The 223,852-nt window shown below is 41.9% G+C and overlaps 3 protein-coding genes and 1 long non-coding RNA gene across 9 annotated transcripts; 1 reads left to right on the forward strand and 3 right to left on the reverse strand.

Annotated features, from left to right (window-relative positions):
* Positions 1 to 3,116: 3,116 nt before the first annotated feature.
* On the reverse strand, positions 3,117 to 9,901 carry LOC116486830. The gene is made up of 3 exons (XR_004253002.1): positions 9,462 to 9,901; positions 8,698 to 8,753; positions 3,117 to 4,061 (listed from the first exon to the last, which is right to left on the reverse strand). It is a non-coding gene; the product is annotated as an uncharacterized LOC116486830 (long non-coding RNA).
* A 17,424-nt stretch (positions 9,902 to 27,325) lies between these two features.
* GREB1L (GREB1 like retinoic acid receptor coactivator) lies at positions 27,326 to 151,852 on the forward strand. 3 transcript variants are annotated; one of them, XM_032183462.1, is made up of 33 exons: positions 27,326 to 27,410; positions 79,494 to 79,597; positions 93,826 to 93,997; positions 94,206 to 94,403; positions 102,691 to 102,867; positions 105,536 to 105,712; positions 111,468 to 111,602; positions 113,349 to 113,486; positions 113,831 to 113,950; positions 115,670 to 115,807; positions 117,623 to 117,808; positions 121,330 to 121,656; positions 122,469 to 122,597; positions 124,117 to 124,251; positions 126,822 to 127,019; positions 128,865 to 129,045; positions 130,608 to 130,800; positions 132,268 to 132,401; positions 133,856 to 134,195; positions 136,860 to 136,975; positions 137,339 to 137,583; positions 138,283 to 138,845; positions 139,371 to 139,473; positions 143,192 to 143,347; positions 143,537 to 143,676; positions 145,362 to 145,523; positions 145,840 to 146,047; positions 146,719 to 146,884; positions 147,900 to 148,127; positions 149,434 to 149,575; positions 150,010 to 150,210; positions 151,111 to 151,249; positions 151,645 to 151,852. In XM_032183462.1, the coding sequence occupies exons 3-33, from the start codon at positions 93,829 to 93,831 to the stop codon at positions 151,806 to 151,808; spliced, it is 5,808 nt and encodes a 1,935-aa protein (XP_032039353.1). In that variant the 5' UTR covers positions 27,326 to 27,410; positions 79,494 to 79,597; positions 93,826 to 93,828; the 3' UTR covers positions 151,809 to 151,852. The 3 variants fall into 3 exon arrangements, with proteins under 3 accessions (XP_032039353.1, XP_032039354.1, XP_032039356.1); XM_032183463.1 differs by having other exon boundaries at positions 145,843 to 146,047; XM_032183465.1 differs by having other exon boundaries at positions 93,826 to 93,985.
* A 2,829-nt stretch (positions 151,853 to 154,681) lies between these two features.
* ESCO1 (establishment of sister chromatid cohesion N-acetyltransferase 1) lies at positions 154,682 to 187,838 on the reverse strand. 3 transcript variants are annotated; one of them, XM_032183466.1, is made up of 12 exons: positions 187,777 to 187,838; positions 184,987 to 185,090; positions 184,584 to 184,782; positions 182,637 to 184,008; positions 181,849 to 181,960; positions 180,735 to 180,798; positions 178,382 to 178,496; positions 169,053 to 169,184; positions 161,703 to 161,792; positions 158,755 to 158,898; positions 158,167 to 158,354; positions 154,682 to 155,545 (listed from the first exon to the last, which is right to left on the reverse strand). In XM_032183466.1, exons 3-12 carry the CDS (start codon positions 184,778 to 184,780, stop codon positions 155,398 to 155,400), a joined length of 2,562 nt encoding a protein of 853 aa, XP_032039357.1. In that variant the 5' UTR covers positions 184,781 to 184,782; positions 184,987 to 185,090; positions 187,777 to 187,838; the 3' UTR covers positions 154,682 to 155,397. The 3 variants fall into 3 exon arrangements, with proteins under 3 accessions (XP_032039357.1, XP_032039358.1, XP_032039359.1); XM_032183467.1 differs by lacking the exon at positions 187,777 to 187,838 and adding an exon at positions 186,066 to 186,164; XM_032183468.1 differs by lacking the exons at positions 154,682 to 155,545; positions 158,167 to 158,354; positions 158,755 to 158,898 and adding an exon at positions 162,383 to 162,505 and having other exon boundaries at positions 161,767 to 161,792.
* Positions 187,839 to 192,538: 4,700 nt separating this feature from the next.
* On the reverse strand, positions 192,539 to 214,277 carry ABHD3 (abhydrolase domain containing 3, phospholipase). Of its 2 annotated transcripts, XM_032180732.1 has the most exons (9): positions 214,071 to 214,277; positions 212,839 to 213,002; positions 210,140 to 210,322; positions 208,737 to 208,782; positions 205,818 to 205,930; positions 201,726 to 201,899; positions 201,031 to 201,079; positions 200,782 to 200,947; positions 192,539 to 194,558 (listed from the first exon to the last, which is right to left on the reverse strand). In XM_032180732.1, the coding sequence occupies exons 1-9, from the start codon at positions 214,215 to 214,217 to the stop codon at positions 194,380 to 194,382; spliced, it is 1,221 nt and encodes a 406-aa protein (XP_032036623.1). In that variant the 5' UTR covers positions 214,218 to 214,277; the 3' UTR covers positions 192,539 to 194,379. The 2 variants fall into 2 exon arrangements, with proteins under 2 accessions (XP_032036623.1, XP_032036624.1); XM_032180733.1 differs by lacking the exon at positions 201,726 to 201,899.
* Positions 214,278 to 223,852: the final 9,575 nt, after the last annotated feature.

Consider the following 223,852-nt stretch of genomic DNA (forward strand, 5'->3'; position numbering starts at 1 on the left):
AGCGGCAGCTACGCGCTGCCTTATCGCCAGCTGAGCACGAATTCCTGCCTTATCACCTGCTAAGCTGAAGGATCAGTGCGTGCTGAAGTGGAGGAGCTGTGTGGGATCTCATGGTTGGTGTCTGCCGGTAAACTAACCGCAGCCAGTTCCAATAACCTGGCTTTTCTTAAGATTTTGTTTTGGTTTATTTTACTTACCATTATTTAAACAAACAAACAACAAAAACAACAACAAAATGATTGGTATGACTAAATCAAAGCCTTCAAAAGCCCTGCAGACTAATACAGTAACCTTTGCTGTTACTGTCACTAAGGGATATGAAAACCTTAGGCAACCCAGCCCATTTGGAGCCCTACAATTTACACTCTAGCACCAAAACTATGAACAGAAATTGTTGCCTCCTGCTTTGTGTGCTTCCTCACTCTGCTTCCTAGCACCTCTTTCCAAGCCTGTATTGAACGATCGCTTTACTTACAGAAGATAACATCTATAAGACTCGTCTGGATTTTTTTTAATGTTTGTTCTCCTGTCGTTGCATCAAAAGAAAATAAAAAAATAATTACAAAGCAGCTGCTGACAAACTGATATTGAAAAATAATAGATAAATTTAAACATCTTTCACACTCAGTAGCTGCTTCTAGCACTCTGCCTTTATCCTCAGGCTTTAATTAAATCTCTCCCAGAAAACAGAATCTGCTGGTACTTGACCTTTGTTTTCAGCAGGCGCAGCACAAAAGGCATATAGAATCAATGACAATGCACAAAACGCAACACACTCCAGCTGTCACTCAGTGCAGCACAATGCTCAGCCTTCATGTGGAGAGACCCCGGCTTAGGAAAGGATTCAAATAAAGCCACGACTCTCTTCTCTAGGTCAGCTCCTGAAGAATCACGACGGCTACTTCAAGCTGACTACACACGGTGCAGTCCACCAGCACGCAACACAAAATGCTGCTGCAAAGGCAATCTCTTTTTCTCACTGCAAAAACTTCATCTCCCTGCACTCTTTATTTGCTTCCTTCCTGCCCCTTACCCCACCCCTGCGAGCTCTCCATCCTCTGCCTGAAGACCGTACCTAATCTCCCTGCTCCCATTTCTGCTCCCATTTCCCCTTCCTCCTAGCAGGGCAGCCCCCAGCCAGCTTCTCTCCTCCTCTTTTGTTTCCCAGCTGCTCTCCCTGCATCTTTTTAGCTTCTCTTTGCAGCCACAGGGCTCTTCACAGAGGTACTTCACACTTTTTCTTTCTTTTTTCTCACCGACTCCTTGCCATATTTTTTTTCTTCACTTTTGCATTAATGCTTAGGGACATGGAAGTTAGGGGCAAACAGAATGGTATTAGTGATGAATAGCCACAAAAAAAGCGAGTAAAATTTTAATTCTTGCAAAACTCACTGGAACTGGTCTGAAAATTAATACTTTCAGCTAAAATGCAAACTGATATGAAGATCATTAATGGAAAGGATGGTGCCAAATGGCCTGGAACTGAACAGAAAAAGGTTGTTGAATGAGAAGATGCAGAGAACAATATTGCTCTCGCTCATTTACCCCTCTGCGAGCCCCAGAGCAGCACGGGCATAGCTTCTGTGGGAAACTCCTCTGCTTCCCTGAGAAAAAGAAAAGTCTCTTTCTCGTGCCTTCTAGGGCAGGGTCTCCGGGCACAGCCCACAGCCCTAGTGTTCACAGTTTGGCTTCTAGCTTAAGAGTAACCTGGGCATTATTTCATTTCAATTTTTAATTCGCTGCAGGTGTGGAAGAAGCAACAAATGCACGCTAATGTATTTGAGGGAAATAACCAAAATGATATTGCAACTGATGTCTTGCCACCAGCAGCCTGCAGAAGGAGCATCACCAGGTTGGCTTTGGCATTTTCAGAGCCTCCATCATACTGCTCATGGTTTACGCAGCCAAGGGACCTCCATATTTAAGCTGCACCCCACAGCCCGGGTGGGACTGGCCCCACTTCCATGCTGTTGTTAACCACGGGCAGGTTACCCAGGGGGCATGTACACCAATTCCCATGATCTCTGCACTATGCCTGAGGACCCACCTGGTGCGATCAGGGGGGGAATCATCTCCTGCCTCTGCTCCGCAGCCACTGGGGAGCTGCCCCTGCATCAAGAATCACAGAATCATCTAGGTTGGAAGAGACCTCAAGATCATTGAGTCCAACCTCTGACCTAACACTAAGAACTCCTCCACTAAACCGTATCGCTAAGTTCAACATCTAAACGTCTTTTAAAGACCTCCAGGGATGGTGACTCCACCACTTCCCTGGGCAGCCCATTCCAATGCCTCACAACCCTTCCAGTAAAGAAGCTCTTCCTAATATCCAACCTAATGCTGCCTGCGGCCCCTCCTCAGCTTCTGCACAAGCAGGGGCCTGATCCCACAGACAGATGAACAGGGAAAAGGCAGATGTTCTCCCGAAGGGAAAAGAAAAGAGTACAAACTCAAGACACATGCTGTGCCACGACTGTACACGTCTACAGAACATGCTCCATGCTGCTCTGCTGCAGAAGCTGCCTCTCCAGGGCTTCCTTTCCTTTTGATTTCCCCTTTAACAGAATAGAGAATAGCACATCGGGAATCAAAACCTATGCCCTCCCCTGAAGCCCTCTGCATCTGACAGAACCCAGAAAAAGGCTGTTTTTCTCCAGCATTTTTACAGTAATCTATTAAGCTATTTCCAGACCACTCAAACCAAGAATAGCCAGAGAATGTCAAGTCCTTCGAGTGCACGGCTGTACCCTTCGGTTCTCTGCGAGACCTATTTCCCAACGAGCATTCGAGCCCTGACAACCACATCAGATGTCATCATCAATGTTGGATCAAGAAATGTAGCGTCCAAGACGCCGACAATTTCCCCCCTCATCTGGAAGGAGGTGATGTGCTACGCCGAGACCCTCAGCTCCTTCACATCGCATGTGCTCACCACTGTTGTTTTTGTTAGTCTGTCTTCGTCCAGAGCTTTGACCTCTGATTGACTTTGAAGTTTACATACGAGGAAAAACAGTCGGGCAGCTGCTAAAACAAGCGAGGAGAGATCAAACGGTTCCGAAAGAATTAAAAACAAACAGCTTTTATCTGTTTCTTTTGTGTTTACCAATACATGAAGAGATACAGATAGATGGAGCGATACACCAACACGTATACATATATTTAAATGATAACATACAAAAATTACATTGAAGAATATTGTTTAGATTAGCACAGCTGAGCATTGAAGGATAAGGAAATTAGGAAAATTAGGAAATACCAGATTAAGATTGCTATGCTAATTTATTTCTGCCACTGGGTGTGATTATCCTGTGTTGTACAGCATGAGGCATGCATCCTGTGGGAAAGTCTGCAGTACGACTGTGTCATGGAGGAGTTTGTAAGAAAACATACGCACGTGGGGAGGGACAAAAAAGATTACACCAAGAATCCCAAATTTGCTCTTTTCCAGTGTGTCAGGGTCTGGCTCTGCAGCTTAAATGGCAGTGCTTTAATGACTGGGGCACAAGGAACTGGACGTCCTAGACTGTTTATTAAAGAGAAAAAAGTGAGGTGTGAGGGGAGGCAGGACCCTACAACACAGAAAAAGAAATGCAGATTCTTGCCACTTACTCAGTAACATAAACTGTGTTTGCAGGCATTTATTCCTTCAGCTTTGGGGTGGAGATATGATGTCAGACATGAGTAGGAGTCATTTAGTCCAGATTCTGGAGCTGGGAGAGTGGTTAGGAGAAATCAGGTTTTGCTCCCTCTGCCTTACTAAACCTTCCTAACCCTCTTCCCAATTAAATATGCTTTGGAAATTTCGCCCTGCTTTTGCAGCGTGGTTTCTCCTAATGCTCCATCGCCCATTACTGCTTCAGTGTCAGTGAGATCCCACAGGTCTTTAAAGCAGTGATGTTGTCCAGTCATCCTACTGGCAGTCTGCCTTGACCTTTCCTGGAGAAACCAGCAAGAGAAAATGGTTTCCGACAGTGAATGTTTCAGGGAGTCTCACGCAGAAACTCCTAGAACACAGGAAGAAGAATCGTCACTGAGATGAATGACTTTGACTTCCAAAGGCCCTATTAAAAAAAAAAAAAAAAAAAAAAAGTAAAAATGTTAAACTTCCCCAAAGTTGCTAAAGTATCAAATAAAATAATTCTGCAGATATCATACAAGTTAGAATCACAATCTAAAACAATGTTTTTGTTGCAGGTACAGCTCTAATGCCTCCTTTTGATAAGATCACCCCGGCCTGCACAATTCTGAAGTGCTCTGTGACTTGGGACAGAGGCAAACCCATCGGTGGGCTATCCTGCCACTCAACACTGCACATACAGTTCAGGTAATTTCCACAGCCAGATAATTCAAATCTGCTGTTTGACAAGCTTCAGTAGTGCTAACTTAATCTTGAAAGGAAAACTCATATTTTTTTCTATTGTAGAAGGATGCAGATCCTACTGAATGACAACTGTCTGCCTGTCATTCTGCCCCTCCGTCATAGATAATCCACAGTCCCTCATATAAACCAAAGAGATGGGCTTAATAAATTTCAAAAAGAGCCCTTTTGGGTAAATGGAAATATATTTTCCTATATTTTTTTTTAATGTTAAATTTCACAGATTGTTACAATGGTCTTTGTAGAGCAGAGCATCAGTAGAATCATCTTTTAAGTATTAGCCTCCCAGCTGAAGCATTCTGTATACAGCTATCGTCTCTATCTATCCCTTGGGCATAAAGGCAGGGGAAGAATTCCTAAAGAAGGAAAGGAAATTGCATTGGTCAAGATCAAATCGCAAGTATGCATAATTCAATGGACTAATGACTGGCCAACAGATATCACGCTAGGAGGCTTGCCAACACGTTAATTGTCCAAAGGACTGGAATTTGATATTTAACAAACATCTCCTCAGTTTGGTTGTGGAATGAAAGTCATGACAGTTGCAAAGATTGCGTGTCTTAGTTGAATGTGTAATGGTGAGTAGCACTGAGAGAAATCCTGGTTTCAGATGAAAATCCCCTCTGCTTGCTATTATTGGTAAGGTTGCTGCACGGATAGGAAGTTCAGCTTCATAGCATCAGTATGTGGAACCAGTACAAGGCTCCACGGTTATCTTTGGGGCTTGAAATTAACTCGGTCTCTAGAGAAACATGTAATCTTGTATAACTCTTTCCACTTTTGAAAATGTCAGGTTGCATTATGGAGACAGCCCTACACAGCACAATGAAGCTGATCTTGTGTAGAACAACACATCTGGACGCAGAGCTGTATTTCCCCATCACTGCACATAAACTGCCAGTTTTGCAAGATGCCATCCATGGCCATTAATCTCAAGACATAAGAACCAACTTCTTTTACTGTTTTCCGAAGCAAAGACACCCATTGACAGTTCACTCAGTGTACTTCTGGTGAGTAAGATATTCCTAAATACAGAAGACTCTTCTAATCTGATGCTTGCTAGGCAGCTTGCTGTTCATCACCCCAGCACTGGGCAGAGTACATACATAACACGAAAAAAATATCCCTCCATATAGGACAGAAAAAAAAAAAAATCTCACTTTGATAACTAGGATTTTATCCCAGATATTAAGAAAACTTTGATTAGAGTAATTGCTATCTGCACCTGTCTGCTCTTTGAGGGGAGCAAGCACCTCACAGCAGCCAAATAATAGTTTTCTAGGGGGTGAATGATACGGCCTTCCTTTCTCACTGGTATTTCTCCTTTCCAATGGACTGAGAAAAATCCTTCCAAGCATATGCTGAAACATCTGCTTTGTTGTAATTGTTAGTGTGGGAATGATATGAATGAATTTAGCTTCTGCTGTTGGGTGAAGAAGGTTAGAGTGCAAAGGGAATACTTGGAGTTGTCCAACAAATATCACACATTCGCCAGATTACTGAAGCGTGTAGGTGATCAGCATTTCCCATAGGCATCTAAAAAAAGTGATGTCCTTTTCCTGTGACCATCTTCATTTCCTATCAATATTTTTCTGAAATAAAATTTGGTAGCTCGGTGTTCACCCACAGCCTGTGATTGTTTCAGTTTCCACTCTGTATAAAACTACACAGAAAAGAAAAAAAAAAAAAAGTAATCCAGGCTGAGATATGTGGATTTATTTCTTTCCTGAAGATCTTGTTATCTTTTTAATGATATTCCATGCCAGTGTTCTTGGAAATGAGTGTAAGATCAAATAATAATAATAAGCAACAGGAGCTCAGCCTGGAGACCGTAACACCTCCATGGACACCGGGGAACATCTTGTTTCTAACAGGCAGGGAGAAAGATGGTGCTGGTGCCAAGATTCATTTTGGCTCACTTGTGCTGAAGAACTTGGAGAGGGAGTAAAAAAGAAAAATACAAAACAGTAACAAAAACCAGGTAGGCCACAAGGCTGCTTACTGCCCTTTATTTCGCCCGCTGCTGCCTTTCTCAGCACTTAGAAGTGATGGATGTGGAGGGGGAAGGGAACAACCACAGCAGCAGAGCCCAGCAACACGCAGCCGAAACTGGAAACAGCGCCCTGCACACTGGGGCACGGCGACCAGCGGCCGCACCCGGGGCTGGGGATGACAGCCAGGGCATCGCAACCCCAATGGCAGCTGGAGAAGCTGCTCGGGTGCTTCCACGGCAGGGCTCCTCTGAGCTCCGAGTCACTGAGGCACTGAACTTATTTCCCTTTCTTTACAGGGCAGAAACATCAAGAGGAGGTGTCCTAAAGGCCTGGCACAGACAAAGGAGGGAAATTTGGGTTTGTGAACATATTTCGAATGGGTGGTGATCTTCTAGCCTTAAAAGAGATGAATTTGTCCGCTCTCCTGTTGGCTTTCCCTTACAGATGCTGGCTTGGGTCAGTCTCTGTGCGGACCTTGGCCACTAGCTTGAACTTGCCTTTTTTCAGGTGCCTGGCCCCCTCCTGCCTGCCCACACAGGACTCTTTCAGGGGAGGCCGGGAGGAGTGGGCCTGCTCCTCCTTATGCTGGGTGAGATGCTCAGGCTCTGTTTCATCAGGACTGGTTCCTGCCTAACTGCAAGCTTTCGTACTCACCGCAGGCACCACCACCCATGGTAAAACCCCAGATCCTCACAGTGGCCTGTGAGGGAAATTACAGCTTGCCACTGGCCAGGCCAGATTCCTCAGTGAGACATTTTAGACCAGGAGAGCTCAGAAAGGGAAGCCCAGCTACGCAGGGCCCATGCAGGTCTGAGCTGCCAGGCACAACGGATCCCAACTCCCCTCGCTTGTGTTTGTGAGGCCTCCCAGTTTTAATATCTGACAGACACGATTCTCTGCAGCCATCCATAGCAGCTTCGTGGTGCGAGCACCATGGACCCAACCCACATAGCCTCAGACCTTTTTGCACACTGGCACCTGCTTGCTTTTCAAATTGGGAACCAGATGCTTTTATCCATGGACTTGTGCCTCAACGTGGCATTGCAGCCAATGTGCTTCTACTGAAAGTGGATCCACTTCTTCCCTGAGTTAGTTACTCTTTGAAGGCAGAAGAAATCCATCAGCAGGAGGTGATTCCTCTCCCTGTGCCCACCAGCTCCCGTCACCCCCAAATCAGCAGAAGAGGCTCCTTGTTTCAGTTTTCCTCTGAAATTTTTTCCCAGATCCCAGGATCAAATATTCCCTTGCTGATTTGTCTCTCAGATTCTACCATCTCTTCTGCTTTCTTCCATGTTTTTCCAACATTTACTGGACATTGGCCATAGTAGCTTCTTCTCTCAGGTCTGTTTTTTTTATGGGTATCGATTTGCTCTTGTGTTTGGAACGGAGGTTGCTGCTGTTTGTATGGTCAAGTTGCACAGATATCCCTTTCCATGGAACTGTCTCAAATGAGGGACAGCAATTAGCCAAATACATAGCTATTTAATATATAAAACACCCAAGTTTTTTGGAACAGTCTGCTCCTAACTGTCCTAGGCTGCTCATTTAAAGTTGGGAGAAACTTCGTAACTTTTATCCCCGTGGTTTATTTCACAATAGGGATGACAATCCTTCACCTCACTAATTTATTACGCAGAGAAATACACATGGATGGGAATCTCTCAGGTACTGTAGCAGTGAGAAGCATGGAAAACCTGAGGGAGAAGCGAATATGGAGCCTAGGTCAGGGGAAGACCCGATGCTGAAAACCTCGGTTCTACCACAACCTTTTCTTTCATTTCCAGAAAAAAAAAAATTCAGCCCACCTCCCCATGCTGTGGGAGACGAGGGGATGACCAGAATAGGAGTGCTCACCACCTCCACCGATAGCAGAGATCCCCTGCTGTGGGAATCTCCAGTCTGCTGGAGTTCTGCACGCAGAAGCAGAGCAGACTTGGCAGACGGAAGAGTCTGTCCCTTAGGAATATCGACAGATGAATGTAAACTCAATTACCGGCCTTTTTCATTCCAGTCCAGTTACTTGCGCTGTATACTAAGTGCATCAGCATCTGGAGTCACTTTGAACAACAGGAGAAAGCATTTTCCGGTGCCAGAAGTAGAATTTTGTACAGTATTTATAACTTGTGAAATGTCAGGGGCTTGGCTACGCTTTGTTTCCCACCACCCTGAATAATAATAATAATAAAACACAATAAAGCAAAACCTATGCAAAAAGAACCATAATTTTTTTTCTCTCTCTCTCTTTTTTTATTTTGTAGCTAAATGGCTGGGAGCCATAGCCTGTAAAGCTCGAAGGTGTACAACCAGCTCCTGAACTTTCCTTACCGTTCTCCCTACCACCGCCATCTTCGCTATCCATTAACCCGACTCATTACTGAAAGCTGAAAACACAAAAGAAGTAAACATCAGTTAACGAGGTTTGCACCTGGGGGTGGTAAACAAAACTGCTCTGCTCTTGAAGGGAAACTGGCTGCTGGGTGAGAGCAAATCTCAGCCCAGAGAGGACAGGTCTGCCCGGGGTAGGGAGTGCGAGCAGGGAATAGGAGGAATATTTCAGCTTCAGGATTTGAGGCTTAGCTAGGGAATGCTGAGGGGAAACATCTTTTCCTAAATTTGTCCTTCCAATTAGAAATTGCACGTTTGTCTACTCCTTGTTTTCATCATAGCTGGAAGTAGAATTTGATACTAATCTGCTTCCTTACTCCTGCAGTTTGGGGCGTTTCAGATCCAAGCTTTTGTCAAACGTTCATCCCGGGTTTTTGCCTCAAGCCGAAAGAATCGAGACTTTGTCTTCAACTGAGTGAATCGAGACTTTGTCTGAAGTGCAGCAACATGGCGCACGCTAAACAAAACAAGCCTTTGTGTACCATTGTTATCAAAACATTATAACACCAGGAAAGAGCTACACATGGACTTTCCTTTGCTACTTAACTGCTCCTATAGATCTGCTGAGGCTCAACTCATTTTACTTTTCAAGCCTCCCGCAGTAGCCAAATGCTTTGGAAAGGAAAGAAACCGCCCATAAAACCTTTTTTTTTTCTCTTTACAAACTAGCAGTGCACGTATTAAAGGAGCGTGTTTCGCCTTACCGTTTCCTTCAGTTTCATCCACGGGGCCGTGGATTTGCCTCGCCCTGGGGAGCATCGTGGGCAGGAGCCCCCTGGTGAAGCGGCCCCTCTGCAGTGCCAGCCTGAGGAGCTGCTGGGTGGAAGAAGCGTGCTGCAAGGTTTGGTTTCTGCCGTGGAGCCTGCTCTCCCTCTCGGTGCTTTCCCCGGCGGTCTGAAAGAAAAGCGAGCTCTCTAGGAGCAGACCTCCCCGGGCACGCACCGAGCGCTGGGTTTCCTTCTTCTGCTCTTCTGGCTCTCGGATGGTGTGAGGATGGGTGCCACTGAAGCCAGTGGAGCTAAACCAACCCCACTCAAAGGAGAATCAGCCCGTAGGTCTACAAAACATCTATCCCCATGACTTCACAGGCTTTTTATTGCTGCAAATACATAAATCTTTGTATCAACCGACTTCAAAGATCATAAAGCCCTAATTGTGTGTGCAGCCTACCAGGAATGGAGTGCTCTGCTGATGCATAAAACACGCATAGATAGTACACAAATACACGCAGCCCGGGCTTAAATTTAGCCTCAACCACACAAAAGATATCTTTATAACTAAGAATGATGGGAAGAAAGATCCCATTCCAGAACAGACGAACAACTCATTTTTTCACTGATCCTGGATTTGGCTGACCTGACTTAAATGTGACCTAAGACATTTCTTAGTGCTTTGGAAATTGCATCAACATGCTTGGGCTGGAGACGCCACAGTCAGGGGAAAAAAAAAATGGTGATGCTATTTTTAAAATTCTGCTGTTCCTTTTTAAAATAGCACACTGAAATGTAAGTTTTCCTATAGCTGTAATTTTTCAGGCTAAGCAAACTCCAGTAATTTCAAAAGCAGTGGGAACAAGGGGTCACTTGGGGCCAACCAGTACAAAATTAACTCTTTGTTCTTCCCCAGGAAAACATTTCTTCGTGTTATTATGGTTGAAAAGAGACTGCTTATAAATTAAAACTCAAAATACAAATGTGAAATAAAATGTAAATATAAAATAAATATAAAAATATTAATCAAAGCAAGTCTTTTCTTGAAATACAGAGGAAAATGAAATAAAATATAGCAGTAGTGGTCTCAGTGGCATGTAAGAAACACCGTGAGGCGTTCAGCTGTGTATTTGCACAGTACCTATCGTTAGCGCAGGACCAGATTTTGCCAGCTGACAGATGTCACTGGGTAGCTGGTGTCAACGGGAGGCTGATAGGAGCCACGCATGCCTTTCAGCAGCAGGAGGCTGCGAGCCACACCGTGTGCAAGCTTGTTCTGACATTCCCTTCAGTGCTGAGGACTTTGAAGCCTTCCTGTAGAAACGTAAAGATGAAACTCCTCAGTTTTAAAGGGAAAAAAGTCACCTTTCAGCAGCATGACACCCTCAAATGTCTTGCTCGAACAGAATGGATCCTTGTTTCATGCTTGTTTTGTGTTAGACAGCTAACAGATGTTTTATGAGCTAGCGTGTTAGGTGATTTTACCTCATATGCTTTATGCCCATACTTCAAGTAGCCCAAAAACATCAAAACAAAACAAAACAAAACAAAACAAAAAAAAAAAGAAATAAGTAGGCAGGACAGCCTTGCCATTGGGATGTGTTCAGCTGAAGGATGGACTCCCGGCCAGAGGTCTCACCTCTGGGCATTGCTCATCCCACAGATAAAGTATCTCAGAGTACAACTCTGCTCTCACTTGACGTGTCAGCTGCAGCTCAGGTTTGCTGATTTCAGTAGGGACTCAGCTCCCATTTATCCAAAAGTCATTGGCCACCCCCCTGACAAGTTAGATTGTATTAGATATCAGAAGGAAATTCTTTGCTCGGGGGGCGGTGAGGTGCTGGCACAGGCTGCCCAGAGAAGCTGTGGATGCCCCATCCCTGGAGGTGTTCAAGGCCAGGCTGAATGGGGCTTTGGGCAACCTGGTCTGGTGGGAGGTGTCCCTGCCCATGGCAGGGGGCTGGAACTGGGTGATCTCTGAGGTCCCTTCCAACCCAAACCATTCTGTGATTCTATGAAGTCATAGGGCAGATTAATTCTTTCAAAACTTTTCAAGCATGGGAATAGCACAGAAAAACAAACAAACCCCAAGTGGCTTCCAAGTTGGTGAAGTAATGATAGCTTGGAGCTGGCAGAGCCTGGCCTCTGCAGCCTGAGAACCATGCTGGGAAGCCGGGACCGACTCTTGGGCTTTGAAAACACCAGCCATCTTCTGTTTGTTTGTATCTACATGTACGCTGAGATAAACAGCTCTCAGCAGAAGAAAATGCACTTCGTTTGAGCATTTCAGCCAAAGGACAGCAATTACAACAACGAGGCACTCCTTCCCCTACCTTCAAAGTATCTGTTAGTATCAACAGCTGACCTGAGACCAAGGCCTGAGGTGTAAATGTCTTCCAGATGGGCCAACTTGGCATAGCAGAGATCTGCTATTTGGGTGACGTGTTATGAAATGCTGCAGATATTCTATAGCTAGACCATTTTTGTCTCATTGATTATGGAATAGAAATTACTTGGATATACTGCAGTGATGGTGGAAAGGCTTTCTTGAGGAATGAGCTTCTTTGTGGTGTAGTATCAGCGTGAGTTCAGTGGATAGACCAGGCACAAGGAACCTCCAGTTTCAGGCCATCCAAAGAGTCCAGCAGTGCTTTATGAAAGTTTTCCAGTTCCTTAGTGGTCAGCAAATGTGTTGCCTTACTAAATCATATAAATCTTTAATGGTATTTCAGTATACACAGCCATGAGCATGCATTGTTTCTAGGGAAAACACAAGTGTAAAGAATGAAGAAAATTAATAAAAAAAAATATTGTTTTATACCTTGTGGTATAAATTTAATCCTTGTGGAAGCATCATGAGTACAGTGAATGCGCCATAGCTACAGCTTATGGTAGATCTTCACATTAATGCAGACAAAACCAAAGGAAGCTGCGTCCATTGCTCCTGAGCTTTTCATGAGTTGATCGTGCAGAACCCTGTGAGCAAAAAATCTGTTCTTTGGCTTTAGAAACAGTGTCTGCAGTTTATAAACTGTTCTAAAGAACACTTTTTCAAGGCTAAGTCAAACATAATTTTATTACACGGTAGAATAATGCTAAAGAAAATTTTTAGAAAAGAACAGCGTGTTTGATTTATGCAGTGCCTTTTGATTTATGTGCTCATGTGTTTTGAACCTCGCAAGGGTCCAAAGTGCATAGAGAGCATTTTTTCACCTTCACATCTCAGCACAGATTACTCAGTTTACAGCAGTGAGAGTCAGTGTAGTCCATGAGATGCAGAGAATTAAGAGTCAAGACAGTTAACAGCATTTAATGCTGCTTTTATGTCCTTGGCAGAGCTGCAGCCAGCAATTCCACTGGTTTTAATTCAGTTTTTATGCCAGTGATACTTGACCCCTTTTATAACGTACTTTAAAATCTGTGGTTGAAATGTGCAACATAAAGGTTAATTGTTCATTTTGTATCTGTTGATGATAAATCTCTCCCGCTAAAGGGAAACAAAACTAATGTCTTCATCCTTGTTTCTTCTTTTAACTTTTTAAGTATTTCTAAATTTTCATCACGGAATTTTAGGTCTAGAAAAAACAGCTTAAATATTATTCCATAATTACGTTTGTGAATGACCCTAACTGGTGCAATGAATTAGCTCAATAAAACTGTTTGTCACATTCCAGCTCTGTTCATAGATCCTACGTTAAACACTTTTCCTAAAATCTGATCACCTCAGGCCACGGCTATTTTGAATGGTGTAATCTGAATGGCGCCACACCACCACTCAGTTGAGAAATATGCAAAGAAAAAAAATGAAGATATTTTAAGTAGCTGCAGTCTGGGGACACAGGACATTTGGCTTTAAGACTTGTAATATCAGATCAGAAGTCTGCAGTCCCATACTGTAAAACGCTTTGGTAAAAACTCGGGATTTTAGCTGAAATATGTTTGAAATGATGCTAACTTTGTACAGGTGCTTTGGGGCTTGTTCTGATACTGTTGCTGCTTGACTATTGTTGGATCTCCCCAAGAAGCATTCACGGTTCTTCTATCAGACACTTCCCAACTTCACGTTTCCATCTCTAGGTCACTGTCCCTGGTATCCTTTGGTGGGAGATTCAAGCCAGAGCCTCTTCCATCTGTGTGCTGCAGCCCTTCCTTGCTGCCCCTCTTGCTTCACCTCAGGTGTCTCACCGTGCAGCTTTGCTTTCAGCCTCCTTGCTGCATCAGCTGTGCTCCATCCTCGCTCCTTCACGAGGAGGCTGGCTAGATCCAGAGACGGTGTATCAGCAATTTGAGGGCAGAGTGTCCGGGACTTGCCTTTGAGCCCAAAACGATGTCTTCTCAGAAGCAAAAAGGGGAATTCAAGGGCAGTGACTGGACTGGCACAGGAGATGCGGCCACAGGGAGCAAGGGTAGGCAGGCAGCACCTTTTCTGCCCTCCTTCGAGACGAAAATAAATAATAATTAATCTTCAGAGCCAAGTAAGGAAGCCTGTCTGAGGGCTCATTTCTGCTTACATTTCTCTGTTTGTTTGTTTGTTTTACTTTCCGTGGGGCATGCTGGTGCTGCGGGCAGGTCGCCAGCTCCTGCGAGCTCCGCCAAGCAGCAGCAGCCTGGCGCTGGCAGGCAGGCAGCGTCCTGCTCCCAGCCGTACAGCAGTGCCCCAGGACAGGGCTGCACGACTCAGAGGCGGTGCCAGGGGCCTCGGCCGAGCACGGAGGGAGCCCGGGAGCCGGCACCGAGCCCCGGCCGGGTCCCCCCGCTCCCCACGGGCCTCCCTCGGCCCTCAGGGCCCGCAGCCGCGGGGCCGGGAGCGGGGAGCGGCGGGCGCGCACCGCTGGGCGGCACTGCCGACACGCTGGGCATGGCGGGCCGGGCCCTGCAGGGCTGAGAGGGAAAGGAGAAAGCGTTTTAGGCAGAAAGTTCTTTAAAGGTTGATTTTACAGAAGCACAGAATCATCTAGGTTGGAAGAGACCTCAAGATCACCGAGTCCACCCTCTGACCTAACGCTAGCAGTCCCCACTAAACCATTTCCCTAAGCTCTACGTCTAAACGTCTTTTAAAGACTTCCAGGGATGGTGACTCCACCACTTCCCTGGGCAGCCTGTTCCAGTGCCTCACAACCCTTTCAGTAAAGTTCTTCCTAACATCTAACCTAAAACTCCCCTGGCTCAACTTAAGCCCATTCCCCCTCGTCTTGTCACCAGGCACGTGGGAGAACAGGCCAACCCCCACCTCGCTACAGCCTCCCTTGAGGTACCTAAAAAGAGCGATAAGGTCGCCCCTGAGCCTCCTCTTCTCCAGGCTGAACAAGCCCAGCTCCCTCAGCCGCTCCTCGTAGGACTTGTTCTCCAGGCCCCTCACCAGCTTCGTCGCCCTTCTCTGCACCCGCTCAAGCACCTCGATGTCCTTCTTGTAGCGAGGGGCCCAAAACTGAACACAGTACTCGAGGTGCAGCCTCACCAGAGCCGAGTACAGGGGGACGATCACCTCCCTAGTCCTGCTGGCCACACTGCTTCTTATGCAAGCCAGGATGCTGTTGGCCTTCTGCTTACATCACAGAAAACTTCAAACTTAGTTGTAAGAAAGCCCATACATGGCAAAATGTGGCTGATACCACCTATTTAAGAGCATTTTAATACATCTCCAACACTAAGGATGTATTGGTCAAATATCAAACTCTCCTTAGAGAGTAAACAAAAGGTTCTATGGAAATGAGAAGATTGCATACAATGTATAGAAGAAGGGTTGGCTGGATGGCAGCAACTAGAAAGTTTTAGACCCACAGAAATCGCTGAAGGAAGCGCAAGGGCACTGCAGAGATGAAGAACAGCAGAAGTACAGGTAACAGCAGTTTAAGTGGAATGCAGTTCTAAAATTACTGGAACAGAAGTGACTTTAATACTGTATTAGTTCCTTTATAGAAACAGTAGAAACACCAACAGTGATGCAGATATGTGAGAAGCTTCAATCTGCAAACACAACTTCAAGGAGAAGCAAACACATTTCAAGGAGATTGTTCTGATCTCACTTTTGATTCAAGGTTGCGTGGGATTTTTTGCATCTGTAACCATGGCATAAACCTTAAGATGGACAAAGGCTGGCAATGGACTTATTTTACGAATTTCAGTAAGTATCTCTGTGCTGCATTTGAGGAAAAAAGCAAGAGGCATCACCCCTGCTGATGAAAGAGTAAGTGCCTCAATAGGCTCTAAACAACAGCTGCTACTATCAGGCATCCTAAAATTGGAAAATGTATACCATTAGCATCCCCAAAGTTTCAAAGAGCTGACAGAAGATCACTTTGAGTCACTAAAACTCACTTTTAGAAGAACTGGAAGTCCAGGGGATCTCCAGGGGCTGAGAAAAAAGGTTATGGTGGAATAATGTTTTAAAAGGTTTACAGAAGAAACCAGGCTATGTTTCAGGCTATGCATTTCCATCAGGCTTGTTATTATTCTGGGTATTGGCCCAACAGATGTCCATAACCTGACAAAAATGCTGGCCAAAGTGTCTGTGCTAATAAATACCAAAATAAAAGGAAGTAAAAGCCAACTCACATGGATTTACAGAAAGTAGATTTTGCTGAGATAACCTGGTATCTCTTGGAGAAGAGTAAACTTAATTCATAAAGACAGTTTTGTTCATATAATAAACAAGTATAAAGCACAAGGCTTTCATTTTGCACAACTCTTGATCAATAAACTCTAGCAGATTAACATACTGGATGGTTCAGAAACTGGTTAACCCACTGTTTAGTCTGAACGCTAAACAAGGAACCATTGTTCAGAGGGGTGTTAACGAGGGGAGCTCCACAGGACTTGTTTCTTGGCCATCATCCATTTTGATCAGTGATAGCAGAGAAAACATGAAATTATAATATTGCCACAGACACAAAGACCAGAGGAACTAAAATGAAAATAGGTCACTTACGTAATCAGATGGTAAACTGAAAGCAAGCATGGAAGGTAATACTTTATTACAGGTAAACATCAAGCTCTAAATCTAGGAATAGCGAATGAAGGCCACAGGAGTAAGATGGGAAACTGGACTTTGAAGCCCAGGCTCTGAAAAGGACTCAGAAAAGAGGGGCACAAGAGCTGAGCAGAAACTCCCGCTGCAAAGCAGACATAAAAAGGGTAATGAAATCTTCAGATGCACAGTTGGGCTAAAGCATTTACAGTCGTTCAGGATTTGGTACTGCTCTTGCTGTTATGCTGAAATACTGGGCCTAGTTCTCCTGGGTTTAGGTCAGGGATGATACAGGAGCAGAGGGAAAGGGTGGTTTCTTCTTGCTGTCTGAAACCCAGAGCACACGAGATGGAGCTCCTGATGCCCCAGGGATTTCACTTATGGGCAAGAAAGCAGCGTAAAATAGGGACCAGCATGATAAAATTTTTGAGAACAGAGGTGTTTTTTTTTTTTATTTATCTGAAAGAGGTAAGTATTTCTGAGAATTATCAAGGATTACTTTCCTGGAACTATTCAATGAACCTGAATTTTTCTCATAGCTGGAAGCAAGTACATTTGAGGTCAAGGTTTGCACGTCTTTCCCCTGGGATGGAAACCATGCCCCTAGCACAGTTATCCTGAACAGGTAAAACTTTAAACGTTTCTGAGGTCCAGGATAAATGTCAGATGATTTATTTTACTGGACTTCTGAAAGTACCAGAGTAAAAGACTGTGGAGTTTCCCCCATCCAGGAGAGAGAAGTTATTCCTTCCCTCTGGCACTTCTTGGAAAGGAGGTGCAGACAGAAAGGGGTGAGAGTGGAACCGAGTTGTGCAACCAGCTCTGGGTGCTGGTTATATTACCTTCCATCCATTCACAGCTCTTGCCCAGTTTGCTACAGGGCCTCAGTACAAGCACCTTGGAAACAAAATCTGGCAAGAATAAGAAGTCGTTCTTTTTCTAAGGGTTTCTTCAACCTCAAGCACCTCTCCCTCCATCCTCGCGTTTAGCTGCTGGACTGCTTTCCCACCGAGCAGCTAGTGCCAATGCTTGTGTGCGTCTGTGCATGTGTGTTTATGTGTACGCAAGCCATCCACATCGTCACACCTCACCGCCATATGATTATCTTATTTATTTTTTTTACATGTTAGCTACAGCAGCAGAGACAAAATTATTGGGAAGCTGAAAGCACATAGAAATGTCCCAACCTCTTTCCTGAGCTGCTATGCGGTTGCTTCCTGATGGTAGAAAAAAGGGATCTCTGGAGAGCACCCGCTCCAGCCCCATCTCAGCCTGGTGCCAAGCTGTCCCCGTGCCCAAGGATGGAGATCCCTCGGTCCCTCTGGGCAGCCAGTGCTTGCAGATCTTTCTTCCCTGGCATCCTGCTGGAACTCCCCGTCTTATTCCCCGACAGGCGAGTGTCAACTGGTGCTCACAGTAGAAGGAAGCACTCTTGACCGTGATGTGATGAAGGACAAGCCCTGTGCAGAGAGGTGGCATTTATTCTTGTGCACGCTCTTGGTCTGACTGGTTGCTCAGCAGCTCTGCTCCAGCGAAACCAGATAAGGTGTAAGTGGAAACACCGTTCCTCCCGTCAGCCAGCAGGGAGAAGACCAGGTAGTTGACCAAGGTGTTTGATGAAGCCAGACCAGGCTCTCTTTCCACCAGTAATGATCACTGTGTTTGCCCTTCTCCATTTCACGTCCATCTACACATGGCAAAACTGATTTTAGGAATTTCTGGTCCCCTCCCTAGTAGCATCTCTTGAAGGATTTTGTAAGCTGCTTAGGGTTATCTGCTTTCAACTCTCACCGTCAACGGGATTTCCTTCCTGAAACCTTCCACTCACATAAGATGTGATATTCCCCTCATCCTCAACTTTATTTGGAAATTAATACCTCTGAGTCTTGTGCTTTTCCAGTTTCCTTTTGGATAACATGCAAGTTCCTGGTTCTGATGATGACAGCAGATGTAGAGAGGACCCAAGCAGCAGGACTATGGCTGTCTGGCAACACTGCAAGTTTCCACGTTAGCTGGCGTTACCAACTGCAGAGCACCATCGGCACTTCAGGAAAAGCATTACTGCTTTTTTGAGGTTCCTACCAAGCCAGACAGCAGTATGCCTGATTTTTATTTTGGGGTGCCAAAACCCAAGAGGACTCTTCTGATGTTCAAGACAAAATGTTAAATAAAACTGAATTTTCTTAGAAGAAAAAATGGAAAAATCCTTCTTAAAGGGCTAAGGAAAAAAAAATAAAACAGCAAAGGAGGGAGGATATACATACAAGTGGGATTACTGGTCTGAAAACAGCGCTGCTCTGGAAGCAGAAGTTTTGTTTATATGGTCTAATATTTTATTTCCAGCTCATAGATTGCTAAGCATTATGACACTAAGAGACTTATGACAGTATGAGACAGTTATGACAGTAAGAGACTTAGCTGGCTTTTCGTTACTTCAGATGAACAAAAGCTCTTGTAAACAAAGTAGAAAACCCAGAGGGATTCATTTTGCATAGCCTGGACCTACCCTTTCTCTGGAGCTGCTGGGACACGGATTGCCTTAAACACACAAACACACACAAAAAAATAAATGAATAGAGATTAACTGACAACATAATTCTTAATTAATTAGAGCTTTATGTTAAAAGTAATCCACAGCATTAATGATTCCAGTTTTTGTAGCCATAAGGATTTTCGTAAATAAGAAGTGACCTGAAACCTCACGTTGCAGTCATGAGGATCCCACACTGCCAGAGCTGGCGGTGAGGGTTACTTTGAGAGTTATTTGCTGGCTGTTGGAGGTTCCCAGGCAGAGCCCTCCCTGCTGACAAACCTGAGGCTGAATCCCATCTCTGACTGCTTGCAAAATGCACCTGGGGACCCTCCTCTGATTCTGTTTCGCTGATGCCAACAGGAGACTCAAGGGAATGTCAAAGCTGTAGAGCAGCTTGCTCACGACCATAACCCACTGCACATTTGGTAGCACTTTGTAATATAAATATAAACATAAACATAAACATAAACATAAACAGTGAAAGATGGCAAATGACACTAATCTTTACAAACCAGCCAACGTGCCCAATCCCCAAATAAATGTAACTCAGTATTAAAAGCAAAAGTTTTACCATGCATTGAAAAAAATTAATCTCCCAGGAAAATGACATGCAAAGAGGAATATTCAGAAGACTAAAGTATTAATATTGTACTAAGTATTAAGTGCTGTATAATTAATACCTTGTAACTCACATACAAATTTACTCCTGCAGGGAGCTTTGTGGGCACGTGGATGCTGCAGAATTAACTTTGTACTTTTTTTTTTCTTTGAGAAGTGAGAGCCGGCTGGAAGAGGAGCAGCTAAAATCCTGTGAGCCTGCACAGCTGCAGAGTGCAGGTTAAGACAGCTCAAGGCGAGGACCCTGGGAGCTCCCCACGAGAGGTGTGGCAGCTCTTAGACATGTTTCTGGAGCTTCTGGGGGAAACTGGCTGTGGAAGAGCCAGCTGGCACGTCTCACCCCGCAGCACACACCTACCTGGCTTTCAGTACTTGGAGAGAACCCAGCCAAGACACGTCTGTGTTCACGCACGTGTAAACCCTTCTGGGGAAGTCGGGGAATTTATAAATATGAGAGTAGGTTGCTCAGGAAGCTCAGAGATTTGCCTCCGCAAGGTGAAGAGAGAGAGCTGCTGCTGACAGCACCTCAGCCTGTGAGGACACAGTGAATGCTGCACCAACTTCACTTAGCAGCTCGGCGTTTCATTCGGATGAAGTCTGGTCTACCGTGATGTGTGTAGACCTGGTAGGAAAACCAGGAGGGGAGTGACTGTTAGTTCTGGCAGCTACACAGGGAATTTACCATAAGCTGCTTTAAGCAGGAATTTTGTCTGGGTAAAGGCAGTAGTGACAAAACCAAGCACACTGAGGGCTCGTGCTGTCTTACCCAACTCACTTTAAAAATATTTCCCATTTCTAAAACTCCAGAAAGCTCAAACACATCTGTGACCTTCTGGCAACAAAGCAAAAGAGTAACAAACCGAGAGGAAGGTTCAATACCCTAGACAGATAAACCCCCGCAGACTGTATGCAGCGAAAAAAAATGTAAAGCAATTTTTAAAATTCTAAAAATGCCTTGCATTACAAACATGACACTAATGACAGGAAATCTGTAATTGTGGGATTTCTGTTTCTTACCCATAAGTGCCCAATTTCCATGTCTTCATGTTCGCTGCCATTCTACAGCTAGGTGCAGAATAAATATCAAAATATCACAACAAACATTAGCCAGCACTGATATGTTTACTTCGATGGGATTCACCACGCTTACTGATAACAACTGCAGGAAGCATTGCAAATTAAAGAAATAAATAAATTACCATTGAACTTCACTCATCAAATCATGCCAGTGCTATGAAAGCAAAAGAAGAGAAAACAAAAGAAGCCTTTGGGAGGTTTGAATTTAATTGCTGATATGAAAGTGCCACTTGTCCTTTTTCCCATCTACGATTAACAAGCCAGGGGACAGATCTCTGTAGAAAGCCCGAGTGCTTCTTTTGTGCAAGTCAAACAGGGAACAACAGGGGGAACTGTTTTATATCCCGGTAGTAAGCGAGGGGTGGCAGTACAAGGAGAGGGACCTTATCGGTGTGCAGTCTCACCTAGGTTTCTAAGCTCCTTCACAGTCGATGAGGGGAGATTCAGGGGAGAGAGGTTGCCTTCTGAAGCTGTTTGGTTTAGAATAGGGTGAAGCCAGCACTGACCAGATGTTTTCACCATCTGTAAATAAAGATAGGTAAGAGCTTAACTTTTAGATGGCTTAAGTTAGGCAGGACTACCTCCTCTGTAAGTAAGCCCTATTTAAAAGGATTATTTCACTCTAGACTGTAAAATTATTGACTAAATTATGTGTTTGGCAATGGAGAAGTAATTTAGGAGTACTGGATCTAAGCCGTGTCTTAGAAAACAACCAGGAGCTGATGAATGAGCCAGAGCACAGCTGAATGTTTTATTGCACAGTCAGTTGCAGGCATGCTTCTCCATTTTATGGAGGTTGGTTTTCATTCAGTTTTGCATTTTGAAAATATTTAAACAGAAGGCAGCGTTCCATTTGTATGACACGTGGAAATCCTTTACGTTTAGTCGAAGTACACAAATCCAACTACAAGCAGAAAACTCTTCCTGAATCATTTAAAGCAAGCAGTTAACATGCTTTTCATTTTCCTTTTCAAAAACAACGATGTATCAATAACGCTTTGTTGTGTAGTAAAAATTAGAACTTATCTTCCCATTGACAGAGGTCAAAACGGACTGTGCTAATTCTAGGGAGTACGTAAAACAGGCTCAATCATAAAAAAAACAAATTCACACTGTATGACACCTTTCAGTCAGCTACATTCTAGAATAATGCACAGCTTAGTTACTAAAGAGGATTCCACTGAAAGATTAGTGGATTTTGAAAATGGTTTTAAAATAAAAAATTATACAAGAAAAAAAACAACTCTGAAAAGGCTCAGCTAAGATGAATCTCAGCTAAGATAAATTCTACCTTACCTAGTTCTCCTTAATACAGAACTTAATTTTTCACAGTAGCTCTGAAAGTTTTAGAAAGGGGTAGTACTTTTGAACAGCCTTGCCTGATACAAAATTAAATATGACAAATTACATAGAGAATTATAAAGAGAAGATTTCTTACAGACTCTCTTGTGCAGATGCCAGAAGTTTCTCCTGTTCAAAGCAGAGCTTCGGTGCCTTTTGCCTCTTACTGGCACCGTCTGCTGTTCAGGGCATGCTTCTTAGCAAAGGAAATGGCATCCCACTGGGTCTTGCATGTTAGATGGGGTATGGTTGTCAGCCTGTAAACAAGAGCTGTCACTGCAATACCAAGTATTTTGTAGAAAGTTTCAAATACCAAGTATTTTCTAAAGTTTTATAGAAAGTATTTTATAGAAAGTTTATAGAAAGCTAAACCACCAGGAAAGCCCCATCCCTGGAGGTGTTCAAGGCCAGGTTGGATGGGGCTTTGGGCAACTTGAGCATTAGGAGACCTGAATTCTGCTCCTAGCTCTGCCCTCAGAGTGTTTGCATTAAAAACATTCAGTTTTACATACTCCAGCTCTCCATCTCCATCCCTGCTTCTGTTTCATCCTGTACATCTGTTTTTTCCATTTGGAATAAATGCTCTCTAGGGAATAGCCCACAAATATTTGGGTAGTGCTCATTTCATCGATGCCTCGACTTTAAAGAGACCCTTTACAGCATTACAACTAGGGAAAGAATAATTCACGGCAATAATAAAAGGAGAAAGGTATAACAAATCATAAAAGACCATTGTGATTCATGCAGAAAGTTACTCACAAGGCTCATATCAGAATTACCCATCAGGGTGGTGGGATTTGCTTTAGCCCCAACAAAGGAAGACAAAGCTAAGTTTGCTCTTAGCAACTGCAAGAGAGGGTTGCTGCAATTCAGACACTTTGTTCAGGTAGAATTTAATGACAACAGTTTGGTAGGTTGGATCAAATAAAACCTTCTTAAAATTGTTTCAAGGAAAAAAATTACTGCTTCTAGCATGTATAAAATCGATACTTTGTGAATAACAAGAAATTAAAGCAGAGGGTTCCCTTTCATTCCTATTTGTATTTTTTTTATTACCTGAAACCTAAATTTTGAGGTTGGATATATCGAGTTATCAGTGACTACTTTTATGTAACAGGCAAGACAAATATAAATACAAGCTCTGGTCCAGAATGATCTAAGATCACCTTTGCTATTAAAAAAAAAAAAAAAAGTTGAAATTATTGAGAAGTTTGCACTCATGGCTAGGAAAGGGGTAACTGGCAGTTCCTACTAGCTACAGTATTTAGCATGCTGTACCCAAAGGGATCTTGTTCCTTTTGCTCTTTAAATTGGAAATTGTGGAGAAAGTGAAGAGCTACATAAAGGCAGGGGACAATGAGACCCATTGTGAGGGCTTGAGACTGAAGGATACCTATCAACCTCTGTGGTTCAACCGGGGGCTTGTCAATTCTTGCACAAACCATAATGCCACATTAACTTTCCAGGCAGTCCTTTATAACAGGAGATACGACAGCTGATGGTGCCTTGCCCGGTGGCTATGAGCACGGCTAAAACCCAACACGTGAACGACAACGCTGCCTAGCCAGGGATCAGAAAATGGTGCTGCTAAACCAGGTGCCTTTCTGATGCTGCCTCTTTACCTCGGTGTTAACTGACACGGCTTCCCAAAGCGAGCCCCTAATCGCCGCGTGAGTGCATGTCTGCTGTCAATAATTCCTGATGACTGACTCCAGTTTCTCGCTGCCCGAAGTCGCACTTTCTTCTTCCCTCAAACGTTCTTTTGTTCTCGTGGCCTGTGTGCTGCCCAAACTGTGTGGTCTCCCCTTTCTTTCACTCTGCAGCTGCTTTGGCGTTCTGTGTCTTCTGTTTCAGTTACACCAGCGGCTCCGCACGTTTGTGCCGTGAGTATCGTGGCTTCAAACCCTGAAAGACTTTTATGTCCCAAAATGTTCTTGTTACAGATTTTATCCTGCCATCTGATGTGCAATATGGCACGCAGACGGCACAGATGAAGCCACCCTACGAGCTGTAAATGTTGATAGTCAAAATAGAAAGTTAGAAGGAAACATATAATAACTGTTTCCTCCTTTCAAAACAAAACAAAAAAAAAAAAAAAGGGCAAAACAAAAATAAGTCCAAATAAGAAAAGAGTTATTGCATTAAAACTATCAGAACAATTCTCACACCTTCCCTAAGTAAAATGAAACTCAAAGGTCAGGGAAAATCTAGCCTGCAATAACTGGGATTGATTTAGTCATAACTAAGCCATCCAGGTTAGAATGATCAGATCCTATAACAGGTATTTTACAGGCACCTTGCTATGCTTTCGAATCTCTCATGTACTTCCTAAAGCAATAATAATGTCACTGTCTAAATCTGCTCAGGGATACATGGCAATATTATCTCACAGGGCTGACACTGATATTGCTTAATTCCTGTATATTTTGCACTGTATCAACAGAGTAGTCCACATATACAAGTGGACATATTAGAACAGCAGCCTAAACTCTTTTACAGCTATCAGCTTCCAAGTTTCCTGAAAATTAAGTGTACTGCTTAGAACAGGCAAAGTGGCAAAGGTTTAGGACTTGCCCACAGACCTTGATCTGACTTGGCAGACTCTTTTCAGCTCCACTTTGCCTAATTTTTACCTACTGTTGAGGGTCATATTATTAGCAAATTGTAAATACATAGACACCAAATAGGCTAATGGAGGTGCATCTTTGGAAAACCCACAGCTGAAGCCCAGCTCTAAGCAGTTCAAGTATGTGAATAGTCCCATCCAAACCAACTGATTTGTAGTTTTCATGTGACTTGCCATAGTTCCCCTAAGAATCAAAGTAGCCAACAAGCTTTATTTAGCAGGTACCTTGCTTTTGAGAACAGCTGTGGCATGACAGTATGTGTAAGAGGGTTGTAGGGTTTATGGCAGTAGCCAAAGAAGTTGGTAGGAAAAAAGCACGCAACCAGAAATATCTACTCACATAGAGGCATACAAGACAGCATTGTAGATATTTTCTGTATATGTTACATGTAAAGATTCTTCCCTGTCAAGTTTGCTATGAAAACTGCATAATAATATGCCCCAACCTTTGGTCTCTACCTTACCTACACAGATACACGCATGCGTTATTACAATCCTAATTGATTCCCATTGATGAAATGCATTGCAAATTAGCAAGGCATAAAGAAAAAGAACCAATAAAGAAAACCTATCAGAAAGAGTTGGATTGATTAAGAAAAGGGCTAATTTTGTTGAATATTTGAAACCATCTACATTAGCTATTAGACAGACCCTTGTTCCCTGTTGCTGGATGAAGCAGAACTGCAGTGCCACACCAGCTCTGTGCTATCTCTATTTTCTCCAAGAAGAACAGTTTTTTCTCTATCACTTTTTGATGAAAAGTCTCATTATTTGTGGTAATGAGAACACGCGCAAGGATGCTGGAACTCAGTCTTTTTACCAGTAAATACAAAAGAAAAGGATGCGAGAAAAGTACTGAACATCTTCTGCCTCTCAACATCACACAGCAGCAGGTTCCTGTCAAAGAAAAATGATACTACCACTTCTTTTTGTCACTTTTTTTTTTTTTTTTCTTAGCTGTTGAGACAGAAAGGTAGGATACTACATGAGATAAGCCTGTAATACCTATGGTCCTGAGAGAAGAAAAAGGCTCAGGGATACACCCTCTGAAAAGGGAAAAAGGAAAAAGAGGAGATGGTTCATATGGTAACTTAATCAAAGGTACAGGGAAGAAAAGGCAAAATCATTTTTCTGCAGTTCAATGGATATTTACCCGTAAAATGCCCTGCTGCAATTCTAGCCTCCTTCCCACGCTCCTGCTAAATCTGACCTTCATCTTCATGCACGCTGAAGATCCAAAGCCACTTTTCTGCACACAGCCTCTGGCTCCACTTAGAGCTTGAAATGTTCCAGAACCTTCTTTATCCATCCCCTCCAACGCATTCAGACTCCCTCATCTGTCTGCCGTGCCGTGCCTTGAACCCGTTCAATTTAACCTCCAACACAAATATGCTCACAGTGTCCTTCTCTATTCCATCTCCGGCACCCTCCCAGCTCACTAAGCCCTTCCAGCTTCTTCTTTACCACGCTTGTGCTAGCTCAATGCCTACCTAATCCCAAAACAAGACACGAGGTGGCCCCTTTGATGACAAATTGTGCCCACAGCCCTGGCTGGCCACTGCCACCTCTCCTGGGGGAACTTACGTGTCCTGCTGGTGCCACCTTCTGCCCTCCCCAGCCACTGAGCCACCTTTGCTGTCTGAGCACCCCACATGCTGTGACACCCCAGTGAGGTCTGTTTTCCCTTCAGGACAGTCCATACCTTCTTTCTGGCTCAGTGCCTCATGCCCTCACACACAAATGGATCAGTTTGGGCAAGTTTTAACCTTCTTAAGTTTCTGCCCTCAGTTCCTGCCCTCTCTCCCGCACACAGCCATCTGGCTGGAAAAGTCTCACTATGTCCCAGCCCAGAATCACGACATTATAAAATATCCTCTCCTGGAAGGGACCCACAAGGATCACTGAGTCCAGCTCCTGGCTCCACACAGGACCAGCCAAAAATCAAACCCTGGATGTCTGAGAGCGTTGTCTGAGTGCTTCTTGAACTCCATAAGGTTCGGTGCTGTGACCACTGTCCTGGGGAGCCTGTCGCAGTGCCCGAGCACCCTCTGGGTGCAGACCCTTTCCCTAACCCCCAGCCTGACCCTCCCCTGTCCCAGCTCCATGCCGTTCCCTCGGGTTCTGTCGCTGTCCCCAGAGAGCAGAGCTCAGCGCCTGCCCCTCCGCTCCCCTCGTGAGGGAGCTGCAGGCCGCCATGAGGCCTCCCCTCAGCCTGCTCTGCTCGGGGCTGAGCACACCGAGGCACCTCAGCTGCCCCTCACGACCCTTCCCAAAGCCGCCCCATCCCTACACAGCCCACCTGCAGCGTTACGAGCCTTCCCCGCTCCCTCCCCTTGCCCCATTCCCTTTGCCCCCGGGCTCCCTCCCAGACCGGGCGCCACTCAGCCCCCTCCATCACCCCGCGCCCTCCTCGGGGCTCCCCACTCTTCATCCCCCTTCGACCACCGCACCCTGGGGAACCTCCCGTGTCCCCCCCCATCATCCTCGCCGCCCCCCGACCCCTCTCCTCCCCGCTGTCAGGGCAGGAGGGGCGGCACCTGCGGGTCCGCCCCATTCTCCTCCCCTCTCTCCCCTCCCCTCCTCCCGGCGGAGAGGCAGAGGGAGACCGAGACCCGCGGGGAGACGGCGGCAGCGGGGCTGCCGGGCGGCAGGAGGGGAGGGGTTTTAATTAAAAAAAAAAAAAAAAAAAAAAAAAGAAGGAATAAATAAATAATAAAAATAAAAAAGTGAGGGAAGGGTGGAAGGAAGGTGCTTCAACTTCTGCTCTCCCTGCCCGGCAAGGTAAGGCGGGGGGCTCGGGGAGGGGGCACAAAGGCAGCGGGGCTCGCTGCCGCCCACCCGGCGCCCGGTGTCACCCGCGGGCTGCCCTCCCCCGGGTGGGCTCCGGCCCTTTGTTGCCGTCGTTTTAGGGCTGGGGGGCGGCTGACCCCGCACGGATGGGGCGAGGTGGGGCTGGGAGGAGCCGGGGCTGGGTGTTAGGGGGTGTGAAACCTGCCCCCCCATCCCCGGGGCTTCGTGCGGGGGGTGCAGGTGGCTCCGCCGGGGAGCCCGCCCGCCCCGCGCTGCCGTGAGGCGCCGCCGCCGGCAGGGGGCTCGGCTGCCTCGCCTCAGGCTGCGCGGGGCTTTGGGGGGGGTTGTGGGGGTGCCGGCTGGTTTTGGGGAGCAGAGGGTAAGGACACGGCCGGCTTGTCCTCCGTGAGGACAAAAAATAAAAAAAAAAAGTGAAGTCGGTGTGGGCGCCCCAAGGTGGCTGACAGATTTACGAGCCGCGCTGGCAAGCTGGGGGGCTCTGCCCCTTCCCCGCCGAGTGCTTCCTGGCTGCTTGCTGAAGTCTCCGGAAGGTGAAAACTTTCTTCAGATTGTAGGGTTTTGGTCAAAACCCCGAGGATAGGTCGCTGGTTGCTGTTTATTTAGGCCCTGAGCCTGCAAGCACTAGTCCGTATTCTGCAGTGTAAGACTTAGCAGATGTGTCACCACCCTGTGAAAAAATATTTCCCGTTCCTTTTCCTTGTCGGTATTTTTGCTGCAAATAACCTGAAGATGTGACATCTTAAACGTAATCACATTTGGCTTCGAGTTGGTGACTCTTGTGACTTACCCACTGAGTGGCACCCGATGTGACTAAAGCTGCGGTTCACATTCCTCATATGTCACAGATACCTTCCTATCAAGACTTTTTTAAAGGTTGAAAGAAAAGACTGCTGAAGAAGAAAGCACGATCTTTAATTATTTTGACTCCTTAGCAATAAAAGCAGCCTACGCTTTTGTTACAGGGATTGCAGTGGCTTAGAGCTGCGAGCGAAGCGAGGAGCTGCAGGGCTCAGTTGAGGATCGGTGTGTGACACCAGGGAGGACAGGTAGAGGCTTTCTGTGCTGGTAAACGCTGTAACGCACAGCTACGCTTGGCTTTTGTTTGCCCTGGTTGGGATATGCCCTCAAAAGAAAAACGAGGGTCTTCAGTTGATTGGCAAGCTTATTGCAAAAGCACTGGAAAGATTGAAAACAAACAAACAAACGAACCCCCTTACTTGCTGTGAAAATATCAATCCTTACCGTGAAGAACTTGCTTGTGAGTAGGACAACTGTGTTTTACGGAGCCTGATAGATGCTATTATCTTTTTAATTAGCTTTTTGCAAAGGAAAAAGGATCTGGAGAGCCTTCTCAGAGCTGCTCAGAAGTGTTTATTTGTTCCTCATCTTAACGCTTGTGGATTTCAAGCACAGGCATAATTTTCCTCATAGCCCTATTTCCCACAAAACTCCCCATAAAGTCAATGAGTAATCTTTGGTATGTGCTTACCTGTTTGAAGTATTGGGCTTCAAACCTTGAAGGCTTAATTACACATCTGTTAATACAGATAACAAATACGATGCGTGTTTTTATTTAGCATTGGTAGTGTTTGTGGAAAAAAAAAATGGCTGAGGTGTTTAACAACAAAAGTTTAGTTACGAAAACCTATTTGTACATACCAATAATTTTTGTTAGATGGGTTTGGCTGTAGATATGTAACAATCAGAAATAGCGATGATGTTTTGGGAAGGCAGGTTTTAAGCCCAAGATATGAGATTAAAGGGAATAGGCAATCTGAATTTTAGGTTCAAAAACCTCGCTTTTACTGGGTTAGTTAAAATATGTGAAGTTTCCTAAGATCTCATGAGGGTGTCACAGACAATAGAAGGGGTAATTAGAAAGTGCCAAAAGTTTGTCCAGAGCTCAAAAACTAGGTTTGGTTCAAGGTCTGCTTTAAAAGCATTGCCATCGGCATTGATATTTGATGGTTCAACGAGTCATGTCCAAAGTATTTTGTAGATACGAGGAAGAAGAAAAATTGGAGACTAATTGCAGTGGGATTTGGGGAAGGAAATTAGTTTTTAAGGGAAATCTAGAAAAAGCTATGTAGCGTGAAGCCTATCACATTATGAATGCTGGGCTGTTCGTTCAGTGGAAAGCTAGATTCAGTATAATGTCAAAAATACACGCAAGGAAATTTTATTAGTGATAGCTTAAAAGAAAGTGATTTACTGCATTTCTCTATAATTTTCTATATTTCTAGGAAAACTTAAGTGGATGTAGAACTGTAAGGATTTTACTTTGAGGGGGGTACCCTGCTGTTTCTTTCATATTAAGCATTTTAGAGTGGTTTTTAAAAGTGCCTCTACGTTTTGTGTGGTTCTGTACCATATGTTTTGTATTTAATTCTTTGAATGACCACTGAAGTGCAGCCAACTTGGGGTGAATGTGGCAACTGTTAACTAGTGCTTAGCAACAGTGCACAATAATCAAGACGGGAAGTGAAGAAGAATACCATGTCTAATTGAAACTACAGGGGGCATTTAGGTAGGTAGGATGTAATTAACAAAACCTGGAGCTTGGACATGATATTAAGGCATCACGTCTCTAATCCTGGGAAACAAAAAAAGAGTTGTGAAATCATCGGTGTATGAAACGCTTCAGATTTTTGGTTTTAGACCTCAGTGGTAATGCATCCTTGAGATGTGTGTATCTATCTTGGCCATGCTTGCAGAATCGTTTCTCACACGTAATGAAGAAGACACGTTTTCCTTTGCTTCTGAAACAGAGCTGTGAGAAGGGGGACTGTTGAGAAGACTGACAAATGAAGGGGTAATAAGCCTTGACATTCTGACAATGACGTCTTCAGACTTAGTCCCACGAGCTAGAGTTCATTAGAAATAGTAACTGATTAAGATATCTCAAATATTCAGAAATACACTACAGTGGCAATGATAAAAAAACCACTGAGTTTCTACAATTAATGTGTGGTGTTTTTTTTATGATCATGACTGACTTTTCTCAAATCCCGTTTTGTCATGACTTTCCTTAAGCTACTGCTTCTCAGGATGTTTGTTCAAAATGTTTTTGCATAATATAGTTGCAGCTTCTTTCTTTCATTTCTTCTCTTTTTTTCTTTTTTTTTTTTTTTAATCCCAAACTTGATTCTTTTGTTTCGTGCTGTATTTTACACATAGATACGTCAACGGTTTGATTTTGTGTCTTATATATCCCAAATGCATCCTGTTACCAAGACCTCTGAAAGTATCCTCATATTGTAAGGGGGGAACTGGTAAATGAATTTGCAGTTAATCATTACAGAGGCTCATTTGCAACTCTGAGCATGGTTGAACTAGCAAGTAGGTAGTAAGGATAACCCCAGAATAAGAAGTCATGCTGTGAAGGTGCTTATAATGATGAATTATCCAGTAATATGAGACTCTTAATATTTTATTAGGGTAATTAATATATTTAAAAGAAAAAAACCTGCGGAATATCTGTTTGAGCAACTTGTGGGTGACAGAGACCTGGGACGGCGCTCATTCACAGGGGTAGCAGCAAAATTTTGTGTGCTGCTGTGGTTAGCTTGGGAGTCACAAGCAGAAATACGGAGGTCATTATAGAAATTACTCTAAAACGTAATTATTTCTAATTTGGGTGACTCCTGAAGCCATGTCAGCTGGTTTCTGTTGTCTAACTCTAGTCAAATTGTGGTGTAGCTTCTGCAAAATTTCTCTTGGGATGTGAGAGGCCACGGGGACTTGTGTAAACGAGTGTTTGAATTGCAATGTCTGTCGTGTAATTCTCACTGACTTGGCTTTTGAACTTCCATGGTGCTTCAGAGGTTTAATAGACCAAAACCAAATACGTACAACATGTGAGGGTCTGACAGCAGGTGTCGATTAAATGCAAAATAACCGAAGAATTTGACAATGTTTAACTTTTTATTACTCGCTCCACTGTAATTGCAATAAAACGTCCGTAAAATGGGAAGATGGCAAGAACTGGATGTTGTGACATAAAATCACCACAACAGTAACTTGGTAGGAAGCAGCCTGAGTCAGTGTGACAAGATCTGATAGAAACCTTCAATTAATATTCCCCAGGTAGGATCTTAGGTTATTCTGAAGGAGTTTTTCCAAATTGATGGGGCTGTGAACAGCAAAACAGCGTGGGCAGACTTAAGATACTGTTACTCAAGAGATTACCAGACATCTGTCATAGCGGTGCCAGGAACAAGCCTGGAGCGACTCGTTTCATAAAACATTGTGCAAAAGCTGCTCCAGGTCTCTCTTCTATTATCACCATCATCATGTAATTAGTCTTCGGTGGCTCTTGTCAAGACTGTTGGCACGAGCTGAGCAGAGCACTCTGAGGCAAGTGAAGTTAGGAGGCAACTGTGGGCTGAAATGCACTCTCAGGTTTTTTTTGTAAATGAATGCTCATCTGTGCACCTCACCAAAAGTAGCAGGAAAGTGCAGTGCCAGCGCTCCATGGGACTGTGAGGTGTGTGTGGTCCTTTCCTCGTTGTCTTCCCAGTCCTGAGAGTAATTAGCAGCGTGCTTGGAAATTGCCTTGTGTCTGATCCTCCACGATCTTCCTAGTCAAGAGGAAGTGACTGCTTTTTAGGGACTGAAACGTGGCACAGCATCCTTGGCTCCTTAGATCGGAGCTCTCTGGAGCATCCTCCTCCATTATACCCACTCAGTCACTGGTGAAACAGGGGGACTTGGGGCAGAGTTTTATAAGCATTATTGTTGCCTCTTTGTGTTATTAATGTCTCAGGATGAAGCACAAACATGACAAAACCAGGTCTTGCTGGTCTTAGGATTGGGAGCTGCAGAGAGTGAAGTGCCCCATGCCCTGCCCAGAGCCTCGTGTCCTTCCATTATTGGCATAAAACTATTTTGCTTTTAGTTCTCTTCTTCCTGTCTCTTTGGTGATAGGCATTGGTTGTCATGCTGTCAGTTTTAACATGTTTATTATTACCATCCCCCAGTGGCTTGCCAGGGAGCTTCCCAAATTTTGTGTTCCTTTAGAGCCTTGCATGGCTTAATTCTTCCATCCTCTCACGCTCCCAGTCCACTTTGAGAATAGCTGTTTGATCAAGGAAGCTTGATTTTCTGATTTCTTTAAACCACTTACATAGAATCAAACTCGTAGCGCAATGAAGTGATCCTTTTAATCACTGGGTAACGGGTCTTGATTTTTACAGCTCTGATGCCCTTCACTGCATCAAGAAAAGGTGAGCAGCTTGCTGCCAAGGACAACTCTGATGTATGTGACATTTAGATTTTAATGTCTGGGACTAAGGCACACAGAACTACTGCTGGGGTGTGTAAAAGCAGAGTAACTTCCACGTGAGGGGTGTGCATATCCCTCATAGTCCTGATGCAGCAGTTTCAGCAAAAATTGAAGGTTAGATTTTGCCAGATTTTTTTTTTTTTTCTCCTTTGGATTAAGAGAGTCAGCTCAGTTTCCAAGCCTCTAGAGGAGGGGGAAGATGAGTTGCCTGCCAGATTGTGGATCTGGAGGGAGAGGGTGAAAAAACAATCATGACTTTAGCAGATGTGGGAAGCAAGCTATATTTCAAGGGTGTCGAGATGAAAACATGTTAGCTGTTGCAAGCCTTGGTGTTGAACTAAGGAATCTTTCCTAGCCATACAGGATTTTTTGTTTTGTACCATTAAATAAGTAATACTATTATTAATACATTTAGTAAGTGCCTGAGTTTTTTGGGTGCTGCACAGAAAATGCATGGCCAGTTGCCTCCTTCAGAAAACCTCTAAACTGTGGACTTGAGAAACAAGGGAGGACAACGTACATGTGTGTGCATGTTACAGAAAAGGACACGAATTAAAAATGTTGGGACCCGATGTCTTAAAGGGTCAGAGTATTCTTTTTCTTTGCTCAGTGATTGCTTCCTTTAAAATATTATAAATTATTATTGTTGCTTAAAATTTGTTTAACATTGTTTAAAATATTATCAAAAAATATTATAAAAAATATTGTTTGAAGTAGTGTGTTGCAGAAACTCTTAAACAAAAAGCATCACCAAAAAAAAAAAAAAAAAAAAACACTTTAATTTCGAAGAGCAGACATGACCTTGGGCTAGAAGAGCCTGGGACAGGGTGAGGGGGAAGCATTCTTCTGGCAGCTCTCAGCCCTCAATGAGCAGTGTTTGTTTGCTGACTGTCCAGCACGGTTGTTTTAGTGAGAGATGCCTTGTGCCTGATGGCTGTGCAGATGGATGGATGCTTGGTGCTCATCTGTGGCGCAGCTGGCTGGCTTTCTGTCAGCCCTGGCTTTGGGGTGATTCCAGTCGCGATGTGGGTTCGGTGGAGAAATGAGACAGTTGTGTTTGTGATAAGGGTTGAGCAGTGTAGGTTTGCAGCTCCGTTCGCTGTCACCAGTAACTCCATTTCTGATTATCTGCTAAGTTTGGATGGGTTAACTGCTGAGTTCAACTTGGGCAGAGTTCCTCCTGATCCAAAGAATGAATACACGTAACCTGTAGGTTCAGAACAAATGAAAATGAATCCAAACATTATTACTTTGATGCCTTTTAAAAGGAGAAGAAGAAGAAGGGGGAAAAAACGTTTGCTTTTAATCATAGTATTTAAGGGATACTGTCCCAGCAGTGTAATAAATGAGAATTGGATCTGGGACTTAGTCAGTAGAAGAATTTATTCTTCCAGATGTGTTTTAATTGAATTGTCCTGTGCAAAGGGGCTCAAGCTTGAATTCAGTAACATGCAGTTCAGGGGAGTATAGTTGAGGGAAAAAAAAAGAGGGGAATGCAGCAAATGCTGTGTAGTTCTGGTACTTGTGATGTCTCATGATGCCATATCTCTAAGCTTGTGTTCCCTATTCTGATTCCCTATATAAACAAGTACGGGATGGACCTCCATGTATAACCTTGACATGCGACTGGATCTTTGCTTTGTAGTCCATTAGTATTTTGTCCAAATTGCAATAACTGTGTGTTGGGAAACAGAATGAACAAATAAATAATGAAACGGGACACTTTTTTTTTTCTTGAGTTTCCGAAAAGACGGATTTTGTGCCTCTGAAATTTTATTTTTAAGACAGGGAACTTTAGTTCTTGTTTCACTGTACTCCAGCTGAGAATAACTGAGAACCTTGCGTTTTAATTTGCCAAGTTGAGAAGTCAAAAGCATCGATGCGGATCAGCCACAAACCAAAAGCAGTGTTTTGTTTTCACAGTATTTCCATCGTGGTCCTGCTTTAAGTGTGAAGTTGGGCTGGATGGCCTTCAGAGGTCCCTTCCAACCTAAATTATTCTCTTTCTTGTAATGTGGGAAAGAGCCCTAAAGCTACTCAAGAAATGGGCTAATGGCAGCATGAACTGTTTAGGTAACCTGTTGTTCTCTGGTGTGCTAGATGTGCTTTCTATATGGGATCAGAAATATGATGGGATATGAAATCAACATGTACATATCGACAGGGAGATGCTTTGAGTTGTTACTGGCAGCTGTCCACGGGTCTGGTCATTCTACTGGATGGGAACCCAAAAATGCCCTTGTGACTGAGACTTTGGTCCTATTTTAGTAGGGAGGCTGCGGGGTGTGAGCTCGAGTGCTCCATCAGAGGCTGGTTGGCCTGATGAGGCTGGAAGATTGAGCACCGAAGGGTAATAATGCTACCTGCTTTGGTGCACTGTCTAAAATCAGTCCTAGATTAATGTTCATAATCAAACGTCTTACCGCAAGGCAACTTAAAATAAGCTAGTAATATTAATTTTAAACCTTGTCAGGGCTAAAATAAAGCATGCATACGGAGGAGAGATTTGCTTATTTTATTTCAGTCAATCACTTGTGCTTACTGTTTTGGTAATTGGTGAGTTTTGGGAATTGCTGTTCTCAATTACATGCCCTTCTGCATGTTTCTGCTAACTGACTTGCATGCGTGGCCGTATGTTTTATTTTTCCAGGACATATTGATGCTTAGGTGGTGATTCAGTATGTGGGTTGTAGTTCCCTTCTAGCTGCCGTATTCTAGCTGAACACACTCCATATGCAGAGGAAAACCAGCCAAGCATGGATAGAAGGGGGTTGTGCTTTTTAGTTCCAGTTACGAAAAGAGGAGTGGAAGCTAGATGACAGTGTAGTTTTTCCTGTTCCAAATGATTATCTGAATACACTGCGGGAAGCTGAGGTTTTATTAAAAAATAACAATAATAATAAAAAAAAAAAGGTAAGGGGAAAAGAAGAACAAGAAGTTGGCAATTAGAGACTGTATGTTCTTTAAGAAACCCACTATTAGGAAGAAGTTGACTGGTAAGTTAGCAAAGGCTAGAGCAGAATTGTTACGATTCATAACCTATCCTTTGCCCCAAAGGAGAGAAAATGAACCAGGCTAATGCCAGGAAGGAGGCTGGCCTCTGGATGAGTTCATTAAAACAGCTTGGTGCTCCCTCCCCGTTCCAAAGTGCAATTCATGCTGAGAGGGACTGATAAATTTCTCATTAAAAAACACATATTGAAAATGAGGTCTGGCCTCTATGTTGTCACAGTGCCTTTCTAATCTGGAATAAATCCCACAAACTGTTTATTTCAGCCAGCATGCAGAGATAAGAGAACAGACGGGTGAATCTTCTTGTGTCCGTGCTGTCATTATGTGTGCCAGGAAAAATAGCTGCAAACTACAAATATATAAGGAAAAAATAGTTTAAGAGAACTGTCCTCTTCTGAGAGGTGTTGGCATCAGACTGGTGAGTAAACAGCTGAAGGCAGTGTAATTGTATAACCAGATGAGGGATATTTATTCAAATTGTGACTTTATTTTGAAAATGAGTCTTGCAATGATCTATCTAGTCGTTATTGGCTTCCCTATCCCTGATTTTTAGTAATTCCTTCTAACGTTCTCCAGCTAGACTTATTTTTACTTAACAGAGATTTTTTTAACTGGTGATTGCTGTTCTTTCCCATTTTATTTCTGTTCCCCTCCTCCATTGGAGAGAAGCACTCATGATTTTAATAAACAAGACTTAGTATTCAACTGATGTTTGGGTTCCACTTCTTCTCTTACTGTATTATTTCATTTAGAGAAAAGACATTTTTGTAAGTTTAGCTTAAGCTTAGCACATCTGACCAGAGCAGGTCCGAGGTAACTGAGGAATGTTCTTATGCTCTGAACATGGCCAGTTGGTATTATTTTCCATGGGGGGAAAAAAAGGGACATTTGTTTGGATCAATTACAGGTGCAAGGTTTATTTTAATACCTCAGGCTGAGTCAGAAGACCTGGAGTTCTGTACTAGCAGTCTGGGAACTAGAGGATCCCCAGAAAATCTATTAGCATTTTCTTAGAAAAAGGCACTGGCAAGCAAGCTCCTTGAACCTCACCTCAGAGAAAGATTTGAGGTAAACTTCAATCCTCTTGCATTTCAGCCAGAAAGCATACAGTGTGTCTGGGGATTCCACCTTGGCCAAGAAATATCAAATTTTCTTTGGTCTCTAAAATAAAGCCTGCTGTCGTGTTTAAGAGGGGAAGAAGCACAGTCTTTCCTTCCCCTCCTAGGTCAGGATGTCTTTCTTATTATGGCAGTGCAGTGTAAAGGACATAGAATTGTGGATATAAGAGGAAAGCTTCTAAAACTATGACAAACTTATGCAAAGCTATAATGTAAGGTTTGTTAGTATGATGGGTTGTGTAGGAGCACATAATAGGGCACAGGGCTTCTGTTGCAGTGGCGTATTTCAAAGCTTTTACAGCGATGTTCCAAAGAAACAAAACCCACAGTCCATAATTCAGTTAATATGCTGTAGACAAATTACGAACATGCATTAGGGAAAAACTGTAGGTTTTCTATGTCCAATTTAGTCAAATCCTGAACGTGTTAGAAAAATTGGTGTATCCATTTCTGAGTAGTGCTAGGATAACTATCATTATGTGTCTTATCAGAGAGAATAGCTTAGGGTAAAAAAAAAAAAAAGTGGATATCAACTACAGGGCTCTTACTAATCTGGAGAGAGGCAAGGGAAATCAGCTGTAAAAATGTTGATGTTGGCCATGAATTTAAAGAAATGACAACTTGCTTTCATTTGAATGCTCAGGGTAATCATGTGGCGTGGGCTGGGGGCTGCAGAAGAGCTGGGTTTGCTCCCAAATTCAACAGAAGGCACACAACTTCTCCGTGCCTCAGTTTCCCTATTGGTAAAAAGCGGATTGTGAAGGTTTTTAAAGCATTATATGATGGTAATGATTAGCTGTTACGATCTTACGCGGCTGAGGCTTCAGGTCTTGAATTCAAGTCTCCTGTCATGACCTTGGGCCTCTGCGCTTCATGCTTCTGTCACGACAGTTTTGGACACAGTAGACCCAATTCTGTTCCTGGCATACAAACAAATTAGGCTTTTCGTGTCCAAACCTTCTGTTTAATTTGAATTAACTTAATTAATTGAATTTAAATGTCCCCGTCTCCAGTTTCCCTGCGAGATCCGGTTGCTGCCTGTGGGGAGCCGGGACAGCCTCCGCCGAGGCTGTTTCGCAGCGAAATGGACTCTAAAGTCCAAGGACCTTCGTCTGCAGAGCAGCCCACAGCCGGGGCTGTGTTTACCCGTGGCAGTGGTGTTACCCAGCACCTCCATCGTTGTTAAATGATAATATAAAATCCAGACTGACAACGGGCTAAGCTGTGGCTGGGAGAAGCTCCTGAGCTCGCTGAAGCGAGCAGCGGTTAAGGCGTAAATGCAGCATTTGCAGGCCACATGCTGGCACAACTGCTTCCCTGCCCCCATACGGGTGCTCTTTTTTTTTTTTTTTTTTTTTTCTTTTTATTTGGCCATATGTTTTAGTAGTCTGAGTATGTGTCAGCGGTCATCCAGGTGCCACGCTTTTAAGGGATGATTGCCCAGTTTGTTGCTGAAGTGAGACTTTTTCTTCCCTGTTTAATTTTTGTGGGGGTCATAATTGTAAATTTTTTTTTTTTTTTGGTAGGTTACTCTTTGTATAGCTAAATTTAAGCACATATCTTTTGTGGCTAGCCTGCCTGTTACTAGTTTGGATGATATGGGATCAAATAAACCAGTTTGTTCTCCGGCTCCTACCCTGAATTTCGGAGCTGATGCTCCCCTCCTTGCTCAGTTCTCTCCACACCAAAATGTGCTGGGTCCCTCTCTGCTCTCTTCTCTCCTCTGGCCGAGCAGGAAGACAAACATCGATTACCCCAGTACCCCAAAATGCTGCTTCTGACCTTCGGTGGTTGATGCCTTACCAAGTTGGCACTCAGAGCATTCGGGGTATTTCGAAGCGTGCTGGCATGTATGTTGCCCTGAAGACACCACCACACATTTCTGAGGATTCAATTGTAGGGGTTTTATGGATTGAAGTAGTTATGGGGCTTTATGATCAGGGTCATACTGTTTTTTTTATAAAACAATTAACGGGATTTGTGCTCTGGCAGGGGGGATCCTCCCTCAGGTTCCTGTTGGGCCCTGGCTGAGCGTGGCATGGTGGCCGGCCTACACGGCGCCTCAGAAAGGCAGCGGCCTTCGGCCCCGTACCCCGGCCTTAAAAGAAATAAAGACACGGGCACACCACCCCGGTGGATTGAACCGAGTGTGTGTGTGTGTGTGTTGGGGAGGAGGGGAATAACACGCAGAAGAAGATTTATGCCTTCCTTTGGGCTGTTGCTTGGTAACAGAAAATGCCTCTTAAGCCTATTTTTGGAGAGGGGAGGGGTGAAACTTGATTCAGTGACCATCTGTCCCGAGCCGGTTGATTTCCTGTTGAGCTGCCCTTTGTTTCTGTCAAACAATTGATTGTTCCCCTTTGCAGATAAGGATACTGTTGGTGACATTGCCCTGCATCAGCAGGTTGGCTTGTGGCAACCACCTAACAGGCCTATTACAGGTTTTTTGAAAAACATTTAGGGCCTTTTGGGTTCCTTCTGAGTCCCCTGCCCGTGTTTTGCTGCTTTTTTATTTGTGTTATGTTGTGGGTTTTGTGTGTTTGTTTTTTTTTTTTTCATTTTGTGGAATGCCCATCGGTACAGAAAAGTATAACATACATACTTGAAACATTTTTTTCCCTCAAGAGGTATTAATAATGCCCTTTTTGTAGGGTGGAGTCATTTGAGGGGGAGGGGAAAGCAGCCGTGGTTTTGGGCACATAAGCCTTGTGGTGGTAGTGGTGGAGCAAAAATTAATTGCAGCCCCTACCAAAGAAATCCCCACTGTTTTTTTGAAAACCAATCTGAGATTTTTGGTTGCAAATGGAATATTTGCTATTGTTCTTGCTTAATTGTTAGAAAATCATTCTCTGTTTGAGTACCTCCTGATGTTTGCTTAGTTAGTAGGGCACTGGATAGATCTGGACTCTGATTAGATTATTTTGAGCTATCTGCTTTATTTATATTGCAAAAGCCTATATTTTTCTTTAGTTTTATGCATGCAGGGTGCAAGGTGCACGCACATGCAAGCATGTGCTCTGTAGCTACCATCATTGCTTAAAGCATTATTGAGAGAAGAAGCTTGTGCTTCCAGGTATCTGTTGGAGAAAAAGTAAGTGATGTGTGTCCAGGGAGACAGGTAATATCTACAAAAATAGAGCAAGCTCCCTCAGTGCAACAGGACAGGGATTGGTACTGTTACATCCTTCAGTCTGTGAAACTCTTTACTGGAATATTTCTGTGATGCTGCATTACAGGGGAGGGTGAGAAGGCAAGGGATTTAATCTTAATAGTCTTGGCATCTTACAGGTCTTCCCTTACTTGAATTTAGCCTACTTGTCACTCGGGAGATGAAGTTTGGAGGTAATATCCTAAAGTCACTTCACACAGTGAAAGGTGTTATATCTTCCTTTCTCTTCTCTTTTTCCCACATGCTCTCCAGGTTGCCTTCCACATGTAGAAGAGATGTAGGCTGAAGCTTTTCAGCGTCATCCTGGCTGTAGGTTGGATTAGGATCTTTCTGAGCCAGTGGCAAAGTGCCTGCCGAACACTGATTTAGTGAAGGTTGGGTCAGGCGTACTTGTGGTTTTCCTTTCTCTTAGTCACATGAGGTAATTAAAATCTGTGATTTAGCTTAATAAAAGGCTCATATCAAACCGTGCAAATGAGCCTGTGGTTAGATGTTTGACAGCACCGTGGCTTGTTTGGTGCTTACCTGCCCTTGCATCTTCGTTGTTGGTTGCCCAATTCCACACCTGAACCTCAGCCTTTTCCCCATTCTGCTGCTGTTTGTTTGCCATATGCTGTGATCTGGCAGAGGAACTGATCCACTTGAAAAACAACTTATTTTTCCAGGTTAATTTTTCAGCTGGATTGGCTCCTTGATCCAGTTCACTGTGGAGTGACACACCGAGCTTATTTCAGTCATTAATGCCAAATATATTGTGAGGTGGGTTTTAAATACGCAGTTTTTCTCGGGTAGAAAAATCCTACTTTTGGATTAGTTTGGAAATGTTGTTAACAGGGTGGGTGTACTGATACCACTTCTTTAAAAATGAATTGAACGTGCTGCTTTTTCCCTTGTGGTATAAAGTGATAGATAATCTTTCAGGTATTTTCACACTGCCTTGAAATTACATTGAGATCAGAAACATTCGTAGAACTGTGCAAACTAGGTTGATGTTTGGGGCCAGAGAATGTAAAGTTTGCAAGGACAAAACCCTTCTGAATTGGTTTGAGAATGGATTATTATTTTTTTCCCCCACCTGCAGAATGGAGTTTCTGTAAAGAACTTGGGAATTTTATTTCAGGCTTGAAAATCCTGTCCCAGATATTTGGAACACGGTTTTTACCTGACAGAGAGAAAGCAGTGAGTGGTTATTTTTATCAAGATTGTTTTTTTGCTGTTCCTTTCCAAGAAGTGTTGCTAAGCTGTATAGCTCAAATTGTAGGGAACTGACAAAAGATCCAGTTCTCCCAGCGTTTGGGGTGAGCAGGTAAGTCGGTGGCCTGCACAGATGACAGAGCAGTTAGGATGCTGGCCTGCACCTATCTTCATGCTTTCTTGAGTCATGTTGTACTGCACTTCTCCCATTAAAACAGATGCGATGTGTCCTTTGTTCGCAGATAAAAGCAGCTGCAGATCTGCTGTTCAGAAGGCACAGCCCCTGTGGCTTACCTTACATGCAGGAGAGCAGTAATTTGAGAAAGGGAAGTCGGTAGGAGACCGGCATCTGCATGTGTTCACCTTCTCATGTTGCTGTGCAAGGATGCAGTTACTTGTGTGTATCTTTTGCCTTCAGAACACAGTCTGAGCAAAGTTTTTTGGTGTCAGAGCATTCTGCAGCCCTTTTCTTTGCGACATGAAATAGGGATAGGGTAATGAGTGGTAGGGTCATGATCAGCTGCTCTTTCGTACTAGGAGAATTGATGTAAGCTCCTTGCGTATGTCATTGTTATACTGATTCTGCTGCAACTCAGCTGCCGTTTACAGAGCTGGTAAGGATGTTGTCCTTGATACGAGTTTGAGCAGACATCCTCTCCTGAGGAAGCAACAAAAGAAAGGCTTTTAAGAAACATTTTATTTATTTATTTATTTTTCCCCAACAAGCGGCTTTCTGCTGAAGCTTAACTTTGGAAAGAAAAACAAAACAAACCACACGTGTTCAAGGGAGATGCATGTCCACCTCCTTAAGACTGTCACAGCCCTCTTCTGCCTTACAAGCTGTTTCCCAGGTAAATGTTTGCCTTCGGAAGAGCTCCAGGCCTTGGGCATACCAGGCTGTGCTTGTCTTCGCCTTGTATTGGCTTGGCTACTGGCTGAGTTCCTCCACTTAGACCATTTCTGGCAGCATCGTTTCCTTTTAGCTCCCTGAAAGTGCCTCGCAGGAGACCAGTCCTTATGATCAGCCCCGTCCTGTGTTCTCCTGGGTCATCTCACCTGCCTCTTGGTGGATTTATGTATGCAAAACTTTCTGAAGGTTTGAAGGGACATGATAAATTAGAGGGGAACTTGGGAAGATACAGAATTTCTGGCTTATGCAAGTTTGTACCTGGTCTTAATAACATTAAAATGTTTTGCATGCTAAAAAAGGCATTTATTTAAACATCTTAGGAAGCCTTTTTTTTTTTTTTTTAATTTTCTCAGAACTTGTGGTTTCCTCTGAAGTCCTTCCTTGCTAAAATTGTCCAGGATTGTTTTTCTCCCTCTGCCTTATCGTTGTATCTGGGAAGCTGACCAGGCTTTTGGAGAGGACTTAGTTTTGATGAGCAGGCAGCTGTTTTGCTTGGCCACGTTGCTGCGTATCCCTAACCTAACCTACCGCCGACTCCTCCATCCTCTGGCGAGGAGGCCGAGCTGCCACCCTCCGGTTTTCGGCACCCACCCGTTGTGTAGGGGGAGGGAAAAGCACATGAAGCCGTGTGTGTGAAGTGGAAGGGGCGCTGAGGTGTTGGAGGGGCTGCTCTAACGTAATCCAGATGCTCGAGCTTCTTTTTCTGACCCTTTTTTTTTCCAGGAGCTTTTTTTTTTTTTCAGGTTGTTTTCCCGAGTGACCAGATAGCAGCAGAGAAGAAGGGGACGGTCTCGGAGCTAAGCCGGCTCCAGGCAGCGGTCGGAAGATCTTTGTTCTCTTCTGTCTTGACCACAAACTTCCCCGCAGACCTCGGTGGGGGCAGGGGCATGGAGCTCAGTGCTTTAGCTGGGGCTGTGCTGTTTTGTTTTGTTTTTTGTTTTTTTTTTGCTTTTCTCCTTCCGTGAGTAAAATACGGTGCTGCCGAAATGAGCAGCCCAATTCTTCTTGGTGTTTGTGTTGAATTAACACCCCCGGTAAGCTTCTAAATAAACTGGTCGTGGGGTTACCGAAATGTCCCGGGTGGGCATCCTGGCTTATTTTTCTAGCAGCGCGTTTGTTTGGAGTGAATTCTCTATCAAGAGCCAGGGAAGTGGCTCTTTGTTTTCCTCTTCTTCTTGGAATGCTGTTTATTAGTGATATCCAGAGGGGTCAGCGGCATAAATAATGTTTGTTTCAAGGCTTGTTGGGTGCAAATGGTGGGGGGTTCGCACCAAGAGAGCTGTTTTGTTTGGTGTGGCTAATCAGGAGCGAGGCTGGAATTGCTCATAGCTGTCATTCAGGTTTTGTTTCAAAGTCCAAGGGCCTACTGGGAAAAACAAAAAGCTAATGAAAGCTGACTGTATTTCAACCCAAACCCTGTGGAATCCAAAATGATGTCCTGACACTCGCTGTATTCTTATTCTCCTGCATTCCCGTGGTTACTAAGGTAACAGGTTTTTAGAGGCTTTACATCTTCATTGTCAAGTATTTGCTACACTTATTGTTGCTGTTTGCAGATTAGGGCAATTTAAACAATGCCTTTTGAAATGGGGACCCAAAAATACAAAAAAGAAATATAGTAGAAATAGATGTAATGAATCAATTACCCTCTCTCGCCGAAATTTTCAGTGCTGCTTCTCAGGGGCTGCATACGAAATGTCCCACTGGTTTAGGGCATGGATTTTAGGCAGAGAAATGCCTTTTGTGAGGCATATTCATTATGGGACTCTTTGAATACAGATGTTGAGTACCAGACAGTAACTTTCTGCCTTTTCCAAACAACAGAATTGTCTTGAGGAAACTGAAGTTCGGACTTGCATCAGGGTGTTGTTTGTCAGATCATCATGCATCTAAGACAGGTACCTGAATCTTACAGGCTGTGTTAATCCCACACCACTGTGTCTGCAAAATCATGCTTTGAAAACGAAGCATCCAGGGACAAATTGGAAAAGGCTTTTTTATTTTTAAGAAACATTTTAACTACATGCAGAGCTCTGAAGGCCATCGTGCTCTGTTGCTGCTCCTCTGTGTCCATTTAGCTCGAGCAGAAATACTCTTGTTCACGTCTTTCCTGGAAAACCGGATCGTGAAGGAGACGATCAGACTTGTAAAAGCATCTTCAAGAAAATAACTCTTTTTATTGGCTTTGTTTCTACTGGCTTCTAGAAAGTTTGTGCTTTGCTGCAACGAGCATCTTCTGTGACTGTGGTAAGACAGTCATTTAAAAAAATAAAATAAAAAAAGAATTGGTGCAGCTGTTAACTCTTGAAACTACTGAGGACTTCACATAAAGCTGGTTTATGGATTGGCTGTTAGGGGAGTCATTTTCAGCTTTGTGTCATAGTTTTCATTGCCCCAAATGAAAATTTAATGAAGTTTTAATTAAATTATTATACAATGCTCATAATACATACAAGCTTTAATGTTAAAAAGATATATGTATATTTTGCATTTACATGAGACAAACTATTTAAACTATACTATAAACACATGATCATAGCACTAAATGCTGTTTTTGTAAGAATGGAGTTTAAATATTGTTTCGTAGATGTTTTTCAGTGTGTTTTCTTTTTAACTCCCCCCCATTCCCCTTGCCTCCTAAACAGTTTTTTTTGCTGTTTAACAGCTTCTAAAGCAGCAGCGTTTGGTGGTGCCTTGCTATAGAGCTGCTCGTGGTTTATACCACTAGAAGGGTAGGGTGAGCAGGGTTTGAAGAGGCAGGGGAGAGTTGAAAACTGTTGTTAGGGCTCTCATTGATTAAAAAATATTGCTTCATATGTATTAAATCATTTACATTTCTGATCTTCTTATTGCTTGTAACTGAGTTTGAATACTTGATTTTAACTAACTGAGCTGAATGCTGCCCATTCACGTATGCAGCCTGGGCTCATCCTTAATTCTGCACTAGCTTTTCTGACTCTGCATAAAACCCTTGCTTAAATTAGGTTTCTTTAAAAGAAAGTACCATTTTAAACCATTGTTCACAAGCCAGATTCACTTTCTGAATAAGTAACCCTACCAGGTAATTTCTAGGAGTAGGCAGCACTTTGCTTGTGAGGGAAGCAGCATTTTGCATCTCTCTTTGAGGCGATTGCTCTGGCACAGCTTTATTACAGAGTTTCTGCGAGGCTGGATGTACGAAGTGTGCTTGGGACTGAGCCTGGGATGCGGTGTTTTGTAGCTTTCCGTGCTGCAGTCTCAGGCATGGCAGCTGTTTCACACTGACTGTTGTGTGCGGTACAAAGCAGGCTGAACGCAGCTGAGCTCTGGTAGATGGAGTCCTTCCTTGGCAGAAAGGAAATGTTTTTAGCTGGGAACAATCTTACCGGACAGCTGATGATGCAGGTATCGTTCTCTCTGTCCTTGAACAGGAGCCCTTATGCTCCAGAGCCTTTAACCCACGCACAGGCACTGTGGGCCAGATCCCCGTGCTGCTGAAATAAGCCACCACCATCACACATCAAGTCTGCATTTAGAGGGGTGAAGCTGAACGCAGGCTGAATCCTTCCCTGTGACGAAGGACAGGAGGTGCTTGGCAAGCATCTCTCACAGATTATTGCTTTAAAGTGTTTGTAGGGAAGCCTTTAATTTGATCAGGTCATTTCCTTAATAGTTCTCCATGTGACTCTTACTTTGCCCTGGACAAAGGTGTGATTGGACATCAAAATGTTTGCAAACTAATGAAGACAAGAGTTTTTTTTTCTCTCTCTCTCTTCTTCCTGAGGAAAAAAATTATACTGTGTTCCATAGAATTAGAATTGTTTGTTAAAATTTTAATTCATATATATGAATGTTTTAAGCTTGGTGCAGGGCTGCTTTTATTTAAATTTCCTGAAAGCTTTATAAAGAGAGGGAAGACATAAAGAAATTCTTTTTCCTTTTTTTTTATCTTGTAAAACTTCTGAGATCCCAAGATACTAGTATTCAGCGTGTGGCCATTGGAAGCATATGAAGAGAGCTTGTAAGTTCCTTAGAAAAAAAAATAAATCACCAAATTGTTAAGATTATAAGTACTGGCTTCAATGCAGAAGGGTTCATGAGAACTCGTGTGTTTTGTTTGTTTGTTTGTTGCCTCTTTGTTTTGGTTTCTGTTGTTTCGGTTTTGTTAATGGAAATTCTTACTGTTGTTTTACAAGCTTGGGATCATCGTTGAAAGTTAATGTGACAGGAGGCTGTAATACCCCCCAGCAGATTTCTTTTCCGTTCTGTAATAAGCCTTTTCCTTCCCTGCTGGAGGAGGGATGGACATTCACCCATCCCCAGCGTACAGGGGCCGGGTAGGACCTTCACATAGGAAATGGAGAGGATGTCTGGGTGCTCTGTGCACACTGTTATCCAAGCTGTAACCCTACAGCTCAATGGACTTTTGCAATTTGTGGATGGAAACCCACCTTCCTTCTTCCCTCTTCTCCCCCATCCAAAAGGCAGGAATACATCTTATACAAAAAACAAACAAAAGAATTTAAAACCTTTTTTTTTATTTATTCCATTTTAAATTATTCTAATTTTAAATGATTTTTTGTTTCTAACAGCCTTTTTGTTTTTCTTAACAGTAACTTTATACTTTAATGGAACTGCATCATCATCTCTAATGAGGCAGGGGAAATAAAGGAGAAGTGCAGAGCTGGATGCACAGAACTGTCCTAGCAGCAGAACTGCCAGGTGCTTCGTACTGCAGATGAGTGGGCACTTCAGGCACACGGGCTTAGATCAACATGTCCAGTGGAGGCAGACAGTGTTTGCTTCGCAGCTGGGAAGTACAAGTTTGCCTGACAACTTGTAATAGCTATCAAAAAAAAAAAAAAAAGAGAAATGTCTCATAGCAGAAATAAATCTCCATAATTTAATAATATACAGATAATCATTAATATCATTTAATTAATATACAGGTAGCCCATGCTTAAGCAAATAAGAGTAGGTAAACTGTAACTGCATGCAGTCCAAGCAAGGCTGACAAAATACTGCTTTAATTTTTGGGAAAAAGAAGCAAAAGAAGCAAGTTTATGAATAAAAGGCTTCTTTTAAAATTTGGAAAGAGAATCTGTGCAGTTAGCTCATACTCCTTGCTCTGTCATCCTGGATTTTTATTTTTGTACATATCTTCTCTTGCTGCGCCTCTTCTTTTGCTTGGGGGAAGGAGGAACACTTAGTCTAAGGGTTTTACTTGTTGTGCCTTATTCAGCCATGAACAGAAATTAAAGAGAGATTTTCTGAGTGGTTTTCACTGGTGTTTCAGGAAAGCATGCAACTAGGCTTGGGGGAGAAAATGTGATTGTCCAGAGCCAGAACCTGCAAGTTTGCATGGGCCTTGTTATGCAAATGTGCTTCAAACACAGTATGAGAGAACATCCTTTAATTAATGTGGAAATTACAGTGTAAGTAATTAAAACAAAACAATAAATAAATAAAACCACTTATTTAGCTTAGGATAAGTTCACAGCAAATCTAGTACACAGTTAAATGGAAGAGCTTTCCTTTATCTGGAAGTCTGCAGCCTGTGTTTAAAGCAAGCGTGACCTTGCCTTCCTAACAAATACAGCATTTCATCTCGACAAGAGGCAGGGAGAGCCAGTACGGTACAAAAGGCAAACATGATGTATGTGGTGAGCACTCTGTAATTCATTGCAGGCACCAGATAAGCCTCGGTAATATTTATTGCATTAGGGCATGATGGAGAATGAAGTATTTTGTGCTGGGAAATCCCGAGGACAGGGTTCTTTGCCTTTTCTTCATGCCGCCCTATTCTGCTCCCAAACTGCATCTCGCTTGTGTTTGAGTGATGTGCCAAGCCATTCTCTTAAGGTTCTCATTGCCTCGTTTCTTCATAATTACACAAAATAACAGGCACTTCAGCCAGTTGCCACCGGAAAAAAAGGAGGAGGAAGGGTAGTGATTCTGAAAATGGATGTTCAAAATAAAAATAACAAAGCAAAAAGCTACTCGTTGCTGTTAGAGATTTTTCTTTGCTAAGCTTCAGCTGTTGGTTTGATGCCTTATTAAAATGGTGAGTCATGTAGTGCCCACAGGTACTACAGGAGCAGATCTTAAAAGACACAATTTCCATTTCCATGTATGAAACTTGCAAAAAAATATATATCAGGATATATTGTACAGAGTCTAAAACGTGCTCACTAAAGAGCATTATCTGCTATTCTTTTCATTTTACCCATTTTTTTAGGCTTCCTACTCTTCTTATGACTTGAAGATGAAACTAAATAAGCAAACCTTAACTTTTTTCTTAATATTTTATCCCTGTAGACTAGTGTATTTACACACAGCTTTTCTTAATGGGATCCAATCAATAGCAGTATGTCTCCCTTTCAAATAAGGCGGTAGCTCTTAAAGGCTACGTGAGTAGAAACATCCTAATACTTTTACAGATGTAGAATTTCTAAAGAAATAGACTATGAAACACATGGATTATAAACTTGTATAAGCTGAAACTGAAGAAAAGCAACGAAATCCTAGAAAGTTTGAGATTTCTGATGCTTCAAAAGAACAATTCCCATGAGAAGGGGCTGTTTGCCGGAGCTGTTAGGCAGCCTAGCAATTTATTCCCATTGACAAAGATGACTAATGAAGAAGCGCAGGCATTGTAGGATCAAGCTATAAACTTCATTCCTGGTGCCCTGGCAGCTCTTCAAAATGGCTTTTGTTGCCAAACAGGAAAGCTCTTGCAACGCAAACTAGTGTCGTCTCGCAGCCCACATTGATCAAAGGTGGCAGGAAAGGTAAAAATATTCTTTGTTTTTGATGAAGTGTTTGTCCCTGATGGGAGAATGGAACATAGAAGGGATTTGAGAGCCTTTCTGAGGCTGCAAAATGTTAACAATTATATATATAAATTTTTAAGCAGACTGTGATCGCTATCAGAAACAGTGACTGAATAAGCTGGGGGGTTGTCCTCAGTAACTATGCATAAATGAGGGATTTATGATAAGCAGCCCAGACCTGTTCTTCGCTTCTCATCTGCTTCCCTTCCCATAAAGTCACCAAGAATAAAATCCCCCTCTCCATTATACTTGTCTTCACCAAACCAGTCGGCATGCGTGCACCTACTTGAGCCACTCGAATTCCTGATGTGCTTATAAAATGTACAGCAGGCAGTCACACAGCACACAGTCACACATGGGTGCCTGAAGGGGGTGTTTCTCTTGCAGCCCTGCAAGCAAAGGACTTGGATTGTGAGCGTAGTGATGCTGAAGTGGGTCAGAGAGGTGGAGTGAGCCCTCCTGGTATCCGTGGGACAACATTTCTGCGAATTGGTAGTCATTTTGTGTATTCAGACAATCCAAATTAAATGTATATGATGGTAATTAAGCTTTTTTTTTTTTTTTTTTTTTTTTTTTTCCAGATAGGGTTGTGGCTAGCAAAAAGACTGGTTGTGGCTAGCTTTGGTTTGTGAGGAGGGATCCAGTCGAAGGCAGAAGGCCAAAGGGGTTGCCTTCCATCTGTGCCGAAGATGCGAAGTCATGCTATCTAAAGGAAAAGAAAGATGACATTGCCCTTTAGCCTGGGTTTAATGTAGGTCAGTTGGGTCACCAGATGACATGACTTTAATGGCCAAACTGCTTTTAACAATTGCCTTGGGCAGTGTTTAATTTCACTGATCTTTGCCAGCCTTCAGGAGGAGGGAGAGGAGAAATCCACCTTATCTCCTGGTTTTCACACGGCGCACGCTCAGCTGCTTCTGTGATCTTTTATGCCTGGTCAGTACAGAGCAACATGTGCGTGGGTGATTATCCACGTATGAAAAGTGTCACTTACTGCCAGGCTGCTGAAAAATCATCAGGCCAGGTAGTCTATTTTAATTTTTTACATCACTTTCTAGTAACAAACTTCAAAGTCTGAGCAGACAGAGAAATATATTCAGATCATCTTTCTATTTGCTTGTAACGTTTTCTTCCTGAAAGAGGGTTAATAATCAATTACTTAATTCTTAAAGATATCCATACGAAATACATACTTAGGACTTAATCCCCTTTTCTACTGAAACTTCTCTCATGAAACTTGTTGCCTCCTGAACGTTTTTAGTAAGGGGTGAAGACGCGATATAGTTAAATACCGCGTTAGTTTGCAATAAATCTCAGGCTGGGCTCACAAAAGGGTTTGTCAGCATTCTTGGGCCGTTCGACTACCATATGCAGAATTTCTAGTCAGCTTGAGCTGACCTATGATTTATTATCACCCTTTCACATGCAATATTTTCCTCCTCATTGCGAAGCACTGTAACAATGAATCACAGACGATGGTAACAGATGAGGAAGGGTAGAGCCGAATTCCCGTTGTCCTAATTTTTGTCCTGGTGATGGTCTGGGATAGTAGTACAGGGAACATACAACATTTCCTTTCAGAAACTGCTCAGCATATATCTTGGAAAGTGCATGTGTTTCAGTTTTGTATGGATGCTCTGAGTAAGTTATTGCTGAGAAACCATGTCTTGATTTTGTAATGGGGAGCGCTCTTCACATGCTAGGTTAATGGACTGTAGTAGTGAGGGGGGGGAAAAAGACAAAGAAAAGTAAATATTAAGTTATTAGAAGAAAAAAAAACAACAAAGGAATAAAAAGAAAACATGATTCTGCCATGCACGTGCATCTTCAGCATATCTAAGTATTGAATGTCACGAGCAATTTGTCTCACTTTCCCTTTTCTCCAGTTAACAGATATTAACATAGGAAAAAAAAAACACAGAAAAAAAAGTGATGTGATCAAAAGTGTAGAACTAATGCTGTGTAAGGAGCAACTAAGTTGACTCAACTTCAGCCTGGGAGAAAGACAGCTGAGGTCCATAAAATAACGGGCAGATGGGGATACCTGTTCTCGTCTTCTGTAGATAGAGAACTAAGGAGCATCATGAAATTAGTGAGTACTGTGCTGAATGCAAACAAAAGGTGATAACTGCAAGTGTGAGGTGAGTTGTGATGCTCCTTTTCCAAGACATTGGTGTGCTGGAAGGGTAGGTGGTTTTTAAAGCAGTTGGACAAATTAATAGCTCTTGTGAAATGAGCCTTGAGCTGTGGATCAGCGGAGGTTGGGGCAGTATTTTGGATAATTACTCCTACGAGAAAGTCACGGTTTCTGTGTTCCCTGAGTATCTGCTGTTGGTCACCGTGTGAGCGAAGCAATGAGGCTTGTGGGCTGCCACGCCATGCCTGGTTTTAGGTTGTTGCGACCATCCCATCATTCTTCTTTGATTGCATGGGTCACCGAGTTGGATGAGGTGGGCTGCGGAAAGTGTTCCAGCTCCGTCCTGTGCTCGCAGTGCGTTTTCTGCAGGCAGTGAGCCAGAGGAAAGCAGAGCACAGTTTGCTTTTCTGGACCTTGTTGGTTGTGTAGGTAATAAAACTAAGTATTACAAGCAATTCCAGGAGCACCAGAACTGGTGATGCCTCGCTTCCTAAAGATTTGGATTGCTCAGCTGTGCAACCAGAACTTAAAACTTCTTCTGTATTTGGGACGTAGTTAGGGTCAGTCCTTCCAGTGGGTTCTTCTTGGACTGCCTTTCCCCAGAAGGTGGGACACTGTCAGACGCCCTGCCTAACTGGCCAGGTTTCTTCATGGATATTGAGGGACTAAATACCTTTTGTACATCTGTCTAATTTTTAAAGAATTGATTTGTGGGTTTACAAGGTTACAGAAAACTTGATTACATGAGCCACGTTTCCCTCAGCACCAGGCAAAACATGATAGTACAAGATAAATCCAACTAATTAAAAACAAATAATCCTTCCTGCCCCCAAATAGTAAAAATACGGTCCAAGAAAGGACCATGAGTATTAAAACTGGTCTTAATCTTTCTGAACCTTTCAATATGCGTGGTTGTGCACAGGAGCAGTGGGGGTATGAGTGTGACATCCCATTTTTCTTACATTATTTAGTAACTGACACAACATGCTGGGTTCTTGCTGGTTGTTAACAGCACGTGAATTATGAGGCCAAAGAGGTCTTCCTCACGACAATAGCCAATGTTTGTAAAAATGCAAAGGTCACGATCATGGCTACTTTTTTTTTTTTTTTTTTTAATGCCAGCTGGATAGTGATGACAATTACTGCACTAGGCAGATCTGAAACGGTCGGTTTATTGACTTATCTTCTGTGCTTTATGAGCAGTGATGGTTTCAGTGCAACCGTCTGTGCTGCTCCAGCTGAAGCAAATGTGGCCTGAGATGGTTTTCCTTCATATTTCAGTGAAAAACAAGAGGCTTGCTAGCTTTATTTTTCAGTCCAGTAAAACTGGACTAGCAATGCTATTTACCATGTTTAAAAGAGAAAAAAGAGAAAAGTAAATGACATGTTTGCAATGCATTCTTTCTTTTAGGATAGCTTAGTTTTACTTCTAAAGTTTTGGAGAAAAAAATAATGGTGGTTTTATAGATCCAAACCATGTGTGTGAATGTTGACAGTGTATTTTCGAAAGATTAAAAAAAAAAAAAGTTATCAAAGTTGAATGAAGACTTCTTCAGTTAAGCCTATGCCTTTCAAACAAAGCTTTTTAATGACTTCTGGCTGACAGTGCATCAATGTACGTTTTGGATTTTATTCATGAATAATTTGTTTGGAGGAAATTGTGGCTGTAAATGTGTGGCCCTGAGTGTTTCAGCTTCTTTTGACCACCCTAGCTCAAGTGTTCAAAATTGTCTGAATTTTGAATCAATTCTTAACCAATTCTTCCATGTGTACAGTCATCAGTTCTCAGGCTCCTCGACATGATATTCTCAATGCCATTACCCAGCTTTTCCTTCAGTGGCCAAATCACTTCTGTTTCTTGTTCTGGTTCCCATACTCTTTTTCCTCATCACACCAGGCTCAACTTGTTCTAGCATGCAGGTACAGCAATCTTACACTTGTGTATCACTGTGTGTACTGGACAGGGTGGGATTTTTCCAATTCTGGACCCTTCTGAGCTTTAGTCCCCCGTTACAAAGATTAAAAACGAGAAATGGAGACATGAAGCCATTGGCTTCTTGGAAGCCACAGATCTCAGGCCCTGCACTGGATGACTTATGAAGCAGTAAAATACTGGGCTAGTATTTTGAGGGAGAGAACGCAGGTCAGACATCACTAAGCTGGGTCAGAGCTGGAGTGGATACAGCACTAGGTAATGTATTTCCTCATAGCCTGAGAGGACAAGAGGCGTTAGATGACCCAGTCTTTTTATCTTGAATTTGGCTCTTGTGACTTTTTCGTAGTTGCCAAGACTAAAAGTGGAGGCCATCTTCTCGTTTCCCTGCACGCAGTAAAGCTTCAGCAGCGTAGAGCTGGTGAGTTTGTGTCTGCCGGAGTCTGTGGCCTCCTGGTCCGTGAATGGTAGATGTGATTCTGCAACAGGGTTTTATCAGTTTACAAAATCATTGATTTATTACTAAAAAGACGAACTTTGTCTCAAGAGACTGGAAACTAGGCAGCAAATGACTTTGGCAGTGAGTGGTAACAGCACACGCACGTGAGCTTTGTCATAAGCTAAAGGAGTTGTAGAGGAGATGGCCTAAGGTCAGCTGTGTATGAAATAATTGTATGTAGGCTTAAAGTTCCTGTCTGAGCCCTTCTGGGAGCTGGGAGAGTGGCGGAAAGATGAAGGCTAAAAGTCTTACAAAGGTTAAAATCGGCAGTGAAAGAAGAGTGGTTTTCAGAAACAAACGAAAGGAACCAGTGAGAACTGTTGGTTTGGACAAAAATAGATACATATAATCTGTTAAGCTTTGCAAGTAGTTTCTGTTGTACAAGAGCTTCACCAGGCTGTGGTTGCTGGTGTGAAAGGGGTGCCTGCTGAACAGCCCTCAGCCTGCTCTCTCTGCCCCCTTCTTTCAGTCATCCTACTTGGCAGTTTTTGGCATCAAGCGTACAGATGAAACAATCCTGTCCTTTGCAGAAGGGAAAACATTGTAAGAGCACTGTTCTTTTTTGCTCTTTTTTTATTAGTATTTTTTTTTTTCAACAGCCTTGCACTGTAATTACTTTGTGCTTGGCACGGGATCAATTTTATCTTGAGTTTGCATCTTAGCTGTCCCTTCAGAAGTCAGCCAAAGCTATCCGAGTTAAAAGCCAAAATTTCTAGCTAGTTCATGCTCAGAAACACGCTGGTGGTGGGCTGCTAAAATCCTGCTTCCCTCGTGACTCTGTTGCAGCCCGCAGAGGCAAGGGATTGAGCAGGACTTCTGCCTTCGCTTGTACCCCCCTGGCCCTTCCGAGCCCTTTGAAGGTCAGGCTCTGAAACTGAGGAGACTTTTAGGTGTGTGTGAGAGGGATTTCAGTGGTCGAATCCAGGCAGTGTGCAGGTAGGAGCTTCTTGAGGGGAAATTGAGGTACTCCTGGGGAGAAAAACTCTGAGGAAAGTAGAGGAGCTCAGAGCGATGGCTGTAGGCAGGGGGAGAGGGTGAAAGAGATCAGGCTGGCCGCACAAGGAGCTGAGGGTTTGGAAACCAAAGATAAGAACAAGACTTTGCCAAGGCACTTCATCCTTTATAATGCCTAAACCCAAATAGAAAGAGTTTTTTTTTTTTTTGTGTGTGTGTTAACCTGTGTTATTTCTCTGCTGTCGATAAACCTCTCAAGCCTGTAAACACCGCGGCGCTCCGTGAGCTGTAGGGATAGTGGCAGTGCTGCTCGACTTCTGCTTGTCTTCATGACAAGAAACCATCAGCCAAAATGCAGATACGGGCTCGGATATGCCAAGGAATACCCCGTGATCAGGTATGAGCCTGGTAGGGCTTGGCGTAGCACCTAGGTCGGGTCGTGGGCAGGGCTGGGAATAAGCAAGGTCAGGGAGCAAAGGAGTACAAATGCATTCATTTCAGGGGCAAGGCAGGGGTGAAGGAGCGAGGCTGTGATGTGGAACGCAAGAAGTTGCAGCCTGCCAGAGCAAACATCAAAGCCTGGAGTCGGGGGTGAGGCAGAGGCCGGGCTCGATCTGTGCAGGATGGCAGGGCAAGGAGCCCGGCTGGGAATGGGTCCTCAGGTATCAGAAGACAGGGTCGTGGATTAAGGCTAGAAACTGAGGCGTGAAACAAGGTTTTAGGAACGCTGCTCCCGGAAAAGCTACTGCCTTCTGGCTGTTTGGCTGAATGGGGGCGTTCTGCCCTTCCTGCCAGCACGGTGGGGTAAAAAAATTGAACCAAAGTTGTGTGGTAAAAAGGTTGGGCCAAAGCATTGCCTTGTAAGTGAAGTGATTCTGCGTGCATTATTGCAGATGCTTGGGTTTCTATCCTGTAGGGGAGTGTTGTACAAATGTGTTTGGACTCTGTAGTGTCACCTCTGTTTTGTCCCTGTTAGGGCAGAGATGGGAGGAAGTGAAATGTAGTGAATTAGAGTATTAAAATTATACACTTTGCTATTTTGGAAAAAAACTTTTCACTAAGGAAGAAAAAAGCATGTGAAAGCTGGCCTGAAATATCAAATAAATAAAGCTCATTAATGAGCTTTCATGTAGGTGAAACCAATTTCACTTGTGAAGGCCAGCTGTCCCCTCTGATGGATGACTGCAGTAACAAGGATTTGATCCTGGCTGCTGGTGTCTGAAAGCAACTTCATAGCTGGTGTGTGTGAAGGGCTCATCTCTGGGTGGCATAGAAGTGATACCTCTGAGGGGAAAAACGTGTATCTTGGTGTCATGTGGACAAATCATATTTTTACCAGCGCAGTCCAAGGATTGGAGTCATATTGGTGGAAGCATCTCCAGGTTAGCCTTGGGGTGAGCGCAGGACTTTGAACCTGGGTTTCCAGATGGCTGGCTCCAATGAGATGAGCCACTTGCTCTGTCTCCTGTAAGGTGGAAATTCAGAAAAAAAGAGCTGCAAGATTTGTACGCGTAAATATCAATTGTTAACTTTTGAACTGTGGCAAATTTTGTTGAAATATTTGGGCTTAATTCTTGGGGGGTGTATGGAAGATGAGGAAGTGACCTGATGTTGCTTTAGGTTGTCTTAATGCCTAACACAGCTCAGATGACTTTCACAGTGCACAGTAGACCTTTGGTCGTAGGAAATGCACAATCATTTCACTTAATTTGGTTTTCCATCCCTGAAACTTAAATTACCTGTTAACCTTGGGTGTTTGTTTTTTTTGTTTTGTGTTTTTAATTTGAGGAGACATGAGGATTTTTCTTTGCTACAACTTGTTTTCAAGACCGATGGTTTGGTATATGAGCTTTAAAATCTCGTCGGGTTTTGGGTGAAATTACCTTAAGAACAGTGTCTCTGGTATGGCAAGTGAAATCTGAGAAGCATTTCTAAGTTAAATACAGTAAAATGAATATTTGAGAAGAAAACCAGCTCTTCCTTTTTTTTTCCTGTGCCTTCACCCAACATTGCTCTTGGCACCCTAGGAGCCTATTCATATATTAAGCTTTGTTCTTCGTGCAGGACTGGTATTTAGTTATATCCTTATGTATCATGTTGGTGAGTTGTGAAGGGGCACATCAAAACTTACAAGGTTTATTTACCTTTTCTCTACCCCATGTGTCTGTCCTGCCTGTTTTTGGCGGAGAAAGCAAAAAAAAATGTAGCCTGGGGCTGGAGTGGGGAAGGGTGCTAAGGGAAAATGTAGCGCTTGACTTCATACAATTTACTTTTCATTTTAAAGCTCATATTTTTATTTGATATTTTGTATTACACAGGATTTGGATTCCCCTTTTACTTCTTTCAGTGTTACTCTAGTCCCTCGATTGTGGAAAAGTGCTGTTCATTGCAGCTGTGGGCAATGATAGCTGACTCTTTGAGCCTCCATGCACATTGCAAAATAATAAGGTTCGATTGATTGTAAAATTTACTAAAATATTCAGCATTTCCTAAGAGACCTGCCAATCCAAAATGTTGTTCAATATGAAGATGAGTAGTTGATAGGACTGCTACATGTATCCTCCTTCCCTTCCTTTCCCCCACCCCCTTCTGCTTTACCGATAACTCCGATTCTCTTGAAAAATTTCTTCCTTCCCCACCCAACAAATGCTTTATAGCTTACAAGCATAAGCCATTTCCTAACCTTATCCTCTTTCGACGGAGGTCGTAAAAATTGCTAATGCAAATGATGTTGCCTTCTGTTGTGTGATCCTAGAAGGAAGCGGATCACTGCAATTTATGGGGTACTTACCCTTTTCGGTACATGATGAATGGCTCACTTCAAATGATGTTTTCTCATTGATTTCCTACTATTTATCACCAGAAACGACAGAGCAGGAAGAAGAGCGTTTAAACGTGAAGTTGATTTTGAAGATGACATACGTTTCATGATGGTGTGAAGTCATGGCAATATAGCATTTGTTGCAGTATAGGGGCAAAATAGGTGAAGGCAGATCTTCAAATTTCTCTTCGGATTAGGTGCATCTAAACCCACTTTTTGCTGGTATCTTAGCCTATTTGCCTGCTCAACGGTAGGGAGAGTGAGGTACTTACTCTGGGTAGATGTTTTCATCACACTTTGTTCTTGAAATAAATGCATAAGATATTTATGTCAAGTTGCTCACTTCTTCTACATTGTCATGCTACTTGGGATAGCTGCATTTGATTCAAGGAAAATCTACGTGCATGTAAGCTCTTAAAGACATTTAGCAACTGACTCTGAAATAATTTTCTACGTTGCTGATTTCTTTGGCTCCGTAGTACATGATGAATTAGAAGAACCCTTCGTAACCCATTCCATTGTCTGTCAGTTTGGGTTGGGTTGACTTCGAAATGGAAACTGTTTTTTAGCTTCCGCAGTTCTCTATAAAGTCTTCTTCTCTGTTTTTCTGTGATAATTACTGGGCAAGACCACATATGAGAAAGCTAAATCAGGGGCAGATATAATCCCTGAAAATGTAGTTGATTTTAAATAAACTAGAGTAGAAAATTGAGACATTTCCTTGCAAACTAGGATAGCTTGTTTCAATTTAGAACCGTATTGCAATTTTGCTGCTTGTAAGATTAGCTTAAATTTCGTTAACATGACAGTCTTTGAACACTTCACTTACAGCTCTGCAATAAATAAAATTGTTTAATCTTCTTGAAGTGCTAGCGTCTAAACTTGTTTGCATTTAGCATTTCCACAGAATCCAGTGGTGGATAACTTGCTAGCAGAAATGAGGCTACTATGTAGACTAGAAAAAAAAAAGTGTTTCAAAATTCATTTTAATAGCTACTGTTGCAAGTTGGTTTACTTTCACATGGGCATAAACTGAATTTTGAAGAAAATGCACTAAATGAAATGGCCTGCCGAGGTGAAGTGTACCTGCTCTAGAGAACTTGCAATAATTTTATTTTAATGTTCACTATGTATCAGCGTATTTTCTTGCATTATTTACGTGCTTCTGTAGAGATGTGATGTTAGGTGTACCCAGTAAGGTGTTTTTTTTGTTTGTTTGTTTGTTTTAAGAACAAACTCACTCTACTTTGTTTGGACTTCATGTAGACAACGTGGGTGATGAATGAACTTTGCAGATTTTCAAGTCTGCTCGGCTCGTGTCATTTCTTTCTCTTTCTCTGAAAACTGTTTTGTATAAATCTGTGAGCAGTCTACCAGGCTGCATACAGGTGATTGGAAAAAATATTCTTGTTGTTCACTTCCTCTACTAAGTGTTATGGAATTGGTCTTCAAATACTTCGAGTGCAGACCCACAGCAATGTAGCATGGAGGAAAAAGAAAAAGCAGATATTATAATAGCTCTTGACTCATATTTGCTCCGAAATGGACTTGCTATGAAGAAAAAGTTTTATCTAAACTACAAAGTCCTTTTATGTAAAATCGTTGCTTTCCAGAATTAATATTACCAAGCGTGTCATGCTTAACTTCAGCGTTTTCCTGTCCAGCTGTGGTTACTCTGAAAAGAAAGGCTCTGAGATGTGTGTGAGGACACCTCGCACAAAATAATAACAGTGAAAATAGTTGCCAGCCTTGCAGATCACTGGATTATGTTTAATTCACTCACTGGGGTAAATGTTGCCCTATAAAGGGTTACATCAATTCCCACCGTGTTCAAGTGGAGATGCTGCAGTTAGTGACTAATCTACAATCTCTTTGGCCGGGGATGCTGATGGGGCGGACACTGAGTCGTGTAGGATTTTATGAAGAGTAATTGCAGCTTTACATCTGTGCAGTGCTGTGACTTCACAGATAATTGAAAACATACCTTTAAAGCTCAAAAATGCCAGCATACTTGCTAGAAGGCAAGGAACAAACCCTATATCATTACTTTATCCTTACCCATACCTGGGGTAGAAAAAGCAAAGGAAAACCAGCTTCTTCTGCTGTACTTCATCTCCACGAAAAACAACCGTAATTCATCTCAACATATCGGCTTTTATTTCTAACTTAGTGTTTGGTGCACAGGCTTGAGTGGCAGAGAACAACATGTGCTTTTTGAAGATAAGAAATGTTTTAAATGTTCATGATGAGAACAGAGCGCACTGAACAAGCTCAAATCATTCAGACACCTCTTTAAATTTCAGACGCTGAATTTAAGTGACTTGAAATTGAGCTGAAGTAACAATACAAAAATATATAGAGGTTTTTTTTTATAAATCCAGCTTCTATAATTTATATTCGTATCATACACCAAGCAGCTGCTGATGGCAAGTCTCTAAGTGACTGGCCCAAAATCTGAGCCTAATAATATTTTGGGATGAACTGTTCCCAGTCCTTGCTCTTTGAGACCAGCCGTGTCTCTGACAATGGTAGAAACATCCGTACATAGTCTCGTAGTATCTTTCACCCCTCTATTACCTACCTTACATTGCTAATATGTGAACATAAGAACTGACTCTCAGATAACAAAACCTCTGATGTAGGTTCTTGACGAATTGTGGCAATGCTACCAACTCCTTTTAAGACCTTTGCAGTAACTTTTGACAAAGATTCGTGGAACTGTAGACCTTGCTGGAAAATATCTCCCCGAATTATTAAAAATACATCCAACTAATAGCTTAGAGGCGAAATTCTTGTGGAGCTTTGGATTAGATGGTCCTTTTCCTTGTTCAAATAATGTACACTAATAATCTTAAATTATAAATTAGTAGCTTGTAGAGAACTTCCAGTAACACTTATATTTCTTCTCTGCTTGTCTTTTAGACAGTAAATGAGAAAACCCTTGTGAGGAACCATGTCCTCATTGTCAGTAATTTTACCAGGGTTTTTTATTTTTGTTGAGAGAAGAATTAAAAGGATGATTCAACGAGGCTGTGTTATCTCTAAATACCATTACAGTTCACTACCGGTCCTGGTTCAAAGTCTTTTGTTACTGTAGCCTAAAAAACATTTCTTTTTTTCATTGAAGCTGGAAGCTTGACCAGAGGTTTCTGTTGTAAATGAGAATTACTGCTTCGAGCTCCAAGAAAGATGTGTTTTGCTAGCTGTGTGCCATGGAGAAGAGCACTCATCTGCTGTTCCTTTCCAAGGTGCCAAGTTACGTGTTTTCAGAAGATGCAGCTCGATCTGCATGCAAAAAGTCAGAGGAACTGCCATAGTGTGCTTCCTCTGGCTTGTACCTCGCTTCCTAGTACAACTAAATATTGAATAAAGCTTTTACTGTATTTTTTTAATGTTTATCCTACATCTTGTGGTTTTTCTCTGTAGTTTTCTGTTACATCTGACGCAGGTTTTAGTTGTGTACTGTTTTGTAGCTCCTAGTTGTTTTTTTTTTTATTATTATCATTATTATTATTTGTGAAAGGGCAAAACTTTGGGCATATAGATGAATCGGCGAAGAAGAAAAGTGGCATGTTGTGTCATGAAGCTTCTTCATCACTGTCACCCCTCTCCAGGACAGAAATGCACGCTGCTTCCAAAAACAAACTGACAAGTATATTTGTGTTTAGCAAGGGACGTGTGACTTATTTTTGGGCACCAGAACTGTAGTCACGCACTCCATAAAATTCCCTGCTTGGATGAAGTTCAAAACAGCTTGTTTATCAGCGTAGCAAGGGAGAATTCCTTCTTACTGTGAAGGAAAAGAGTTCATGGGGTCCGGCAGATAACTGACTGGTTGAAAACCCACTCAGAGGGTCAGTATAGAGAAGGCATTGATTAAAATAGTGTTTTATATATTTTTTTTGGTACTCTAGAAGTAATGCATGTTTGAGCTGGACCTTTTCTGCTGGCATCAGCTTTCTCTGTCATGTTCTTCAGGAGACTGCAGTGCCATTGCATTGGGGGCCAGCCCCAGCTCATGGTGTAGGTAGGACTACATCTATCCCTAGCACAACCCTGAAAATTGTCATACCAAGTATCACGGCATTTGATTACGAGGCAAATGGACCTCATCTTCCCAAACAGATTCCTCATTTCTTGCAACACCTTGCATCCAGACTCTGCTAGCTGATGACTCAGTGCCCAGGAAGCACTTAGGGAAATGTTTTGCACTTGCTGTTGTGACAGCTACCACCAGCAAAAACCACCCTGAGTTCTGTGCTCCCTGAATTTCATCTGACTGAATGCGCATCTACATCCTACTTCCTAGGATCGAACAGAAAAGGCATGAGCATGTTTTTTCTTAATTATGTCTCTTCATCAGTGCACTATGAAGGTACCCACAGTTGACTTCAGAAAAAAGGTGGTCTTTGAGAGGCACCAAAAAGCTTCACATCGGGTACCCCGTCCCCTTTTCAGAATGAGCTCCTGTGGAGCTGTGTTCTGCTGGACACCTGGGTCTGCTTGAGGACAGACAGATCTGTTTTGTTTCTTGAGGGGGGCTTTTTAGCTGAACAAGGAATGGGAAAATTGAGCGCATGATCTGAGGAAAAGAAGTTTGAACGAGGTTTTGATTTCTTGGAATTTGCAGGAATTGGCCATAAGACTGGGAGGAGTGTGTTTTCCCGGGGGCTCCCCGCTCTGCCATGTGAGATGGCTGTGGAAAAATCTGGGAGATGATAAATCTGGGAGATAAGTGTCTGGGGAGCAGTACAGCTGCTGCAGGCAGAGACACCAATCAAAACTGCAAGCACGGATTTGTTTTTCTTTCTGGTTTATGGTACCTACGGGCTCTGGACTTGATATCAGGAAATTAGTCTTACGAATTTGAGGCAAATATGTAACTAATAGCTTGTAATTGTTTGAGAGCTATTTACTACCAGTCACGGTTTTGTTCCCATTCTTGTTTGTTCTTATTTCATGGCTATACCCAAGAATAAAAGTACTTTGAAATCTGCGCTGTTCTTCGGAGTTCTGCATGCTTTCAGCTTTGGTATGCTTTGACTGGAAGCGAGAAGATAATAAAACAACAATAACAAAGTTAGGGGATATTTTTTTTTTCCTTCCCAGTCTTGAATTAACGGGAGTATCAACATCTGTGACCGCTGTAGCAGTAATTCTGACAGGACCCTGACAAAGTGCTTCACCGAGCAGGAGTGAGGTGACATTGATCCTGCTTCTGCCTCTTTGGAGATTTGCCACTGGTGTAGCTGACCACACAGTTAGAGCCCACGTTTCCTCCTGTAAGTGACTCTGAACACTTGCATTCTCGTAAAATACCAGCGAAGAGACACGGAGATCTTTCTCCGGGTTGTGGCCTGCAGCCTTCTCTGCAGAAGGAACACGCGGTTTTCTTGCTCTTGCTCTGACATGAACGTTATTTACCTTACAGACTGCTCCAGCCTGGCTGGTAGCCCCTAAAATTTCATGCAGTTTATGGAAAGTATACTGAATTTACTTTTTGGACAGCTAATTTTACTGAATTGATTTTATACGTCAGAGGGAAAAACGCTAACTAGATTTCTTGGTGTAACTGAGTGAAATAAGAACGTGGGGAATTGTTCAGGGCCAGAGAGCATGCACAATTATTTTTATAGGGGGTAAGTCCTAAACTAAGCAGTCAAGGATGGAGTGGCTTAGATAAACCAAGGGGTTATTGAGCTCCTGTGTCTTGAATGAAGCTGCCTTCCTTGGCCTTTCCCAGTGAGAGACAACACAGGCTCTAGCAGGCTTTTGCTTTGGTGGTTACGTTTGTGAGGCAGAGGTCTGTACAGATTGTGGCCTGATTTATGTTTAAAATAGGACACCAAGAACTGTGTCAGACCTCCCTGGCTGGGAGCAGTTCCCAGAGTGCCATGCCCTGGTCCTCTCTGACCTGGACTCGTTTCCTCCATGGCCAGCAGTTGTCAAAGAGTTAGAGCTGTAGAAGGAATGGATAACACCGTTTTCTCCTCTGTGAGTGCAGAAAAGAATTAAATGGGCATATAAATATACCCAAGTCTTTTCCAAATCTTTTTTGGGGGAAGGCAAGGAGTATAAATGGACAGGAACTACAAGATAATCTAAATATATATCTGTATATAACACAAATATGTTCTCACATTGGGAAAAATAGTATTTTGTCTATTAAGTGCATCTTTTTGGAGAAGTATGCAGAATGTTTTTTCTTTATATAAGGATTTCTGTGGTGAATTGCACCAAAGCAGCATCCTCACAGATACATTACTAGGGTAGAGTTTGGGTTGGTCTGTTGTATGTAGTACCCTCCTTAAGAAGGCATTTTTAACTTTTTTCCCACTCAGAAACTGAAATTCCTCACGATCTTCACAAGTAAATACGTTAGAACTTGGGGGAGGTAGGGAGGAGGAGGTGCTTCAAACTGTTTTGCAAGAAATACTATTTTATTTCTATTAGTTAGGAATACTTAGCAGACACATCCACGATTAAGAGCAAAGGAAAGGAGACCTGGGTGTATGATCCTGCTCACAAAGAAGAGCGAAGATGGAAACCAACCATAATTCAGTTCAGAAAGCACAGTATGTCTAAAACTTTATCCTCTAAAACTTTTCTCCCTTCAGTGTGTAATAATGCTAACTCTGTCTTCTCTACAATTTGTCTGGATTTTAAATCAGATCAGCGTAATTAGCTAACTTTACTTATTAGCTTGAGCTGACTCTAGCTGGACAATGGTTGAATTGGTTGCCATTATATTTGTTTAACTGCTGTAAAGTAAGTTTCTAACAATGGGTTCCTACACTTAAATAGCACTGCCAAGCACTGGTGCCCTATCAATCATTCAGACCTTTCCCTCCTGCTGTCTGCTCTGATAGACAGTTCTGCTGATGGGGATGCTCTGGAAGAAGAGATCAGGAAGAAGGGATGATGGATAAAGGCCATCTCCTGTCTTGAGAGGAAATCAGAAAAATCCTTTCTTTCACTATCAACAAGCTGCTTTGTCAAGGTGTCAGAAGATTAATTATGCTCATGCAAGGAGCGAGAGCAACTTTTTCCCCTTGTTTTGGTGGCATTCTTCTGAACGGTGACAGAAAACTGCAAAGAAAGAGGCTTAAGAGATTTCAGTGCTGTAACATCACTGTCCTGTAAGCATTTGTAAGGCTCTTAGGCATACGTCCACGATGCTGTGAGGTTCTGCCAGTGACTGATTGATCAAAGTATTTGTTTCAAGTGTAGTACTGACTTGATCCCATGAAACATTAGGTGCCAGCCGCTGCTGAAGTCTGTCAGCATTGTGGGTTTTTTAGGTTTTCTGAAGATGAAGCTTTCATGGAAGAGATGTGGAAAACCTTTCCATAGCAGAACCATGAATGCAAAAGCATGCAACTGCGCATTAGTTTTTGAAGTTTCTAAATCTTCAGTGACAAGGAAAATCTCCAATAAGTGATTGTGGAGTACTTTTTTTTTTTATTATTATTATTGGAGCTGTGGACCTCTGTTTAATAATTTATTTTATCCATTGCCCTTTTGTACGTTTTAAAGAAACTAAATGTAGACTATAATAAATGAGTGATCTCACATTTTGAATAAAATGTGAATTAAATGAATAAAATGTGTTGATTTGAATTCTGAACTGAATAGGTTTCAGTTAGGAAAAAAAAAAGTTGGAAAAAAAAAAAACACTAAAATTTGAGGCTATTTTGGCTATGTTACTTCTTCAAAAAGCTCTCTAAATGTTGCACAAAGTATGTCATTGAGGGGACTCCATCGGTCTGGCACGATATGTGACTTAGTCCTGTGCTCAGATGGGGAGCATTTTTTTGATCTGTTGATTTTATTTTTTTCTTGGAAGGGTTAAGTCTTGGACAAATAAAAGGGAATTGGAGACTTAAAGAGCCACATCACTAGTTTAGTTGGGTGTCTCTGGAATAGTTTTGATGTTTGCCATGGTAGACTACGAGTATTGATGGCTGGTTTTTGGTTTGTTGTGTTTTATTGTTTTATTTTATTTATTTATTTATTATTTTTGGTGCAGCTTTCCTTCAAATTAATATCATTTTAAAATTGCTGACCTCTAGTACACTATAGTCGAAACAGTAACAAAACCAAACATTTTAAACATGGATGTGCCTGACCTTGAAATGCTGCTGATAAAAGCTAATGCTGTTAAATTGCATGCCAAATTAACCCTCATTTCCAAATGCTTTGTGTGTGCGTTTCCTGTAGGATAGGCTTTGATCCTGCAAAGTAACACTTCTTTTACAATCAGTTATTTTTTAATGAAGGAAAATCAATGAACGGGTTTCAATGCCTGATTTCAGTGGCAGCGAAATGACATTTTTTCTTTCGTGTCCCTCTGCCACGGTGCTTTGTCTACTGTATCGAATGCCTGACATGAATAATTGCCTCAGCGTGGACGTAACACTTATTTTCAGCTTGAATCTTTATTTTAACATGTTGAAACCTCATTAAGGATTACAAGGTCATGTGAGGAAGGCACAGGAAACTGGATAACGGGATGGGCAGCGAATAACTTTTTGAAGAAGCTTTTTTAAAAAAAAAGTTGTACTGAGTCTCTTATCATTAATAAAAATATGGGTTTTGTCTGACTTGAGAGAAGAACATTGCTTGCCTCACACTTTTTTTTTTTTTTTCCTTGAAACATCCAATTTCATATCATTTTTGCAGGTATCCATTGTGGAGCACAAACTGTATTGCTTTGTGTTTGTTTTTAATCCAGAAGTTACATTGCTGGAGCATCTCCCTGCACAGTCTGTGAGTTTTCATTTGCATCGTCTGAGGGGTACAGCCTTTGTGTGGGGTTTAACAGGACATAACACTGTGCCTTTCTGGCTTGGCGGGCCCGTGTGAGTAGCCTTGTAGTGTAAACCCCACTGAAACGGGGCAACAAGCACGCGCAGAGGTTGTTCACATAGCACTTCTGCTGGTTTTTATCTGCCGAAGACCTCGCGGGTTTTCATTTTGAAATGAGAGCAGGCCATCTTCTTACCCCCTGACAAATGAACTGCATCAATTCATTTGAAGGGGACGTGATCTTCCTGTGTGAACTTTGGAGGGAAGCACTCACAGGCCATAAAGTGAATCACCCGTCTCCCCGGGCTCGAGCCGAAACCTCGGCCGTCTCCCTGACATCTCCTCGAGGACGTTCAGCTGCCAGCCTGAGCTCGGCCCGATGAAGACGCTTGGTGTCCATCCCTCCCTCACAGAGAGCCTTCCTCCCCCATGTCCATGGTGGGGTGCTTTTGTTCTTTCATTTTTTTGGGGGGGGAACACAGGTTTTCTCCTTCTATCGTCGCTACTTCAAGCTCTTGTTCTCTGGCCTGGCCAAATGGAGGCTGGTGCTTGCTCTGGGTGAAAATTGTTTTCTGAGCCCGTCACTTTGATTGTGTTACCTTTCTTTTTCTTTTTCTTTTTTTTTTTTTTTTTTTTTTTTTTTTTTTTTTTTTGCATTCCTCTGTTGGCATTTTCTTGTCTTTATAGCATCGAACCTAAGCTCTTTATCTTCTCTTTCAAGGCCCTCAAATCCCTGAGGGTTTTTTTTTTTTTCTCTCCATTATCTGCCCCTTGTCTCTCCTTGTTATTGAGATGTCAGCCCTGGGACCCATTCAGCCCTCAGTGCCTAATGGGGCAGACACAGCCGACCTTGATCTAGGGCCAGGCCAGCTCTGGGCTTGGATTTTGGCATTAGCCAGCATAGTCCAGGGCCCTGTCCTCTGGGCATGGGGGGGGTTTGTGTTCCTCGTGTGCCTCCGTGTCTCATGTGGAAACTTTGGGCAAGAGCTGACCTTGAGGTCTGCGCAGCGCCTTTCCTGGCACATACACTGCAGGCTCTGAGGTAATACAAATAACGAAAAAAGTATCTCGTGTTTTACATACTTTGGCGTTGGATTCTGACCATTTTAGAGCCTCGAGGGTTGGGGAGGTGAGGAGAGTTAAGGCTCAATTTTGCCAAGGCTTTGTTTTGTATGCTTGGTGTGTGTTTTGGGAAGGCTTAGTGAAGCACCCTCCTTCCATTTTCTGAGGCGAACCGACGCTACCTCAGCGTACTAAACCTCGGTGCACGGCTCTCCCTGCGAGCCCACGTGGCTCTCAGCCCGTTTCTGAGGACCCTGATCTTTCCTTTAGGAAAATTTAGAGGCCAAGCTCTGAGCTGGTGCTGGATTGTGAGGGTTTTATGGCTGTACGAGTGGAAGAAAAGGGGAGGCCTTCCCTTCCTCTGCATAGGGAACGGGCCGACCATGGCAGCGCTGAAATGGTGGCTGGGAGAGGTGTCTGGAGGCCTCATCCCGCTCCTGCCTTCAGGACCATTGCCAGTGCTCGTGTTAAAATATGTGTTTAAAATGTTAAAATGCTAGAGGAGGAGTTAAAAGGGGTATGGTAGAGGACGAGATAAAAGGGTGGTGGGGTACAGCCTCGGGTACCGTTGTGTTATAAGCGCAGGAACCTCAGGAAAATGCTAATAGGGAGAGGAAGAGTTGAAAGCTTTTACTACTCTTCAGCAGTGGTTTTTGTTTTTGTTTTTTTTTCTTTTCTGAGAATTTAAGAGAAAATGAATTCTGCCGAAGTGACCTCTTTTTCACCTCTTCCTGGCTTTTGAAAAGCCTGTGTTCCCTGAGCCGTCCACACAAACACTTACCCAAATAATGAAAAATCCAAGTGCACATGCTCCAAGGGACAGTTAAGCATCGCTGCTATTATGTTAGAGGGCAGTAGTTCCCAAGGAAAATTGATTTTTTTTTCCATTTTAATAACTTTAAAATGCTCTCAGTCTGCAGAAGGAAAATGTATAACCCTAAATAACTAACTAGAAGCTTTTTGAAGCTAAGAACCTCAGTGCTACTCTCCTGTTGCATGTGTTTTCCCGTGACTAAGGGTTTTGTTGAAACCTAAAAAAAAAAATATTTAGAAAGGGATAAAGTATCTGATCTTGGTAAGTCCTGTGCTTTTCTGTAGAAGTACAAGGCAATTGAAGATGCTGGTTTTTCTTTTGAAAATTAGGTCTCCAGCAGACAAAATGTGAGTCTCAAAAGAGAGCGTTCTGGAAAGGAAGTGAACTTGGAAAAAATGGGCAACCGAATAGGATTTTATGTTGTTTTTTTTTTTTAACCTTCCTTTTAGCACAGAGTATTTTTGCTACACTTGCTGATCCAGTTGCTTCAGTGTCATTGTAGAACAATTTTTTTCTTCCCATAGTCACGGAGGAGTGATCTGCAACATCTTCTTGGTATTTGGCATTACATAAGGCACTTGCATCTCTGCCTTCATAATGAGAGCATTTCCATGGACTTTTCCTTAAAGTTTTGGAAAAGTGAGAACAAGTATTTCCCTGCTTTGGCAGATGAGTGGATGGCACCTTGCAATAAAATCTGTTTCGCTGACATCCCCGTCGTGTCTTTTTGTATTTGTCAGGGAGGAATCCCTGGGCACAGGCTTGTTTTCTGTGCAAACACTGGGAGAATGTGGGGACCAAAAAGGTTGAGCTGACCCTACGTGCTGGCCTGTTCCCTGCCGCTGACTGACATGTTTCAAAGGTTAAACTAACCGCGGATGAAATGTAATCAGTAGTGCACTGGATCCTTTCCAGATCACACTGGAGGGGTGCAATAACCAGCACTGTTAGCTTTGGGAGAGCCAGAGAGCCAGAGGTCATTACCTGTATGCGTCTGAGCATGAGGAACCCACTGCCTTTCCTGCTACCTCCCACGTATGTTTATTTAAATCTTATCTGGAATTGTTATCCTGCTGGCCTCTGGTTTTCCAAAAAGAAAAATGGCTGTTTGTTCCTCTTATACTGTAATTTTCATCTTTCTGTTGGTTTCTCAGGGTTTCCCAAAGATCTCAAACCCTGTCATTAGCTGAGATCTGGATTGGTACTCAGGGAAGGAGAAAAAACTGCAAGAAGGAGTTGCTGCTTTCTCAGAGGGCGGCCAAAATAGGCCAGGGTAAACCAGACAGTACTCTACAGAAAGAGCTGTGCTGCATCAGCAGAGGAAAGATGATCTTGGTAGGGTTTCCTTCTTCTTGTAGCTGGGAAAAGAGCTGGTGTGGTGGGAAACTGGTGAGGGACAGAGAGCAAACATGGGAGGACAAGGTGGAATAGGAGCAACAAAGTGAAGATAGCATCTGTGAGAACTGATGTCCTGCTTCTTTCCATCCTCAACCACGCATTTTCCCCAACTCCATCTCCCATTCGTGCAGTGCTTTCAGTCCTTCGTATTCAGATCTGTGGCAGGAGTCTGCTCTCAGCATCAGATAAAAAGGCTTTCTGGAAGGCACCAGAAGCGTGCAGCATATGGTGGGGAAGTCCTGCTTATTGTCACGGTAGGGATTTCAGGGGTGACAGGCAGGGAAGCCAGTATTTCTCTCCCTACTTAGCGTTGACACAACCTGTTCTCAGAAACTGCCTGTACAACAAAGATATAATAAGTGGGGAACAAAACGTTGTCTCGCTTTTGAATTCAGTGAAAAGGTTCCCACTCCACAGAGCATGTTGTTTTCCTTCTAGACCTGTGTGTGGGTACGGCCTTGAAAGCCAGCACATCCAGCAGCAGCGGAGCCTTTTCCTGGGAAGGACAGGGGGTACAGACGGGGATGTCTGTTTCGCAGCAAGTCAGGCTTAATAGAGCTGTAGAGAGGATTAGATTGCTAAATGCCTTTGTGTGTAGTCCTGATTGTGAAGTTATAATTAACAGCTGGGAATATGAATGCCTTTTCTTTTCCAGGCTCTCTCTCTGGGTTTCTCAGTCGATGCATTTTGCAGTGGTTTCTAAAGCAGCCCTGGCAAGAACAGAGGTCTGTACTGGTTTAAAGGAAGGTAGGCTCTGTCCTGAGGAGTTCAGTGTAAGTAGGTTATGATGTCAGAAGGAGAAAATGCTGTTATTCTCCTCATCCCACCTTTAGCAGACTCTCTCGGGATTGTAATCACAAGCAGAGAGAGCCCCTTATCAGTGTTGCCATTCGCTGCTCCCCTCCTGTACTTCAGCAGTAGAATGATTTTTTCCTTATTTCCGAGTCTTTGTGAGGTCTCCTTTCTATTTCAGCGTGTGTGAGAGAGAACAAGGAGATCCCTTCGTTTTCTTATGAAATTCTTCTTTTTGAAAACCCTCTTCTTGCCTAGACTGATTATTTTTTTTTCTCTTTCAATCCATGCCAGAGCACTGGAGATGTGGAAGAACTGATCCTTTCCCAGTCCTGTGTCTTTCATCTATACCTTTGTCTACGCCAGATTTCTTTTTAATTGTTCGAAGAGCGATTTGTTTCATTTCTCCACCAACCTTCAAGTAAAATGCTTCAATATGTATTTTCAGAAACGCACCTGGACTTCTGGCATGCCAGGCAGCGTCTGCATGAGACATAGTGTCTGTGCGGATGGTTTCTGCCGCACCAGGATAACTGTTCTCCTGTCTGGTATTTGTGGCCCACATTTTTGCTCAAGTGTGCCACTTCAGGGAGCTCTGTGGATGTCTTCGTTTGGAGGGCTTTTCAGCAAAAGCAGCATTAATGTGGAAGAGAATGTAGACCTTGACTGCAGTCTTAGAGGATGAGTCCCTCCACCTCCCAGATGTTCAGTCAGATGCCCAGAGCCATGGTCGGGCTGTCCCAGCTCAGGGGACGCTGTGAGTCAGGTGCTTGCCCCTATGTAAAAATAACTAGAATTCCTCAAAGAGATACAGACTTCGAGCATTTTTAGGGAGATCTGGCCGTCCCGTGTGGCCATGAGGAACAGCAGTTAAGCAGCAAGTCCTGACAGGGTTTCTGTTTTGCTGGATGGTCGTAGTGATGGGGGAACCCAGAGCAGCAAAACTTGAAGTAACCTTGCTTAGAAAAACCCATTGTGACTGAAATATGGCATCTGCTTGGATTAAATGTCAGAGCATTTCTTTGAATATTCTGAGCTGATCGGCTTGCCCTTTCGCTTAGAGGACTCTGCCACTTTTGTCAGATGCTTTAAAAAATCACTAATGAACTTTCGAGCATATAGAATGCTTTATTGTGTACTGGACAAGACAAAATTGTGGCAAACTTTCCAATTTTAGCCTGGCAACTTTTCTCTCTCTGTGGTCTCTCTGTTCTTACGGGCTTCTACGTCTCGATTTCGCAGTTTGGTTCTAGTGATGGGAAATATACCCAGACCTGCTTCAGAATAAAAAATCCTTTGAATGCTCAGCTTCTGATAAGGAATGTAATTTAATTCTTTTGCTCACTCTCAACACAGGAAAGAAGTGAGATACGCATGTGTGCGGCATGGAAGGAGGCTGGAGGGAGAGGGAGCCTTCTCATATAGTGACACGACAATCTTTGCAGTACGGCCCTCTTCTGCAGGAGTTTCTTTTTTTTAAATACAGATAAAATGAATGAATTTTCTGTTCATCAAGCCTAACAAACATGGTAGTCTTTTAACTGAAATCAGTGCCACAGATTTTAAAATCATTATTAGGTCTCTAAAATGCCATAAAGATTCAGAGGCAAAGAGGCTCCTTCGTCTCTTAAATGATACTGCATTGAGGAATGCTTTATTTCAGGAGCTCCTCTAAGTCTCCACACTGTCACAGCTTCATTGCTTCAGATGTCACTTCAAGTAGGAGTAGTTTTTATAACTACACAGTAAACCCAAGATGGCTTAATGGAAATGATTTCTTCATGTGTCAAAATGACCCCTTTGTTTCTCATTTTACTCTTTTGTTGCCTGCAGCTAATCTGCTTTTGGGTTATCAGATCCAAGCATCTTACAATGCTGACTCTAGCAGTGGTATTCAGCTGGAATGCTGCCTTTTGTTTACTGGTTTTACCAGGCCTCCAGTGCTTTCTTTGGTCATCTGGTGTCTCCACTAATGTGATTTGCACTCCCAGGCTCTGCAGGTAGTCATGGGCTTTTATAAGGGAATTAGACGGAGGCCTGCCACCCTGGTTGCTAATGAATCCACAGGGTATTTTTTGTTTATCTTTCGTTACGATTTTCCAGCTTTTTTTTTTTCCTTTATTTATTTGTTTCTTACTTATTTTTATTTATTTTTTTTTTTTTGGAGAACACTGTGATCTGGTTGTGTTTGTTTGTTTGTTTGTTTTTCTGGAGCTTTTCTCCCCTCTGCTCTCAGACTTCATTTTTTAATGTTGATTTACCTGGCTGTGGTGATGGTCATGTTGTAAATGAAGTACCAAGGCCTATTGATCAAAATCTTTTTTTCTTTTTTTCTTTTTTTTCTTTTTTTTTCAGGATTTACAAATAAATACAGAAAAAAATGCGCAAACACTCAAAACTTCTTGATTACAATAAATAACACATAAAAGTCGTTCCTGGTGCTGCCAAATGTCAAATGGAGAGACAAACCTCTGCCTTCCTTCAGGATTTTTTTTTTCTATTAAAACAGCAGATGTTGGCATATGTAGGGAAGTTGAAGAGTTTTACTTACTGTGCTGCAGCTGGAATTTTAAATTTTGCAAGCATTCCAGAAGCAGATGCAAGTTGAAAAACATCATCAGTGCAGTCGAGTGAAGGACATAGTCAGGTAACTATTGTATTACAGATGTTGCAGAATCAGACAGATCTCTAATTATACCAGAGATTTTTTTTTTAAACATGAAATATATATATATAAATACAGAGAATATGTGCTCCAACATCTTGTACTCGTTTTCTAAAGCAGAGGAGAGCGTCGGGCTCTGAGGAGTTAAGCTGGGGAACATGTCAGATGCTGAGAAAGATGCCATTCATTCTATATCCACAACCTCTTACTTAACTGTCCTTGCTGCTTTGAGTGGGGACTAATAGAGTGATTAGGCTTTTTTTTTTTTCAGATTAGGCCTGCCATTTTGCTGTGGCCAGTCTTCGGCTTGCACAAAAACAAGCACAATGTCAATGTTTTTCAAGCTTCCCACTAGTCTAATTAAAGACTCGACTTACAGTGGCAGGATCAGCATGTTTTTATCTCTATGTAAAAGAGTTTTCATTTTCTTCTGTTATTTTAGAATGGAAGACACTGAAATCTGTGATAAAATCAAAGCCTGAAAAGGATTTTGGAAATAAGCAGGCCCTTTTCCAGGCAAAAGTAGATAATATTGAATCTATTGTTACTTACCTCAGGAGCAAATCTATCTGTTTATCCAAGCCTGAAGAATTTAGAGTGATAAGAGTTGTCTCACTGATATGTGGCTTACTGGGTTGAGTCTAAAGAGTAGGAGAAAGCTTTAGAAAAACTAAAATACACGGGCACGTTTCGGCCCTTGCTTTGTGCTGTTGATGCTACAGAATTCAGCTGTGTTGTTGGAGGGGGGTGTACATTTTATATATGTATAAGTTTATATTTTTAACACATTCACTGAGTGTCGGAGCGTTAATTTCTGTTCAAGGAATTGCAGTCATTTTGAGCTGGCGCTTCTGCTCCAGGAAACGTGTCGAAATTCAGGTGCAGGTATTTTTAATAGCGGCCGTATAAAGCAAGAATATATCGACTGAGTTTTACTGGGCTGACAGCAGCGCTGAAGGCCCTTGTGACCCAGAAGTTTGTGACCCATGAAATCTCCATTTGCCTTCTGTTGGTAACCTATCTGGAAGTACAGGGGACTGAAAAACGCGTCCTGCGTGACCTAGCGCATCGATTATGTACGGGCGGAAAATGATCTTGAGCATATCGCTAAAAATGGGTTTGATAACACAAAATACAAGGGGTAGGGTTAAATCATATTCTTAAGCAAATGTTCTGTCAGCGCAAATTCAGGATAAATGACAGGAAGGAATCGGGCAGCGTTACTTCTAAAAATGGTAAATATTGCGAGGCTCCCGAAAACGAGTCTACAGCACACATGCACGCAGGCAGGCGGATTTTACGGCTCTGTCCAGGGCACAGAAGGAAGATAAATCATGGCCATCCCCCTCTCATTTTTGAAATGGTTCAACCCTGGGGTTTAGCTGAAGGACTTAAGGAGTTTTTGAAGTGCAAATAGACTGGTGAAGGGTAAACCTTTTCAGAGTTTCATTTAGATGGATTTTTTTTTTTTTTTTTCTATGTGGATTTCTGGCACCAGCTGAGATCTGGAAGGCCACGGGATTTTTTTGTTTTTGATCAATCAAGCAAGCAGGACTTGCCATGGGGGTGTACATTCTCTGCATACATATTGATCCTATTGTGTTTAAAAGTAGTTAATTTAATCGGGGCTTTTTGAAACCTTCCTCGGTAAGACTTGCATTAATGGAGCTGTCATTTCAAGGTCATGTTTCAGTGTCAATAACTTCATAGTAACGGCAGAAGTTACCTGTGAGAGCAATATTCAGTTATTCCACGTTAAAATAGAATTGTTTTTTACAAATGGACATTTAAAAATACTCAGTTTCAATCGAACAGTGTTGTTCCCATCAAATGAGAGAGATTTTCGGAGCAGTCTGCTGTTACTAAATACATCAACACAAACCATGGAGTTATTATTCATCGTTGTTTGGATCCATAACCTTGGCCTCATCCCTTCTGCAGGGAGTTTGACTGCAAGAACCCATTTTGCATCTTGGCTCTTCTGGCAAGATATTTGTAATGTCAGGGCTTTTATTCGGGGCTCTTTCTAGTAGTTTTGACCTTTTACCTCGCTCTTTCTCTTGTTTAAAACCAGCAGCATGCAGAAGATGGATTGCATATTAACTATAAACACATCTCCCCACTCTGATAAATATTTGGAGATACAACGTGTAAGGCTTGTCCTACGATAAGATGTGTATTCGAGTCTAGGGTATAGATTTTGTAAGGCAGACTATATTTTACTACTTGGATTCAGATACCAAAGCAGAAGGTGCCTGTAAAGCTCCCAGACTTGTTTTTCTCCCTGCTTTCTTGGCAGCTGTGGCATGCCCTGAGCCCTGCCTCTGGCCAAGGGATGCGAATCCAGAGTGATGTGGACTGACTGGGCAGGCTGGGAGGCAGTGGAGAAAAATCATTTATAAAACTCTTTTCAGTTGTGTCCCAATACTGTCATTTCCTACATTTAATTAAGTGTTTTCTCCAGCTGCACGGGGCATTATCAAACATTTCAGTGCGAGATCACTTGGTGGCTCAGAAAGGGAGAGGAACGGCGAAGGGAGAGGAACTCCATGGGGCTGGAGTTGGGATGCCTCCATGGAGGCAGCGTGGTTTCTCTTTAGGAAGGACCAAATGTGGCTGGTTGGTAGTTATTCTCCATGTATTGGACATTCAGAAAGGCACTGCGTGGCATCCTAGGGGAAAACCACCTACATTAAATGTTACGAATTTCTACCTTATTTCTGTGCCTATGGTTTGGTAGTTGGAGGCTGGCAATGCTAGGAGAGCCCAGCAGAGAGACTCCAGGTCAGGACAGGGACCTAAAACTGTAGCTCACCACAGTGATAACACAGTTTTAACAAAGGAAAGAGAGAGGTGGTTTCTGGTGTTGTTGATCCTATAAAACATACAACCTCTTCTTCTGCTAAATTAAAAGACGAACCATTACACCTTGCCTGGCATGAGCCACTTTGAGGAAGAAAGTGCTTCTGGCTTCAACTTTTTGATGTTATTTTTTTATTTTTGCAGCTGCTGAGCAGACAGAGAAGCTGAAGTCACTTATATAGGAGAAATACAGCTAAAAAAAAAAAGCATATTGTGATTTCCCCCAGACTTTACATTAAACAGAAGACGTTTGCTCAGTAGGCCCCCGATCTGGGTCCTGGTTTTACAACTCCAGCTTTTATGTCCATTAGCCTCGCGTGCTGTCAGTCTCACGTACTGTAATGATGGTTGTTTCCTGTAGCGTTTGCAAACCGATCATGAGGTGCTGTTTAAAGCTTTGCAGAGAGAGAGGGGATCTCTTCGCAGCTCACTGCAGAGAAAGGATTCGCAGCATTCGTGGCTTCCCTTCTGCTGGTATGTCGCCAGGGGATGTTAATACGAGCTTTTCTTTGTTAAGTAAGGGATTTGTAGCACAAACCACGACTGCTTCTATCCCTACAAGAAGTCCTGTTCCACCAACTGGGTGTATTTTGAAGCAGAGGGTCTTCCATCAGTCGTATCAGGCACGGAGTGTAAGTCTTAGTTTCGCAATAGACATTGTTCTGTAGGCTGGTGTGTGGGCTTTAGCTGCAAAATCTATCATTGTAATTAAAAGAAAAAATCTGAATTGCGTGTGCTCAAATGTCAAAACAGGGCAGAGCTGTTACTTGCAAATTACAGCTTTATCAAGCGGTTGTGACACTGAAATGATCTTATTCCTCTACCGCTATTTCTTCATCGTATGCACACGCTTGTACTGTGAGTATGTATTCCTTAAGAATTTAACAGAGCGACAGCTGGGCTGTAGGAAGTGTGGATTTTAAGAAAGTAATATTTGCGTTTGGGTGAAAGACTCGCGTACCACGTTGCCGAAAGTGCTGAAAAAGGAGTGCCTTCTTCCTCCGCTAAATTCGGGAGGAATTTCGAGACGGCTTTTGTGTGGAATATTCCCACCCTGTCTGCGCCTCTTAATTTGTATCACATGTAGATTTTACAAAATCCTTCCATGGGGTGCTAAGAGCCAAAAAAAAAAAAAAAAAAAGTAAGTAAAAAGGCTGTCAACAGCACTAACTACAGCTGCAACAAAACAAATACTCTTTTTGGCCTTTGATTGTGTCATATTCCTTTTCTTTGCAATTGTTTTTCTTTTCTTTTTTTTTTTTTTTTCACTTGGGAGAGGTTTATGGTGCTGTGTCCATCAGGACAGCCCTGTCTTCGGGTTGAAGTTGTATTTCTCTGCGAGTTCCTAGAGGTGATGTTATCTTTTGTTCGCTCAGCAGTATGGTCATTCCTAAGAGCATCTGTCACTTGAGGCAGTGGAAGATGGATGAGTCTCAAGTGAACTGCTGGTTGAAGCAAATGGTGAAAATAAGAAAAGCCGAGGGGGCTGGGGTTTTCCGAGGGGGCAGACAACAAGGAAGCACTGTTAGAAATCAAAAGTAAGCCAGGCAATAGTGGAAGAAAGAGACAAGATGGATCACACGCTCCCATATCCCGCGAGTCGTGGAAACCAAGGCAAGGGCTGATGTATTCCGAAGAGATCTTCTGTGTCCTGGTGAAAATGCCATCGGCTCACCTCCTGCTTGCAAATACGGGAGGACCAGAAGGATGTGATCTGAACATCAGAGGCAGAAATTGTCTTTTTTGTTACGTGGTGCTGTAAGGCCAAGAGAAATCAATACTGCCAATAACCAGGGGAAGGGCTGCCGATGCGTTGTGTTCCTTAGATAGCGAGTGGGAAGCTTTTGGTACTGAGGGGGGGCGTGACAGTGGGAAATAAAAGTCGTTCCTCTCTGTAGGTTAGATTTTGGAAAAGGGGGAAACCTAAAATACGTAGCAGTTTGTATTTCAGACAGCACTCAGCGTTTTAAAACCAGGGAAGACCCAGCACCGTATCTCCAACGCAGCTGGGCTAATCGAGTCGGAGGTTTTAATGGAAAGAAAACGATGGAAAAAAAACCAACACACCCCGAGCCCCAAGAAAACTGCCCCTAAAGTGCTAAGAGGCAAGGCCAGCCCCCCGAAACGAGCAGTGCTCTGTGTTGGCGAAAGCAGCCGGCCGCGAACAAAAGGCGCAGCCCGGTGCGTGTCAAGGTTTGGGAAAGGGTCCAGGAGGATCCGGGCTTGCAAAATTATTTTGTCACACTTATTGGCATTGGTCCATAAGGGGAAGCGCTGGCTGAAAAGGCGAAGAAATTAAGATGATTAGAAGCTTTAAAGCGTCACAAATGGTGGAGTATCTCTCTTCTCAATGGATGTAAATAATAGATGAAAGACTGAGGGTGACAACAAAGGATCAGGGCGTTTAAGAGAATGTGTGCAGCCTGAATAGAGGTCCGTGGCCTAGGGCCAAAGGTCCTAGCTTTGAGTGTAATTAGAAGAAAATACAAAAATGTCATTACTAGCAGGTGAAATGTTCAGCACGTGTCCGAAAAATAGCAATTTCAGACCCGGGAGCTGCTGGAATTGGATTACTGGCGTTCTGTGATCATTAAAGCCTTTGCAGGGCCCTACAGTTTGGCCAGGAGCCGTGCACGGTAACCTTGTTGGCCATCTGGGAGAGATTTGCTGCTGGCGTTGGGGGGGATGCGTGGTGCGGGGTAACATCGGTGGTCCCTGGGAATAGAGTTGTTTAAACGTCTGACCCCGAAACACAACGATCCTGAACAAAACCCTGCTCCTGGTAAGAGCTAAGGGTTAGAGCTGATGGCCTAAATTGGCTGATTTTTAAAAATAGGAGGAGGGGGAAGAAGCCTGAAGCTGCGTTGCTTTTGATCTTAAAACCTGACTTGTAGACCTGTATCGAAGAGACTTGCATTTGTTCTGGTTTTGACGACTGGTCCGAAGCTGTGGCACCAGCCTTAAGCCTAAAATCCCATTTGTGAGCAGTAGGGCAGCTTCCTTTAAATCTTTTGGCTAAATATTGTCTATTTCCATTAAGAAACCAAACCAGCTTGTATGCCTAAGAAAGTCTTGTCAGAGTTGAGTCAATGATAACTTAATTTAAAGCCTGTCCTGATGTTTATTACTGTCCTATGCAGCCCTCAGTGTTTTAGGAGGAACCGCTACAACCTTGTTGTCATTCTGGGTGTTTCACGTGCCTTCTCTTTTATGAACTGTAATTTCTGTTAGAAATGAAATTCCTTCATGGGATGTCAGAAAGGAGAGCAGCCAGCCAAGTCTGCCTTCGATCGATTTTGAACATCAATATCTAGTTTGGGGTAGATAACTGCTCTCCCATTCATTTTGTTTCCTTTTTAAACAAAGAGCAGAACGATTGTTTCTAAATTACCATTTATTTTTGTTGTGTCTGTTCCGCTTCGATTTCTCATGTTGATGTGGTCAGTTCCTAATATTTCATACAGCAACCAACATCAAAAATGTACAGACACCGTAATAAGCTTGTACTTTTCTTCTGCTATAACACAGGGAAGAAGCAATGCAGCTTCAAACAAGTATTCTTATAAATAAAAATATATTTTTATTGCAGTCAGCTTGCACACAGGAATTAAAATAGGAACTTCAGATAAATGCATTAGGGACCTGGATGATGTGACTGACAACTCACCCACTCCATGGCCCTCCCTTCCCCACCCTAGTTCAGTTTTTGCCCCCAGCCCAGGTGTAGATCAGCAGGTTTTCTTGGCTCGTTTTAAATTTATGTTGGAACAACTCATTCTATTTTTTTTTTCTCCCTTCTTATTTTCCAGGTGGTCAGGAGCTACAAACAGCTTCGCAGCAAGGCTTCACAACCTCTTGGCTGCATCCTTTAATCATGACTACATTTCAGATAGGCTAAAAGGAATCTGAGAAGGTACTGTACTTGCCTTTCCTGGCAGAGAATATGTGGGTGTTTGTTTATGTGCTGTGTTTAATGCTTTCAAATGCATCGACTACGTTTTAAGAATGGTGTGGCCTGTAAATAACAATTTTATTTTGCTTTAATCGTGTACAGACTTCAAGTTCTTCAAAGAAGACTGATCTGTGCTTCAATTTTTTCTTATATATCCACAGTGAGCTCAACTTTGTTATTTAATGGCAGTTCTTTTGAAGCTGCAATGAGTTTCTTCTGGTATTTTACTTAGAGGCACTGCAAATACCTAAGCTGCTCGCTAAATGTATGTGTTATGCACTTGGAGGGTGGCTGTTTGTTTGTTTGTCCTCTCAAAGGGTTGAAAACAAATGGGAAGAAGAATGCAGATCTTTGTGACGATCAGGCTAGATTTGTGCTTCCAACTGAGATTCCCACAAGCGCGTTTTCTGGCTTCTTAAAGGGGGAGGCTTGTCTCAGTCCACAATATTGGGCTTGCATACTTTCCCGTTGCATTTAAATAGCCGGTGTACCCAGAAGGCTGAAGATGCTTTATGACCTCTTGTATCCCTGGGGCAAGGGCAGCGTGGAGGCCCAGCGGAGCGAGGGGGTCATTGCCACCGCCCAGGCCCCGAGTGGCCCTCGCGGGGTCCCAAAACCTGGCTGCGGGAAGGTTTTTCCGTGGCAACATCTGGACGGTGGTAGAAGTCTGTCAGAGGAGGGGGGAAGCTCCAGCATTTTGCTTCCCCAGGTGCCAGGAGGAAGCAGCCTTCGCCCCGTTGGTGGGGGGGAGGCAGATCCTGCGGCCCTGAAGTTAGGCCTAAACAATTGCGGAGGTCAAAGGACAGCCGAGCGCGGTCAATGAGACACCCTGGGGTGTATTTTGTTACTTAGTAAAAGGAGCAGCATCCTAAAACCTTAAAGGATTCTCTTGAAAAATCTGTGTTGTGAAAAGGTTTTATGAGTCTGATGGCAAAAAGTGCTGATTTAGCTAAGGAATGCTTTCTTTTGTCTAAATGAAAGGCTAATCCTTACCAAATGTTGGCAGCTATTCTAGTGCGGTCAATGCAGGTCTGAAAGGACAGTTAGAGTAGAAGTGTACTTCGCTGTCCCAAATGTTTATCATTTTAAAGGTCCTGTAACTGAAAAGATGGCTGAACTTTCACCTTTTGATCCTAAAATTTGATCAAAAAGTAAAAAGTAAGCCCCAGCACTTAGAAATTAAAAGGGTTTGCTCCTTAGGGAGCTGCGCCAGGCGTCACCCTGTATCTCCCCAGAGATTTGCTTTAGACCATCAGGGTTCAGCCTAGTTTAAATTATAACTTTTTAATCTGATAACACGTATTAATTGGTTGAAACTATATTTTTGGCTGGTCTTGAGCAATATTTGCTGCTCGTGTTGTAATGCTCACAAAAATGTTTAGTTTTTGAGTAATTAATTCCTATAATTTGTTCAGCACTATCTTCCTTTAAAGTGACAGATTATTAACACTTAACATTTGTCCTAGAAACAGATAAGAAATCAATGTCAGAGCCAAGACCTTGTAAATAACGAGAAAGGAAATGTAATAATGGCTGTCTTCACAAGAAAGGTGGTGGGGGAAGGACGGTGCATGTGGCAGAAAAGGTTCAGTGCTTTTTGTTTTCCTTTGGAAAGGGGGGTGGCCGCAGGACACAACCCGGGGGCTCAGCCTCTTTGGCCCTACTGTCTTACACAAACAGTCATTGTCAAATTAGGAAGAAAAAGGTACGTGGGAGCCAGTGTTTTTATAGTAACAAGCGTGGTGGTTCATTGCAAACTTTAAAAAAAAAAAAAAAAAAGCGCCATAAGAAGAGTGAAGAAGAAATTGCCTAATTTTCAAAGGGGAGGAGGGGAAACAATGAGCAAAGAACTTGACAAACATTTCTTTTCTTTTCTTTTTGGAAAGAAACTTGCTTGCAAGTGATGGCTCTCCAAAGAGCTTAATTTTTAAACTCTTTTAAAGTGCTATCTACAGATGCTTAGCATTGATTTATGTCAAGGTTAAGGCACCTTTAAACAAATAAAGTTGTGAATGGATAAACCGACTAAAATACAAATCGCCTATTAAACACAGATGATATTTGTAGAGCGTTCAAGTTGCCACAAAACCGACACATGTCTTGAAATTCTCCTGATAACCCCTTCTAAACTCATCAGGAAATGATAGCATGTGTGTTTGAGGGGTACACAAGGGAGCGGACTGATAGGATAGAGATGGAAGGTCAGGCCTTAACTTTGACTTTCTAGGCTTCAGCTTAATTCTTTTGCAAGAAGGCAATAGCAGATGAAGAAAGAATTAAGGTGATTTATTTATCTATGAGACTGGGCTGGCTTTTGCCATAGGAACTCAATCAGATGGCTGTTTACAGCTTTGTCCCTGTAAATACGAATATCCTATTTTAAATTCATATCCATATGGAATTAAGGGGTATATAAAATGAGCTATGCAATTAAACCACTTGGAAAAATATGTATTTGAACTGGAATATTTAATGTTGTTTATGTTGTTTATATATTACTATTTAGTTTATTAATAGCAGATTATTTATAATAAGTATTTTAATTTTATTTATTTTGTTTGAGTAATTTAATTATGTGAAATACGTGAAATGGAATTATATGTATTATTAAGATTTTCTTCTCATCTGCTGGAGAAAATTGTTCTGGATCTACGAAATGTTTATCAGCGTTGTTTTTTTTCCCCAAGTGGATTTTAGCCCACAGTGAGGATATTGCACGTAATGTTTTTCTGTGACTGCTGCCACAGCAGAACATAAATACTAGGAGAGCTATTTTCTTCATGCTGAATGTCAGTATTCACTGGAAGTTTTCTATGAGTGCTTTCAAGAGCGCATAGAAGCAGTGAATTTTTTGTATTACTGACTCACTAAACCATAATAGCAGCTTTCGGAATCAAAATTGCCTCTGCTAGCATGTTTATGGTGCAGATAAATTAAGCCCAGTTTGTAAACATCCTTAAGACTTTTCCTTTTGGGAGAAAAACAAGTAGGGAAGCACATCCAGTGTCTCAAATAAATAATGTACTTCATTATCTTTTTTTCTTCTTCCAAGACATAAAGTCCCCATACACAACATGTCAGAGCAAGTAATGAATTGCATCTCAGAACAAATACAAGCATGAAATTTGTGAAATTTCCTTCTTCTATTAAGTGCTAACAATATGTAATTTTTGAATTTTTGCATCTTTTAGGTAAAGGCCAAGGTTTTTCTTTGTCAGATCTAAATGGCATTACGTGAATACCCAGAAATGGGTATTTTTCCCACAAATACCCATTGGGATTTCCAAGCATCTAGCTGAGAGTAGCTTGAATGGCAAAGTTTTTCTTTTTAGGTATATCCCCTAGATGTGATGTTCATGTTTTGTTCCGTTGATTGCCTGTTTGTGGAACATTTCATCGTAACGGAGAGCTTGGATGTTGCAGAAGGCCCAGCAGTGATGGGCATCTTTGATCTCAAACAGGGGCTGCCTCTGGTAATTTCAGAGATTCTTGACAGAGCTTTGTTTATTTTACAGAAGAATTTGTGGTATTCTGGGGAGGGGAGAAAGTAGTCAGCTTTGACACATGATAAACACATGTTGCAGGCAAGGAAAAGGAAGAACTCTGCAAAGTGCCCCACACTTTGAAGTTCATTTCCACAAAAATTCTGTGAGAAATTAATCGTGATTTATTTTAATTTTTTTTTTTTTCAATTGAAACTCTATGAGCAATATAAACAAGTCACAGCAGTGGCACCACAAAAAAAAAAAAAAAAAAAAGTCCATGCAATATTTAACTCAAGATTGTGGGTTTTAGCTGATTGCTGTAGTTTTGACCTATGCTTTCCTGTTTGTTTAGTGCTTTGCTTTCTGCACAGAAGTGGCCATGAAAGCAGCTTTATTTTTTGTCTCTGCAGCACTGACTAGAAGTGGCTGCAGGAGAATGCTATCAGCTATGCCTCTCCATCTGCAGACTGCATGGGAGTTTCAGAAACGGTTTGCTTGTTCCATTTTAAAATGGATTCAGAGATCAGATGAGCAGAAATATGATCGTTTTGACCTATTTGAAAACAATGTTTTTGGAAGAGTTGCACAGGAACGTGCTCCAAGTAGGCTCAACAGATATTCCGACCCAGGCTCTCTGCAAAAGAAGAGGGACTTGTTTCTGCCTTTGTTGGTTTGTTTCTTGGGACGATCACTTCCAAAGCTCACAAAAACAAGAACTCTTTTTCAGACTCACCTTGTTTTCAGTCGGGGCTTTAGGGAGGAAAAGAGTCATTTTTTGAGAGAGGTGAGAAATGAGCAACCTACCCAGCCGCCTTTTATCCCAATGCTTTAGGCAGTTTGATTTCTCAAGACGTACTTTATTGCTTCTTGATTTAATTTTATGTTTTAATCTAGAAATCTGTGTTATGGATTAATTTAATAACATTACGCGAGAGGGAGAGGAGCAAAACTTTGTGGTGCTTTTGGCAGGCATACGCATTTTGCAGATGAAGAAGTGGGAAAGGCAGCGTGTGAGGTTCTTGGCTGGCTCGCAGACATGCCCTGGCTGCAGAGCCCGTCTGTTTTTCGAGGTGGTAACCCCAGCAGGAGAGTGGCCCCGAAATGACTCCCAGGTTTGCATATTTGAGGAGTTGCCACGTGATGACTCCAGCTCTGGGGGTAAAAAAGGGTTGCTTACAGCAAAAGAAAGGACAGTTTACAAAGTTCTACTACGGAGCTTCATTTTCAGTCTTTTACAGCTGTCACAAACCAGAGCAGGCATCAGATAACATGAAGGTTGGAAAAACAAAGTACTCAGTAGATATTCCTGAAGAATTGGGTCATCTCTGTTTGGAAAGTTTAAAGAACCAATGTAATCTGTATTCCCACTATGGCTCGGAAAGAGGTTTGTAGTAGCGTCAGTTAGTACATCGTGTTGGAATTAAGAATTAGTGGAATAAGTAATAACTCTGCAAGATGCATAGTAATTATTTTCTGTTGCTTGGAAGTAAAAATTTCTCTGTCTCCCTTATTTAAAAGTTAGCACGTGAGTGAAAACCGAAAAAAAAAAAGGTGTTGGGAGAAAATGCTTTTACTGAAGCTGTAGCTGACTAGGTTGATTTTTGGTAAAGATCTTAATGCTTGTACTGTGTAATCGGATGTTGAGATACATCAGAAGGGATTATGTTTTAGCTTCTATTTTCTATATGTTTGTAGCAAATTTTTATGCTGCCTTTTTTTTCTTTTTAAAAGGGGGTTATAAAAAAGGTGGTGAGCAACTTTTGGCTCAGGCAGACAATGGCAGGACAGGCGGAATGGGTTTAAACTAAAAGAGGGGAGATTTAGGTTAGATGTTAGGAGGAAATTCTTCACAGAGGGTGGTGAGGCAGTGGCACAGGTTGCCCAGAGAAGCGGTGGATGTTTAAAACTTAGATTTTTTTGCAGCATAGGGACCTAAGGACTTAAGTAATTTACATGCATAGTTTGTTAAACCACAGTGCAAAGTCCTACTCTGTAGTCCTATTGAAAACAATAAAACAACACTAAGCATGTGAAGATGTACTTAAAAGATTGATGTCTTAGGGCAGACCATGAGAACTGGTGTGGAGAGGGTGTGCAGGGGAAAAAAAAAAAATAAGGTGATTTTTGTTAGTCCATTGGTGTTGAGTTGATCACAAACTTTACTGATAAGGCATTCAAGTGATGTTTGGGGTTGTAGGTGAAGTGCTCAGCTTCTACACACTCAGGCCACAGTAGCTAAATAGACCATCATGGCTTTAATTTTTACTAGCCTTGCAAGTTGAAATGGGTTCTCCATTTCATGTCACTATATGTCTGCCTTGAAACACCAGGTGCTTTCTCTTTCACTTTCTCAGGATAGAAGCAGCCCCTCAGCGAAAAAATAAATAAAATAATTCATGAGAGTAAACAATTTTAGAGATAGTTATCAACATTAAAATTGTTGACAGATACAGATTTGCATTTCTTTCTTAGTTGGGAAGATACAAGACTGTTCATCGAGTTTCAAAGTCACAGAAATTTTAAAAAATCCACTTTTTTTAAAAAAAAAAAGTGGTATTATTTGTGTTCCATTGAAGTAAACATACATCTACTTTAAAACCACAGCTTTAAATTACTTAACTAATTACTGACTGAGCAGCTGCATTTTACCTTACACATTAATGTAAACAGTATAAACACATCTCTGTCTTTAGTGTTTCTAATTAATTTGTTTTAATTAGAAGTCACTAAATATGTTTGTTAGCTAGCAGCTTACAGTAAGATCCGTGTATTATTGATAGAATATGTTTTGCCAGTGAATGCCTGTATATCTGTATGTATGAAAACTATACATAAAATAACAACAACCAAATTTCAATGAAAATCTTTCGGGTTTGGAAACAGGTACACATTTGGGATCAGAAAAAAAAATTCAGTTATTACATTAATTACTTAGGTACTACATTTTTTTTTATCTGCTGTGGTGTTAGCAGTGGTAGCCAAAAGGATTCAAACCTGTAACTTTCCTAATCGTGCTAAGACACTAAGTTGTTGGGAGAGTAAATCATAATCCATATCTACAGCTGCAAAATCAAAATTACTCAGCAAAAGTATGCACTGATCCTAGAGCTGAAACTAGACATCATGACTGATTTAGTTATATTGCACTGGCATTAATAACGTGGTTAATAGTCCTATTGATTTAGGGGGGGAGAGACCATAAGGGGTGAAAGCTATGTATGAGTGCACAGGCTTTAAGGAGGCAGGATGAGGTTTTCAAAAGCACTCCTTGGTGGTTTACTTGTGCTGCCTCTGCAGTCAGTGTGCGAGCATCCAAGTGTGAGCACATGCTTCTCTGAAAGTGAGGAAGTCTTTTAACATTACCGAAAATTCAAAATGAAAAGCTAGATTTTTAGGGCAATAACATTTAATATTTTTTTTTTTTTTTGAAGGCTTTCTGTTGAAAGAAAAGAGAAAATGTACTTCGTCTGCTGAAGGTAGAATTGTTCCTTTCCCTATGTGCATGGTGGAAGTAGCATAAAAGGATTTGTTCCAGCTTCCACAAACGAATTTGAAAAACCCTAGAAAACCTTCACAATAACTTCTTTGCTAATTTCATTTAAAGGACTCCAAAAAGCCTTGCAGGCAGAATGGGTAAAATCAACATAATTAACTTTTGAAAGCTGCTGTATCATGAAGGGCTTAGACCTCTTCACATAAGGTTCATGCTCTACTAGATCATCTCATTCACGGTTATGTGCTACTGAACTTTACTTTTTTACTATGGGTAACTTACATTTTATTAACTCTTCCACTCTTTTATAGCCCTTAGGGTCAAATTTGTTGCTATCTTCCTGCGCTTGTCCTGTATTGCAAAACTTTCCATGAAACACCAAAGGGATAAGACTCAAAAGAATCATTTTGAAAAACTGTAAGCACAAACTGCAGTTCATTTATGGTTTCTAATTAGTTAGTTAGGGTTTCTCATTTCTCCTTTTTCCACGGTAGGAAGGCAGAGGAGGAGTTAACTGGGGAAATGTATTTGTGAAAGCTTTTGTTAGTTTGTTTGGGTTTTGTTGAGGGAGTTGTGAACAGCTGTGGGGATGAGAGTGTGAAAGAGACAGTAAATGTCCATGGGCGCATGCAAGTGGCGACAGGACGCGCAGTGCTTATTTGTAGCCCAGCGTTTGCTTGCAGAAGACATTCTTAGCACGTGAAGCCTAGCTGTGCATTTACAGCAGCTGTCTTAAGGGGTTCCTTGATTCAGAGCAGCCTGCCAAATGGTATCAGTTGCAGTTTTGCCCCACTAATATTCCAGTCTATTCATAATACTTTGAGCATTTTATTTTTATTTTTTTGTATTCAGGTAGCTATATATTGCATTAAATGCTTCTAACATACTGTCATCTATTCACAGAGTAGCCCTCCATGATTTTTGTGTATTGTGCAGTCATTGTAGGTGAGCTCGCATACACTAAGTAGCGAGATCAAATGTTTTCTTCCATCTGTTTGTTGCATCTGTTTACTGAGGAGGTGGTATCACATGAAGCTTGGCGCATGCTTAACCCTTAAATCATCTCAGTCTTCACAAGAGGACTGTGTTCAGCATCCCCAGAGCACCGACTGGACCAATATTTCTCTTGTGGCACGTGAGTTCAGACTACCTGGGATGTGGCGTGTATTTTCTGAGTGGGAGCCATGGCCTGACGAAAAGTAAAGCCAGCACAAGCTTTGTGTTGTTCAACTCACAAAGCTTCACCAGTGGGAATCTGGCAAATGATTTTCAGCTTCATTTGGGGATAAGAAGGACTTGCTGCTGACAGTTCTACATAGCTTTATTCTGACCACTGAACTTTGAAACAGCACTTGAAAAAACTTCAGACTTGCAAAAGATTGCATCTACAGATCCTGAGAGGGTTTTATCAGAGCACGTGAAAGATGAAGGAAAACGCAGGATGTTAGGCAGTGAACATGAGTGCTGAACTCGTAACTTAACACTGCTGAGCTACGGTTTCGTAAAACTTGAGCTTAACTTTGGGAGACTTCTGTGACATAGCACCTCACAATATACTCTTAAGTTTGATTGCAGTTGTAAACTCCTCTCGAGTTTACAAGCAAACTCCTACTGCTTGGGAAATTGTACTGTTAAAAAGAACTAAGGAAACCTTCTGAGTTTCAAGTAGAAGAGATGAGGTTGAGTTTCAATTTCAATTTTTTTGCTTATTTTTCCTTTTTTTTTTATTATTTTTTTTTATTTTTTGGCCACAGTGCTACATCAGTGAATTTTTAAAAATGCAATTCAGACTTTATTTTTGCAGTATTTGAGGGTTGAAGTTGGTATCAGTATCCTGATCAGTTCAACTAACTAATACCCTGCTGAATTCAGGTGTGAATTTCACTTTTAGTATGTTTATTATTTCATGAACAGTGCCTGAAGACTAGAGGGATAGTCTGGCATTAGAAGGGATGGAGTAGTTAGGGTGTAGCATCCTCTTTTTTAGCACCACTTGTGATCTGCTTTCTGTTCTGTGTTGTGGGGTAGCCATTTATCTGCCTCTGGCCAAGGAATTGTCCAAATCCCAGGTAATCTGATGCAGCAATCCAAGTACAGATACTACAAATTAAGTAATAAGAGGAGGAACCTTGTCAGGAAAAAAAAAAATGTTCTTGGTCTTTCTTGTTCCTCACTCAGACATGGTAGTGACAGCATCAGGCTGAAAGACCAGATTTTAAGTGATAAAAGATATTTTATCATTTATCATTTATTCAAAATAAATGAAAAAATAAAAAGGAAAAGGAAACACCACTGTAAAGAGTCAGTACAAACTAATTAGTATTTTTTCCTGGAAAGCTTTGTGAATGAATTGGCTGTCAGTCACCACCTAAAACTGTAAACTCTTTTACAGTAGAGCTTGAATATCCCTAAGACAGACAAAAGCAGGGTGAGAATCTCAGGATCATGACAGGACTGTGGAGGGAGGGGGAAGGATCTTACAAAGGCTGTGGGATAAGGGGTCTGTTAATGAGAACACTTCGTCTTGCACTCTTGTATTGACCCTCCCGTAAGTCTTTCCCCACTCAGTGCTACAGTTAATGCTGGGTATATATTTCTGTCGTTGTAGCCTAATTTTAATTATCATATATGCTTGTTACTGTTGTTGGTTACTGCCATCCTTTCTGCTGTATGCATGTTCGTGATAGATCCTAATGATTCCCTAATGTAAATAAATAAATAAATAAATAAATAAATAAATGACTAAGAACATCAATAAGGACGATGCAAATAGTAGAAAATGCTAGATGTACCTGAAACAACCAGTTCCCAAACAATTTTACAGTATAAATAGATGCCTGGTCTCTCTTTGCCTAAGATGACCCTTTGAGATACAGAAGCTGTCCTGGGCCTGGCAGTGCCTTTGTCAAGGAACTTGCTTTCTTTTCCTTTGAAGAGAAACTTTTCTGTGGGGTTAGGCCAGATCAGAAGTCAGATTATGTGTTTTGGAGAATACAATTACATCATTAGGTTAAACACAAAGTAAGGACTTGATAGAGCCGACTTAATGGAGGGTGTTTGCATCAGATTCATCATTCGCTATCAGGTAATTGTGAAATTGCTTTAAGCCATAACAACAACACTCACCCCCTCCCTCATCCTCCAGTTCAGTTCCTCTCCTTTAAAGTTGCTGGGGTCATGACCCACCTGGAGGCCAAATATGTGGTATCTGGTGTACTGAATGATCTGATTATATTTTTACTAGCAAAGCCTTCAACTCAGTATGTAGATCTGCTCGGAAGAATTACTGGGTAACAGTCCACTTTCAGAAGGTAACATTTTCTTTTTTTTTTCCTTTTTTTTTTTTTTTCTTTTTTCTTTTTTTGAGGGAGGGATATGCACAGGGCCACAGTCACCTATTTTTCTAACTAGAATGAGTTTGTAGTGTTTACAGTACTCAAATGCTGCCAGTCTGACGGAGCTGTAAAGGAGCTGGGCTCTGCTTCATCTTGAACATCCAGTGTCCTGTTTCTACACAGATCTCTTGACACCCAGGTGACTGTGTAAAACCAGATTATTTGCTTGAAATGACATGAATTCCTTGTAAATTCAGTGTCTGTGGTTGAAAGAGTCATTCAGATTTCCCTGCGTATTTCACAGCACAGTTAAGCAATGCAGAGCTAAAATCCATCATTGACATTTTTTGTAACCTTCCTCCCATTTCTGTCTGGATGGAAGCACCCGGCAGTCCTAGTTTTGCTTTCTGTAAATCGTATCCATATTTGATTTCTGATTAAAGCCTGCAGCATTAATACTTCTCTGCTTGCCTTCAGGTCAGAGGAATTTCAGGACTGCCTTGTTCACGTCTCTTTGTAAGGACCCCAGTTCAGATGCTGTAAGGCAGCTCTCTAACTCCAGCAAATCTCTCTTAATCCTCCAGTTCAGTGCTGGGCCACTGCAAAGAAGGCGTGAAGTGGGCTTAGTAAACCTGCTTTGAAGAAGCACAGCAGCAGTGGGGACGCTTGGGATGTGCTGGGTAGGGACTCATGGTGGTTTAGTGTCAGGACCTCTGCAGAGAAGTTCCCGCAGAGTGATAGAGCTGGGAAGTGCAAATCATCTGAACCTAAGGAAATTCTCCTCCATCTCATGTTTTGCCTCAGATTTCGGCTTGAAATTGTTCCATTTTAATCGTGTCTTTCAGTCTCTCTGTAGTAGGTTTTAAAGACATCAATAAAAATTGCCTGACTGGAGTTGCAGGGGTGGTGGGGTAGGGGAGATGACTGAACCTTCTTCCTTTTCTGGGGAGAGAATGAGAAAGAGTAGCAGCAAATCTTAACTACACGTATATATTTTACACAACGGGACACAGGACGGTGGGTGTCGGAGTGGGCACTGGTATACTGGTGTCGACAGAAGAAAAATAGATGTATGAGATTAGGGAGGAGTTCCTTAATCATGTCCAGTTGTGTTAAATCATTAATTTTGGCCACATTTTAATGGAAGGACAACAGGTTTTCATGTTATCATTTTATGTTTTCATAACAGAAACGTTTTTTCCTCTATGTTTCCCTTCAACGCCCACCACTTTGTTTTCCCCTCAACTCTCTGCAGCACCCTCAGAGCCCCTCCACACAGACCCATTTCTAGAGCGTCTGCGGTGTGCTCGCTACTGTGCTCCCTAATTACACCAGGGTAGATTTAGGGTAGATTCAAAAGCAGAAACATGAAGGTCTTAAATCGCTGCCTGTGGCTTTTGGGCAGGCTGGATCAGGAGGCTGGCCCCGGAGAGCTGCTTTCTGTCACAGGGAGGGTCTCTTCAGCCCCTCCTCTCCCCACAGCTCCCTTGAACTCCACATGAGGCCCAGCTGTCCTAATGGCCTCGGGCGGTGTTAGGGCATCAGCCGCCCAGCTCTGTCTCTCTGGATTTGGTCTCCATGGGCCCTAGCTTCCCCTGCCACAGCTGAGAGGCTGCTGTGCTGCTGCCACTCCTCGCCGTGCCACTTGCCCTCACGGTACCTCTGCCTGCGCCCTCTTGCCCTTATGCACCCAGACAGGCCTTCCTCCCGCCCCATTTCCAAGCCGTGAAGAGACCCATTCCTAATTCTTCCTTCACTTGGCATTTCCAATGTCCTTGTACTCTTGTTTTCTTTTCTCTCGGCAAGCAAGAAATGTCCTAGCGCACTGTCTCACATCAGTCCACAACAGTCGCCCTCCACAGGCAGGCCTTTCTGTGTAGACTCCATGAAGGCAAATAAAACAGCCCTGCCTAGCCAACACCTCAGCTTTTTTGCAAACTGTATTTAATTAATACTTTCCCACCAAAATTAAAATAATTGGCATAACTATATATATCGCATAGATTATAGAAAATGCAGAGTATGAAGAGACTTCAGGTAGATGATGCTCTGACATTTTAACTGAAGACTTTTATTTTGGATGCACTCCTGAAATCCAAATTAATTTTGTGTTTGTCAGGATTTCACTGACATCTGTGGAAATATCATCACTGGCTTCAGTAAAACCAGGATTTCAGTCAGGTAGTTGTTCTCCACCTATTTGTTCAAAGACACCTGACAAGACTCGTACTGCAACCCTAATCCTGCTTCAGCATAACTTTTTTTCCTCATTTGCTTCACAGTTATGTGTTTATACACGTCCCCTGCCTTATTCAAATGTAATGAAAACTTAAAGAAAAAAAATATCTGTTTGTCTTAAATACATTACTGCTGAAATACCTGAATGCATTATATTAAGAAATTGTGTATATATTCACATTGCCTCCAGTTTGGGTGGGGAAATGCTGTTGCTCCCAGATTTGTTAGAATCAGGGCTAAGTCAGAGCTGTGGATTTTTTTTTGCCCAAAGCTGTACAAAGTCTTTGGCTGAACAGGGAACGGAGCCTCTCTCCAACCTTTGAGGTAAGCAGTTAGATAAGCTTCATGCTTAAGTATTTCAGGAGGGTACAAATAGGTAGCTCTTGAGTATTTGTCTATACCAGGAGCTCCCAAACACTGTGGTAAGCAGCTGTCATCATCGCTGCCCTTTTACAGGTGACACTGAAGACCTTGAGCAACCCAGCAATCAACCACGAACAGAATTGTAGATTTTCTAAATGCCAACTTATCTTCTTGGCCAAGGTCTCTTCCTGGTCACAGGGCTAGGTGACATCTAGTGAAGGAAAGTCCAAAGATAACATTATAAGGTTTTGTACTTTTCTATCTATTGATTTAATGGGGGAAAAGTTACCTCTGTTGAAATAAAATGATCTGAAAATGCAGTCGTGTATTGTGAATATTGGAAAATGTTAGATCATCGTTTCTTTGGAGTAAATGTCATATGGTGTAATGACCCAGCGAAGTGGAAAATTTAATGTTTCACTGAGTCTCGCAGCTCATTGTAAAACCTTCCATGGCCATCCTGTTACTAAATGTTTACATTTGAGAGTCTGTATCCTAACGCTGAAAGCACAAATATAACAGGCTGTGGGGTGTATAATGTCACCCAAGAAGTGGTGATCTAAAGGTCTGTTTGTGCTTGAGTATGTCATGAAGTTCATAAATTCATCATTGATATAAACATGAATATTAACTGTCAAAATAGATATTTTAATGATCTTTATCACTATACTAGTGTAAAGAGCAATTTAAAATAAAACCATGTCACAGCATTTGCTGAAGACCCTGAAGAGACAGAGGACTGACCTTCTATGTAATTCCAGTTAATATTAGCAAGAGAAAAAATTCAAGTTATTGGACATCTATAGAGCAGTTCTCTATAAATGATGGCATAACCATGAGTTAAATCATGTAGACGTAGGTAGACAACTAGTGATAAAGCCAAACTTGACGTTTTTAATGTTCAGTTCTGTAGTCTGCTCTGAAAATGAGCGTTAATAATAACGATTTTATCTATCCCCCATTAAATTCTACATGAGAGGGGTTCTTGAGATTGCTGAGAGGAAATACATGCAGCAGACACAAAGCAGCTGGTTGAGATGTGCTAAAAGCTGTTATTGAAATGAGAGGATGTCTCTCTGTCCACCAGATTTGGAGAGAAATGTGAACGTGTAGTACTAGTTAGAGGTGTTATTTTCACAGCATGCATTATTGCTAACTTCATGTCTCAGCTAATGCCTGTCATGATGGACATAAAAAGACCTCACTGATCATTTGTAAATGGTCTGTGTATGCACTTTCCCATGCACTTATCGACTGTTTTCTTTGCGGTTTTAGATCATGGGGAATTCATATGCGGGGCAACTAAAATCTGCCCGTTTTGAAGAAGCTCTTCATAACTCCATCGAAGCTTCTCTGAGATGTAGTAGCGTTGTCCCACGGCCGATCTTCTCACAGCTGTACTTGGATCCTGACCAGCCTCCTTTCTTGCCGGAAGGTAACCATGAAAGTATGGCACATTTCAATTGTTTTTCTGTGTGAGAAAAGGGTGGGATGTGTTTTACTAAAAACCAAAAAGCTGTGCTGCAGTTGATTGTGTAACACAAAATCTGAATTTGAGGCCTCATTGAGGAGAGAGAATGGTATACTGGTTATTTTAAAAGGAAATAGATGCACATGCTGATGGAGAATTTATTTTATATTTTATTCTTGCTCAGATGTAAAGCCAAAGGTGGAAGAGTTGGATAAAGAGTTAGTACATCGCTACTCGCAAAATGGAAACCTGGACTTTTCTGCCAACCAAACGGTTAATGAAATGGAAGATGAAGAGGAGGATGAAGACATGTCAGATTCAAGCAGTCCACCGATCCCATATTCACAAAAACCTGCCCCAGAAGGGTCTTGCACTACTGATGGTTAGTGTCCTTTCTTTTACCTGGGGGATCTTTACAACCAGTTCTTAGCATTATGTGTGGTCTCTAAACTTGGAAAGTCTTGAGCTAGGAAGTCTGGAAGCACTGTTCAGAGTCAAAGCCTTAAATCTGAGAAAACACAGAGTAAGAAGACTTTCTTCAGTACATAAAATGTAATGTATTACTTGAAAGCAGTGTCTGAAACTCACTGTGACACTTCATTAGTTTAGGAAAGCCTCTTATTTTCTTTGGTCAGCATTGGTTCACTGTCCTCAAAGAAGTTACTTGAGTCAGCATCAGCATAACTGGTTCTCAGTCTATCCCAAAATTCTTGACAGAGTGCTTATTCACTGAAGTGTCTCAGAAACATAGACAAAGCTGGATTTTCTTGCTTCCGTGGGGAGCAGGAAGAGTTTGGAGGGAGAAAATGGGGAGGAGACTTGGTGTTCCTTCTGCTACCAGGGTGATAAGAGGGATGGTAGTGGAAGCTTGTCTCTTTTCTCTTCTCCATCTGCTTACTGGCCATTGATTGCTTACCCTGAGCTGTCCTGATAATTGTTCAAGGTGATGAAAATTCCTGATGATACTGTTTTTGTTTTCTTTTAAATGTGTGAAAGGGCCACGTCATTATGAATATACCTAATGGACCAAGTAAACTTTATCTAAGTGGTTCATTTTATCCCCTAATAGTGAATTCTGAAGAAATTGTGTGTTCTGAACATTTAACTTCCTTACAGAGGATCTACTGATACTTATTCTTAAAAATATAGTCCCCCCCCCTTTCAAAACAAACAACCCTTCTCGCCAGGAACTATGGGCTTCCTTGTGTAGGAGTCATTAAAAAATTGCAGTTTGTAGAATGATTTTTTACTTTACTGTAGTGTATGGTTATATGCAGCGATATACTCGTGATTGGTAATCCTTTGACCTTTTGGGGAGTGATAGTGGGCAAATGTTGACTTTTTTTTTAATTTCATCCTTTCTGAATGTAGTTCACAGCAGCGTGTTTGCCCTCCATAGCAATGTAACAAAACAGTGTACCTTCAGTTCCCCTTAAAAGAAAGAAAAGAAAGACTGGCTGCTAGGGGAAGCTGGGGAATATTACTGGGGGAGTTTATTATTCAGCTGTGATGCTGGTGACTGCAAAAAGCAGGGTTTGCTATACTTTGGAGGCTTCTAAATTGGTTGGAGCAGAGAAGGGGAAAGTGTGAAAGAGTATATTATAAACAGTGGTATAAAACCAGGACAAGAGCTGAGATGCTGTGTAAATGGATTAAAGATTAAATACTACAGAGGTGCCTTTGCTGCCTCTGCCCAGGTTTGCTCTGCAAGGCAATCTGGCTGACATGCTGCTGGCTGTCAAGTGCCTGCTGTCAGGTGGGGCTGCATACTGCTTGTCACAAGGTTAAGCCCAGTTATGCTGCACACACACAGCACGTGTAACTATATGCTCATGTGTACACGCAATATTACGCTCTCTGGTATGTCCTGGAGAAAGATGACCTTACACGGGCAGTTCTGTGGTTTGGTTTTCATGTAGAAGTCTTAGGATCAGAGTAGGTTAGGAGAAAGTTACTTCATCTTCCAAACTTTAGGGTTGTTCTTTACTCTTTGTCAACTTTACCATTCTAACTTCACAAAATTTATCCCTCTCTAGCGTTTTCCTTGAGGAGCTGATGTAAGAGAACAGCGTTTTTGTGTCCGGAAAGGAAAATACGTCGTTAAAAAATATTGCTGATGATCTGTTAGAACAGTTCTACTCCTGTTTAAAACACCCAGGTTCCAAAACATTCGCTCTGCAAACCGTATCTCAGCAAGATATTAATCTGATAGCTCATCTTTCTTCTCATGAATATGCCCTGCCAGAGACGTAAGATACAATCGCTGCCGTTGTTTACATTCCTTATCTTAGTTATTTAATTACAAAGATAAATAACATTAGGAAAATGGTAAAGAACACTGTTAGACTAATTGAAGTCCCTGTAACTGGTGGGATGCTTTAAGCTGAGCATGCGTTTCATTGCTTATCCAAGAGCAAAATCTTGGTGCTCGAATCTGCAGTTCAGAGCTCCTCTTGCTGTAAAACCCGTCTCCCACATTTTAGCACAGAGGGAGGGGGAAATCTTTCTCCCTTTTAAGGAATTTGTGCTGTTTGCTTGTCCTGAACTTGGGATTTATGCCATAATCGTTATATTATTCTCTGTGATGACCTGCTCTCTTGCTCAGATGGCTGAGTTGTCAGTCACATGGGTGCAGAAAGCTCTCGTTGCCCTTTTTTTCATCAGTAAAAAACGAGTGTTTCACAAGTAAGTGACAGTTTGTTGGGTGTTCCTTCTGAGCTGGCCATAATATTACATCCCTTAACTTTCCTGCTAGCCCTTGGAAAGAGCAATTGCGTTTGTCATTGATCCTTACTATTAGCAATCAAAGTAAGGGCTTTGCAATCAAGAAAAATAGCATTTGGGGGGCTCACATCTTTTCAGGGCCTTTTTTTCTGCTCAGCGTGATTTTTTGTAACTAACCTTTTTCTTCCGTGAAAGTAAGGCTTCAAGAAAAATACTTTTCGTACGGGTACCACAAATATGCAACAAAATAATACAAGAAAGTGTCCTTAACCGCTTGTTTGCTGTAGCTTTACAACAGCCCGTTTCTAATTTGTGGAAGAGCATTTTTATGCAGGCTGTGGGAAGCACAATAGTAGCACCTTTCTTTTGTTCTTAAACCCTCAGTTTACCTGCTGCTTAAAGAAGGGTCGAGGTGGTTTCAGAGGCAATTAGGTAAGCAGGTACTTAACACCTGATCAGTTACTGTGAAGTTACAATAGCAAGTGACAGTGACCAGTCATTCATATGCAATTCTTGGAAGCTAATTTCTTATGCAAAATACCCCATTTATTGCAGTACAGCAAGGGGCTGGTATCCCACACTGGAACCGCTTCTTGCCATTGGTCCCTAAAGGAAAGACATATTAAAAACTTCAATTTTAAGAAGATTCCAGGACCGCTGGGTGTGAACAGTTGTGGGGATACCTTTTTATTTTCACAAAGATGCGTTAACCTAAATGAAGTAATGCCAGAGAATGCAAATGTGCTTCTCAGAAGCAAAAACTAATGACTTTGCTTTCAAAGAAATGCAGATAACGTCTGTGAAAGCCATTCATTATTCTTTTTTTCTTTTTTTTGTGACTGCTCTTGGTATTTGCAAATCTCTAATTGGAATATAAATGCCTGTTCCTTATTTAAAACAAAGCTGAAATCCTGTGGGAAGATGATATTTAAATGGCACGGCTTGGCTGTGTGCTTTTCCTTTTTATGGGTTTTATACTTTTTATATGTTGATAAACAACTTCATACAGAGAAGCTGATTTATTTCAGTGGCTCAGAGGTTTTCTCCTCTTCTTGCTCAGACGTCCATAAAAGGTCCATAAGCCGGTGGGACTCTGAAGTGCCATTCTTTTTTTCTTAAGAGTGCTATGTGTTAGGGCGGCTTGGCATGGAAATTTAGGTGCTAACTCGATCATAAATGAAAAGCTATGAAATGTAAATAGATTTTGCATTGTCGAAACCCTCAACGTGGGCAGCACAAGTTGTACTTGTACAGAGAGATCCTGGTTTCTCCTTACTAATGTGGAAGTGCTTATTTGTAGCAGATAATTATATTGCAATGCAAAATCATGCAAAACAGAGAGGGGAGAAGGTTGGGGTCTCTGTGTTGCTTGCTGGCTAGAAAAATGCAATTTTATAGCTAGAATGTAGCAGAGAAAGTGGTTAATCCCTCGTTTCGTTCCCTGCAGTCAATTACTGGCTTCCAAATAAATGTTTCTGGTGTGGAATTTTCTCATTTAGTTTAAAAAAGCAGCAGGAATTCAACCAGAAGAGTGATTTGCGGTCCCGAAAGCCAAGGGAAGGAACGGATGACTGCCTCTTGAGAGCGTCCCATCCGCATTTCTCCGAAGGAAGATTCGAGATTTTCACTGCTCAGCGGCAGATTTGCATTCTCCAAGCATCTCCTGCTCTAAGTGAGCACCTGGCCAAACTCCCCAGCCTCCCCTTGCTGGTGCTGTGGCTGCTGGTGAGCAAACAGGAGCCTGAAGGCTCCGAGGTTCTGCCTGTGCTGCCCCCTGTTGCAGCTCGTCCATCAGCAGGGCTTGTCCCTGGCAGGAGGGGAGCCGGGGGAAGTGGCTTTCTGCCACTTTTGGCAGACCCTAATATCAGCAAGGCTTGTAAAGCTCAGGAGCTGACAGCCGTGCCCCCAAACTGGTGTCCCCCAGGGCAGAGAAGTAATTACAGAGAAGTAATAATGAATTACATGCATCACAGAGGCATGTGCTGGCCAGCCAGGCTGCACATACATACCTGTGATGAAGAGAAGTCGCCAGCCAAAGGGGAGGAAGATGCAGGAGGAGATTGTGCAAGGAGAAAGAAGAGGGGCATGGAAGGGATCTGAGAGACCCTACGTTGGATGGAGTAAGAGATGACAGATACAGAGTGGATCTTAGGTATTATTTGTAGCTTGTACAGGATGCAGCGTTCCTACAGTACAGTCCTACAGAGCCTAAATGGTGAGAAATATTAATTGTGTTCACAACAAGTCTGAGGGAAGAGGCTGCTGTTGCCTGGGATATCAGACTGTGACACATAGGTTTGCTTCAGTAGGTACTGCCAGGAGGTTAGAGTAATGCTCATCGACTTGTTGAGGTGCTGTGATGTTGTGGGGTGTTTCTTAGGGTTTTCCTCATCCTTATCCACTGTGGACTTGCACAAAATGGTGATGTGCAGCAGCACAAATAATAGATGAAGTTGTTTTGCTCCTTGTCTGGATTTTGCTTTGTCCCAGGTCCTGCAGAGTGCTGGAGCATTGCTTCACCTCACTGGGACACCAAAACCTTTGAGCATCCAAAAAGGCTCCAAGTTTCGCATATGATATGGTTTGGGTTGGAAGGGACCTCAGCGATCACCCACTTCGAGCCCCCTGCCATGGGCAGGGACACCTCCCACCAGCCCAGGCTGCCCAAAGCCCCATCCAGCCTGGCCTTGAGCACCTCCAGGGATGGGGCACCCACAGCTTCTCTGGGCAGCCTGTGCCAGGGCCTCACCACCCTCTGAGTGAAGAATTTCTTCCTAATGACCAATCTAAATCTACTGGTTTTTAGTTTGACTGTTACCCCTTGCCCAATTGCTGTATGCAGCTCTCTGGATATCAGTCATGTACCCTTTTGGAAAGCAAGTCCATACTGAGATGTTAACAATGTTGATAATCAAATTCCTGCTTTCTTTGGTGTCCAGGTATTGCTAACAGTTCATTCAAAAGCCTCTTTCTTGTCAATGTTTGTGCTTCTGGGCATTTCTTGAGAATTTTTTGGGGTAGAGACAAGGCTAAAGAACAGTTGTTTAGAGAGACAGGTTTAAGTCTGTCTTGAAATCTTATCACACTTGCTGTTTCATAATCCTTATCTACAGATTTCCTGTTTGCCCACATTGTCAGCGGCGGGTAATTTTTCTATTTTAAATCTAGATACACTGCGGTATTTTTCAAGTCTGTCAGATACTCAGATTTTACTGAATGCCCAAAATACTTGAGGCCTGTTTTGAAAATGTAGGACATAATATCCAAATGACATAAACATTCGAATAAGCAGCTTAGTATTTTGAATGGAAGGGAGTTTTGCTCACATATTTATCTCAACTTTTTAAGATATAAATTCCAGTGAAAAGTCTACTTAATACCTAACTTGGCAGCCCTCCATTTGATTAGGATTGATACGTTTTTAAGGAATACACCTTAAAAAGAGTTTAACGTAATCCAATTGCATCTCATCAGGAAAGAAGTTTTGCTCTAAGTAGGCAGTTTTAATGCTTTTTCCCCTAAAACCTTGCTTCCTTCTCATTGGTAAGCAATCATTACAATTCATCGATTTGTAAACAAATAAAAACTTCGGGCCCTTCATTTTAATTCCTTGGCTGGGAGAAGGAATGTGGGAGGGCAAATCTGGGCTTGCTCTCAGCCTGAATGAGCTGCTGCTCCAGCTGAGCTAACTGAGCGGCTGAAGGGAACCTCGAGCCACCAACTGGTTCAGCCCTTCGTGGGTGTGTGGGCACAAGACCCAACACGCGTGGTGCCGTGTCCTCAGCAAGCTGCTGCTTGCCAGGAGGTTTATGAGAGCTGACTGGGTGCCTTCCACTTTGCACATCATCCTTGCCTGGTAAAGTTTGGAGATTTAAAATAAATAAATAAATAAAAATAAAAATAAACATTAGCTTTCATTGTCTTCGCTGAGGTTTTAAACCAAGTGTTTCAGCGCAGTACATGAGAGTGCAGACTCGTATTAATGCTGGCTGAGGTGCCTCTGAGTTAAGCTATGATCACGTTGTGTTTGTAGATGCTCAGTCAGTGCCTTTGGTATTTATTTACAGTTTCTGTACCAGCTGTGGGCTGCTCGAATAATATTTTAAATTAACTGCAATGAATACACATTAATAGCTTAAGTCTTAATAGATACTACAGGAATTTCAGGTTTAATTTTGATGTGTTTTTAACAACCATGTTTCAACAGGATACGTCATGGTGATACTTTATTTTGAAATATTGGTTCATGCTGGTGCATGCATGTGTTGTCTGTGTTGCGGTATTTTTGTACTTGTAGCTAATGAGAGATGGTCAGAGGATGACTGTGTGATACCTTTAGACTCTGTATTTATCCCAACGTAGTTTTTTTTCCATCAGCTACTGCTGGGAGAGGTGTGAGGCCAGGCTGTAGCACTGGTTTTGAGCTGGAGAAGTGGGAACTGGATGGGAGCACAACGTAGAGTCTGGTTCCTAATAAAACTTGGTGGTGCTTTCACTGCCTTCTGCCTAAGGGAAATCAGAAAGCCCCCTGCGATCATGTCCTTTCCAGGAGAGGAAACCAGATGACTGCTGCTTTCTCTGACACTTGTCACTTCCTAATTTGAAAGTAGATCTTGCTCAAGAAAAAGAATATGATGGAGCTGAACAAAAAACTGATGGGAGATTGTGATCCAGTGCTGAAGTTAATGAAAGGCTTTAAATGTTGTTGTTCATGTACTTAAGCAAAAAAACAAACAAACAAACAAAAAAAACTTTGGAGTTGGCTGGAGTTGGCAAAATATTGATACATGTCAGCCTCCCAAGGTCCCCAAATTACTCAGGGATTTGAAAACCCCAAAGCTATCTCATCCAGCCTTTAGAAAACCCTGCATGTGGCTGCCTGGTGGGTGGCTACCAAACTCACCATGAGTCCCGAGCTCTGGGCTGCCCAGTCCTGCTTCTTCGTGTGTCCCAACCTGCCAACTATTCGCCGCAGGACGTGGAGCAGAGGAAGCCCACTCTGCTCCTCGGTTGTGCCCACATCCCTGGTCTTACCCTGGTGTTAACCAGCAGTCCAACAACCAGCGTTGTGTTCTGATTTTCTTTGCGTATGTGTGCACAGGGAGAAAGTAACTGGAGGTTAGAAGTCTTGCTGCATGTTGGGACTTCAAGAAACTCAACTGGAGATTTATAGAAAACGTGCTGTACATCTCAAAATGCGTGTCCAGAGATGGCTGAGTGAGCTTCCGACAAAAAAGAAGCAGGAAGAAATGCTCAATGCCTTCTGGAAGACCTGTGCCTGAGCTGACAGGAGCAGTAAATAGTTGCAGAGCAGGTTGAAAAGAGCAACCTCTTATTGAAGTGGTGAATTACTTCATCTCCTGCTTAATCTAGAGACAGCTTAGAAATTATATTTGATAATATTTTTCCTTTACTGGTCGCTACCAAACTTCAGGCACCAATCTTTATCATACTTTTGTACTACTGATATTTATGTACCAGTGGCAGCCTGTTGTAAGCAACAAAACTGAAACTGCTATTTCTGAATTTAGAGTGAAAACTAAAATTCAGCAAAGAAAAAAAAAAACATTTGGATGTTTTAAGAGCTGTTTTCTGTTTTAAAATCTTGAGTTTTCCTTCTTATTCTCAGTGTTTGTGAAAAATCAACAGTTTCAGAGCCATTTGATGTCTTATCTTTAGAGACATCTCTGTTCTCTGCCTGTGTATGTTCAGGATCTCTTTAAAAAAATATATATCTTTTGTCCCTGAAACCCTAAGCTGGTGGATTTGATAAGATGCTTTCTCAGTTTTCTCAATTTCCCTTGAAAAAGGTAATTTAAAAAAATAAATAAATAAATTACTGCATCAAGCTGTAAAGCTCCATTTGCCTATGGAACTGATAAAAGAAGAAATTTAAACATCGTCTTTTGAAGATTTATCTTTTTTTTTTTGGTCTTTTCCCCCAGGTTTTTGTCAAGCAGGCAAGGATTTACGGTTAGTATCTCTGTGCATGGAGCAAATTGATATCCCAGCAGGCTTCCTGTTAGTGGGAGCCAAGTCTCCAAACCTTCCTGAGCACATTCTCGTCTGCGCTGTCGACAAGCGGTTTTTGCCAGATGATCATGGAAAAAATGCACTTTTAGGTAAGAGGTTTTCTTTCTTCGTGCCGTAATAATTCAGAGAAACTGGTCGGTTCAAAATTGACTAAAATCATTTCAGCTAATGACTTTCTATTAGAAATATGTTGAGGAGAGGCTTGTTTTTATTAAATTAAACCCACAGCTGAGCCTCCCCCTGAAAAGCCCATTTTAAAACAAGTTCCTGATTCCACAGTTAACCACAGTCAAAGCTGGGTGATTTCTGTGTGGGCTGAAGACAATTGCAGCCCTGGCATTTTAAATGTGAACTATCCGGATACTCTTTATCTCTACTGATGCTTACAACATTAAGAAGAAATATGCTCATGCAACTGTAGAAGATGAGCTATTTGCTGTGGATTAAGGGACAGATTTTGCCCTTGACTCCACCAGGAACGTTGTTTTCAACAGGAGCTCTGAGGGTAATTTGACTCTCGAATACATAGATTGTAAAAAACACCACTTATATCACAGCTGGGTATGTTTATGAGCTTTTAAAATTGTAATACACGAATGTTTCTTGATCGTTGAAGACAGGCACGTAAACACCTAGATTTCCTGCCTGGCTGACTACTGGTACACAACAGCCTAGTAAAAGTGATTTAATGTATTTTGGCTCCTATAGCCTGATTTGCATTTATGTTCTCATTTCTCTCTCTAGTCACTGTTCTGCCTAGCATATATTGAGAAAGACCTTTCAACAGAGAAGAAATCACAACGAAGTATAAATACCCTTATTTAACCACACTGCTCAAATTCTGGTGCAAACAATCAATATTTTGCGTAACTGTTGAAAATACCTCCTTTTTGTACATATGATTGTTAATGTTTTGTCTCCCTTAAGCGTATTTAATACGCTACCACGTGCTGCAAACCTTTGCATCTATGGGAGAAATCTCACTGGCATGAATTAGATGAGAGCTGTGGTGTGATGTGTCCTTGCTGGATACAGTTGGGGAAGTGGGATCGTGGAATAATCCGCTGTGTGCTGCCATCCTCATAGGAGCTGCTCCCCAGTGAGCAGGGGAAGTGTCAAGAGTTGATCAATACGAACTATCTGATGTACAGACAGCTGGTGTTCAATCTAATCAAACGTGGTTGTGCTTGTCTTTGTTGGTAAGCCCTCCACCTCGCACCCTGAGGTCTGTATTAATTTATCATCTCTGATATCATTTGATACTGAGCCTAGTGACTCACAGCTCTGCTCTGGCATCGCTGATGTTACATATTCAAGTACCTCTGTGGCTCTGTAGCTGGTACCTAAGAGCAAAGATTCAGTCTGAACTGATTCAGTCTCGGGAGAAACAGGATGAAGAAGCTTACTTCTTGGCACCCTCAGCAATGTGATGGTAAAATATGATAATAAGGCATAATTAGGCTGAAGACAATGGCCTAATTAATAATGAGTTTATGGAAAATGCATTTTGCCAGACAGGCAGACTGAAGTATTTTTCATGAAGCTAGGAATTTGGCTGACAGGTGAGTGTAGGTAGGAACCAGTGTTCTCCGATGTGCTTGGCGTTGTGGTAAATAATGATAGTAATGAGGATGAAAAATGCGTTCTGTTATAGGTCTTGAACTGATTAATAAATGGAAAAAAATCAAAAGTAAAGGATTTCTGCTAGGTACTCATCAGCCTAGCCCTATTTTAAATCATTATTGATGTTCCAGAAAGAATATAAAGTATTTTTTCCTTAAAGGTTGAAAGTAATTCAAAGATTAGTGGAGTAGCAAACAAGCTGAAAGAATGTAATTGTTCAGCATTAGATAATAGAGGAAAGTGGGTTTATTCAAACAACAAGGATTTAAGGGCAGGCCCATTTTAGAATATGCTCTGTGCTTTGTTCTAGAAGATTTCAGACTGCTGCAGTGCAACATTGCCTTTGATGTAGCTGTGAATGCCACAGGAAATCAGGGGTGCATATAGTCCTCAATCCAGACCCTGTGCCTGCAACCTCGACCCAAAATTTTGTCATCTTTTATGAAAGCATATGAGAAATATTACAGAAAAGGAGCCTTCTGCTTATTTTTTTTTTTACTCCTAAATCTGTTACTTTGATGAGAGGTTCCAAGTTTTCACGAACATTTTGAAGCACCTCTACTTTTTGCAATGAAAATCTAAGCATTTGACCTTAAATAAATGCTTTGAAGCCTTTAATATGGTGTAAAGTCCAGTTTACTTGGAGAGTGCCTTGTATGAGGAGTCTCAGAGGAAGTCACTAGCTATTAAGCTAATTTTAGCTACACCAAGTTGCAGTGGGTACTCTGGGTTAGCCCCCTATTTTAAGAGAGGGAAGCATGCAGCTTGGAGCCCATGCATTTAATGTAGAAATGTGGAATAGAAATAGGAAAGCCTATGGAAATTTCCTTGTCTGGCATCATAGCTCCTCCCGACCCCACAAGTAGCTCTCTGCTCTGGGTAGAGTGGGTCACTGGTGGTGGAATTTCAGCACAAATGGGTATGGCCTAGAAAGATGGAAGAGTTTCAGAAAAGTTAAGACTAAAATCTGCCTGCATTTGGCTGCTGCCTGAGAAGTGGTCTAAGCAGGGCACACATGGTGGCTGGCGGCCTCTAATCACCCTGAACTGGATGTGCAGGTAGGTTGAAGTGGCTTTATTCCTAGCAGCTCTCACAAAGCCGTGTAATCTGTGTGTTTCTGTTTCATTTGTCCAGGATTTTCTGGGAATTGTATAGGCTGTGGAGAAAGAGGATTTCGGTACTTCACAGAGTTTTCCAATCATATCAACCTGAAATTAACCACTCAGCCAAAGAAGCAGAAGCACTTAAAGTACTACCTAGTAAGGAGCTCCCAAGGTGTACTGTCAAAGGGACCTCTTATTTGCTGGAAAGGTAATTAAGGTGCCCGTTCACTTAGAGCTTTTTTATTATGCTGATGTGACGTTGAATGAAAAATTGAAAGTTGCTGCTGAAAATGTATGCATTAAAAGGAAGCTATAGAAGCTGAATTTGTTTTGTGATTGAAGGGAAAATTCCCACTGATTTCACTGAAGTCTGTATCGTGCCAAATGATTAAGTCTTAACAATAACCATACAATCATAAATTGTCTTCCTCCATCTCCCTGTGCTTTCACTGGGAGCCCTAAATCTATCCTTGGGCTGTGCAGCCACCTTGGTAGAAGAAATAAGATTCCTCAGTCTGCTAATTCTTTTCTCTACCTCGAGCAAGATGACTCACAGCCAGGGCTCTGGCACTGGCTTTCCATTGATACTCATCTCAGCAGGTGCAATTCTAGCCAGCTAATGCCTGAGGATAGCCAGCACAGCGTAAGATTAAGAAAGCTCAGGTCACTGATCTCAAGGAAAGAGGAGAAATCTTGCATACTCTTGCCATTTACAGTGTGTTTTACACGTGGGCTTTACCCTCTATCCGTGCAATATTGTTAATGAATCTGCTAACGAGAATGACATCTGTGACCCTGAGGCAAGGTAACCACGGGTCTGGTATTGATGGATGCACGATGTTTGAGTTAGAGCCGTACCAAGACTTGAAGAGGGAGCAGTTCACCTACTCGCTGCCTGCCAAACTGGTACACATGCAGGCTGCTTGTATCCCTCGGTAAAGGCAGAGTTTGAGCTGGTGCCTCTTGTTCCAAAGAGGATGATGTGAGGAGAGGAGAAGCTCCACAGGAGGACTGACAGACTTCTGAAGAGTCACATCCTCGTGTGAATGGCAACAGGACACCAGAGAGATGGTTATCACAAAGCTGTATGAATAATTGTAGTACTGCATCAGTTTGGGGTTCAAAGGGATCTTGCCTTCAGCTGCTTTTCTGTTCCAAGCATAATTTACTACTGCTTCAGAGTGGATGTGTTTTTCAGCTGTTTTTTCCTTTAAAACTTCAGAAATTTAATTTGATAGCCTCTTTTTGAAGTTCCAGATACTGAGAAAGGAAACCTTATTTTGTATTATTTTTCCATGAATTATGGCAGGGTTTATCCACACAACACAGTGCAGTCTGATGCGCTGTTTAGCAAATTGTTCATGGGAACATTTTGTGCTGCCTGGCAATGTTCATTTGCGAGGCTACTCGTGACAATCTTGATCTTTGCTTGGTTAGGAAGTGTAATTTGGAGTCACCCTTCGTTTTGTTTCACTGAATGTAGATTTTGTTTTGGTTGCAGGCACTAATTAAGCTGCTAGCATGTTGGCATACACAGGAGAAGAGCAGAGCTGGCTTTGGGGATGTTTTCTCTGCAACCCCTGATGTTCATGCACATGGGGTTGGTGTGTGACCTGGTAAATGGTGTTGGGGTAACACACACGAGAAACTGTTTTACACCTCCTTCTGATCACAAACGTGTGGAAGAGGTAGATGCAGGGCTAGCTTTTGATTATATGCTCATTGCAAGTGTTTCGAGAACCTACAAAAGTTTAGAAAATTGACCAATTATTGATCTCATGGGCATTGATAGGCGCTATCCCCGTATTGATTCCATCTATCCAGGAACCCTTTGCCCTTTCCTTAACATTAAAGGTCTAATTGGAAGAGAAGCGCTATTAAACACCCTCTTCTCTTCAAAACAAAACCTGATTAGATCGTGGTTTAAAAAAAAATGGAATGATATGAGATATTTAAAATTACTTTCTCCTCCCTCAACTCAGTTTTCATCCAGACAGAGGTTCCCAGGGACGGGATCTCCCTGAAGATTTTCTGGAGACACACTAAGAATCCATGTGTCAGCACAATTTCCCTTCTAAAGGGCAAGATATGATGGCTTTTGTAAAGGTTCTGCCACCGAAGTGGCTGAGTGTTTCCTGGGACATGTCCAATGCCTTCAAGCCCCTTGCAAGCTGAGAGCCGAGGGCCCTTGCCATCTTGCAGCATCTGGTCTCTATTTGCCTGGCACTCTCAGCGGCCCCCGGGGAGGTTTGCTTAATTAGAAGACAAAGTTGACTAAACTGCTTGAGCTGTATTTCTGTCGAATGCTGCCATTTGCTGCTGTTTGTTGTACGTGCTGGATGTATGCTTTTACCATTGTGTCGCCTTCCGCCCCTGTGTTGCTGAGCTTTCCGACCGGGGAAGGCAGGCCTTGTTAATCTGTACTGTAGCTGCTTCGTTTGCAGAGTGTAGAAGCAGGCAATCAGCTGCTGCTAGCCTCCCTGCTAAGCCAAATTCTGCGGTGTCACCGTCCACGACCCCAGAGGGCGGATCAGCTAATGGATACAAATCAGGGTTCACTCAGACAGGTAGGAGCTGAAGGTGCTGTAACGATAACCGTTGGGGGTGGTAAGTTACCGCAGATATTGCTGGCTGAGGGATGATGCCGTAAAGAAGTGGGTGGTTATACTTCAAGCCATGTGGGGATCACAGCTGGGAGGATACCTTCCAGAGTTGGCTTTGTGAGAGGTTTAAGACCCAGGTGAGGTGGAAGATGAGCTTAGCTCTCATCAAAACACTCAGTTAAAAAAGCATTAAATGATCTTGTGATTCATTTGTTTGATTCCTTGTTTCCTTTTACTTTATTTATTTTTTGGGGGATCTAAAAAGACTTGGATTACACATTTATAGTGGGATGTTAGTACATAGACCAGGGTATTTGCCTCAAAATGGAAGAAGATCTCCTTTTGGGCTGAGGGGGACAGCTTTTATTTATGCATTTGCTTATTTGTTTGTTTATTTCAATTGTATTTCACACGTGGGTGTGCTTAGTAAAGCGATTTCCCCCTGCACATCCAGTTGTTTTAAGTTACATGAACTAGCACGCATCTCATACGTGCTTCCTAGTTCTGAGAAGCTATTAATGACAGACTTAATCTAGGAGAAACAATAAAAATCAAACAGATGTTGGCTGACAAAAAAAGCAGCATCCTTAATTTATTTATCACAAATAGCTGAGGTGCTTTCTCTGAGCTTTTGTTCCCATTGTTTCATTGCAGCTTTACCTATGGTGGTTTATGTTTTTGTGTCTGTGCTGTTCCTTGAGAAATCGAAAATAGAAACATAAAACTTTGGTTGCTGTAACTGGTTGATAATGTGTGTACCACGGCATACGTTTCTCCCGAGGAGTATGAAATGCAGATGAAGAAAACCAGCTTGATAAAACATGCAAAATTAAAACAAATAAAAATAAATTAAAAAGTTATAAAACCGTTGCAAACAACACCTGAACGTATGCATTCTTAAATTGGCATTGCAATCGCTGAGCAGTGTGTTCAGAGGCCCTTTCCCCAGCTGGTCAGCCCTGGCTGTCAGGCTTTTGTTAAAACGCAAGGAGAGTGTCACCCACACACATCTGCATTTCACTGCATGATCCGTTGGCTTCCCGATCCCGGCATGAGACCTGCGCAGATGCATGAGAAGCTATTTATTCGAAATAACAATATTTGCACAGCTTTGTCTTCTATTGTACCTGCCGAGTTAATAGCTACACCTTTTACATGCCGCTTTCTCCTTATCACTCCTTGCAGTGCTCGGTCTGCCTGCCTCTTCTGTGTGTCACTGTTTGTGCTCTTAGGTCACAGTTGTCAAAAGCTTTTCATCTCCTCCTATGGTTATCTTCTAGTGAAGATAATGCCACATTCATACATACGAATTCCCTGTGACCAGAGGAGGGGGAGGGCACCTTTTTTTTTCTGTGGCCTGAATTCTGACGTGCATCACCCATGGTGGTGCAGCTTTTTCTCTCCTAGCTCCTCATAGGTACTCTGAGGTGAACGGTCTCTTGTTTTAAAATCAAAGTACTTACTAGTTAAGTCACTTCCCAAAATTGTTTTCATTTTTTTTTGTCACCTCACACCCACTTTTCCCTTTAACCGTTTCTGTTTTCTGCCTTTGTAAGTGAGCAGTTAAGGCTCCCCATTCTAGGACGACACCTGTAGGCAGGTAGTAACACCGAGCCCCGCACTGAGCTGCTGATTTCATGATGGAAATTGCAGCACAAGAGAATTTTGCAACATCCTGGTTAAAGCTGACAGCACAGCGTGGCCATGACACTGTAGTCAAGCGCTGCGCCCCTCTTTCAAAACGGCACGGGAAGGCACAGCTCCTTTTACAAAGAGATGTGGTTTTATTGGCAGGGCAACAGTATCAGAAATCCAGGTTTAGGTGGAAATGCGGGAGAGAGAAAACTTCAGATGTTTAAAAGCAACTAGAAACAGGGTTTTTCGATAGAAAGTTAAACAATTTTAGTAAGAGTCCTGCTGAGGTATCGGTGTGATGTTTAAACATATACCAGCCGGATCTCATTTCATAGATACAATTCTAAGAAAACATCAGAATGAGAGAGAAGGGGAGAAAAACAGTGAGACAAATAAACCTGACCCGAAGCTTCTGGATAGTTTGCTTTGAGGAAAGCTTTCTCATTACATGTTTGCTGCATCGTATTTAACGAGAGACTAGTGCTTTCCTCCAAAGCCTCAGAGCTGGTGGTCTGTGTGTTAGCCGTTCAGGATTTGTCCCGTGAACATGGACGAGGTTTTCAGCCGAGGCTTCTGTGTGTGTTCCCCATCCCATATGGCAAAGCAGATGCCCTCCCCATCCTTCACCAAATGGCGTGTCACCCGGGGGTGAATGTATTTGCCAGATCCAGTTGGTTTTCGCCTTCTGTTTTCTTTCCCTGGCTGTTTTACTTGGACATCTGTAGGTGAACTTAGCCTACGTTGCCTACTTCTTGCAGACTCCTTTCTGCACAGATGTTGGGGTAATGTTCTTCCACCTTGGTCGTAAGTTTGGGTTTGCCAGTGTATCAGCATCCCAATGCTGAATTTTTCTTTGAAGTAAATGGCAGATGTTAAATACCTTCGTGCTTAACCAGGGGTCTACATGCTGAGAGGTTCTGAATCTTTTACAATTTACATTTTTATACTGGGCAAACATTATTTTTTTTATTGCTGTTCAGTTTATCCATCCGTAATTATTATTTATTTATTTGTTAATGCCTTGGTAAAATGCTCAAAGGAGTTGCTGTTTGTTAATTCATGCAAAGAGTTTGGGCTCAGCTACCTTTCATCTCTTACCTGGGCTTATAAATGGGCATACACTTTTCCTAGCCTTACAGTAGTAGTGCTGCAAGGTGATCTTCAGAGCTTAGATATTAGATTTTTTTTTTTTTTTCTCCTGCCCTAAGTCACGCTTGTCTGAGACTGACAGAGGTTCAATAACTTGTGCTTGAAAATCTCACGTGATGGAGATTCCACAGCCTTTTAGGCAATTTATTCCACGTGCTTATTCCCTGTGCTTGCTGGGGGCAAGTCACATAAGCTCTTTGCCTCAGCTTTCTCATCTGTAACACAGGGTAACCACGTTTACTTGCCTATCCCACAGGGGTGTTTTTAGGAGCAATGAGATAACTCTTTCTACAGTTACAATATTTTTCAACTGTTCTGTGAATGCAAAATATTGTGAAAGAGATCTGTCATGGGTCTAGTGCATTACTAGATTCTTCAGAAGTGCCCAGTAAATGTTGGTTACGACTCCTACAAGATATCCTTAAATGATCTCTTAAGCGTAAAATAGTTTGATTGCTTTGTATGCAGATATGTGTAGATAAATGTGTATGCGTGTTTCTGTATATACAATACATATATACTTATGTATACAGTTTTTAATTACTGCTTAGTTGAATATATATATATATTTTTCAGATTCTTCAGTGTTCAGTCCAGCAAAATCGTCTTCTGCTATTAATTTAAGTGGAACTCAAGACCCGTCTCGGAACAAGAACATTGTGAAACCTTTGGCTTTGTCAGTACAGCTTGTAGGAAAGACATTTGCTGCAGGTAGCACTTTGCTTTCCAGGATAACTGAGAGCCGAGGGAATTGTCTGCTTAGCAGCAAAGAAATAAAGGAATCATCTTTTTGGTGGAAAGGGGAAAGGAAAGCATTCACTAGGATTCTTTAAAACCATCATATTCTACAGGTCCTCTGCACAGAAATCTTCCATGTCTATTACTATCCCCAAGCAGAGCCATACCACGGCTTTCAGATCTGACATTCTGATAAAAGTGCATGTCATATACCTCTCGCACTTCCTAAGATACCTAGGAGGGCCAAAACGCCACCTCTTGATATTCCACTAATTCTTGCCCCATTAACTGGGAGTTGTTGTTCTTTTGCAATGAATATAGTTGATTCAGATGCGTTTTGTGGAATACAGTCTTGCTTTAAGGAGGTTTAATATCTGTGCTGTTGTAATTAATCATTTCTGCGTTGTGTGGTTAATAAATGAAAAGCCTCCTCTAGGAGGAAATGCCATATGACATTGGGTAGGTTGGAAATGAGGAGACATTTCAGGCACTGGGACGGGTTGCCCAGGGAGGTGGTGGAGTCACCGTCCCTGGGGGTGTTCAAGGAAAGGTTGAACGTGGTGCCTGGGGACATGGTTTAGTGGGGACATTGGTGGTAGGGGGGTGGTTGGATCAGATGCTCTTGGAGGTCTCTTCTAACCTTAATGATTCTGTGATTCTGTATTTGCTGTTTTATACAATGTACATTGCTATATATGCATATTACTTCGTTGGACCTAATGAATGTACCTGTATCAAATAAATCATTAACGTAGTTTTGTGTAAAACAGCAGAAAATGAGGCTTTCAGGTAAATGAAACTGGTGCTTCTCCCTGCTGTATTTGAGTAGGAGAATTTATCACGCACAGAAATTACTTCCCACCATTTCAACTTCCACGTTAGAGTGTACTAAGCACAATACCATTATCTCAGGCTCTCTGCTGCAGCCAACATCAGCAGGCTGCTGCACCATCTCCTGCTGTTGCCCCTGGAAATCTTCTTGGGAGCTAACTCACAGTGGAGCTGGCAGATATGGAAAGGAGCCATAGTCCCTACTGGGATCCACATCCACTCTAGGCAGTTTATGCCATTTGTGATCCTCTGTTTTCGTAGTTTCATTTCGTGATCTGGATATAGTGGGGCCTGCCAGGGTGTCAGGCCGGCTGGGGCTGGAGGATTGTCTTAGGCAGAGGTAGCAGAATGAAGTATGGTTTGCCTCAGTAACACTCAGAGCGTGTGCACTTCACAGCAGCCTGTCCTCTTTCGCCTGCCCAGTCTCCATTTCTAAGGCTCCAGACGAGAGCCCTGGAGTGACTCAGTGTGCATGACACACGGACAACTGGGAGAAAATACAAAGGAGCACCAGAGAGGCTTAGAAATCTTTATAAAACGAATTCATGACGAGCACTTTTTAAAATTTTCAGTGTCTAAAAATGTATCGTAAGCATCCCAGTGATTTTTCTCTGTATGTATTTTTTTTTTTATTCTGTTGGATTGGGGATTTTTTCTTCATCCTATTCTCTCTGCCTTCAAACGCGGAGAACTTGTTTCAAGGTTAGGATTTTGCAGCATGTGTCCAAATTATTCTCTGCCAAGTACTCTTCATGCTTTCCCTGGAGTGGGTTTCTTTCAGTTGTGCATCTTGCCCTGTTCTTTTGTGTCTGCATGCTGCTGTATTATTTTGTTTGTTTGTTTTCAAGATTGTCTCAAGCCACACACTCTGTATTTTATTATACTCAGCTCCTCTTTCACTGCGTGCCACTGATGTTGCTAATGGAAACGCTAATGGAGGAAGAAATAATGTATTGAGTTCTGCAGTCGCTCGGCCAATGCCTCACTTGACCTCTCCTATCCCTGGCTGTGCAGCTGGAGACCAAGGTAAAGAAAACCTCTGCTCTGTGTCCCTTTTAAGCTGCACTGGCTGTTGAACCTGAAATTCGTGATCTTGTTTTTCTTCCCATCATAGCTGCTTCTGCAATTCAGTCTTTACAGATCCTTTTGGTGTCTGGCATGACTGCTAATGACAACGCTGTAGTTTTTGACACAGGTAGAAGCATTTCTCACATCGTAGTCTGCCTTCGTGTAAGGCTGGGTGTAAACCTCTGGAACTCTGTAGTGTGAAAGCAGCTCAACACCACGGCGAAACGGAAATGTGGGCTGAAGTCTGGAAGAACAGCACTTAGGATTATTTTTGCTTTTTTGCTTTTTTTTTTTTCTCACAGCATCAATGTCCAGTTCTGGACCACCAAAGAAACGTCACCGGGGATGGTCTCCTGGCTCCCCAGTCCCTCCTCCTGGCTTAGCGGTACCTGTTCCTGCAATTCGGCCCTCAACTAGAACAGGTAAAACTTGAATGATACAGATATTTGTCAAAAAAAAAAATAAAAAAAAAATTAAAAAAAACTATTCTCAGCCAGATCAGTAGCCCTGTGCTCCTTCTCTTAAGGGTTGCACAGAAAACATAACAGAGCTTGCTGAAGTAGTTAAGGGCACCGTGGAGAGTTTTTCACGTGACCCAGAAAAGCACACAATTGTTCTTGTTTCTGTAATCTCAGCTGGTACAATGGGAAGGTGAAACTCCTGGGGGAGAGAGAGAAAAAGGAGGATGAAAATTATAAGGATCTACACCTAAGTTCCCCAAAGATAGCTCAGTTCTTCTGCAATTGTGCAGGTGTGTGTATATATGAACGTATTTAATGGGTTTCCATTATCCTTCTACTTGAACATTTAAAGGATTTCCATTAGCCTTCTACTTGAATACATCATCTCTTACCTGGTGTGGCATGCTACAGAAACAGCACACTCAGTTCTGGTGTAGGAAAAATGCCTTTGTGTAATTCTGGCTTCAGAAAGGACACTGATGTTCCCTAGGTCATCTTTGCTTAGAAGGCTAAAGTTTGTGAGACCAAATAGCTCATATGTGTGGAAAAGGGATAGACACATCTAGAAGGGATGTGTGATAGCACTATGTGAAATAGGATTAAATATAAACATGTGTGAATAGTCATCAACGTGCATGTAGGTACCTCTTTATGCATAACTACTAATAAAACTGTTCCCTATTTATGGGCTTTGCAGTTGTGAGATTCAGAATAGTTGGTAAAGGGGAACGTACAATTGCTCACTGATCTCTCTACAGAATAGGAGAATAAACACCCAAGGATAAAAAAAAAAATAAAAATAAATGTTTGTCATCATGCACAATATGTTCTTAACTCTGCTTTGGAGGATTTGCGTTTGGGATGTTTTGGAACTGACTTGCAGAGATATTTATCACGGGAAGAAGGGTTACGTGGTAGTTAGTGTAGGCCTGCCTGCTTGAGCAACTCCAATCAATCACAGCTATTTCCACAGCTAAAATGTATGCATGCATACATTTATTCATGCTGCCTCTGATGTCTTCTGGAGATAGCATTGTTTGAAAAATCTGTTACAAACAACCAAACGAAGCCTGAGAAACTTCTGAAGGAGGCCTCACACCGAAACCTGATAACAGATGACACGTTTTTGCATTTTGTTTCTTTTTACTTGTGAAAGCTGCTTTTGCACTTTCATGCCTAAAGCCTTTTATTTATTTATTTATTTATTTATTTATTTATTTATTTATTTATTTATTATCCTTCCAACAACTCTCTAAGGACATCTTTGAGATTTTGGCTTGTGTTTTCTTTCCTAGCTACGCATGTTCTATTCCAGAAGTCAGAGCAGTCGCTTCCCTTTTCTTGACAGGTATTATTGAGAGGTAGCCGCTGTCTTAGAGGTGGCCTCTTGGCTTAGTACTTGGCTTTGTTTGAAGATGCATATTCAACCTTGTGTTTTCCTCCCTCGTTCCCACCAACAATACAGTGGCCAGAAACAGTTTTATTTTAGGGGTGGGTCTACAGGAGGGTATAGGCTCTTAATTTAAATTCCTTAAAACTATAGCAGGAAATGCAGAGGCCTCTTGAATTTTATTACAGTTTGTGATCTGGAGTTATTTATTTATTTTTTATTTGTTCATACGGCCAAATCACAGTATGAGCCTTTTAGTAATGGAAGCTTCTCTTTTCTTTATTTTATAGAGCCTCTTTTGTCAGTCCCAGTTCCTCAATCCATGTTAACTGGAATTTTACAGCCTCAACCCATCCTGGCAGGGGAGACTGTAATAGTTCCTGAAAACCTGCTGAATAACTCGGGAGTCAGACCAGTGATTCTGATAGGTAAGTCTGACACTGGGGAGTCAAATCCTGCATTTTGAACAAATGCATGCTCCCCTAAGAGAAAGGTTTTTGTTTTATTTTTTTTTTGGTTTCTTTTTGTTGGTTCTGACATTCGGTACAGTATGTAATCGGTTTGTCATGGATAGTTTACTTAGTTGCTCAACACTTAAAATTGGAAGTTTGGAGATTTCTGAGAGGACCTGATTTGCAAACGGGTCACGACGAGGTCAAATTGATGCAAAACCTCTGGCCAAACTGAAATTTTGTACAGATAACATTTTTGTAAAATCCAAGAATAGAAATATTTCCATGTAATGAAAATAGCTTCCCAGTGTAAACAACTTACAAAACAAGAAAATATTTCCTGTAGCATGTATTATCCAGATCTTGAAGCCCAGGGATTCTGCATGAGAACCAGAAAACTGATACATTCTGGCTAATCAGAAGTGAATCGTACTAACTTTTTGTCTTTTATAGTCCATCATTATTGTAAGTGACTGAGATAACAGATCAGGCTTTTAAAATTCTTTAGCTCTATGAAGCACATTGTTAACCCTGAGAAAGACATTGGCTTTTACTTCAAAAGTATGATTTGTGATGTGAATATCCTTTTCAAGCTGAGCAATAAGGGCATAATATATAACAAAGATGGTTTGGCCAGTACTGCCAAAATGTTGAGGAGTGATTTTTTTTTTTAACTCTTTAAATCCCTTTTCAGTCCAGCATGATACAGCCGCTTGTATAAAGTAGCTTTAGTGTTAAGAGAAAACGCCTGTCAGTACAGTCCATGGAATAATTCATCATTCATGAAGACACAGAGAAGTTCTCAGAGTCCTCACTTACAGAGATAATCCTAATACAAGCAATTTCAAAAGAACTAAGAGGGCCATCTACGCTAGTGAAACCCTCGAGGCTAGGGTTACACTTCGTTTGGTTTGTTTGGCTTTGTCTTTTTTTTTTCTGGAAGCGTATTCTGAAGTTCTAGCATGGTGCTTTAATGTTTTCAGAGAGACGCTTCGTTATTAAAGATGAGGGTGTCTGCAGTTATCAGCTTAAGTGCAAATTGAATGCAGCCCTTAGGCTCTTGGAGAGTTGCCAATGAAGTCCTCAGCTAGGCTAAATGTTAGTGTCCCTGAGAAGCAGTGTCCTATTAATAGTACAGAACCAGATGTACCCAAATGGATGGGTTTGGCAAAATCTGCGTGGAATTTTTTTTTTTTAAAAGGAAAACATTCTCAAGGAAAAGAAGAGTTAGCCTGTTTTCATACGCTTTGCCTTACAGAACAGCATGCTTAGTTGTTGATGTTTATTTAGCCTGTGTATGAAAACAGAACATAAACATGGAAAAAAATGCAATTAATCACGGCGATACTGAGGTAGCTGAATCAATTCTAATGTTACTGATGCTGTTTTCATAATGTTAAGATCAATGTTCTTTTCCTTCCATTGATTTTTGGGTTTTGTACACTCTATTATGGAGAATATGTATCTAAAGGTCAGGTTAAGGCCCAAACAGGTATTATTCTCATCTGTATTTGGATAAAAATAATTATTATCCCGATGGTATGCAGTTATCCATAGCTTTTGCACATCTTTGTGATCACTTGTTTTTAAAAAAACAGCAAAGGAGCAGTGGCCTATTTCACTTCCTTTATATGAAATTATAATGTCAGGAGTGGCCAGTGATGCAGGATGTTTTTCAAGGTAACATTTAGGAGAAGTTTGGAAACGTTTATGTTGTGCAAGACTTCATGTAATGGATTATCTTGTCAATTTCTGTGTTTTTCACTTGTTTGTTTGTTTTGTTTATGAAAGGTTATGGCACTTTACCTTATTTCTATGGAAATGTCGGTGATATTGTTGTGAGTCCCTTACTGGTGAATTGCTACAAGATTCCACAGCTGGAAAACAAGGATCTGGATCTCCTGGGTTTGACCAGCAGTCAGCTGCTAAGTGTGGAGAACATGATACTTTTAACTATTCAGTATCTTGTCCAACTAGGTAAGCAGCTTGTCCTAAGCACTTCAGTTTTTATTTCTTACTGTCTTTTTTCTCCCCACCCTTTTTATTTCTGTTTCTGAGCCAATTTTCTGTCTTTTTTTTTTTTTTTTTTTTTTTTTTTGTGCCTGGGAGAGGTAAGTGGCTCCATCTAGTGTGTGTGACTTTGCTCCTTTGAACATCTGACTGAAGAAGCGAACTTAAGAACTGATACTGCTTCTGCTCTCCATATGGGGATTGACCAGGTCACCTCTGTGAAAATGGCTCCTCATTTGCAATGCAGATAACTCATTTGCTTAGGGTATCAAACCATCAGTTATCACAGCTCTTTCTAAGGACTCTCAGTCTGTTTTATTCAGTTTCGTGACAGATGCCAGCAGATGTGTGATGGTCATCATTGTTTTGGTGACAGCACCGTTTACATGAAAACCACATTTGTTTTTCAGACTTAGGCAAGTTATTCAATGAATATCTCATTCTTGCAAATGTATTTGAAACGGATCCTTTGCAAGTTTGAGAGCAAAGCACGTTTTCTTCCTCTCATTACAGGTCCATTTTTCCCTACCTTAGGGTAAAATACAACAATGTTAACAGTAAGGATTTAGAAGTCAAAGAATATTGCAGGACAGCTTTTGGAAGCTTCTCACAGCAGTCTATTTCTTAACTTCAGTATTTGAAAAGATATTGTTTATTATACAGGAGTGTGAAGTAACCTTTGTGAGGATCACGCTGCTTTTCCTCAATTGGATTTCTGTTCGGGCATCTGTAATACATAATGGTTTGAAACATACAGACATTTCAAAAGTACAGCTGGTGATAACACTATAATTTGGGGAGTAAATGCACTCTGCCTAGGTTTAACCCCTGTGTTCTTCTGCTTTGCTGTTCTCTGCTGATGCAGAAGTGTTATAGACAGGAAGGAGGCTATCTTCTGTGTTGCAATGCCCTCCGTGACCTGTTTGCTTTATTTATCATTCTCTGCTGGGAAATGCCCTTAATAGTCCATTGTATGCCAGGTTGGAACAGACAAAGTGTTTCTTTTATTTATTGGCTGAATGTTTTTCTCTTGCTCTTCTCTCAGTGGGCTTAATTTTGTTATTTTGAGTTTTTTATCCTCGGTGTGGAAAGTTTGTAGAGGTTGCATTTTAAAACGAGCTGCCTCACACAGTTCTGGATTGATAGAGGCAGCTTGCAAATTTCCTTCAGGGAATCGTGCAGCAAGCTGGTACAGCATTTCCAATTAAAAATAGATGATTTATTGAATCTCCTGGAGCCAGTGAAGCACATTCCATAAGCAAATCCAGCCTTAAGGGGATGTTCAGTCTGTCTTTGCTGCAAGCTAGAGCAGGCCTTGTTCAAAGCTTCTGGAGCTTAGCTGAGCTATGTCTAGGAAGCACTGTGCCTTCAGCATAAAGAAGTTCCCATATTATAGCAGGTGTTGAGTTTGGCTTTGGGTACTAGCTGTTGAAAGCTGAGCAGTTTTCCTCTTGGACATATGTGGAGTGCGAGATGAAATGAGGGGGCAAAGTAAATACGTTTTGAAGAACACGGGGATCAAAGCATGGCACAGGTTTTCATCTTGCTCCAAACTTCAAACTGTTTGAATCCTGACAGTTGTAGCCTTTATCCCATATTGTATAATCAAAGCAGGTTAAAGATGGAGGGCAGTCATGTTCCAAAGCTTTTTGACGAGGAGAAAAGACAAATTGCACACATAAATTAGCAGTTTATTCATGTGAGCCTCTTTCTTGAGTAAGTAGGGCTAAAAGCTATTATTACTTCCAGAATATATTCCAAAAGCATAAGATAAGGGCAAAGATCAAAAAAGCAGACAGAAGAATGACACAGCCTGAGCCTTGCCTAATTTTTTCAGATCTCACTACTTGTGCAAAATATTTTTGTATGCGTTTATGTTTTCTGAGCAATCTCACAGTGACGTTACAAATCAAAGCAAACAAAATAAGTATGTCTTTGATACTTCCATTTTAAACCTACTATGAAGACTATTCCCAGCTCAAGCTGTGACTGTGAGCCATAGTGTTGCTGTAAATTCCGTTGACTGATAAAGGAATAACTAAAAAACTATCAAGGAATATTTGATTTCAGTGCTTTTTACAGCCTAGTGCCTTTGCTTACTTGGATTTCGCGTTTGTTAACTTTGACAGCATTCATAGTGAAGTATTCTCAAGCTTTATTTTTGTACCTCAAGTTCCTGTATTTGCCATACGTGATTTTATATGGTATTATTCCTTGGTAGTTTCATTTTCTGAAGTGAAGACGATCCCTTTGTGTACTCTTTTCTGCAGAGAAGCTATCAGATCCTCTCTTTTAACTTTGACAGATACCTGTTCTGTATTTATGAAACTGTTTGTCACCAAATATTGCTCATTTTGTCTTTCATCTCAGACGATCTCACTTCCTTTGTTTTTCTGGATAATTGCTGTGGGGAAAGACTGCCACGAGTCAACTGTGGTATTAAGCACGGTGCCAATTTCAGCATATTCCCTTATCAGTGCCCTTCTGATAACTAACTTTATTTTGAAAAGTTTTTCTCTTACAAATCATCACCTTAGAAAGGAAGAGAAAATATATTTCCCAAAAAGATCATTAGAAATACAGAGCTATACCCATAACTCTCACCAATGCCTTGTAGGCCATCGTGTCCATGCATTAAATAATCAGAACTTCGCAGCAAAAATGTGAACAGCCTTGCCTTTAGAAATCTATAGCTGTCCTGCCATCCTATGGTAATTGGGTGACGACTCTCTCCATATTTACTTCTCAAAAAGGCAAAATGACAACCCGCAGCAATTTTGCATATTGCATACTTGGTTTATTTACCCGTTCCCTGCCCTGCTTCTCACACAATTTTTCTGCTTCCTTTTTTCACTGCTCACTTTGTTTCTTTTCTTTGGCCCTGAAAGACAACATGCAAACAAACAAACAAACAAAAAAACCAACAGCATTTCACATATCACTGGTATTTAACTCCCTTTTTTTTTTGTCATAGAAAAGCAAACTGCTGAAGTGTGAAGCTCTCTGCTTTGGCACTGCCATGGGATCTTGGCAATTTAAACTATGGTTACTTTTTGCTCTGCATTCATGAATATTCTTCATAGGTTCCTGAGTGTCTTTGACCATGAGATAAATCTTATTGAACAAAATCTTAGTTAAAGCTGAGCTGGGGGACTGATACTAAGATAGGATAGCTTCTATTTCGATTTTCCAGTTGAGGTTCACAACACAGTTTACAAACTCTGAGGACTGCAGATTTAAAGTTGTGTGTACCTGTGCTTCTTAAAATTAGAAGTTTGAAAATTTGCTACATTAAACCGTAAAAGAAGAGGTTAAACCTGTTTGCTTGTATCTGTACTTAGTTTATGTGTATGCATGATGAGGAAAAGGGTTTTTACGTGTAAAAAATAGAGTGAAAGAGCTTGTCACATCAAGACAGACAAGAGATTAATCCTGGTTCAATAACATTTTGATATGAGATACTGTTCTCCTCTTTGTTTTTCACGTAGGTCCTGACCAGATACCCCTGAGGGAAGAATTTGAGCAGATCATGTTGAAAGCTATGCAGGAGTTCACTCTGAGAGAGCGATCCTTGCAGATAAGTGCACAGTGCATCTCTGTGTCGCCAGGTCAGCTCCCTTGGCTTGCTAGGTTAATTGCTAGTGTGTCCCGGGACCTCGTGCACGTGGTCGTTACCCAGAACTCGCTGGCAGAGGGCATCTCGGAGACCTTGAGGTCTCTCAATGAAATGAAACATCATCAGAAGCTCCCGGATTACGTAGTTGCCATTTGCGCATCAAAGATACGAGGAAATGAGTTCTGCGTAGTAGTCCTGGGTAAGTGCATTTGCAGGACACTGTGAATCTTAATGGAAATTTGCAGAATGCAGTTTCTCAAGACGTTGTTGCAGCTTTGAAATTTCCAGCTTTTACATCCTTTTTTTAATTTTTACTCTCCTTCATATTTTTGCTCTGCAATGTTCACTGTTCCTTCATCGAGACTTGGAGTACTGATGTCCACGAGGACCTAAAAAACCAACTGTGCATATCAAGAAGTCTTTATGGCTTCTTGAGAGAATTGAGAGAATGGCTTCTTAGAAAATACCTTCTTAGAAAATATCTTGGCTTGGCTTCGTAGAAAATATCTTGGAGTGACCCAGTGGCAAATGAATCTGTCTGTCCTCTGTTTCATGTAACAGCTGTGCCATCTTACGTGATGGGTACTGGATAGACCACAGTCTTCTGCAGATCACTGTAAAACAGAATATGCTTTTTATCCTTTTTACCATGTTGATTTTCAGATTCTTCATATAAATTAGTAATGTTCGTTCTTCTTCTATACTTGGGATAATTACTTTTTCATATTTAACCAAAATCCTCCACTCCATCTAAGGTACAGACATTTATTTTGCATATCATTCGTCACTTAAGTGTGCAAACCTATGGACAATGGCTGGCAAACAATGTGCTAGACAGATTTCTCCTGTCTCTAGCAAAATAGGTGTGAGATTCTCTCCCAGGGTGTTGGGTAAAGGCAGTGGAGATCCATAACTGAACATTGGCATGCCCCTTACCTCCAGGATGAAAACGTTCCGTTCACAGTGTGCTGTGTTAAAGACTGATCTTGCTTTTTTTCCCCTCCTCTCCAGGTCAATATCAATCTAGAGCACTTGCAGAAAGCATGCTTACCACCAGTGAATTTTTGAAAGAGATTAGTTATGAGCTCATCACAGGGAAAGTTAGTTTCCTGGCATCACATTTCAAAAACACATCTTTAGGTAAGTGATCCTAAGAAACAGAAGTTCCAGCAAAGACAGGGATTGTGTCATTTTTGGGGGGGGTTGGTGTTCCCTTCTGTTCAGCAGTTAAATCACACATGAATACAGTTTTCCCTTTCTCACTGTGAAGTATCTTTTCTTTTCCTTCATGGAGTGAGTGTACAGAAGTACTCAGCCTTCACCTGTGCAGTGGGAATTATTCCTCTTGTGACAAAACATTTTTAGCACTGTTTGGATTGCTGAATTTGACAGGAGGGCATCATTCTTTGTTTGCACTTTTAGCACAGGTGTTAGAAGCTGTTTTCTAGTGTGTTTCTTTGTAACATCTGACATCATGAGATGTCACCATTAGCTGTAAAGGCACAGAACTGAAATTATTAATCCCCTCTCCTCTCCTCTCCTCTCCTCTCCTCTCCTCTCCTCTCCTCTCCTCTCCTCTCCTCTCCTCTCCTCTCCTCTCCTCTCCTCTCCTCTCCTCTCCTCTCCTCTCCTCTCCTCTCCTCTCCTCTCCTCTCCTCTCCTCTCCTCTCCTCTCCTCTCCTCTCCTCTCCTCTCCTCTCCTCTCCTCTCCTCTCCTCTCCTCTCCTCTCCTCTCCTCTCCTCTCCTCTCCTCTCCTCTCCTCTCCTCTCCTCTCCTCTCCTCTCCTCTCCTCTCCTCTCCTCTCCTCTCCTCTCCTCTCCTCTCCTCTCCTCTCCTCTCCTCTCCTCTCCTCTCCTCTCCTCTCCTCTCCTCTCCTCTCCTCTCCTCTCCTCTCCTCTCCTCTCCTCTCCTCTCCTCTCCTCTCCTCTCCTCTCCTCTCCTCTCCTCTCCTCTCCTCTCCTCTCCTCTCCTCTCCTCTCCTCTCCTCTCCTCTCCTCTCCTCTCCTCTCCTCTCCTCTCCTCTCCTCTCCTCTCCTCTCCTCTCCTCTCCTCTCCTCTCCTCTCCTCTCCTCTCCTCTCCTCTCCTCTCCTCTCCTCTCCTCTCCTCTCCTCTCCTCTCCTCTCCTCTCCTCTCCTCTCCTCTCCTCTCCTCTCCTCTCCTCTCCTCTCCTCTCCTCTCCTCTCCTCTCCTCTCCTCTCCTCTCCTCTCCTCTCCTCTCCTCTCCTCTCCTCTCCTCTCCTCTCCTCTCCTCTCCTCTCCTCTCCTCTCCTCTCCTCTCCTCTCCTCTCCTCTCCTCTCCTCTCCTCTCCTCTCCTCTCCTCTCCTCTCCTCTCCTCTCCTCTCCTCTCCTCTCCTCTCCTCTCCTCTCCTCTCCTCTCCTCTCCTCTCCTCTCCTCTCCTCTCCTCTCCTCTCCTCTCCTCTCCTCTCCTCTCCTCTCCTCTCCTCTCCTCTCCTCTCCTCTCCTCTCCTCTCCTCTCCTCTCCTCTTTTGTGTTTATTCAATTGGCAAATTTCCCAGCCCTCTCTTCTCTTTATTTCCAGTCCGGTGCCCCTTCACAGATTTGCCGTCAGCCATGTGAGAACATCTGTATGTCATGTTATACATCATTTATCTTAAAGTGCTTCCAGATAATTTGGTCTTGTTAATTCTTAACTAGGTGATGATTTGGACAAGCTGTTAGAGAAGATGCTACAGCAGCGAGGGGAAAGCGTCATTATTCCTTTTAATGGAGATGTTAGTGAGTGTGTATCATCACAGGAGGCAATTGCCATGGTTTCTACACAAGAACCAGGTAATTTTTTTTAACATGCAAGATGTGAAGTAAGTGACTGGTTTGTTAAATGTCAAAATGCATGTGCCTCAGAAAAGTCTGAAGAGTCTGTAGTCAGTGTGCCAACCTTCAAATATTAATATTGCCATCTGGATGTAGAAATACATCAGTCTCCTGGATGGAAAAACTCAGTAGCAGCTTCAGCAACTTTTATTCCCCCTAGCTTTTATAATTCCAAAGTTAAAATATGTGATCTGTTCTGCACAAAGCAGAGTAGAGAAGATGTCAGTGTGGCCTCATCTCACCCTTGTACAACTAGAAAAGGTATGTAATTTTATGTTCATGGCAAAGAGAACTGTGTTCTCCTTGCTGTTCTCCCCAGGTGCCCTCCTGAGTTTTAACTTTTGATATTCCTCACTTTCCACATGTCAAGTTGTAATAATATGTACTATGCAGTTGTGCCCTGGGGCTTACTTCTTCCCAGTTTTTGAGGAGAGTGTTTTAGGATCTCGGAGCGAGTGTGCTAGGCAAGCATAATCTATAATTTTCATACTTGATATATGTATTATTCAGCATACTGTGATGGGGATACTTAGGTGCAGTGGATGAGCTAGGAGTGTCTACTTAAAAATGCTAATTATCATTTTTCCCATTTTGGAATTGTTTAATTATTCAGAGTTTTAACCACGCTTTCCTTTTCATATGACAGTAATGGTAAAAGAAGATACACTGAGCTGCTGTGAACACTGAGATTCTTTTAGGTCTAGTATTAAAGCAAATGCAACCTCCAATAAAGCTTTGTTTTCCCTGTGAAAGAAAGGTATGCTTCTGACTCACATTAGTTAGTTCAAATTAATCGTCTCAGGGTTAAATCTGAACAAAACCAAGATGGTTTATAGTCTGCAAATGGATCAGAAGATCCAATTAGGGTGGTTGCCAGAAGGACAAGCCTTGAGCTTCCACACAGGATTAATTTGAAATTATAACCATCTTTTGATTTTGTTTTAAATTATTATTATTGTTTTATTTTTGTTCTTACCGTGTAATGATGTGCAGTGGTGATTTTTTAATCCTTCATGTTTTTTTCAAAACTATTATTTTGGGCTAGTTTTGTCTTTAAAATATGGCTATACAATGACTTAAGCTACAGGGAATCTGCCTGAATTTAAAAAAAAAAAAAAGGGGAGGTAACCATTCTGGGCAGTGAGTGGGACCTTTCTCCCAAAGTAGGTCCACAGGAATGAACAACGAAGCAGGTCTGAACAGGAGATAAGTGCACACATGAACACGTGTACGTCTTTGTAAAACTAATGTAGAATCATTAAGGTTGGAGAAGACCTCCAGGATCATCTAGTCCAACCATCCCCAAATAACCTCAGGTTTTCATGTAAATTATAACACTTTTTAAAGTGGTTTGTTACTTGAAAAAACAACTGTTGTTCTAGTGTATTAAATTTGTATTAGGTCTGGATTTTTATTTTATTTTATTTTATTTTATTTTATTTTATTTTATTTTATTTTATTTTATTTTATTTTATTTTATTTTATTTTATTTTATTTTATTTTATTTTATTTTATTTTATTTTATTTTATTTTTTAATGATAAACACTGCTCATCAGGATTTAACCCAGTAGAAAAACTGATGGAAAGAAAAACTGTAATGGGATTATGGTAAATCCTATTTTACTGTTGGTAACCTGCAAGCTGAAAACGGTCAGGGGCTAGTTAAACATGGATTGTCAGGCATAGAAATTGCCTACTGGAAATACTGAAAACAGGAACATGCTTTTTCTTGCAGGAAACAGGAATGTTCTGCTACGTGCCTATAAAAAGTCCAGTCCCCCAGTTCTCTGCAAGTAGTATATTGACACTTATTAAGCTCAGTTAAATCTGACACTCAGATTTTGTTAAAAACCAAGAAACCTCCAAACAAATAAATGCTCTCCTCCCAAAAAAATAATTTAGATTTATTTCATAAGTGTATTGCTTATCTTCCCTTTGTAGTATATGTATATATAATACAGTATACTATAGTGTATATATATAAGACAGATAGACCCATGGCTATCTCAATGCTTACGTAGAGTGGGGCTCAAGAAATCCGAGTAGACCTGACGTACAAATGAACTCCTAGCTTCCTGCTGCCCTGCTAGAATCTTCCTGGCAGGATTATCAAGGCAGGCTCAGTTTCCTCGGCTTAATAGGTGTGGTGGCTCTCCTCCCGTGGTGCCCTGAGCACCATAGCCTCAGCTGGTTCTCCTGGCAGGAGTGGGAGAGGGAAGCTGCTGAAATATGCTTAAAAGTATGCTTAAAAATGCTCAGAAACACTTAAAGCGCTTAAAAATGGGCAGTTCTGTCCCTGAGGTGATCTGACAGATAATCACACTTTGATTAAAAAGAGGAAGTTGACATTTGTGGTTTGTACCCAGCTTTCCAGAGTGTTAGGATTTATTCTGGTGAGTGATTCTTTTGCTTTTTTTTTCTCATAGTAGAGGGTAGGTGATTTGGAGGGTCGTGTATGTTGGGGGGTGGGGAAGTAAACATGCTTCTTGTTGTGTTTTGTTTTCTTTTTCAAACACGCACACTCTAGATTTGGATGTTGATACCTTCCAAATTTACCAGCCACAGCTTACGGTTGCCAGAAAGCTCTTGTCTCAGGTTTGTGCTATAGCAGACAGTGGCAATCAGAGCCTGGACCTGGGCCACTTCAGCAAAGTAGACTTCATCGTTATCGTTCCCCGCTCAGAAGTCCTGGTGCAGCAGACCCTGCAACGGATCCGACAATCAGGTAAAAGGAAGGGGAGGAAAAAGAGACTGCTAAATCACACCCAAGTACGTGCTTGCCGTTAAATCATCTCTGACATAAGCGCTCCTCTTTGTATTTTGCATGTCTTTTATTGGCTCCAATAGTTGGTATTGATAAATTCATAACATCTTCCTTTCGTAAATTGGGCCCAAGCTGTACAGCAGAAGTGGCAAAAGGAATTGCCATATTCATACAGATCTGAGGAATACTTGACCTGAAGAAGTATCCAGCTGTCAAGAGAGAGAGGGAGGATGAGTGAATACAGTTGTTCAGATCTTTTATCCCCTGTGATTGCTAGTGCCTTTTGTTCTAGGTAGACATTTGTGTATTTGCTCTCGTGTATTAGCACAAGCATAAGTGCAGGTACATTTACGTAGGTAAATGAGTAATACACTCACACTAGCAGACAGTAATTGCCATACTGGTTCAGATAGTGAGGTTTTTTGTTGAGTTCTGCATCTCACCACAGCTAAATACATCAAGAAGAACAAGAAAGCTTTAGTGTCCAGGTGAAGGAATATGTCCCCTTTGAGAACAACTCTTTTTATCCACTCTGTTAGTGATTGACATGTCCAGAAAAGCATAAGAGCTTCTTTTCAGGAAAAAAGTAAAAATCCTGTCTAATGGAACTGTGGACTGTCTGTATAGCTGTTTGGTCATTTAGCTATATATTTAGGATATTTTTCTGTTTGTTTCACCAGCAGGAATTCTTTTCTGCCTTCATCAGTATCTAATAATCCCTTGTATTTGCATTTGAAAGTTAAGGGTATGAGCTTCCAGTGTAATGTTTCTGTGAGTGGCTTTAGGTAGCTGTTTTTTTCCCTCTTATTTTCAACTCTGAACTAAAACGTCCCGTGGTTTCTGACTGTGCCGGTATCTTGATGTAGCTCAATGTTATGGTCCATCTCTGCAGGTATTTTTTCTCAGCTTGGTGCTATTTTATTAGTTAAAGGAAAAGAATGAATTAGATTACTTGAAATAGGGTTTTCTTTTCCTCCCTAATGCAACCTTGTTTGCTGTGTTTTGGTTTTTTTTTGTTCCATTCCTTGTTTCTTCACACATTTTATTTACTTTATCACGTGTGTGTCTTAATAATGCCGCACATTACACCAGAGGTTGTCTGATATTACTGTTTCACATTCATTTTATTATATTAAATGAGTGGTTTCTACTTTACGTTTTACACAATTGTAAAAATGATTAAGAGCCTGGCCAATAGATAGTTGACCCACATGTCACTGTGGTTTATTGCTCCTTCTTTAACTCAGAAGGTGTTCAGTGCTACACACATCTTGCCTATTTTATGAATATGATGGCAGTTTGTTGCTACAAAGACTGCTAGAGAGTAGTTGTGTTTTACTGACATTTAGATGCTAATATTGAGGCAGAGGCAAGGCATGAAAAAATGATACTAGAGTTAGTTTTACATAAATTTAAGATTTTTGCAAAGGAAAGGCCCGAGTAACTACTTCTGACTGTGGCAAGGTTAAAATATTACCTAATAATAATGGGACGTTTGGCCTAGTATCATGGAGCACAGCCAACTGAGTGCTGCTCTGGAAGTTTTTGTGGATTTTTTTTTTCCTTTTTGGTAATGTGAGAAGTCTTTGGAAGGTCTTCAGGCACTTTTTGTAGGAAAGCCAGAAGCGAAGAAGCAGATGTCCATCTCCATTGTGAGAGAAGATGCATTGTGATAATCCTCTTCCCGAGGCGTATCAGTGATTTGGCTACGTTGTGATACTGGCAGACCATACCTACAGATGACAATTAATTATTGGATGTACTCAGAGGAAAAGATTTTTTTTTTTGCATTCTCCTTTTTGGTAGGTGTCCTTGTGGACTTGGGCCTGGAAGACAATGGAACAGCGTATCAGCGAGCTGAGAAGTACGTGGTTCGGCTAGACAACGAGATTCAAACAAAATTTGAGGTTTTCATGAAACGAGTGAAGCAGAACCCATATACGCTGTTTGTGCTGGTTCATGACAATGCCCATGTAGATTTAACAAGGTAGGTGCTTCGATGTACTGAAGGAAAACAATCCTCTCCCAGTGTCTTTCTGTTAGCTTTTCCAAAAGACTTACCACTTAGAGGTTCCTCTAGGCCTAAGGCATCTTGTTCCTCAAAATCAGAAATGGTCTTCTGTACTTGAGCCTGATAAATAATTAACTAATTAGTTAGCTAATTCTGATTCAGCTGAAGTTGGATGAGACTAGCTTCAGATCGTTGTGTCCCTAATAAAACTGTTCACAGGGGTAAGAGCTATGGTACTGAAGTGCAGGAAAAAGGGCTGAAATTTGCACCTTTCTTTCCTCCTTTGCCTTTTTCCTATTTCCCTGTTGTTTTTTTTCTGTATGCAAACCTGAAGCTGTCTCACATTCTCAAACTAGCCATGTTTTAATTCATGCTTTTATCCTTGATGACAGCGTTGCTTTTATTATGAGAAGACTTATATATATCTAATACTTTTTACTAGCTCCTGTAAGAAAAGGATTTAAAAAACTGTTGAAGTTGGTCAGTGTCAGATCTGCACAGAACAGCACATACACATGTGCAAAAACACTTCTTCACGCTGAATCACAACTTTACTATTGACAAAAAGAAAGAAGTAAATAAATAGTTCTGGTCTTGTTTTCTGAATAAACTGAGGAGAAAAAATTTAATGTGATTTAGACATGGTGCATTAGGTTGTGGGACTCATTTGGATAGCAGAGATAATAAAATACTTTCCTTGCAGGATAGCTAAAAATAGATAAAAGCAACATTCTTCCTATTTTGTCCTCCCCATTGAATTTTTGTTACACTGAATTTGGAATTCTTGTTTATCACAGAATCACAGGATGGGTTGGGTTGGAAGGGACCTTAAAGATCCCCCAGTTCCAGCCCCCTGCCGTGGGCAGGGACACCTCCCACCAGACCAGGCTGCCCAAAGCCCCATCCAGCCTGGCCTTGAGCACCTCCAGGGATGGGGCAGCCACAGCTCCTCTGGGCAGCCTGTGCAAGTGCCTCAGCACCCTCTGGGTGAAGAATTTCTTCCTAATGTTTAATCTAACACTACCCTTTTTTAGTTTAAAACCATTACCCCTTGTCCTATCACTACACTAAACTATCCTGGAGGCCAAGGTGATTCCAGGAGCTGGAAATCATGACAGCAGGTTCCCAGTCTCTTAGAGAAATGTATCTGCGTGAAGAATCCAGTGGATTTTATAAACCTGTTACTATATCGTAACCCCACAACTCATGCAACAGTGTTCCTCAGTAAGAAGGACATCAGCTTTGGCTTAGTTTTGGTTTCCTCTGTCTGATGATCTTTTAAATTGGCACACTAATTAAACTTCTTACTTTCAGCAGATTTTGGTCCTTTATTTAGTGTTTTTTTTTCCCCCCCCTGTTGCCTGACTCTGCCCACAGAGAACACTCAAATGGTTTTGACATCTTTCACCCTTTCAAAGAGTTTTTTGAGCTGTGATTCTCAGTGCCATGGTCATTTGGAGATTTTTCTGGAGGAGGAGAGTAACCCATTGAATCTCGGGATGTCAGTAAGGCAATTCTTTGCATTCTTATTTCTGCAGTGCCATTTCAAGTTCCCTGTCACATGGTGAGCCTAGTCATGGTCTGGCTGATAGAGTTATTAATTGCAGGGAGGTCCTTGAAGCATTCAACCTCCTTGTTCTTCAGGTCAGCTCTTTTCCTTACGCCTTGCAAACGCAGCAGTCCAGGATCAGCTCTAGCAATGAGGTACATTGGATACAATTTGATACCGTGGTAAGTGTTTAATTTATAATTTTAATTGTGAATCTTAATGTTGACTCTTCACTTAACAGAACCTAGCAGATATATACATTCAAACGAAGTGTTAGAAGGGACTTCTTTCTCTGCTGGAGTTTGTTTAGTCAGGCTCTAGCTACACAGTCCTGGGATGATGACAGTAGAGGTAGCGTTGACATTTAGGCCCAGGAATTTTGTGTTTTCCTCTATCCAGTCACATAAGATGGATAAGAAGACAACAATGACTTTTTATGCTCTGATCAGACAAAGCTCTGTAGACATGCTGGAAACCTCTGGAGCTGGCTTTACATTTTCAAGCAGTCTAACTTTTGACTGCAAGTGCTATGTCATCTAGCCTGTCAAGTCTATTCACAACTTTTCAAATGTTAATAAAAATGGTGTGCTAGGTTAACAAGTCACGGTGTAGCAAGTGCCAGACAGGAGGCGAGAAGTCACTTTGACATCCCGTACCATTACCTTTACTCACCATTCCAGCCAGCTGTTTCTGAGGATGTTTTGTCTACTCTTGCTAAAAAATACCCTTTTTTCCTTTTCTTCGTTTGACTTTAATGTGCTGAGTGGGCCATTGGTTTCTATATTTTAAAATGTTAGTTGGAAAGAAGTTAAAGTTAAAATTAAAAAGCCATTTCCATAAACTCCCAGTATGTTAACAGTCAAACGAAATAGTGGAAATGAAGGAGTGAATGAATACTCAAAGTTTGCTTTTTGGTTGATTGTTAATAGAAGCCATTGTGGTGATGTTCTGTAAAATGGTCTAGACATTTTTTTTTTTCCCCAAAGTAAAAAATAAATAACTTCAGTCTTCTGATTAAACAGATAACTCACAAAAAAGGGTGAGTTTGTATGTGATTAATTACCTTCCTAGTGATCACTGGTGATGTAAATGCACTGGAGGCCATGCTGTGCTGCCAGCAGGCACCTCATGAAATTTCAGGCAGTAAATGCTCTGCCTTTCTGATTGCTGTCAGCAGATTTATGTTCCAGCAAAGAAATGATCAATTTCTGTTTGTCATTAGAGATGTGTAGGATCTGATGATCAAGAAGAGTTTTGGAAATGAATAATGCTTCTGTTTTCAGGTTCTGCTTTAAATAGAAATGAGATAACAGTTGTCAGTAGATATAAAGCCAGAGATAGGGAGCCAGAAAAGAAGTATCAGGATTCTGAAACCCTCCTGCAATCAAAGGTAGAAGATATATTGAAAAATTTGAAAGGACCTACACCTGTCTTTCCCTAAGTGTAGACAAATAGTAAGTTGTAATAAACAATTTGCATTTTATTGTATTCCTTGAAACAAACCAATAACATCATTGAGGAATAAGAAATGAAAGAAAGGATACTTAGCTTTGGAAAATACTTTTTGCTTTTTTTTTTTTTTTAATGACAAAAGAAATGAAAATTGTTTCCAGCTTTTCTTATGTTTTTGCTAACTCTGTATGGAACAGGATGACGCTGCAAGTGAAGACAAGCTGTACTTTGGCTTGAATGAATACAGCAAATCCCTCCAATGGGGAGTCACAAGTCCACTTCTGAGATGTGATGAAACCTTTGAAAAAATGGTCAACACGCTTTTAGAAAGGTAAATAGGATTCTGCTTAATTGGGATCTTAAGGGTACAGATATATTGATGAGCCCCATATAAGGCAGATGAAGACATGATGACATTTGATGTTGATCTGGGAATCCGTGAAGCATGTGCAATTTTTATTTTCATAACAAATTTTGTACTGTTGAAGAAGCAGGGGATGTACTTCATTTGTTCATGGAAAGATGAGGCCCATGCAGTGGCAGTCCGAGCTAGGCAGGTAGCAGAAGTTTCATACCTCACTGCTTCTGCTGTCTCTCTGCTGAGACTGCCAGGAAATTTGTCGTTGGTGGCCCAGGAGAGCAATGTCATTCCAAAAACTGCAATTTTATTATTTCATGAGCTGGCTTTTGGTTCGTGCAGCTGAGAGCTTGAAAGTGGCTTGTAAGTACCTTGTAGCTGCCTGAACAAGCTCATTTCATAGCACATCCCCAGGACAGAATTAAATGCTCACATTACAGAAACAAAAGCAATGGTATGGTTTCCAGCAACGTGGTGTTAACCTGTTCTGCAAATCAGGAGGATGGATCCGTTGTAACTGTTCGGGATATAGTTCTCATGTCTCCATGTTTAACAGAATGGGATTGTTCTGCCTTCAGTTCCGGTTTTTTGCTATTCTATATCAGTCAATATGATTAATTGAAACTGTATCTATATTTAACAAGTAAAATGCAATATCAAATTAGCAACATGAATCATTAAATACATCCATATTGTCTAAAAATATGTAATTAATAAACGTGATACATATTAGTAAGGTCAATTAATTTCAGTAGATCAGTTCTTTAAGTTTCTTATTGCCTTTCTGACCAAGGGCAAGGGAAGAGACAGTGGCCACTATTGCTCTCTTTCTTTTCTTAAGATGTGGATTGGGAAGAGGATGAAGGAGGTCTAGTACACACGTAAATATTGCCCTAGTATTGAGGTTAGGATCAGACTAGAAAGTTTTGTCTCAGAGCCAGCAATCCCTATAGAGAAGTCTAACTTTCTGGTGGAGAGAGTGGGAAATAGGAAATCATGAAGTACTTCTTCCAGAAACCACTTGAAGCAGTGATGGTCCTCTGAGTTCATAGAAGCAGAAAACTTCTGGAGAGCAAAATTTATTAGCCCCTGCTCTTGGGGTGAAGCAGATCTGAGATGATCCGTATCTCCGTTAAGTTAAAGATCTTCAGTTGAAGTTCTGTCCCAAATAAAGACGACAGGAGTTTGTCATTCCTTTTACTCAAGAGCAGGACTTTGCACTTTAAACATTCTCCAAATGCAGAAAATAATTAAAACACAGTTGGGTTTTGAGCGAAATTTTGGTCTGTGAAAATTAAAGGCTCCATTCTTCAAGCACTACAGAAAAAAATGGGTACATCTTTACTGCACAGTCCTGTTTTGTGGTGAATTTTCAGCCACTGCTGTGATTTTGCATGCGCTAACGCAGACCCCTTATCTCCCGAAAGGTACCCTCGGCTGCACAGCATGGTGATTCGCTGCTACCTTCTCATCCAGCAGTATTCCCAGGCTCTGATGGCTCTCACGACCATGGCCTCGCTGAGAGATCACAGCACGCCCGAGACGCTCAGCATCATGGATGACCTGATCACTTCCCCCGGCAAGGACAAGAACGGCTGCGGCCACATGCTCGTCATCAGGGTGCCGTCCGTGCAGCTGGCCATGCTGGCCAAGGAGAGGTTACAAGAAGTGAGGGACAAGCTGGGTCTGCAGTACCGCTTCGAGATCCTCCTCGGGAATCCCGCTTCAGAGCTTACGGTTGCCAAACACTTTGTGACCCGGCTGAAGGTGAGCAGAAACCACGAATTTCGGTGTCGTCATCTGACCGCTGGACGCATTTCGTGTGTGTTCCCACAGGTTTTAAACTTCATTATTGTGTAGGAAAAGAGCCCCTGATCTTTATCTTTTCCAGGGAAGTATACAGGACTTCTGATGAGCATTAATGATTTAGGAACTCGGGAAAAAATTGAATTGTTTCTGGTCCCCAAAGTCAAACACCGGATGTTATCTTGCTTGTTAAAATTGAATAACAGCATGAGTCAGACAGGTTTCCTCTTTGAACCTCTGAAAGCAGAGCTCGGATCTCCCTAGACAAACTAATTATTTCCACCGGTTTATCTCTCGAGTGTATCTGACTGTCTGCTCTGCCTTAACCATCTTCTGCTCTTCTGGCAACTGGTAAAATATTCTGTTTGTTGTGCACTTATTTTCTCAAACCGCTGCGTGCTGAAAGCCTGTTCTGCACAGCACATATGCACCAAGCTAATTGCGTGGATTTATAAGAGGCTGGTACAACGAGCCACATCCACTTCCTGCATGAACCTTGCTACATTAAAAAAAAGTTTGGTCGCCTTTCTTACCAGCTTGAATGTAGTTCAGGTTATCTGTCCTGATCCCTGCTTCACGTCTCACACAGAGATTCATTTTCAGTTTCATTATGAGTTACAGTGTGTTTAAAAGCACACAGAAAATGAAGGAATTTTGTGAACCTTTCCTAAAGAGCTTCTCTACAACCAAGACCAGGTAAAATGTCCTTTAAAGTAGCCACCCCTTCTGTTTCTCAAACCCTGTCTGCTGCAGGAGAGGGAATCACAGAATGGTTTGGGTTGGAAGGGACCTCAGAGATCCCCCAGTTCCAGCCCCCGCCATGGGCAGGGACACCTCCCACCAGACCAGGCTGCCCAAAGCCCCATCCAGCCTGGCCTTGAGCACCTCCAGGGATGGGGCACCCACAGCTTCTCTGGGCAGCCTGTGCCAGGGCCTCTCCACCCTCTGAGCAAAGAATTTCTTCCTAATGTCAAATCTAAATCTCCCCTCTTTTAGTTTAAAGCCCTTTGTCCTATTACTACCCTGATAGAAAGTCCCTCCCCAGCTTTCAGGCCCCCTTTAGGTACTGGAAGGCTGCTATAAAGTCTCCCCAGAGCCTTCTCTACTTTAGGCTGAACAACCCCAACTCAATCCCTCTGTCATGTCACCAACGAAGGTGTTGGATAATGCCAGTCCTGATAGCAGCCCCTGAGGGTCACCGCTTGTTTCTGGTCTCCACCTGGAAGAGAAATAGGCACCTGTGGGTGCCCTGGCGAGGAGGGGAGAGCAGCAATGCTGTCATGGCAATAGAGGTCACCTTTTAAGTGTAATAAGTCAATTTGGGAGCCATTCAGAAGGGCTGCAGCTCTCTGCCCCTCCTGAGTAAAGTGGGCAAAAAATACATTGTTAGCATGCGGGTTTCCAGCTCAAACCTCCAGGTACTCAGGCTTCTTTTTCATTCTTTAGGCTAGAAGAAAGAAAAATCAGTTTTGAATCTGCCTTCCCCCATTTCATTTTCTTGCTGTGCACTTTCTCAAAACCTTCCAGCATGGGGAAGGCACAGCCAGGCTGACCCTGCTGGGCCAGAAAATCTCTCTCTGCTGCTGGGGCTGTTTAACTGAGCCAGCAGAGGCTGGTAGGTAGCTGGAGGATTTTTTTTTTTTTTTCTACGAACATGTTACACAGAAGATGCAGAAATCAGCAGGGGAAAAAAAATCAGGGCTGGGGAAAGAAAATTAGAGCCACGTAACAGAGAAGGGGAATGCTGTTCCAAATCATGCTCTTCCGATGCTAAGAAAAAATTAGTCATAGGTTATTTCAGTGGAAATTTTCAGAAGGTAAAATGGCATGCTGAGTCACTGGTCTGCTATTGAGTCCTCTTTTCCAATCCCTTTCATCTGCCTGAGAAAATGAGTCATAAAACGCGGCCTTTTGGGGAGGAGGAAGCGTAAGGGAAGAACAGGTTGAGCACACGGGCTGAGAACTGAAGAACCGAGAGGGAATTTAAGACAGGGCTCTTGCTTTAGGTTGTGTTTTCCACAGAGTTTGCATGACTCTGTAATTGATACACCTGTGGTGAATCTGTATCGATATCTGTCCATGCACAGGTCAATATTTTGATGGGCAGTTTGAGTGGTTGGGCTCGCCATCGGTAGGATTTGGCTCAACAGACTCCGTGCCTCAGCTAGGTCTGAATTTTCTTCCAACCTGGTTTTGTCCATTATTAAAAAGAAAGAAGAAGAATCTTCTTCCAGCAGAACGAATGCTGTAGCTCAGATACCTGCTGATTCTGAAACAACTGGGGCTTCTTTTCCTTGTCTGGAAAAGGGAAGGCTGGCGTCTTGCCTTTCCAAGCGATGGTCCCTGAGTCTTTCAGCTTTGCTTCCTTCTCACAGTTGCTGTGTGGTGCTCACGCTTCTCTTGCTTGAATGCTGATACAGTTGCTCAAGACAGAGCAGTGCTTGAGGAGGCTTCACCCAAAACAGAGAACCCTGATGAACTCAGCCGCGTTCACCAAGCCCTGCTGAGCCAAGCGCAGCCCTGTGTGCAAAGCAAAGTCAGGAACTGAAAACAAACAAAATAAAACAAGAGGTGATAGCTGAGAAGGTTTCATTTAGACGTGACTTGGATGCTCTCTGTTCACAGGCCTGGCGGGGTAACGAGCAGGATGACTGGATTCCTCGCACCTACCAGGATTTGGAGGGGCTGCCCTGCATCGTTATTCTCACGGGCAAGGATCCGCTGGGAGAAACCTTCCCCAGGTGCTGTTACGGCTCTTGCAATATGGGTGTTTTCTAATATGTTTTGATAAATATTTTTTTTTGGGGGGGAAGTTATGTGGTTTGATACCAACTGGTCATTTTTTTCATAAAGAAGCACGTTTTAAGGGACTTTGGGAACAGTTTCAAATTTTGGAAAGTCTGGCTTGTGAAAAGTGAAGCTCCTGCACTGCGTGGGTCAGGGAACATCTGCGCAGAGCACCAAGGAGCACAGCGTGTTTTAAAATGACGTGATATTCACTAGTTGAACTGTTCGTGAATACTTAATCAGCAATTAAAGATAGGGAGTGTTGTTCAGGGTCGGAGAAAACAAACCATCCTTTCCTCTTGGCTTGGCTTTTGCAGGTCGCTGAAGTACTGCGACCTGCGGCTCATTGACTCGAGCTACTTAACTCGGACTGCATTAGAGCAAGAAGTGGGCCTGGCATGCTGCTACGTCTCCAAGGAGGCGATCCGAGGGCCCATTGTAGCTCTTGACCTGAGCGAGAAGGAGCAGGAGAAGGCTAATGGCAGCGAGAACGACTCTGATGAGCTGCTGATAGACTTGGACAGACCGCAGAGTAACAGCAGCGCCGTCACCGGGACCTCAGGTCAGTTGTCTGCTGCTGCTGCTCTAAAGAGTAAGTCTTTGGTTATCCATCGCTGGAATTTATATGCAAATACTGAGGTGCTTCATCAAACGGGAACGGCTTGTACCCTGCTGCAGGCTGAGCTGTGAAATATTATGTGCAGGTTCTTGCCGTGGGGAGCAATTTCCCTGGCTGCAGCTAAAAGGCAGCAGCGTTGCAGTGGGAGGATGGGTCCTTTATTATTATTTCTTTAATCTTGTATTTCACGTTCGCTGATGGTTTTGTCAGGTGGATCCTGAGAAGATCTTAAAAATCAGAGTAGAAATTTAACAGGATTGATGTTAGGAATAGCAAAACGCTGTGTAACTGGGGGGGGGAGCTGTGGGTAGAAGTGGGTGTTTGCCTCCTGGCCAAGACCAGCAGGGTGGCTGGGTCTTGCCCTACCTCTTCAGGCCTCAGCAGAGAATCCTCTCCCACCAGACCTTTCCTTCCTCGCTTCTGCCTGGCACTTCTAGCTCCTTCCCTTTGTTTCCCTATGAATTTGAGGTGTTAAGGCAGCTGGATCAAGCCTTTGCCAGGCACCAGATCTTACCACACACTTAAAGCTGCCTGGGACGGAGGAGGGAGCAGAGCCCACTTCACCTAAAGGCTGCAGTGAAATGAATGCCCTGTTCCCATGCCAGCCAGTATCTGCTCACTGCCTGCTCTCTGTTTCGCCAGGCTCCCTGGCTGACAACGGCGTCAGCTCCTCAAGCGCGGCGGACAAGTCTCAGAAGCAGGCACCGCCGCTCAGCTTCCAGACCGTGGCGCACAGCTCGGTCGACGAGGGGGCTTACCCTGCCTTCACGGCCGGGGAGACCCTGAAGCAAGAATGCGACTCCCTGGGTAACCAGCTGGCGAGCAGCACCACCTCCAAACTCTCGTCGCTGTCGTCGGTCTCCCAGGCCTTTCGGTGGCCCGGCCACTCGGCCAAAGACAGCCGGGCCCTGCGCGCCGCGCTGCCGCGCATCGTCATCCTCTCCAAAGCGGCCTACTGCCTCCTGAGCTCGCAGAAAAGCGGCAACCTGCCCTCCTCCTCGTCCCTCCTGCCTCACGCCGACGTGGCTTGGCTGAGCTCCCTCAGGCCCCTGCTCCACAAGGACATGAGCAGCGAGGAGCAGTCGCTCTACTACCGGCAGTGGACGACGGCCCGGCAGCACCACGCGGACTTCGGCGGCCAGGGTGAGGCGTCCGGCTTGAGGAGCTTTCACCCCAGGCGGCTGCTTTTGACGGGCCCACCACAAGTAAGAGCACGGTTCCTTCCCCTGGCCTTACTCGCAGGGTGAGAGGACAGGCGCTGAGGACTGCGGCAGGTGGAGGTTGTGCCTGAGAGGCCCCGTGAAACTCGCCCGCAGCGATGCGTTTAGAGATCAAAAATGGGTCAGAATGTAAGGTTAAGTTCATGCTGGAAGCGGTGAGGAAAGGAAGGGTGGTTCTTTACATGTCCTGGTTTTTGAAGGCACATTGCATACTGGGGGATGGCACTGGGCATAAAATTGCCGTGAGCATAGCAGTGGAGAAGCAGTTTATCAGTGGTGATCTCCCTGCATAAAAAAAGTGATACAGGCTCTGCACTGGGCCAGACTTTCCTCACAGATCAATTTTGTGATACCATTCAGCAAAACGGGCAATACTGAGTCTTGTTCTGTTTGCAGGCAGCACTAGAATGGCAAAATAACAGGGGTAGGCCCAAATGCATTGATCTGAATGTATCCTTCCTGTGCGGTAGCCTGGCTTGGGATTCAGACTGTTTTTCACCTCTGGTTCAGGTGGGAAAGACTGGCTCGTATTTGCAGTTCCTCAGGATCCTCTTCCGCATGCTGATCAGGTTGCTGGAAGTAGATGTGTACGATGAAGAGGAAATAAATGCCAGTGAGTATTTAGAAGTAATCACTAATATGCGTTATTAAGTGACTCTGTTACATATTAATAAGCAGCGACAAGTTTTTTAGGCTTACAAAGACTTCCTCAGTGACACCTGCCACTTGTCCTGTCCACTTCTGTGCAGCTAGACCTGTTGTAGGCACCTGCATATATTTAAACAGAGATGATTAAAAATGTAAATTTGATGTGGGTCTTAACTGAGAGCTTTGAAGTGTATTTTGGATTGGTGTTATTTTTATGCCACTGAAATGAAAGTGAATACAAAACTGTATATGGGAAACATCTACTTGCTAGTTTTTAAGCTGTGGCTGCTTTTAAACAGACAAAACAGATTGAAGAACACTACTTTTCTGGCTGAAACATCAGTATTATTATTTATGTTTAATTACCAGTTAGATAGCAATTATTTATTTGTGTTTAATTGCCAGTTAGATACCGATTTTTAGTAACACCGTCTTCTGTAACCAGTTTCCAGATCTTATGGTGAAGAACAAGGCTGGGGGGAAGACACCTCTCTGAATTTGTGCTCGTTTGTCAGATCTCACAGATCCATTAACTGCTGTGGCAGGACTTGGCCTTGAGAAGCACAAACCCTTTTCAAATTGATTCCTCTTAGGGTGTTCTTTACGTAACTCTGTGGTTGTAGTGAAGTTAACTCTGTGGTGCATGAATTTCGTGACCTGACATCCAGAAAATGCAATTGTTTTCAAACCTTTGAAAGGATTAATTTGCATTTCTGCTCAGAAAGTGCTATTAACTTTTTGAAAAATGCATTCCCCTTGGATTTGGAGCTGTGGGGACTGTTATTACCTCATTACTTGAACTAAAGTTCCCCAGAAACTTAGGATGAAATCAAAAAGTAAGAACAATTCTGTGCCATGCAGTCTGGTCTGTTGTGATCCCAGCAGCTGTGTCACGCCCCTCTCAGGAATGCATGAAGCTGCGTCAGAAGAGCAGATGGGGTTTACTTGGGGTTTTGGGTTGTGGGTTTGTTGCTCCCACAGCTTCTACTGGAATGCTTGTCCAGAGCCCTAACGCTCTGATGATTGAAAATATTTTTTTTTTGATTCCCCAACCCAAAGATACTCCTGTCCCTATTGTAAATATTTTGGGGGAGAAGGAAAACAGTGTTATTTTAAATCAAAATACTTCTGCTCCTTTTTGATGTTTGCTTCTGTGATGTAGCCATGCAGCAATCGTCTTCCCTCTCGGCTTTCATCTAGCTAGCCTGAGCCGGCTTGCAGGATCCTCGCAAATGACAGGCTCATTATTCTTCTCACCGGTTTCGTACCTCCTGTCTGCACATCCATTTGCAATTTATTCTTCTGGTACCTGGCTGACCAGAGCTGTATGTGAGACCCTGCGGGGCGTTTAACCAACCCAGAGTGCTACAGCTCCTGTGTTTCCCTGCCTCCACGGAAACCCCCCGACTGGGGAAACCACTTGGCTTCTCCATTTTCCCATTTCACTGACGCTGATCCTTGCGGGTGCCTCTGCACCTCAGTCATTTCCAGCTGAAGGACTGCCAGCCTACTGCAGAAATGCTTGCTATTAGTCCTTGATTTCAGTCCTATGACTCATATTTTTTTTCTGTCGAATGTCATCCACTGGCTGTTGCTATCGTTTTTGGGGGCATTGAATTCTTTCTGGATGCTCTTCTATTCCTTCCCTATATTGGCAGTGACTCCTAGATTTGTGTCACCAGCAAACTTAAGGCAATGGTGGTTGTTGGGTGGTGTTTTTTGGAGACAGTGACATTAGGGAAAGTATTCAGCACTATGCCCCTCTGCTGATCTCTGCTAACTTTGCTGCTAATCTCCATCTGCCTTAATGCTTACGATGTTACATGCTGCCATCTTCTGTTTAATCAACTTTGCAGACCATTCATTGTTTCCATTTTCTTCCAATGTGCCAATAATTTGTCGTATAGCATCATGTCAAATACTTTACCTGCTAAGAGGTAAGATGTGGGGCATTGCTTTTTGTTTAAAGAAATAGGTATGTTATATCTGTGTGATGAAAGTAGTGTGGTGTTTCTTTGGCCAACCCATGCTGAGTTTTACTGCATTTTTTCATTTACTTCAGCATCTTTATTTCCTTCATCCTCCCCAAGTTTTGAATAACACGAAGGCCAAAGTAATGGACGCAGAGTTTCATAGATCTCCTCTGAAATGGTGATGGTATCTGCATTATTCTTGCACTGAAATCAGGCTTGCACCTGACTTCAAACACCTGTTTTTTCAGGAAAGTGGCATGGAGATTATTCCTTCTCATTGTTCTCTGTGCGTATCAAGCTTTTAGAGATGTGTTTCCATCTCAGCTTACAGTGAAGCATTTGCTATAGCCAAGAAAATTTTTATTTGTTTCCGTGCACTTTTCTGAGGTCTTCCTCAGCTTGACATTTTGCAAAGCTTTTTTTATTTTTATTTTTTATTTATTTATTTATCTTGCACTTGACGATGTGTGAGAGTCAGAACTTTATTTGCTGATGGGCTGTTTCCATTCCTCTTGGACTTTGTTCATTCTTAGCGTCCCTTTTGCCTCTGAACACCTCCCGGCGTTCTTGCATTGCTCGGTGTGGTGGTTGCTGATGGTTTGGCAGCCGGGATTGCACGAAATCCAAGCCTCACTCACAGGCAAGTCCCTGGTGTCCTCAGTCTAGTGGGCTTACTGAGCCAGCTCTCTCAGGATTTGTCTTTGTGAACACATTAATGAGCCTCACTTCATCCGTGGCACGTGTTAATTCGAGCAGTGCCAGTGAGGTAACAGCCTCTGAACTGCAGCTGGCTCACAGCCCTGTGGGGCAGTCTGGGCAGGGTGAGCGTGTCCTTGTGTGTAGACCCAGCATTCGTTTCGTCTGAGTTTGCCTTTCTGAAATCAGGAACCTCAGCTCCCTGCTTTTGTGTGGTTTTCCCTCTGATTTTAAACGGAATCAGCTCATATTCAAGCTCCAGTCCCAGCTCCAGCTTGTCACCTTTGGCCAGCGTTTTCTCATGTTCACGTTACTGAGACTTGATTCTCTACCTTGGACTTACCTCTATTGGATGAAGCAAAAATGTTCCAGCCGATCCTTGCTGGTCGCATCCCATTCTCAAGAATGTGTTTTTACCACCTTTATCATATATTTTATCAGCTTATAATACATATCAGTTCATAAGCTTATGCACCTTCTTTCTCCTTGCTTTCATCCTTCTGTCTTTGGATGCTTTTGCTTCTTGTTTGCCCCGTTCTCTCCTTTCCGTGTCTTAAAAAGGGATCCACAGAGGGACTGGAGACCTGCCTGTACCTTCTGCACGGACAGAACTGTTCATCTGAGCACTTCATGTATAAACATAACATCATTCACCGAGTGAATTATGCCTCGGTAGCTTGATGAAGAGCGGAGCAGAAAGATACCCACGAGGCTGCTTCACCCCACAGTTTCCAAGAAATTGCCTTTTCTTTGAAATGTCTTTATGTCAAGTGCAATTTGAATTTTGGCAATATTCACAGAAAGGTTTGAGTTGGAAGGGACCTTAAAGATATCATCTGTTTCCAACCCCCTTGCTCTGGGCAGGGATATAATGCTTATGACATTAAAAGATGTCTTTTTGTGCGTGTATTTGTGCACCTCTGGGAACTCCTGTGCAATTGTAAATCAGCAAACGTCACGTAAACACCATTTAATGGGTACCTGGTACTGCTCACCTCAAGTGTGTTGTTGCAGATCATACGGAAAGCAGTGAAATTACTCAGTCCAGCAACGACCACTGGCCAGATATCGAGACCTTCAGTAAAATGTCTTTCGACCTGAGTGTACACGACCCCAAGTACAGAACTATAAGCCCAGTGTACACAGAACAACTGTCAAGAGTGAAACAAGGTAAGCCAAAGGAGAATTTTCTAGGAATACTTTTCCTTCAGAAATTATTTTTATGTTGGTTTGACTAGACACGTGAGCTTAAACAAGCCTTTTATCTCCTAACGATACAGAACAAAGCAATTTGTTCTTTACAGTTGTTGCCAGGCTCCCGGGCTCTGGTTTCTATCACTCACAACATTTCTTCTACAGAGACCAGCAAAGAAACAAAACCAGAGGAAGCGAAGAAAAGAGAGACGGTGTCCATGATGCTGACAAAATACGCAGCCTACAACACGTTCCACCACTGCGAGCAGTGCCATCAGTACATGGACACGAACCCTGCTGCACAGGTTGGTGCCAAGGCCCACGGCTAAACCGCATCCTTGATTTTTCTTGTGGTCTCCCCAGGCATACCGCTCTGGCCTCAGGACTCATGCTTTCACCTTCCCTGAGATGGAGCTGTTTAATTTCTTCCATTCTCAGGGGAGATATTGAGCTACAGACCCTGGAGCATCAACTGTGTCTGCTGCGTTCTGCACGAGCAGTTCTCTTCTCCAGCTGCCTCTGACAAAGGGTGAATATTGTGACTAGTTGTCTCGAGCCAAAGCGTTATTCAGCCTGCCCACAGGGCTCACAGTGTCTCGTGGCAGAGGACTGTAAAATTGAGGGAGATGCTTGTCTTTCCTAAATGCCAGCCATCCACACACCTCTGATGGGAGGCTTGAAGGCCTTACTTCTGCCTCCCTTTGCATGTAGTTGTGCGTGCTTCTCAACAGTAGCTTACGAGTCACGGGACAAAAAGGATCATTTTTAGCTGTTTCGTAATCCTTTTGAGCTCCAGAATAAACAGCTGTGCTCACGGGAGGCTGGCAGGTAAGATTTTTCCTGGTTGATAGCTCAGACATTATTAACCACCAGCAATGGTTGGCTAGGAGGTTTCTCACCCCAGTTCATTCTTTCCTTGCTTACTAATCCTTCCCAACAGCTTGTTATTAACCCAGCAGGCTGACCTGGAACTGTACAGTGTCAGGTACTGCAGAGCAGCCCCAGCAGATCTGTTTGAAACCTCGTGCTTCATTCAGCGTGTTGGCACAAGCAAATCCTCCCAAAGGACTCCTTTGTTCCCTTTACACGTCTTTGTCAAACACAGTGATGAGTAATAAATATGAATATCCACTTGTACGCCTGAGCTGTGCATGTAGAATTAGGAGAGTTAAACTCAGAGAAATTAGGTATCCAAAGGGGAGTCACTGGATAGTGAGGAGGGGAAAAGATACGGAAATGCTCTAGCAGAACCTAAATAAAACCCTTTATATTCTTCATCCACGCTTAGGCTGATTATTTTGGTTGTTTAGTAAAGATTATAGAGGGGTGACTGCTAAGAGTAAATGGTTTGACCTTGAGCTAAGACACGTGCCTCTCGAGGATGAAGTCTTACCAGATATGCAGGCACTTTGTATCCACATACATGGCTCCGTGCAGCGCTGTGCAAGCTCAGGCTCACCCAGATACCTCACAGCCTTGTTAACGGGGTCTGCCTTGGTTACTTAGCTGCTTACCAGAGTGCTGCCACAGGACAAACACCACCCTAATGCGGCTGTGCTGCTGCTGCTGCCTGTGAATGGCAGAGCTCTCTGCTGTGGAGGCAGAGCCTGCTGTTACCTGTGTCTTTGAATCTTCTGGGAAAATGTGTTGGGACGGTTTCTTTCCCTGTGTCTGTGTATTTCATTTCTCCTTGTAAATACCGACAAATAATTTCCAGCTCAGACAGCCTTCAGAAGAGCCCAGGTGGGCCAAAGATGGTTACTGGTACAGAAGGCTGGCTGTTGTAATAGCGAGGCAAGTTTCATGCCTAAACAATGCAGCTTATGGGAGAGGAAATGAGAATATAATAAAGTTAGCTACTGAAACAAAATGTTGTGGATGTTCTTTTGTGGTGGCTGCCAGTATTGTGACTGCAAGAGCAGGCTGCCAACTGCTCCTTTTGGATTACCTGCTTGCAAATCCTTCTCCCGCTTCTTTTTGTTTTATACAGGTGTCTGACTCCACCCTGCATGCGTTCACATTTTCATCCTCGATGCTAGGAGAAGAAGTGCAACTGCATTTTATAATCCCCAAGTCCAAAGAGAACCATTTTGTCTTCAGCAAGCAAGGAAAACATCTCGAAAGCATGCGGCTCCCACTCGTTTCTGACAAGGTGCGTGTGCTGCTCTCGTCCATCTGCTGGCTGCATACGCTGAGTGCAGTCAGCTTGACAGACGTTTGCAAGTCAGTGGTGGTTGGCAGGTTTATTTTTTCCTTCTTTTATCTTAGTCCTTTGCATAATTCTTACCTAACTCTCCTTAGAACTGGAGTTTTTGAAGAGAATCGTCCCTATTTGTCTTCCTAGTATCCCAGTCCTGGCGTGTTGCAATGATCAATAACGTTCAAGACCAGAATATATAACAAATAAAAACCCACGTCAGGAATAACCAGGTTTTTATGTAATGTTGGCCAAATGTCTCCTGTTCTAGCAGAATTTGAACGCAGTCAAGAGTCCAATCTTCACTCCATCAAGCGGACGTCACGAACACGGCCTCTTGAACCTCTACCACGCCATGGAAGGCATCAGCCACCTCCACCTCCTGGTGGTCAAGGAGTACGAAATGCCGCTGTACCGCAAGTACTGGCCCAACCACATCATGCTCGTCCTGCCTGGCATGTTCAACAACGCTGGCGTTGGTAAGAGACACCAGCAGTGCTGTGAAAACACCAACATCCGTGCTGGGCAACACGGGTCACCTTGTGAAACGCTTCACAGTGCTGTGGCAATAGCAGCAAGCTGTGTGCAGAATGTGGTGGTTTGAAAGAAATGCTGCGAGGGACATAGGGGGGATATTTGCAGTGATCACTGCCTTCTCAGTTTAAAATCTGATGGCTTTTCGGCCGTATTTGGTCATTTTGCTCAGCCCTGCTGTGTGAATGTTCATTCTAGACGTTTTACACATTTTTCTTTTTCTGTTAGCTGAAGCTAAATATTAACTGCAGCTGAACACTGGGGACTTGAACTTTGGACTTCATTTTCCTGGAGTTTCGGAGTTCTTCCTGCGAGAAGTTTTAAATAGCTTCAGTTTTCAGATCTCAGACACTCTTTGATTCAAGTTATTCTTTCAGTGCCCACTACATCACTTTCTGTAGTCTCTTAAAAAGCCTGCTTTTCTTCATAGCTTGCCTTTTAGATTGCAGTCACACTGAAAAGGGGCCATTTAGATTTCTTTTTAAACTGAGATGTTCTGAGCACGAAGTTCATAAAGGGTAATGATTGCAGCTCATTGCGTAGCCTTCCTTTGGGAAGAGAGAGTGATGAAGTCAAACCGAGATCTCTGTCCGTCTCCATTCCGGTGTTTCCTCAGGTGCTGCCAGGTTTCTGATTAAGGAGCTGTCCTACCACAACCTGGAGCTGGAGCGAAACCGCTTGGAGGAGCTGGGGGTCAAACGCCAGTGCGTGTGGCCTTTCATTGTGGTCATGGATGATTCCTGCGTGCTGTGGAACATCCACAGCGTCCACGAACAGTCCAGGTGAGTCACTACCCAGCGCAGGGCAGTTTCTCCGATCCAGCAGGGACAGCAGCACCGCTCCAGTCAGCACCTGCAGCTTGGCTCATCTGTAGCATCCGACAGCGAGTGGAAGACCAGACAGCTGGGAAGGCAGGGCAGCTGGAAGTGCTGGGAGTGCACTCAAACTACGGCTAAGAGAGCCGCTTTTGGCAGTGACTTGGATGCAGCAACATCAGGCAGGCTATCCAAAAGGCCTCACAGCGGTCATTATCTACTCAATTGCTAGTTAAATAGTCCAGGAACAGCACGCTTGGACACTAGATCTATTCCCTAAAATGCCAAAAAACCGCATCCTTCTCCTTGCTACCATCTGCCCCTCACTCAGAGCAGGGGGAAGGCTGCAGATTTGTCCTGCTTGCCACCGAAATCCAACCTAACGCTGTGACACGCTTCCACCTGGCTCTGCCCTTACGGCCATGTCCCACAGCGAGCATCGTCTGCAAACCTCTGCCTGTGCACAGCTGTGCCGAAAGCCACTCGCGCTTTCAGTGACTATTTGGGGTGATTTCTCAGTATTTTACTTCCCTTGTTTCTTTTGATTCAATTTATGTTTACCAATGAAAGGTTTGTTTCGGAAGCTTCTGCTTTTCAGAAGGCTTTAAGCTGTCGCTCTCAGTGCTTGTGCTGTTCATTACCGAAAAAACAGCCTTCCAGAAATGCTGCATGAGGTGATTCCTTTTCCTTTTCTAAATTGCTGCAGAAGACCTGATTCTGCCGAAGAGCCTGTTTTCCTCGGAGGAGTAAATTGAGGGGATAAGATGAATTGGCTGCTGTTTAAAGTCTGTGTTTGTTTATATATTTTACAGCACGGAGAATAAACAGTAGCGATTGCTAATGGACTTTCTTGGACCTGTATATACATTCCATTAATTATACAAATATATAGATATATTCACACACAGAAGCACTTATATATGGCACGTGTTCTATAAGCATAATCAGCCAGCTTTGTATGTTGTATGATTACGTTTTGCAGCCAGTCCCTGGAGCCTGAGGGTACCAGTAAGAACGTCTCCTTGAAGAGTGTTCTCCAGCACATGGAAGCCACCCCCAAAATCGTTCACTATGCAATACTGGGCGTGCAGAAGTGGAACAGCAAGCTGAATGCCAGGAGCACGAAGGCTCCGTTCTCCAGGTGCCACGTGCGTGACTTTATACTGCTCAACATAGACCTGACCCAGAATGTGCAATATGATCTGAACAGGTAGGCAAGACGTGCTGGTGCTGAAAGGGGGTGGCGTGACAAGCAGCTTGTCGCTGTGTTTTCTAAATGCTTTGGGGATAAATCAGAGGGTCCGGGCTGAGGTACACGATCACAGCACAGTGGGTGCACGCTGCGCCAAAAGAGCTGCCGGAGGGAGACTGTGAGGCGAGGCAAGGGAGGGCTGCAGAGGACTGAAGGGGCAGGGATCAAAGAAGAAAAGCTTCAGGAGAAAAAAATAAATGAGGAGGAGAGCAATAATAGAGGGAGGAGGCCAAAGTGACAGCAGTCACAGGAAGCCTTTGTAAGAGGCAGGAGCCTGCTGTGTGACTGAGAGCAGGAGTGTAGGCAGAGGCTGAGCACTGCTACGCCACATGCCCTGAGGAGGGATTCCTGGCACTTCGCTCACCTCTCCTCCCTGTTGCCACCTGGTTTGGGACTTAAAGTGATGAACAGTTAACTTTCCGCTATAAACTTCCTTTTCTTCCCTTCCTCTTTCCAACTCCATCCTAAAGCATTTAAATAAACCACTGTTGTCATGGGGCTTTACCTCTAATTCTCATCGCAGACATTGGGCTGGCAAAATCCAATTCCCTGTCCCCCCTGATCGTGGCCAAGTGAGTTTGGAGTAAACCCCCTCTCTGGCCCTGGGGCATCTCCTGCTGCTATTTTCAGGGAGCCCGTGTATTTGAGCGAGGAGCTGCAGGCAGCCAGTGCAAGCCAGGGTCTGGCATGGCTTGCAGAGCGCTTGATGTCACGTTCTCTGCCTGGCTGAATCATGAGATGGGAGTCAGCCCACAGACAGGACCGTCACACCTGAAGTAATGCAGGGTATGCGTTAGGTCTCTGCTGCTCTGTCTCCCGCAGCCAAATATTTGTCCAAGCCTGTTTCTCTGGAGGCTGGACACTGCAGCGCTCTAAAATATGTCAACTTTAAAATACAGGGAAAAATAAATAAATAAAAAAGAGAAGGGAAAACAAAAGGGAGGTGACGAAGTGCTCGGTGCCAGTACATGACGAGGGTGAGAGGCATGGCCAAGCTTGCTACGAGGAAGAAACCTGCAGGCATGCTGAAAAGTGAAGATTTGTTTTGTCTTTGGATTACCTGAAACCGCTTTCCTACACCGGGAACACGCTGAGGAAATGGTTCTTAGGCACTGTGCAGAGAATTTGTACAGGAACCGTATCGCACTGTCTCCAGAAATCACTGCTAGGCCAGCTCTGATGCATTTTAGCCGAGGCTGTGTGAAAGCTGGCTTACTCCCAGCAGCAGCACAGCTGGTTTAGTCATCTTGTGTTTAATGTCCAGGTATTTCTGTGAAGATGTAGATTTTAATCTGAGGACCAACAGCAGTGGCCTGCTCATCTGTCGCTTCAACAACTTCAGTGTCATGAAGAAACATATCCAGGTTGGAGGACAAAAGGACTTCATCGTTAAGCCTAAAATCATGGTGAGTGTGTGTGTGTGCTCCACCCTACACTGAGGGTAAAGTCAGGACCTGGTTACCTTAGAAAGAATGAATTTTTTAGCCCTTTAGGTTTATTTAGGGCTTATTTGAAATCTAACATTCATAATCTGTGGTAGGGCTGCCACCTAAATAGAAAATAATAAATACATTACTAATTATAAGTTATTAACAACAATCCTCCTGATCTATTAATGGTTTTACACTAAAACAGTTTTAAACTAAAAGAGGGGAGATTTAGATTAGGCATTAGGAAGAAATTCTTCACTCAGAGGGCGGTGAGGCACTGGCACAGGCTGCCCGGAGAAGCTGTGGGTGCTTCTCTGCCATGGTGACCCCTTCCCTAACTGGATGAACTCCTGCAGAGAAGATGCACTTAGAGGAGGGGTTAGAAGTTGCTCTCCTTGGTTTTGTTGCAGGTTTCGGACAGCCTGGCACCAATAATGCCTCTTCAGTACGTCTGTGCCCCGGACAGCGAGCATACCTTGTTGGCAGCCCCATCGCAGTTCCTCCTGGAGAAGTTCCTTCAGCACGCGACGTACAAACTCTTCCCCAAGGCCGTTCACAACTTCAAGAACCCGGTGCTGGCCATTGACTGCTACCTGAACATCGGGCTCGAGGTACAAAACACACAGGGGTAACGGGGACCGGTAAACACCAACCTTCACTGCGACTCGTTCTTTAGGTTGAAAAACCCCTTTTGTGAACCCCCAGCACCACGGGTAGCGTTTGAAGATGCTGATGTAAAACATCTCTGGTGTTTGAGCTTGAAGGAGCTCTGGGGGGCTGGCAGTAAAACCTCCTCGCTGGGTGGTGCGGGCAGAGACCAGAGGGAGGGGGCACGTCCATCTTACGTAAATAATATTTCACATAGAGCAAAAGTTCTGAAGTGATGCCGCTTTGCCGTGACAAAACTGGGTGTGCTCTGTAGCTTTCTGTACAGCTACCCACAGAAGTTTTCAGATCACTGTCACACCCATGTTTTTACAGCACGTTATCATCTGTGCTTGCTTTATCCTTGCAACAAGCTTGTTCTGGCTGAGAGTTTCTGATGCAACTCTTCTGGTGGCTCGCTTCACTGATGGACGAAGCTCTTTCTGTGCAGTGCTTCTCTCCATTTATTTACAGGCTCTTCTTTTTGTGAAATGGGCTTCTAGGGAAACTTTTTTTATTATTTTTGCAAGTGTATCTATAGATAGGCAGATGTAATTTTTGAACCCTTCAGTCAGTTTGAACAGGGTCTGAAGCAGAGGGAAAGCCCAACATGACTTTTTTTCTGGCCTGTTTCACAGAGGTCAGTGGCAAGGCAGAGGAGAAACCCTTCAGTACAGGAAGCGTCACGGCACTGAAACGCGGGAGAGTCCCAGTGCTGGCAACCACTTGGCTGGCCACTGCGGCCAGCAAAAGACACGCGGCTGCACAAAGGAGCTGGCGCTTCGCCAGTTTCAGTGCCCGTGTAATTAGTTAACTAACGTTTGCTAACGGAGACAGGCTGCCTTTCTTTTCCCCTTCTGTTCCAGGTGGCGATATGCTACGTTAGCTCCCGCCCGCACTCGGTCAACGTCAACTGCGAAGGGGTGTTTTTCAGCGGACTTCTGCTCTATCTCTGTGACTCTTTTGTGGGCGCGGACCTCCTCAAGCGGTTCAGGTTTCTGAAAGGTAATCACCTTGCCCTGCTGCACAGCCTCGTTGCCTTGCTTGCCTGTGAAGCGGTAGCACGGAGGAAAAGGGAACAGTTAGAAGAACAGACAGGTTCATTAAGCAGCTCCGTTTGCGGTTGCTGCTGCCATTGTGGAGAAGAAGCAGATGGATTGTTTATTTTTGGAGTGTAAAATGCTGCCCCTTTAGTAGTAAGCGCAGGCAATTGAACCTTAGCTAAGCTTTGATAAATCACGTTCATTATGTTATTATAAAGTGACATCATGTGCTCTGCTACAGTTCGTGCTCTCTGCTACAGTTGATACTAATGCCTTGTACTTACACTGCCTAGGGCAATGAATTGAGAAAAGACAGTTGTTATTGTACCGAGGATCTAACGTGCTTTTCCATTGAAGGTGCCACGCTGTGCGTCATATGTCAAGACAGAAGCTCGCTACGGCAGACGATAGTCCGCTTGGAGCTGGAGGACGAGTGGCAGTTCCGCCTCCGGGATGAGTTTCAAACTGCTAACAGCAGCGATGACAAACCACTCTATTTTCTTACCGGACGCCATATATAAGCTTCGATAAGACACCGATAACAAAGAAAAAAAGAACTTTTTTTTTAAAAAAAAAAGTACAATCACTGTGGAGCAAAGTGCAACCAATATTTATCTAGACTTCTCTAAAGGATTCCCCAAAATTCTAAAGTAGGCTTTATTCCTAGGTATAAAATTACCACAGCAGTTACGATTTGAAGGATCGTGGATTCGTGTTATGTTCTCATCAGTCCCAACCGCTGGCACTAATCACACCGCCAGCCGAGGCGTAGGATCTAGGAAGAGGACGTGATTTGGTCAATGAAGAATTCTCTTTACCTTCAGCTGAGCTAGGGGAAGAGGCTGCTTTCCGCAGCTGCTAGCTTGAATGTGTTACAAGAAACTCAGCGCAGCATATGGGATTTATTGAAGATACGTGGAGGAGAGCCCGCTGTTTCTCTTCAGCTCTGTACTTCGGTACGGGAATACTCAGGGGTTTGAAACTACAATGTAACGTAGGTATTTGTATTAAAAGGAATAGTCTTGTTCTCTGTGCAGTGTTAGTTGAAGATTTGTAATTGTGTATGTATTGAAGCTGTCTTTGGCAAAATTTCCACAGGTGTTCTAAGTTTACTACTTAAACCTGAACAAATCAGCAGAGGCGTGGCAGGCACCGTGCACACAGGCGCTCCCAGCAGCGTTACTTCACCCGCTAGGTACCTTGGCTTGCTCGGTGTCCTCACGCAGCTCCAGCTGGCTGCAGGTGTAAGATCAGGTCTGTCCGTTCACGGCTGTAGGTGATTCAGGTGCCAGGAGGGCATCAGTGCCGGGGCTGCACTGGGGAGAGAAAAGAAGAGTCCAACTGAATGAGAGCAGCGCGTACAACAGCTTAGGGGGGAAATCCTGAGGAGCTGGGGCTGCTCAGGAGAGATTCTGTCCAGAAGCAACCCCCGCCTAGCACCGCCAGCCCCTCGTTTGGTTGACCCCTGTGCATAGCGGCTGTGGCCTGCGAGCTGCTCCAGAAAGAACACAGCATGGTACGATTCGGCTGTCAGGGTTGAAGCACACCAGTACGCTGTTTTCCTCGTGCAGTTAACCAATTGGTGTTTCCAGATCTTTCCAAAATAAAAATATCCCTGCACATCATAACCCCATTTATTAAAAAGTGCAGCATGTTTTTAGAAGAGGTTCAGGTACGTTCATCTAATCCCCCCAAACCTAACACATCTTGCTTTATCCTTGACCTACAACTCATTGGAGAAGGACCTGCCAAAGCTGCATTTTTTTTTAAACACAGTGTCAATTGAGCAACTTCTGTATCTGGTGAAAAGGTGTTTACAAATGGGAAAAACAACATATATTAGACTGAGGCTAAAGGAAAATGGGTTGCATATAAATGTCTTAATGTAGCTTCACTCTGATGCTGTACATTTGGCAAATTTCATGTGAACAACCCAGTTCTGTACATTTATATTTTCCTTCAGACACAACCTGCCTTATATTTAACACTTGGAAGATGTAGGAACGCACACGATGCTTCTCGAAGCTTTTGGTACGCAGCTGACTGCGTTCCAGTGTTTCTGGTTTTGCCAGAAGGGCTGCAGGACACCCCGAGTCTCAGTGTGAAGCATGAGGTACTGAGCCGTCAGGAAAAGGTTCCCTTTTGTTTGTGTATTTGATGTTTGCACTAAGTTCTTAAAAGTCCAGGTGCTGAGACTACTCTGGCGAGTTAGCCCTCTGGTGAGGCAGTGCAAAATTGTCCTGAAGGTTGAGCACGAAGTCAGAACGTCAGCGTATTTGCCTTCCTTTACCGAGGAACAGTAAACCAGTTTCCTTACCTCTCTCTCTGCCATGCAGAAGCAAGGAGCTTTATAATGGAAAAGAGGATAGATACTAAGAAGCTCAAACCCTGTAGGCCTGGCCGGTTGAAAACTTTTAACTTGTTGCCTGTGAATTCCTGGAAAGGATACTGTTATTTGACATCTGGGTTATCGTTATTCCTTTTTCGGTTTAAGCCTCACCATCAAGGCCATTCTTATGAATGTATTAAATTGGCCAGCGTTATATTTTTCCTGTAGATGTTACTGTCTATTCGCAGGTTAAATTTGAATGTAAACTAAGATTTAAAGAATCATATTCAAATGCTTTTTGCTTAACTTATGTAATTGCTTTTTGTGACTTTTGGAGGAGGGTTCAAAACGTTGCTTTCCTAGTGTAAAGTTTTCTTAACCAAAAACTTGGTGAATTTAGCTTCACTAGTCAGTCTACCTCATGTTATTGTTTATGAACTGAAACTGTCTGAAGTTGTGGCTATGGTATGTCTATAATGTGCTTTCATTAAATTTGAATATATTAAGTTACCATTTAAGACTGCCTCTATTTTAACTGTTTGCACCAGACAAAGTTTATGTTGTTGTTGTTTTTTTTTTTTTTAAATGCCTTAAAACGTAGTGCTTATACCGGAGAAACTCACAGCATAGTGCTACACTGAGTGTTACTTGTTACAAAAAGGTTAGTTCAGCATCCTGCCAGTCCTACGGATTTTTCAGGCTGGGTACCTGTGATCTTAGAGTTCCAAAATTAAAAAACCACAAATGTTTAAATTTCACCTGAATCTTACCCATCCCACAGTATGGTTTTTAAGCCATTTTTCAAGTATGAACTTACTACCTCCCATCTTACCTCATAGCAGGTTGCTACTGAGCCAGAGCTGCTGGGAACTGACCGTAAGCATGCAATGCAAACGCGTCGTCAGTCAGGTGATTCCGGTCCCAAGCAGGTGAGATGCAGTGGCTGCTTTCCAAGGAGCACTTCCAAACGCCCAGCAGCTGCCTTTAGCTGCTAAGGTAATCTCTCACAGAAACGAAAGTATAAAACACACCGAAGATTCATTCACACTCGGTATCAATACAGAGTAACTTTAGAAAAAGCTATCAAGAATTTTATTTTCAATCTATCTACATTATGTACAGATCAAGAAAGGCCACAGCAGTTTTTCAACATACAAACCCTTTAAAAGAGGAGAGCTTTATGAAGGAGCGACAAGTATCCAAGTGAAGTCCGCTAACAGAGGTATATACTCAGTACAGCACTTGCAGGGACACCAAGAGCACACCGCTCCGTGGGGGTTTCATTCCACCTCTGCGGGAGACGGGAGGTAAAACGAGTTTCCCCGCAGCCATCACCCAGGCTGCCCTTACACCCGGCCGTGCGCAGGATGCATGCCAGGAGCTCAGGCTTGGACTCTGCTGCCTCACCCACCCGCGGTGTTTAAGCACTGGTATATCACCACGTTAAGAACTTCAGCAGGTACTCATCAGTGAGACTATAGTCTTTGCATTTTAGTTTACAGTCCACTATGAACAATTTTCTGCTGCATGTAAACATGACTAACTAGATAAAATACAATCAAACTTCTGTAAAAGTTAATAAAATATCTTTCTTTTAAAAAAACAAAGTTAGCCTATTACTGCATTGTTTACAATTTTAATAAAATAGTACAACCTTTTGGTTGTTACCAGTCCTGAGTTCACGGTAAGAAAAATGGCCCTGGCTTCTGCGTAAGGTCTGCACCGATTCAGTACATTTTGGCAGAAGTCTCCCGATAAAAAGGGAATTCCTTCAGAAGCAGTTAAGTCTGATGCTGTCCATTGAGGAAGTTGTATACTAGGAACTGGCCGGTGCCACAGTACTGCGTCGCAAAGAGTTTTCCATCAGGAGTGGGGTCGGAGAAAGCAATTTCTTCTTTACTTAAGTATGAGCCATATATGAAGTTGCTCCTGTTTGGAAGAAAAGAAGAACACAACACATTAATCACCCTCAGGAAATAACGTAAGAGTATTTATGCTATTAGGCTACAACCCATCAGAAACCTCCATTTGTATTTGCTATATCCTCTTTCCAAATGGTAAAAGGAATCATTCGTGCTAGGAAGGTTTTGGTATCTTAAAAAGTGTTTGTAGAGGGCAATTTCATCCGAGTTGCAACAACAGTTCTATTTCAGAGCTTAAAAGAAGGTCTGAAATCATTCCAACTATTTCTTCACAGAAAAGACACTGCTAGAACTATGGGGCTACAATCACCAGGAATGAAAATGTAAGCTGCAAAGCAGTTAGGGTCCTGACTGAGGGGTCTCAACAGACCAGATGAAATTTGAAGTTTCTAGTTTGAAGAAACAAATAACAAATAAACAAAACATTTGACATTTGGATAGAGCACAGCTTGGATTAATTTAGGACGTTTAAGAACATAGCACAAAATTCCTAAGTGATACATTTTCAATAGCGATTACATGAAGATTCGATCTAACTTCATGAAAATATCACATACATGTTCTATTCTTACTTGAAGGTAGGAAAGAATCAAAGATACCACTGTATTTTTTTGGATGGCTACGTGAGCAAAGTTAGAAAACTGATCTCAGGCTTTAAGACCTTGGTGATGGGAAAAACAAAATAAACTTCTTTGGAAACAGAAGAAACTCCCAAAGTTACCTTTTTGAGTTCTGGTAAAATATACTTGCAGGTACTTGCAGAGCAAGTGTTAACACCTATCATATATGGACATCTCCATTACATCTTGAGGAAAAGACAACAGCAACAAAGTCTTTCTTCAATTATTACCAGCTTTATTGCCTTCTCAATAGTATATTACTACCTTTAGGAAGATGATTTTGGAAAATACCAGTCAAGACAGTCTGAGGACCTATTTATGTATTGCATTGTGTATTTTTGACTCCAAGCGTTGCAAGCTCAAGTGAAATGGAGCAGACGCTCTCAAAGTGAACTTAACTTCTGCTAGGATACCTTCAACATTTTGAAGGCGGGATTTAGCTGGCTACCAGAATCATCCTGTTCATACTGCCTTTTGCTCAGGGAGACACTGAGGCTGAAGCTTCACCAGCAGCTGAGCAGATCCAACTGCTTACTGCCATTAAAAAGCAGGCCTTGCTCCTTTACGTCGCCTTCTGCAACTTCCTGCGCTCCCTCCCTCACACCAAACCCAGCGCACATTCAGCCTTTCTGCAAACCAGCTAACTGGGCATCAAAAAAGAGCTCTTTTGGGTGAACCTGCTTTCTACTACTTAGCAAATTAAAAATGATCTAGTGGAAGGCTAAACGAGCACCAGAAAACTGTAAAAGGTGAGGTGCAGTGCACAGCTAAGAGGAGAACTGACACCTCTTCTTGATAGCAGTAACAATCCATTAAAAAGGACTCCAAGGATCCTTTAGAGCTGTGACTGAGGGAACAGCTCAAGCATTGCTCTGGGAAGAAGTCCTTCCAGCATAAATAGTTTATAGGATACTACTGAATACACGGATTAAAAATCAGCCTCCAAAAAGAAAAGCACCCCAAAATCATCATGGTAATATGCTTATCTGAATCCAGTTCTACAGCTGATAGTTCAGACAGAACGTGACCTAACAGGAAATTTCGAGTTGCTGCACCAGCCATTTGGATGCATTTATCTTGCTGTGGAACAGCTTTGCCAGGCTCTCCAAATAGCTGCAAGTGTGAGGACTGGCAGACACACGAGCGTCCCTGTGCCACAAACTCCAACAGGATGAGGCTAGCCAGGCAGCTGGCACAAACCTGACAGCCCAGCAATAACAAGAGTTGGGTAGTTTTACACATCACTCAGGACAGGGAGTCAGACTTCTAGGAAATGTCACTAGAAGAAAGTATTTTAATGTTTAGGAGTTTCCAGAGAACAGGGGAAAAAAGAAAAAAAAGAAAAAAAGATGAACAAAGGTTTGGAGATTCAACATTTTTAACATTTGTCTGAACAGCAGTGTGAATATTTGTGTCCTTTTATGCATCTAGTACTTAGTCCTCAGCTGAATACACTCATTACAAGCTACTAAATCTCTATGGAAGTTAATGTTACAGAAGTCTCAGCAAACCTGAGCAAAGCCAAAAAAATAAAAAGGTTAAAACTATCACTGAAGTACGGCTGTTAGCCACTTGACTGTATCAAATAGTTCTGGGTACGTGTTTCTGCTCTTTTCCCTTTGCTACCTCTACGGAACAGACACTTGGCCAATGATTAGGTCACAGTCCTTAACACTGTGACCTTAGATACTCTGACCAAAGACAGTCTCACTTCCTCCACTCGTAATTACCTCAGAGGAATTTACCCAAGCTCATCTGCAGTCGGCTAGGCTGGCTCATTACAACTGCACTTAGCATAAAGGTTACTGTTAAGACAACCTGCAGAACACTGAGTTCAGTTAGTTACTGAACACCACAGAACACTGGAATCATCCGCTGTGCTCACCTCTACATTGCCAGTATCGCTGGAAATGTAAAGATGCAAGCCTGAGACCCAAACGAATGCAATAAATCTCTTGGACTCCAGTCCATCAAACTCATATAACCAAGGAAACATTTCTGGTATTACCTGAGACACTCTATCATCCGAGAAGCAATCTTCTTTCGACGCATCATGCTGAATACCCATATTCGACTAATCCCGCAAATAGCAGGTTCTGGTGACGTTGAACAGCACCATGCTTTCTGTCTTTCGAATATGACTTTTTCATTTTCTGAACTAACTTCTGGAACCTTCTCTTCTATAACTCTGTAGCCCTGCAGGTGACGTCAAAATATGTTACTATATAAAAGCATCATTAATGATTAAATACAATTCTTGTGTAATATATTTCAGTTGAACATACATACATGTTGAACGCCTCACCAAAAAGAATGCATCTGTCTAATTTGATTTCTGTTGACAATTTCAGAATTGAAATATAAGATAAACAATTTAACCTCACAAAAAAAAAAAAAACTAAATCTTATCTGATTTAAAATAATATCAACAAAGAAAATCTAATTCTTATTACCCCCTGTCATTAAAGTGTCTGTACTTATTTGCCAAATGGCTAGTCTCAAACTCTTAAGTAATTCTATAGTTTCAGCATGTCTGAAGAACACAGTCACCAAGCACCAAATTTAGAGGCTACCTTTCTCCAGTTCAATCACTTACCCACTGGATATGCTCTGCAATTAAACAGCCAATAACTTTTTTGTCATTAGAAATAAAAAGAAGAGTTTTCGTTCTAGAGTAACACATGAGTGGAGCTTGCTGAAATCCCAAGTCATTGTCTACCATTTCTCTAATTTCTTCAACCTGTCAAAATAAGTTGAAATGCTGCATAAGAAACACGTGTATAAATATATATTTTTACAAATATACATTAAAATTACAGATTTACAGAAACACACTAAGTTATCTAGAACACCAAAAACTATTCCAGAAGTTAAGGATTATTGGAAGGAATGTGCAACACACAAGTCCACATAAATTTTCCTTAAATTATACTTGTCTGGAAACATGAAGAGCAGAAACCTCTAAATCAGCTTCCAGTAAGTCCAGACTCATTTAGCCAAAGGCTAACAGGGAGGATGCACATTATCAAACTGTGGACTCTGGTATTTTAGCCAGAAAATGAGGTCTATACAAAACGTTAAACAAGTGTAGTGGAAGGTTTTCAGCTGGTTATTTTTAAAGTCTTGAAATAATGAATCCATTAAGGGTCTTGAGCAGATGATAGCAAGCACAGTGCCAAGGGGTTTGCATAAGGGATCACGCATGTGTTTGCTGAAACGGAATGATTAGCTGTTGCCTCCTTCCTCGAGCTTTTGGCTCTTCCGTTAGTTTGTAAAGCTTAACTGGAACTCAAAATTTCAATGTTTAGTTTAAAATGTTTAGTTAAAGAAGTTTTAAACTTGCTAATGCAAGTTTAAAAGAAACTTATGAACCCCAGCATGAATATAAAGAAAAGCTTACGCTTGAGCTGAGGTTTTATTGGGGGAATCCTATACCTGTAACCAGGCACTGAAACATCTCATCACTTACAGGAGTCCGAAATAAATGTGGCCTTTTCTATGCGGTGCATTAAATGGCGTAAGTGTCTTCAACGCATGTTGTAGTTACATTACTAAAACAATACTGGAATTACTGATGCTTTGAATATAGAAGATTAGCGGTGATCAAAGGAAAATTGTTTTCAAAACATGCTTTTAAAGTAATTTCAAAAATTCCTGGTATCAGCTACTCTCTTTTCTCATCTAACCTTCATGCACCAGTCATTTAATGACAATTCAGATTAAACAATTTGAAACATTATGTCACCTTTCTTAAAGTGCTGTTCCACAGCCACAGTGCTGACCACTGTAGATGCTCTCAACTTTAACCATGCAGGATTACAGAGAACTCTGTCCTAAATGACTTCATTTGCTACAGCTTTCTTTTCCTCTGCCCCAATTAGGTATTTTACGCTTGGTTTTGTTTCTTCCTCAGTCATTTTAGTAAAAAAAATAAAAATAAAAAAAAAAATGCAACTACATGCAAAACTTTATACTGATGTAATACTAAAATTCAGACAAAGCCACCAGAAAAACTAAACTTAGTAAACAAACTTATCTGCATTAAATACCGTAAGAAAAGCCATAGATTCTTTTTTCAATATGGCAACTTAGAAAATTCTGTTTTAGTCTAAAGAAAACCCACTGCAGTCACAGCATCTCAGGGAATCAATTAAAATTCTTGACTTACACAATTAAAATGTTCAAGCTTACAGCTTGCTAATTTCAGGAAAACCAGAAACACATTAAAACACATAGATTGGAGTAGTACAACCAACAATAAAAATGTTTTAAATATTACTATCTGGAGCACAAGCCATGGAATAGCAGAATAACTCAGGTGGAAAAGTACCTCAAGAGATTCAAGCTCCTGCTCTAAGCAGGTTCAGCTGTGAGATCAAACCCTGTGACTCAGGGTTTGAAAACCTCCCCAGACAGAGCTGCCCAGCCTCCCTGGAGCAGTACAGATGTGCTGTGGGACAGTCATCTCCAGGTGGCCCTGCTTGAGCAGTGAGGCTGGACCAGAGGTCCTCCAGAGGCCCCTTCCAACCTCAGCCATTCTGTGAGTGCAGTACTGTGAGAAAGTACTTCCTGGTCACAGCAAATCAGCAGCAGAATGTGAGTCAGTGCCATACTACTGAAAAATGGAATGCCATATTAAGAGGTACTAACGCAGGCTAGCCAGCAAGATGCTTCTGCTCTACAGCCCGGCCAGTGTACTGTGCTCAGATTTAGATGGTGAGTTTCAAAAGAGACACGAGATATGGCACAGATGGAAAGAATCTAGTGGACAGTGTGACAATGATTAGAGCTCTATAAAATGATATTTAAGAGGGTAAACTGAAAAACAGCACACCCTTTCAATCTTCTTAAGGCAAAAACAACAGTTTGTTCAGGAACACAGAAGCTGTTGCAAAAAGGAAAAGAAGGATGTTACCTACAGCTGGGGAAGTACAACTTCCATGAATGAGCTAAAATTGCAGCGTGGAGATTCTGTTGGACATTTAGGGGAAATTTGTGAAGCACTGCAACAAAGCCTCAGGAAGTTATTAAAAAAAAGCAGAAGTTTTAGAAAGTTATCAGATGCATCATAACCAGAGCTGATCCTGCTTTGCACAGGGGAATGGAATAGATGACTGAGGCCACTTTCTAACTGAATCTCTTTTTAGCCAAAAATCATCTAGGGAATGGTGCAGGTATTCACGCTGTGTAATAAGATCAATACATTTCAACCTGTTTAAATAGAGTAGATTTTTTTTTTTTTATTATTATACAAAATATCTGGCAGACATTCCGTATATTAAAAAAATAAATTAAAATTCATTTGGTTGATGCTGTTCCCACCCCTGCTTTCCGTTCTAGCTCAGACCCATCCCCCTATGAAGGGTGCAGCAGTGTGTAGGAGTGAGAGCCCTGACCTGTTTGTGGAGAAAGCTACAGAACCACATCAGTTTTGAGTCCTTCAACTGCTCCCACATTAGTTCTACAAATTTTACATCCTCATTACTCAGAATAAAATATCAAATAACAAAATAAGACAAACAAGTTCAGTCCTTTTCACCATACCTTTTTAAGTGCATATTTTGGGTCATCAGGAAGAACCATTATTATCTTCCCATCAGGATATTCAGCCAGAATTCTCTCCTTTTTCCATCCCTAAATAAAACAAAAATTTATCTAAACCATACACAAGATGTACCTTTACAAACAGAAATTGCATATTATTGTTCTAGACACTGAACTTAGGCAGAGACTTTGAACTATTTAGCAGTTGTTTTGCTAGTGAAGGAAACTTCAGCTAGCTTTTTAAAATGAGCACAATAGATATAATAAGATCTTATTTATAGTACAATACAACAGCCTAACTATAACTAGAAGCAATTTAGCAAAGTGTCTTATTTCCCAACTAGATTTTTCCCCCAAGGACTGCAGTGCAAACTGAATTTTAAAACTGAAGTAGCAAACTCGGCTCACATAACTGATCTCCAAACCTAGGTAATATTTATTTTCCAGAGTCCAGTGAATGGAAAAAACCCTAAGTTTTATTGAAAGATTTCTTTTTAACATAGTTACCTCCACAAATACACACTCAGTTTTAAAGTTTGGCATGCGAAAGACCTCCAGGAGGTTCTAAGTGAACTGATTGGCATGCAGTTGCCCAAAATGTAAGGAATAGTTTATTTTGTTACTGATCATAACTAATAAAGCCACAAGAAGGATACTATAAAAAAAAAATTTATAACTACCTTCTAAGAATCTAATGGGGAAGGAGGCTACGTTGTGTGTATCTGAAGTATAAACATACTCAAAAAAATAGAGGTAATTAACTCTTCTTCAGATCCACACTCGTGGTGAATAATGAGCAGTACCTGCATGGAAAAAAACAAAACAAAAAAGCCACTTAAATCTAGTAAGATGGGACTGGTAGATATTAGAAATCAAGTTGCTTTGACGGGACCTAAAAGTACTGAATGCAGAAGTAACTTCAGCCACTGAAAAGGCTGATCTACAAGTCTAACTCAAAGCAACTTTAAATAAAAAAGCCTTTGAAGAAACAATATTGATGGAATAATTCTCATTGAAATCTGTACCTTTCCACAAAATAATGTTCAGCTAAAGACCGAGCAATGGAATTTGGCACTGAATGAATGCCATATAAACTACCACAAAAAACGTCAAACTTAGGTGTTACAACACTTGATCTGTATCTCAATGTAATCACACTGATTTTAATCCCTTACCCCAAACAAGTCATGGAAAGAATAATTTTAGAAATTCACCTGCTTGCTGGTAGTCTTGGAACTATTTAAGTACAAGTTTAGCACCCAGCAAGGGAACAGTTGCAACACAGATACCATTTAAATCCTGCCTGCCTTTCTGCTCAGTAGCAGTTGCACTAAATGCCAAGACAACTACTAGAATTTGTATTATGATCTAAAAATGAAGGGCAATGACCAGCAGCCTTACAATATCCATGAAAGCAGAGAAGTGCCATTGGTGGTACTGTGACACGTGCTTTGATTCTGTGAGAAAAGGCACAGAGTTTGCCTCTCCAACTTCAAACGCCATCCTCTCTCCATTTTTTGTCTTTCACTGCCTTCTGGCTACCTTTCTGCCCTACAAAAGCTTTCTATAGCCTACTTTAAACCACCTGTGAGCATCACTCAACATGCCTGCAGAGAAATAAAACACGTCTGACAGTCCTTCCTTTACAGTATCCAGAATGGTGCAGGCCTAATGCCGAAAATTCTACTCTAAATTTGAAGCTACGGTGTTCTGTTGACCTAGCAGCCAGGCATTTCCAACAAAACGTAGTCTGTTCAGAAACATTTTCTATTACCACCAGACCGTTGTGACATGTTTAAGCAACAGCCTATTAGCAGAAGTCTAAATATGATTCAGTAAAAATGCAATTAATTGGGAAGATAAAATTACTCTAATACATATAACTTATTTTTATTATCGTCTGCCTATTTATTTTCTTAAGTGATTATCATTATATCATTATAACATCAGACCACATTCACAGGAAGGGCAACTTCTAAATTCAAGTACTTTGAAATTTATTCAGAAATGTATCTTTTAGATGAAGTTCTTCAAAAACTTCCTGCGAACTCTAAGCTCATCCAAAACTTTCAGTTCATTTGGTTTACATCAGAAAGGGCATTTTCAACCCTTATACCTTTGTTTTTGATGCAGCTTTGTGTACTTCAAACAAATGAACTAATATTTCATCTATCTGCTTTGCTTTTTCAGTATCCTTACTGTTCAGTCTTAGTAAGGAATGAACTGCGCTTCCTTTAAACCAGACTAATGGAAATAACGCACAAGATTTGTCACTGCTCTTTCATATTCTAACATCAAAGCTTTTAAGGAAAATGTTCTATAGCTTCAGCTGGGACAGATCCTATTAAGTATCTACAATACATCAAATGCACTTTAGTACCAGTATCTTCCATGTGGTCAGAAGATGATTTCCCTTAACACACTTATTAATTTAAGAAAAAAAAAAGACTTGAAACAAAACACAACAACCTGAAAGGTATTTCAGTCACTGAGAACTAAAGTAGGACTCCTTAACTCAGGAGTCATTACTACCGGAAGAAACAAAAGCATTGTATCTGCAAGGTATTTTATAATCTTCTACTACAGTGTCAAAAAATTGTTCTTCCCTTTCTTTTTGCTTGCCATTACTATAGGGCACTGGGACTTTTTGTTGCACAAGGCGCCCAAGCATTCATGTACATTGCTTGTGATACACCAAGTTGAAAGGAAAGCTGTTGTTCCTGTCAGGACACATGTTCGGCAAGGCCTGGAGTAAAAGTACGTGGCTGCACCACCCTTCCCTGACGCTGGAAGCCTGTGCTTAACAGCAGGTTGCCTGTAAGTAGCTGTAACGTGGCTCATATAAACCTCATCGCCACAGGTAGGCAGAGCAGTGCCACAGAGCCCTATCGTGTGTGGTAACAGCTGCAGTGCCCTCCTCCTCGCCATCTCACGGCTGCTTATCCTACCGGTACTTCATATAAAAAACATGCCCTGAAAAGCTAACTTGTTTTTTAATCTGAGTGTTTCAAACTATCCTGTACCTTTTCCTCCCAATTCATACAAGGCTGTGCTTGCTTATTGAAGTGCAATGGCAATAAAATTACGAAAGGAAAAAAAGTAATTCAGAAAAAGGACAATAGAGCGTGGCAGTTGCTACTGCACCAGGACACAGCAGTATGGACAATTAGTAATTACAACTGTGGCGTGCAGTGCAGTGCTTTCACGGGCTATTATATATGTATGTAACAACCAGTGTAGAACACAGTGGGAAAGATGGCTCCAAAAGCACTGCAGCTGATATGTCAGGTGCTCAGTTTCACACAAAATATGCTCTGCTTATAGTTTAAGATATAGTTTGTGTCTTATGCAGATATGTCTTTAAAAATACTTAAATAAATTAGAAGACATTGAAGACTGCTTGCACAATTCCTTGTTTTAAAAGTCCTTATGTAAGAGTAGGACAAATTTCAGCAAATCTGCTTTTATATATGTTTTTGTTTTTTAATAGGTATGTGTGTATGTATGTCATGGAGTAGAGACAAGCCAGAACTATTTCCAAAATGAATACATATGGATGAAAACTGGTGTATTTTTCTTATATCATTTTTTCCTCAAAAAACATTGAAGAAGTGAGGAAAACTGAGTTAATAGGGTACCATTTTTGATATTAGGACTAAGAAAAACATTTGTAAAATGTTCTTCTCCTAATAATCAGGTTTATTATGAAATGTTATGATAATTTGCAGCAGAGAAATGGGCCTACTGCATTCTTCTTCCTGACTTTTTCATCAAGTTACAGATGTTCTGTCGTTACTTCCTCCAAGTGTAATGTGGAAACTGAAGTTTTGACTGCAGAATGCATTAAGATCCTTGGACGTAACCATTGGTTTAATTCTGTTAAAACTAAGATTCTTACAGAAGATAACTAATGGTTAAGAACTTTATTTGAAATGTTATGTTTTATTTTGCATACACGTATCAATTTCAGAATTAATGCACATCAAGAGAAGCATCAAATTTTAAGATGACATGAAATTCACCACATCTTCAAGCCTCACAGATAGGCTTGGATGCTGTTATAGCAGAATAGCTACTTAAATCTTAGACAGTTAAGTCATTAGCCCAAACAACAGCTTCTCCCAATTTTGTTCAGCTCAAGATATTCTTAACTAAGAGGATGAGCTTGAAATACAAATATATTAACTGCATTCACCTCAGGCACCTGGATCCACAGGCATTTTCTAACTTAAATATTTGTCTCTGCAACTTAAAAACCTCATTAAAAACATTCTGCTCTTTAAAAAAATTGCTGAGATTAAAGTGATGGTAAGTGGTGTTACAAAGATAGCTAGATTTGTATTTATTTATTTTTTAAACCAAAACTGAAACACTTATCCCTCCTACAGTTTTACCACTGGAGTTAACATTGGTATGTACATAGTCATGCAATTGCAAGCACGTTCTAGAATGGCATATTTTTTCTGGAGATTTTCAGATGTCTGAAACCAGAAGGATAGTGAGACAGACTCCTATATTGTCTATGGTAGTGGATCAATCTCACACTGCCCTATTCCTGCTCCAGGACTGTCCTCGACTACCTTACCCTCTTGCTCTTTCAGTTACCACGCTTCTGTCAACAGAGAATGATACCCTTCAGGAAACTCATAGCAGTCCTTGCCAATATCCTATTCCCACATTTAGAAAGTGCCATTATACTTGCCAAATTCTCTCTCTCCATATAATGCCCACAATTTCCTTTTTGTCTCTATCAGCCATCAGTGACAAAGTGTGTAAAGTGTGTTTTTCAATATCATCTCCTTGTCCTACCTCTGAAGACATTATAGTATTTTTAGAGATATCTAAAAAGGATTTTTTAATAAAGGTTTAAAAAAAAAGTTTTAAAAATATGTTCTGTTGAAGAGAATAAGGTTTATTATTTATGTGCAGACTATCTTCTGGCCACTCGGTACTTTGAAAAAATAAAGGCAAAAAAAACACAAGCTTTATGCAGGCAGGCTAGACACAAACAATTATGAAGTCCATTTTCACAGTTCACAGCAAGAGAAGCTCTAGTGTGATAATGTACACAGCCATCTTCTTGTGATTCAGTGAAATGAATCATCAATAAAACTACCAGGCACGTAACAAGAGACACTCAACAGGGAGAAAGGCTGACACAAGTCTTCTCAAGTCTGACTGGGACTGCATCACATGGCATGAAGAATGTCAATAACAGGAGAATGAAAGATGCTTAGAAAACATTTCAAAATGGCCTCCAAATCAACAGCAATGACAAGTGTGTTAACTACGTAAAAAACAACATCCAGAGACCTAATGTAGTAAGATCCCAAGGTCACCTGCATCAAACTAAGATCTTCTCTAGTACAATTTTTAAACTGCATGATGTTACTGTCCCATTAACACTTTGTGTCAGGGAAAGGAACACAGCCCTATTTTCAATACAGTAACTCTACATATAAATCTTTAGAAACCAAGCAAATCTCCAAATCATCCTTCCAAAAATCCTCACTGTGAACCTCCTACCAAGCAATCATTCTTCTGGTATTTCTGGGCAACTAAGAATTAACAGATAGAGACATGGTGTACCGATTCACTGGCAAGAAGGTTTATCTACAATTCAAATTATTTTTTAAGAGGAGGTGAGAATGTTTCTGTCATAGACATTACTAAAATCAAAAAAGAACCACCAACTATGGGTCAAATGATTAATATTAAAGATGTATCTACTTAGCAAGGCAGAAAACTGAGTCAATGAAAATTTTATAAGGAAAAAAAACAGAGATGAGGATTTAAAGACTCATAAGGCTCCTTCCTTTGTGTTATACACCAGTTACCAGCTACATCCTCACTCCACAGCATTCCGTCATGAAACACAACTAGACTCCTAACAGATTCAGAAATACAAATGTTTACTCACTGAACTGACAATACAAACAATTTGACTGAATAAAAATTGTGAAGTTTTAACAAGATACCTAGCAGCTGAGGAAACATTTGGTGTACTTATAACAAAGGAAACTTTCTCTAACTTATGTATAGTTATTTACAACTGTTTTAAGGAAGTCTGCTCTTTCACTTTTTTGTTAATCATGCTGTTACTCTAGACTTACATACATGTAAGAAATTTCAGCTCTTCCAAGCTCCAAAATATTCAATTTCAAATTTCAGTGCAGCTTCCTTCCACCACGTGAACCTAGCAGCTTTAAATAACTACTGAACTCATATGCCAGCTTCTGTCCAGAAGAACTAACACCATCTTCTATGACTTATCTTTACAGCTCCAGTAACATTCAAGATCCTAAAATACTTGGGGTTGTAGGGAGAAGACAAACAGGAATATTATGAAAAAACATTTCTGCCCAGTCTCATCCTACAATGTAGTTACTGCACATCAGAAAAGATCTTTTAAGATGTCTGGATTATTCAGCAAAAACTAACCAAGAACAGAACAAATACCAAAACTATTTACTAGATAGTTTCAAACACTTGAGCTATGAAGATATATTTTTGTATTTATGAATCATGGGATAAAATTGAGCTTGAGATTTAAGAGTAGCCCAACTGCCATTTGGCACGTACATGAAATGAATTGGTGGCCTCAGTTCAGTTATCCTGGAGGTCTTATCTACTCGAGTGTAGAGTACTGAAGGTAACATGTGTGATAAAGAAAATAGACTTTGTGGATTCTGTTCTGGATTTCAGACATGTGAACAGATATTTCCTGAAAGTCTTGTAATATCAGCTACTGTGAAATAGCTGATTTTACACCATCCTTAAAATTGTAGAAGGTTTTTCAAATCTGTGTTTTAATATGACAGATACTCAGCTATAACACATATAATGAACCTATAGAATAATATTTTAAATTTATATTTAAAGATTACAATCACACTACTAATTTGGTATGTGATACACTATGACATTGTATCAACTGGATTGCTAGGCAGCATCTCTATTAATTACACATAATTAAGACAAATTTAGAAGTCATCTAACATTACACGATTACAAAAACAGTCAGCTCTTTATCTGACAATTAATCCAACTGCTGCAAGAAGCAGCCTGTATTTAGCGCTTTCAAACAGTAACATTATTTTGTCTTCCTATCACCACCACGTCCCCATCCCACAAGACTAAGGAACTGTAAAAGATAGAATACAAAAGTAATGCAACATCACTATCCTACTGAATACCTTTCTAAGTGATGTATAGTCTGTCTGCTATGGCTTTGGAAACTATTTCCAAAAGTGGACTTGTGGCCTCCTGTGATATTAATTTATTACAGCACAACAACATAATAATAGGAATTGTAACTAGTACACAGGAAGAAAAGAATTTTTTTCTTACCACATATTTTACGGCACTTATGAACTGGTTATGAAAGAGCAGGTGTTGGGTTTCATCCTCCGGATTTGAAGCAGTGTAAAGCATTCCACAAATATTACAGGAAATAGCACCAAATCTCTTCTGTCCTGCATCCTATTGAAAAAAAGGAAAAGAAAAAAAGTTATTTGTCATTTCCAAGCACAGTAAACAAACTTCAACAGAGCTTCCGCCTAATAAGATACGCCTGTTATAAATGTATAAACAATCTTCAGTAAAATCAACACAGAGGCTAAAATGGAGCGGAACACAAGAATAAGTACAGAATTTAGAATTCCATCTTCTGAAAATCCACACAGCCTCAAAAAAACACAAATCACAAAGGAAACAGTAACCAACATCAAAATTAAGCCTTCTCCTTACCACATTATAAAGAACCAACTTCTCTTTTACTTCAAGAAATTTTAAAAAGTAACTCTTCCGTTGTTACGCTGCTTGCAGTGAATATAAGCATCTTTCATACAGAAAATAAATGAACCACATCTAGACCCACACTATTTGGTGTTCTCTATAGCTCTGCTGCTGCTTGTTCTTTTGGCTGTTCTTTTTGAGGTAAGCCATCTTCCTGAATGCTTGGAAGGCTACCATACATAACAAACATTACAGAAATAATCATTAAGACCAGCAATATGTCAGCAACTGTTGATCACATTTTTATAAAAAACAGGTGTTTCAAGGCAATCAAATAGCATTATGATTGTTTTAAAAACCTCTCTCCCCATTACTTTATAGTTTGTACAGATTAAAAGCCTCATATTTAAGATATTCTCAGGACTTAAGTCTTCACTCTTAATTGGAAGCTGGTAACTATCATGTTTTAGTTGCTATCTTAATAGTCCATGGCTTATTTTTCATGTACTGAATAGCAGCTACAACACAAACAGAAGATCATATATTTACTCGTAACCTTTGTGTTATTCTCCTACTCTATAACCAACTATTACCAAAGTAAGGGCACTACTCAGTACCTATTGCTTTGTGATTTAGTCATTAAAACAGTACTATCAGCTTGCAAATATACTCAGATTGAGGAGTCAATGCCTAATAAAGAAGGAAGTCCATTGTAGAAAGTGCTCCTTTGCAAAGAGCTAAAGAATACCAGTTAGACTGAAGTCTCTAGCTAAAAATGCATGTCTGAAGGTATGGCTTAATGTTCCAACACAGTTTTATTTTTATTTTTTATTTTTTAACTACATTTGGATGTTGAGATTATGAAAGCAACAGTAAATGTCACTTTTAATCTATTTTAACATGTAACAGTATTGTATGTTTCAGGGTATAAAATTGCTATAAAAACAAAACACTTGCCACTTTGTTTTGTTTTAAAGGAAACTGACCTCTACTCCAAATCAAAAGTACACAAATCCACAAGAAAACTTATCACCTGAATTTAATTTTGATTTCTAATAGTTGATTTATTCACAATCAAAAAAGCCCACTTTACAGATAAAACCATTTTGTAATACTGCAGAAGCATTTACAAATCACTTCTTACTCCTTCTATCTTCAGAGATATTTTTAAGCAAGTCTAAGAGCTAGATGCCAGCTCAGTGCTCTACACAACAGCAACTTATTTCAAGCAGTCACCAGAGAAGTCCAACATGTAGGTATCAGTTTCTTTCCAAGAAGAGACTAAAGGTACAACTGCTTTGGTCATGCAAATTCAGAGCTGGACTTCTTTTTAGGAAGTTCAGAGTTGAACAGCTTCTTCTGTCTGGAAGTCAGCCAGAAGAAAAAAGCTGAATCTGAGAAGCCATGGCTTTACTAGGATGTCAATTTGTGTGTTCATATGTTTACAGAAAGATGAACGGGTATATATTAATTTTACAAAAGAAAGAGGAGAGGTGAATCCTGAGGTCAGACTTGCAAAGTCAGAACAGGAAGTTTCTTAAGGTGTAAAAACTGAACCCAACACATTTTGTTCTACCTACAGATTTTCTTTAAAGCAGCAACATAGTTCAAAACAAGGAACCAAGCTGGCCACCAAGATGTACTGCATTTCAAGGGTTTATACATGAGAGGAGAAAAGGCTGTTCAGCAGGAGCTGGTGATCACCTTAGGATGAACCGATTGAATCAAACCAGTAATTCCTATCTTGAGGATGGGGAACATATCCCCTATGTCTAAGGTACAGTAAGAGGGAGTCAACTCTGGTGCTTAACAATACACCTAAAAGAAAAATGAGAAAATCAGCTACATAAAGCTGCTCTTAAAATATTAGTACAGTGGTTAAGTTTCATGAAACAATTTCTGTTCAGATTGAGCAGTTTTAAGTATTTAAGCTATAATATCTATTAGTTTGCTAACCAAAAAACAATAGCTATGTAGGAAGACATCAAGAATTAGGGACAAGAATATCCTCAAAGCTATCAAGCTCCTTGGCTCATCCTATCTAACCTTGTAAATAGATATGCAGTGGGGGAAGTCTCTAGGAATGGATTATTTCCCTGGCATGGTACTGCCATAATTTACAGTCCGACTTTCTTGGATGTTGTATCAGTGTTTTATTTTGTCCTCAAAAAGGATTTCACTGATACTACAATTTTGGCATGCACTTAAAGGGTGGCACACACAGGTTAATACTAAAAACCTGTTATAGGAGCATCAGAAAAACACATGATAGTATCTAAAGCAATCTTCTAGACTCTTGTAGCCTTAACAAATGCTGGTTATACATTTTAGCAAATACTTCGCAGTATCCTGCGGGTTACAAGGATGATGGCCTTTTTGTGTAAATTAAATACTATTTCAAACCCTCACCACAGGGCATAATGCTTCAGGGAAGGAAAAAAGAAAAAAGCTCTGTAAATCTAATGCGGATTATTGTACAAACAGGGCATGCAAAATAAAGTCAGGAGTTACGAAGAAAACACCTAGAGAATCTATTTTCAACCATATGTCACTGCGTAAGCAAAATGAGAAAAGGAACACATCAAGATATAAGAAGTGTTCCTGAACAACAATAGTTCATTCAAGGTTGCCAGTCCTCCCAAACAGGCAAACAAATGAAAAAAACCAAACTTTATGCACTAGACATGACAGTAAATAGAACCCTTTAAAACTGAGATTTGGGGAATCAAAGTCAAAAAGCCATGTTTTTTTTCAAGTTTTAAAAAAGAAATATTGAAATGAAATTTATCTTGCTTTAACTTCAAATCAATGGACTTTAATATTCTCAGCAAGCACCAGAGACTAGGTACTGGGCAGTAAACTGTTAAAGCACTCAATAAAGGTTGTAAGAATTTTGACTCTCAGACCTTACTGCGAAAGACTTTTTCAGCTGTATTTAAGAAAATGTGTAGTGATACGACAAGGAGGAATGGTTTTAAACTAAAAGAGGAGAAGATTTAGATAAGGCATTAAGAAGAAATTCTTCACTCCAAGGGTGGTGAGCCAGTGGCACAGTTCGCACAGAGAGTCTGTGGCTGCCCCATCCCTGGAGGTGCTCAAGGCCAGGCTGGATGGGGCTTTGAGCAACCTGGTCTGGTGGGAGGTGTCCCTGCCCATGGCAGGGGCTGGAATGAGATGATCTTTAAGGTCCTTTCCAGCCCAAACCATCTTATGATTCTACGAAAACGTGATGTTTCAGGAATAAAAATGTGTTGCTCTATTTAAATCTCAGTTTTCTAAACAATAACAATAAAGATCAAAGATACTTTTATTTCCAAAGGAAATTCTGGGAGTGTAGATGACAATTGAGCATTCCTGACATATCAGGCAATCATTAATGTAAGCACAGGATATCCAAGATCCACTGTTTCAGGGCTAACTGTAATCAAACATTGCGGCAATGTCGTCTTAATCTCCAGAAGTTTTTCTCAATTCTGTGTTAGACAAAGAAAAGTCTTACCAATATCTTCTTTGAGAAGGTGCATGTCTGCTGATCCTCCATATGTGGAATAAGGAGCCCTGCAAGCAAAAAAGGCATTTGGTGCCTCCGTAGTAGACAAAAAGGGGCCCTTTTTTTTTTTTTTTTTTTTTTTTTTTTCCTCTCTTCAGGCACAGATTAGGTCACCTCCTTCTTTATTACCTAGTGTGTTTCAGAGGAAGATTACTTTTTCCTCTTGCCTTCTCATAGAGCAAAGAATAAACCCCAGCCATAAAAACAGGCAGGCTGGCAAGGAAATACAATGAAGAGCAGGAAGGAGCAACACAAAGATTTTGGGGCTCTCCACAGAAAACGAAAATGTCAAAGAATGCGATTTCAATGAAAGATGCATTCAAGACAGAAGCTGACGTGGGGATCCCCTTACTGACCAGGAGGATCAGAAGACATGACCCAACTCAGAAACAAGTTTCACTTTGAAATGAACTGCTGCATATGGAATTTACAACAGCAGTGACAAAGAAAAAAAAAACCTAAAACATTAGTAATGCCCCTCTTTCTGAAAAGCTAGTTTAGCCAACTTGAAACTTTCAGAACTGTTATGTATCTGATTTGATAGACTTGGAAAAAAAAATGAAAATGGAGGGGTCATTTTCCATCATGAAATGACATCATTAGTCATTAGCTAAAGTAGTATGAAAAAAATACAAAGTTAAACAACAAACCTGCACGATATTTACTAGGGATGATCAATTCATTCTCAACCCATGTAAGAACATAACTCAAGTATATTACAGAGTGTGTTACACTGCTAGTAGCCTTGCTGCTTCAGTTCCTGTAGCTGGTCCCAGCTAACCGTATGAAATATTCTCTCAGAAACTCTCAGGACCAACGACACTGAACGCAAGCCACCTGAATTTGCTGGAGAAGGCTGGGCTCCTGTGCTGGAGCTGAAATGGGAAGGAGTGACTGTAGGAGAGGATGACCGCTCCTGCCCCGCTAAGGACAGAGCTGTCCCAGAGGGTAAGATTTGTGAGAAGTGAGGGAGAGTGACTTCTCTTGTCTCTACTAAACTCCCTCCCTGGTCATGTTCTTACTGGGACTACAGGAAAGAACAAGAGACAGTATTTAACTAACTTGAACAACAAAACATTGCCCCTGAATCATTCTCCACTTCTTCAGAGAAACTGCGAACCAGACTGTACTAGGGCAAGGAAGAAAGCTGCAATTTTAAATGCTTCTTAGGCAACTTTCTTCAGACTCTAAGAAATCACTTTTACACTTCCTTTATTATTTCCATCAAGGATTGTGCTTTCAACTTAAATTAAAACATTTCATTTATATATTATCTGTTTCAGTCAAATAAGAAACTATGCTAAGTTTAAACGAAATATCAGTAGGCAACAATTCAAGTATGATAGCCAGGTGTGTAAACTGAATTAGCCTACACACCCCTTCTACATATAGCACCAACTCAAACCCCAGAATCAAAAGCATCTTGTATCAAGCCCTCCTGATCCACGCATTTGCTGATATTTAGGGATATGTAAGGATCTACATTTCTTAACACTTGCTCCCATCCAGATATTAATTCAATCAGATCTTCAGAAAGGCAGAGAAGTCTCTATACTATCTTTTTATCACATCAGTGATTTGTTTTCACTGTTCAATCTTTTTACATGATCTTTCTGAAAACTGTTGAGTATCATTTTCAAGAGACTAGCTTTATTTTCAAAGGAACAAATCTCATCTTATGAAAATTGAAAACATATGCTTTGCATATTTGGATTTCTTTCAGTTTCAGAAGTTAAAGGAACAAGTAATTTCATATTCAGTTTCTCACATTTGCACATGAGATTCAAGTATTTGGAAAAAAAATCATTTTAGTGCACTACTCTATATTGCAGTTCGGAATTTCACTTAAGATGTCAATCTACTAACCATACACCTAGTACTTAAATGAAGTGTGAGAGTGCAGTCCACAAACATTCAGAACAGACTACTTCTTGAAACACCAAGTAAAGGATTTGGAACTAACATATTTGAGACCTCAGTCTGAATTTCCTCCTGAAGAACAGATCGTACTCCCCTAGGTCAGAACCTAAATCTTTGGACATTGCTCTGGGTACCGCTGTTGCCTATCACACTTTTACAAAGGTCGTTGCAGCATTACATGCCTCCTTTTTTTTTTTCAGCTTAACTGCCACACTCAGAAGAGCCTTGCTTTTTTAAGATGTATAAGAGCAAGCAAATTTGAAGAACACAAAAAACAGCACATTGTCTTAGCTCTGCCTCTTTATAACGACAGTAATTTAATGTTTGAAAGCTGCTTAGGTAACTGTATGAGGTGTAGCAAGAAAGAGAATGGTGAAAGAACAGCTACTAAGTACTTCTACAACTGGAAATTATAGTTTTACTTCTTGCAGTCACAGAGCCCAGAACCTTGTTAAGGATTCTGTAACTTCAGAAAAATAGAAAACAAATCTATTCATTAAAGCTACCATATGGGAAAAGGAGGAAGGTATTATACATCCTTAAGGACTGAATATAAAAAATAAAGCGTATTATGGAAAACAAAGACTAGCTTTACCCTAAATAACACTTCCCTAAAGGTATCTCAGGAAATAAAACAGTTAGAATACACAGACAATATTTTTAACATTTCAGACTCTGAGCCTTCAGATACTGTAAAGACAATTAAAAGGACAGATGTCAAACTTAAACAAAGGAGACTAGGGAAGTTCATTAGAGAAAAAAAAAAAAAAGAAATAGTGAAACAACAAAGTATTGTGGGGAGTTGAACTAGGCCCAACTCCCCTCCAAAGCCTAACCTTTCAGATATTTAGAAAAAAAATGTTCTGTACACGTTAATAGGGACTGGATTGATAAGATACCCAGGAAATCAGAACTCACAGTAGAGACCCCAAAACTGAACTTTTCAGACTTTTTTTATAAAAAAAAAAAAAAAAAAAAAAAAAGTATAATAAAGTTTGAGTTAAATGTTCCAGAGAAGCTGTGGATGGTGGTGTCCCTGGAGGTACTCAAGGCCAGGCTGGATGGGGCTTTGGGCAACCTGGTCTGGTTGGGGGTGTCCCTGCCCATGGCAGGGGGTCCTTGGACCAAGGTCTCCTCGAACCCGAGACTTTCTGTGATTCCCCACAAAGAATACAGTAATGATTTTTCCCCATCTTTGCTCAAATTAAAGAAGAATGAGACTGCTTCTCTTAATACCTCTCATTAGAAACTTCAAAGAAAAAAAAGTTTCTAACTATTAACTGTACTTTTTTCTTTTACCAACACTATAAATGCTAGTTTCACTGATCTGGCTGTGTAAGCCTGTTTTCTGTATGGGGGAAATTTCAACGTGAACAGCTAGCAGCTTTTGAACCAAATGAATCGTTTGTCTGTTCTTAAGACGATCATTACAGAAGTACATAAGCACCTTTGAAAGTATCTCCAAAACCAAAACAAAAAAAAACAACCCTTCTCAGAGCCATTCAGCATCATTATTTACGAAATTCACCATGGATATGCAAAACAGAACCATTACTTTCAAAAAGTACCATACCGTATTAGACATATTTAATCCCATTCTTTTGAGTATTTGTATGAACAAAGTCTGGTACTTTGGAAGACCACCTAGTGCTTCTTTTCCCTCCAGACGCTAGCACAAACTATTCTTGACATAACTTGACATATGTCTTGTCAGCACAGTAACTAATGTCAAGGATAGTGGTTTACGAAGTGACATGTCAAATATTTGAGATCTCCTACATGTTTTGACAATGCTAAAATCAGTTTTCCCCCCAGGTAAAAGAATATCAGAGCACTACCTTCCCTAATGGTCTCTTGGTAAAGTGATCTACAGGCATTACCAAAATGCCCCTTCAACAGAATAAAAAGCCTGCTCCAAACTCAGTGAATTTGATTTGTGTGAAGTGTTGAAACATATTAGACACTATGAAGCTGTTACTTTCACATTTAAAAATGAAATATGCTGCTTGCTTGCATTTTCCAGAAATACACACAGAAAACAAGAAACTAGGTCTCTCCCATTTTCCCTAGTGTTCTTCATAGATATCCATTCTTCATATGCTAAACTGTTGTTAGGTTAGGGAACTTACAACTCTTCCCGTTGAATATATGGTTAAAAAAAAATACATTCTTTCCCCTGTAGCTAAGCAGCAAGTTATATCTTTCTTCTTGTCAAGGGTCCTAGGCAACTGTTCAGTTAAGCTCTATTACTGTATGACCAAAAATTAAGTTAACCTCACTGTAGTGAAAAGGAATACTCCTACAGTCCTTTTAATATAGTTAAGGTATTTAATCACACATTTTAACTCTGTTGGTAAAATGACTTTTAAAAGAAACAATAGGTGAACTACTTAGGAAGCGTTAGATGTTGTTCATATACACCATTTATCACCTTGTGAGTAGGCATTCAAGTGTCTAGATTTGTATCATTTAGGCAAATCAAGGATATACTTATCGAATTAATTCTCAGAAGCTCTGCTTTTGAAATATTAAAGTATGGATGCAAGAAAGTATTCAGAGTTCAGCTGGTTCTATTTTGGTTATTATTTTCATCTATACAATCCATGCTTTACATGAAAAATAATGCAATTTAGCAAGACCACCAATTCTGTATGAGAGGGGTAATTTTGCTGACAAGCGTCCTACTGAGCCCTTCTTTCTCACAGCCTGGCTTCCCCTCCCATTCTAGATTCCCAGCTCCATTTTTCAAATTTTTAATTTCTCAAGGATTATCTGGTATGTTAATCAACAAAAAAGTAAAATGAAGCAAACAAAAACTCCAATTGTTTCACTATGAAGTTGCGTGATTCTACAAGACAGAAAAACAACTGTCTTTTCTGTGATAAAAAAACACCACTCTTCCTTCTCATTTTGCATTCACTTGTTTTAAAGGACATACCTGCATTTGGTAACTAATGGCAAATGATGGTGAGAACAAAGAACCAAACCATTATGCTACTTAAACAGTGTGGTGAAAATCAGTGCGTTCACAGGAAAAATATATTTGTTCCAAGACAAAGGTTTTCTCCGAACAACATATACTTCATTAATGAAAGAATAAATCCATTCATATTAATTTTGTACACAGCCTGCCAGATGCAAATCCCCTTATGCATCTGAAATTTTAAGAAACAGATTTTGCACCTAAGTAAAGGCAAGTTCATTCTCTCTAAAGCAAAATTTTACTGTACAGTCACTCTTTTCCAGAAGAGCATTTTTAAAAAAGAATCAGTTTTAAATGTCAGTCAGCCACCATTTTTCCAAACTATTGAATGACAATTTAATAAGGGCTCAATTTTCACAAATCATTTACAATGGCAATAGTAACATGTATGAGTAATGATTTTTAGACTAGTTCATAAAAACACAGCACTGCTAATTCCAAAGTAATTTGTTTGAGAAACATAAACCTTACTAAAAGGGTAGTACTTACTATGATTAGCTGCTTATCGCCATCTTTTCCTGCTTCTTTTAGCTTTTGAATATGTTCCTCAGATGGTAGGAAGTTACTGCACTTTGATGCTAATGAAGGATTTGACAATGGAACCCTTGAAATATAAACATATTTCACGTTAAAAGGGGACTGCTTATATCTGTCATCCCAGACACTTAAAGCTTTTCTGATTAGTATAACTAAACTTTAACAAGATGCAAATCCAAGTTAATAACCTAAAACAGACATATATATTTCAGTTTGCAAATCTACTGGAAAAATAGGCAAATAAGAGGATTAAACAAAAACACAGTTCATGACCAGCCTAATTACAAGACTATTTTAGTAACCGCCCCCCAGAAAATTTTGAGTAGGGTAGGTTATTCACATCCATTAACAGAATCATTAACTGAGAAATTTTCAGAGCGTGAAGGATGATGCCTCATGCTATACATTTCCTACGCAAGGTTTAGGTTTCTAGTGTCAGGTATCACACATCAGGCTGCTAAAGCAGATCATATAAATATTCCCACAAATGTAAGTGGGCAATATAAAACATACGTCATAAATCTCTCAAACTCAATTCAAACTTATATTCTTACTACAGGCAGTAAAGGGAGATGGGAAAGAAGGAAGGAGGAAGAAGAGGACATAAGGGATAAATTGATATATATTACTGCAATCTTCTCGCTCAGCTAAGTCTCCCTTTGTTACAACTGAAAGAAAGGCTGGAAAGCACTATAACAAATCAACAAGAAAATTAACCCTCTACTATATTCGGGGGAAAGATAACATCAATTCCAAAGTTGGATAAAACGTGTGGAGATAACCAGAAGAAAACACACAGAACTACTGAAAGCACACATTTACATATTCTATTTCTAAGCAAACTAAAGATATAGAGCAAATACGTAATGGCAGTTGCTGCTGTAGCACATGCAGCAAGTTAACTAAGTGAGCTTTTGAAAAACAGAACAAAACAAAAACACCTTTTCCCAGATATTTTAAAGGAACATTTTCTGTGCAAGAGCATTTTTCTTGCAAAATCCAAGATCTTTTTTTCTCCAGCCATGTGCCCCAAAATTTGCATTAAGTAGCTACTTTAAGGACCCCCAAAAAAAGAGCTATGCTGTAGATAATATACATTACTCTTCATGTTACAAGAGGAGTAGCACAAAATAGAATGATAGTTTAAGCCTTGGATAAATCAAGAGTACTGTATGGAAATCTGGACAAAAAAGCTCTCAGAAGACTAATACACATATATATTATTATGTAATACTATATATAATATATATGTAATTATATATATATTATATACTTTATATATACATACACACACAAACTAGTAAGGCAATACGGGTTTGTTCAGCTAATAAAGTTAATAAATTCGAGTAGATGTCATAAAACTTTTAAAGTTAAGAATAAAAATATGAAAAAAATAGTTATTGTAGTAGTTATGGAAAAATCTGAAAATCTTCCTTTAACTAGGAAGATTCCCTCAACTTCTGCCTTCACACTCGTTTTCTGTAAAATTCCATAGTTGTAGAGGTTTTTTTTAACACATACAAAAGGGCTGGTTAGTCAGAATTGTTAATCTGGCCTCAGATGGAGTACTGAAAATTAACTGAACCTTTTCCTTATTTCCATTATGAACACAGAAAACAGTAGCAATTTACTAACTACTGTGCCAACTATATTGCTGTTCAAGACGTCAGGTATGGAAAAATTATTCTTACTATGTCACAGAACTACAGTCAAAAACTGAAGGTGACATGATCGAGTATAAAATGTCAGTTTGAAGTTTAGTAGTACTAACATCAAGCCTCGCTAAGTGACCGTTTAAGAGCATGGAACCTTAGTTTAACAGCAATCACAAAATAATCCCAAGTTAAATCTCTTCTTCCATACAAAAAAAAAAAAAAAAAAAAAAAAAAAAGAAAAAGAAAAAGGAAAGACTATACTAATTCTAATAAATTAGGGGGAATTTATTCTGGAAGGGAAAACCCTTCCAGAAGCACGTGAAATAATTCAGTAAGTGAAAATCATGTAGCAATCCCTCCCATACTTTCTGGTTTTCACCTGATTTGAGGAATAGACTATTACAAATGTTTTCCCAACTTTGCAAAATTCTACTTTTTGAAATCAATGCACAGTTACATATCTCACTTAATAATTTTCTTAACAAAGTAAAAACACCCAATAATTTAGGTAAAATGCAATCCTTTTTATAAGCAAGTCACTTATTTGAAACTGGAAGTTGAGGCTAGAGAAAGAAGAACAGTCTTAAAATAAAAATTGACCTAACTTTATGGAAGGTGACTGTCATTTCATAATGTATGAAATACTATACCTGTTCTCAGTTTCAGAAGTTTGATTTGTAGAGGAAGTTTGCGTCACCTGCTTGGGAGCCAAACCTACAATTAATCAAAGAATGTAATCTCATTATAGTTTATAGTTACGAAGGAAATAACACAAACTGTTTTTTTGAAAACGTATTCAAGACAATTCTGCAGTTTGCTCATAAACAATAAAGAGATGCAACTTTGAGACAGTATTCGTGTTTTGCCACATATACTTTAAAAAGCATGCATTTTTCTTTAATATTTTCATGTCAGTTGTGCAGAGCAGTGTGCCAGCAGCTAAGGAAGTGCAGTAGTGAAACTACACCAGAGTTTAAATCTGTTTATAACGGTTACACATCTATAGAAATAGTTCTCTCCATAGTATTAGAATCATAAATGCAACCACCCAGAGTGTATTCTGTAACAGAAGAAAAAGAAGGAATCCAGAATAGACAAAAGAAAAAACGCATTTTTACATCCTGCAAAAATACTTTAAAATGGCAGTAAAGTTGTAACTATTATATTATATTATTATATAAGAACTAAATAGTTAAACAGTACACTCAAAATCAGGTTCAGTTTTCAAAACAAAACAAAACCCAACAAACCAAGAACACAAAGTAAAAGGATGAAATGTCAAGGGGAAAGTTAATGAGAAGATATGCTAGTGATCCACTGATAGTAATTCTTAGTCAAATGTACTTGAGTCAAAAATTCACATCACATGCATCACAAGGTCTGACTAACAGCATTCACAGGCTGAAAAATGAAAACTACTTAATAAAAACAAGAGAGCAATTACTCTATTAATAATTTGGTCAAGATTAAGTAGAATAAAGTAGAGGAGAAAATGCAGATACCTATTCAAAAGAAGCAGTAACCAACAGAGGATCCTTAACAGAAACAGATGCAAGAGAAGAATCCAATTGAAAAATTGAAGGCTTGCTTATTTATTACATGGAAAAAGAAAAGGGATTTTTTTGTTTGTAAATTCCAATCCTGAAAATTTAGTTCTGCACCAACTGTACCTTACTCTGTGAATCATTCCTCTGAAAGGAAGACTTATTATACTTCCAGTGTAACTGGTCAGAAAAAGAGGAGAAATTATTATTAAGTGTTTACCTTGTGGCTCACTTTCTCCAGGTTCTTTTTTTATTTGTTTTGGTGGTTTAGGAGCTGTAAGATACTTTACAGGAGAGCTTTCTGGACTTGATTCCAAACGTAACTGAAAGCTCTAAACAAAACAGAAAACATCTGATTTCAACAAAAAACAGAGATACTTAATGCCTTTAACTTATTACTGGAACCACTCCGTTAACTCAGTATTAACATCTTGAATACAGCACCAATTTTTCTATTACATTATTTCAAGCAGACAAAATGCAATTAATTAGCTAGTTTGTGATATTAATTTATTAGTGTGATAATTAATTATCACAAACTCAAATTTGTGATATTAATTTAGCTTAAAATATTCTTCATTTTATATATAAGGTTGCAAAATACTTTCCACAGAACCCCTTTGCCTTTAGAACCTTAACTCGTAATGGAAGCTGATTCAGGTAGAGAAAAAATTTTTCCCTCCTTTAACACGACTTTTCAGAACAGAATAACCATGCAAACCTAAGTCATCAAGAAGTGTCCGTATGAAATCTGTACGGCCTCTGCCTCCAGCAGGAAACTTTAACCATCAACATTTAATTAACTACAGAATTTAGGATTAATTTTCCAGTTTACTGTCACGCCATCTACGATAACACTCCAGTAACAGGACCTTTAATACAATCTGAAACTCTTAAGTTACTGTAATATAGTGACTGCTGAGACAAACCTCCTGAGCATGGCATTCTCAGAAAACAGAACAGATTTACAACACCCTCCCACCACCCACCATAATTAAAATGACTTACCTCATCTGGTCGTGGCTCAGAGAAATGTTTTGTCAAGTTTCGCAATAAACCGTTCTCCGCACCTCTTTTTGCAGGCTGTTTTATTTCTAATGCCACTTCTTTACTTCCAGCTCTTTCAGATGAAGGGTCTGATTTATCCTGCACACAAGCTGCACTCTCATTCTCCGAGAGTCTTGTTAGGGACAGCTTGCCTTGTGCCTTGGAAAGCTGTGCTTCTGGGGCTGTTTGACTTGCCTCCGAAACTTCAGGGTAATTTTTTAACAAAGCAAGCTTGGGGGCATTTGCAGAATGCAAGTTACTTTGCTTCATATTATTTGCTTTCAGTAATTTAATTTTGGTCCATTTAGAGTTTTTGTTTGAAGAGTTATTTCTACCATTCAGCGTACACTTGACAGGCATTCCTTTTTTGCTAGGGAAAAAACGTTTGCATTGAGTACTTTGACCAGGTTCTTTCTGAGGAAGCATTTCACTCTGTTGCAGCTGTACTTCAGCAGGCTTTTCTTCTGGTTTTCCGCACTCGGCATTAGGGGAATCTTTCTTCACCTCTACTGTATCTGATTCAATCTCACCTGCAATTTCTTCACAAAGTTCCAGGATGCTTACTCTTTTGGATTTTACATCGTTCTCTGTTTGATCAGCTGCATTTGCTTCACTTACAGATGGCTGTGAAACCTTGTTTGGCTTTGCACTGGTTTTTACGTTCTGATGCATTTGTTGCTTTTCCTTAGTGACTGTCTTAGAATTTGGCTTAGGAGAATCTGCTTCCGCTTTCTTTGTGTTGCTAGGATTCGGAGATACAGGGCCCATTTGGTCTTTCTTAACTTCCTTGAGACTGTCATCGTGACACAATGACGACTCCTGAGCACTGGGTTGAAGGCTGTTGGAATTACCGTTTTTGCTGTCTGCCTTACCCTTTTTCTCTTTCAGAGAGCTGGTCACTTCTACGTGTATTTCTTTATCTTCATTTGCATTGTTTGGCTTTGCTTTTGTCTTTTTCTGCTCTGTTTTTGCTCCAGCAGGTTTCACTGCTTTTGCTGGAACACTGTGAGCATTTTTTTTTGCCTGGCTACTTTGTTTGATTTCCAAAGGTTTTTCTTCTTTAACTTCTCTATTACGAAGGGATCTTGCTGGTACTTCTACATGTGTTAACTGCTGCAGTCTCTGGGATCTCCTCGTAACAGGCTCGTCTGGAGCAGTTGCACATTTTGACTTAGGAATTTCTTGCACGGATTTTTTCTGGCATACCTCCTTGCTTTTTGTAGATTTCGGCTGCTGTTGGACTTTTTTGTCAGGTATTGTTTTATTGTTTGAGTTGAATCCCGAAGATCTTGTAGTCATGCGCATTCCCACTTCAGGTTCGTTGGTAGTATTACTGAAAGATTCAAATAATTATTTTTCAGCATCCAGAAAGTAGAACTCGTAATAAAATTTTCTCATTCCTAAAAGCCTCTGCCCTCTAATATTTTTGTTTCTTTGTTTAAATAACACATTCTACATCTTCAGTGTTTTTATAAGAATCATTTTCTCTGGAATCTTTCTAAAAAGACACCACTTCCACCTGGTTGTTCTTACATGTAGTGCTTAATGTTTTTTATGCATTGCAAGACTGAACTATGAACCTCACATGAATGCTTTCTAACATTTCTAGCAGTTTTTGAATTGTTGTCACTTGTGGCTTGTAGCTTTTAAATTAAGTATTAGCTTAGACTTTTTTTTTCCCCTTCAGAAGCCTTTTTGGATGAAGTCCTTCTGGATTTGAAGACACTACCATGGTTCCAGAGAAAGATCATGTAACAGATATCACACAATGATTTAGGGCTGATCTTCCCACTAGTACTATTTAACTATTTTAACTGTATCTTTAATTCAAATTCACTCTCTTTAGATTGTTTCTGCACTAATGCAGATTAGCAAGATAATATAATTACTTATTGCTTTGTCACTGACCTGTTTGATTTGACAGAGGTTTTAAGTACAGTTTTCTCCTGCGCTGCACACTGATTAGACTTGGATTTACTTGAGACATGTTTTGCATCTGACACCTCTTTTTCCTTCTTTGCTGATGATGGTCTGCTGTTCTTGTCCAGTTTTGGACGTTTAGCAGAAGGCTCTACTAACGCAGACTTCCTTTTCTGAGCTGCCATTTCTGTAAAACACAATAATTGATTCAGCTTTTAGAGTCCTTATCAGCTGCTGTTGCAGTGTCAGTTAATATAACCCAAGATTTGCCCATTTTACAAAACAAGGTAACTGATACTCTCTTTTCCCTTCTGAGGCAGAGCATGCTAACTACGATCAGAGAACAAATCATCAAAGCACTATCAAATCAAAATACGTTTATTTTACTTACAGGTTTTTACAAGAGGCAATCGATGTTCAGGCCAAAGTGACTTATCAAGGTGTGCCAAGAGCATTCCTTATGTATATGTTTATGAACAAGGCGTTTCATGACACCTATGAAGAACATAAAATGTTCACATAGTATTTAGATGCAGTAAGCACTTTATTAACTTCCTTCTCAGGCTCTGAATTCAGTGTTCCCACCCTTTTCCATCTCCTCAAACAATGCTTAAAGTTTACAGATGATCAGTATGAATTGCTGAGCCATTTAAAAATTGACATCCAATTTTAAAATGAAACCAAAAGCCTTTCACACCCAGCAATTTTTGGCATTTTGCTGTCTTAAGCCTCACCTTTTTACTCTTTGAAAGGTGGCAGATTTAGTACCATCTGAAGAGAAGTTTCTTGGCATTTTGCCTTTTTCCAGAAAATAGTTTGGTGCTCTTTCTCACAGCCCACCAAAAAGTGGAATTCCTGTCAAACCCATGCCCCACAGCAACAGCAGATAAATTCACTAGATTCTACATTTTGTGGCTCCTACTACAGAACTTTACAGGCACCAGCAAGTGTCAATAACCATGCCTTCTAATTCCACTTAGGCTACAATTCAGAGACAGAAAGCCTAGAAAATGATGTTTTTGAGATATTTGCCTTGGGCGTTAGAGAAAATGATGTCTTCTGAAATTCTGCTAATGATGCAGCAGTTAACATGAACAAGAGACTAAAACCTAGCAGAGATTCTCAGTCAAGTCTCCACAGATTCTGTCAATTGTATCTTTCACACCTATCTGTGGCTTATGGAACTTTTAAGATCTCTTATTCAAAGAAACCATTGTTGTATTACAGCATTAGTAATAATTGTTCCATAAAGATGCAATCATGTCTATTAAAAAATAAGTTTGCTGGAATACTAAGTGCTGGGAGCTTCCATATTACCTTTTTAGGTCAAGAATTACCCTTTTTTTTTTTTTTTTTTGCCAAGGGCAGCCTGACTAGAAAAAAAATCTAAAACAAAATTGTGTTAGTTTTCAAACTTTAACTCAGCTGGTATTAAATCTGATAGATTTTAAGGTCAAACTTCATAATTACCAGTTGTATAACACTGAGCAGATATTTTCACTTCACTTCAACTACAGTCAGCTTTCCAGCATGGACAGCCACAGGCCTTTCTCTAACAACTGAAAGACACTTACATTAAGCTCCTTTTAATAATTATTAATTATCCAAACAGAAAAAGTAAAGAGCTGTAAACTTTTTCTATTCTTTCAGACTTACAATTGTCCTTCACTCCATTTTCACTTATTCTCTCTCTTCTGAAGACACTTCTAAACACACAAGATAAGTAATGCTCGCATTCAAATCGACACCAATGCTGCTTTCTATCTTTCTCCTTTAAAGAAGCTGCACGACTAGAGAGTCGTATTGGAGATGGCATTAAAGAACACACACAGGGAAAAAAAGTCTCTAATAGCACCTCTCACGGTGCCATTTCCCCGTCTCTCCCTAAGAAGCAGGTCAGAGAATTTGCATGCCTTACCAATAGAGAAAGAGCTCTTACATGACACTCGGCGAACCGACAGCTTTCCACTGGCCACAGCCTGTCAGGGACGTGGTACGGCCACTGTAAATTGCACTCACGATGAGAATAACAGGCATAGCTGCTGGACGAGTCTGTGGTCTTAGATTCTCGCAGTTTAGAGCACACCACTGACTCTCACAATTTGAAAACACCGTGACGCACACCCTGTATTAAACTAGACCTTCTTGTTTGTTTTTTTTCCCCCAGCCCTGTACAGACATCACTGTCACTCTCCGCCACATGACCAGGCACACTCAAGAAAGACTTTCAAGACCACAACAGAAAACGCAATCCAGCGAGGAAACGATTACTTCTCGGGGCACTGACAAACGCGCTCTCCTCCCACAAAGCGAGCTGGCTCCTCAGCAGTCATTCCTTTCCTACCAACACTTTTTTTTTTTTTTTTTGCAGCCGAGCAAGGACTTCACCGGACGCCCAACACCCGGCAGCTTCTGCCCTGAAGAAGTCCCCTCCGGTAAAAGCCAGATCGCGGCAAGAAGAAGAAGAAGGCAGAGAAAGAAAGGCGACACCAAACTACGCAACAGCAGCCCGAGCTTGCGGCGCATCAAGTCGAAGCAGCGACGCGCAACTCCCACACCGCGGAGTCCTCGGAGCAGGGGCGAGCCGGGCAGGAGGGGGTGCACGGCAGGTTTGGGGGGGGGGGGGCTCGTACAGGGGGTGCCACAGCACAGCACAGCACAGCACCCCCGCGGCACGGCCCCCCCCGGGGCGGCAGGCAGAAGAGGCGAGGCCTCCAAGCGCGGCCCAGTGCCACCCGCCGCCCTGACAGCGCTTCGGATGAGGCGGGTCCCAGCGCGGCCGAGCCGGGAGGGAGGAAAAGGGGGGAAAGAAGGGGGCTGCAGCGAGGCCGGCCGCGCACCTCAGGAGCCGGGAGGGGGGTGGCGGTGAAAGGGGGACAGAGGGACGCGGGGACAAACAGAGAGACAGACAGACAGACGGACAGACGGACGGACAGAGGGACGCCCCCCCCCCCCCCCCACCACACACCTCACGATCGCGGAGGCGGCCGCAGCCAGGCCCCAGCGGGCGGCGAGGCAGGCCCGAGGCGGGGAGGGAAGGGAGCGGGCAGGGGCTGGGCGCTGCGGGGCTGCCCGTGAGGAAGATGAGAAGGGAGGGAGGGAGGAAGGAGGGCAGGCGGCCGTTGAGGGAGGGAGGGAGGGGGCGCGCACGGCGGCCGTTGGGCTGCCAACCGCCGCTTACCTCGCGCGGGGCGTCGGGGCCGTGCCGGCGGCGCGAGCCGCCCTCCTCGCCCGGCTCCCAGCTGCGGGCGCGGGGCGGGGGGGGAGGAGAGAGGAGGGAGGGAGGGAGGGAGGGGAGGGAGGGGGAGAGGGGCGGGGAGGAGGAGGAGGAGAGAGGGAGGAGGGAGGGAGGGAGGAAGGGGAGGGGGTGTGCGCGCGCACGCGCGGGGTGGGAGGGGTGGGGCGGGAGCGCGCGCGTGCGCAGCGGGCGGCCGTTGAGGGGGGTAACGGCTGCCCTGAGGTGGGCGCCCCTCAGGGTGAGCGGTGTGCCTCAGAAGTGTCCCTAACAACGCGTTTTGGTGTCTTCCCAGGTCTCCCAGAGAAGTCTTAAGTGCAGCACTGTGCATAAATAGACGAATATATTTACAATAAACTCCGTCGAATAAAGTTTCCCTTCAAAAAAAAAAAAAAAAAGGAGGGGTATTGTCTGTGTTTAATTAAGCATCCCTTTAATCAGCTATCATCGATGTAGTACATGACAGGGATTACATTTAATGTTTGACCCAGGCTGCCTTTGATCAAGGACAGGTGCTCCTCATGGGAGAAACAATGGAAAGTTGGCAAGAGAAAGTCGCCTTAAGTTGCCTTTGGGTGGTGTGTGGCCATATATAAATAAAAAAAAGTGAGGGTACTTTGTCAGAGAAGACCCCCATGGAAAGGAGGAGCGTGGCCCAGAGGGCCTGAAAAGGAGACAAGAAGGATGACACCACATTACTGCACAATTCATATACAGCGAGAATTTATTAGACGGAATATGAAATGTAACGAAGAAGCCAGCATTGGGTGTGCTCAATTTGTGGAAAATCCACCAATACCCAGGCCTGAATAAAAGCAGTGTTTCTCCCAAATGTGTGAGAAGTGGCTTACTGCACACCGCATGCAGGATCTGCTCTTCCAGACAGCACTGGCCCGGTGTGGTGGCCGCTTGTCTCTACAGAGTGCCCACCCCTATTCGTACGTCCTGCTTGCTCATGTGGACACTGCCCAGGTTTATTTGCCTACAAATTTACATCGTGATGTGTAGACCTCCCTCCATCACAACAATTGGAGAACAGTGTCGTGAACCTCGGCGTTAGCCAACCCATCAACCCCAGAGATTTCTGTTTTCCTATACGGATTTCTGGTAACAGATTCCTGGTCTAACAGACAGTCCACACAAGTAACTCAGTACTGGCAAGCTATATAGTGTAAACCTTCCACAAATATTCTTTTGTTAATATTTGAAATACTTATGAAGTGGTATTTTTGATTTAATAGTTTTGAGGCCTTTTAAAATTAATTTTCCAAATATTTTATTGTTTTCTACAGGTATTACATACGTTGGATCAATTGTTAGAAGGTGTAGCGACGTTGCTGAACAAAAAAGGATTTCTTGTGTATAGATCATATTCCCTGAGACACTTTGTTCTGTCTGTAAAATTCTCTCTTTATTAACTAAAACAGGAAACTGCCTACCTTGGTAAGTCTTCTGATTAGTTAAGTTAGATGTTAGGAAGAACTTCTTTACCAAAAGGGTTGTGAGGCATTGGAACGGGCTGCCCAGGGAAGTGGTGGAGTCACCATCCCTGGAGGTCTTTAAAAGACGTTTAGATGTAGAGCTTAGGGATATGGTTTAGTGGGGACTGCTAGCGTTAGGTCAGAGGTTGGACTCGGTGATCTTGAGGTCTCTTCCAACCTAGAAATTCTGTGATTCTGTGATTCTTTCTCGACACACTTCATTGAAGCACAGTTTGTCCTAGACAAATGGCAATTTTCAGCAGCTGCAGTTTTTGAAAAAGCTGATCATATTATTTATAACCCCCTGTATCAGCTCCTCTTTCATGCTTGATAATCTGCTGTGACTTTACAACGAACGCAGCAACATGCGGCCTCCTGCTTTCCTAGGGTAACCTACAGGATACTTTCCAGATGAAAGATACCTTAATCACTGAGCAGCCTGTAAACCTCCTGGAGGATGATAAAAGCTTTTTTTTCTAAATGTTACTGCTAGCTTTGTAAATTTAACACCATGTTTTCACATCCCTCTTTCTTAGGAACACGAAGCAGGTCAAGGTAGATTTTCTCACGTCCTTCCATGGAAGAGTAATTTGCTGAGCAGCAGGGATGTTGTTGTAAAGAAGCAAGCGTTCTCGTAAAGCATTAAACTCCAAAAACTTGGAAAAGCTCGGCTCATGGGATAGGATATGAGTAAACTTCCAGCTTTCCACACGAGGTGGCAGCATTTTGAAGCGCTGATTTCAGCGTGAACGTGCTAGCAAATGTCACTTTCTTAACTGAAAGAGCAAAATCTCCACAAGCTTTTCAGAAATGTGCTCTCTTCAGACGTTGTGGTGACTGTGAACAGGAGTGCTCGGGCACGGATTTACTGTAGGACTCGGGGGCTTGAGGGAGGAAGGAGGAACTGCAGTCACACAGAGGGAATATCTGGATAGAACAGGTGTAATCCTAAAAAGATTTGATGTTAATTTAAGCCCGATTTACCAAGTTTAACTGTAAAACTGATGGGGCGCCTGTTGACTGCAGCTAAGTGAAAAATTACTTGCTTCTAAGTTATGCCACACTCAGCGGTGGGCTCCAGCTCCTTACCTCATGCCACCCTTTCTCTAGCACCTTGCCCTGCTAGCCATGGAAATTTAACTTGCTGGGCTGGTAAAACCAAAAAGTTAAAGGCCGAGAGCCATATGACTTGAATTGGGGATACCAAGAGGTAGGGGAGGAGGAAGAGCAAGCCTCCTACTTTTGGCAGGAGGGAGCTGTTAGCATTGCTGTAGCTGCTGGTGAAACTGCAGCCCTAGGGCAGGATCCCGAGGTCAACCAGAGCAGCCCAGCCAGCACAGAGGTCCTGCAGCCCCTTTGACGCACTAACACACCCTGCTGGTTATCAGGCATCTCATCTGAGCAAGCAAGTGGCGAAGGCTCTGGGGAGACCTCCTTGCAACTTTTCAATACTTAGATGGGGCTTATAAAAAAGATGGAGAGTGAATTTTTACTCCGGTAGATAATGATAGGACAAGGAGAAATGGTTTTAAACTAAAAGAGGGCAAGATTTAGATTAGGCATTAGGAGGAAATTCTTCACTCAGTGTGGTGAGGCCCTGGCACAGGCTGCCCAGAGAAGCTGTGGCTGCCCCATCCCTGGATGTGCTCAAGGCCAGGCTGGATGGGGCTTTGGGCAACCTGGTCTGGTGGGAGGTGTCCCTGCCCATGACAGGAGAGTTGTAACCAGCTGACCTTTAAGGTCCCTTCCAACCCAAACCATCCTGTGATTCTCTCATTTTGCCAGTGAAGAACTGCTGCCCATTGTGGCTGCTGTTGCATTTGGCAGATTTTTTCCTTTTCTTCTCTTGGAATTCAAGTTAAAAACAAGACAACAACTATAAAAACTAAAAACATGCCTGGGATATTCTACAACAGATCGGCTGCTGTTGTAACTTTCCTGGCTGGCAGCAAGTGTTGCTACCCTACCTCGATGACTCTGGGAGTGAGTTTCCTCATTTTTCGCAGGGTGATAGTGCATCAGAATAAACTGGACTGGACTGGGACTTGTCCAGTTTGCTCGCATGTTGAATTTAAGAATCTTTAAGGAATTGCTTCATTTCATTGACTTCAGGGACCCAAACAACTGCCTGCTAGAACTCAGTTGGAAAAGGCAACATGCAGCTGAGAGGAGGTATGGAGAAGCTTCCAGAACCACATCCTGGGTGTAATTCTTGAAAACAGAGCCCTTTTCTAACCCCTGTAGCGATCAGCCTAGCTCGCAGAGTGATTGTGACAATCAGCACGTGGCTGTTTGGAGCTTGACACTCGCTGCCGTACTGGCATGACCTTGACGAGCTGCCTCAGGTCAGCAGCTCCCGCAGAGTCGCGTCCTGTTCTCCACAGCCCATGCCGGGTAAGTCTTGTAAAAGGCACCGCTGTGTGCCTTGGTTTCTAAAAAAAGCGCCGATCCTTCCTTTGTGCCGTGTGAGATACACGCCACGGGTTAGTTTCTGTGCACTCACAGAGCCATGCATTCCCTTCTGCTTTACATTTTCAGGCATTCTAGATCTGTTTGGCAAGAGTGAAATTAATACATTCAAATCTTGGGCTTTGTGTTCGGACACTGAGACAGCGTTGGTCCAGTGTGGTTCCTGGGTGACTGAAGGCCTCGCAGGTATCAACCATTCCTCGCCTTGGCTCCAAGAGCAAGCTGCAAAGAGGTAAATGTTTTGGAGCATTTACATCAGGCACACTGCTGCTAGCACAGGGATTACAGTCTCTCCAGTTCTTTCCAACTTTCTCCACTTCCTTCCAACTTCAGCCACAACCTGACTCAGAGCGAGGAGGAAAATTTTCTCGAAGAGGTACCTGCAGCCTTCAATTTCATTCTCCGTGTTTCCACCAACGCGTACAAGGTCTGCAGGTATCACGTAGCAGAAGTGCTTCTAGCACTTCTTACTTGCTGTTGTGTCTCCTGCAAGATCTGAGGTGGCTACACTTTGTGTTCCGGAAAATCTGACCTACAAAAGCTTGAAGATGCCCATAGTAAATCTGATTTTTGTCACTTTGAACAATGAATGTTCCCTAACAGGTTGTATGCAAAAGCACTGTACACTGGGGGTGGGGGACACACACCTTTAAACAAACGTCTTTATAGGCATTTATAAACACATTTAAAGAGAAACATCCCGTGTGGATCTCTACATGGGATTGGACCTAACTGAAATAAGTGCAAAGAGACACAAATTCTGCCACGTTACTTTTATTTAAACAGTAAGGTGTGTTTTTAATATAAGCGGTTTCATTTGTTATTCATAGCTGATGCTGAGTTTTGAACATACCGCACCTGAATAATGTTACAAATATAATACTCAATACACAGTTTATTGCTCGCTGTTTTTGCAGGAACATAACTTCTGTAATGGAAATGAATGTAAGGATGAATAAGGCACCCTACTAACATGTTGATTTCATCTGTTGCAGACACATGCACAAAATTTTGTTTCACTTTTACAAGTCACTTTCCTCGTTCTCCTTACCAGGGAAGAAGTTAGATTTTATTATTTGCACAAGGACCAATGCCTTGCCCTAAAAACTCAAAACCTAAATGCACTTTCTGATTTTTACTTTAACCTTCCACCTTACAAAACTAGCTTTCCTATAGCACATCCTGAATTCTTCTTCTAAAGACAAGAAGTATTTTTGTTCCTCCTTTGCCTTTGCTGTTACTAGGAAACATGCCTCGCAAGAGGACTGTTCGCATACTGCTTGTGACAGAAGACCTGACTTGCTTTTTTATCCACGTTTTCTTGTGGTTGCGGCCCTGCTCAAAACATAATAACAAAGACACCTTCACACTTTTACTGCCTGATCTTGTGTGGCTAGGCCCGAATCAGGCAGTAGAATGGGAGGGGACCTCCACAGAAGCTGGTTACAAGAGTTAATTTCAACGTGCCCTAGATCAGGACTTCCCAGCAGTTTCAAAATGCATCTAACTGTTCTTTTCCCTCAGGGACCCGCTTTGGCTCTCGCTCTGCTGCAGGGCTGAGGACAACACTCATCTCACAACCTCTTGCCGAGGTGCTGACAAAGGATCAAACAGCAAACCAGAGAGACCACCCCCCAGCTCCCACCTCTCCTTAAACACTTTGTTACACCCGTTTGAGAAATTATCTGAAACAACAGCAGAGACAATGGGTTCAGATTATTTTTTTTTTAATTTAAAACAAACTTTATGAATAGTTTTCTAATGCTCTAATGTTTATTCTTTAAAACTGAAATGTTCTCGCAGGGTAATATAAACATAACAGACAGAATAACTGAAATTACCAGTTATATGAAGTATGTATTACATATGTGATAACACCCGGCTATACACAAACATTGAAATGCAAAATGTCTTTCAATTACATAAGTTATTACAGTACTGGTTTAAAGGAATCTTTTGGTTATATGTAAACACTATAAATAAACTGTTTAAAAAATCATGTAAAATGAATATGGCATTGACATCGTTTAAAAAACAGTAGCTAGCCCTAAATCTGGATACTCTCAGGGTAAAACAGCACAAGCAGATCAGTCTAATGCTACGGAATAGTATGCTGCAATTTAGACTTATTTGAAGAACCAGTGCTTCTTCGTGTTCCTTCCTTTTGTTTTCATATTTTAAGATTTTCACCTAAGGAATAGATCAGCTTTAACTATGTGTGACAGGATAATAAACGCTATTTTGAGCGTTGCCATTCTAATATTAAAAGCCACCTACGTTAAGTCTCCTAAATATATAGTAGTTTAAATTAAAATCCTGAGGAATTACAATCTATTTACTCGATGGTTTTGGTTAAGTGCAATTTGATGTATGCAGAATGCTGTTTCATTTAAGGTCATTCTTAGTAAGGCATATTAAAAATAAATACAAAAGTGACAACATAATATTTAGTTTCTCGCTACAAAATCTTAGGCAAAAAATATTTTTGCATGTACTAATGGACTTCATCCATTTGCTGGCTTACAGTAGTTAAAATTTGTGCATTAAGCTTAACTGCCCTTGTCAGAATGTGCCACTGTGCTACAGTAGTGGTCCAAAGCTACATGCTAAAGATTTTGTTTCCATGCTCAAACACAGCTTGCACGAACTGCTTGAAGACTCTGTCCATGTAAGTGCACTTCCTTGGCCATATTCCTTCCAGAAAACCAATGTGGCCTCCGCAAGAAGTCAGAACCAAAGCCACGTTTGCGTTTTGTTTGGCAGTTTCTACTGGTATAGCTAAAAGGGTGGGGGGGAGAACTTTAAGTACTCATTCTTCTATGAAATGCCAGCCACCAAACAATTTTTCTCAAATGTTTGTCACGCTACATATGAATAAAAATGCACGTTTACGTTAAATGCATGTTTAAATGTACCGCAGGAAGACTTAGAACCATAGCTGTGTTAAAAGACATTTCTCTCTTCATCGTTAACTCACCTTTTTTGTAGGGTTTTCCTGGCTGCTGTAAAACTTTCAGAAACCATGGGTTCATCGTAACAGCACTCATGTTGATGCATATTTATGATTCGGTGCATGTCATACAAACAAAAGGGCAATCAAGCCTGTAGTTTTTAACCTTTGCTGCAATATTCGACTTTGGAAAAGATGAGGAACTTGGGAACTTAACTGTGAATCCCATTCTTTTCTTAGGGGACTGCAAACACAAAACTGTTAATAATGTCATCGCGAGCTAAAATTAAAGAAGGTTTTGGGTTGCCATCATCATTCTATCTGTACTGCCATACATTGACACTGCATGTTTAGAGCACGCCACGAAAACAAAGTGGGAGACAGTTCTCTCCCTGAGGAGCTCATCGTCTCAATACACCCAGGAAACAAAGTAAGAGGAAGACGAACAACTGCACAAGGACACTAAAACCTGTCCCACGTTATCCAAGAGGTTCGTGGTTCTCTACCGTACTGTGACCACCAGAAAATGCCTTAATGTTGAATTCAGATGATTAGAGCAGATACACCAAGGGGTTTTCTTCTACTGGGTTCGTTTTCAGCTCCCTGGCCTGGGTCACCACGCTAATACCAATATACAAACGGCAGCAGGCAGACTCAAATGAGCACTGAAAGCACGTGGATTTGCAAAGTATTTCAGGGTGGTGGGATGATGCTGCTCCTGTGAACCGGTTGACACAATGATGGAGCTTTATGGAACTCTGGTGTTTGTGCTCTTGGTGTAAAAATTAAGCTACTTTAAGTGATTTCCTCAGAAATTGTAAGTGCACCGGATATACTCCTGAACAAGCAGAAATCTCAAGCGTTTCAGTGAAGAATGCCTTTGGAAGTTCTAGTTTTGAAATAATGTACCTCATGGAATAGAGGGAAAAAAAATAAACAACACAAAATCCATGCAGATTTTTTGATTTTTCAGGCAGACAGAAAAGAAACAGCAGCAAAAGAACACATTTTGTCCAGAGAGGAGTAATAGAGGTTGCACTGAATTGTCAAAAAAAGGTTGTGATTCCACAAGAAAATAAATCTGATTTTAGGTCATACACTGCTAAATTAAAAATGCTTTGGCACTACAACAGAAAGCAGTGAGTCATTCACAGGACTTCTACTGCTGCCTTATTTATTAAAAAGTATTTCTGAAGAGAGACACTTAATAAGGGCTACTTCTGGGGGGACGGTTCAGATGTCCACATCTCCTTCTGACTGAACTTTCCTGCGAGATCTCCCCTCCTTTCTAGGGGTTTTTCTTTAACTTTTCTACATTGCTACCTCAAAGGTCCATGAGCAGTCGTTATCCCTGCGTATCTTTAGCTTCTTTATGCCCATGGTCCTTCCTTTCCTTTGGGTGCTGGCAGACTCATTGCCGTGTGCCTCCGATGCCAATTTGCCTTCATTTTCATCAGCTAGGGTAAAAGGCCAGCCAGGCAGGGCAAGGCGCACAGGACCCTGAATGCAATGACTGGACCTTGAAATAGATGGGCAGGGGCATGCAGGATGGATTCAGCATGGATGCTTAAACCCCTACATCGATTTGATCATTTAATAAATGATTTTGTTTCTTTACTAGCTGGAAGGAACTGTGTTTCTCACTGTCTCTACAAAAAGTCCTCGGATTTTCCTTTGTTCAGCTGGAAAACTGGAAATAGCATCTGCGGTACCTGGGCTTTCTATAGCACTGCAGAGGCAAGGCTAGAAAGAGAAGTCGAGGAGATAAAAGCACAGGGCCTGACAGCTTGGACAAGGTAATATAGCACAGGTTGGAAACCAGAGGTGCAGCAAACAATGTGCCAGCTCTTGCAATCCACAGCATGCCAGAGCTTCAGGCCCCAGACTCTGCAAGCACTCGCCTGGAGTCTTGCCTCAGTTACGCGTCCAGGAGTCTCCTGTCTGGCTCCCCTGGGTTCTCTGGGTGAACACCTCGTGGTGTATGAAGGTGTTGGCAGTGATTCATGTGAGCTTCTGCCTACTGCGAGGGTATCTGTACCTATCTGTATGCTGCTGGGGAAGGCGTGAGCCACACAGAGCTCTTGACGAATGTCACCTTCCCCATCCTGAAAGCTGGCCCTATGCCATCGCGCAGTCATTCACAACAGACTTCTGCCACAGATTATCGCTCATCAAAAGCTGCCACACGGTGATGGATATGCAGCCTTGGATTTCCATCCGCAGTGAAGATTTTTAGCAGCTGCCAAATCTTGTATCCCTGCTCTTACCTCCCCCACGGTGCACAGGAAAGCCTGCCCCCGGCACAGCCAGCCTTGACACAGCTGGGTCACCGTTTGTGTGATTCCTCCCCAGCAGAGTTCCTTGCTCTGCAGCTTCTCAGGAGAAGAACTGAACAATTCTGTGGTGCCCTCCAGTGCCAAAATGCAAATGATGCTTGGCAGCGGTGTGGTGCTTTTCTCAAGACTGCTTCCAGGGTCTGGTAGCCATCCACAAACAGACCCACAATGCGAGAGAGCAAATTCTGCAATGTAAAGGGCAGGCGAATGAAGCACTGGATGTGACGTGCTCTGGGTTACAGAGTGGCATGCCAAAAGGCACTACTGGTCATTTTTGCCCAAATTTAACCTCGTCCATCTGGTTCTACGGATCAAAATCTGTGATGCTGTTTGATCCAGCAGTGCACAGACTTGTTATGTGTTATTAGGACCACAACGTAAAAATGGGCGTGCAGAATTACCTTGTTCAACATCGGTGTGTTTTATGTACAATAAAGCAACACAATCAGTTGGGCTGTTTACGTAATTGGACACAAAATAACACACTCTAAGTTTGGATTCAGAGGGACAGAGAAGTTCAATACAACAAAAAGTTCAGGACAATGGCCGTTCAGACATGCGCTTACTTGGCATGGGGGATCAGGAGGGAGCTGGCAGAGTACCTAACTTCAAGGGTAGGCTTTCAGCTCGGGCACAGCACAGCACACACCAGCAGCAATGAGCTATGTGTTAGTGTGGTGAAATTTAAGTTGGATTTAAGTTGGACGCCTAATAAGCTGCTCAAAGTCTCTGAGGAGGAAAACGCCACTTCAGATGAAAAGTTAAATATGACGCTGGCAACGAATGCTATCATTCCGTCTGCTTAATTTGTCCCTTACAAAATAAAAGGGCTTGACTTGGTTATATTACACACTTCCTCAAACAATAGCTTGTTCCAATTAGTGATGGTGAGCGGAGTGTCACACGGTGAAGAAAGCATTTGCTTTCATTACTTAGTCATATGCAGTACGGGAACTGCATCCCGAAATTAAATTTCAGATGCATCAGCTGCCAAGATCTATGCACATTAAACATCAACATTAAGGAAGGAATGCAAATTAATTGTTTCTTCCTAATCCTGGGCTAGGATCAAAGGGTGTATTTTCACAATATGTTCAATAATGATTCCTGGAAAATACAAGATGTATCACAAGCTAGCTGAGAAGTGGCCAGGTAGTAAGAGGCAACAAAACCAGCATCTGTGCTTTTTATAGGAAGTCTCTCTTGAAGTCCCAATTGTGTAATGACAGAGGAGACTTGGGTTTGCATCCCCCAGACTCCGTTACAGGAAGGCAGGTGTGGCTGGCTGTATAAAGGCCATTTAATCACGAAGGAATTCTGGCACAGCTCTCTCCCTAACAGGTTCTCTAGGCCTGTTTCCCAGATGCCTGAAACCATCTACAGCTATCCACGAGAGCAATGGAAGGTAGCTTAAAAGCTGATAGGTATTATTAGGAGAGATGAAGCTTGATGAGGCATGAAACAACCAGTTCCCAAAGGCAGCAGAAGACTGGGGCTGGCTGAGAAGGCTAACCTGTGGCCACACACTTTCAGGTCAGAAGAGCAGTTGCCAGAATGAAGTCACCTCCCAGATTGACGCCAGACCTTTATGTTTGCTAGTGCAAGAGACAGCAGAAGCGTGAAGACGAGCGGCCTCCAGTACCTGGTGGCATCAGCCGTAATTCCTAGGCTGTTAATCAGGGTGCCCTTTGTCCCCTGCCAGCACAACTTTTCACCAACTAAAAAGGAGCCAAGGATACACACACGCGCGTGACAAAGTCATGCTATTAGCTGTAAATCAACCTTTCCTCCGGTAGCCCTTCCTGAGGCAAACTAGTCACCACCACGGCACTGGTGTACAGCCAACAGCATAACTCTGTGGAGAAGTAATAAATTGATGCCTATCCACCCACGCATTTTAATGGAGAAAGGCAGGTTAGGGTCTCTGCGCTTGCTTTAGTCTAACAGAGGTCCCAGTCTCAGTGGGAAAAAGGTGGAAAAGGTTGACATACCCTGTAGGGACACAGGCACGCTGTCTGGTTCACTGCTGCTGTTACTTGTGCTAACTAAACACCTTACTCCTGTCACAGTATTTTATTTTAGAATGGAAATTACAAACTGAGCTAGGGCTAAGCATGGAGGGGAAGCCATTGTTCCCTCTCTAAGACACCTGACAGGCAGAAGCATGGCACACTAGATCACCTGTCTCGTGTTACTATGGGAGAAGTCATCACTGGGATCCTAACACCCACCAAACTTTATCTTCAGGTGACTGGGCAGCTTTTACATTTGGACACAGATTTTAGGGTTCACTCTCATTTCCATGACAGTATATGCTTGTAACAGAAACCACAACTGGACAATTTCAAGAAAAAAATCCTGTAGAAGCCAGTAAATACAAAGGGATTAACTCTGTCTCAGAACATCCCCGAACTGTTAATTGTGAAAAGTAGATGCACTAGATGCAAATGTGGAAAGTAGATGCACTCCACTGGAATGGCCCTTTTCTCTTTGTGTCATATTTGTCTCCAACAGCTCTTCAAACTACTAGCAGTAACATGAAGTATGTGTGTCTTTTCTGTACGTGCTCTACGTATGGGCACGCATAACGAGTACATACACAACCCCTTCCAATTCCTTCATTCTTCTGTTTGCTGTTCTGATCTGTTTACTCGCTTCAATTCTGTGTCTCATTCTACAAGAATCTCACTTGTGGTGGCAGAAAAAAAACTTTCCTGAAATAAATCAAGTGACTGAACTTCAACTTTAAACATGGGAGGTCTTTACTACTGGAGACTGTGCTCATCACCTGCTCATTATAGCAGTTTTCCTCTACATTAACTTTTTTGTTCTCTCTGGTCTTCTCAGACACTGAAACCAATACACAGACTGCAGGAACAATCAGATCTTTTTTAAGACAGTTAGCAACAGGATTACAGATCAAAAGCAAAATGTTCATAATACTCATGTGGCTGGCTGAAAATAGAAAGAGGAAGGAAAACAGGGTTTTCAGCCTATCAGTTACTAGCTGGTATTGCTGCTTCATCCACTTAGCTTTTTATTAATTTCACTGTGCCTCCTTTGAGAAGCTCACCTTGCCTGTATCTCTTCCTTTACCCTAGATTCTGGTCCACATGCTAACCTACATGTTTTCTTACTTTTTCATTTTCAGGCACCGGAGTTTATGTCATTGGGATCATGAGCAACAACAGCTGAGAACTTCAAGTCATCTGAAGCATAAGCAAGTCCCGGATACTCTTTGTAGGGACTGGCTTGAAAAATGGTAATGAAAAATACTTGGTTTCACTTTTGTTCAATTCTGAATGTCTACAATCCAGACATACGTATCTGAGTTCTTCTTTATAGGCTGCTTCCATACTTGGTGAATAGGAATGGGCACTTTTGGGAGCAATATACCTGGCATCTTTCTTATAGTGAAATAACTCACATCCTACACGTGCATATTTCTTTTGACTATAGAGCCTACCTACTAAGGACTAGTGACTGCCACCCCGTGTGCTCCTGCATTCTGTTCTAATCAGGCATCTCTATAATCAGCTATTTTGCATGTCTTACACTACATAAATTGCAAGACTGATCCACTCCTGGAGGTTGTGATCCTACATGCAAGTAATATTTATATAAATCTCCACACATAGTTCATTTTCAAACCTGTATAGTTGGTCCTAAAAGACTGCACAAACAGGGAAATATATTTTAAAAATCAGAAACTTACCATGACCCGGTGAGAAAACATCATCCACAGAGTTCAGACATAACACTGGAATTCCTACTGACTTCAGCTTGCGACATGGGCTAGCGTCTTCATAGTAATCATCAATTGTACGGTAGCCAAACATGACTGAAGTGAACTGTTTATCAAATTCTCTAACAGTTCTAGCCTGGAATATAGAATTCAAATAGGGAATATGTCAGCATTTGGAAAACAGCATCAAGCTAAATCAGAAGCAACATTTCCACATACCTTCATCACGAGATCCATGTCAAATAATTTTTCCAGCATTTGTCGATGCCTAAAGAGAAAGCAAGAAAAATTGGAGGACTTGTTTTCTGCAGTAGAAACAGAAGTCCCCTGCTTTACAGATACATTTGAAGAAATAACTTCCTAACAAGAACATGCTTGTTTTTAATTTTCTGTCATATTCAAAATCTGTCTGGAATCCAAGAGCAGAAGAATTGTTCATTCATACGCAGGCACATCCAGCAACATAGTCAAAATCCACATGACAAAGATGCCAAAGATAAGAAAATTAAGTATTTGGAATATAAAATACACCCTAATTTTATAAAGCAAAGGATGAACTAGCCCTTTCCATGCTTTTGCAGTCAAAGCTGACTTAAAAGAATTAGTATATAAATATATACACGTATAAAACTCAAACTCAGTATGTACAGATGTCTAAAAAATTAAAGCGGTTCACTTCATCCATAAATCTAGAAGTGCATTGCTCTTGTGCTGACACCCTTGAAGAGCAGAGAAATTTAGTCACATTGATAACAATCTTTTTTGCAAAAATCCTTTTGATTTCAAATCCCACAGAATGCACACAACTATGTGAAATGTCATAACGGCATTAATTTTGCCAATATTATTGTACCTGCTGTAGATCTCATGCTAACATCCTTCCACCTTGCCAAATAGTTCAGAAGGCAACTCACCTGCTGATGGAGGATTGTAGACAAGTAGTCAAGTAATAGTTGAAAAGAAGCCAGTTTAGTGGCTTCTCCAGAGACTCTACAGACTCAAAAACATTCCAACCCGCAGAGAAAATTGCAGCTGCCATTAAAGGAGTGTCTCTGCCAGTTTTGCCCAGGTAATTTAAAAGAAGCATGCTACAAACAGAAATGAAAAACAGAAACATATATACTATCAAGTTGTTTGCTTCAATCTAAAGCAAATATAACAATCAGCCACCTTTTTGTCTTTTTTCCACATAGTTTCTTGTATCAGCCTTACAGTTGTGCCTAATAGTTCTACAGGGTAGTGAATGTCATCAATATATGACTCATGAAGTTTGCTTTCTCTCTACGTTCAGAGAGGAGCTGAGTGCACTGTGTAGGATGTAGGTAGGAGTGCATTTAAAAATAAAGAGAGATGTACCAGTCTTATTGTATCACCGAAGGGGAGAAGGTCAAGTAAACGTACTTTACTCATGGAACGGGTATACTTAATTGTTAGTAAGTTTTGCAATTTTACAACTCAGTCTTCCTGATCTGGTAAATCTCATCAGTCTGCCTGATAAATGCAAGCCACCCCTGGCATGCCTGCCCATTTGAAGAAGCTATCTTTTTAGTTGAAGGTTGAATACCTTTCCCATACCTCATGCATATGCGAGTACAAAGAATGAAATGAAAGACAATTAATAAAACTAACAAAATTATGAGCTAAATAAATGGTATAAAACTTGCCTTTCTGACCAATTGCAACTTACAGTCTGTATTGAAGATGTATAATTGAGTTGAAAAAAGGGAGAGTTCACCAGTACCTGACCCTTCAGATGTTGAAAAATTAAATGACCAAGAAGGTAGTAAAAGAAAAATAGCAACAGAAAAGCTGTCTTACTTTACTGCCTGAGGCCTCAAGGTTTCCAACCAGCATTTTAACGCCGAGTCTTTAACTCAAAACATTATAAGCTCCACGACTTAATACAGCTCCCTGGAACACCAACACTCTATACCTTAGCTTCATCTGTCATACTGCAGGAGACAGCAACCTGTAGCAAAAACATCACGTAACCACCTTCCAGCACAGAGAATTTATCCCCGTGCACTACCTACCAAATTATAGGATAGCACTGCAAAAGGGAGATGAGCTCCTACCAACTCGCCAGCAGGTAGGAACCAGCTGGAAAAGAACATCAAATGCTGCTTGGGAATGTGCATCTGGAAACTACTCAGGCAGCCAAACCCAATGAGGAAAGTCACCTGTTGCACAAATAGGAGTTAGGTAGCGTGCGTTCCCTTTCACCTACAGGACAGGAGGAACCTATGAACCACTGGTCTGTACTCTCTAAGGATAAAATTGAGTCATAAATCAATAAAAATGTTGCAGCAGTAGCAACATTTGTGAATGGAATGCTTATTTTACTTCTCAATTGGGCAAACATGTCCTATATAACTTAACTGGGTCCTCACAGTAATTTGAAAAAGAATAAATTATGAAAATTGTTGTAAGATGTGGATGATTTGCACAATATGCCTCTAGTACGGCATATGCATCTCTGCTCCTGCCTAATTTTAAACATGTAAGTGCTCCAATTAATTTTGAAGCATGGAAACAGTCCCCATGTGGACTCCAGAAGAAGTTCAAAAAGGAAGTATCATGAAGGTGGAAGAGGGGTGGGGCTGCCTGAGAGAAACAGTCATTGCCCAAGCATTCAGGGGATGCAGTTTGGAAAAACTAAGCTCATCTGGAATTGGAATTAGCACGTGATATGCAGGACAGCAAGAAGGGCTTCTATAAATAAAATGGTACCAAAAGAAAGGCTTGGAGCAAGCAACAACCACTCCTTACCCCTCAGCACTGAAGCCAGTCATTATCATCACAAAAGGCAAACAGATCACTCGAGCATACTTTGTTTTTGTTAAGTCTGGTCACCTTCTCATCCTTCCTATGACTGGAAATGGCTTCCAGAGGATTTCCCAAAGAACCGAGGTTAGGCTGAGCATCCTGTATTCCCTCCTGGTCTACCACTACGGAACAGAGCAGGGAACCTCATGACAAAAATATTTGTAAAAGGCCAAGGCTACCTTTTTTCCCTGTCTCTACTGCTGAAGTCTGCCCTCCAGCCTTCCAGATCCCTGAGGCTACTGGCAGAGCGTGGAAAGGTGAAGTATTACTCACAGCAGAGGAAGATTGACTTAGGGCCCAGTTATGCAAACTGGACATATACGGGACCAGGTGTGGTGCACCAAAGCTCCGGAAGGAGACAGCCAAGGTTTTTGTAAGCCTATCGTTTTGAAATGCTGCAGCAATTACGGGATAATCCTGGAGCCTGGAAAAACACAAATGTCACGCACATCTACAAAACCAGGAGAAAATACTGTCTGGTTAGCCTAGTATCAGCACTATGGGACTACCCTCTGGAAGCTGTTTCCAAGAACGTGGAGGTTAAGAAGGTGACTGGTAACAGCCAAAGTGGACTTACTGAGGACAACACATGCCTGAGCAACCTGACTGCCTTCTATGACAAGCTGACTGCTTTCCTTGATTAGGCAAAAGGAGTAGAGGCTGTTTATTTTGACCTTGCAAGGTTTTTGACAACCTTCCACGTAGCCGAACTGGAAACGACAGGGTGACAATAGGTGACCTGCAATGTGGGTGGAAAACTGGCTCAGACCACCAGGCTGAGAGGGCTGTGGAATAGTTCCTAGTGGTGTTACTCAGGGGTTAATACCGGGGCCAAGAATGTGCAACATCTTTATTAACAACTGGATAATGAGATGGATTGCACCCTTGGCAAGCTTGCAGGTCGAATTGTGGGGAGTGGCTGGTGCACTGGGCGACAAAGCTGTCATTCTGAGGGACCTCAACGGGCTGCAGAAATGGGCTGGCGGACACACGGCAGAGTTCAACAAAACAAAACACGAAGTGTTGCACCCAAGACAGGTTCATGACTGGAGAAACAACGGCACTGCTGGGAAAGACCAGGGCAAGCTGAACACAAATCAGCGATTTGTGCACCCTTGCAGCAGTGAAGATAACTAACAACACTCTGTGCTATGTTAGCACAAGCAAAAACAGCAGGTCTAGTGAAGTAATTTTTTCCCTGTACCTGGCACTTACGAGACTATCTGGAGTTGTGTGCCCAATCTTAGACTTCCCAGAAAGATTGACATTGACATACTGAAGAGGGCTGTATGTATTCGTACTGAAGACACTAGCAAAATCCCAAGGGAAAAAGAGTGGCTTAACTGACTTACAGGGCTTCCAGGTTATTCATTTGATTATTAATCACATTATTGTTTGAACAAATCTGTATTTATCCCAAAGCTCCTGCAAGTCATTAGAAGATTAATGTCAACAGACAATTTATCAGAAAGAAGGGCAGTCTCAAAAAAGTGACTCCTGTCTGCAGTACTTTTAATGGAAGTTCTCGAGTTTCTGTTAAAGAGTCTGGCTGAATATTTTTCCTAGTTTCTAGCAGTGATTTTTCTAACAACTGTTCTATCACTGTCTGTTCTAGCTATGCTTTCTGGAGAGAAGCCAGGACACAGCAAGTCTTAATACCACGTTATAATCAACCCATACTGGTTTCAACAACAGTACTACTTCTGGCTTCTGAGCCAGACAGAGCAGATAATCACCTCTCTTCCAGCATAACCTACCCCCACCCTTCAGAACCCAAAGAGAATGAAGATAAATCTTCTAATATCCAGGGATTGCTAAGAAACACGGTACGTTAATTCTAGTTCCTATTTTTTAGCCCTCTGTTCCAAAGACGGGCTCCGTAGCTTCCAAAGATTTTATTGCCCACCTGTTTGTCTATCAATCTGTCTGTGTTTCCTGTCTTCTCTCCCAGACAGCTTCTGAATGCTGGCCACTTTCCACCTTACTGGACACAAAGCTAAAAGCTTCGAAGGCGTTAAGCTTCTAAGAGCCTTCCACATATTGACAATTACAGGCAGACTGAAATTAGTCGCAGTTCGGTAAGTACCGTAAGCACTGCAGAGTAATCATTCACAGTCATGCTACAACAGTCCTATTTATGATCATAGTTAAGCTGAGACTTCTCTTACATAATACCTTACCCTCCCATAGAAACACCGGCTGCCATGAACGGAGCTGAGGGGTGCAGGCTGTGGATGTGATGAATAACTGCCTCTAAATCCTCTGTGTTAGCTGCACAGTAAGTCCTCGGTGTCTGTAAGGAGTCATAGGGAAAAACACCGTCATAAGCTTTTTTTAATCATCCTTTAAGGACAAAGAGAAATGTACAGCAGTTCTTTTATATAATAAGATAAATTTAGCGTGAAAGTGCACTAAATGGCAAACATCTCAGGAAGAGGGGGAGGAAGGAATTATACTTGCTATCATTACAAAACAAAACAGGTGATAAATATATTCACTATCTGCAATCACCAAATCATTAGATGAAATCTGAACACAGAGTCACTAGCTAAACTAGATAGGCACTGGTATTTTTGAAATACCCTACAGAAATAAAAACACATAATAAAGGCTGTAATTTAGAGAAAAGAAAGTTATAATGACAATTTGACCATCTTCACCCACATTCAAATGCAAAAGAAAAGATCAGACTTCAAGTTCTGTCAGCTGGCATTTGAAAAATATCCAGTATTTAGCTTCTATACACGATACAAGCAAATAAATAGATGGATAAATTTACCAGTGCTGTTTACTTAATTTACTAACACACTAACAAAAGCAATGAAACATATACATTATCCCTTTTCTGTCTAGCAGCAGCAGCATCTCTTCAAGCCTTGAGTTGGAAGGCAGCATGACTTCCATGGCCATCCCTGGGATTTGGATATCCCCCACACACACTCACTTGAAGGATAAGCATAGCTTTGGAGCCTCACCTGCACAGACAACTGCTACAGGCTACAATCTGCAGACTCTTCTGCAGCAGTGTAAGGGAGATAAACACTTTTAGGTGTAAAACACAGTAAAAGTAAGTTCTCTAGATTTCATCTACAGCAAGAGATTTTAACTATACAGTTCTTACTAAACATGTTAACAACCCTGACTTAACTCAAGGTAGAGGCTAGCCTGCCAAAATTAAGTACAAGCATTAAAACTAAAATATAAAAATATTTAATTATGAGTTGATTGAACGTATTTGTTGCCTGAAGCAACGCTGTATTTTAAGGTGCTTTTATTTTTTTTTTTTTTTAATTTGCTCTCAGCTAAACAGGCTGGATATTTGTGGACAATTTTAACAAGTTTAATTAAAAGAAGGTAATTACCTAAAGTACATTTAACATGAATAATAAAATGTTGAAGTCACAGATTAAAAAAAGGAGAGAAAAGCTAAATCTGGATAATTAAATCTGAAGATGTTTTCCATTTATGTTGCATTTCCAATTCTCATCCACATGAATCACTGTTCCCTTTATTACATCCTATTAATTACAAACGGTGTGAATGTGTTTCATTTTAATTAAGTTGTCAAGTTTACAAGGAAAAATAAATTATTTTTAGTACCTAGGGTCTAATGTATTCCAAGTTAAAGTATATTTGATTAAAAGTTTATAAAACTACAGAGGGAAGTTGCATTTTAATTTCAGTTAATTCCTGATACTTCAATGTATATCTATCTACTCAGCGTACAAAGATATTTTGAAACATCATCTTAGCTCACATTGGCTGCGGTCATCCAATATTTGAACATTCCATAATAAAAATTCACAGTAACTTTCAATAAAAATGTTCTTCTCATTTGTTTAACTGATTCTTTAAATAGTTATTGTAGACTGTAAATTTACATCTATCTTTAAAGAGACTAGTAGAAGAATTACTTGCTTGACTATTTCTACTGTGTTGCCCAGCTATGCCTCAAACTCATTAACTAGGGATTTTATATTAAAATGTAGAAACCCCCTTACAGAAAATGCTATAATTTCAGCTGGTTTGCTTCGCAGTAAGATCTTATAATGCTTAAATATGTAAATCCGATTACACTAAAATACACACAATGCATCCAAACAAGAGATCTTTTCTGTTAGCGATTCAGAAATTCGTCAATAAGGACTTTGTGTGCCACAAAACTGCTTTGTAGATCCATCTCCGAAAGTATGCAGAAAACTACTCTAACATAGCAATATTTGCATTGAAACATTTTATCTGATTATGGGAAAAACATTCCGAGCTTTTAAGGCTGAAGCAAGGGGATTAAAAAATGCAAAACAATACTTGGTATTATGCACACTCATACCAACTTCAGACCTGTCAACAAAACGTATAGGAGCAAACGAGGCTTATTCAGCAGTATTTCATCTTGCTTTGTGCCGAGATGCAGAAAACGTTTCGCTTCACGATTTCATCATCTGTGGAATTGCCAGTTATCTCTAAGCAAACGTGATTTGTATGTCCCAGAAATAATTAAAAAAAAAAAAAAATCTGCTGGAGCTAAGCTAGTATCGTAATTGCTGAGAAAAATACAAAATTAATTTTCAGGGTATGACTACCCGTATAAATCGGATTCGTTAATTCAATACCACATAATACGGGTCAATTTAATGGCATGGCTTTTTAACCAAATCATAGCTTAAATGTCTATTGGCAATTGGGAAAGTAATTGCCACTGTTTATATTCTGATTTATAAGTTAAAACAACAGTAGAAAATCACATTGAGTGAACAGAATTTCTTGGACGTATACGTTTTAAATACCTTGGTGTTTTGAGGAAGAAAAGTATAAGGATTGCTCACTTTACTGTCACAGATGCTGGTAATTTAAGTGATTTCCTAGAACAAAATGTTCACAAAACAATTGTGTTGACCAGCTGGTCTCTGAGTTTTAAAATAAAAGATATACATTGGCATGTTACTGATTTACCAGATAACTAGATTCTCTTCTCTGCATCTTCAACATATGCTATGAGCTCCTCTCAGTTAAATCCAGCCTTACAAATAGGCACTGATGATTACATATATACATCCTGCTTACACATAGAAGATGTTTATCTTAAAAGTCATCCTTACCAAAAGATCCTCACCAGCAATTCCACGGTTGTTAAAAACCACGCACCTAAAAATTGAGAAAGCAAACTGAGTTATATAGATTGCTCGTCCACCTGAAAAGGACAACTTACACCAAAAACTGAAAACACATAAAGAAAAATGAGCCAGTTCGATGGATAAGTTCAGCAGATAAATAATTTCTGTCCTAAAAATGCTAAAATCTGACATGTGCAGAATGACCCTTATACCACTGTAGTCGGTGGGACTCTATGTGAACTCTGTGCTTTGTCAGTCAAGGTCAGCCTGCAGGACGAGAACCCCTGGGGTTACCGGAAGACGGAATATGGCTCATGCTCTGCCTGAGCTCAGAGCTGGCCAATTATGAGCCATAAGCTATATTTAGATGGGTTAAAGGCATGAAAAGATACTTTGGTATCTTTCAAATGTTGCTGTTTAAAAAAAAAAACACTCAAGTTCTCCTTTATAACGTTATAATTTTCATTGTTAGGTAATCAGATGCAGGTATTTCCTTCAGGAATACTTAAAGAATTAGTTCGAAGAAGTTGTTGATTTGGGATCTCTCTTCCTCTAGTATTTTTACAGGTAAGCTTTAAAGTGATTTTAAAGGTAGTTTGAATGGTTAAAGCACTGTTTTACTTCCAGAATTTAGTAGAGCAGCTCCCCAAACCCCCAGAGAACAGATAGCCAGAAATATACACAGGCACTCGCACACACACATATATTTGAAGAACATTATGTAGCCTGTAGCAGACACCAATCTGCAATTGCAAAATGCAATATTCCAAATAGGGATCCTGGAACAATGACAACGTATTTTAAAGCACAGTGGCAGGAATATGATTACATAAAGGAATTTACTCGTTGACTAATCCACTTATTTTACCCAATTCTGACCAGAAGCCGTAATAACAAAAATAAATTAAGCAGTGACAATTCAGAGGTGACAAACCTCCTCCTGAAACACCAGCAGGAGTAGGTTGGCTCCCCTTTCTGCACTCAGGGACTTGAATCAAGCAATCTTGGCACTCAGCAGCTGACCTCCTTCGAGGCCTTCTGCCAGCAACCCATCCATACAAGTCTTTGTGGAGCTGAATACAAACCTCTTCTCAAGAAAGCACAAAAGTAACGCGAGTGCTGATGTTACAGTTTAGGACACAGCAGCAAAGACCTATGCAGACGTAGCTTGCCTTCACTGCAATTTCTGCAGCATGTCTGCAGATACCAGAGCAGCCCTTCGGAATTTACTGCGGGTTACATAATGTGGTTATTATTATTATTACTACTGCTTTCTTATATAAACTATTTTTTTTTAGATCTCATTTGCGTTAGGAAGACACCTTCTACATATACATACTTAGCTGTGATCTCACACACAAAATACACGCAATGAAGGGTGACAGCACCTATATCCCAGTGTTTCGCTCTGATGGATCATATGAAGAATGTAGGATTCCTTGCTCGTTCCTGTCAGACCAGGCAATAACAGGACAGTAGGTCTTGTGCTGGCATCCGGATAATATAAGCTGTCATTATTATCAAACCAATCCAGCGAAATCTGTCCTCCATCTGCTGTTCTAATGAGCTCACTGAAAGGCACATTTCAAGACAACAATGATTAGATTTAAAAAATAAATGCGTACTATTAAGAGTGCTTAAACTGTAAAAAATACCAGGTATAAAATCTGCCTCATTGATTAGGTTTTAATGCTGCAAGTACCACCTAATCATGTTTGCACATTCACCATTCACACAGAGCCATACCTCTAGCTGACATGAGTTAGCACACTCAGTTCATGGCACAATTCCAGTTTACAGTAAACGAAGAGCTGGCCTTTCATCACTCACTGCTGATGGACTGGAAGCTTGTAACTAATGTGACTTTTGGCACTGCCTTTTACTGTATGTGGGCTTGTGTCCCGCAGCTTTCCTTTGGGTGGTCTGAGAACCTTCTGGCTCTGCTTTGGGCAACGTGTTAACCATCTATCACGTGTCTGTTGTTGTTCTTTTTGTTTTACTTTCTCTTTACCCAAAGAATAAGCACATATGCTGGATGGCACTTTGTTATGTTTTTAACATGTGGAAGACAGACAGACACTACATCTTCACAGCTTCAGTGAAGCCAGAATTTCACACTCTCATCTCCACAAACTTTGCTAGCATACATGCTTAAAAAATACAACTTAAGAATCAATAAATGTGATCCCATCCCAAGAAGCTAAGCATGTCTTCAACCATGAGAGGAAGGTTACAGTCCTTTTATAGTCCTTATATATATATGTATATATATGGAGAGAGAGAGAGAAACATTCAACATCTTCCCCATTCTCCAGCAATGAATGTATTGTATGACACAGGAACTACCAAAACTGAAGTTTACTTCACATTTGATTTTTCATTTGAAAGCACAATTTTCATAGCACCTACTCCAGACTTTAAAGCTTATCAGCCTTGTTGGACTCATTAGGTCAGCTTTACCCTTTCTTAGTAAAGGGCAGGAGATGCAATGCTGGTGTGTGCTGCCAGCACAATCTCAAATGGTGCGAATGAAGCACTGCCCCATGGAACTACGTTTCTTTCCTCACAAACCTCGAAATGGAGAGCATACAAGAAGGGCTACAAAAACTGGACATGGCCATACCACTGAAATGTTTCCTAGTTACTAAAACTAAGGGAAGCTGCTAAATGCTGGATCTATTCTACCATGCAAACAGAGCTGAAACAACTTGTGCTGCGTCCAGGTTCCGGAGTATAAAAGTACTTCTCCTTAGCTCTTGTGCCAAATGCCTCACTTGCCAGACTGAGCCTCACTTCTGTGTGAGAAGAGATCAGCTGAGGACAAACAATATATATAATTTTTTGCCTCTTAGAATGTAGGCATCAAAGAACACAAGACAGACCTGATAGGTGAAAAATTAATCTGAAAATCCCAGGAGTCTGATATATTTAAAACTGGGCTGAAAGTGGCCATGCGATGGTTAAGGTTGAATGTGTTGGTTGAATGGACAGAGAGAATGACAGCATGACCCTTCCGAAATGATGGCATTCAATCGCCAAAATATTTGACGCACCAGATGACTGTGCTGCCATCCAGAGAGACCTCAACAGGCTGGAGGAACTGGCTCACAGGAACCGCATGCCAGTCAACCAAAGGATGTGCCAAGTGCTGCAGCTGGGGAGGAACAGCCCGAAGCACCAGGACATGCTGGGGGCTGCCTGGCTGGGAAGCTGCTCTGCAGGGCAGGACCTGGGGGTCCTGGTGGACAACAAGTTGAACATGAGCCAGCAGTGTGCCCGTGCAAAAATAGCTAATGGTAACCTGGGCTACGTTAGGCAGAGCACTGCCAGCAGGAGGGAGGTGGTGATCCTTCCCCTCTGCTCAGCACTGGTGAGGCCAGCCCTGGAGTGCTGGGTCCAGTTCTGGGCTCCCCAGTACAAGAGGGACATGGACATACTGGAGTGAAGTCAGCAAAGGGCCACCACGATGATGAAGGGGCATCTCTCCTCTGAGGAGAGGCTGAGAGAGCTCAGGGGGATCTTATCAATGTGTATAAATAGCCGAAGGGAAGGAGCAGAGACGTCAGAGCCAGGCTTTTTTCAGTGGTGCCCAGTGCCAGGACAACAGGCAAAGGGCACACGCTGGAACACAGGAGGCTCCCTCTGAGCACCAGGCAGCACTCCTGTGTTGTACAGGTGACTGAGCACTGACACAGGTTGCCCAGAGAGGTGGTGGAGTCTCCTCCTTGGAGATCTTCAAAAGCTGCCTGCACAGGGTCCTGGGCAACCTGGTCTAAGTGGGTTAGCCCAGTTTCCTCCAGAGGTCCCTTCCCACTTCAACCAGGCTATGAACATACAACCACATCAAGTCCTGTATTGCCACCAGTAGTCCAGTGCTCCCTGAGCTATAACAGGGCTCTGTGGGACCTTTTAAACCCACTGCATGCTGAATCCAGGACAGAAATGGTTCCAAGCCTAGGACGGAGTTGCAAAGAGAGGCATAAAGCAGATACATGGGCACACACTTGAGCAATGACAGTCGCTGTGACACAGAGCAAGGTAACCTCTGGCTACAGAATCGATCAGTTTCCAGAAGAAAGGCACTTACTTTCTGTACTGTACTTGGGGTCTAGACGTGATAAAGGGACGTAGGAGTGTCTGCACCCGGCCTTCCCAGCACCAAATCGTGGGATAGTAAGTTTCTGTCACAACAGGGCAATATTCCTCCAGAAAGCGGCAGAAACGTTTGTTGCTGGCCACCAGCTGGGGTTTCTAGGAAGAGAGACTACAGTCAGGCATGGGCGTTCATAGAAAAAAAAAATATAATGAGAGCCTGTTTCAATCTTCTCCCAGTAGACTGTTTTTGTTAATTTATTTACTTATAAGGCTTTTTCTTTTCATGGTAAGGAGATATACAAACATAAGCTTTGACAGCACACGCTTGCAGTACCTAGTTCAGCCTGGTAGGACTCTCCTCCTCCCATCCCACAGTGTGGTGCCCAGCTGCATAGGGTACTCACCTCTAATAACGCCCAGCATACAGGTATTTTTCTCACAGCCTAGATTTGCACAGAGGAATTGGGGTGGCAATCATCACACCCCGCATGGGGTTTGAGCAGCCACATTTCTTAAACTTCTCTTCTAGGGTCTCCAACGTGCACGCGTTAACAGGAGGAGAGAGGACAAGTGGCGAGAGCTGCTACGCACACGCAGCGGCGGCACCACGTCCTCCTGACCCCTCGTTTTCTTCCTCTGACGAAAAGAAAGCATCCTTTTGTGAGGAAGGCTGCCTTCTCAGCCCGTCTACGGAGGCTTGTGGCACCCTGCGAGCCTTCAGCAGCCCGAAATCTCTCCACACGCGCGTTTCTCCTTGATGGAGCGCTCAACGAGGCGCTCTCCCTCTTGCTCCAGGGGCCACTTTCCACAGTCCCAAACGCTTTGAGAGCTCCCAAACGCTTTGATCACCTCATCCTGAAACCACTCCTCAGCAGGTGGACAGGAGGCACCACAGCCCTCGCCACACGGCAGCGGCAACCCGAGGGTCCCCAACCCGCCACAGCGGGCGGCGGAGCCCCTTCCCCTCGCCCTTTCCCCTTCCCCTCGCCCCTTCCCGGACCAGGGGGAAGGGAAAGCCTCGTCCCGTTCCCCCGAGGGCCCAACACCCGGCTAGGCACGGCTCGGCAGGGCCGCCCCCTCCACAAGGACGCGGTGCGGGCTCCGTGCAGAGCCCCTCCGGGCGCGGCGGCGGCGGCGGCCGCCATTTGAGGAGCCGCCGCTGCCTGCCTGGGGGCTGCCACCGCCGCTGTCCCCCGGAGGGTGGCCGCCCGCCCTCCGGCTCACCTTGGCGATGCTGCTGAGGTAGTAGCAGGCGTAGGCGACGCCGAAGCCCAGCACCAGCGACAAGCCCACGCCGGAGCCGAAGAGCCCCACGCGGACCTGGCTCTCCAGGTAGAGGGACAGCTCCCGGGTCAGCACCTGCCAGTCCATCCCGCCGCCCCCGCTGCGCACCCCCGGGCTGCCGCAGCCGGAGCTCGGCGGCCGAGACCGCCCCGGAGCGGAGGGAGGGGACGAGGAGGAGGAGGAGGAGGAGGAGGAGGAGGAGGAAGGGGGAGAGGAGGAGCCGCCGCCCGGCTCCCCTTGGCCGCGCCGGGGGCCGTTGGGCGCTGCAGCGCCGCCGGCGCCATGCCCAGCGCTGGGCACTGGGCTCGGTGCGCTGGATGCGGTCCCTAAAGCCCCAGGGAAGCTCTGCCTGCTCCTCTGTCAGCGGCATGGGCTGCTGCATTGAGGCCCTCAGGTGTTTGCTAACTCTGGTGCTTCCCTCTTCAGCTCAAGCAGCCCCGTGTCCGCGTCTTTCCTTGGCAAAGTCACAGGAGCGCAGCTGGTGATACATCCTGGCGCTGAGCATCTGGCATGGAGATCCCTGCACACACCTCAGGACGCAGCGGTACCTCCCTGCTCCTTCTTCCACGGCTCAGCTCCGTGAACTGCTGAGAGAAGACAGGCTTGGCTCGCCGAGACTGTGCCTTGCAAGGAAAATTCAGTTGTTCACCTCCACTGCTTGCCTTATCTGTGTTTCCTTGTTGTGCCCACTTTCTGATGTCTAATTGAATGGGGAGCCACAGCAACAAACACAAAACAAACAAAATAAACCACCACCACCACCAAAAACAAACCTATATAAGCAGAACATGACATGTGGCCCATTTCAGTTACTTCTCATTCAGACAGATCTTATCAGAGAGATGCAAATCTGACAGAATTTGAAAGCATTTCTGGGCCCAACTTGTTCACCATGAAATGGTGATGGCAAGCGCCTTAATCTCTTGGATATAGGGCTGCAGAGCTTAATTTAAGGAAACATTGAAAGGGACTTCAAGCTTTCTGCAGTGTAAAGTGCTACCATGTTCCTATCATGGAGTCAAACGTGCTGCTTTGGTGCAGCAAGAGTGGATTCCAGTCCTGGTTTGAGAACTATTGTAAAAACCCATTGCAACATCTAAAGATTTTGCAGTCAAATGGCTGTTTCTGATTGCAGTGCTAATTGGGCTATGGTGTTTGGAAAAGTCAAGTATGCTTTGCCATTCAGTCTGACAAGCAGAAATCTGTTACTTGTCTTCCTTTCTCTTTTTCCAAGTAAGAGGAGTTTCTATGATTTAAGAATTTCTAAGACTTGAGATTTTTAAGATTTCTAGGATTTTTCTAAGAAAAATTTTCTATACAAATTCTATTTATATACAAAATAATGTATTAACAAAGGTAAACTACTATGAATATATTGCCATGCTCTGAAGAAATTCAAAAATACCTTTTCTTCCTATCTTGTCAGCTGTCTGCAGTTTCCAGAGACAAAGGGGTAGAGCTACTGAAGCTGTTGAAAGGAGTGTGGGAATTAGTAAGGAAAGGGTAGGAAGGATCTGGGTTTCGTTTCCCCCGCAGCTTGTTTTCTCTGGTACGGAAAAAGGAAGTTGAATGGGTGATGACAAAACCTTTTGTCATCAAAGTAGGAACCATAAGGGAACACTCTGCTGTGAGCAGCTGGGCTAGAGAGCTTAGTTCAGAAAACATGTTGGCTTCATCAGCGAGGTGAATTTAGGAACCTTGAGAGACTGTAATTTGGCTGAACTGAGGACTACAATTTAGGATGGATGAGAACCTGCTACATCTGAAGGAGGAAAGCATTTGTTACTTGCATCAGACTGTTCTCCCACATTCATGTCCTATGCCAGTTAAGTTGCACAGTGCTTGAGTCACCTAAAAACTAAAGAAAAGAAAAATCCCAAGTGGCTGAGAAAGAAGAGCACGCAGCGTGTGTCTACAGGGCTAGGAGGATTATCAGTGCACCTACACACAAGACCAGAGAGCGGAAGGCGTGGATGTTGGTGGTTAAAGAAACCTTTCTGAGGTGTACAAAACCAGCAGCTTAGTGGCTAGATTGAGGGCTGAGAGATATTGCATTCATAAAACCAGATCCGGACACAAAGGCTGATGAGGTTTATCTGGTCTTTGACCATTACCCCACATCGCTTACTCATGGGACTGTTAAGAACGTCAGGCGTATCTGACAGGCCACAGGCAAACCGAAACAAACCCGTGTACTGAGAAGGGCTGAGTTTTGTCTGGCTGATTTACCCTGTAAGCATGTCAATAACTGTCAATAGCAATAATGTTAGTAACTTTCTTCTCTTCTAAGCAATTCCTATCAGATCCTCCGATTCCAGTGCCTTTTCTTTTAATTCTTTAAAAGGTTCTCTTTTGACCGACATCAAATTTTGCAGGGATGAAAAAGAAAACACCGTGTTCTACCTGTATTGCAGCCACCTCCAAGTGATTTAGTTTTGCAAATTTGTGTGTGGGGGTGGGTTTGGGGGGAAACAAGGTGGTTGATATGCTTTTTTTTGAACTCTTACTGTTTGTTTGTTTGTTTGCATTTTTTTTTTCCCAAGGAGCAGAGTCCTGCATTCCTAGAGACTCTTGCTATATGCACTTTGCTCCCTGGTGCTTACCAGTGTGCTTGGATCAAGCCAGCTGTAATAGGTTATAGATTAGACAAAAAGGAAAGGCCATGGGATTGTTCCTTGTCTCCCAACATTTTTTTGCCTAATCAGTAGATAATAATTTATAGAAGCAAGTGGTGAGTCACAGCTTGATTTACGTTTTCTTTTAACGAGGAGGCTACACTAGTGCTATGCTATCTTTGTTATTTTATTGTTTTGTTAAGCTCAGTGTCTCTGTGATCATTTGGAGCTGGTGGAGAGGTGTGTGCTATGTTCTTACTGATGTCCCAGTGGACAATTGCAAGCTGGTCCTGGCGCCGTTCTCTGTAGCCTCACCCTTGGAATTGACTTCAGTTGGCACAGCAGCACCTCCGAGGAGAGGACAAGTTACATTTAGCCTCAGAGTTTTAAATTCAAGGTTTTGTTTGTTTATGGTCTTTTAACATTAGCTGAACTTTGCCACTCCTCAAACAAAATGGGAAAAATACCTTTGTGTCAACCTGACCTACCTTGGGGATACATAAAAAGTTCCCATTCCACGTATGAAACATCTGAAAAGTTTTCCATCAATGCAAAGAAGGGTTACTCCCTATTACTGGTATTTATTATCAGCAGTAGAATAGAAGAAGAAAAATGCATTTGAGAAGTTCAGCTCAGCATTTCTCAAGCCTTCTTCATGCCTATCACAGGTTTTTCTCTCCTTAAAGTGTGAATCAGTCAGGAATTAATAAAGTCCATGCAAATATTCTATGTTGGAGACTCTTCAAGTTTTGAAGGAAATTGCCAGGCCATGTTTATGTTTGTACTCTTGGTGTCCATGAATAAAATAAATACATAAATAATCAATAATTGTGGCATGAGGAAAAGGTGTTTCTGTTTCTCCCTTTCTTGAGCTTTGCTACTTTGACTTTAATCTCCAAGTTCTCATGCTTCCCTATCTTTTTATGCCGTGCTGCTTCTCTTCACTCTGTCAGGGAACAATCCTCAGCTCTTCCAGATGTAAAGCTGGAAAGAACACAGGATTTAAAAGGAATGCTATGCCCTATATAACAATATTAACAATTTAGTAATATGTTTGTATTAACAATATTTCCTTCAATCAAAATCTGCGAATTTCAGTTCAGCAGGTGTAGCAGGTATCCTGAGCACAAATGCAACTTCCTAATTTAGCACCGTTTCTCTGTCTTTTTAGGTGGTTGAAGATATCAACAGCTGTTGCAACGTGAAGGCTGCCTAATATTCACTTCCCTTGGAAGGACTCTTATGAGATCTGATCTTCGTGAAACCAATTCCCTGCATCCGAATACAGCTGACAAACTGCTAAACACAAGTTCGTGGTTAGTAGAGGATCACATAAATTTGGCTCATCACAATGTAGATAACGGTGTCATCAACATTTAAAGAATGGTGATGAAACTTTGTTTTGTGTTCACGAAATGTTCACCAAAGAGTTAAAATACAGGTTCAAACTCTGTGAGACATAGCTGAAAATAATTCTCAGAAATGTGAATTAACTTAACAGTGATTGTTTTGTTCAGCAACCAATGATGACAATCCGTGGCATGCTCAAAACTGAGAATACGAGACAGTATAAAATAAATTAAATTCAGTGTAAGGCGAGCAAATACACTGAAGACATTTTTCTTAGTCAAATTATTTTTTTCATTAAAAATGTTATCAGAAGCTGCTACAGGACTTGAGAATTGTCCTAAGATGTGCAGTAGAATTAAACGTTGAATCTAGGTTAAATTTCCTCCTGGTTCCAAGGTATCTGTTCTGTAGCTTAAAGTGAAACATTTTCATTTTTATTTACCTATTTTAATTCCTTTATAAACAGTTCAAAATGGAAAAAAATTGCATCTTTTATTTCAACCACAAAATCAAAGCATTTTAAATGCTTTATACTATGGAAAAAAAAATAATACTGCCATATACATTCAGTAAACTTTTGTTCTGCCCACATGAATACTATGGCTTCAGCTGAATCCAGTGGGGTCAGAAATTTGTCCAATCACTCTTTCTTTTAGATTCTTCTTCATAGATTTTTCATTAGTATGTTAATAGTGAATTTATTATAATTAGACAAGATCTTAGATGTATATTAAAAATATTTACTTTATGCAAAGCATATAGTCTTGCTTAGCAACCTATAAAAATGTTGTATTTTTGAAATTTTCTAGCTGTATTTCTATTGAATACAGATTTCAACAAGTCTGTCAGAATGCACTGGAAATCATACTTATTAGAATTTAAGATTACATTGTGTTGTGACTGAGACTTCTCTTACGACAAAACATACAGCGTTTAGTTTCTGCTTGTGTTACTCAATGTTTGTTACTGCTCTAGCAGGCTATTAAAAATAAACCTAGATATTATTCAGTGCCTAACTCATTTTGTCAGGCATTATGTATTACATACTGAGTGCCTTCATAACAAAAGGACCTGTACTGTATGTTTGACTAAGCACTTGATTAGTTCCATTGATCTTAATAAAAATTGTCAAGCACATAAATTAGGAACATTCTTAAAATAACTCGATAGCCCATGAAGCCAATTTATTTTCCTCTCAGTTTACTAGTAGGACCTGACTAGTTCTGACTACAGCTGAGAATCTGCTGCTCCAATCCTTTGATCATCTTAGTGACCCTTTGGTGGACTCTATCCAGTGTGTCCATGCCTCTCTTGTACTGGGGAGCCCAGAACTGGACCCAGCACTCCAGGGGTGGCCTCACCAGTGCTGAGCAGAGTGGAAGGATCACCTTCCTCCACCTGCTGGCAGTGCTCTGCCTAACGCAGCCCAGGTTACCATTTGCTATCTTTGCTGCAAGGGCACACTGCTGGCTCATGTTCAACTTGTTGTCCACCAGGACCCCCAGATCCTGTCTTGCAGAGCAATTTCCCAGCTGGGTGGCCTGCAACTGGGGGCTTTGCATTTGGAAATGTCAGCTGGGTATACGTCCTTTAACCCTCCAAGGTACACCTGAGCAGGAGAATTTGTGTTGATGTGCAAACAGAAGTACGTGGCATTGTAGTCTGTATGCCCTTTTCAGATATGTTGGTTTCTCTCTTAACTTAAAACCTTAAACAAGGGAGAAGATTCCATGATGGGCCTTTCAGGGAAAGATACTCTTTAATCTAAAATGATGAGTTATATTTTATTATTATTATTCTTAATATTTATTTATTTATTTTTCTCATCACAGTGAGGATTTTAGCCAAATTCAGGGACATTTCATTCCCTAGCAGATCTCCAAGGGATTAGTTTATTTTCACAGCGGGAGAATAAAGTGATTTATTTATAATCTGTTCCCTGTTCAGCTGTTTTTCCTAGAAGAGAAATAGCAGATAGAACTAGTCAGGGAAAGAAACAGTGGCATTGACATTGTCAGTTATTACATGTGCTGTAATTAACACTTTCATAGGAGATGCCAGCTGCACAGTAAAAACCTGAACCCCACCAAAACTCTTGCTCACTTATCTGCAATTAAAAACATTTTAATCTGCTGAAACTAGGAAAATATCCAATGCCAATTACTTATTCCATTTCTGAAAACTGCAGAAGAAATTGGACTGCATGATGGATAATGAATCTAGTAAATAAGACAGAGGAAATGCAAAGATAACAGTGAACAGGATAGGGGCATTTCAGCTTTAATGAGAGATGACACATGGCCACGTGATGGCAGCAGAGGCTGAGGAATTAGTCGTGTGTTTTATTGTTGGTGTTTTATTTCCTACAATAAACTACAGACAAACGAGGTGTGGCCTGCAGGTCGTAACTCGTTCTTCAGATTCTAGAATATATACATTAGATGATGCTGAGCTGGACAACATTTTTCTTTCTATTTGCTTAAAAAGATGTGGCATGTTACCAGACCAGAAGTTTCTGTGGAGGATGATTACGCTCCTTTCTCGTTCCCTTTTCCCTTTCTTCCTTTCCCACAAAGTCATGATGGTCTTCTTCAACTCCTAGGAAGCAATATATATATATATCCTCCATTCAAAAACGTCTGAGAACTCAGAATTCATGGCAAGATAGTAAACAAAACCTCAAAACTGCAGGAGTTAGTAGTCTTTCAAAGAAGTTGGAATTTTTTTTTGTTTTGTCTTTTTTTTTTTTTTTCTTTTTTTTTCTTTTCTTCTAAACCTTGTAAAAGCAGACTTTTCACCTGACATTCTCTCCTGGAATAGGCATAGTCCCCTTTCTGCGCTGCATATTCCAGCTCCTATGTTGCAAGTTCAGCTTTAATCAAACAGGACGGTCCAGAAAAACTTCTACTGAAGTCTGTCTTCAGTACATGGAAATCCATATATTAAGATACCCTGGTGGAGCGTGACATTTTGCAGAACCACAAGGCAACCAGGCAGAGTTCAGGCAAGCAGCTCTCTGGAATGGCTTTGAAGAACAGTGTCAAATTCTGTATAAACCAGAGCTCTTCTCACGTGGCCCCTTGTTGGATTGCTCTGCTATGGCAGGAGACAGTGGGGAAGACCACAATCACCAGCTGGAGGATGGTGTGACTCAGCACTACATGTAATTTTGGGTAGCCAGAAGGGAACTAGTTCTGTAGGTCTTTTCGTGCATCGAGATTCCTGCGCTGAGTGCATATTAATGAACCTTTGTAATTGCAGTCGAGTGTGCCTAAAGCACAGAGGATTCCCTTCCTCCCGCCTGTGATCCAACTGCTCTGCCGTGCCTACCTGAGGTATTCAAAGTGAGCTCTGCCTCCCCATGCAGGCAGCAGTGGTTAATTACAGCAGCACCGGTCTGGTAAATAAGGCCTTTGGCAGCTGAGCTTTGGTTGCTTTTGCTGCAGCACTTTCAGATGTTACTGCTCTGCCAGTCTGTCCTGCTGGTCTCCTCCTCTAACCAGGATGGCAGAAAAGAGCCTAAGTCCCGGCCTCTGCTGCTGCTTGGGTTGAGCAGTGTTATGAGCTGGTATGATTTCTACATTGTAAACCCCCAAAAACAAAGAGAAAAACCCTTCTGTTAACTCCAGTAGCAAGGTTCTAGGTAGCACTTTTCCCTGCAATTTGAGGATTGATAAATTAAATTATCTGGAGTATGAGCATGTGTTGGCTCTAAGGCTGTAAAACAGCCGTTCTGGGATTGGGGGATGTGATGTACTCTCAGCATTCATCAGCAAAAAAGAACGATCCTGTAGTGGGACCAAAGACTTGGAAAAAACAACTGAAAATGCCACGTGCACTTACTCTGTGTAATACTAACCATCCAAACAACTAGCCCTCTCTTCTTGCAAAAGGCCCTAAGCCAACATATTTTGTTTTGTTTGTTTGTTTGTTTTTGTTTCTGTTATAAAAATGAAACGAGCTGTTTCCTTACAGTGACTACTTTCTCAGTCTACAAACGAAATGCTGATGCACACCTGCAAATGTTGTATCTGGCACTTTTCTTGCCACAATATGTTAATCGAATTCAACATCCTATGGAATCTCCCTCTTGTTTATACCTTTCCTTTGAGTCATTTATTTCTAGCTCTGCTTCAGCTTCTTTTCAAAGCTCAGAGCTCTCTTCTTCCTTTTGCTGCTCACATTCTGGTGCTTCTGTCTCCATCTTTCTGTGAGTCTCAAACAGCCTTCAGGTGCTTACTCAGAATTGGCTTATTTTGCATATCACTCTAGTTCTAATTTCCATGCTGATATACACTCCTGTGGCTGATAGCAGAAAAATATACTAGATAGAACCACTAATGTCCAACATCACTAGTAAAAGAAATCTTTCACCAAAGCTTCCCCATTTTCTGTTGTCTCTTTTTAAGTCTCCTTATGAAACTGGTATTTAAAGGTTATTTTGAAAGCTAATTTGGATAAAAGGTTCAAGAACTGAAAACCTTTTTTTTTTTTTTTTTTTTTTTTTTTTTTTCCCTTACTAATTGGTTAACCTTCAAGCAGGTTCACAGCAGAAATAATATAATGTATGATTCTAATTTTTTTCGACCACACCAGTAAAATGATACAGCCTCTGTATTTTGAGGTATAACTCTCTAATAGCTGTTAGGGGAGCACTTGCCTGAACAGAAGGAGAGGAAGGGACTGTTGGGATAGAGCAGGAATGCTCAGGAGAAGGATTTTCAGAAGAGAAAAATCTCTAGGATAGTATCTGCACACATGCACTGCTGCTGAACTGCAGCAGCATTCTCTCTTAAGACCTGTAATTCAGGAGATATCCTTCCTGGAAAAAAAAAAAAAGGGAAAAATTAATCTCTGGGAAGATTTAGTCCCTTCAGATTCTGTCCAGGGGAGCTGTCACTAACTCTCATCTCAGACTTTGTTGGTTTTCCTGGCACACATGCAGTGGTTGCAAAAGGCCTTTTTATTCAACCGTACCAAAGAGTGATACAAAACATGCATATCCTTAGATGCATATCCTTAGACGTGCATGAACCTTACACTTGCCTATAACTACTAAAGCCTGAGCAAGTAGAATGAGACAGGTGGGAACATTATAGATATCCTAGATAGATCCCACATAGAGCCTTTGATAGATAAAGAAACCTCCAGCATTTCTGGGAAATTCTGGCATGTTTTTATTATGTTTAATTCTAGTTCTGTGTACTAAATGTAACAGGTTAGTACGAGCTGCAGGTAGCTTTTGGATGGGGAAAAGCATCTGCCAGAAAAAAACAAGCTGCCCGACAATTGCATGCTTTCCTAGGGTGGTATCTGTTAGCGTGTTGGGGTTTCCACTGCAGAAGCAGCAATTGGATGCTGCTTGGGGAGTGCCTGTTGTCAGGCCACCATTTCATGTTTAAGGCACCATTCTTCAGTCGTAGTACAGGTCGGGAAGGGATGGGTTACGTGAGAAATGCGGCGGTGGTCCGTGGTTACTTGTCTGTATGATGGTGCTCTGCTATACGTTGCGTGAGAAACTCCACAAAAGAAGCCAGGGAATGGTCTCACAGACTCTTCTGGCCGTGTTAATAACCACAAAGGTGGAAGGAAGCACGAAAACTGGAAAAAACATCGAGGACACCAGGGCAGCCGGTCTGCCTCGTAGCAGACATTTCCTTGCTGAGAAGTGTATTCCTTTGTCAGATTGGGGTTTGTCTGTCGTTTTGGGTGGCTGCTTGAGAAAAGCTGGCACAGAACATGGTTAGAGAGGGAGAG

Source organism: Aythya fuligula, chromosome 2 (assembly GCF_009819795.1).
Source record: "Aythya fuligula isolate bAytFul2 chromosome 2, bAytFul2.pri, whole genome shotgun sequence".
NCBI lineage: Eukaryota > Metazoa > Chordata > Aves > Anseriformes > Anatidae > Aythya > Aythya fuligula.

What these genes read in the sequence shown, in the direction of transcription:
- GREB1L (XM_032183462.1), top strand. Translation starts at nt 93,829, where the DNA reads ATGGGGAATTCATATGCGGGGCAACTAAAATCTGCCCGTTTTGAAGAA. An exon ending in GTGCAATATGATCTGAACAG is followed by an intron (nt 148,128 to 149,433) that starts GTAGGCAAGACG and finishes TTTAATGTCCAG; the next exon opens with GTATTTCTGTGAAGATGTAG. An exon ending in GCGGTTCAGGTTTCTGAAAG is followed by an intron (nt 151,250 to 151,644) that starts GTAATCACCTTG and finishes TTTCCATTGAAG; the next exon opens with GTGCCACGCTGTGCGTCATA.
- ESCO1 (XM_032183466.1), bottom strand. Translation starts at nt 184,780, where the DNA reads ATGGCAGCTCAGAAAAGGAAGTCTGCGTTAGTAGAGCCTTCTGCTAAA. An exon ending in ACCTCTGTCAAATCAAACAG is followed by an intron (nt 184,009 to 184,583) that starts GTCAGTGACAAA and finishes TGAATCTTTCAG; the next exon opens with TAATACTACCAACGAACCTG. An exon ending in CGGATGATAGAGTGTCTCAG is followed by an intron (nt 155,546 to 158,166) that starts GTAATACCAGAA and finishes TCTTCCAAACAG; the next exon opens with GAGCAACTTCATATATGGCT.
- ABHD3 (XM_032180732.1), bottom strand. Translation starts at nt 214,217, where the DNA reads ATGGACTGGCAGGTGCTGACCCGGGAGCTGTCCCTCTACCTGGAGAGC. An exon ending in TTGCTGGTGAGGATCTTTTG is followed by an intron (nt 205,931 to 208,736) that starts GTAAGGATGACT and finishes GACTCCTTACAG; the next exon opens with ACACCGAGGACTTACTGTGC. An exon ending in CTACAATCCTCCATCAGCAG is followed by an intron (nt 201,080 to 201,725) that starts GTGAGTTGCCTT and finishes CTTTCTCTTTAG; the next exon opens with GCATCGACAAATGCTGGAAA.